This window comes from Polypterus senegalus, chromosome 1 (genome assembly GCF_016835505.1).
Source record: "Polypterus senegalus isolate Bchr_013 chromosome 1, ASM1683550v1, whole genome shotgun sequence".
Classification (NCBI taxonomy): Eukaryota; Metazoa; Chordata; class Cladistia; order Polypteriformes; family Polypteridae; genus Polypterus; species Polypterus senegalus.
Genome location: NC_053154.1, coordinates 243864933 through 244153290, shown reverse-complemented (window position 1 = coordinate 244153290; position 288358 = coordinate 243864933). Strand labels below are relative to the sequence as shown.

Genomic DNA, 288358 nt, shown 5'->3' with positions numbered 1-288358 from the left:
CTCACTGGAAATGGGCTCGGCTCTGACACCGGTTGTACAGGGACTGAACAGCCCTTATCAGGGGGTCCGGTACCCCATACTCCCGGAGCACCCCCCACAGGATTCCCCGAGGGACTCGGTCGAACGCCTTTTCCAAGTCCACAAAACACATGTAGACTGGTCGGGCAAACTCCCATGCACCCTCCAGGCAATCCCCGAACCCGTTGGTGGACACCGGCTGTGAGGGATGCCGTCAAGCTGAAGAAGGAGTCCTATAGGACTTTTTTGTCCTGTGGGTCTCTGGAGGCAGCTGATAGGTATATATAGTGAAAGAGTAAAAGTGATCGTAAGTATTCCTTTTTCAAAACACATGTAGACTGGTTGGGCAAACTCCCATGCACCCTCCAGGGTTCTGCTAATGGTGTAGAGCTGGTCCACTGTTCCATGACCAGGATGAAAACCACACAGTTCCTCCTGAATCTGAGGTTTGACTATCTGACAGACCCTCCTCTCCAGAACCCCCGAATAGACTTTTCCAGGGAGGCTGAGGAGTGTGATCCCTCTGTAGTTGGAACACACCCTCCGCTCCCCCTTTTTAAAGAGGGGGACCACCACCCCGGTCTGCCAATCCAGAGGCATTGTCCCCGATGTCCATGCGATGTTGCAGAGACGTGTCAACCAAGACAGTCCTATAACATCCAGAGCCTTAATGAACTCCGGGCGTATTTCATCCACCCCCGGGGCCCTGCCACCAAGGAGTTTTTTGACCACCTTCGTGACTTCAGTCCCAGAGATGGGAGAGCCCACCTCAGGGTCCCCAGGTTCTGCTTCCTCATTGGAAGGTATGTTAGTGGGATTGAGGAGGTCTTCGAAGTACTCCCCACCGACCCACAACGTTGCGAGTTGAGGTCAGCAGCGCACCATCCCCACCATATACGGTGTTGACACTGCACTGCTTCCCCTTCTGAGACACCGGACGGTGGACCAGAATCTCCTCAAGGCCATCCGAAAGTCGCTCTCCATGGCCTCCAAACTCCTCCCATGCCCGAGTTTTTGCCTCAGCAACAACCGAAGCCGCATTCGCTTGGCCTGCCGGTACCTATCAGCTGCCTCCAGAGACCCACAGGACAAAAAGTCCTATAGGACTCTTCTTCAGCTTGACGGCATCCTCACGCCGTGTCCACCAACGGGTTCGGGATTGCCGCCACGACAGGCACCACCACCTTGCGGCCACAGCTCCGTCAGCCGCCTCAACAATAGAGGCACGGAACATGGCCCATTCGACTCAATGTCCCCGACCTCCCTCGGGAGCGTGTTTGAAGTTCTGCCGGAGGTGGGAGTTGAAGCTCCTTCTGACAGGGGCCTCTGCCAGCCTTCCCAGCAGACCCTCACAACACGCTTGGGCCTACCAGGTCTGACCGCATCTTCCCCACCATCGAAGCCAACTCACCACCAGGTGGTGATCAGTTGACAGCTCCGCCCTCTCTTCACCCGAGTGTCCAAGACATATGGCCGCAAGTCCGGCGACACGACCACAAAGTCGATCATCGACCTGAGGCCTAGGGTGTCCTGGTGCCAAGTGCACATATGAACACCCTTATGCTTGAACATGGTGTTCGTTATGGACAATCCGTGACGAGCACAGAAGTCCAATAACAAAACACCTCGGGTTCAGATCGGGGCCATTCCTCCCAATCACACCCTTCCAGGTCTCACTGTCATTGCCCACGTGAGCATTGAAGTCTCCCAGCAAAACGAGGGAATCCCCAGAAGGTATGCCCTCTAGCACCCCCTCCAGAGACTCCAAAAGGGTGGATACTCCAAACTGCTGTTCGCGATACGCACAAACAACAGTCAGGACCCTTCCCCACCCGGGCGGAGGAGGCCACCCTCGCCCACCGGGTAAACCCCAATGCACAGGCTCCGAGTCGGGGGGCAATAAGTATGCCCACACCTGCTCGGCCCTCTCACCAGGGGCAACTCCAGAGTGGTAGAGAGTCCAGCCCCTCTCAAGGAGATTGGTTCCAGAGTCCAAGCTGTGCGTCGAGGTGAGTCCGACTATATCTAGCCGGAACCTCTCGACCTCGCGCACTAGCTCAGGCTCCTTCCCTTCAGAGAGGTGACATTCCACGTCCCAAGAGCTAGTTTCTGTAGCCGAGGATCAGACCGCCAAGGTCCCGCCTTCGACCACCACCCAACTCACACTGCACCCAACTTTCTTGTCCTCTCCCATAGGTGGTGAGCCCATGGGAAGGAGGACCCACGTTACCTCTTCGGCTGTCCCCGCCAGCCCCATGGGTGCAGGCCTGGCCACCAGGCGCTCGCCATCGAGCCCCACCTCCAGGCCTGGCTCCAGAGGGGGGCCCCGGTGACCCAGCTCCAAGCAAGGGAAAATGTCATCCAAAGTTTTTGTTCTTCATCGGAGGTTTGTTGAACCGCTCTTTGTCTCATCCCTCACCTAGGACCAGTTTGCCTTGGGTGGCTCTACCAGGGACATAAAGACCCGGACAACACAGCTCCTAGGATCATTGGGACACGCAAACCCCTCCACCACGATAAGGTGACGGTTCAAGAAGGGGTAAGATAAGTAATTTAATTTTTAAGATTAGTAATTTAATTTTTAATTTTAACCTTTAAACCCAAGAATTCCTGTCCATGTGGTATTCTGGATTATTTTCTTTTTCAGGATATTTATATTTTACTAAAATCTTGAAGGTTTGGTCTCTTATAATTTAATTTAATTAAATTGATCTTACTATTTTACAACTGCCTTTATGCTATTTTAATACTTCCTGAAGAGTTTAGTTATATTCATGAAAAAGTAATGAAAAGAAATATTCAGAGTTTGAGTAAATTCTAATATTTATTCATATTTTAACCCACTTATTTAGGTCCATGGCGGGCTGGCGCCCTGCCCAGGGTTTGTTCCTGCCTTGCACCCTGTGCTGGCTGGGATTAGCTCCAGCAGACTCCCGTGACCCTGTGTTAGGATATAGTAGATTGGACAATGACTGACAGACTAGGGACTGTGCAGAAGGCACAAAACAAAAGATGAATGTGTAGCTTTTACATATGGTCTCTGTCTTGCTTGTACACTTGCTATTCCTTAACAAGATTTGTGCTAATACTGTTCTTGTCTAACTCCAATACAGAGAGGTCTGCCACTTTTTCCAATCTCGCACCACATTACCTTTCAGAGTAAAAGGGATTGTTCCAGCCTTTGTTATGGCCACATCCTAGGTAATCGGTCCTTCTATATGGAGTTGCGATGCAGCCAGGTTGAGAGCAGTGAGTGTGTAGAGAGAGCATAAATCTGGTGCTTGCAATAGTTTTAATGGAAAAAAATGTTGCCATTGGTTTCTTCTGTGCCATAAGCCCAATCTTCTGGTTGACGATTAATGCAAAGTTTTGTCCGTCTTTGAGTTATGACTATTTGTTCACAATAAGTATTTAGATGGTGTATCAATGATTGCAAAGCATAACAAAATGGGTAATGCCAATGTGTCCTACTATTTTGACACTCAAGAAATTTAAATTTGTTTTGTTTTGAAGTAGCTTTAAGTTAGTTGAAAAATTTTGAGTCTTCCTTGATGCTGTTTTGATTTTCTTTGAATGCTGCCATTTTGAGGCTTCATTGCAGTGATGTGGTGACCTGGTATTAGGAGCTGCAGTTTCAGGGTTGTGACATTGACTCACTGGGGTGACAGGTTAAAGGTTGGTGCAATTCACTTCTTGGTGTCCAAGTTTACAGAGAAGAACAAAACGTTTGATGTATTTGTTTGTGATTGATTTTCCAGCTTATGAATTTAGTACTGTTAATGTCTAATTTGATTTAGGGTTGTGTTTATAGATTAATGTCTGATAGTTTGACTTCCTGGTTGCTTCATTTTTTGACTTACAGTTAATTTTTGGTCCCGTATTCGAAAAAAAAACCCAACTATTCCATCTTATAAAAGAACATAAATTTGAAACTCAAAATGTGGTACTTTATACTAAAATTAAGAAACTGTAATGGTACTAGTTTTTTACAATGATAGTACTGCACTCATGTCTGACAGCAAGCAGAGAAACTGGTAATGAATGCCCAATAAACATGTGAGAAAAACCTGAGGATAAACCACATGTGCAGAAATCATGTCTGGAAATTGTTTGCCTTCAAGGCTGATGTTCAAAATAATGTTTCTGATTCAGAAAAACCAGTCTATAAAAATGTTTCTAATCAATATCAACCACAGGAGTAAACACATCAAACCTTGCTTAGTAGCTGAAAGGCAGATATACCTTAATTTTATACAAAGAATGAGTTTCAAATTATTCTAACATTATGTTAACAACTGTTATAATCATGTGTTCTTAAAGTGTTCTTACACAGACTTAGGCATATTGGCCTGTTTCTCATATGACTGCTATTAATCTCATTAAAGGCATCTATATTGGAAAAGAATGACCCTATGTAGCTACAGTATGCTGCATACGTCTGATATTGCAAAGTATTAAATTATGATACTGGTTTAGGTTATAGCCTTTTGAAGCATCCTTACTATTTAATCAAATTTCTATACAATTGAATGTCTTTCAGTGTTTTTAGAGACAACAGTAGTTTGCTACCATGTCAGTAAATGTTGATTTCTGTTTTTCCTCTGAGTTTATAAAAGACTTGTAATGTGTCATCCCACAGAAAGCCTCAGCTTGGTGAAAATGTAACTTTTTTAACAAAGTATCTATATTAACTTTCAGTGTTCTGTTTGGATTTTTAAAATTTAGTGCATTTGCTTAGAGGTCACATCATTTTAAAGTTATGTTGTATTCCATTCCACTTTGAGTGTACAGCATGATCAAGGTTGTTATTATGCCAGAATATAACATAATCATCTAGCTGGTGTTATTTTAAAGAATATTTTATAACATAACCATCTAGATGGTGTTATATTAAGAACTATTTTTATTTAATCATGGTGCTTCTAGGGTTCTGCATGCAAACATGTGCAATTGAAAGGATTTTGATGTTAATAAATGTCCAAACTAGTTTACTTAAATTATAGTTCTATTTAAAGGTTATACTACTATTGAAAGCTGTTGTTACTGTTAGTATTTATATATTTTATATTGTATGATAGAGTTAAAGCACAATTTTGTTTACTTGAAAAATGGGGGTCCATTTAATAAAAAGTAACTGTCAACTACAAGAAGACTGCATGGCATTGATTGAATTTTTTTTTATGTCCATTTTTTTTAAATGAGGGAGATTACTTTGAATGGCATTTCTGTTTTTGCCCTGTGTTTTGAGTTGGTATTAAGTACCTTGAAATTTCACTGGAATTGGTATCAGCTAGAAAAATGTTGGTATTTTGGTGTCATGACATCACTGTTTAAAACAATATTTTCAAAAAAATCTGCATAATAGTTTTATTACTCCTCCCAGAAGTTCTGCAGTTGCAGCTTTTTTCTTTGTAAAAAGGACAGAGGATTGCATCCATGTATAGACTGCAGAGAATGAAACAGAATTACTATTACTGTGAAAAACAATTTGTTATGGACAGGCAGAGTGCCTAAGGATTATTGTGACCTAATAAAAGACCAGGGGATGATGTAAACATTGAGCAGACATGGTCAAAAGGGAAAAGTATAGGTCAAAATTCAGGAGATGGAATTATAATTAGCAAACAGAATGAGAGTTGAATTCAAAAGGGAATCAATTTAAAAGCCAGAAAATCAAAACCAGTAGGGCCTACTTATAAATGAAGTTAACTGACACCAAAGAAGATGAGAATTTACATCCACTGAGGGATAACTTTACAGTGCGGTCACTGGCCTATTTATACCTAATGTGTACTTATGTCAAAGGTCGCTATCGCGATCACATGATCAAAACTAATGTAACAAACAAATGGTAATGAAAAATCAAGTTTTTTATATCAAATCAAAATGCAAAATAAATGTCAGAAATTGATTCTGCGTTTATAAAAATCCAACATAGATGAATATGGATGGGTAAATATTGCGCAATTTTCTTCTTATTGCCTCATTATTAAAACATTTTAATGGTTCCATGATGTTTATAAAATTAGATCTGCAAAGTGTGTATAACCTTATTCATATTAAGGAGGGAGATAAGTGGAATACTGCTTTTAATATTTTGATTATACATTTTGAGTATGAGATATTGTCCTGTGGACTGGATAAGTCTGCTGCAGTCTTGCAGTCTTTTATTTATGATATCTTTTGTGATACATTAGGGTAGTTTGTACTGGAGTATACTAATGATATACTCCAGTTTCCCGAACACTTAGAAAACCACATTGAATATGTGAAAAAGGTTCTAATCATAATAATTATTTGTATGTAAAACTAGAAAAATGTGGGTTTCATCAAGACAACATGTTGTTCCTTGGATTTGAAATATTAAGGAATGGTTTGGCATTAGATCAATCAATGGTTCCAGCCATATGAAATTGTCCTCCTCCAGAGTGCATTAAGCAGTGTAGTGTGGCCAATACAGCACACTAGTGCAGGCAGGCAAAAGGTTGGGGCAGCTTGACAGCTTCCTTTAGCGTTAGAGTTGGCTAATAAAGTTGAGCTCTTTCAATCAAGTGGGTCAAACAGTGATGCCATGGTCCTAGGGCAGCCCCTTTTTATATTGCTAGCACCAGAAGAGGCTGAGTCTTATCAGAGACCCTTGGGTGGAGCTAGGCATTGTATTCTTTGGGTAGCCTTTCGATGCTATGGGGGATAGAGAAGATACCATTATCGTCAGTGTTTGTCTGAAGAAGGAAAGGTAGAATGAAGTTAAGGCTGGCTAGAATGGGTGCCGACATTAGGGCCATTTTAAAGTCACAAAATGTTGCTTCTGATATGGGACTCCATGTCACTGTGTTTGAGATGTTTTTTTTTGAGTGAGATCAGTTAAAGGAGATGCCCATTTGAAGAAGTGAGTCACCAGCCTTTGGTGGGGCCAGTCCTGAATAATGACAACATTAAGGTTTCACTCTTCTTCTGCTTACCACATAGCCTAAATATTTTACCTTGGTCAACCCAAAATAACACTTCTTGGTATTGATCCAAAAACCATGGACATGTATAGTCCAAATGGTAGTTGAAAAGTGGTATAAATGGTCCTCCCAGGTGATGGAATTAATGTTTACATCAACAAGGTAGGCAACACAATAGGTGATGTCATGCTTGAGCAGTCTGTCCACCCAACGTTGAAAGGTGGCCGGAGTATATGTAGTCCAAAGGGTTAAATGCAATAGTGCCCAGTGTCCACTAGGTGTTCTAAACATGCCTTTTCTTTTGACAACTCAGTCATGGATCTGCAATACCCCTTTGTCCAACAGGTACCTGGGACTACCCAAGCATTCCAGAAGGTCATCCACATGCAGTAGGCATCAAAACTAGACACTTGAATGAGTCGATGGAAGTCATTTGCAAAAGCACCAACTTTCATCAGGTTGTAGAACCAGAAAGACAGGGCTACACCACAGGCAGTGGCTTTCTTTTATGACAATCAGGTCTAGCATTCGTCTGACTTCAAATTCTACCTTGACTTGCTTGCCACTTGGAAGAAGGTACAGCTGCTCACTGGCCCCAACTCCAGGCAGGGTAATTATGTCATACAAAATTATTGCAGTGCCAGAGGTGATGGTATCTCTCAACTTATGTTTCTGCTGAGGGGTGAGAGTTTCCCACAAAATTAAGTTTACTAATGTCCATGAAGAACACTTCCTCTTGGACCAGGAAATAGTTGGGTGTGTTTGTTTTGTCTAGGACCTGAGGATGTTGCCATGATAATTGACTGTTTAGTTGGGAGACAAAGTAATCCACTAACTCTTTTCACTCCCATAGTTCAAATGCTCATTGCCTGTGGGCCAGGAGCTAAGAGGGTGGGGTGAGCACTAGAACCATCACCCTGTCCCCTGGCTGGAACTCAGAAAGGCTGGAGCCTTGGTTATATTGCTGAGCCTGGGCAAGCTGCACTGCCTAGCTTTGTTCCTGCACCAGGTGCCACAGCTTTAAAAAGTTGTGGAAAAAAGGGACTTCCTCCTCCTCCTCCTCCTCCTTTCTCCAGCCCTCCCTAATGAGATCCAACATACCTCAGGACTAGCTCCCATATAACAACTCAAACAGTGAGAATCCTCTGGAAGCTCACCGAAAATGAACAGAACCAGAGGTAAAAACTGATCCCAAGACTTCTCTCCCAAGAGAAATGTGCCCACTTCTTCTGGGTCCACTGCTGGGAGCATCAGGACCAATAGCTGCACTGAACCTTGCGTTCATGCGTCATGCTCTGCTTTGGCAGCCTCCCACTGGGTTTTAGCCTCAGCCAATTCATTATGATGAGGGGCTACCTGGAGGTGCAGTTGTTCCACCTGCTCCACTAACTGTTGTACTAGCTGTAACAGATCAGCTGATTCGGTCATCCTCCCAAATATGCCAATGTAATGTGGCTGGGAAAGCAGACTAGTGAAGGTAGACAAAGGTAGGGGCGACAGCTGGGTCACCCTGTTTAATTGCAATAAAAATATATAGCAGTGCAGAGGTGAAAATAAATATGGCTTTTGACAGTTTCATTTCATGATCAAACAGTGACACCTTGTTCCTTGGGTAGCCCCTTTTTATATTCTTGTCACAGAAAGGTGCGGAGTATCATAGAAGCATTGTGGGCGGAGCTAGGCATCTTCCTTGGGCAGTCATACAGTACATGTGAAACAGAAGATACAGTACTGCTAATGTCAGAATCCCATCTTGTCTCAGGAAGGAACTACTACACCAGTGCTAGGAAGGTGGTCCCCGGGCACACATGCATGACAGTAGATACAGAGATTTATTGCGTTTGCCAATTGCTACAGATAGTTTATTAATAATTTTAGTTAATTTGTTTCTTTCATTTCTCACCAGAAAATATATTAATAAATTGTATAAACTTTAGAAGCCTAATGGGTGTTTCAAAATTTAAAGTGTTCATTTCCTTCTGCTCCTGTTCGTACAACATCCTAATCCTAATAATGATTTCTGCACTAGTTGAAGCTGATATTGGTAGTACTCATCAGTGTGCCCTCTACTTAAAATAAAAGTAAGTGCTTGTAGTTTGTTTATGGCCCAGTGCACTTGTTGCACTATTTTTACAAAACCAAAAAAAATAAAATTATATGTATACTAGGGGGCTTTGCCGTCTACTCACTTCGCTCGCCAACCCCCCCAACCTGTCTCTCCGGGGGCACGCTTCACGCTTACCACTTCACATCTCTGCTGCTCGCGTTGTGAAGGGGGGCGCTGAACGCACACTAAGGAGATGCGGATGAATCAGCTATTGGCTTGCATCTACTGCTACCGAGCTGCGTGATTTGCATGTCGCGCCACACGATGATCATTTAAAAGCCTGTACAGCAGCTGTCTTTTTGTCTCACTTCCTTGTCTACCAGTACGTTAAAGTGTCTCTGAGAAATTGTTTGTAAGTAGGGCGTGATGTGCAAGTAGTCTTGTGGGACTTCAAAGTGTCTCCCAGAGATTATCACGTCTAGACCCCTAATTGTTTTATATAATATATAACCTGATTCTGCCCTGTTCTTATTTCCTAGCGCAAATGTGACATATCAGGACCCACTTTGTTGAAATCTTTGCAGCCAAAGGGAGACCAGGCACACTATATGTGAGTTGAATCTGGGTCTAGCTACTGTACTAAATGAGCTCTAATGCTGTTCTTGAATATACTCTATAAAAAATAAAAATTTCATCATATTAGTGATTCTTAACTTAAAATGCACTAGGAATTTTTGAAAACACATCAGTGTACCTGATTAGCCTGGTATGCATTTTTATATAAGTGTGATGGTACAGTGCCTAGCATTTTTACCTCAAAGCCCCAATGACTAGAGTTTAATTGCAAAATGAGCCAGTGAATTTGGAATATACATTTGTTTCTGCCAATGCGTGTATCCAGGTTTTATCTGGATATTCTGGTTTGTTTCCGCTTTCCAGAAATATGCAGGTTTGGTTGATTATGATTTTATATTGATTCTTTAAAAGGGTGTTTATGCACTGGCCTCATGTTATGTCCATGTTTGGTTCCTGTCCAGGAGTGTGTGAATTTATTGTTCTTTCTTTAATTCTGAGAAGTGATACTCTCAACTGCAAAGATAACAATATTTAAGTGGTTATTGTGACATGAAACTTGTGGCATAATTTATATGCATTTTTTTAAAATTATTTACTAGTAGACTTTTTAAAGTATAGTGCAAGTTACACATTATATATTGTAGCACTAAAGCAGGAAAATACAAAACCTACTGTTTTAATGGCAAAACATTTCATGCACAGAAATTATTCTTATTTAATTCATGAAATTAGCTATTTGTTAGTGATGCTATAAGAGAATTTCAGTGGACTACAAAACTTTAAGGTTGTCAGTTCAATCCTGTTTTACTGTTTGACCCTGTGATACTCTTGTACGTAAACAATTCCGATCCCATATGTTGCTCTGACATAAGGCATTTGCTATAACAGTGTTCTTTTCTGTAGTTAACGTTTTGTTCATAAAACAGAAAACCTTATTTAAATTGCTTTAATTGCTTGCATTTTCTTCATAGCGTTGCTGAGCAGCACAATTGAATCCAGGGCCATGGTGAGCCTGTTACCTGTTAACTTTTTTATTTTTATGTACATTTGCTAGCTTCTAGCGTTTAGTAATTTAGCCATCATATGGTAATTTCAGAAAAGTACATGTTATAAGTTTATATACTACATAAATAGTAGTGTTTTGAAATACTTTGTTAATGTTGACTGGTCCAGGAAATTTACTCTTTTTAACTGTAGGTATGGATGACAGTTTGTTTAACTTTGCTGCTTAACTGCTCCAGAGCCCTGGGTTCAAAGCCCACACACAGTGAATATCTGTATGAATAACCCATGTTCTCTAATTCATTTTTTTTTTTTACCTAGGTACTTTGTTTTTCCCCCACATCCCATATACATATGGGTTTTTTCAACTGGTGACTTTGAATTGGACTAATATGTGTAAGTGCAGATATGCGCATTAATGTACCTTGTGATGGACTGCTGTCCTATCAGGTACTGCTTTTTGTTAGATGCTGCTTCAATAGGCTCTGATTCTGATAACCCCAGATGGAAGGAAGCAAGCATGAATATATGGATTGATGTATAGTACATCAATATGTGTATTAGTATAAATTGTGTCTGATGATGATATGAAGATGTACCACTCTAACCCATTACTTCATTACAATTTTTAGCATTAAATACCAGAAAACTGTGTGAAATACAAATCAACAATGTGTTCAAGTTATGTTCATTGTTGAAGAATATTTAGATTATCTGTACATTTTTATTTTCAATTTTTTAAATGTTGCCTTCTTTTAACATGTGATGAGGAACCTTTCCTGACAGCATTAAGTGCAAAGAGGTAATCAGTTATACCTGGGATATGAGTCCATTAAGAGCACACTCAATTAAGGTCAATGTATCCCTATCCCTATCAGCTTGACTTTATAGAAACAAAATAAACAATCAGGGGGAGCTCACATGTCAAAAATGAATGTGAATTTTCCCTTGGGATTAATAAAGTATCTATCTATCTATCTATCTATTATATAGTGACTTTCCTTGCTATCTATCTATCTATCTATCTATCTATCTATCTATCTATCTATCTATCTATCTATCTATCTATCTATCTATCTATCTATCTATCTATCTATCTATCTATCTAAAAAGGATGAAATTTCTCTTTTAAAGACAAGTTTTGAGTGTTGTCTGGAAGGATACACATCACAACAAAAATGTTTGTAATGGGACGTATATGGCCATTATCTGGTCTATGACATTGTTGGCAAAGATCCCCCACAGATTAAACAAATTGTAAAACCAGTCATAATAATCATTTGTTTTGTAATTGTAATGTGTTTGCTTATTTGGTGGATGCCTTTTCACATTGTGATTTTATAGGATCATAGTAAAGTACTTTACAACTGGAGCTGGAGCTTGTGCAGGGTAGGCAGCTTAATTGTGGACACAGCAGTGAGTGGTCGGAAATAACCATGCAACATGTGGTTTAGCCCTAGCAACTATGAGACAATGATGTCCTTTCTCTTTTACTCCAGAACTTTTCTTGAAAGATGTGTTAAAGCAGTAGGGCAGTACCTTCCATATTTTGCCACTAGCCATTGTTTCTTTTAATTCCTTGTCACAAAATGACATAAGCCACTGAAAAGTGAAAATGCTTCACTGACTTTAAACTACACTGGCAGGCCAGGCTCAAGCTTGTACACAGTGTCATGTCAACAGTGAAAAAAGGTCTGGAATGGAATATTTTTGCCCTGCACAGTGATGCCTGAAATCAATCCTGTCACGTTTGTATGTGCTCATTGAACATGGATAACTAGGATATACAAAGGATTGACAATCACTCTTTTAATGAATTACTTTGAATTTCTTTATCTATAACATAAGAGATGTACAGTTTTTGAACAGATTTGTTCTTCTCCTAAACATAACACAAATCCCTCTTATTGGGTTAAATTGTTACTACAACACTTTTAGATACACAGATCGAGAGACTGAAATAACATAATATGCTTGTTTTCATTCCTGGATCATTTATGCCTAGTAGTGGTTTGCATAGCCTAGTCAAGACTCCATCAGGAGGTGACACATATTGCTGCTTTAAACAAATACATAAAAGCCATGACCCCTTTGTTTTGATTTTCTCACCCTGTTTTCCAGACAGAATGAAGAACTGTGGCTTGTACTAGAAGATACAAAAACACATGCAAGTCCTCTACTTGAACTTACTAAGTAGCCCAACGTAACTGTGCATCCCCACTGTAAATGTTTAAACTGCCTTAACACAACTGTGTAAAAGAAATACGCTCATTCAAAATTATGGAGAAAACATTTCACTTGGATTTTCATTGCATTTTAATTTATTTTCACTCCTATGAGGAAAATGTTGAGCAACATAAGAGACAAATGGTTTATCTGTCATAGTCTGTAAATTTTCAGTGGGGATTTTTTGTATTTCCCTTTTTTGGTTATATTAGTGGAACTGCCTGCTGTGCAATGACAAAAGTTCATGGTTAAACTGAACTTTTGAACTTATTACGGTATGTGACACTTCAGTACAGTCTTAACAGAACTCTGTGCAAATGTCTTTATCTATTTATTACTTAATTGTTTGTTAAAAGTGACAGTCACGATTACTTCAAATATGAACATACTTTCTAGAAGGCTGTTGACAGAGTTAAAAAGTTTGGTTTTCAGTGGCAAGATGTGCATGAACGCAAACAAAAACAACACCTTTTTAAAAGCTAAATTAGTACTATTGGTTTAACAGTTCAGTGAACTCTACCTGACCCCATATTGAAGGCTTCCCTGGGACAAGTCATAGCAGCATTTGTGATACGAATGAAGCTTCCTATCTTATTTCACATGCTTCAGGGCAAGGAGTTGACCAGAACGTCTGCATCAGATTTAACAGCTTGCCATCTGAATTCATCTGCTTTAATTTTACAGGCGTAGCCTTTACTTTTTTTTTTTTTTTTTGCCCAAAGGTCATAAAAAATCTATTAAAACATTGTATTTCTGGATTTATAAAAAACTTGGGAAAAAAAGTGATATTTTCTTCATTATTTTATGTGTTGTGTTTTCATTTTTTTTCCCCAGAACATATATGCTGGTTATGTATCCATCCATCCATTATCCAACCCACTATATCCTAACTACAGGGTCACGGGGGTCTGCTGGAGCCAATCCAAGCCAACACAGGCGCATGGCAGGAAACAAACCCCTCCCACCACAGGGGACTCACTAGGGACAATTTAGAATCGCCAATGCACCTAACCTGCATGTCTTTGGACTGTGGGAGGAAACCGGAGTATCCGGAGGAAACCCACACAGAAACTTGGAGAACATGCAATCCCCACCCAATGAGGGCCCAGGAAGTGAACCTGGGTCTCCCAACTGCAAGGCAGCAGCGCTATCCACTGCGCCACCGTGCTGCCTGCTGATTATCTATTCCTCTTTAATTTAACCATTGAATTTTTCATTTTTTGGTGAAGTATATTGAAAAAATGAAAATAAGATATTGTTATGTATTTATCCAATTTTTTTGTGATTATTTAAATGTGAATAGTTTTCTTGTTAGTCCATCCAGTGTCTCCATTTATTTAATACTAGTCTGTGGGGTAGTATTATAATTTTAATTTAATTTTAATGAAAAATAGAGTGTGGTCTTCATTACAAGTAAAGATCAAAATTTGCTCTGAAATGGTTAGGCACGTCATTTAGAGTTGGTTCCTTGTAATTCATAAAAATGTTTGTATATAATATGGAAATAATTTATAATAAATTATCCTTTATTATAATATGAAACAATATTAATGTAGTAGATTGTGCAGTTGTTATATCAGCAGCCTCACAGCTGTAAAATTCTAGTTTTACATTTTGGCCTTGTCACTGTTGACTTGAAAAGAACACATTTTCTTCTTCTCTACATGAAGTTCTTTCTGTAATCCAATTTCCTACCAGTGATTACCAGGCTAGCTGAGAGCTACTGTATAACCCCTAAAATGTGTCCTGGTTAATAGCATATTCCTAGTGGGTTATTGCTGGCGCACTTCTCTTGGGTAGTGTCATGGGGTCATCCTCACTACATATCTTCTTGATCCAAAGAAGGAAAGCCTCTGTTCCTGTATTAAAGAATCATGAAGAGGCAATGCTTCAATAATTAGGTATACTGAAGAATAATGAGCAGGCAATGATTTAATTATAAAGTTAGATTAGCATTTCTGATAAGGGAGGTAAGGATGTAAGGACAGCATTTCAGTATGTGCAATAAAAAGTAAACAGGGAGAGAACACCCAGAGATTTCCTGTTTTTTGAGACTTTGCAAGAAAATATGGAGGCAAGAATGTACTTGAAGGCTTTTTGATGCAACTGTTCAACTTCAGTGATAGTTGACATTTTAATTGCATTTAGAAAAAACACTGTTTCTGTCATCACAGTTTGAAACAATTTTGATGTGGTTCTTTTCAGATTCTGATGGTTTTTATTCTGCAGATGGTTTCTATGGTCAAAATCTGCAGAGAATTTTCTTGATGAGGAGCTTTTAATCTCATGTATAGTATTGACAATCTGCATTCTTTGTAATGTATAGCAGACTGGAACCACCTAGAGTAATACATATGCAATTAATATAGATGTTCACTCATTGTTTCATTATGGGGAGTTTTTAAAGTAGAGATAAAAGGCAAGGTAGCAACAAAAGGTAAAAGGTGTCTGTTATATTATATGACAGGTTGACAGGCAGGATTATACAGGAGTCCCTGTGGAATATAGTACTTGCTGATGACATTGTGATCTGTAGTGAGAGTAGGGAGCAGGTTGAGGAGACTCTGGAGAGGTGGAGATATGCTCTAGAGAGGAGAAGAATGAAGGCCAGTAGGAACAAGACAGAATACATGTGTATGAATTAAATGGAGGGCAGAGGAGTGGTGAGGATGCAGGGAATAGAGTTGGTGAAGGTGAATGAGTTTAAATACCTGGGATCAACAGTACTAAGTGTGGAGTGTGGAGGAGAGGCGTGATTTATGACAGATGGGTATCAGCAAGTGTGAATGGGAACGTCTGCAGGAGTGTACTGAGTCCGGCTATGTTATATGGGTTGGAGACAGAGCTGGAAGTGACAGAGTTAAAGATGTTAAGATTTGCATTGGGTGTGACAAGGATGGACAGGATTAGAAATGAGAACATTAGAGGGTCAGCTTAGGTTGGACGGTTTGGAGTCAAAGTCAGAGAGGCCAGATTGTGTTGGTTAGGACATGTGTAGAGAGATGCTTAATATACTAGAAAAAGAATGCTAAGGATGGAGCTGCCAGGTAAGTGGGAAAGAGGAAGGCCCCAGAGGAGGTGTATTGATGTGGTGAGAGAAGACATGCAGGTGGTGTTTGTAACTGAGCAAAATGCAGAGGACAGGAAGATAGGGAAAAAGATTATCCACAGTGGCGACCCGTAATGGGAGCAGCCAACAGAAGAAGTTATATTATATTATATTATATTATATTATATTACCCCATGACCCTATGTTCGGATTCAGCAGGTTGGAAGATGGATGGATGGATATATTATATTATATTATATTATATTATATTATATTATATTATATTATATTATTCAGAGAATGGTTGTGTTAGTGGGGGACTCAATCATTAGAGGGATTGAAGCGCAGGTTTGCTCCAGAGACAGAGACCTCCATGGTGGGGTGGATAGGTTTTTGGCCAGAGTGGGGGTGGATGCAGTTTTTATTACCCATATTAGATGAAATGACATACATAATGGCAGGTTGTCACTGGTACAATCCAGATTTAAAGAGTTGGTGCCAGGCTGTCAGTTGTGCAATCCAAATTTAAAGATTGGTGGCCATGCTGAGGAGCAGATCTTACAAGGTGCTCTTCTCAGAGGTTCTGCCTGTGCCATGTGCTAGTCCAGGTAGGACTGGGGAAATCAGATGGCTTAACACTTGGCTCAGATCTTGGTGCAGGATAGAAGTGTATAGGTTTATATGGCATTGGGAATTCTTTTTGAACAAATGGGACCTGTTCCACCATCACAGGTTACATTGAACCAGAGGGACACTAATGTGTTGGGGAGGAGTATGTGTAGATTAGTTGGGGATTGTTTAAACTAGGAAATGGTGGGACAGGGAGTTTAGGACAGGCTACTGTTAGCCTGAGGAGATGAACAATGATGTCAAAAAATATGCATAATAGTGTAAACTCTAACCTGAAGTTTAAGTGCAATAGTAAAATAAGTGACACATTTAAAAAGCTTACATTAATGCTAGAGGTATCAAAAATAAAACAAGTTAGTTGTAGTTGTGTGGAGCTGAGCATAATTATGATATTATAACAATGACACAAACCTGATAGATAGATAGATAGATAGATAGATACTTTATTAATTCTCAAGGGGAAATTTACAAACTCCAGCAGCAGCATACTGATAAAAACAATATTAATTAAATAGTGATAAAAATGCAGTGCAAGTTAAAAAATGCAAGGTGGAGAGTGCAAGGCAGGTATAACAGACAATAACATTCTATAATGTTAACGTTTACCCCCCCGGGTGGAATTGAAGAGTCGCATAGTGTGGGGGAGGAATGATCTCCTAGCTGAATAACAAAGATGGTAATGAGTATAACATAGATAGGTACACATTTTTAGGAGGGATAGACAAAATAGAAAGGGGGGATGGTTGTCTTTTATGTCAAACAGAATTTAAATACATGTCTTCTTGAGTTGGATGATGAGCCACATCTTATTGAGGTTGACTGAATTTGTCTGGAAAGCATTAGGGAAAGAGTCATTATTTTATAGACCACCCAATGTGATAAGAAATTTCCTTGCTTATTTTTTTTAGTTATTTTAAAAAGGTATGTTTACAAGGTAATATTATAGTCATAGGGGACTTTACCCGTTATTAACTGGAGTAACATTGCAAGAGCAGGAGTTTATGTACATAATCAATTGCTGTTTTCTAACACTGTATGCTAAAGCAGCAATGCAGAGGGAAGTCTATCTAGATTTAATATTTTGTAATAATCAGAATAGAATTGCCGGTATAGAGGTGATTGAACCGCTAGTGTAAAGTGACCATAATATGATATAATTCTCAGTGTTTTGTAAGAACTCAAATGCAATGTCCTAAACTGTTAAATTTAACTGGGATAGGCTTTTTAGTGCAGAGATAGTCAAGGAGCAGTGGAATATGTTTAAAAACATTTTATATATAATAAAAGACAGGTCCATCCCAAAATTAATAGGAAATTAAAAAAAAATCTCCACAGTGGGTTAATAAGGAGTTGAAAAAGAAGCTGCAAAGGACAAAACAGCTGTATAAGGCATAAGAAAATAATAACTCCAATGTGAATCATAGGGAGTATGAGAGCATAAGGACAACCATTAAGAAAAACATTAGGGAGGCTAAAAATCAATTAGAGAAGAATATAGTAGAAAAGGCAAAAGATGACTTAAAGATATACCTTCAGTATTTTAGTAGTAAAAGTCAAGGAGAAGGTGAAGTGTATCAGAAATAATTAAAGGGAATTAAAATATACAGACAGTGAAATAGTGAAATATGTATTTTGACATTTTCATAAGTTTTTACATGTGAAGAAGTAGATAACCTCCCAGCCGTAACAGGGAATACTAAGGAGGTACTGAGTGATTTGGAAATTGTAGAGGGAGAAGTACTGTTTAGATTAAATAGGCTGAAATCAAGCTTATCTCCATGGCCAGATAATATTTATCCTTGAGTGCTTAAGGAGATTGGTGAATACATATATACACCCTTGACACATATTTTTAGTAGGTCACTGTGCATTGGGGAAATTCCGAAGGACTGGAAAATGGCAAATATTATCCTGTTATATAAAAATGATGATCAGGCATATCCAAGCAACTATTGGCCTTAAGCTTATAATGCATTAGGAAGGCATTATTAAGGAAAAATTGCACAAAACATGGCAAGAACAGAGGTTTAGTGAATAGCTTGGATTCAGATGAGGGAGTCCATATTTTACTAACATGCTGGAATTTTATGAGTAAACAACAAAAGGACACAATGGAAGTGATTCATACAATATAACTTATCTTGACTTTCAGAAAGTATTTCGTAAAGTACCACATAACAAGCTGGGCATCAAACTAACAGAAGTGTATTCAGAGTGCAGTGTGTAGATGGTTGCAGAATTTGTTAAAACACAAGAAGCTGAGGGTAATGGTGCAAGGAACCTTATCGGAATTGGTATATTAAGAGTGCTGTCACTCAGAGGTCAGTGCTAAGGATTCTGCTATTTTTAAATATACAGTATATAAATGATTTGTATAGCAGTATGAGTTAAAAGCTGGTTAAGTTTGCAGATTATATCAATTTAGGTGGATTAGCAGATAAATAGACAAAGTAGTGCTAGGAAAAGTCCAGAGAAGTGTGACTAGAGTGATTCCAGGGCTACAGGGGATGTGTTATGAGAAAAGATTAAAAAATCTGAACCTTTTCAGTGTAAGCAAAAGGAGATGAAAAGGTGACAAGATTGAAGTGTTTAAAATTATGAAGGGAAATAGTATAGTGGAGTTCAACAAGAATAAGGGGACACAGATGGAAAGTTTTTCTTCGACAGAGAACTATAGACACTTGGAATAAGTTACTAATTAATGTGGTAGGCAGTAGGACTTTATGGACTTTCACAACTAAACTTTATGTTATTTTGGAAGAATTAAGTGGATTGGACTGGCAAGCTTTTTTGGGCTGAATGCCTGTTCCCATCTAGATTACTCAAATGTTCTAATGTTCTACTATTCTTTGAATAAGTCATAATTGACCCAAATATACAATTGTCTCTCTGAACGTTGTTCATGTTTGTCAGTTTTGTTAATGTTAACATAAATCATATTAGAACTGACAATCATTTAAATTCTTTTTCCCCAGTAAAAATATCTTAAATTTATGCTTGTATGAAGCTTTTGCTGTCTTTTTCATTTCTTTCTGGGCCTTTTTTCTGCCACTCATGCTTATATATGCTTGCATATACTGTACTTGAGCGCCGTTGGGTTGAGTAAATACAGGATACCTCGGAATGATAAAAAAGAGAAAAAATACCACCACTGCTAATGGAGTTCTGCCTCAGACGTCCATCTCCCGTAACGGACAAGACCAAAATCAAAAATACTTTAAATTTAGACTTGTTAATGTAATCAAGTCACTGACTGAAGTTAACTCAGAAATATATATTTTTTTCACCTCAATCAGTGTAAAAGGATAAATGTCCTTGTACCACTGCATTTTCTTGCTCTTTATACATGATGGTGTGCTAAAAAAAACATATAACATACTGTATTGAAGAAACACACTAACATCACCCAGATATGCCCAGGTTTTCAGTTGTGCAGTTTTTTCTAATAGTAATGTCAGCTATTTGATCTTAGAATAACTTTAGGGAAATCAAATGTTTTAAAAAGTGCCTTTATTAAAAGAATAATTACAAAGGAGGAAAGATCATGGGAGGAAATAGCAAAGTAAAATAAAAAAAGAATACCTACTACTGGGCCTAACTACACAGAATTCAAATATTGTCAAGGTGGTGAAGAAATTTACCCAGTTGCCTGCTTCATGAGTAGCAGCAATTAGTTCTGTTCTCACTGCACACTTTTCTCTTTTTCCTCTCTTTTGGTCTTTCTTGACCCTGGCACTTTGCCTCAAACTGTCATCCTGACTGCACACTTATGGTAGCCTTATGCCATTTTCACATGGTATTTAGCTTTGCATCCATCACAATGCACCCTCTCCTATCTTGTTCTCCATGTATAGTATTCACACAGATGAAGTGCAGGGCAATAAAGTGACATGTTCTGTGTTACAGTGTAAACCAGAAGGCCTGAAAAACTGAATATCATGTGTTTGTTTTCTAAAAGCAATATCTAGTCTGCAATGAGTTTTAACCAAGGCTATCTAAAATTCAGCTCTGGGATAATACTTATGGACATTTCCTCATGGTCAATGTTTTCCTTTCTTACTAAAAGTAGTTGTCTTCACTTGCCAAAGTGAAAGATGCAGTTTGTGCTCACAAAAATGAGTAAGAATTTTGGAATGAAGAGTAACAAAATTAATTTTGTATGTGAATTTTAGAGTAGCACAAACTTTTGCATGTTATGCCAGGAATGAAAAAAACACAGAGACAGATTTGTAAAATAGATGGTTGATCCAAATAGGCAAGGTCAAAAAACATAGTAGGGTTTGTCACCAAAGTGAACCATATACCAAGAGGATAAAGTCCATAATGTCAACTAGAATTATGTTGAAAAAACATGAAAATAGTCTAAAGCCTTTAAACCAGCAGTGTTAACGCAGAGAAAAGTGTTTGTTGTCTTTTATCCAGAATGTTGGACAACCAGGTAGCATGCAACACTGACCTTTGTTTCTTCGCAACACTAACGCCATGCATTGTGACCTCATATCACTTTCATATAAATTCCTATTTAGGAACTGTAAAGATAATATGTATGTAATATAACATTCAAGTCAAATAATACAGGCAAGTGGTTGTTGATAATGTGTGTGTGCATATTTGGCATCTGGAGTATTTTCCTCGTGTGAAAATGTCAGATTTATTCCTATATATTCTATATTAAACACTTCAAATTAGAGTGTTGACTATAACTTTGCAAAACAACATTAGTAAACTTAAATGTACCTTTTTTAATGGGTTATTTTTTAGAATGCGCTTAGTTGAAATCTGACACAGTTGAATATTTTGCTGAAGAGGGAAACAATTATAGCACACTGCAATTTTCTTTTCTTTCTTTAAAGTAAAAACAGAACAATGATCAAGTCATCTATTACTTTTATTGGTTACACTACTTGGATCAGTGCATTTGTTTCAAAGTAACAGCATCAATTGTGTATACTGTATGTATAAAGTTATGTCTGTGATCGATGATGTCCTTGTAGGTCACTGATGCGCATGTTGTTTCTCATGAAGCAGGCCAGCATGCATACGTAGTATAATGGACAAAGAAAATGAAACATCTGAGTACAGCTAAATAAGCTGCATTGCAAGGCTTAAACAGTTCATAATGTCCTTATTCACAAGGTTGTCAACAAAGTAACCAATGATATAGTAAAAAATAAAGATCTTTTAAATTTCACAGAAGTCAGAATATGAATAAACTGAAAGTCCTTTCTTCCATCCAAATCAGCTCAGGGTACATCACAATTCAGTAACACTGGGTCAATTTAGAAATGCCATTGCCACATACCCCAATTTGGGGTGGCCCATCTGGGTAGGCGCGTGGAACGTCTTGTCCCTCCAGCATGATGATCATCTTCCTCTGCTGTTGGATGAGCTGCATAAACTCTGTATTTCAGTGGTGGCACTTTCTGAGGTCCGCACCCCTGGGACTGGCCAGATCTCTTTAGGTGGATACACCTTTTATTGGTCTGGTCATTCTGATGGCTGTCATACTCAGGGAGTAGCTGTTGCTGTAGCAGATTGTCTGTTGTCTCGGTGTATGCTCCGATGACGGTGAGTGATGTCTTAGTGAGGGGGCCATTTTATTCGCACCTTTGCTCGGTGGTTGATGGGTACCCACGAGGTGACACTCCTCTGGTCATGGGTGACTTCAGTGCAACCACTGGCACTGACAGGGCTGGCTATGAGGGTTGTACGGTGAAGGAGATCGATCACATCCTGGGGGGCAGACGCTGAAGACTCTTGCAAAACTGCAGGGTCTACAGAAGTGCGCAGTTTGTGAATTCTGATCACACACTTGCTGTTGCTATTCTGACAATCCAACTTAGGTCCAGTAGGTTACCACCTACTAGGAAAATGAGCCTGGACTTGGCCAGACTCCAAGACCAGGCTGTTCCTAACGAGTCTGCATGCAGTTTAGGTGCGGAATTTCTGGATTTGGGTGCGACTGCTGATCCTAATGTGGTGTAGGAGACCTTCTGTGACAAGACCCTGAAGGTTGCTGAGGGTGAAGGAGGTGTTTCATCTCATAGGCCACCCTGGATATCATTGAGAGGAGTTGCAGCACACGGCTCGATGTCTATTCTGGTCTGTACCGGGAACTGAGAAAGACGGCTGCGAGGGCTCTGAGGGCAGATAAAGAGGTGTTTGTTAGAGGAATCTGTGACCAAGTGACACATCATCAATGGTCTAGCGACCCATGCCCTACTTATAGAGGAGAAGAAGCATTACGCACATCCGAATCTGCTTCTCAATGAGTTGCAGTCAGGGTGGCTGATGGAACGTAACACCTGGCTGCGGCAGACAGAAGGTCATTTCCGGAGGGTGGGACTGGACTGCGTGTCTGCCTGGAAGGGCTCCAACCAGGATCCCGAACTGTTTCTTTGTGTGGTGGTTACGGCAACACACTGTACCAGTGCATGCTCCCCATCTTGACTTGTTGCCATATATCTTTGAAAAGCAAGAATAAAAAGCAAAATAGCAAGAAAAAAAAACTCTTGAAGTCAAGAAGAAATGTGCAGACTCAACAAAGACCGTGATTAGGCGAGGTTTTAAACCCAGAGCAGTGGAATTTTGAGAAAACAAAGCTAATTAGTTTGCCAGCCTTAAAGTGAATGTTATAAATGCTTGTCTGAATCCTGATGCAGTCTACAATTTTCAAAGCATAAATTTTAGGATCATACTTCTTAATAATGAAACTAATGTAAGATGACCAGCGTCTGGCTACATTTTTGATAAAGAGTAAATACTTTTAAATGCATTTTTGGAAGTGTTTTGAAATGTTTGTAGGAAAAAGTGAGTAGAGTGTAATCAAGAATTATAGGGTCCTTAAAGTGAGATTTGGTTTAAGAATGAAATTTTCACCTGTTGTAATACAGCTTTGAAAATTGGTAGTACCATAAAAGTTGATAACATTGTTGAATTTCTAATTATAATTATAATCATAATTTTATATGATTACTTTGGAATGCTGGGTGAAAATTGTGTGACACTGTCCAGTACTGAAAAAAACTAAAAGAGAGAGATATAATTCATCATTCCCAAATCTGCGGTATACAAGTCAGGCATGAGGGTGGAGCTTACCCTAGCAGTACAAGAAAAGGCACAAGGCAAGAAATAACTCTGTATAAGGTGCTTGTTCATCCTATGGTCCACTCATACACACTCGGAAAAGTAAAGTTAGAATTCTTAGTTTACCTAATGTGCATGCCCATAGGATTTGGGGAAAAACACCAATCATGTCACAACCTGTGATCCACATCTTTTATTGTCATATCTTAAGGGTCTGAGCTGATAAAAGCTTATTCTGATACAAAGCCATAGCTTGCTATTCTCCCTCAGGGATAATCCAGGAATATAATGGTAAAGGGACCCCTACTCTCTTTTCTGTTTCTTTTTCCGGTTCCTGCGCCACCACCACCTACTCAAAGCTTCATGATGCTCAAACAATGATGGACGGATTAAAAGGCAGATGTCTACGTGACCATCATCATCATCAAGCCCTTCCGTGAGAATCCTAAATCCAAAGAGGACTGTTTCATTTATATTAGGTAGAATGCCCAGTGGGGACTGGGCGGTCTCATGGTCTGGAATCCCTACAGATTTTATTTTTTTCTCCAGCCGTCTGGAGTTTTTTTGTTTTTTCTGTCCCCCCTGGCCATTGAACCTTACTCTTATTCGATGTTAATGTTGATTTATTTTGTTTTATAATTGTGTCTTTCATTTTTCTATTCTCTAATATGTAAAGCACTTTGAGCTACTGTTTGTATGAAAATGTGCTATATAAATAAATGTTGTTGTTGTTGTTGTTGTAAAGCAAGTGCTTTGGTATACCAATATACATCAAAGTCTTGAAGCTTTGGCTTGTGTCTCTAATAAGAATGTAGTTTCTATTGATTGTAGAGGTGTCCTGACTTTCTTGGCTCAAGTTGTCTTCACACACTAGTCTATATACAACATCTACTGTGCAGAAAATGCAGAAACTTTGGAGTCAAAGTCAATGTTTTGTGTTCTCTGTGCTTAAATATTGTGCACACATATTGCAGTTTTTCCATTCTTTAAACTTTTGAGAGGCTGGAAGGATAAGCTGGTATACTGAAGTTCTTGCCTTCTGTAACTGCTGTAATGTATCTCCTTTCTTACCAGAAAACAATTCTTTTCTCTTAATATCCATTACTGTTTGAATAATGGGTTCTCTCTCCTGGGCATATTTATAGTTCTTTCCTCTCAATGCCTAACTACCTTTTACCTGAAACAACTATCATAAAAGTAAGAAGAAGCAGAAGTAACATTTAGCCAAGACAGAACAGCAACCTGGTAGGAAGGCAGACCATTCACTTCATTCCTTTATTTGGCCTGATACAAAACTTAGTGAGAGAAGGCATTTGCATTGATATTATGCATCCCTGCCTATGTAAAATGTTATAAATGGCCAATCAAGTACCGCAACATCATTTAATACTCCTTAATTTGGATGCCACCAGGTTACACTGAAATGATTTTGCCTCTCATACCATACTCTCTTAGGAACACGCTAGATCAACTTGGTATGAACATTTCCAATTTTCCACTTTGGTCAATACCTTACCAAACATACTGTATACACTGAACTAAGGTAAATTATTCATGGTAAGCATAAGATTGATGCAGTTTATCAAAAAAAATACTATAAAGCAAGCTGAAGTCAACTGTATTATGTAGAAAAACATAATGAAAGTACAGGAACATTGAAAAATATTGCATTAGCTGTTACACTCTAATTTGAGGGAATTCTTCCCTGAAAGATCTGGGTCCAGGATCAATACCATTGTGAAGGTGTAGCTACTTATTACAAAATATACTTCCATCTGACTTTGAAACATTTGGGAATAGGACACATAACACTGGGAACCTGTAGATACTTATTACAAAATGCTCTTCTAACTGAAATATACTTTCAAAGGCAAGTCTGGAGAGTTAATGGGATATAAAATAGACTATTAAAAACTGTTCCAAACCTGGTTAGATTCACATCTAACCCAAAGTTCTCACTAACTGTTTATGCTATAAGAATAATTAAGAAATTGACATAGGCCCCACCACTCATGTTTGCTGTAAAACATGGGCATGTGCTGACCCAAAGGCGAATATTCCACTTAGCAGTCTTGCTTTAAAGAAAGCAAACAAAACAAGTGTATTATGACCATAGTTAAAATCCAGTTGCTAAACTAATGAAACAGTAATTAATACATATTGTTTAATAGAAATAGTTGGACATGGTTATTAACGTAACTCTGCTCTAGTGTACACTTTACACAGAACTTACAAATAATCCTTTCTTGCCTATGACTGCTCACTCTTTAACAGGGTACAGCAGGTACTTACTACTGCATCATAACTTGCTTAACAAACTCCAAATAAAAAGTCTACTTTCCAATAAGCGGAACCAACAGTAGTCACAGAAACAAATAGATCATCCTTTAACTCTTTATAACATAGCTTGTTTGATTCCCTTAGCAAAGGAACTGATATAGTAGTTTGTTACAGCATGTTACCATCATGTATGTGTGATTGTCTCCATTGTATAATGAAACAATTCTTTTTTGCTGCAATAAGTGAAAGTCTTTTTGGGTAACACTACTTTATGTATGCAGTTATTTAGCCATCTTCAATACCAAGACTTCAGCACCACAGAATATTTGGTTGACTGCAAGGTCAAAGGTTCAGATTTTTGCATCTAACAAAACAAGGTGAATTGGAGAAATTCCTTTTGAAAGAATGTTGTAAAATTATTGATAATTTTAACCCCTTTGTGTACGATAGTCCAACACATTTTGTTATTATTTCTGTCTTTGTTTCATTATGTGTACAGTACACGTTGGCTCATGAGTCCCTGTAACTCTAAAGAAAATACATTAAGAGACTTATGTAATTGGGTATATGGATGGATATATGCAGTTGTGGAAATAAATGCAATAGGAAAAGTTGTAAAAGCATTTTTTTTACAGACTGTTTAATTTAGTAGCTTTTTAATTAATAACACAATTACATAAAGTATGAATGATTCTTAACCTTTCCGTTTTTTGTTGTTATGTTGACAAAATAAAATGACCTAATCTTTCTTTAGTACATAAGTAAGGTTCCTAATGTTCATACACTTAAGTGTTGACAAGGTATTAACTTAAATAAGAAAGGGCAGTATGGCCCATTTTTTGTCCAATACACTTAATTTTATTTTCTATCAATATTTTCTATTATATGTTACTATTTAGTTAACATTATTAGACTGTATGCACATTATTAATGCCCTTAAGTACTTTAAATCTCTGAATTAGGCCTTGAAGAAATCATGCCAGAGTAGTAAAGATACTCAAAAATGTTCCTATTAGTCCTAATAGACACTGGTGTTTTTTTTTCCAAGATAGTTTCTAGTGAAATGGCAATGATCATACTGCACTAGCACACAATGCAATAGATATGGTTTTATTACTGTATTGTAAAATTTCAATGAAGATGCCTCATCACTTCATTTCATTGCTTCTTGATCATAAATGTCAGTAAAATTCTAAATTTTAAGGTTAAAGCTATAATCATAAGTTGTATCCTTGTAAGGAGAAATCGGAATGCATCTTGTATCAAAATTCTCTCCAAAACATCAACAAAATAACCCATGCATAGTTTACTTCTGTATTTATGTAATTTCTGAGTGTGTTCCATATCCAGATTAAAAAGCTATGGTTGTTAAATTACATGTAGAATAGCTTTTTGATTTTCATCAAAATGCTTTGTGAACAAATGTCAAAAATTCTAGAATTTTGTCATTTAATAAGGATACAGTGCATCTGGAAAGTATTCACAGCTGATCACTTTTCCCACATTTTGCTATGTTACAGCCTTATTCCAAAATGGATTCAATTAATTTTTTTCCTCAGAATTATATACACAACACCCCATAATGACAATGTGAAAAAAGTTTACTTGAGATTTTTGCAAATTTATTAAGCACTTGAAAATAATGTAACATGATTGTCAATGTAATTGTTTTGTCACTGTTATGAGTGTCTCTGTGATATATATATATATATATATATATATAGCAAAATACCAGCGCTTCACAGCGATGTCGTGTGTTAAAGAAGTTATGAAAAGAAAAGGAAACATTTTAAAAATAATGTAAAATGATTGTCAAAGTAATTGTTTTGTGTATTTGGCGGCAGCGTCACAAAGTTTTTTTCGTCTAGCTGCATCAGAAAATGTACCACGACGTCTGACACGCCTCCTTTTTAGTGTTTCTCACAGCTTGGATTGCTGCTGTCATAATGGGTTTGAGTCTACATATATATATATATATATATATATATATATATGTATATATATATATACACATACATATTTTCATATCTACATATCTATATACATATCTACATATACACATATATATATATAAATACTTATCTACATCATATATACACACACATACATACATACACACACACAAATTATATATATGTGTGTATATATATATATATATATATATATATATATATATAATGTAGATAGGGGTGTGTGTGTGTGTATATATATATATATATTTACATACATATACTTGTGTGTATGTTTGTATGTGTCTATATGTGTGTGTATAGCTTTGGTCACTGAGTGCAAGGGAAAAATAATAAAATATAGTCTATAAGTTATTAAACAGTAAAACATTAACGTTTTAAGAAGTACAGGTACATTGAGCACTACTGGAGTGGTTGCAGGTAAACTACATTTTAAAGACTGTGTAACACAACAGGTAAGTAGAACTAACTAAAATGTATATGGATCATCTCTCGCTAGTAGATCCCTTTTGAAAGGCGCTACACGACGGCTGTGGTATAGAAATTACATTTTCTATGTGAGCGTTCAAATTTGTGCCTCTGGTAATGTGCCTTACCGGCATTTAAAGAAAATTATTTTTGGTGTCCTCTGCAGTGTTAAGAGATAAAGGCTTTGGTTTGGGATAAAAGGAAAAAAGGTGTAAAGAAAGGAAAGTTGCCTTTTCTTTTATATAGTATAGAGAGATGTGTTCGCTGACGTTATGATTGCCTTTTGGGGACAGTTGCGGTGGGTCTTGTGTAGACAGGTGAGACGTCCCGCCATTAATCGGTTGTGATGGCACTGTCAGTCTCCACTCGTGTGCGTGTCTTCATAATCCAAGCTGACGACCTCATAATCGTATACGTGCAAAAGAAAGTGCAAATCGCCTTAATATTATTTTGCCGGTGTAGAAAAGGGGTCCGTGTTTGCACTTGTCTGGGCTATAGCTCAGGGGAGGATGAAAAAATTAAAAGTGCTCACTTTGACTTAAGGCAGAAGCGCAGTCAGCGTCTCAAAGGCGGCACAGCTATGCATGCGCTGGCTGCTCGACTTTTGCTGGGCAGGAGACCCCAGTTTTTGCAGACACGTTCACGATATCAAAAGTCTCAGCGCTCTTTGGAGGTCATTTATATATATATATATATATATATCAAAATACCCGCGCAAGTGGTGTGTTAAAGAAGTAATGAAAAAGAAAAGGAAACATTTTAATAATAACGTAACATGATTGACATTGTCATGAGTGTTGCTGTCATATATATGCCTGCCTAAATAAGTCACCCTCGCTTTGCTCTTACTTTTTACCGTTCATTTAATCATGGCTAGTGGCGGAAAATTATAAAATGGAAGGAGGATGGCTTTACCAAAACAATTATTGATGGCGAATCGATTATTCATAAAGCTTGAATTGGTGATCTGTTTTCTGTGTTAACCTCATATTTTTCATACTTCTTCTCAAACTAAGGTGGTGCGAGGGTAAAATGAATCGGGATCGCTGATCAATGTAATCGGTGTACCAGGAAATCATGCATTGACAAAAGCTCCCCTTTGCTTGTAATGCAAAGTGTGATTAAATGCATTATTTTTAATGCGTTATGGAGCACATGCATTGAAGCTTCTCAGCTGTGCTTGTGCTAAGAAAAGGAAAGATTTTAAAAATAACGTAACACGATTGTCAATGTAACCTTTTGTAAGTAGTGCCTGGAGGATTCAGTGTGGAGAAACTCTAGAGACAGCATGTGTATTAACTTGTGGATTTTTCTGTGAGTATTTGGTGGCAGTGTGACGAAGTTGCTTCGGAAGACGGCGTTAGCATGAGCTCAGCTCAGAGCGAAATGAGGTAAATGGGAGGGGTGATGATGACGTGACTCCCCCACCCGCCTTAACTGTCAATCCCCCACAAACACAGTCTCGGAATTTGCATAAGCACACCCCTTCACCTACAATTTTAACTTAGTTACAAAGTGATCAAAACTCGTTTATATCCTCGTCCTCTTATTAAACTTGTATCCCGCATTCCCGTGGGCATGTGAAACGCCAGCGGCAGCCTGTCTATGAACTTAAAGTTTAGGTTTACACCTTGCTTTCTTTCCGAGGTAGCAGCACTCATGAATATGGTAGTATATGTCACTCGCTCGCTTCTTATTGTTTCGCTGCCTTCTCAATTATATAATGCATGTTTTCTTAAGCGCTTTTTAGAGGACTTCCTGGTTTTCTACGCATTGCGTTGACAGTCAGTTCACGTGATTACGTGGGAGGCGTGATGATGTCACACGAAACTCCGCCCCCCCATGTCTTTCCAGCTCAACTCCATTACAGTTAATGGAGAAAAATACCTTCCAGTTATGACCATTAGGCGTAGAATTTCGAAATGAAACCTGCCCAACTTTTGTAAGTAAGCTGTAAGGAATGAGCCTGCCAAATTTCAGCCTTCTACCCACACATGAACTTGGAGAATTAGTAGTGAGTAAGTGAGTGAGTGAGTGAGGGCTTTGCCTTTTATTAGTATAGATAAAAAAATTGAGAAAGCACATGTACATAAGTATTCACAGCCTTTGCCATGAAGCTCCAAATTGAGCTCAGGTGCATCCTGTTTCCCCTGATCATCCTTTAGATGTTTCTGCAGCTTAATTGGAGTCCACCTGTGGTAAATTCAGTTGATTGGACATGATTTGGAAAGGCACACACCTGTCTATATAAGGTCCCACAGTTGACAGTTCACGTCAGAGCACAAATCAAGCATGAAGTCAAAGGAATTGTTTGTGCACAAATCTGGGGAAGGTTCCAGAAAAATTTCTGCTGCTTTGAAGGTCCCAATGAGCACAGTGGCCTCCATCATCTGTAAGTGGAAGAAGTTCGAAACCACCAGTGAAGCATGGTGGTGGCAGCATCATGCTGTGGCAATGGTTTTCAGTGGCAGGAACTGGGAGACTAGTCAGGATAAAGGGAAAGATGACTGCAGCAATGTACAGAGACATCCTGGATGAAAACCTGCTCCAGAGTGCTCTTGACCTCAGACTGGGGCGACGGTTCATCTTTCAGCAGGACAACGACCTTAAGCACACAGCCAAGATATCAAAGGAGTGGCTTCAGGACAACTCTGTGAATGTCCTTGAGTGGCCCAGCCAGAACCCAGACATGAATACGATTGAACATCTCTGGAGAGATCTTAAAATGGCTGTGCACCGACGCTTCCCATCCAATCTGATGGAGCTTGAGAGGTGCTGCAAAGAGTAAAGGGCGAAACTGGCCAAGGATAGGTGTGCCAAGCTTGTGGAATCATATTGAAAAAGATTTGAGGCTGTAATTACTGCCAAAGGTGCATCGACAAAGTATTGAGCAAAGGCTGTGAATACTTATGTACATGTGATTTCTCTGTTTTTTTATTTTTAATAAATTTGCAAACTCTCAAGTAAACTTTTTTCACGTTGTCATTATGGGGTGTTGTGTGTAGAATTCTGAGGAAAAAAATGAATTTAATCCATTTTGGATTAAGGCTGTAACATAACAAAATGTGGAAAAAGTGATGCGCTGTGAATACTTTCTGGATGCACTGTACATGAATAATCATTTCAATGTACAAATATTATTTTTTCTTTCCATATTCTGTTTGTCATGCTCCTTTTTTCATAAGCATAATCTTTCTCTTACTTTCCCGCAAAATTGGGGAGGGTGGGGGAAATTATGATAGCCAAAAGACACAAGGAGATGTCCATAAGAAAAGGAAAAATATTGTTAGAAAAAAGTAGAAGATGCTAGTTAGGATCTGAATTTCTCCCATTTAAAATTAAAATTGCCTGACCTTCACTTTCATTTTAGATCTTGAAATTTCCCTTACAAGATAAACTATTCTTATTTACAACGCACTGAATGTGATTTTAATATAATTTCTAGTTTCCTGAAGGTTCCTGTAGATGTATTGGTTCTAAATATTTTTGTATGTTTTTGAAGCCTGCTCTAATCACACCTGATGTAACTAGGATAACCCCAGTCTCTCTGTAACCTTTTAATCTAGCCCATCTCTTTAAATGATGCAGGATTTTTTTGTCATATTTCAAAATGCTGGGAACAGTCTGTCATTTTGGCACAATTTATCTATGGACTGTATGACTAGAGGTGCAGATTTCAAATGCGGTATTTTGACAAAGTGCAGAAAACAAACAAGATTAATACTGTAATTTAAGTTATTATTGTGACTATAGAAATGGTTACTTTACTCTGTTTCAGCCCAACAGTCTTAAATGTCTTTCTCAAGGAATTACCAGACATTGTCAAGCCTCTGTGCAATATTTGTGTACTGATGTTTTGTTTACTTTTAAATTCCATTTAGCATTTTTTACTATTATATATGCAAACATTGTTCAGGCCTAAAATTTTTTCATTGTCATGCTTCTTAGCTTGACAGGCTCAGGGTACTCATTTACTTAGTGATTAACGTTCTTATTCAGAAGATATGACAACATTAACATAAATGAAACACCCAAGTGTTATACAGTAGCAATGCAGATACAGTGGTGTGAAAAACTATTTGCCCCCTTCCTGATTTCTTATTCTTTTGCATGTTTGTCACACAAAATATTTCTGATCATCAAACACATTTAACCATTAGTCAAATATAATACAAGTAAACACAAAATGCAGTTTTTAAATGATGGTTTTTATTATTTAGGGAGAAAAAAAAATCCAAACCTACATGGCCCTGTGTGAAAAAGTAATTGCCCCTTGTTAAAAATAACCTAACTGTGGTGTATCACACCTGAGTTCAATTTCCGTAGCCACCCCCAGGCCTGATTACTGCCACACCTGTTTCAATCAAGAAATCACACAATCTGCCTGACACAGAGAAGTAGACCAAAAGCACCTCAAAAGCTAGACATCATGCCAAGATCCTAAGAAATTCAGGAACAAATGAGAACAGAAGTAATTGAGATCTATCAGTCTGGTAAAGGTTATAAAGCCATTTCTAAAGCTTTGGGACTCCAGCGAACCACAGTGAGAGCCATTATCCACAAATGGCAAAACATGGAACAGTGGTGAACCTTCCCAGGAGTGGCCGGCCGACCAAAATTACCCCAAGAGCACAGAGACGACTCATCCGAGAGGTCACAAAAGACCCCAGGACAACGTCTAAAGAACTGCAGGCCTCACTTGCTTCAATTAAGGTCAGTGTTCATGACTCCACCATAAGAAAGAGACTGGGCAAAAACAGCCTGCATGGCAGATTTCCAAGACGCAAACCACTGTTAAGCAAAAAGAACATTAGGGCTCGTCTCAATTTTGCTAAGACACATCTCAATGATTGCCAAGACTTTTGGGAAAATACCTTGTGGACTGATGAGACAAAAGTTGAACTTTTTGGAAGGCAAATGTCCCATTACATCTGGCGTAAAAGGAACACAGCATCTCAGAAAAAGAACATCATACCAACAGTAAAATATGGTGGTGGTAGTGTGATGGTCTGGGGTTGTTTTGCTGCTTCAGGACCTGGAAGGCTTGCTGTGATAGATGGAACCATGAATTCTACTGTCTACCAAAAAATCCTGAAGGAGAATGTCCGGCCATCTGTTCGTCAACTCAAGCTGAAGCAATCTTGGGTGCTGCAACAGGACAATGACCCAAAACACACCAGCAAATCCACCTCTGAATGGCTGAAGAAAAACAAAATGCTGAATCCTGAATCCAATTGAGATGCTATGGCATGACCTTAAACAGGCGGTTCATGCTAGAAAACCCTCAAATAAAGCTGAATTACAACAATTCTGCAAAGATGAGTGGGCCAAAATTCCTCTAGAGCTCTGTAAAAGACTCACTGCAAGTTATTGCAAACGCTTGATTGCAGTTATTGCTGCTAAGGGTTGCCCAACCAGTTATTAGGTTCAGGGGGCAATTACTTTTTCACACAGGGCCATGTAGGTTTGGATTTTTTTTCTCCCTAAATACTAAAAACCATCATTTAAAAACTGCATTTTGTGTTTACTTGTGTTATATTTGACTAATGGTTAAATGTGTTTGATGATCAGAAACATTTTGTGTTACAAACATGCAAAAGAATAAGAAATCAGGAAAGGGGCAAATAGTTTTTCACACCACTGTATATTCACACCATTTATTCCACATCCACTTTGGAGAATTTCTTTGACAGTTGTTACCAAACAGCAACAGAGTGCAATTCAGTAGAAGCATTGGGAGAATATACTTTGTAATCTTTTCCCAAAATTAAAAACATACACTAGAAATTTACAATTAAAAACAAAGACCTAACATAGTATATGAATGAAAGCAATCTTGAAAGTAAACAGAACTTCAGAAATTAATTGTACGGCACACAGGCTTTACAGGACAGTACAAAACTGTATATCAAGCCTGCTGTAAGCACATATCCTATAGCTCTTTGGGTTGCAGCTAAGTAAAATATGCTTCTAATATGAATAGAGGTGTACCTTGGTGCACATGAGGAAATGCATTTCTTTACAAAGCTTATTAAATTCATTCATCTATTTTCTGAGCCTGCTTATACAGCTGTAGATGTACTGTACACATAAAAACTTAAGAAGTTTAATTAACATAAAGAAAGGACAATCTAGTCTATCAAGCCTGCTTGGTTTGCTAATAATTAAGTTGTTACAATATCTCATACAGTTACTTTTTAAGTTGTCAGGATTTATGCTTCAACTACATGACTCTAAAGTATGTTCTGGATTCCCAGACCCAATGAGTTGAGAAGTTTTTTTTTTCTCATTTCTGTCTGAAATGCACATGCACTGTCCTTGTCTATCTGATTCACTATTAAACCCAAAATTATGCAGGATCAGCTTTATTGGTGCCTTTGAGTATTATGAAGACCTGGATTAGGTCTACACGCAGCCTTCTCTACTAAAGACTGAAAGTGTTTAATTTGTATAACCTATTAGTGTGGAACATGCCATTTAGTTCAGAGATATATTTTGGCTGTGTTCCTCTGCACTAGTGCTTCAAAGTCATATTCGTTAATTGGTTGCCAAAACTGCTCACAGTGCTTCAGATGTGGGCTGTAAATAAAGGCTCCTAATTTTTATGCTATCCTAACATTTTACTTACTTTTTTAATGGATTGTGCACATTGTCTAGATGATGTGAATGTTGCATCAATGCAAACCCGTAATTGCTTTTCAGCGGTGTCTTACTGTTGGTACATCCAACAGTGCCCAGAGGGGACTGGGCGGTCTCATGGTCTGGAATCCCTACAGATTTTATTTTTTTTCTCCTGCCGTCTGGAGTTTTTTTTTTTTTCTGTCCACCCTGGCCATCGGACCTTACTTATTCTATGTTAATTAATGTTGACTTATTTTTATTTTTTACTGTGTCTTCTATTTTTCTATTCTCCATTTTGTAAAGCACTTTGAGCTACATTTTTTTGTATGAAAATGTCCTATATAAATAAATGTTGTTGTTGTTGGTCAGTGTTGTCCATCTTACATTTACAGTAGAAGTATTGTTACTGTTACCTGTGTGTTGAACTTTTGCACTTCTGTATGTTAAATTGTATTTTTGAAGTGTTTTTCCAGTTTTAAAGATTGTTGAAGTCTTTGAAAGTTTTTGAATTGTTTTTGCTGCCTCTCAGTATTTAATTTCCTTTTGTTTTTGGTGTCTACTGTACATTTTATAAGCTTACTATCTATATCAGAATCAGTGTGTTGTTAATATAAGTTGGAAATAGTAACTGTACAAGTATAGATACTAGAAGGATTCCACCAATGACATCACCCTTTGTAGGGCATTCTTCTCTTATCTGTACTCCTTGTCTCAGGCCTATTAGGCAACTTTGTCACAAACATCTAAAAGGTGGGCTTAGCAGTATCATCCCCTTATGAACACATGCAAGCTGCAGTTGAGTATGTTATTCTTTTAAAAGTATTTTATTCATTCATTTCTCATTTTATTTTTTTAATTTTAACAGGATAGATATACAGGTTGGATAATGGATGGATGGATGGATATATATAAGGCATATTGATCTGTAATTGCTGCGATATATTTCCGTCCATCCATCCATTATACAACTCGCTATATCCTAACTACAGGGTCACGGGGGTCTGCTGGAGCCAGTCCCTGCCAACACAGGGCGCAAGGCAGGGAACAAACCCCAGGTAGGGCACCAGCCCACTGCAGGGCACACAAACACATACACCCACACACCAAGCACACACTAGGGACAATTTAGAATCGGCAATGCACCTAACCGTCTTTGGACTGTGGGAGGAAACAGGAGTACCCGGAGGAAACCCGCACAGACACGGGGAGAACATGCAAACTCCACGCAGGGCAGACCTGGGAAGCGGATCCGGGTCTCCTAACTGCGAGGCAGCAGCAATACCCACTGCGCCACCGTGCTGCCCGCGATATATTTCATCTCTCTTTATAAAGACTACAGCCATATTAATATATCAATAATATATTTAATTTTATTTCAGCAATACTGCTAAAATCCCATTAGGCCTGGGATACAGCAGCAGGAGACCACACCAGGTGCCACTCCTGTCAGCTAAGAACAGGCAACTGAGGCTACAGTTTGTATGGGCTCACCAAAATTGGACAATAGAAGATTGGAAAACATTCCCTGGTCTGATGAGTCCCGATTTCTGCTGTGACATTCGGATGGTAGGGTCAGAATCTGGTGTCAACAACATGAAAGCACAGATCCATCCTGCCTTGTATCAACCGTTCAGGCTAGTGGTAGTGGTATAATTGTGTGGGGGATATTTTCATGGAATACTTTGGGCCCTTTAGCACCAACTGAACATTATTTAAATGCCACAGCATACTTGAGTATTGTTGCAGACCATGTCCATACCGACCGCAGTGAACCACCTTCAGATGGCTACTTCCAACAGGTTAATGCACCATGTCACAAAATTTAAATCATCTCAGACTGGTTTCTTGAACATTACATTGAGTTCACTGTACTCAAATGGCCTCCCCAGTCACCAGATCTCAATCCAATAGGGAACTTTTGGGGTGTGATGGAATGGGAGATTCATATCATGGATGTGCAGCCAACAAATCTGCAGCAACTGTGTGATGCTGTAATGTAAATATGGACCAGAATCCCTGAGGAATGTTTCCAGCACCTTGTTAAATGTACACCACAAAGAATTATGGCAGTTCTGAGGGCAAAAAGAGGCCCAACCTGGTACCAGCAAGGTGTTCCTAATAAAATAGCTAGTGAGTGTATGTTTCAGTATTCAAGCCATTACACAAACTACTGTTGCTTTTGATCAGTTGCAATTTATTGATCACATTTCTGTTTTGTTCTTTGTATTACAATGATAGTAAATTTTTTTTTTAAAACACAAAGCTATATATTTACTGGAAGTGGTTAGTGTTTCTGCTTCACAGCTCTAGAGTTTTGGGATCAATCTTATTCCCGGCAGAGCCTATGCTTATAGTAGTTTACAGTTTCTTCAGTTTCTTCCCCCACCAGGCAAACTTCAATTTGCATTGTTCTTCAGAAATTAATTTATATTTGCACCACCGTATGTGATTTCTATTAATCAGTTGCATCAGCAAAAAAAGAATTATTTCAACTTTTGTTGCTGCTGGTACATGTAGGATTTCTGATGTTTTACTTTCATAAATATATAAACCTGAAGAATTGGCTAGTTATGTGATTCTGTTACAGAACGTGTACTGTACATACCTAATCACAGATGAGTAATCTTAGAATTCTTTCCAGCTAAACACTGTATGAAGTGACATTGGAGACATAGTTGAAAGCAATAACCAACATTATTCCCCAGAAATTCATGTCAGTTGGCATCTCAAAGCATTAAACTAAATATAGCAACAAAAATGATAAAAATATTATGTGTTTTCCAGTATGTTAGCAAATTAGGAGGAAGGGCTTAACCGAAAAACTAAGACATTCTTTGAAATTACTACTGTCACATCTGATAAAAAGCCAGAGTGTATTATATTATCTATGGATTGGTGTCTTATTTCAGCTCCACACCAAATTACTTGAGTCACCATTTTTTAAACTTGGGTATTAAGAGAAAATAGTTTATTTCCTGCTCCACATTAGATTCTACCTAAAGGCTGGAGTGTACCATTTATTGATTTATAAGTCATTAATTCCTTGACAGAATTTTAAAAATCAATTCAGAAAAGAATTTGAAGCCACAGGAGTGATGCTGACTCATGTGGTTAAAGCACACTTAAGACTCTTGGAACTGAATTTGGGATAAGCATAAGATGGTAGTCTGTACATTTTTGGATCTTTTTGCAATATTACAGTAGTCTAGAGTTGTGAACTAATAAATGCTAATACATTTTGCTAATCTGTACTGAAAAATGCCCTGTCCAGTATGTCTTAGTTGTGAAACAAGAGTGTTTTAATTTTGATGTGTGATAAAAAAAAATAATAGTTGGTCTGTATTTATGTAATATGTAATATTGTTAGTTAATTTTGCCATGTTATGATTTAAATTTCTGTTTTAATGCTGTTTGTAAGGTCGATACATTGGTGCCCTGATTAGCTGTGCTTCAACTTCTTAGGTAGAAGGATGTGTGTTCATTTCTTGGCCTGGTCAGTGTTGGTTCAAGTTGTTTCGCACATCCCAAATATTAACTGGTGACCCTAAATTGACCCAGTATGCCTGACTGAGGGGGATGTGTGTTTGTGCAAGTACCATGCAGTGCACTGGTGTCTTAGCCATGGCTTGTTTCTGACTTTAGTTCCCTTCAGTTCCCTGTGACTCTGTAATTAAAAAGACGTGTTAGGAAAATGGATGGATGACCACCATTTGCAAATTTCATATTTTTATATTGATACAGATTAACCTATTGCAAAACTTTGCATACTACTGTTGTACTGCATAAATTAACAGATGTTTGTATTTAATTGATATTTTATTGATATATACTTGACAATGAAAATAATGATAATGAAAGAGAAGTAGTTCAGTGAAAGAAATTTGTGAAATCTGAACGCTTTGCGAGGTTGTGGAAGTGAAGCCTATCTAGGTTATATTTAGCACAAAGCATTAGTAGTTGATCATGGATAGGGTGCTCCTCACAACTGTTTTGCCGTACTTCTGTATTTTGTGTATATGTAAATCACTGATTAAATGAGGTCAACATTTTGCATTCAATATTATTTACATAAGCCAGTATTTAAATGCCTGTGTCTAGATCATATTGTTTAAATGAAAAAATTTAATTGTAATATATACATTTTGACAAAATTAGATTTCAAATTAAAATGCATTTCTCTTCTAAGAATAGTGTAGCTTGATTGAAGTAATGCAATGTTGGAGACTTTTCTTAAACATGAACTAAGAAAAATGTTTGACTGTTTTTGGATGGATATTTTTTACTTGGAGGTATTTCTAACTTCATTGGTGGATTAGTTAGTCTGTTGAGCTATTGCTGTTATTTTTATTCATTCCTTCAGTTTTTGAATCTATTTATTCCATTTCATGGTCTTGGGAGCCAGCCTGTGACAGAGCATGTTTCTTCCACACCCACATCAGGCTGTTTTAGAGTTGCATATCAATTTATTAAAAAGCATCTTTAGAATTTAGTGAAGAAAATAAAGCACCCAGAGAAGAATCCATGTTGGATTAATGTTTACTGAGATGCTATCAACATTCATTTTCTTTTAAAATTTAGTTTGTCATCTTTTTTTTTTTTTTTTATCAGACAATTTTTTTCATTTAGCAAAGCTCAATGCCTGAAGTGGATACACATAAATGCCGGCACCCTACATTTAAGACTGATTTATTAATTCCAAGAATGTGGAGCTTGAGCTTGGAGTGACGTGAGACACTACTATTCTATTGAAGAGTGGGTGGGAGTTTTTGGGGTGGCTTGGATAAGCATGATTGAAGCCAATCCAAAATCCAATTTTAAATTTCTGTCTTTCTAACCCTATCCAAACAAAACTTGAAACCCATCATTTTTTTAATTTATTGTTCATTTTTCGAAGGATTATTTTGCTTCCTTTCTTAAGAACCACCTTAGTCGCCATAAGCCATTATTTCTGTATAACATTTATGGCAATTTTAACAAACATTAACATTTGCTAAATTGAGCTACCACTACCTAAATATTTTAATTGAAAATTACCTTTTAATTTAAGAAACTTAAACACCCCACATGTAAGACAACACAGAATATAGTATAATTTCACCAACTGAGCTATTTTTAACAAATAGTATTATACATGGGTGGGATAGTGGTTTGCCTCCTCACAGTACCTGCTGTCAAATTACCAGTCCGTTCACTGTGAATCTGCAGTTTGAACATTCTCTCTGTACTTGTCTGAGTCTTCTCCTTCAGTTTATCTCTCTCATCCCAAAGACATGTGTAAGGTCAACTGGTAAGTATGAGTTGTTCTCTTTTGAATTTGGATGTACTGTAGGTTTTTGCGTAAGCGTAATGTGCTATAGACTGATTCCCTGTAAAGAACTGGTTACTATCTAATGCTGTCAGGGTAAGTTTCATCTCCTTACAGCATGGAAATTAACTAAATAGGCTTGAATTGGTTAATAATAAAGTGTTTTCATTAAATATTTTAAAAATTAAAGTTGTTGTCAGTGATTTTCCTTGAGCAAATGCCTTATCCTGGTTCTTAATTTTTCTAGGAACCCTTTTTTTTGATTCTTAATGAATGAAAAGCAAAGTTTTGATTTACCTGTTATTTTTGGAAGTCTTTATTGATGTACATATTTCATGCTGTAATGAAATTTAAGTGAAATTGATTAATAATAGTATTAGAAAAGGTTTCAATATAACGTCCATTTGTTGCCAGTTAAAAATGAGCACATTTTTACTTTCCTGGCAATTTTTAAATGTGTCATCTTCATACTTCAGTCCCTTCAAGTTTGGAACAGGACATTTCTGCTAGGGAAGGCATGCACATCTAAGAATCACTGTCACACTGGCCTAATGAAAAATGTTGCTTTTAGTATTTTCCAGCCATTTTACCTATCTTTGCCTAAGTGGTGAACAATATCACATGATGACTAAACTGGATGTGGTCTGTCAAATTTAGGTATAGGTGCTGCATAATGTAATGTACTAGAATCTCAAAAGTACTTTTTTATTCCAATTAATGATTTCTTAAACACCTTTCACTAATCTAATTTTCTTTCTTTATTTTTGTATTATTGTAAACAATTATATTATTATTAGTATTGTCTGCTCTATTAGTTAAAATGTAAAATCTGAAACCAAAACAAAAAAAAAACAGTAGTAATGCAAGGGCACAAGGCTATAATAGAAATATTTAAAGGAACCACTGTGAGAGTTACATTGCAGTAATTTTAGCAAATAAGGAAATACTGGATGGGTCTGTAATATTTTTTTAAGGGTTAAACTAAATTTGATAATAGTTCTAAGTTTTCCAAGCAATTCTTCACTCTACAAAGAGTGTGCAACAGCTGCACAGAGAACACAAGGTTGTTGGCATTTAGTTGGAAAAGCATGGTCCAGGTGCCTCAGTCTTTGTTGTTTATTCCTTTTTCTTAGCATAGGCAGACATTTAGGCGATGCTGCCAACTGCTATAAAAGGCATTGTATTCGGGCGCAAGTGAAAATGGCCAGGAAGGCTATTTGTTCACAATTGCCTGTGAAAGTGGTCTGTAAAGTGACCTTGTTGTTATTTTTAGCTTTGCAGGTAAAACAAAAACCTCTATTGAATTAGAAGTATGTAAAAACAATGCAGCAATGATGACATGCTGCTTTTTATCACTGAACTTTGTCTGACCCAGTGAACCTTCGAAAAGCCTGCGTTGATTATAAATAATAGTAAATGGCTTGGATAATAGGTAATCTGATTGAGAGTATTAGGGTCTAACATAGTTCAGAAGGAGGGCAGCAGTATGCCAGACATGCAAATCAGGATCACTTTCATTGTTTTTATGTTTGCGTGTGTTTGTTCTTTTTTGTCATGTTTGTTTTATTTATAATTTTCCTTGTGTCTGCCTTTAAATTCCTCAGACGGTTCAGACAGTTGCTAACACAGTAACTTACTGCCAGTGTGTGCAACTTGTCTTCAGTAACTTCCATAAAAATATTTCTTTCAACACTTTTGTATTTCTAAATTTGGCTTAATTAAGACAATGAAAAAAGCATCATGGTAGTTATTGTGTGGATCTGTTCTGCATATACATGCAGTTAGAAATTTTTAAATGAAGCTCAGTTTTTGCATCAACAGTGACTGTTTTTCAGTTTTTACTGAATACTTGTAATTAGAATTTAGATGCAGTAAAGATGAAAAGCTTACTAACACAAGCGGACACAAAATGGTCTTAGCTGGGGATTTCAGACAGTGATATGGTGAATTATTGATTTCCTCCCAATCATTCTAATTTCAAACGCACTGTTTTTCTTTACTTTCATCCAGCTACATCCAAAACAGTGAATGCACGGCACCAAAGTCTATTCTAGCAACATTAAGACACTTGTCCATTGCAGACCCACTCAAATGTTGCCAATCAAGACTTTTGGAAGAAACAGGTTATATATCTAGCAATCAAAACCAGATCAATATGTTGTGAGGCAGCATTTTTAGTCATTTATGAGTAAAATGAGATGGCATGATTGAAAAATACATCAAGGAATTTAATTAATAATAATATCTTTAATCCCTTTGTCCCTCAATTGAAAAAATTGGTTTAATGAATGGGTAAATAGATATCTTTTTTCCTGTGACTCAGTGGCAGAGTTTAGTGCTTCTGCCTCACAGCTCTAAGAGCCTTGGCTATATTTCCGCCAGATCATTGTGTCAGTGGAGTCTGCACATTCTTTGCATAGGCTTTTTCTTGGTGCTTCTATTTACTCCCACAGTAGTTTGATTACTGTTACCAAGTTGGATTTGCATAACTGCATATGTGAGCGTATATCATGACTTGTGATGTGGAGTCTCAAAACAATTTAAGAAAAGGGATGGATGAATGAGTATTGTTTTTCAGTCTTCATTTCTTGATTAAATAGTATGTCCTCACTAGACAGACTCCAAGACAGTCCTAATTCATTGTGTATGTATGTGTAATTCAAAGGCTTTGAAAAAGCGATTGGCAGCAAATGTAACATAATAGAACATTCTCAGTCTCATTTAGTCCAATTCACCATCACACGGTAGAGATTGTGTACTGGACAGTACATACACACAAACAGCTAGTTTAGAATCTACACATAACTGTTTTTGGGATGTGGGAGGAAAACTGCACTACTCAGAGAAAAACCTGACAGACAATGGCAAAATGTGCAAACTTCAGACAAAAATAACGACAGAACTTTAACAATAATGTAGATAAAATAGGTACAGTACCCTGCAAAATTTGATAAATCTTTTTTCTAACTTACCGGAGGATCGGTCTGGACTCAACAGTCTCCGCTCATTCTTATGTACTGTCCAGTAGTGAAAGTGAATCACATATGTTGTACTATTTCTTAACTATAAAAATAAGCATACTAAAATATTTAATAGGCATATACTGCTATTTGATTGTAATATTTCATTGACTGGTCGACCTGCAATATTTTGTATGCAGAAAGTCTATTCTGTACAAACAGTATCATTAAATGAGGAATTTGCATTTAAATTTTGCAGGATTTCACCTACTTTTCCTTACTAAAGTTTGAAATATCCTTAGCTTAATTTTAGTCCCATGACATTTTTAACACCTAAACACTGTGACACCTAAATAAAACTTAATAATTTTTAACTAGGCTTCAGATTTCTTGAGAGAAAGGTTGAATGTTCTCAAGTGTCAGACTGATCACCCTTGGAGTAACAGCTGTACCCCACAGACTTGCTGTTGACATGTTCTTCAAGCTGAATTTTGCAATCAGATTTAGTAAAGTCAATATCTGTACATGCACAGGCATTCTTTAGTCAGCCTTATTATCAACCTGAACTTTTACTCACTCATTACAGCCATTGCAACAACCTCTTTGTTCTATAATGAAAACACCTCTAAGGCCTCTCTTCTTTGTTTCAGACACAGAAATAAAACACATTAACAGGCTGCAGCTGCTACACTGTAATGACCCATATGCAAAATGCTCGCACCAGTATGATATCACTAGTTCTCTGCCAGTTCTCAAATAGTATTCAATATCCCCATTAAAACACTCTCGAAAAGCTACACGATATGACAGGTTTATAAACACACATTTATAGTTTAGATTTACCAGCATTTAATGTAGTAAAACTTATAGTACCATTGGTGTGTTGCAAATACTGTATGTATGTGCACTATTAAGCATTAGGGTTTCAGTAATATTGCATTACTTTAGAAAAACAACATTAGCAAAGCAAAGGAGAAATATTAAAAAAGAGATAACTTTTGTACATATCCTGTTATAAACAAAAGTGACATACGCCTTTATGACATCAGTATAGCTTTCTTCCCATTTATGTATAGAAACAAAATACATCTGCAAGGAAGTTTCAAAAACCAATTAATTGTCTGTGTACAACAATTCTCCTTTTTTCTGAAACAATTCTTATTGTCAGTGTTACAGGAGAGGGGATACGTCTGTCCCAGCAGGATCAGTTGTAAGATAGGAACTAATCCTTGGTTGGATGCCAGTTCTGCACAGAGCACACTTATGCACATAGTTCCATTTACTCATACTGTGCCAAAGTCACCAATCAACTTAAAATTTATATCTTTGGAACGTGGCCAGAAATGTTAAAACATGGCGAAAATTCACTTTGACATAAGCAGAAGATGTAGATTCTATACAATTTGAGTCCAGTACTAACCAAAGTGTAAACATGAGTCCCTCTTTTGGTTTACAATGTTTTACATATATTTTAAAAGTGTACAATGAGTGAGGGTATATGTTTTATTTCAATAAAAATAAATAGCTCTAAAATGCCTTTTTTTTTTTCCAGTAGTCCAATCTAATGTTATTGATGCATGTACTTGTGCCCAGGTTTGAAAATGCAGAAGATCATCAATACATGATCACTGAAGAAAAATGAGGTACAAATTACTGTTATTCTCCCAAATTCAAGTGCCCAAGGTTTGCTTCAGCTTACACCAATCTTACCTAACAGCAGCATTTCCTGAATCTACTTTTACCATTGCAGATTCACCTGAAGCCAGAGATTATCCTGGTGCTATAAGGCACAAGGCAGAGATGAACCTCTAATTTGATGCCAGTCCAAAGAAGTTCAAGACACACGCAAACACACACTTGCAGTAACATATGCTGCCCTATTTATAGCACCAGTTATACTAATATATTATATTTGTGGAATGTAGGAGGAAACCCAGACACATGAGAAACCCGAACACATACACACAGTGATACAAAGTCATAGGTCACTGGGGCTGTTAGCAATTAGCTCAAAACTGCTTCACTTTACTATACTTTCACAATATTCTTTTTACAGTGCTCATCATAAATAATCTTTCTATTATAAAAAAAATCTTTGGGAGGGAGACTAGGGAGATGAGACGTGATCTTCTCGGAAGACAATTTGAAGTCCCGCGAGAGACGCAGCTCTTAAAACAACGACAAGCGACAGATAAAACATGCAGCTCGCCAGCAGCAGAAAGCCAGCAGATGATCCGACCACTTCTCCTTGTGTGCGTTCAGCCACCCTAACACCCCCCTTCCCCCCTGCACAATGCGAGCAGCAGAGACGTGAAATGGCAAAAGGACAGATGCTGTACAGGCTTCGAAATGATCGGGCAGCGAGACAAGCAGAACAGACAGCTCGCCAGCAGCAGAAAGACAGCAGATGATCCGACAGCATCTCCTTAGCGTGCATTCAAAAAAAATGTGACCACACCCAGAGCCGGAAATAAAGGACAAGTATTGTTTTTGCAAAGGTTTTAAAGTAAAAGTGAAAATAATGCATTTGTAACAATTCCCATGAAAATAACAATCTCTTTAAATTGTATATCATGTAAACCAAACCCAGGGGTGGGCAAGCGAAGCGAGCAGGGGGCAGAGCCCCCTAGTTTTTATAGAAAATAAACTATCTCCCTTTAAACTTAATAATTTCTAAGGGATCCTATACCATAAAAGAGTCAAGTAAATCTGATTTATTGGTCACAAATCAGATTTGTCAGTACAAAAAAACAAAAATGTATTTTTTTAACAAAATTTAAGACCATGGTGAAAAATGTAGTATACCCCAAGGAAGGTCTTAGGAATAACACTTGATGAAATTAGAATTAGAATTAGAATTAGAACAATCTAGACGAGAACAGGCCATTCAGCCCAACAAAGCTCGCCAGTCCTATCCACTTGCTTCCTCCAAGAAAACATCAAGTCGAGTTTTGAAAGTCCCTAACGTCTTACTGTCTACCACACTACTTGGTAACTTATTCCAAGTGTCTATCGTTCTTTGTGTAAAGAAAAACTTCCTAATGTTTGTGCGAAATTTACCCTTAACAAGTTTCCAACTGTGTCCCCGTGTTCTTGATGAGCTCATTTTAAAATACAAGTCTCGATCCACTGTACTAATTCCCTTCATAATTTTAAACACTTCAATCATGTCACCTCTTAATCTTCTTTTGCTTAAACTGTAAAGGCCCAGCTCTTTTAATCTTTCCTCATAATTCAACCCCTGTAGACCTGGAATCAGCCTAGTCGCTCTTCTCTGGACCTTTTCTAGTGCTGCTATGTCCTTTTTGTAGCCTGGAGACCAAAACTGCACACAGTACTCAAGATGAGGCCTCACCAGTGCATTATAAAGGTTGAGCATAACCTCCTTGGACTTGTACTCCACAGATCGTGCTATATAACTTAACATTCTGTTAGCCTTCTTAATGGCTTCTGAACACTGTCTGGAAGTTGATAGCTTGGAGTCCACTATGACTCCTAAATCCTTCTCATAAGGTGTACTCTCGATTTTTCGACCGCCCATTGTGTATTCAAACCTAATATTTTTACTTCCTATGTGTAATACTTTACATTTACTGACATTAAATTTCATCTGCCACAAATCTGCCCAAGCCTGTATGCTATCCAAGTCCTTCTGTAATGATATAACGGATTCCAAATTATCTGCTAATCCACCTATCTTGGTATCATCTGCAAACTTAACCAGCTTGTTACTTATATTCCTATCTAAATCATTTATATATATTAAAAATAGCAGCGGCCCTAGCACTGACCCCTGTGGAACACCACTCATAACATCGGCCAGTTCTGATGAGGTTCCTCGCACCATCACCCTCTGCTTCCTGTGTCTGAGCCAATTCTGCACCCATCTAAAAACATCACCCTGAATTCCCACTTCTTTTAACTTGATGCCCAACCTCTCATGTGGCACCTTATCAAATGCTTTCTGAAAGTCCAGATAAATAATATCATAAGCTCCACTTTGATCGTATCCTTTTGTTGCCTCCTCATAGAATTCCAACATGTTAGTAAAACACGACCTCCCCCTTCTGAACCCATGCTGACTGTTCAGAATAACTCCTGTCCTTGTCATGTGTTGCTCAATCTTATCCTTAATAATTCCTTCCATTAATTTTCCTGTGATGCTTGTTAAGCTAATTCACATTATATTAATTCATATTATATTCTTTTAAATTTCATCTGTCTTGCAGTTTTTACTAAGAATGAAACCATTTCTCTTTTATTGTAAATTGCTAAAATTACTAGTATCAATATGAGCTAATATCTCTTAATAAAACATGAAGTAACTTGCTTTAGTGGGAAACTACAGTTTACTGCATATAAATATGCTGTTACATTTGTTCCAATGTAACACCCATTCTGATTCCAGCATTTGCCAGGTATCACTAGATCCTCCTCTTTTGGCAGCCTTCAAGCCGGCTTTGGTTTTAGGAATCGGTGCCTTTGGGCATTTAGAGAATATATGCTCATTGTCTTGGAGAAGAGATTATGTTTGAAAAACAAACATGACAACCAGTAAGCAGTGAATTGATTTTGGCATATCAAAAGCAGACAAATGCATTTCAAAGATGTGTGATGAAGTGCAGTCAGCACTGAAAGCTTAAGAAGAGAAACAAGAAGTCAAAAACCAGCATTTTATTTTTGCTTTAGAAACAGTCATACCTTACAAAATAAATGATTATAATATTTATTAACTAATTAGATCACATTCATAAAAAACACAAAAAATGTGTTTATTTTGCACATTGATGTTACAGAGTAGTATTGGAATTTCACTGATAAAATTTTGTTAAATTTTCTGCACTAAAAAGATTTTTGAAGTTTCTATGTTTGTCTAGGCCACTTATCCTGTTTACGTCTGTGCATCTATTCATAAATGTTATTCCGTTGCTGAGGTGGGGACTCTTTTGCTTTGTGACTGCCAATCTGTGGAAGTCTTAGTTAATATTTGTGTGGCAGGCAATTTCTATATATTTGATATCACTGAACATGCTATTTTATTGATTTTTATGCAAGTGATAATTTCTCAAATATTTAGCTGAACCTTCTTTTCATCTAAAGCTATTTTTGCCTTACAAAAATTTGCAGATAAGATTTAAATGTATAGCCTGAAGGGTGGCAAATTAGCACACTTGTTATTGCTGCTGCTTCACAGCTCAAGATTCCTGGGTTTAAATCCCAGTCCATATTTTGTTTGGGCAACATTTGTACATTCTTCTTGTACATTCTTCAGTTCAGTTTCCTTCTAAATACAAACAGGCTACTTTGATTAGCTATTCTATGCAGATCTGGATTAAATCACTCAGGGTACATGATTGCTCAAGACCTGTGACAGAATGGATTCAACTGCTGAATTAGCTCTGTACTTAATACTGCCATGGAGATTTGGGCTACAACACCTTATATTGGAATAAACAGGTTTGGAAAATTAATTAATGTATTCATTGCATATATTCACTTTAGAAATTCTTCTATTCATTTTCTGACTGTAATTTGGCTGTTACAAGGTCACCTGTAGACCAAAGGCCATTCTGGTAGCAGTGGGTGCAAAGCAGGAACCAGCCTTAGAAGTGACACTGTTCTATTGCAGACCACAGTGATGCACATACTCGTATTCATACTTGGCTACTTTAAAGTCTTCAATTAATCTAATATGTAACTCTGGGAAGTGGGGTGAAATCCAGTGTACCTAAAGAAAAACCCATGCAGATACAGGGAGAACATGCCGAGTCTACAACGGTAGAGACTGATGTGTTTCAAACATAGTCTGTTGGATTAAGCTCTATCCTACACTTCCACCTGTATATTTATTCCTTTTTTATTTTTTGCTATTTTTACATTTTTTTTCCTTCCGCATTGTAGTTATTTTTGACAGTACTATAAGGTTTTTTGGGAAAGAATTACAATAAATGAGAAATACCACATGAAATATGAATTACTTCATATGAGAAGTGTTTGTTAAACAATTTGTTCAGGTTAAATAAAAAAAATAAAAGAAATAATTAATTATATTACTACATCCATATATTATACACTTCCCATTTCTTTTCATTACTCACCCGCTTTTTACCAAGCTTACTCCCACATCCCATAGATGTGCACAATAGTTTAATTATAAACTGCCTCAATCTGAGTGAATGTTGATGTATAGTCATGGCTGAAATTATCGGCACCCCTGGAATTTTCCCAGAAAACGCACCATTTCTCCCAGAAAATTATTGCAATTACAAATGTTTTGGTATAAACATGTTTATTTCCTTTATGTGCATTGGAACAACACAAAAAAACAGAGAAAAAAAGCCAAATCTGATATCATTTCACACAGAACTCCAAAAATGGGACGGACAAAATTATTGGCACCTTTTCAAAATTGTGGGTAAATCATTTTATTTCAAGCATATGATGCTCGTTTGAACTCACCTGTGGCAAGAAACAGGTGCTGGCAATATAACAATCACACCTGAAGCCAGTTAAAATGGAGAAAAGTTGACTAAACCTTTCTGTTGTGTGTCTGTGTGTGCCACACTAAGCATGGAGAACAGAAAGAAGAGCAGAGAATTGTCTGAGGACTTGGGAACAAAAATTGTGGAAAAATATCAACAATCTCAAGTCTACAAGTCCATCTCCAGAGATCTTCATGTTCCTTTGTCCACTGTGCGCAACATAATCAAGAAGTTCACAACGCATGGCACTGTAGCTAACCTCCCTGAATGTGGATGGAAGAGAAAAATTGATAAAAGACTGCAATGAAGGATAGTCCGAATGGTGCCCTCAATCAACTTCAAAACCTATTCAAGCTGTTCTGCAGACTCAGGGACTCAGGGTGCAACAGTGTCAGCTCAAACTATCCGTCGACATCTAAACGAAATTAAACGCTATGGCAGGAGAGCCAGAAGGACCCCACTGCTGACACAGAAACATAAAAAAGCCAGGCTGGAGTTTGCCAAAATGTACTTGATGAAGCCAAAATCCCTCTGGGCGAACATCTTGTGGACAGATGAGACCAAGGTAGAGCTTTTTGGTAAAGCTCATCATTCTACTGTTTACAGAAAACAGAATGAGGCCTATGAAGAAAAGAACACAATACCTACAGTCAAATATGGTGGCGCTTCTAAGATGTTTCGGGGATGTTTTGCTCCCTCTGTCACTGGATGCCTTGACTGTGTGCAAGGCATCATGAAATCTGAAGACTACCAAAAGATATTGGGGCACAATGTAGGGCCCAGTCTCAGAAAGCTGGGTCTGTGTCAGAGGTCATGGGGTTCCAGCAGGACAATGACCCCAAACATACCTCTAAAAGCACCCAGAAATGGTTGAAGACAAAGCGCTGGAGAGTTCTGAAGTGGCCAACAATGAGTCGGATCTAAATCCGATTGAACACTTATGGAGAGATCTCAAAATTGCTGTTGGGATAACCCGCCCTTCAAATCTGAGAGACCTTGAGCAGTTTGCAAAAGAAGAATGGTCGGAAATTCCAGTTGAGAGGTGTAACAAGCTTGTTCATAGTTATAGGAAGAGCTTGATTTCAGTTATTTTTTCCAAAGGGCGTGCAACCAAATATTAAGTTGAGGGTGCCAATAATTTTATCCAGCCCGTTTTTTGAGTTTTGTGTGAAATGATGTCAGATTTGGCTTTTTTTCTCAGTTTTTTGTGTGTCGTTTCAATGCACATAAAGGAAATAAATGTGTATACCAAAACATTTGTAATTGCAACAATTTTCTGAGAAAATTTCAGGGGTGCCAATTATTTTGGCCATGACTGTATGCTCTAGGATAGACTTGGGACAGATTTAGTTTTAACTTCTGCAAAGCTACTGGGTTTCTTTGTTTTTTGTAACATTGTAAGAAAAAAATATTTCAGATAAGAAATAGATGAAAGGATATCATTTTAGGAAAATGTGAGCGTTTTTGTGTTTGATTACTTGATATTTGTCCAAATTGACATTCATTTATTCTTTTGCACTCAGTGGCTGATTCATCATTTTGTGCACATTAGAAAAATCAAAACTCATGTTAATGTTCATTCATTAACGTGCTGATACACTTTCTAAAACATCCAGGGTGCCCAGGAATCTACTATAGGTCCATGCGCATGAAGTTGATTAATATTAATAACTGTTTATTTCCTTCTTTAACTTTCTCAAAATCAAGGAGGTACAGTACGTCTCCAATAGAGCTTTCACCTTTTCTATGTTTTTTTCTTAGTGGATAAGCAATGTTACACATTGTCCTCTATGCCTGAAATCTCTCGGTTTAATTAATGGTTTCAATATAAATATTCTTCATTTACTAAAAAAAAAATTTATTTCATTGATCAAGTATTTATCATACATGACTGCCATCCATTCATCCATCCATCCATTTTCTAACCTGTTTAACTAGTTCAGAGTTGTAGGAGTCCTGTGTCTATAGCACAGCCTGCAATGTAGGAAGTAACCTCTGAGAGAGCACCAGTCCATTGCAGGGTACATAATTGAATTTAACTTGCGTTATCACACATCAACACAGCAGTGTTACTGACAGTTGTTTGAAAGGTAACTGTGCCATGATTTAGTTTGTAGCTAGTTTATATTTACTTACGTACATGATGTGTACACAGTATATATTATGTGTATAGTTCTGTGTATTTTACCTCTATAATAGTTTGGACTGTTTAAGATTTTACAGTTTTGCACTATGACTTTGTGTTTTATGTTGCTGGTGGAGTAAGTAAATTTTCTCACAGTGTTTAATAAAGTTCCGTCCCTGTAGCTAATAGGCAAGTCTCTGTTTTTTGTGTGGGAAATTTATGCCACTCTGAAGAAGAAGAAGAAGAAGAAAAAAACAACAAAGAGAGATACATCAGCCTGTTAGATACATAGTAGGAACACCTGACTAAAACTGCAGAAAGGAAAAAAAGATTTTGAACACTCTTAGCTTTGAGTTCACAACTGAACCCTAGAGCTACAACTCTTGACTGTCAGTAGTCATATTATCCGATAAGTGTTTAAACTAATGTTCCAAAACAAAAAATATTGTTTGTACATTTTGAATAAAAAACCTTGAAGCTAAATCACAGGTATACTGTTTATTAAATGAAGCAGTAAACAGAGGTAATTGATATGCCATAGGCTATGAAACCTAGACAGTACTGAAATTGTACCTACTTCATAAAAGTACTTCTTTATGCACCTTCATTAAACACAACTACATTTTTAAGACTAAAAAAGTAATGCCAAAAAAAACTATTTTGTAAGATCAAAAAGTAAGCATTGTCACTTTTACTAATTCTTGTGCTGCTGTTTCCAATGGTCCTGCTACTGCCAATTTTTAAGGAATGTCTCATTGGAAAAACATCAATTGATAATGTAGTTTTCCCAAACATGCTTAACCCAGTTCAGGGTTACAGGTGCCAGGGCATAGTGTGGTAACATTGGTTGCAAAGCAGACACCATCCCTAGACAGGACACCAGTAACAGAAACAAAAAAAGATGAGCACTATGCATTATGAATCAAGAAAGATAGGGTACATATCTAAGGGATTGCTGTTAATTATTAAAGTTTTTTTAATAAAAAATAAAAGGCACATTAATGCAGTGATTCATACACTGCATAATTAAATAGAAATGCTTCAGCACCATTTCTTTTCATATATTATTAAACAGCATTTCTATTAGATATGCGTACAGCACCAAAAGTTTAGAGGTTAACTGTAGCTCTGATCTCTTTATACTGGGATTTTCAATTAAATGTGCTAAATAACTAATGGCACAGTGTGTAAAGCAGTCCTGCAACAATGTAAGTCCAGCAGCAATTACATTGATTTACTCTGGACCATGTTCAGTTCAGTGAGTAGAATAAAGAGAACCGAGTTTAAAACTTCTTTCACTCTCTTGTAATAAATTCTGTATATCCCTTCTAAGTTAGGGCAAAATGGCTGGTAATTGAAAGTTTGAAAAAAAAAGTTTTGTTTTCCACAGCAATGTGAAACAATAGATTAAGAGAGCATTCTTTGGAAGGTGATAGGAGGAAAAGTTCAGGCGCATCTATCATAGACCCTAGACCTGCTGGGATAGGAGGGAGGGACATAAAGGTGTCAACGGCAAGGCTGGTAGGGTAGTAAATCAGGGTTAGTGGCGCTAGCACAGGAATGGAAAAGCAGGGCATCTGCCAACATCCCCATTGCCTTGTTTCTGAAAGTCGTACAAGGACATGGACCTTTACATGACCCTGAAATGTCTGCATGAAGTACGTTTGTAAGGAGTAAGGCTAGTTTAGCTCTTAATACAGAGATTTAATTTTTAAGTACCCAAGTAACTTTTATTCTAAATGTTTGGCAATAAAATTAAAACAAAAGACTTTTATTTCAGCTTGAATAACATTTGCTTGCTTACAGTACATTGAATGTTAACCTTCTCTTTTGTGTATGTAGCCTAAAATCATTGTGTTCATTTCTTTATTATATTTTATGTATTTTTTCAATCTTCCTTCATAGAAATAGTGGTTCTGTTTGATACAGTGCCATTTGAACAACAACTAGGCTGTTCAAACAAAGATATACAGTACAAGCCCCAAAACACATTTCTGGTCTTTTTTAAAATCTCACCCCGAATATTATATGTTTTGCCTAGTTCTAACACTGCTGCCAAGAGAATAAGATGATAAGTGCTTAGTTCTGAAGCGAGACATCTGTGAGTTTATTTTCTGCTGCTCTTCATTACACCATCTGGAAAGCATCGTAGAAAAGGAACGCAAAAAAAACCTCCCCACTTAGTGCTGAGAGTGAGCCTGCTAAACTATGTTGAAGGCTTAATTTCTTCATTCTGATTGCAACAATAAGAATACTTTTCGTCTTTAGTGCCCTGTGTATATCTGGGGATTCAAATTGTTAAAGGTAGTTTAAAACTCTTAAATGAAGGTTGTGCAAAGCTTTTTTTTAGATATGCATAAAGGTTTTTGGTCTGTTTATTTACTTTGGGCAAAAATTTATATTCTGTTGAAACTGATAGACTGCTGACTTTCTTTAATTATGCCTACCACTTTTCTTATAAATGTTGTTTGATTCAGGAGGAAAAACATTAACAAGCATAACTTTTTCAAGTAAATTTAATTGTAGAAATAGCCATTGGCTTTTCAATTAAACTGTGGGATTATTTTTTAGCTCGCCAAAAATGCGGCAATTGAGCAATGAATGTAATTGGAACAAAAACTTATTTTGCTACAGGGCTACTGATGAGTAATTGAATTTCACTTTACTACAATATCAGTACTGAATTTGTACACATGGCTTTAATATTCTTATTTGAACATGAATAATTTCATTCACGTGCAGAGGTTTTCATTATTAATAGGCTTCTGGGGAATTTAACCTTAAAACAAGTTTCTTCTGTAACCTTTTTATCAGTCTTTGGCTCTGTTTTCAACCAGGCCTAACTATGAAAAGATAACATTAACCATCAGCTTCATATCAATTAACATTTTGGTAAAACAGAAGACAAATGTCTGTCTTCTGCTTTTCATAATACGCTAGAAGTGTATAACTTTAACAAGCTTATTTTGGTGTTGCAGGCCTTTTTATGGTATAAAGTAGAAAGAAAATGTTGATGATTTTAAATAAATCTATTATCATTGCAGGGTGAGGACAGATATAATTGGACATATATGAGTGTACTAAATTAAAGTTCAAAAACTTTAGTAGAACTTAATCTTTTTTATGTCAAATTTGTTTTCTTTTCCCTCTTTACATCAGAATGTTTGGTGAGCATGATGTCAATATTTTTTGTTATCTTTCTTAGTTCAAGGAAAAGCTTTGCTTTGGTTTAGTATAACTAGTGTTATTGTTTGAATGAACTGATTTTAATAGGTCTCCTGCTATAATTATTTAGTTTGAAAAAAAAAATTAGATGCAGTGGATGTGCATTGATCAAAAAATATAGAATTTAATTTGTGTAAAATTAAATAAATAAAAGGCAATCCTAAAATAATCACATGAAAAAGTGCAGCGATATAAATAAATGAATCATTAAATTGTTAAAAAAAAGAAACACCTCATCTATATAATAAAAGCCCAGCGTGGTGTCTGTGTTCGTGTCCGGGTCCGCGTTCCTTTTGGCTGTATAGCCGCCCCGTAGAAAAGCCCCAGTCCGTCCCCTCTCAGAATTCCTGCTTACTCCCCTCTGTTCTTTCCCCTTTGCTTTTATTTTTCCTGTTCCTGAAAATCTTTTCAAAACAAAAGTGAAGAAATAGATAGAGCGTCACATTAACGTCTTCTCCCCTCTGCCTATTAAATAATCAATAAAATGAAATAAAAAAATCACGAAAGAAACAGAAACCATAACCTACCCTTACAGCGTCCACCGTGCTTCTGGCGTTACAGCCAAACACGTGGTGTATGCAGGTTATGAGGTGTGACGCTAATTAACGCCCGTACTACAACAGATTATATTGTTGATATACTATTAACTACTTACAGGGATCAACTCTTTTTGGGAAGTTCATAACAAAAAAAAAAATGTATTATAAATAACATGTGCATTTTAGTATTTCGAGCCCCGTGTCTGAGTCGGATGGTTCCCCAGGTCACCAATTTGTGTGTTTCACTATGCCCACTGTGCCTTTCCGTCTTCAGCTACCCATGTGCACTTGTACGGAGGAGACCTTACGGAACAATGCCGAAGCGAAACGCAACTAAACCTGCTGCTGCGAGAGAGGACACATTACAGCGTGATCACGAAGCAAAGAGGCATAGGCGTGACAGTTGCTCACAAGAAACGGACACTCAGCATTCACACAGATTAGCTCAACGACGCGTCTCTGCTGCACAACGAAAGGCAACTGAAACCCCTACAGAGAGAGAAGACAGATTACGCCGTGATCGCAAAAGAAAGGATCAAAAGCGTGCCAATGAGACACCCGACAAGAGGTCCTTACGATTGAGTCCTTCAACTGTGGTCATCCAACGCGCAGCGTAGTGCGCGCCAAGTTGCTAGTAATTAAATAAAAGTCATCTAATCATGGTGAAATACAGTTTCATTTTATATTGTTTCAATGAAGTAGTTGCATTAGATTTAATTATTACAGGTTTTACATCAAATTGGCCATATTTATAAAGACTGTTTTGTATACAGTCGTCCCTCACCACTTTGCGATTCAACTTTCGTGGCTTCACTCTATCGCGGTTTTTTCAAATATATTCATTAAAAAGTTGATCGAGACAGTGAAAATGATACAGCGCTCGCTCAGTTGTCTTGAGTCAATTATACACCCCTGTATTACAATTAAAATTAAAATTTCTGTACGTATGGACTGTAGGCCTATGTATTCAAGCACCCCCGCAAATCCTTCAACGCCAGGTGCAACCGCTCGACCACTCCTTGTGTGTGGGCAATAACTTTTTTCCAAAAAATTGGGTGTGGTGAAACCAAGCCAATCAGAGTGTGCTGTTCACTGATTGGCTATCCTATCCTCTTTCTATCCTGGCAACTGATTGGCTCAGCCTCATGCAAGTTTATTTCTCTCATACACGATTTTACATTGCTACGCATTGGAAGCATCTTTGCACTTGTAAGTGTTTGCGATTTCTAAGAGATTTTATCTAAGCCACACGATGGCTCCTAAACATGCTGCTTATTCTAAGCCTTCTGACGAGGAAACTAAGCGCTGGAGGAAGATGCTTACCATCCAGGAGAAAGTGAAACTCTAGGTTATTGGTTGTGTGTAAGAACTGTGTGTGAGTGTAATTAAATGTACAATAATAATGATATTTGTAACGTCTAATACAGTATGTCTTATTTTGTCTTAATATATTGGGTAATACGAGTGTAATGGTGACTAAAGGGCGTTAATTCATGTCTAGAAGGCTCTAATAATGGTTTTCTATGCTCTAACTGCGAAAATATCCTATTTATAAATAAAGAATCCTACTTCTCGGAAATTCATTTATCACAATCGAGTCTGGAACTGATTAACTGAGATAAACGATGGCCAACTGTATACCAATGTGACTTATCCAAATGACACATTTCCGAGTGGCTCTTTTAATTCCAGTCCTGTATATTTCAGAATGCCACCTTTAATGGCATGAATTTTTTTCACAATTGTTTTTTATTAGTTATCGTGTTTTGTATTTCATACAGAGCAGAGATTGGAGAGTTGTTAATACTGTGTGCTATCCCTAGTATTTGCCATTTAAGCAGCTATGTGTAATTTCATTAATCATATAAGTGCCTTTCCTGTTCCACTTGACAGAAGAAATGGTGCAGACTGTAGATTGCTTTCTAGAATGTTCCACGTATACTCAACTGGAGACAAGTTTTGTAAACAGAGGCTTTTTGTTTTCATGGGCAATGATGCCCCACACTTTGATAACCATTCCTTTTGCAGCATACTCTAGCAATATAACTTCTAGAATGTGCCATCGTCTACATGAGTTTCATGATTACCAGCCCCAAGGAAGATGCAGAATTCATCACAAAGGATGAACCAGTCTATTCTCTGACTTTCAAGACTGCTTGAGCCTGATAGTTATCCAAATGAGATGGATATGTCAGTTGATGGCAGACATCACATCACTCCTGCTGCCCCAACCCAGACACAGCAGGCACAGACCAAAGTGCAACACACCACAAGCCTTTATTGTTATAGTGGGAAACACTTTTCACTCATTCCCACCTGCAGAGCTCAGTACACAGCCCAGTGAAACACAGTCCAATGCACACAGCATTTCGTCTTCCTTCTCTCTCTGTCTCTTACCGCCTTCGCTCCTTCTGGCAAGCTTTGTCCGTCTTCCTTCTAACTCTGGCTTCCTGAAGTGAGGTGGCTCCTTTTAAGCTGGTCCTGGGAGTGTTCCAGGTGGCTTGTTAATCAGACCTAGAATCACTTATCAGGTGTGGTGAAAGCCTAATGTAGGGTTCTGCAGCTCCCCCTGGCAGCCCCCATGGAACCCAACAGGGCTGTGCCAAACTCCAACTCTAAGCCTGCCCTGCAGGAATCCATGGTGCCGTAGCCATCCAGGAAGGCTGCCCACTTGCGTCCCGGGAAAGGTAGTGCCTTGTATATTTTCTCTCCCCTGGTCCCTCCATCCAGCTGGCATCCCAGCTGGATAATGGCTGTGGCCACCAGTCACACTGTACATGATGTAATACATACTCCAATACACCAGACTAATGACCCTGATTCGCTAAGACCAATGACACTTTGTTGTTCATATGACTGATGAACATGTTATGGAGGCATTCTTGTTGTCCCCTTGTTGCAGTTTCATAGCCTTTAGATCACTGTAATCCAAACTTGTCTGGTTTTCTTCTTTAATGGTGATCTTGTTGAATGACAATCTGGTAGTTGTTGTGAGTATAATTATTCACTGTCATCATAGGATTTCTCGTATTGAAGGTAATTCTCCACATTTGTTACCCATATATTTGATGTACGCTTGTAGTTGTGAAGTATAACAGAAAGAACACGACTGCATAAGCTTCAAACCTTTTCCTAAATATTATGCAGTAGTTTTTACTATATCCACAGTAGTTTTGAAAGTGTAAGCATTTTTAATCATATACTGTATATATCTATGGAATATTGATACATTGTTTTGTTTAACATCATACATGACCATCACTGTGTGCCACTGACTATACCTTCAATGTGTAGCTTGACCAGCAGGCCTTCTCTTTGTTTTTCCCTGTTAATGCAAATTACTTACTTGTTACCTGGAGCTCTGTAGGACTTCATTTATTAATGGATAAAAAATGCGTTGGACTTTACATTTGTACACATTTATTTAGTTTCTTCTGCCATGTAATGTTAGTGCTTTTGTTTTGATAGCCTGGATCTTATTTTTGACTGTTTGTTCTTCCTGCCCTCAGTGTTACTTTCTCTTTTATGGATGTGAACTTGTATTACCGTTTTGCGACTTTTGGGGTGACCTCTGCATGACTTGACATTAATAACATTGTGGACCACTTTGTCTTTCCATATTTAATAGAGGTTTTCATGCTCACAAAGGACCCAGCTGAGAGTTAGCAGTGAATACCAAAGATGAATTAAGGATCTGTTATGGACTGGCTATGCTGCATAATGACAGATATCTGGATTAATGTGCAAAATCTTTAATATGGAATATGTGAATCTGTGTTTCTGTTTAGCATTACCTGAGCAGGAGATAAATATAAACAATATTATTTTGAATCTATTTCCTGTTTGCTTCATTTTGTAATAGTCCATTTCCTGAATATCTATGTTCTATTACTATATCAGCTAGAGTCTATCCCAGCAGCATCAGAAACAAGGCAGGAACCAACACTAAATGGGAGGTGTTACGCTCATACTGGGCAGGTTTAAATCTGCCTATAAACCTAACATATTGCATATGTTGTTGGGAGGTGGGAAGAAACAGAAGTATCCAAAGACAGTCCACAGGAACACTGCTAGGAGTCAGTAGTGCTATTCACTGCAACTTTCATGACACCCTGTTTTTGGATCTCATTCAGTCCTAAAGGTAAAAAAATACAGTATAGTATCTTGTCATCATGCTGGAAGTGATTTGGGAACATAAATAAATGAAGCCACAAGTCTTCCTATAATTAACAATGGAAATATTTTATTAAAAAAGGAAAAATGTTTTACAGAAATAGGCATTTATTCTTTTGAAAGTTTCTTTGAATGAAATAGTAGGTGAATAGTTACAAAAAAGGCAAATGTTGAAAATCTAGTTCTGTTTTTAAGAAAACTACAAGAGATTTTTTTCTTGCTGCAGATGCTGCTGTTGATGGTGCAGTGGCCTATGCTTCTATTTGAACTGAGATGGGTACTGCAGAATTAAACTAAAACTCAACAAAATGTTTCCTCAATCTTCATTTTAGCAAAAAATAAAGCTAACAAAATATTTATTATTTCAAAACACAGCAAAATAGCAGCAAGCATTTCACATATTGTACAAACTCTTTTGTTCTCAGCAGCAGGACTGTCGATTTTACTTAATGAAATGAATTTGTCAATTTTATTTTTATAAAATATAGCTTAGGAAAAGGTGTAACTTAAAAAATACGTTTTCTGAATTCCGTTGTTGTGCTAATTTGCTCCCTATACCAGAGTAGCATCCACCAATCAGGACACATTCTCCCACAACCCAGAGTAGAATAAAACAAATATGACAGATAACTGAAAATTCATTTGGACATCCTCATTTGGAAAAAAAAAAGTTTTTTGTAGAATTAGCAATTTATCCGCACCATTTTTTTTTTCCAATGAATTCATTTTACTTTATTGCATAAATATTTTATGGTATATCATTCATATTGTCACTTCGCACTTTCTGATTGATTTGGTACATCAAGGTGCCATTGGAATTTCATTATATGATTGTCCAAGTGGAAAAGCATTAAGTACATAATTTTTGGAGCAATGAATTGATTTGGTTCAGTCAAGAGACAATGTATGTTTTTGGTAATTGCTTTAATGTTTTTAAATGTGTGGTATGTTTGATTTTCTAGTTTTTGATGAAAATGTTTGAAACGATTTAACATGAGATTTATTCATATTTAATATTTTTAATATCTAATTACACACAATCATATGTCACAAATTATGTATGTCTCAACAGGTCTAAAATTTATATACCACCATCCAAACAGATACAATACAATAGCTTTGATAAAGCTGATGTTTTGATTTGTTACTTAAACAAATCTCAAAATGAAAATGTTTGATTTTAATTTTTAATTTAATTTTGTAAGTTTACATTATGTGTGACAATATATATGGCACAAACTTTTACTATAGTATTTTGTTCACGCTAGAAATCAACAGAGCTTTGGAAAGCAACACCCAGGGTTAGCTAAGGTTCACAGGGTCATGGCTGGGCCATTTTATCAATCACATCATGTTAATGTGCTTTGACCTCTGATAACCCAAGCTTTATCACATTATGATGTTTTGTTTCAATATGTACATAAGCTTCTGCCAAGGGTAATGTATCATTTTTATGAATAAAATACTGTACAATATGCTGACAACTGTACAACCTGAAGTTCAAATTATCTAACCTGAACTTAATTTTCTCATAATGAGACATTTTGTTCAAGAACAAAGTCCCAGAGATAAATATTAAACAAACAGTGTCTTTCACTCCTTTCACTTTATATATACAGTATGTGAGATATTGTCAGACAAATTTTAACAACTGATTTCTTTAATAGAACTATTTAGTGCTTGCTGATGTTGTACATGGACAAGTAGACATAACCATGTAATTGCCAATCTGTAATAATCTTTTCATTGAACTGAATTTAGGAAGGCACACAAATTTGGCATACTGTATTAATCCCCAAGGGAAATTTATTGGTTGCTTTAAATTACCCGAGTATAAGATGTGTGCCTTACGGTAAACTGGAGCTTTGTCTTCAGTTAAAACCTACCTTACACCAAATGCTACCAAGATAAGCTTCATCCCAATGTGAATAAGAATGTTTAAAAAATGAATGGGTTTCAGAACCTTGTGTGGATTATTTTGAAACATTTCCATTCCATCTGTGTTCATGGGTTGAACTTAGCTACAAGTAAGTGGCATAAATTTAACCCAGTGGATCAGAAGGTGCTGCCTCACTTAACTTACCTGATATAAGAGTGTCCATTGCATACTTTTGCAGAACTCAAGGAAACAAACCCTAAGTGATCCAGGATGACAGTGCTGAAGATTTATACACACAGTTTAACTTAAGGTAGACTGACTTCCAATATGTTAGGTCCTAAGCCTGACAACCTAACCCTTAGGGCAGCTTAAAGAAAAATGTGATGTCTAAAGTATCTAAGATTTTCTTGTAATCACCTGCTCTACCCTTTTTGAAATCTATTATAATGGTTTTACCACTTTCATGGTGTGTCCATACACAATAATAACGTTTTTCTGATTAACATTGTCCTTTGATGTTTTAGGTCTGTACATTATGTATGGGATTTTGTACAAAGTTTGGTTTACTAAACTAAAACTGTACCTACAGGGAGTGTAAAATAATCAACAGATTTTATTTTCAGATTTGACCAGATAATATCTCAGTAAATTTAAAACATGAGAGACAAGTCAGTGCACAAATTCAAGAATATTTATAGTTCTTGGGACATCACAGTGTTACTGTGATCAGTGCTACTGCCTCCCAGCTCCAGAGGGCCCTTACCTCTATGTGGGTATTTCTCATGTATGCAAGCTTTCATTGTACATCCCAAAAATGCTTACTTTTAATCGTAAATTTGCACCAATATCAGTGACTGTCCCACGTTTATCCATGTTGTAAACAGTTTATCCAGTTCAGAAGCAATAAAATTTAACAATACTATCCGGTGTTGTAGGTAACCTGGGCATACAAATTACAGTCATTGCAAATTTCAGCAATTCATATTTTTGTCAGCAATTTCATGGTAACACATGGGTAGGTTTAGAACAGCCAATATTTGTTTTTTTTCAATAGGCTTCAGTCTTCATTGCATATGCTACTTAAATCTAACCAACTGTCTGGGGAGAAAAAAAGTAATTTATGTTCAAAAATATTTATTTCCAAAATCCCATACAGTTTGTATAATTTAAATAAATTGCAGTAAACATACTAAATATTACAATGCTAATGTTTAGTTGTTACTTTAAATAGAATAGTTAAATTTATAAAGAAAATACAATTATTCTAATTTCACATATAGTGCTTAAAGAAGTACATGTTTTATGCACATCACGTGCATCTATTTACAAAAAAACATTTAAAAAGGACATATAAATACACAAGTTAAATACAAAACATGACAATACAATGTTTTAAAATTTAAACAGAAACTTTAAAAAAAAAATGACAGAATTATAGAGCAGACTATTTGTAGCTGTCAATAAAATGGCAGAATTTTGTAGGGAGATTGTCCACTGGGTAAACAGTTGGTCCCGTTTTCATTGTGGGTGGTCCATTTAAGAGAGTCCAGTTACAACTCTTTGCAAGTTCTATCAAAAATATTTTGAGAAGGATCTTTGCATACTCTTTGCCAACACAGCTTCTTGAACCACCGCCAAAGGGAATATAATTAAATCTTGATGCATCTTCAGGAAGATCTGCCATGAATCGATTAGGGTTAAACTCTTCCTTATTTGGAAAAATTGGTGCAACATCATGTGTGTCACAAATGCTGTAAATAACGTTCCAACCTTTTGGAATCTGATAACCCTGTTAAAAAAAAAAATAGAATGCTAATAAAAACTATGGACATGTTTATAAAAATAGATACACAAGTAATACAAATGTTTCAGGACCTCTGGAAAACAGTAAACATGAACAGAATGATTGTAGGACTTGCTTAAGAGGCTACAAGCTAAATGACAAGCATGAAATTGCTTGCAAATTGTCAGTTTATTGACTGCGGTTTTATGTGACCCTGTGGACTCTTTATTCTATGTACATATTGAATAAATGTATCCAGCTGTTAGACAATTGCTTAATAGATCAATGACTGCTTATTGAGCACCCTCCCTGAGTTTAGTATTCATTTTAACTAGTAAACCACACATTCCAGGGCTTTAACACAAACATCTCTTTAATGAGACTAATTGTGCGTATGGAAAGCTTGTTATTTATAGTATGCAAATGTTATCTTTTTACTACCGTATGTCTGAAACAAATTCCATTGAATATTTTATCTTGCTTGTAATATGTCAACACTGGACTTAAACAACAGAAATAGTTTGTCATTCTTAATGGTTTACAAACATATGAAATAACTTCAAAACTTAACTTAGGATCTTAGAACAGAACAGAACAAAAAAAAAAAAACTGTGACTAAAATGGGTAGGCTGTAAGGCTGCAACACAAGAATGGAACTGTGTATATTAAGTTAAGAACAAACTGTCCTTTGAAGAATAAGGTACAAGTCTTTAGGAAAAACAGTATACTTTGGAGAATGTAGGTATTACTGTAAAAAGATGTAGTGGTTTCCAATGTTATTGGAAGTGTATAATAAAAACTAAATTGTTTATTAAAAATACATGCCACTAAAACTAAAAAGTCTATCACAAGGATAACAAAAGTTGGAGAGTGGGATGCCCTGATTGTTTGGAGATGCTACCTCGTATATTCAGGGAGCCAAGATCAATTTCCAAACTGGTCACCATCTGTAGAATTTACCCATTCTCCAACTGAGTGAATGGCTCTTTTCCAGGCTAAATTTTGATCATAAAGATTATGATGTTAATATAATTAGCAGCTCTAAAATTTTAAGGACATGAATGAGCATGTGTAAGGTGTAGTGGTCTGGTATTCCATCTGGCATAATAGGACACAACCATATATCTGGTGGTGCTGGGACAAAAACGTTATAATATTAAACGTAGAAAATAAATGGCTGAGTTGTTTGAAATAACTGGTCATTTAAGACAGGGGCCTTTTTGAATCATTAAATTGTCTTGAAAATAATCTCTGCCTCGAGTAGCTGCACTGTATGTAATTTTAATAATTATTTTGGTACACTGTGACAGGTATTAACTGAACGGTCTTGTAACTGGCGGGCAGGGACCTGGGCAAAAAGCAAATTGCTATTTAAAACGGACTTTATTTCATCATGAACGATTATATAAAAATAGAAATTCTGGTGTCGTATTACGCCAATAGCTATTAAAATCCTCTTGCAAATTTTACTTACATTTAATTCAAACGTTTTCAGAGCCACTCGAAAAGCCCCCGGTACCGATGGACTAATTCTCAATGTCTCCTTGACGACACACCCAGTGTACTTAAGATGCTCAAGATTTTCGATGCTTAGCCTTTTGTCCGAGCTGCTGCTTCCGAGAAACCCCTTGAATTGCAGAGTAAAGAGTGAGAATGGTATTTTTACGTTATGTCAGTGAAAGCCACGACAATGGTGCCCACTGTGTTAAAACCTACGAGCCGGTGCACCTAGTTCGCTACCTTAGCATAGAGCTCCTTCCTCACATTTTCCACGACTTCTGGATGCAGACCCAGGAACATCACCAGGGAGGTGGCAGCGCTGGCTGTTGTTTCATGGCCCCCAAACAGCAGCTCAGTGGCTGATGCCTTCAGCTCCTGTAAACAAAGCGCAAGAGTGCAGTCACTGCGATTGGACTGTGGGGGGCTACACGCGGGTTTTTTGAATACTGTTCACAACATTACCTGCATGCTGAGCCGCTCTCCGTTTTTCTCACCATGTTCAATTAACAGCTGCAGAGCGTCTTTGTGCTGACTGTCGAAGTTGTTATTGGAAATCTTTTCCTTCAGATTTTCATCGATTTTGGCATGAATTAAATTGCGAGCTTTTAGTCCCTGCGGAAACAAAACAGATATTGAAAGGTCACCGGTCTAAATAGTGTGATTAAAAACAAACTATGCCTTCGAATCACAGCGTTTTTCGGCACTTAAGTATTTAATAAACTGTGTCTTTAAGTGAATTGGTTACTTACCCGATATAGACCACTGAATGGAACATCAATGGGCAGAGAGAACAGGTTTCTAGACATTTCTTCAAAGGCATCCACCAATTCGTGCTCGTCTCGTTTAGTCTTCTCGGGTTCAAACCCGAGGAGTATCCTCATGGCAATGCGGAACATGAGGCGCTTTGCCTCCGGATATACCAGAACTACGGAGCCACTTGCTAGCCACTCTGACACTGCACATCTCACCTCCTCCTCTATGACTGGAACGTAGTATTCCAGAGCCTCCCTGGAAAACGCCCTCATGATCACCTGCAGAAACCCAAAAGTAGGTCGGTATGCGGCATAATTTTTTTCAATCATTTCTGTGCTACGTTATATATAAAATCATCAACTTCAGATGGTCGTTAGTATACGGTTAACTGAAAGCTAACTCGGTTATTTGTGGTCATAGCAGGTGATATTCGAATATACGCCCTACCTTCTTACGGTTTCTGTGCTCAGAGTCGTGCAAACTGGAAAGAGTGCCTGAACCCAGGATGGTCCTCACAGACGCTGGCCACTGGACGGATACAAGCTTATGCTCCCCCAGCAAAATCTGTCGCACGTTTTCAGCTCCCATTATCCGAATGGTGGGGCTCCCGAAAAGATGCGTCTTGTAGATAAACCCGTATTTTTGGCGCTTCATGCGCAAAAATTTTCGCCTCTGTAAAGAAGTAATTAATCAGTGTTACAATTCTTTTCCTTTAAAGAAGCCACAATGATCGTTTAAACGTGAACTAATGTGCAACTTTAAACATAAGAGAACCTAGCCATCCAAAATCATCAATGCATAAAGCAATACACGGTAGCAAGGGTGATTCAGCTCTTATAGGACGCCACGAAGGTGGCGCTGCTGCACTTTGGCATAGGTGAAATAAATTCATCTCGCCTCAATGATGTCGAGGACAGCACTGAAAACCCCAGCAATGGTGCGGACAGTAGAAATAAGATATGAATTTACCTGAAGAACCATCTGAAGAGTTTCACCAAGAAACGGTATCCCCATCGTACCGGGGGGCAAAGGACTCGGGCAAGTAGGATCTCTTCCACTTACGATGTAAATTTCCCATAGTTTCACTGCAGCTAAAAATAACAAAAGTGGCAACACGAGGGTGCAAAAAAAAGTCGCAAAGAGCGTGTACAAAACCATTGTATTCTGAAAGTAGCTGCAGCAATGCTGGTGCTTATAGTCTAAGGTGATGGAGGAAAACTGTTGAAAGGTTTTGCTGTCGACAGAGTTTGATCCTTTTTATGCCTCCTTTTATACGCTTTCCAGGTCTCAGCCTCTTTTTTTTTACCTTAGTCAGATAAATTAGTTCACAGAAAGTTCATCTTTAATTGTGGATTGTGCCTTTTCACTGACCCCGCCCACATGGTGACGCTCTCCAAAATCCTTAACCATTTGTTATAAGCGCATTCTAATACTACCTCCTGTAGTATGTGGACAATCCTTTGGATTTAACTTTGAAAAGGTGTTAATGCCCAAGCACAATAGGAAGCATTGAAGGTTCTTTGTAAGAAGCACTTTGCTAGCGTACACTGAAGGTGTTGGTGCTAATGCCTGGGGCGGGTTTATCCATTTTCTGATATTTTTGTAAACTAATTTTCATTTTGCAGTGAAAGACTTGTGTGCTGCAAATGTAAGAGTTTCAGTCTGAGTTACTTATTAGATTTAATAGAAATAATTAAAAGCCTAGTGTAAGATAACCTTGCATTAGTTCTCACTTACACTTTAAATTGTTATAACGCTGCAACTTGGGCGCGACTTCAATTATTTAGGATATTTTTAAACCCTTCTGGACTTCTTACATTCAAATAGACAGTACTGGCCTGACTTTAACCCCCCCGGAGTGGGCAGGCAAAGGATGGCAGTGTCCGCTCGCTAAGAGATTCTAAAATTATGATATCCTGCTGTAACTGCAGGTTCAAACTTGGGTCAGATTAAAAAAAATTGAATCACCAATAGGTTATATTAAAAGAAGTAAACAGCCAACCCTGTTATTAATGGCATGCACAAGCATCAGGAGACGCGTTTACAGCTGCTGTAAGGTCAACAACGCACGCAATGCTGCTCGTCTGCATTCAGAATGGGTAGCGCCCCCGTCCCGTCCCGTCCCACTTAGCATCGGCATACCTCTACCTCCACCCATTGAACGCCCCCTCTCCCCCCGCTTTTGTGCGCCTGTCGGGTCGCACTTTTCACTGTTGTGCCACGTGACACGGTGCCCTGTGGTTTACCTTTGATTCTTCCGCGCCCGGTCCGCGACACACAACCATTCAAAGCATATGGTGTCCCACGTATGGGATGACCCTTATACAATTTTACAACCATCGTTAATCACACATCTTATTGTGATGGTCACTTGTATTGCTGTCATCGCCGCGCTTTTGATTTATTTACTGATTCAGCTGTTTGGCAGATTAGAGCAGACAGTTGCAGCAATGCTGCGATCACATGTCGCTTTAATTCCTTTTGAAAGAATCTTTCACTAACCGTGCAAGATTACAAAATTAAACAAAGTGCAGCTTCTGGTGTTTAAAGATCGATGGATTGACGCCGGGAGGGAATTCGAATAGGTTCGAGATGCTGAAAGTGATGGGCGTGTGCTACGAGAAGTTCAATAGCAGTTCACGTAAAATGCATAAAGCTGTCCAAAGCAATTATCCAAAATCTTGTTTTAGAGTTAGACAACACCCCTACTCAAACACTTCAGTACTTGTCAAACAGGATTGTATGGAACTTAGAAACTTCCATTTTAAATGTCTGACAAAGTGACTGTTAAGGACTTATGCTTGTTTGGGTACTGTAAAATGTTTAGAAGGGTGCTGTATAATAAACTGAACTTATATTAATTTGCACACCTTCGTTGCTTCTTTAGACAGATTTTATCCATGTAATCAGCATATGGATTCATACCTTTTTAAATTGTAAAGCTACTGATAAAAGATTCAAACAGGATGACGAAACTGGAGTTTACAGACAGTCGTGAATTGGCGTAGGTGCTTCATGCGGCGGATATGAAGCACTCACAAAAGATATATGCAGTAAATTGCTTTCCCCCTGCTGATTATTGCTGCAGTATTAGCACCCGAGTCACATGCTTCCCCGAGAATGGCTTTCTATTTCGGCGCATTTTTATAAACTCCTGAAGCTCTCCCATCGCATCGAAATCAAAGTTACCAGCTTCTGAGAATACTAAATAGGAATATACTTGCAAGATAATTTACTAAGGCACGGAAGAAAATACGCCGATCTTTGACTCCACCCGTCCACAACGGTGCACAAACAAAGTAATTTACCAAGTCGAAAGGGGATGCATGCGAGCTGGATGGAGAAGTCACTGCCGACTGCTTCCCCGATCAGTGTCGGAGTGCACGGCACTTCCCCGGGGGTGCTTTCCATTCCCAAGCGCTGACCTGCTTGTGACCTACAACACGGACCGTGACATCTGGGTGAACTCTGAAGGAAACCTCGCCAAGTTCACTGTCCATCAAATAACGAGATACGGGAGCCTGAGCACCAATAATTACTGCAGGAAACCGCTATTATCTCCCCACAGCTACTGCCAATCTCCAAAAAGCATGATTAAAACAACTTACACTGATCTGGTAATTGGGTCAAGAGATAAAGAGTACGCAATTCAAATAGAGAGTTTTAATTAACCACAGAAACCAAGTAAGGCCCCTTTTGCTGTAGAATAATCCAAAGTTTGCCAAGAAGCGATTGGTTGGCTCCCGATTTCATGTGTTTAACGGCGATTCCCCATGTATAATCCTTAAATTACACAGTTCCATTATTTGCGAAAAAAGTAGAGTATTTCCATATAAAAAAAGAATATTGAAAGAAATCGTGACGACCAATGAGCCTTAACCTGGTGTATCAAGGCTCAAAATTGAAAACTTAAGTTTCTAACCTTATAGTTTGTTTATTTAATTCCAAGTGGGTTGACATTTACCTGTTTTCCCGATGCCCCGATTCCTCGGGTTTCTGTGGCATTTTATAGCTGGTAATCACTTCTGTTGTTGGTTACAAGGTATTTTATTTTGTAAATCCATTCAGGAGCTAATTGTTTTTAAAGTGCTTTGAGAATTTGACTAATTAAAGTTAGTCATTGACACATATTTTCACCGCCTACGGATTTACCAGTATTGTCAATAAAGATTCACCTTTTAGGCAAGGTCAGAAGTGCATGTCTTCTGGTTCACAAAGGGGTCACCCTGCCAACACGAGTCAGATCACACTTGAGTCCTTCCTCTTTTGCAGTTGCACCGCGTCGCTTAAGAAAAAAAATCACTTGGGGGAACAATATTGTTTGATTTAAAACCAAGGGAAATATTTAAGAAGTAGTATTTCTACCACAGAATCACAAAGTCGAAAGTCGCTCTTAAATAAGAGCATAACCTTTTTTTATTACTTATACTATGTCATTTACCAGAAATATACATCACCTACCACAGACTTGAAGCGATTGTCGGAGATCTGCTTCTCGAAAACAGCGGACAATTTTTATTTGCTTAAATCTTTTACATAAATATAGCAAAACGATATTAATCCACCATTAAACAGATTATCTTTCTATTTATTGAAGAAATTCCTGTGATGCGGGGAGCCAAGATATATTCTGAGAATATCGGACACAAAGCAGGGGACATCCGTGGAGTGGGCGCCAGGCCATCACAGAGAATACTCCAGGACTCGGTTTAAAGCAAGATATGCAACAGAAGGAAAAAAAAAAATTAGGGATTTACACACTTGGAAAAGCCGGGTATTCTGCACGAATCTACATTTTTTTGTCCCATTTTGTTAAAAAACCCTAAACAGTACCGGTAAAAAGTGCCATATAAGATATACTCGAAAATATTTTGCTTCTCTATGCTTTCATTATTTCAAATTTCATGAAACTGTCAGACTAACGTTTTCATTGCTAATAGTTTTAAATAATAATTCTATTCTTCAAAACAGGATCACCGAAGAAGGTAAGTCTCCGTGCATTCTGGGAGCTGGAAGACACCAATGCAAACACTATTCGTTTACATTCAGGCATTCTGCACTCCATAAAAGCTATAGCCGTATAATACATTTAATCATTATTTTTGGTCACGTTGTTTTATTAAACATTTTGCATAAGTCAAGAACCTTTCAAACGGTGATGTTCACAGACGTATACCTTTACCGCGCAGAATACTTTACTAACAATTTGATTCCCACGGTCTAACAGCCATTAAATTAACACATACCGAAATTGTCCTTTACATTTCTAGACACTACTATGAGACAACATTCCAAGTGTCATATTTAACTATATATAAAATAATTTAAAGTTTAAATAAGAAAATTAATTTTAAGTATACACTGCTTTCTTTCTCGCGAAAACTTAACAGCAATAGATTAGGTGTACTCTCTTGTCGTACGAAGACCCACACGACCGTCTCTTTATGCTTGGTCGGACTTCTCAGCCTCCGTATACAAGGAATTAAAATAAACGTGTAGTCCATTAACAGGATGCACAATAGGGACTGTTTGCATCTTAGGGAAAGTTGCTGTAGCCAACTCCAGTTTTGCCTCAGAAAGTAGCTCAACGGCTAGAGTTTTTAAGATAATGAGGGCTAGTTTTTTGCCGATGCAGCTCCTGATTCCCCCTCCAAATGGGATGTAATTGAACCGTCCAGCTTTGCCTTCGTCCCTTTCTGGACCAAAACGATCCGGATCAAACAGGGATGCGTTCTGATAAACAGCTGCAGTCTCTTGAGTGTCTCGAATACTGTACATCACGCTCCAACCTTTTGGTATCTGATAGCCCTGTGGATAAGACAGATAGATGTTAATCTTTTATTGTTCGACTTTCACTCGGTTATGTGATAGCACACAGTTGTACCGTACACTGATTTTTATAATTAAAAAAATCTAAGACAAAGGCAGCATTAACATACCCAGTAAATGACATTTAACGCAATGCACTTTGAATAGATAACCATAATGGTAATATCATGGACCCAGCTACGGAAGGCGCAATTATGTTTTTTATGTATATTAGATCAGTGTGTTTTCTAAAAATCGTGTTTTCCAAAAAACAAAAACGCTTACATGCAGGGTAAAATGAGCCGTTTATTATATGAAAATACAGTACGTTAATGCTGTTTGGGCTCTAATAACTTGCCACTAGGGGGCAGCATCAGATGCATATGAGATAGCCGCTTTACCATTCCCATCCAGTGTTTTAAAGTCCTTCAATGGTCCCAATCATATGACCTGGGTTATTTTGCACAAGCTACTGGCACGTGCATTTTCACAGACCAGGTTTGTAGTATGACAGGTCAGTGTGTGTGTTTAAACACTTAGGAAGTGTTTGGTCTTACAGGTATAGGTTCAGTCTCCTAGGACGGTTATTCAATACCTACGTCCAGTTCAAAGGTCTGAAGTGCTGTCCTGTAACCTCCCGAAACAGGTGGAAGGATCCGCAGAACTTCTTTCACTACGCAGTCGAGATAACGTAGTCGGTCCAGCTTCTCCAAACTGAGTTCCGGCCGGCGACTCGTCTCATTGAAGTATTTAGTCGTTTTCATCACTTGGGCCTCCGAAAGTGCGCTGCTCGGTACAGAGTGCTCGGCACAGATGACGCCTTGGGATGAAAGCTCCTGCGCCGCCTTGTCGGCCACAGACGGGTTTTTGAGAAGCTGGAGGACAAGAGATGTGCTGGCGCTGGCGGTGGTAGAATAAGCTGCAAAAATGAGTTCAACTGCAGACTCCTACAAGGGAAGGGGTGGAAATGTTTTAAAAGAAAAGGCAAATTCTATCACCGGTATCTAGCTATTACTTATAAGACCAAATCTCGGATTGGCTGCTAACCAGGATGGCACTTTGTTTTGTTTTCCACCACAACGAAGCTTTAAAGTAGCAAAATTCAAAGCGGTAATCCCAAGGCATCACATGAGCTTATGAAGCGGAAACAATTTAAGATGTATGTTTTCAGTTTACCTTTAGATCTTGTATGCTCAGTTCTTCACCGCTTTCTCTGGCGCTACTCATCATGTAATCGAGCGCATCGCTATACGTTTCAGATCGGTCCTCACGCAGCTTTTGAGAAATGATATTCTCCATACATTCGTGTAGTATATCTCGTGCTTTGATCCCCTTTAGAACGAAGCAAAATAAAATAAAAAATATGCACAAATGTAGGTTAGTTCTGCATATCAAGCGGAATAAACATTTTTTCGTTATAGACTGTTTCCTGTTTTTTATTACAAATTTCTTACAAAAATGTTTAACCGATACTCAAGTTAGTTATACATAATAAGGATACTATTTGTGTAACAGTGAGAGATCACAAAAAAAGAAATAATGCTGTACATTATATTGCAATTTGTAGCTGCAGAATTATTTACAACACATTTATCAGGAACTTTTTCGCAGTGAAACAATTCTATCATTTTGCTTTCGATTGATCTAACCATTTCAACCATGTTAACATTTTATCCATGAATCATTTTTCCTTTTAGTGTGCCTTTAAAGCTAAAAAGTTAGACAAATCATTTCGCGATAACTTTAAATTGCACACAAGCGGAAAGCTGCTTATCTCATCTTCAACGAGTCATTTGGAAGCTTGGTCTCCATAATTAAACGCGCGAACTATCATTACCCGAAACGAATTCACCTCTCTAAATATATTCATTTTATTAGCATGTTGTAAATACTAAACGCATGAGGAGGAAAAGGTCATTAATTACTTTTCGAAGACCACTGAATGGCACGTCCAATGGCAGAGAAAACAAATTCTCCATAAGTTGCTCAAAAGTCTTGGATAGATGCGTTAACTGAGCGTCCTCAATGTTGAAGCCTAAGAGGACGCGCACTGCAATCCGAAAAGTGAGCGCTTTGGTCGCAGAGTAGACATTGATGGCTTTGCACACTGAACACCACCTTGCCACTTCTGAGCGGACAACTTCTTGGATGCGAGGAATGTAACTCTCCAGAGCTGCCTGGCTGAAAACTGTCGCGAATATCTAGGATAAGAAAGAAGAAAAATAATTAAACACCTGTTTTCTGTCTTTTTAAATACTTCACTTTTGCTCGCGGGTAATCCTATTCCACCTGCGTGAGCATCTGTAAACCTGTAGTGTCTTTCATTTAAATACATTTTATCCAAGTAGAGCCCATTAAGTTTCAACCACTGTGCACACTGTTATGAGTTGGGCCTTTCACGGTGTGGTTTACAGTTCAAGCTGTGTCAAAATGACTTCAGACCATCACGGGGTTATACGCGCCTGCAGGACAGGGCCAGAGAACCTCACTGCTGACACACCGTATATTCATCCTTTACTTTCAACTTGAATATTTTTTTGTCTTGGATTAAACAAAGGCCCGAGTGGGCAGTTGAATGATGTGACCCACGTGCTCATTGTTTACATTTGATTGTTACTAAAACAAAAAGACCAAATCTTAAAAGTTCCACGGTTACCATAGGAACTGTATAACATTTAGATTGTAGCGCCCCTTAATGACTCAAGAAAATGTATACTTTCGATATCTCGGTTGATTCGAGATACATATTTGCTATCTACAGGCATTGCATACTCACTTTTCGTTTCCTTTTATGATGCTCCCCTACTGAGTTTATAAGTGTGTGAGGGCCGAGGATGATGCGGGTACTTAGGGGCCACTGGGTGCTCACTAATTTGTGTTCTCCCAGTAGTATTTTCCGGATGTTGTCGGCTCCTGTGACACGAATTACAGGCTTGCCTAAAAGGTGGGTCTTGAAAACGTTTCCGTATCTTCCTCTCCGAGAGATGTGAAAAGTTGAACCCTGCCATAAAAAAAGAGGTGTTAAATTCACGGGTATACCAATGAATTACGCGCTGTGGTTCATTTGCTCCGCAGCGCTGCTGCGAGGAAATGACTACTTGGACCGCTCTGGGGGTCACTGTGCTTCAGATGCGTCTCCAGTTGGACCAGAGAATAAGTCAGGTGGAGGCAATTAGCCCGTTCATCATATTATCACGTACAGTAAGTCATTTGAAAGCAGATATACATATTCCGGTGGCGCGGACACTGATGCCAATAAACAGTGATTATATGTACTATATAATATGTATAATATACACGACAATGCAATAAATAAACATTTTAAAACGGCAACTATACTATGAGAATTTTGTCTGAAAACCAAATTCATATTGTAGAGAAGATACAGAATCATTTAAACGTTGCAGTACCTCAAGCAGCCAGTGGAAGGTTTCCCCAAAAAGAGGCCATCCCATCGATCCCTTCGGAAGAGGCAGCACAGAGGTCCTGTCCCGTGTCAGAGTCCAGCGAAGTGTCCATAATTGTCGGGATACGGCCAAAAGCAGGAGCACAGATAAAACAGATGTGACGGTCGTTGCCAGCAATGAAAAAGGATTAATCTCAATGAGGGACATCTTCAACGGCCGATCGAGTAGTCTTTGATTTGTTTTGTTCTTTGCTGGGAAACAAACTGCTGTATTAAATAATTATTTTGTTTTATCTGCGATGGCAAATGATACGGCGCACTCCTCATTGAGCCTTGAAAATGTTTTGTCCGCTAGTAGCTTGCATCCTTTTTAGTGGTCTGAAAATAAAACAGTAATTAAAAAATACAGTATTTTTATTTTTACTAAATGTTAAAACAAACGGTCGGGCTTTTGTATACATTGTCTATTGGTGAATAACTGACATTACTAAGACCGGCGCTAGTTGCTCGGGTCCTCTTGGCTTTGTTGTTAGTGGTGTTTTATTTTAACTGCATTGAAGTTGTAGCAGTAGGTATAAACATGTGGAGTACCTTAGGAAGTGCTCCACATAGTAATATCATATCTGAGTAATATCAGTTTGACAATACCTGTAATTACGTTGAACACTAAACTTTTCAAACTCATTTATTTTTGCGGCACAGTGTTATTTTTACACGGGCAACACTGTTAATTTTCTGCATACTTTTGTTACATTAGTCAAATTATTCATAACTGAAAAGAAGCATGGCATACTTACACTGCCTTAAATTGAAGGCCATATCTCCTGACTGGCTACTGTCCAGTAATAGCCTCATTCCAAGATCTTATCTTCTTTTAGCACGTCGTGCCTTGCGAAGAGTTATATGCATATTACCAAAATGTATGTTCCACCTTCAGAGTGACGTGCCTTTTTTGTTTTGAATATTTTAAAGGACGTCATAAACCAGGAGGCTTTTCAGTCTAGTTGGGTGGTGATTAGGTGCGCTAAAGTTGAGAGAGTGGGGAGCACAGGGGTTTTGAGAGAGAGAGAGAGAGAGAAAGAGAGAGAGACCGCAGCCGACTGTGGGATCGAATAGCAGCTCATTGAAGACACAGGTAACCAATGACAGGAAATCGTTTCGAATCGGGAGCTCAGCCTTCTTTGAGTGCGAGCCTGGTAATCCAGCGTCAGTCAGCGACACTGGACACCCCGGCCCTCCGACTTCGCTGTCGCTGCCACCACGCTGTCCACTTCTTCGGAAGGAGCAGCTATATAACAGATGCAGGTGTCTGTAATCCTCGTTTTTTTGTCATCCATAGTATTTTTTACATTATTTACCTTTATGCTTATTAGTGTTATTAGTTGCTATCTAAATCTAACCGATTCACTGTAAATTAGTATACATTGGATTATGACAAGTTGCACTTCACTAGAAGAGCTGAATCGAGTTTTTAAAAGCTATGTCAGACATCCTCATTAATAATTGGATTGGAGTGAGATTTCCCTGCTACCAGAAGACCAAACACACACACACCCACACACACCTTAGGAATCATTTACAAATAACGTAAAATAAAATGCTTTCGTGAATCAAATCAAATGATCTTTAAGTTGTCCGAATCCCGCTGAATCAACCTTTAGGGACGCAGGGAGCCGGAGCCCATACCACGTGGGTCAGAGTTTTTTTTCTGCTGCTTATGTAATTTATTTTTTCAAGTGCCTTATTTGATAAAACATAATATAACGGGATCTGATATCGTCAATGGAAAAAAGAAAGAATGCAGAAAATACGCGTTTTCCATAGAGGAAGAATAAGGACATACAAGACAGGGCGTTCATTTACTTATTAATTCCAGAACATGTCCTATTTGGGTTTTTTTTATCTATAACGAATGCACAAATTGGTAAAAGCAACTTTCGAACAAAACACTATATGAGCAATGCATGCAGTAAACAGTGCCGTAACAATGAATAAGATACTTTCGAACTTTCAGGAGACGAGAAAAAACACATAGTTACAGTTCCGGCTTCTTACGTATTAGTTTTCTTTAGTCTTCTCACCTTCGTTCCTATACAGTACACGAAAAACGAAAATATCAAGTACAGTAAAATATGAGGTATGAACTACATGTATGTATTAGACAAGTATATACATATTAATTAGTTTTTTGTGTTTGTTATACGTGAAACAGAGTAACTTTAAATCCGTTTTAGATCACAGTAAATAAATTCCTGAGTTGAATAAAACGTGAAAACAATTTGAACCTGACCGAATCTAGTTTACTCAATAGTTTTGCACGTTTGGAGGGCATTGTGGCGCTTGGCTTGGCACCTGTTGAGCTTTATGTGTCCTTAAGTTTAACCTTCATTGGCTCGACAGGCCCGCAAGTCCAGGTGCCTTCCAGGCTTTCATACAGTAAGTATTACGCATAGTTAGTTGTGCTCCATCGGAGGTCGTGCTTTGGTGCCCGAAGGGTGGACAGAGGCATCCATGCCACTTCACCCAAAGCGTTTTGACAATTTTTGTTAACGCGAGACGTAACCACATGTACATGCTCGAGCTTTTCTTGATCAATGGTTTGCGGAGGCAGGAGCCTAACATTTAGTGTTGGGTTCAAGACAAGAACCAGCTTTTGCCTGTACCGACAGCACGTGGTGAAGATGATAATAATAATACTAATTAATAATAATAATAATAATTAATTCTTTGCATTTATAAAAAGCTTTTCTCACTATACTCAATGCCCTGTCCACGCAGGGAGGACTGGGAAGCAAACCCATAATCTCCTTATTGTAAAGGGGACACTGAACGCTATGGAATCTTTGTTATAAGTCCATCCATCATCAAACCCACATAATCCAATTTTAAGTCGTGGACTGTCCTGGTAGCACTGGACAGAAACTGGCCCTGGACCCAGATTGCTAGTTGAAGGTCTCCCATTAACGTATCATATGCATGTATGAGATGTGGAAGGGAAACCGGTGTGTCCAGTGAATAATTTAGACGGATACACGGAGAATACGCAAACTCCGACCACACAGGCATGCGCTAATTATTATTATTATTATTAGGAACATCAGTGCGACGCGGTACACATCAGGAATGCACCTCTTGCAGCTACATCGCTAACCTTCGAAATGCTTGAGGGATCTTGGATCTGTCAGTTGACAAATGTCTCAAAAGACGAGAAGAGGAAGGTAAAACTTTATTTAGCATGAATAAAAATACAAAGAGACAACTAGTTTGGAAAAAAATATTTTATCTACGAAAGATCAACGGTGTCAGTGGCCATTTGGGCAAGTCATCCATATTTGAATTGCCTTGAGGTTTACCGTTAACGCTGCTTTTGTCATATTTTGAGGTCCACATTTCTAAGTTTCCTCATTTTCACTTCATTTTTTGGTTAATCAATTTATTTTCTTGCCTGACAAAACTGGATTTGATATCTGCATCCGTGTTTGTCCCAACCAAGAACACAGCGCATTACCTCGATGTACAAATGAAGAGGGAATCCGAACGTCACACGATTCTTGATGCTGACCTGTTTGATCTGGAGTGGATGTCAATGGTAATGGCCGTAGGTGGCCTAGTGGGAAGTCGCAGCATGCTGAATGGTCTGAACTCCCCAGAGCCATCGCCTTCTTTGTTCTGAAAAGCTTAGGGCACATTCGACAGTTGACCAGCAGATACCGAAGAAGTTCCCCACTCTTGGAAGTCCACGCGCGCAGACGCACATCTATGCTAAGGGGCATGAAATCTCAATGATACAAACTCCTTCCGCAGACATCTGGGGTGTAACGTGTAGACCGATGGATTGTGGGCCTTTCATATTTTGGTTTGTGAAGGCAGCTGAATATCAATATTTTTCCAAATAATTTTGATAGATTAATACATTATTAACATAGTAACACGTTTTTAAATGCTTTTTATTCTAGGCAGTCCCGTGGGTTTTATCCGAGACGCGCACTAAAGCCGATTGTCAACGTTCATTTAGTTCGCTTTGCAGCTCGTCTAAAGGATTCATTCCAGCTGTGCCCGTGTTAAGACGAAACGGTTCCCCGCGACCAAAGAGCTCGATAACTCGGCTTAAGGAAATGGATTTGCACCCCATGTTCTGCCTGGGATCTGCGCCCCCCATCAGCGTTAATTATCGAACGGCATCTCAGGTGCTATGTTGTGCCAGCCTCTAATAAAGACATCATCCATTATACAGTACTGATTATTGGCAATATACTGTGGTTGCTGGCATTACTATCCAAATATTTTGTTTCAAAGAAAACCCGTGCCGCAAATTAATGCATTTAACAGATATATAGTTTGAAATGGAGATATGGGGATAGTCTGATGAATGGGCTTTTTCCGTTTTAAACATGAACATTTGTATGAGAAGGAACATATTGCATAAATGTATCCAGAAATGTTAAAAGTCACAACACGTTGCTTTAAGTTATTGCGTAGGGTGCTCTTTTAAAGAACCTAACAGGTTTAGTGTAAAGAATAACAGAGACGTCTTAATAACGACCCTGTTAGTTAATGCCGCACACAGATGATGTGGTGGTACTTACTATCTGCAGTTTCAAAAGAATACAATTAATAAGATCATCATTTGCATATCACATTTTGAGATAAAAGTAGAACGAAACAATGTTCATTGAAATGCATGTCCTCCGTGAGTCTGAGTAAATTACTTTCAAATTTGTACCGGGAAGCCTGTCATGAAATGAATGAGACTGATATTAAACTTTATAGCAAAAATGATTGTTCTTAAGTGCTGGGTCTTCTACTCTGGAGCCTTTCTCCACAATTGTCTTCTATGAGGTCCATCAGCATGTTAGCTACAGCTACTCACATGATTTCAGTCAGTCTCTTTAATTTTAGCCAGTTTCACTAACTGCATGACAGATATAATTTGTTGTTTTTATAACTAAAATTTGAACTTTCAGTTTTTCAACACTAACACATGTACACCAATGAAAAAAAACACAATGTTAAAAAATGGAGGCATTCCAAACAGAAGTATGAAGCTGGACGGTAGGCCTTGTTCGCTACTTTGGTTTGCCTCTGTTTTGGCTTTGCTCCTTCTCCTGCTTTTCTGGGGGTTGGTCAAAATTCCCAGCCAGTTTTATTCAGTACAATGAAAGTGCCAGTTTTGTGCCATATTGTGATGGCTGTTAGCACCAGTGCAATTACTCATACCACACAGATGTTATTATAGGATTTGGGGTTGGCTACTCACCATCCAAGATAAGTGGGTCCTTTTTCGGTGTTCAGCAAGGATTGCATAAACCTTAACATTTCAGAATAAGCATTTAAAATGAGGAAGCGGATTCTCTCCCTTCTTTTTTTATACTATTTGTTTTTATTCATTTATTAATTTGTCTATTTACTTATTTTTACGAGTTTAAAGTTTTACTCTGCCGGCCTTGCTCTCTTTCTCATGGGTGGGGGTTGATTTGTTTCAAAGCCAATTTTGTTAAACTTGACTTGCTTGTATGGAATGTTGTTTGATTTGAATAAAATTAATAAAACGCAAAAAAAAAAGGGAGTTGATTCTGAAGCAGGCTTCTAGAAAGATGTGCTCATCCTGCAGATTGGTTTTGAAGATACCCAGGATTTGAAAAGTCTTGTGTCTGCACCGACTCACTCAGGCCGCTGGCCATGGGCATTATTTGCCTACTCCCAGGATTTAATATTTTTCTAATGTTTAATCACATTATAATATCATATCATTATTAGCTCATTTATCACATTATTTATATATATATATATATATATATATATATATATATATATATATATATATATATATATATACAGTATAGATATTTTCAGATCCTTTCACTTTCTGCACACTTCATTGTGTTGAAGATGAAATTTTAAATGGGTAAATGTGCCATTTTCGTTATCAGTCTGTACTGTTTTTAGAAAGGCTGGCAAATTCAGTAAAAAAACAACAAATGAATTCTGTCATGTACTGTATACAAGTATTCAGGTCACAGACTGCAAATTGTGGTTACCTGCATCCTGTTTGCTCTAATTCTCCTTTTGTTGTGTCTAGAATTTGGAGTCCACCTGTGGCAAATTGAATTGATTAGACATTGTTTAGAAAGTCACACACCTATCTATGTAAGGACCCCCAATTCACACTGCACATCAGGACAAAAAGTAAGCGATGGAGGTGAAGGAGCTCTCTACCTCTCGGTGATAAAATGGTGGTGAAGCATAGATCATGGTACAGGTTTAAAACAATTTCTAAATCTTTTGAGTGTTCCTTGGAGCACAGCTACCTCAATAATTTCTAGAATTGGCCATCCAGCCAATAAGTAACCAGGCAAAGGAGGGTCTAAGAACCCAGTGGTCACTCCAACAGATCTTTATATATGCTGCGATGGGAAAACCTGTCAGAAGGATGACCATCTCAGTAGCACTCCATCATTTAGGCATTTATAGTAGAGGGGCTAGATGGAAGCTACTCTCGAGTAAAAGGGATGACAGCCTGCCTGGAGTTTGCCAAACGGCATTTAAAGGAGTCTGGTCTGATGAGACAAAAATTGAACTCTTTGAACAGAACTCCAAGCGCTATGTCTGGTGAAGACTAACATTGCTTATCACCTGCCTAACATCATTTCTATGTGGAAGCATGTAGCAGCAGTATCATGCTATGGGGGTTCTTTCTTTGACCAGAGAGACTGGTCAAAATTGAGAGAATGGAGAATACAGCCAAATACAGAGAGGTCTTTAAGGAAAAAACCTGCTCCAGAGTGCACACGACCTCAGACTGGAACAACAGTTCACCTTTCAGCATGACAATGACCTGCAGCATACAGCCAAGACTTCAGGACAAGCCCCTGCTGTTTGTGAGTGCCCCAGCCAAATCTCTGTACTGCGGCTGGGAAGCAGACAAGAACACTCTAGAAAATAGTTGGCGTACCAACTAGGTCACCCCGTTTAGTTGAAACAAAAAAGGCTGCTGTTAGCACCCAAGTAACAAATGTAAATAATGTGCCTTTCTCCGTGAGAATAAAATAAGGTCACAGCTCTGTCCTCGATTGTCAGTTCAGAATGCAGTGCCACCTTCCAGGTGCAGCGTCTTTATGTATTGAGAGGATTGGAAGGGATGGGGCTTTGTGTGCGTGGCTATGTGTCTCCTTTGTACAGCGGCTCAATGCTGAAGAGAAAGAAGAAGATAATGTAAGAGTCAGTGCCCCCTCTCGGTATGGGGTAAACTGCCCAAATTCAGGTGTGCAAAGCTTGTGGAGACTTACCGAAGAAGAACTGTAAGTGCTGCCAAAGGGGATTCTACAAAGCATTGAATTGAGGACCTGAATATCTGTATGAATCAGGAATTTCAATTTTTGAAAACATGTTTTTACTTTGTCATTATGTTATGTTGGTTGGTAAAATGTTCAAAACTTATTCATTAAAATTAAATCTACAACATAATATAGTGAGCAGAAAGTAAAGCAGGCTGAATATTTCCTGAATCCACCATAAGTATATTATATGTATACTATATGTATGTATGTATATATTCACCAATCAGCCACAACCTTAAAACCACTTGCTTAATACTGTGTAGTTCCCCCTTGTGCTGCCAAAACGTCTCTAACTCGTCGAGGCATGAGCTCCACAAGACCTCTAAACATATCTTGTGGTATCTGGCAGCAAGATGTTAGCAGCAGATCCTTTAAGGCTTTTAAGTTTCAAGGTGGGGCCTCCATGGATCGCACTTGTTTTTCTTGCACATCCCACAGATGCTTGATCAGATTGAGATATGGGAATTTGAAGGCCAAGTCAACACTTTGAACTCTTGTTGTGTTCCTCAAAGCATTCCTGAACCATTTCTGTAGTGTGGCAGGGTACATTAGCCCACTGAAAGAGGCCACTGCCATCAGGGAATACAATTTTCATGAAGGGTGCATGTGCTGTACAACAATCTTTATGGAGGTGGTTCACGTCAAAGAAACATCCACATGAATGCCATGTCCCAAGAGTTTCCCGCAGAACATTGCTCAGAGCATCTAAGTTCTGCCAGCTTGCCTTCTTCCCATAGTGCATTCTGCTGCCATTGTTTCCCTTGGTAAAAAAAAACACACAAGCATCCAGGTCGTCCACATGATCTAAAAGAAAATGAGATTCGTCAGACCAGGCCACCTTCTTCCATTGCTCCACAGTTCAGTTCTGGTACTTGCTTGAGTATTGTAGGTGCTTTCAGCAGTGGACAGGGGTCTGCATGGGAACTCTGACCTGTCTGCAGCTACACAACCTCATATGCAGCAAGATGTGATTCAATGTACATTCTGACATCTTTCTCTCATGGCCAGCATTAACGTTTTCAACAATTTGTGCTACTGTAGCTCTGCTATGGGATTGGGGCATCTTTAAAACATCAGCTCTGAGCTTTGTTATTCAAATGCATTATTGCTTCAATGTCTGGCTTACTTTGGTCAATTTAATCACATGTTGACTGATCTGGCCACACTTGGTCACTATTACACAATGCATGGACTTACACACAGAAGTATGTGTGCTGTAGGCGCACAATAAATAATTTGTGAAAGACTATAATTATCATGATACATGATATAACTACCCAGAAGATTACATTTTCTCATTACCTCCTGCCTGTGGAGTACATTGACAAACTGCCTCTCAGGTATTCAGAGTTCTTTGATTTGTCATTTTTCATCTGTAAGTTCGCTGTATTGTTCATCTAATGTTGACATTGTGCTGTGCTCCTGCAAACTCTTAGTAATTTGCCCACCCCAGCAGTCCAGTACACTTCTTAAACTTGATTATCTTTACCTTCCAAACAAATTATCCACCCGTTACCTAATCGTCATCACTAGTTCAACAAACCATTTTTTGGGTTTAAACTTTCTGCCTGCATCTAATTATCCTAAATCAAGAAACCATGTAAGAAAAAAAAAAAGGAAAATCCACCCCACAATGAATAAGAGCACTACTAATAATATAAAAAAAAATCTGCCTTCATTCATGTTACATCAAGCTTTCAATATAGTATGGCACACAATCTTTTATTATTTTGCCATCTTGTTTTCTATACCAGTTGGTGGATTACCACATCATTTTAGGTAGTGGTCCATGTGTGTGTGGTACAACATTAAAACAAGTGTACATATTAAAGGAGTGGTCTTGCAAGGTTCAAATTGGTAATTATTTCTTTTAGGCAGGTGTGAAAAAAAATGCTGTAAACAAAGAATGCTTTCAAAAATGGAAGTGTTAATCATTTATTTTCATCAATCAACAAAATGCAGTGAATGAACAAAAGAGAAATCTAAATCAAATCGATATTTGCTGTGACCACCCTTTGCCTTCAAAACAGCATCAATTCTTCTAGGTACACTTGCACACAGTTTTTGAAGGAACTCGGCTGGTAGGTTGTTCCACACATCTTGGAGAACTAACCACAGATCTTCTGTGGATGTAGGCTTCCTCACATCCTTCTGTCTCTTCATGTAATCCCAGACACACTCGATGATGTTGAGATCAGGGCTCTGTGGGGGCCATACCATCACTTCCAGGACTTCTTGTTCTTCTTTATGTTGAAGATAGTTCTTAATGACTTTGGCTGTATGTTTGGGGGCATTGTCCTGCTGCAGAAAAAATTTGGGGCCAATCATACACCTCCCTGATGTTATTGCATGATGGATAAGTATCTGCCTGTATTTCTCAGCATTGAGAACACCATTAATCCTGACCAAATCTCCAGGTATGGCTTTTTGGCTGCAACTCTTCCATGAAGACCACTTCTGGCCAGACTTCTTTGGACAGTAGATGGGTGTACCTGAGTCCCACTGGTTTCTGCCAGTTCTGAGCTGATGGCACTGCTGGACATCTTCTGATTTCAAAGGGTAATAAGCTTGATGTGTCTTTCATCTGCTGCACTAAGTTTCCTTGGCCGACCACTGCGTCTACGATCCCCAGCGTTGCCCGTTTCTTTACGCTTCTTCAAAAGAGCTTGAACAGCACATCTTGAAACCCCAGTCTGCTTTGAAATCTTTGTCTGGGAGAGACCTTGCTGATGCAGTATAACTACCTTGTGTCTTGTTGCTGTGCTCAATCTTGCCATGACATGAAACTGTCTTCCACAACCTCACCTTGGTAGCAGAGTTTGGCTGTTCCTCACCCAGTTTTAAGCCTCCTACACAGCTGTTTCTGTTTCAGTTAATGACTGTGTTTCAACTTACGTATGACATTGATGATCATTAGCACCTGTTTGGTATAATTGGTTCATCATACACCTGACTAGAATCCTACAGAATCCCTGACTTTGTGCAAGTGTACCTGGTTTGAAGGCAAAAGGTAGTAACACCAAATATTGATTTGATTTAGATTTCTCTTTTGTTTGCTCACTTTGCATTTTGTAAATTGATAAAAATAAACAAATCATTATTTATATTTCTGAAAGCATTCTTTGTTTACAGCATTTTTTCATACCTGCCTAAAACTTTTGCGCAGTACTGTATTTCTTTTAATTCTGCATTTTGTAGCCTTGCCAGCTGTTCTATACAGAGGCTACCATTTTTCCAGTACAGTGAGATTTGTGTGGAGAGGGAGAAGGACGTAGGTACGATCTGCCACAGTGGCTCAGATTCATAGATACTGCTAGAGCCCTTTTTGCAGTGTTCTTTGCTGCTCTATTGTTCTTTCTTTTGTTGTTTATCCCTTCTTATTGTGTGTGAATGAGAAGCAGCCGTAAGTAAAACAAGCTGGGATTCTGATTACAATGTGGCCTGATTTATCAAGGTGTGTCACCGGACACAATAACGTAATGATTAAAAAGACAATAAGAGACATGTGCGTAACTAAATCCGGCATGAAGAGACATTATAAATATTTATTAAGATATCAGTCTGTTGTGACTTCATTATCCCTAAGAAGATACATTCTTAATTTTGTTTTGAAACACTCTTTGCATGTAGGGTACAATCAGTGCACATTCACGATTTACAAAACATAGTTCTTATCCATTAAAAATACATTAAAAAACATTGTACTGCTTTTATGTTTCAGTCTTTCATAATTGTTCAAAGTTCATATTTACACTGCATCCCACCGAAAAAGGGAAAAAAAAAAAATCCGTTTACTGACTGAAATTGCTCAAGGGAAAAATCTTAAGGATGTTAGGTGTGTTGTGACATCCCATTCACTAAACTTCTCAGTTGCTTCACCACTGTCTCTATTAGCTTCTGCTTGTCACGATCATTTTTCCTGAACTGGGAAAAAATGTTGTTCTTTTTACTAGTGTCCTTCATTCTGCAAAGAAACAATAAATGCAAAGTCAAAAGGTGAGTAACGTGATATTGGTAAAGCACTCTCTTACTGAGCTTCAGAAATAAAACCAAATGACTTCCAGGATTACTTTACACTACAGATAAAGATCTGAATTGTTTCAGTTTGTCAGCTTCTAGACTCTGGAAATCTATCCCAGGTAGTTTTAATTTAATTTTAGCTGAGGGGCTGCTTTTCAGTGCTTAACTATACAGCCAAAACCAAAAAAAAATTCTCAATTTGTAATAAAGCCTATGACAGGTACAACATGAGCCAAAAAGTGCAAAACTAGAAGTTAAAAATAAAAGTAACACCCGTTTGATGCAGTAGTAATGCTTCATTGTTTCAATCGTGTTAATTTCTGGACCAAGACATAGACAACAGCAAAAAAAAATTTACACCATGTACCCCACTGTCTCATTCTGAACTCCCTTTGGCTGGAGAAATCGCATTATTGTTAAGATATCTAATAATGATGCATGCTATTTAAAATGAAATAAATAATACACTTTGAAAAACAGAAAGCCCAGTTTAAATGAATACCAAAGATTTAAGTATGGCTTAATAAATTGGTTATCATCAATTACATTTGCAACAAGCCAACAATACAATTATAAGGCACTTCATACTAAGTCTACCTGTCTTGCAAAAGAAAAGAGAAAAACAAAATGCGTAATGTACACAGCAGCACTGCAAGCCCGACCCAGGTAAAGCATGATCGATGATGGGTGGAAGCAGACATTACTAGTTTTAATATTAAACTAGTTATATTTTCATATTCACTGACTGGCCCCTGATGCTGTGCATGTTTAAAGACTACAGTGCATTACGCAAAGTGTATTCTTGTACTTTTATTCCACTTGAACAGGTTTAATGTGTTATTTTGTTTCTTGGTAGCAAGTGTCTGCTGGGATTAAGCAACAAAGCATCACTAGTACACTGTTCATACTATCTGGAGAATAAAAACAATAATTTATGTGTTTTTTTTTTTTTTCTTTCATAAAAATCAATGAAGTGGGTTACATTCCCTTCAATACAGATTTTATGTGAATTTAGGCTTTACATTCAGACAAACAATTTTCAAACAGTCAACCTTCCGCAAGATGTTGCTTTCCCAAAGAGACAGAAATGGAACAGCTCGGCATGTTTCCAAACACGCTACATATTGAATGTGAGGTTTAGGGTTTGTGCCCTTTTCAAAACAACAACTTTCATTTTATAATGGCACATTTCCACAGCAAAATGCTACAGGTAACAGATGTTTACAACAGTGGTGTTCTGAAAGGCAGCCCTGAAAGCAAAATATACCTGACACTGAACAACACTAACTACAGCAGCGTCACATGCATGCTGGGCTTAACTCGTATCAGCGAAGAACAGGATGATGAGACACCAGTGGGCAGGTAATAACAGTCAAAACTGACTGTTGCTTGATCTGCCATATGCAGATAACTTGTAACATGCATATAGAAGGGTAAGAATTTGGTGTTAACAGCATGAATCTCTGAATCTATCCTCCTTTATGTCAACAGTAAAAGTTGCGTGGTTGTGTGCTGGTGTGGGAGATGCTTTCTTGTGACACATTAAATGGTTTAATACCAATTCACCCATTCAGTGCCACAGCATACATAAGAATTGCTGTTGATAGTACACATAAAACGATGTCTACCCTTTTTCAAACATGCTTTATGATGCATTCCTTCATCTTAAGCTGGATCCATGGACATGCCAGTTTACCTCAATGACCTGCATAGTACCCAGACCTCAGTCTGACAGAACAGCTTAATGAGATGGAAGACAAGGTTGGTAGCATGGGTGTGAAACAGGATGTTATCGAGGTAGCAAAGACCAAAATGCCCTAAGGAATGTTTCCAACAAGATGTTGAATCCGTGCCTGAAAGAAATTGGGCTCTTCTTCTTGCTGCTGGCCACTAAGTGTTAAAAATACAACCAGTATGTTTTCTGTGCAAGTGTACAATATGGTGTGGAAGACAATAAGAGGTGCAGTGGAGATTCCTTGGTCTTAGAACGGAAGAGAATCTATTAAAAAAAAAAAAAGTTTTCATACATATTTCATGTCTTGTTGGTTAAAATTAGCAAAGGCACATGCTATTTAAAAGAGACACTCCCTTGAGACATTAAATTTGATACCTTAGAAAGTTAAGAGAAGGATATAATTCACAATTTCAACAGGAGTGTCTGCCTCATTCATATAGTGTGTATTTATTGATTTTTTTTGTAAGTCTATTTTGTTTTGTTATAAACAGCATCAAAACATTATACACTATTTTAATAAACTAGAAGAACTTACTTCTCCAGTAGTGCTAAAGCAGTAGAAGGGTTTACTCGTAGATACTTGGAGGTGGGCTGTCCATAGTCCGCTAGATACGTGGACCAGTCCCAAACCATAAACAGGTCAAGGAGCTGAGAAAAAAGAACGTGTTTGGTGAGAGGTTAGCAATTTAATCAAAATGTGTGTGTCAAACTGTTCTATTTGTGCTACAAAATAAGGTGTTTTAAAATGACAACATTTAAAATCAGTTACTGTATGATTGTATTACTGTTTGCAGTGACACTGCCATTCACTACCACTTTTCAGGCCTTCACATTTCTATAAAAAATATCCTTTGCAAGAAATTATAAATAGGCATTATTACTTCTAAAGGTGTCTCATGCTTCACAATGTTGCATTTTAATTTGATTCCTTAAAATTGTTTATTTGAAAATGACAAAGAGTACTCAAAGGTACAAATAATAGAGGAGTTCACAGTTGCTCTCCATGACTCATCTTCCAGATTTAACAATATACCGAATGAGTATTCATAAAGAGATAAGAATGCTGAATTAAAATGCTGTTTATTTTACATTTTTGTACAGATAATCGCTTATCTGAAAGTCACATTCTCAAAACTAATTGTTTATAGGTGAAACTGCAATCAATGTCAAATGTTACAGTGGGGAAAAAAAAACTGAATTATCATGTTCTTTAAGTTTCCTTTTCCCTCTTATTAATAATTCTAATGTCACCACCAGCTCTTCTGCAGCAGAAAAGTCCAACGTAAATGGCCTTATCTACATTGGATTGCTTCAAGACAAAATATAAATGTTCTTGAATGTCCAAATCAAAATTGTGACCAAAGTCCAATGAAGAATCTGTGGAAGAGCTTAACCTTTGCAGTCCATCAGCAATGCCAATGTGTGTGAATTGGAGAAATCCTAATGTCAGGATGGGTGAAAGTCACTTCCATTCAGTGAAACATATTAGAAAATTATTAATTACAAAATGTACGCCATTATTGCAGCTGAATGTTCTTCCAACCATCCATTTTCTAACTTGATTATCCATTTCAAAATTGTGGGGAGTCTGCCTGTTCTGGCAACATTGTGCACAAGGCAGGGGTCAATATGGCACAGACACCACTGCAGCCTAAAGTAGCTTCTTCCAGCCCACATCACATTTTCACCTCCCCATGTGATCTCATTGTTAACTGCTTTCCGAGAACATTCAAGTCAGAGGACACAGCAACATGATGCAGCTTATTTCAGGTCAGTGTATGTGGTGGTCAGACACAGGAACCAGGGCAAAGACATAGCCAGATGACATGCAAACAAGGTTCTTGTTATGATGTTGGAGCTTTGATTTGCACTTTCAGACCATTATTGGAAATCTTTGCCTTTTTTTGGGATATCTGTTTCATCTTTTTGTTTCATTTGCTAGCATTTTGGCAGCTGTCACCCGTCAGTAATACCAGATGCAATATGTAAGATGTTGTCATTTCAAAGGCACCAATGGCATCAATACACCTAGTAGGGTCATATTCCTTGGTGGAGCGTTAAATACACAAGTCAAAGTGGGAAGCTGCTCATCAGAAGTAAAAATTTAGAAAGAGAGAAAAACAATAAAAGGAAACAGACACGTTTTTTTATTGTGGAACAAAAAGACAAATAGTTGTATTTGTTTTGAAGAAAGAATTCTTAACTGAGCGAAAGGTTTTAGTTCTAAAAGAAACCTGCTTCTTGTTTTGAGGACAAACATGGAAGGGCATAAGGAGTGGATCCCTCGCCACGAAGGGCGATGTAGTATAGCGATGTCATTCAATAGGGGTAAATGAGGTGGGTTTCTTTCCCACCTGTTCGTCTGCAATAGTAACATCTATCTTTTCTACCTAGCCAGCTGTACCAGTAGAGCAGTATGCAGTAGCATGGAGTCCTCAGTCAAAATGCATCTATCAGTGATTCTTGAGAGATAGAAACCAGACATTACATGTTTCTACACATATTAATGCACAATTACTATTTTATGCTGAATTCAACTGACAGTAAAATTTTTTTTGTTAGACGTTAAATTAAGCCAAGAGCAGTCAGTTGATGAGCCCAATAAATACTCTGACTTTCCTGACCTCCAAGGATGATGTAACCCCAGTCTCCTTTAAACATCAGACTAAGGATTTGAAAAGGAAGATAAGGGATTTTACAAAGCTAGGGAAGACTATAAACTGATCTGAACGTATCCAGCCTGACGTTTCCACTGGAAGAAAAATCATTAATACATGGAAAGTAAGGAATTGCTTGCAAACTGGTCAGACATACTGTATAAACCTGAACTCAAATATCATCCCAATTTCAAAGTCATCTTGTGAACTAAATCTTGTAGTGTCAACCTGTATTTCTCACCTTATTAACTTTAACTTGATAATAAAGTAGGAAATAACAGCTTTAATTTCTTAAACACAGTCCCAACAAACCTACTGAAAAGCTCAATCTCTGTCCCAGCAGCATCCATTGTTAACATTACTGTCTGGCACAGTTCCTAATGCGCTAAAAGTGTCAGTCAGCAGGCTATTGTTAAAAGAGTAAAAACAAGAACACAATATACAGTACATAACAATTATAGACCTATTTCAGATTTACCTTTTCTTTCTATAGTACTTGAAAAACTAGTTGGCACATAACTTTAGTCTCACCTAACACCTTTCAGGTCACTTACGTTCTAGTTTTCATGCTAGTCACAGTACAGAAGCTGCATTAACTTATGTGGTATATTACATTTTAATATTTGATGAATGAAAATGTCAAGCAATTATTTTGTTAAATGTAAGCACATTCTTCAACACCAATGATCACGCTATTTTGTTATATAATGTAGGCTTGAAAATTATGTTGGGCACTCAGGCACCATCCCTGAATGGTTTAGTTCATGCAAATCAAATCAATTTTAGCATGTACACAAATGTTTTCACAAAACTCCATTATCTTCACAAGTCAGACATGGTGTCTCACAGGGCTCAATACTCTGACTGTTCTTATTTTACATCCTTCCTCTCAGAGATTCTGGAAAACGTAACACTCACTTTCATCTGTATGTACGTAACACCTTGCTATAGATTTCTTTCACACCAAATCACATTTCTCCTTGCGTGTCCTTAAATAATTGTGCCATTGAATTAAAAGAGTGAATAGATGATAACTACTTGTCGTGAATAGAGAAAAAACACAGATGTTATTTATTGGGGTGTAGAGCACTATATAAAATTTAACTGAACTGCAAAGGCCCTATGGAGAGGGTTAACAGAGTCCAGGTCAGTAGTCCACACATCCACTGTGCTTGTGCTTGTGGTGCTTGTACAAAAATGATCTGCACAGAAATTTTTCACACAACTTTATCAGAACAAGTCTTCTTTTGAGGCATGCAAAATAACTGGTTTGTACAATGCTATATACTGTATACCCTGCCGTTCTTTCTTATATTCTGTAAGTGCCTTGAGCATGAGAAAGGCGCTATATAAATAAAATGTATTATTATTATTAAGGCTAAGGACAGACTAAGCATTTTTTTTAACAAAGTGTTGTGGCTAATGAAATAAAATTTGAACTTTGTGGTCACAGCCTCATACATACTTTGGGAGAGAAACAGATGAAACATTTGAAAAAGAACATTATGCTGTCCTGTTGTGCATTGGGTCAGTGCGTCAGCCAGTGATAATCGACAATATTGTGTTGACGGAGTTAAGAATGGATTCAGCTCAATACAATGTCTCTGAGCCAGTGAAAAAGTCAAAGCTGAATAGATGACTGACACTTCATCAAAATACTAATTCAAAACAACCATAAAATACTTATAGAAACAAAATGTTCTGGTTTTGGAATGGCCATCGCAGTCCACTAACTTAAATATTATTAGAAATCTGCAGGAAGACCTACGAGAAGCTGTGCACTCAGAAAGATGGTTTCTTAGCTGAAAGACTACTTCAAGGAAGAATGAGGAAAAATCCTTAAGCAAGAACGGAAAGCTCTTACATGAACAATAAAAACACCTCCAAATTTCCTTGACATCTTCATATTACTTAACATTTTTAATTTTTTTAAACTTCTAAACTTTTAAACTAAAAATCAAGGCAATGAAGAGTAAATTTAAAATGTTCAGAGCTAATGTTTAAGTATGCACTCAGTATGTGTTAACTTAAGACAATCAGAGAAATGTACAATTTAACCAGGGCTGCCCAAGCTCTTTGATAAAAGTGCATTCATTGCATTGCTAAGAAGGATTTGTAGAGTTCTATGAGGAAATCCACATGGACGTGACATGATTGGTGAGCTTTTCAGGGCTGTTTGATATTCTGTTGAAAATAAAACACTTAACAATTATCATAAAGTAGTTTAAATCATTTAAAATCAATTCTTTGAAACAACAGGAAAAAAACCAACCAACATCTTTAGTTTCCTATTTATATCTTTTTTTATTTGTAGGCTTTTTTGTAAAATTGAACAAAAAGCTGAACAAATAATGTGAGAAAACTGATGGAAAGTGTATGTGAGGATACAGATACTGAAGATAAATAATGCAATTCAAAAAATATCTGGGCTACTCAAGCAAATTTCATATTTATGTTAAAGATTTTCTCTACCTTTTCAAATGTCTCAAAATAAAGGCCACTAGTTTTATCACTAGTCAGGGGGTGTTCAGGACAAAGGCACAAAAGAAATGGGCTAGGATTGCTAAGAGTCCTTCATGATGGCACAGTGCTAGAGAGGGAGCCATACTGACAGGCTTCACTTCACCCAATTTGGTATTTTCTGTTTTTGTGGTCATTTCTCAGCTTGAGTTTACTTTATTAATAAACTACTATTTGTATTTACTTTGAATAAAGGGCATCCTCCTCTCACAACAGTATAAGATAACTAAAACAGAATTCAGCTGCTTGAAGGCAATTATATATATATTATATATATATATTGCATATTCTTCTAGTTGTCACAGGAAGAACTACTATACTACTATTTATGTCTGTTTTCCTCCTCCTTGTTCTATCACAGTTCCTTTTTTTTTTTTTTTACAAAGTATTGTTACATAGTTTTGTGAATATAAATGTTATAAGTTTATGATATGTTCAGTTCAGTATTAGATTTAAAATCAATGTACATTTAATATAATTTGTTGTTTAATGACAAATTATATAAAGTATAAGGATCTGTTGTTGTATTTGTATCTCAGTGTCCAGAGGCTCGGCTTACTAACTGGCCATCTACATAAAACAGGGATCTTTGTGTTTGTTTTACTTCAGAAAGTTCAATGTTGCTGGTTAAAGGCCCCTTCACACAAAATCAAGTATGGTGCTGTAACTTCAAAAACAAAAGTAAACAGTTTAATGTTCCATATCTGTGATAAATGGTATATTGTAGTGGTATTCAAACTTTATTTTAGTCACAATCTAATTCTTCAAAATGTGCCTTACCTCATAATATTTCTTAACTAGAATTTACACTTCGTCTCACAAGAAAAGGCCTACATTTTTATAAAGTAGAATTATAGGAGTCTGCATACCATCTTATGAGGTTCAATCTTTTTGATGTAAGTGCCGCAGCAACGCAGAGAAACCTGCTTAATATCAAAATTTATCTTGCACACTACAGAAGTCCACTCTACTCCTTCCCATGGCAGCCTTTGCAAATTGAATTGGCCACAATGTTAAGAGCAAATCACAACATCGCTCTCACTGTCATTACCTCAGAAAAAAACTGTATAACAGAAGCCCAGATCAGTTATTTTTTAAAACAAAGTAACTGTGATTAGCTTTTGAAGTTTATGTATGGACCTCCTCAAAGCAAAGCATGGTGCCCGGCAGGTGGTGAAGAGGATGTCATAGTGCTCAAGCATGACCCCCTGCCCCACCTCTCCATTTTTCAAGAACAGTTTTCTGACCGAGGCCAAACATCAAACCAGTCACAGCAATTTAAAGAAACTTAAGCTGAATTGCATAAAATCCTCCAGGAGGAAATACTCTTTAACTAACCCCCAATTATTTATTGAATTTGTTTCTTTAATCCACTAAAGCCATTTTAACAAATGCACATGTGTCACTTTGAAGCTTAATTTTAACACACCAATAATTATAGGGACAATATATAACTGCAAACGACAATGCATGTGAATTTGTAAGGGGTGCACCCAAACTTTGCCCTTAAACATGTATGATAGTCTTCTATTTGCTAATAAGTGTTACTTTTGCTCCAATTCTGCAGATTCAGACACAGTCAAACACAAGTGCAAAAAACAATATTTCCTAAAGAGGAGCTATTCTTGTTTGAATTCTGTTTGGATTTGAGTGCTCATCATCAAGTGGCTACCTGAATAATGCCTATTCTAAAAAGGTTAATTCGGTAAAAGTTAACAGTTAACAAAATACATCTGTAAATATAATACAGAAAGTTCCAGTAAATTATTTCAAATAGTAAAAGGTTTCAGCATTGAGACATTAAATACATAAACAAGGAAAAAATACAATGCAGAATGCTTCACTGGAAGGAAATTGTAATCAGGTCTTTTTCTACACTGGTCAACTATCCCAAACAGGCTGTGATGTTTCACACAAAAAATAAAATCACACCTGGGAATGGTGCCATTACTTTATGTGTTGGAGGACAAATCTCCTGCAGCCTGCTCTGTGTAAATGTCAAATGTACGTGGTCTTTCGCATAAGAATAGGAAGTGCATTACTGTCACACATGGGAGAATGGAGACAGTAAATGGCAAAATTAATACTTCAACAAAATCAGTACAATAAAATGAAGGTGAACTTCAAAACTGATTTTTATGCTATTTATGTGTTTTTAGTGCTGGTTAGTGGGAAAACTTACAGTATAGTAGTGAGAAAATGATTTTACTATTACATTCATACAATAGCAAAGAATGTCTGGCATAAAGAAAGAAACAATGGCAACTGTCTTTAAGAAATGATAATCTTTGCAAAGACTACAAATATATAGTCTACTTATAAAGCATGCACTCAAAATCTGAATTTCTGAAAAGTGCACGAGAGACTGGCGAAAACAGAAAGATGTGCTGAAAATAATACTAAAGACTGAAATGACAAAAAAGTCAAAGACAAAATATTTTGTAGTTGATATTTAATTTCAAATTAAAATGGTCTTTATTAAAGCTCAAAAATGCATCTGCACTGCTCTCTCAGGGATTGATTAATTTACCAATTAAAAGGCTAAAGGTATAATTCAGCAGTAATTGTATGAGTAAGATGTTTTCATGAAAAAATTGGAAAAGGAAAGATAAAAAAACTAGCTTTTAACTTAATTCTAAACCAGATAAAAATGCAAAGCATAATCTTAAAGACAGAACTGGTAAAAGAGTAGTCATTAAACAGCTTAGTTAAAATCATCAAGATGACTGACAGAAAATGCATTTTTCTGCGTTTTACATGGCTAATCCCTTAAAGATGGCATAAAGATCTGGAAATGGAAAATTTGCAAAGCAGCAACAAGGGTAAAGATCTCTAAAAATGCCTAATGTCTTGATGCTAAATAGGTTTAGCATAGCTAACACATTTAAGCAATCAAGAATATCTTTCCTTTTATAAAATATAAATTTGGTTGTACTGGAACATTATTTCCACACATTACAACTAATTTAATTTTAAAAGACAAATATGGCTTTTCAGCAGAGTTAATTCAAGTGACTCTAATTTTTATTTTTTACACTTTATGTAAATTAGATTTAGAATAGAGGCAAACTGTGGCCTAATTAGATTTTAGAAAATAAGTCCCAAGTATGTTAAACAATTAATTAACTGTTAATCGGCCTGTCACTCCTGAACCTAATTGTATGTGTAATTACTTTTCTGTTAGCTTCAGTTTGACTGATAAACATGTCAGGACACTTAGAACAGATAAACGGTGTTTTTTCACAGCCTATAGGCATAATTAACACTGCAGAGAAGGCTGTTATTAAAACACATAGAAGATGATCTACAAGGCCTGCAGAGGAGAAAAACATCGCCATCTGACCTCCATATAACCAGTGTAGGCGATTAACCTATTGCCAAATAAGAAGGCAATCACACTGCTTAGCCTGTTGCTCACTGTTCTGCAATACATGTGGAGCTTAAAGAGTGTTAAGAACATGATGTCACTACTGTTTGTTTTTACACCTCACCTTAGTATGTACAAACATTGTAGTCACACTAAATCAAAAAGCTCAACAGTAAATATGTCAACAACAACAAATCAAATATAAGCTATCTTTCGTTAAAGTATAAATGTGGAGTACACTTGTTTTTGGTGGATATCTACAGTGAATATAATTTTAAAATATTAATGTTTTTCATTTTGTGAGGTGTTTTACTAGCTTATTATATAATGATGTGCAGATACACATTTTTCATGTACTAGTGGTAAGTGTAACTTTTTTTTACCAGAGTTTCAGTAGGTAACTATTACTGGGTGATAATTATAATTATTTATCAAGTCAATATGTAGTTAGAAAGTGAATTAAAACTTGCCTTTTCAAATATTAAAAAATACATGACAAAAATAAAACCTATCCATTTTAAACATAACTCTTCTCAAAACAAAAGTGTTAGTTCTTATAAAGGATAGAAATCCTATTTATATAAGCAAATCTTTCTGGACTAAGAGCATTTTTTGATGGTTCAATAATTATTTCCCAATCATCCCAAATGAAGACTACATATTTGATGTTTGCTGTTGGCAACCTCACACCACTTGGACCCTGGCTTGACTGGTTTCCCTATTTTTATTGACATTCCAAAGTTGCCTGCCATGTCACTTGTGGACTCTAAATTATACCTGTGTGAATATACATGGGCATTAGTGTGCCATCAGGTGGACTGGCATGCCATCCAGGACTGCTCCCTGCCTTGGTTCCCAATAACCATCAACTGGAACAAAACAGGTTAAGAAAATGGACAGCAAAATGTTGTTGTTGCTATTGGTATACTCGGTTTAATCCCTGTCATGTATGGGTTTACTTTGTTGTATTGTAAAGGCCAAAATTGTAATCCTTGCACTGATGATTACCCTTATGCAGTTTAACAAATTTGAGAAAAGCTTTCAAGTTATTATAAGTAAACAGTGGGTGCTGTTGTACCATAGATTCCATGTTTTTTCAGTGAATTTCTTATGGTGCATTTCTGAGTAAAGACCTTAAACAAAGTCTACAGATGTTTAAATGTTACTCAAGGGGTCTTTATGACTTCATGGAAAATTGGGAAAGATTAAATGATGTCCCCACCACCTCTAGTTGGACTTTGTGACTCTAACTGGGATTTGGTGGAGTGCCAGTGCCATAGAAGTGGATTTTTAGATCTTTCTAGACTAATAGCTATGACCATTTTTTTGGAAGCTGTCACATTATGTGCCTCTTGAACCAGTATACTGAAAATTTCACTTTGACAGTAAAGGCTAAAGTTAGTCAGATTTAAATTAGGCAAGCCTGTCTTAAACATGTTTGATTGTTACTCAAACTTGGAGAGATTACCCTACCTTTTTGTTTAACTGGTTTGAGTTTACTGTGGAGCAACAACTTTTTGTACCCAAACACTGCAGTTTAATAATCTTGCAAACCAAACCAATGAAGTGTCAAACTTTGATTTCATTTTTTTCTCTCAGGCTTCCCCCAAAACACTTACCTTGTGAAAGGTACGTTTATAAAGACAACCAGTTCATTAAGTACTGGACATTGCAGCTTTCATTGGATTTTTCTTACATTCACTGACAAACTATAGTAGTACAGTAAAGGCTGAGGGAATGCTTTGGAATGATGTATTTTGATGCTGATGGTTGCAACTGCCTAATTATATTTCTTTATTAACGAATATGCCCAATCATTTCCTTTATGGAGTTTGCATGTTTCCCCAAAATCTGCATGGGTATTCATTCTACATTCCCAAAGATGCGTGTGTTTGGGTTGCCAGAGTTGTTTCCTCCCTTAGGTCAAGTGCTTCTCTGGCTCCCTGCAACATTAAATTGAAATAAGCAGGTTACAGAATGTATGTATTTGCATATATATCTTCTTTTAACACTGTAATTCTTTATATCTGTTTACAAAATAATAAAAATATTTTAATGTTTATAAGGTGTGTATTCATCTGTAATGTAGGCAGGCTTTATAAAGATAGGATTACAGAATGTTAAGACAATAGATAGTAGATCTAGTGAAGAACAATAGATGCCTCTATGTTTGCTGTTGTTCTGATAATGACTCAAATCAAGTCTAGTAGATTCTAATCCATCAGCACATATCTAGTATAGTCTAGTGGCAAACTGTACCAACAAGCGTATTTGCACTTACATCCAGCAGAAATTCACCAGTTCTACATGTACCTACAGAGGTGGAGCTAAAACGTATGATTTTTTTGGAGAAGAATTTAACAATCAGTCTGCTAGAATGTACTAATTTTAAAAGTTTTTAAAATACTGGGCAGGTTTTACACTTGAAGGTGTACAAAACAAACTGACTGAGCAGGGATGGAAAATAATGCTTCTGGTTACAGATGCTGCACTTATCATTACTGTGAGCTAATTCTACAATACAATGCTATGTATCTATTAGGTGTTAGGGCAATAGATACAATTATGATAGGCTTACTTTCTCAAAATGTTTAGATGAGAAGCTTGGGATTTGAGATTGCACTCTGTTCGCTTCATATTGTATAAGACAAGCAAAAACACAATGTAATGTATGTATTTCTAATTGAATCTACCAAAATAGTAGAATTTACAATAACTCAGATACTGTTTGGTGTCCACAGTAGAATTGCAATTTTTAATTAGCTCAGCATCTTCATATTAACACATCTTAAATAGAAAAATATTGCCTCTGTAAAGCTTTTCAAAATAAGACTGAGTTTTAAAAACATGCTCTGACTTCCCCCATGATCCTATACTGGAATTAAAAAATGTGCAGAATAAATTCATTCACACAGTTATTAAAATGGAAATTGTCCTTTGAAATGTTTTAAAGCCTATCATTATGCACATAAAGGTATTTGCTTCCATAGTTCTATGAGCGAATTAATTGAAATATGTTAAAATGTTTGTGTTTGTTTTGTTACCGGCCTTAAAACATTAAAAACTCATTAACATCCTTTTAAAAGCTTTCCACTAAGCTACAATTCTAATTATGTTTCTTTTTTTAATAATTGATGAATAAATTGCCACAGAACAATCACTAAAACTATACTGACTTGCATGCCAGGAAGAAGTCAAAAGTTATTTGGGTTCAAACTAATCCTTTTAAACCTCTTTCTCCCACAGGGCAGTATACTTTTCTGAAACCAAGTCCTCAAGTTAAAACAGCATAAGGAGCCTGTCATTTCTTATAGTGAACCCAAATGCATCTCCTCCTAATTCTCTGGCACTCCTGTCAAATTAAGACTTTGAAGTGGGAAATGTATGTCTCAGGGACTGTTTACGGGCTTTTTACTGTGATGGTAACAACATTCCCAAGACTAGATGTTTAGCAAATCCCATTATAAATTTAACAGCTAAGGACACAAAATACCTAAGGAAATGCTATAAGCAGACATCACATTAGCATGCAGTAGCTTGTAAAATACAAAGTGTAGGAATGGAAATAGCGATGTAAAATGTAATTATGCATTGATTATAACCATATACTATGAAGTATAAAAATAAATAGGCTTTAAAGTGTGTACAGTATGACTGTCAATGATTTTTGAGCATTGAATGATATTTACACCAAGAATAATCATGAATAATCATATACAAAGATCCTATGCAGTTATTTCATGAGTGACAAATGCAGGAATATGAAAATACAAATAAACATATTCATTAACAAAATTCTGTACTGCACTTTATGAGACAACAGTTCACCTAATAAGAATGAATAGAAAATATACCATGTTTTAGCTTTCAGAAATCCTGTAAAAATATATAATAAAACTATAAGCTAAGGTGAAAAAGTATGTCATCTTAAATAATCTTTCCTCAGAAAATTAAGATTTTCAGTAATGTGCCATTCCATCAAAATTTATTAGAAGGTATTTGCACTTTTTCCTGAATTATTTATACTGCCTGACCTTTGGCAGTCAAGAATCTTATGTTTGGATTTCAACCAACACTGCAACTTGATTCTACCAATTATATGCCATTAATCTCAAGCCATTTGAGCCTGTTTGCATTTATATTTTAGAAAACCATTTGCACTTAGTATTTGCAGTTTTATAGATCAATAGTTCTCTGTACTCTGTGTCAAGTCTTTTCTTTAGCTGTTGTTTTTGGGAATTTGCTCTAATGTTTATGACTTGTCCACTGGTCATTCATTTTTGTTATAGCCTTCCAATTTGTACCCTGAACCCTATTGCCAATGTTTATGACTATGTCCTCTAGTGCTTCTTTGATTTTTTTTGTTTGCCATTTAATTTAGACTGTTCTTTTCATGTCTACCTATCGTCCAGTTGTCCAACTTATCAGTCTTAAGAACTACTACCATCTGGGTCCTAAACATTCATAAGCAGCCTCTTACTTAATGGTGGTTAACTGAGCATGCAGAGGAAAAATAAAGACTTGACTTGAGATGGTCTGAGCATGTAGCCACCAAAGAAAATGGATATTCTTATGAGTTATGTCCTGGCTGCTGAATCAAATGCCACCTTCATGTCCAATTAAAAACATTATTGAACTGGAATAACAACTGTGACTTTCTCTCAACTTAATACAGTGATATTATAGTCTGTTCAAAAATGAACATTATATAGTATGTACTAGTATTATAAAGTGTGGGTGTTTAATCACATCAGAACCCAATAAACAGTATGTATGAGAGCAGAACTGTGTGAGAAATTAAGGCAAAATGGCAATGCTGATGTAGTTGACAGTAAACACCAAATTCCAGTACTTTAACTGCAACTAATAATTAACACAATAAAAAAAGAATCTAAACATTCATACTGTATATGTATACATATGTGTATTTGTATGTATATATTCACTAATTACAGAACAATAAAGAACCATACACAGATACATTAATACCTGCCAAGAAAACCTCTTAGGATTTGTAGTATGAGGATTGGATTGACAATAAGCATGGCCGATTTAGTTGTTTTGTGACCAATTCTGTGAATCAAGAGGACTTTAACTATTTCCTCAAGAACCTAAACTGGTGCAAGGAAGTTATGTCCTACCAGAATAATGACCAACTACAAAATTGAGCCAGGCAATTTGGGATGTTTCAAAACAAGGAGATGAACTGTCCTGAATTTACCAACCAAAATTCATTTCTGAAGCACAATGAAAAATCAGGGAAAAAGGCTGTATCATTGCAAATGACTGACACTCCTCAACAAGAGTGTATCAGAGTAAATTTAAAAGGAAAAAATCATAGGAATTCCAAGGGAGATAAAGTGCTACTGCCAAAAGAGCTGAAAAATCAAGAAAAAAGATATTTTAGTACAAATAATATTTTAGTCTTTTATTTTTCAAATGTTTTATGTATAGAAAGTTTTTGATTTTGTAATGCATTGTGTGAATTGGGAAGGAAAATAATCATTCAATGCTCACGTGGACAATGACAGTTAGACCTGGAAGGGCGTGATTGGGAGGAATGGGCCCCCTGTCTGAACCCGAGCGGTGTTTTGTTATTGGACTTCTATGCTCATCACGGATTGTCCATAATGAACACCATGTTCAAGCATAAGGGTGTTCATATGTGCACTTGGCCCCAGGACACCCTAGGCCTCAGTTCGATGATCAACTTTGTGGTCGTGTCATCGGACTTGCGGCCATATGTCTTGGACACTCGGGTGAAGAGAGGGGCGGAGCTGTCAACTGATCACCACCTGGTGGTGAGTTGGCTTCGATGGTGGGGGGAAGATGGCGGTCAGGCCTGGTAGGCCCAAACGTGTTGTGAGGGTCTGCTGGGAACGGCTGGCAGAGTCCCCTGTCAGAAGTAGCTTCAACTCCCACCTTTGGCAGAACTTCGACCATGGCCCGAGGGAGGTGGAGGACATTGAGTCCAAATGGACCATGTTCCGTGCCTCTATTGTTGAGGCGGCTGACCGGAGCTGTGGCCGTAGGGTGGTCGGTGCCTGTCGTGGCGGCAATCCCCGAACCCGTTGGTGGACACCGGCGGTGAGGGATGCCGTCAAGCTGAAGGAGTCCTATAGGACCTTTTTGTCCTGTTGGTCTCTGGAGGCAGCTGATAGGTACCTGCAGGCCAAGCGGAATGCGGCTTCGGTGGTTGCTGAGGCAAAAACTTGGGCATGGGAGGAGTTTGGAGAGGCCATGGTGAATGACTTTCAGACGGCTTTTAGGAGATTCTGGCTTACTGTCTGGCGTCTCAGGAGGGGGAAGCAGTGCAGTGTCAACACCGTATATGGTGGGGATGGTGTGCTGCTGACCTCAACTCGGGACGTTGTGGGTCGGTGGGGGGAGTACTTCAAAGACCTCCTCAATCCCACTAACATGCCTTCCAATGAGGATGCAGAGCCTGGGGACTGAGGTCACCGAGGTGGTCAAAAAACTCCTTGGTGGCAGGGCCCCGGGGGTGGATGAGATACGCCCGGAGTTCCTCAAGGCTCTGGATGTTGTAGGACTGTTTTGGTTGACACGTCTCTGTAACATAGCATGGACATCGGGGACAGTGCCTCTGGATTGGTGCACCGGAGTGGTGGTCCCCCTCTTTAAAAAGGGGGACCGGAGGGTGTGTTCTAACTACAGAGGGATCACACTCCTCAGCCTCCCTGGAAAAGTCTATTCGGGGGTTCTGGAGAGGAGGGTCCATCGGATAGTCGAACCTCAGATTCAGGAGGAACAGTGTGGTTTTCGTCCTGTGGGGGGTGCTCCAGGAGTATGGGGTAGCGGACCCCCTGATAAGAGCTGTTCGGTCCCTGTAGAACCGGTGTCAAAGCTTGGTCCGCATTGCCGGCAGTAAGTCGAGCCCGTTTCCAGTGAGAGTTGGACTCCGCCAGGGCTGCCCTTTGTCACCGATTCTGTTCATAACTTTTATGGACATAATTTCTAGGCGCAGCCAGGGTGTTGAGGGGGCCCGGTTTGGTGGACTCAGGATTGGGTCACTGCTTTTTGCAGATGATGTTGTCCTGCTGCTTCATCAGGCCATGATCTTCAGCTCTCTCTGGATCGGTTCGCAGCTGAGTGTGAAGCGTCTGGGATGGATGGGAATCAGCACCTCCAAATCCGAGACCTCAGCCAGAAAAGCGGGGAATACCCACTCTGATCAGTATGGTATCCGCAATGATGCGGGCTCTGTATCGGTCTGTCGTGGTGAGAAAAGAGCTGAGCCGTAAGGCAAAGCTCTCAATTTACCAGTCGATCTACGTTCCCATCTTCACCTATGGTCATGAGCTATGGGTAGTGACCGAAAGAACAAGATTGCGAATACTAGTGGCTGAAATCAGTTTCCTCCGCAGGGTGTCTGGGCTTTCCCTTAAGGATAGGGTGAGAAGCTCAGTCATCTGGGAGGGGCTCAGAGTAGAGCCGCTGCTCCTCCGCATCGAGAGTATTCAGATGAGGTGGCTCGGGCATCTGGTCAGGATGCCCTCTGGACGCCTCCCTGGTGAGGTGTTCTGGGCACGTCCACGCCCCGGGGAAGACCAAGGACACGGTGGATGGACTATGTCTCTCAGCTGGCCTGGGAATGCCTTGCGATTCCCCCTAAAAGAGCTAGAAGAAGTGGCCGGGGACAGGGAAGTCTGAGCATCTCTGCTCAAGCTGCTGCCCCCGCAACCCAATTTTGGATAAGCGGACGAGGATGGATGGATGGAAATAATCATTTTTCAGGCATTGTTCTTTTGGCTTCTGGGTCAGTTCAACAGTTCGAATTTGTGTGCTTATATGTAACAGACTTACTGGAATCAAAACCTAAAAAAGAAGCAGACATAAACAAAGACTACACAATATGGGAATAATATTTTGTGACAGGTTTTAAGATAGCAACTAATTTTTTTTAAACATCCAGTATAAAAGGTTGCATTAATAAATTCTTGATACAGTGTTCCAAGGTTTTGCTAACTTTTTTACATGGCTGTATATTCACGTCTGACTTTGGAGTGTAAACATGCCTGTCATTTCTTTATCCTATGCAAAATTAAAAATAAAGTAAAAATCTTACGCAATACAAGTACAAGAGTATATCTGTCTGATGATAGTTTAGAATACCTAGTTATTAAACAAATGAAGAAAACCTGCTGGCTGATATATAAACTAGGCTAAAATGACAAAAACTTTCCCTTTCCCTTTAACAGTTTGTCTGTATAAAACAGTGAGCGACACTGGAGTTCTTTGTTTATCATCATACAAAATATACCAATAATTAAACACAAAAAATGTACATTACAATGAAATAGAGCAATAAACAGGAAACTCACACAACACATATATTGCCATCCATTCATCCATTATCCAACCCATTATAAATAACAAGAATTAAATAAATTATAAGCAATTTAGCTTGTAACAGAAATTTCAATAGAATTTGTAAAGTGGGAAACCTTGACACTTAAACACTTTACACATGAAAGAGTATATACAGTACATGATCATAAAGAATCAGAGAAGACTAACAAAAAATGGCAAATATATGAGAGTACGCAGCTCTCATAATAAAGTATCTTATCTATCTATCTATCTATCTATCTATCTATCTATCTATCTATCTATCTATCTATCTATCTATCTATCTATCTATCTATCTATCTAAACGGAAGATGGAATTAACATTTACATTCATTCTGTCAATCCATTTTCCAAACAGGCCCTTGTGAACTTCTACTTACAGGATTGTGGCGAGGCACACAAATGGCAAATTCCACATCTGGATGGGGTGGCAGTCCATCACTTTATGCATTAACCTACTCTACCTAAAATTATATAACTTTTTAGTACAGTCTTTAAAGATTGTTGGTTATTTTGGTTTTCATTTTTGTCCATTTGTATCTACAGGTGAATGTGTCAAGGTATTTTCAGTGACATACTGTAATACTAATGGTGAAGACTCCATAGTTGGTACAAGATGCGCACCATCTTTCAGTTTCATGCAAGGTAATGTTTGTGTAGAATATATAGAGAACTAGTGACACTTGCACAACATTTTCTTGCCAGTTTTTCTTCTTAGCTGTATAATGTGTTATGGAAAATAACCTCAGATCTCAATAAAGTGCTGAAGTGATCTGATATGATCTAAAGTGATCTGTTTTTTGTAAGCCAACCAAAAAATCTGAAGTAGCTGTTACAGTTTTGTAGAAAATTGCATAAAAGTTTCTACAGTGCAGTTGTGAGTCTGTTTAGTAACTTAGTAAACAGGATGTTTTTGCTAGGTATTATAGCTGCTAAAGGATTCACCAGCACATACTAAATGAAGATTTACTTACTTTTACAGAAAAATTATTTGATTTTGTTAAGTAAACACCCATCCATCCATTATCTAATCTGCTTAGTCAAATTCAAGGCTAGGCAGGGTCCAGGCAGCATCAGGCACAAAGCTGGAAATATCCCTGGATAGGGACACCAGCCTTTCATAGGGCTCAAACTTGCACACACCCCGACTCTCATATAGCGTCAATGTACGTCTCCCTTTAATAAGAACATCTTTGAAAACTCATGTAGAATGGGGATGACTTGCAAAGTCCACACAGATAGAACCCTGGCCAGGATCTGAACTAATGACTATACCAGCTGAGAGGCAACAGTGCTAACCACTGCACCATCTCTTTAAATAAACATGCTTTATATAATAAATAATGAAGTTACAGATGTGGTGTGGGTGTTTTTATTCAGATTACCTTCATTAAGCACTATAGTTCAGGTTTTTGTTTCGAGTATTTGTAAAATACACGTTAAGTGTTTACATGCTTTTTCTAAAGATGGAAAATACATTTTAAATATTTTCCTCAATGAAACTTTAACAAAAAGTGTGATCAGCACTTGCCATTATTCTGTGATGTCATCAGTTTTGCACATTTGAATTTAGAAAACTATTTTCATCAGTATTCTGGTATTATTATTCTCCAGTACCATGTTGTTGCCTTGTTCTCTTTTCCCACTATGTGCTGCTTTCTGTAAATGGAAAGTCTTAAATGTCACTGTTTTAAAAACTTCTGTAAGATGCATACTTTTTAAATTAACTGAACTAACTATGATTAAGGGACATAGTTAAATTCAGAAATATCACATAATTAGTATCATGGTAGATTTGCATTTTTGTTCAAAATGTTAAACCTGTACGCCATGCAACTCCTCTTACATAAATGCAGAAAGTAAAACTTGAAAACGTATAAAGCTTTGCAAAGCCACCATTTAAAATAATGGCATTCTCAGTATATTCTATCATAGTATTAATATAGATACAGTATTTCCAGAATACATACACACACAAGTGATATTCTGGGATTTACCTGTCAGTTTCTTATCAATTCTGACATAACCATACTGTCACCTACTGTATAATTAAAGAGTACATATGGAATTTGTTCTAATAATATTTTTGAAAAGTAAATTGGAGTTACACATGTCTAGTTATAAGAAATGTCAGATTACTTTGACTTGGATGGGGATCAGTTTTCATATTTTTGGTATTAAAGTAAATATTGAAAAGGTAATAAAATGGAAAGGACAAAATAAATATAAGCTTTTTGAACAGAATGCTCATAAAAGTGCAAATTTATAGTCTAATAAACATATCAAACATCATTCAAAGTCTATCATTATTACAATACTCTTGAATGTGTGAGTGAAATACTTGATGCACTAAATGTAATAAGAATATATTATGGTTTCAGAATTATTTTACATCAAATGTTACAAGTTACCAGAGTTATGCAATAATATATATATTGGATTTGTTGTGCAAAAACATGATAAGAAAGCTTGTTGTGATTAAACTGATACATTTTTCGCCAAGAATACTTAGCAAAGTGTAGAGAAAAGCCAAGCAAAATGACACCTTTTATTGGCTAACTAAAAAGATTACAATATGCAAGCTTTCGAGGCAACTCAGGCCCCTTCAGGCAAGATGTAATACAGAAACTGAAGTCCCCTGTGTTTACATCCACACACTAGGACAAGAAACAACACTGGCAAATCTTTAAATGAAAAATCTTAAATGTAAAAAATTAATAGGTTCATTCAGGCTAAGCAAATTTTATAAATTCAAAATCTCTGAGTTAAATGAGAAAACGCTTATGGCTAAACCTACAAGAATTTGCTAAATGTACAAATGTATTGGTCTGAAATTAACTAACTTGTAGGAGATGACCAGACAAGCATTACAATATGAAAAGCAAAGAAAATTAATAGAAAAATGCACAAAAATAGCACAAAGTGCTCTTAACTGACTACAAAAGCTGATACACTGCATAGATTAACTTTAAAACCATAATAACATTAAAGATATATTAAGGTAAAGTAATATAGGATTTGTACATTTATGTGCATGAAGATAAAATAGCAACTTGAACAAAATGTGTGGGGGAAATTTTTGAATACGTCTACCAGCTCCTCTCTGGACTTTTTTATTGCTCACCCCGAATTATGGGCAACTGAACACAAAATTCCAAATGTGGTCTCACAAGTGTATTACGTGTACAGCCTCCCTTGAATAATTGTACACATCAGTCTCTTACCAGTCAGTCTTAATCAGTTACGTAGATTATTACCTCATCTAATCCATGGTCTAATCTGAGGATAGTGATGTTTCTATCAGAAAACCTAAATACTTTCTAGCTCCAGACCCCACTGCACTGTGAAATCATGCTGAATATTTTTACTTCATATTTGTAAGGTTTTAAATGTATTTTTTTATCTCTTATCTACATATATCTAAATATTTGTATGTGACCTTCTGCAGGGGCTATGCTAATTCTCAAATATTTTAACATTTTGTTACCTACATTTTTAATTAGATCATTCAGATAAATTTAGAAATGTAATACACAATCAATATGCACACTGCTCTTAATCCTTATTACCTGTTTCTGGGTACCGCTCATTTATTATCTTATCAAACATTTTCCACCTCAAGGTATATAACATTCTGCACAGCACATAACCAAAAGTTTTTAATTATTTCTTCCTAAAACTCCAGCATGTTATTTAAACATGGCTTCACCCTTGTAAAGTCCTGTTAACTCCTTACTATCATGGCTGTACAGTTTAGCTAGTGTGTTACTTTTTTGTTTTATATAATTCCTTCATTTAATTTGCTTGTGGTGCATGTCAAAGCTTATATTTTCCAAGGTTGGCCTGTTAATCACTATTATATAATGTTTCAACACCTGTTATCTTCCAGACTTTCACCAATTTACCCAATATACAGTCATTTATGGAAACTGCTAAAGATTTGTATTATTCTTTGTATTTTTGAGTGATCCTATGTTAAAACTGTCTGATCTGAGCATTAAAATTTTCTAGCAGCAGATGGCACAGTAGTTAGTCTTATTGCCTATTGGATCCAGCATCATTTGTTTGAATCCTTTGCCTGTTTTCTGTCTGTATGGAGTGTTCAGGGTTTATTTGTTCCAGTTTTCATACAGCTAAACTGGTTCCCCTCCCACATCCCAAAGGCGGGCATATTAGGCTTATCAATAATTCTAAATTAATCCTTTGGTAGATAGATAGATAGATAGATAGATAGATAGATAGATAGATAGATAGATAGATAGATAGATAGATAGATAGATAGATAGATAGATAGATAGTTTATTAATCCCAAGGGGAAATTCACTTTGTGGGTATGTATGTGTGACTGGAGACTGTAGTGGTCTGCTGTTGCATCCACGGTTATTTTCTGCCTTGCATCTGATAGTGTCAGGATAGACTCTGGCTCCTCATGACCCTGACTTCAAAATTTAGTATAGGATTTAGGATTTCAAAAATCGTTTATTACTTTACATTTACTAGTGATATTAACATATTACTGACCTTCTCTTGAAAACTTTATAAATGAAAATGGTCTGCTATTTCCATTGTTGTATTCTAAGTTAATGTTGTCTTGCAACATCTAAATAAATGTAAGTAATCAATTAAAATGTAGCTTGACAGTAGGGGCTGTGTCAGAATTATGTTTGTTTCAAACACCCAATTCCTAGTGTGGAACACAATAAATGAAGTACACAGTTTACTGCATTGGCAATTCAGTGGCTTTGATTGGCAGCTGTTAAAAAAAATACATTCATAAAGAGTATGTGTGATATAACATGATTACAGAATGCAGAAAATATAAAAAGTACAGTGAAGCCCGTTTTCTTAACATTATTAAATAAGAAACATTGTCTAACTTTACCTTTTAAGTTAATGTTGGGTGACACTTGATAATGTTTACAGAGCTGAGTGTTGGCACTCTCACTTTTTGTAAACAACTTTTGACATTGATTATCAATGTTCAACTAGCAAGGCTTGTCAATTACTCCTTCTGAAGTTTTACCAATCAATCTTCTTGTCTTTTCCATTTACATGTGCACTACCGTAGGTCACTCATTTACAGCATACTCACCATTAATAACATCTAATTCAGGACTGGTATTTAACTAATGACTTATAAGTGAAAGGAAAATTGAAAGGGAAATATTCTGGGAAGGTTTTGGAAAAAGTAACCAAATAGTTTTAGTAATGATTAAAAGACTATCTGCTATTCTGGATGTGAAATAAACATTTCAACTGTTTTTGCATTTCTAAAAAGGAAGCAAATAACAACTGCTTCTGGGGTTAAAAAGCATTATAGGATTTAAGGACAGATCTAGTTAAATATGTTTTAGAAGACCTTCCATATTGAAATTGGCAGTGTCCTCTCAGAAGTTAAATCTACTTAGAATTATACTGCCTACATTAAAATCTTTAAGCAGTACTCAGAAGTATATAATATTCTAACTGTATTCCATAAAGGGATATATAAAACATTTTTAAGGGTTTTAAAAGTGTTTAACAACAATTATAAAACATTTGGTACACAGCCAAGATGACTGTGCCTTTTCAAAATGGTCACATCATAAATAATCATTTTCAGGATAAACAATGATGTACTAACCCTTTTATTTTTAAATGCCTCAATGTATAGCCTGATTGAAGCCTGGGTGTATTTATAACTGCAATCAATATACAGATTTGCTGTTTAATTATTTTCAGATATACATGTATATAAAATTCACTCAATAGTTATGTTCTTCTTAGCAAAAAATACAGTATTAATTAATAATGAAGGTTTTACTCCATTTCAGAAACTAACTCACTCTTTATAATTTATACTAAGGTTTCAGAAAAATATCTTTTAACACTTCAGCCTTGTTAACCCTACAGAAAAGAGAGAAGTATACTTGAAAAGAATTTCAAAGCAAAGGAGACCAAAAAGATATTTTTCTAAAGCAAGTAAAAGCAAAGAAAAAGTAACCTATTGTTGAGATAACTGGCTTCCATTAACATCAGGTGATTGGCAGGAAGATTGTGATCTTTCCATCTGGGGTCAGCTTCTTTTCAAAAAAGGGCAGCCCTACTGATCCATCTTTTAGCTACAGTCTCTCACCGAATCCCATGTCTCCTGCCTTTTAGCTTTGATTTTGCTCAAGCTTTCTCTTGTATTGGCCTTTACCTGTCATCAGCTATTCCGGAAAGCACTGCAAGTGCAGAGAGTTTGACCCCAGGGTACAACCAGGGTGAGGAGGTAAAATCTGACCACTGGGCTAACTTCCTTATCTTTCATAGGTTCCAAAGTACAGAACAGTATCAAATTCAGACAAAAGCACTATGACCCCCTAGGAGAGCTTCCTGAAAAGTCACTGTTTCCTTTCAAAAAGACTGAAAAGAAAGGTCTTCTAACACTTAAAAAATAATTAAACAGTGGAGAAAACACTCTAAACATTTCTTTCAAAAATTAAAAAAATATATTCAGTACATCCACGGCCATATTGTACAGACAAGAATGCAAGTATTTAAAACTAATATGAGGAAACAGACTTACATCCATGTAGCATTCAAACTTCATTAAGATAAGGGTATAATTTAATTAGAAGAATTTAAAAATCAATGTGAGACATCTGAAAGACAAGTTACTAGGATATAAATTAAGTGATATTAAACATAAACAACTTGCAGGTTTACGTGCAACAATGTTTTATAATTGCTTAAAGCAAACTTTGATGCAGAAACACTACCCTTCTCCAAAAGAACCCTGCAGGGACTTTTTTCATATGTTCAAAGATATGAAATAAAAACTTTATTGTTAACAAAAACTTTGTGATTGATCTATTTGAAGTAGAAATAATCAGTGCAAATGCCCAGAAACCAAACCTTTTTTCAATAATAACTTCAAAGACATGTGTTGTATCAGATTTGACAGTGTCTACAAGTAAGGCTATTATTATAATATGTTCTGTTCCTGGCTTGAAAATATTTAAAATAAAGTTTAACTACAAGAATGCAATTAATATAAATTTCATATTCTGAATAATATGCAGATGATTATTGATTCTACATGCTTCTATTCACTTGCTGGAAAACACTAATGGCTTTAATTTGGCAAAAGTAAAAATACTCCAGACTCCTTAACAAGTCTAGGCAAATGTGATAGCATATACAGAAATGAAAGGAAATGGAAAGAAGGTGTTCCAGTTTAAAATTAGAACAACAAAAAAATCAAAGAGGCAATTTTAGGATTTTGTTAAAGTGGTGCATTTGTTTTGAAAAATAAGAACCATAGCACTGGTTTTCATCACAGTATATACATTTGTTATCCAATAAAGCCATGTTACAAAAGTCTAAATGTTAGATATTATTATAAAAAAAAAAAAACATAAATCCTTACTTGTCTGAGGTCAATGAAGGCTAACTGTAAGGTGTCCCCTTGAAATCCTGGCACAGGTTCAGAGCTAGCAAACACTGCAATCAAAGATCACAAAACATATACTCTGAGGCAAAACGTTTAAACAATTTCAGCTATGCATAACCGACAAATAAACCAGAAGAAATGTTCTCTACATGCCACTGCAAATAAGGATTACTATGAGTACATCTTGACTTCGGGAGTGAGGCAGGGATTTTTGTCTTCATTAAATGGCAATTACCACCCTTAAAGTTAATTCCACACCCTATACCACAAAAATTCAAATAATTCTGGACTGTATATCATTTGTACAATTATCACTAAGTTATTAGGGATACCCTGTGTAAAGTTTACCACTTCTCATATGCTATATTCATATAGGTAATTTTATTTTTACAATTCATGCCCTACAGAAAAAATATTACAAAAGTATTTTGAAAGGACACCAATTCCATGGCTGTCAACATATTTTTAAACATCTGCTTTTGTTACAGCATCTGCTCAATAAAAATCCTACCTCTAGCCAAACAGCAATTAAAGACAGACAGTAGGGTGGGAGTTAGCTTAACATGCAGACAACAGGTGGAATGCTCTAAGCACCACAATGACTGTTTGACTGGAATGTCTGTTCATGCCTTTTAACAAGTTTTTGTTGATGGAATGTAGCTCCTTTAAGAAAGTTTAGAAGTTTAAAACAGGGTCAACAAAGCATGATACATGAGAGGTCTCCATACTTAAAATATGAACCGCATACAAATGGTTGATTTACCAATGTGGAGTGAACCACCCAAATGCAAGTTTTTGTCATTTAGATTGATATAAATATGCCATTCAATCATCAGACTTATAAATGGCCAAAAGTCTGCTGCAAATACTACAAAACTGAAACACTATATTATAATGTTCTTCATGTATTGTGTAACGAATGTTGAACTGCACCTTGGACTGTTAAATTACCCATTCATTACTTTAAAAGAGATTTAATTAGTAAAAAATACAATTAACATATTAAATTACTAAAATATCTGTACTTATTATAGCAGAAAGTATCACTTTAAACAATGAATTACAACAAAAGGAAACCAACTTTCCCTAATGTCAGCAGGGTTTTGCAATAGGTTCATTATAGCTTCACTATCTGAGTTAATGTTCAAAGACTAAATTACAGCACCGCTTGAGGTTAAGTTTGAGGTAAATAACAGTAGGAAAAAAATAACCACAAGACACTCTAATAATACACTGTAATATCATTATGAGCACACACATGTATTTTGTCTAAACAAATATATTTTTTTATGAATTATGAAAAGCTAAATATAAATTTAAAAACCTAAAGGTACAATAGGACTTTTAGCATGAAATCAAACACTTGCACTTTAAAATAATAAAATTAGGTCAAAATACACAGATTTCACATTGCCATAGGCATTCCTAAGATAAGGAATATGGAAATACTTAATCAATTTTATTTGAAATACACACATAAAAATAAGAATTATGACTCAGTTGTAGAATGATTATTTAGGCCAGTTGCAGACAAATTTAAACAGAAATAGAAAGCAAAAAACAGTGCCAACTGAAATTTGACTCGGTGTACTCTGAATCTGTTCAATCAACCTGATGTGCAATTGATGAATATGCTTTTGGATCAGGAGCAGAAATTGGAAATGTTCACTCTGGTATGGCAATGCTGCTTAATATTATTAATATTATGAATAATTAACATATGTACTAGGAACATTTAAAACAACTTTTTATATTTAATTACCTTATTCCAGTTATGTTCACTGTCAGGTAAACAAGCAGAAATATGAAAAATGAATAAGAAGTATCAGATAAATAGTACTACATCTTTACCACTGTAGTAGTGGTAGTAACTATATTTCTTAAGGATTTTTTTTTCTAATATAATAAATGTGTAAAGCTTTGGATGATGTAACAAATTAAAATTTACCTGACAAAGCAGTTGTAGGCTAATATAATGGTGGTATTCAATGTAAATGTAATGAATGTAAATATTTACAGGTTTAATACCTTGATATTATTATTTACTTCTTATTGGTTTTTACTTGACATTAATGCTGGCACAGTAGCATTTATTGCATTAGAAGGAGCTTGGAAGTCTTGAAACTTATAAATTTAAGTTCAGTTACAGTTTCAGTCAAGGACATGTCAAGTAAAAATGTTTTTGCATTAGAAACAATCTATACATATAGATATTGTAAAATGAGCATTTATAAGACCTTTAATAATGGTTCTGAGGTAGCTCTCACTTACTAAATAAACCTGAAAGCAAGTTTACCATTAAGTAGCAAGAGACATAATAAGTGCAGTCTTCACATCATTATTTATTTACTTACTGTATTTATACATCACAGCAACTGTGGCACAAGAATTTCAATATGCTATTGGAGTGTATGTGACAATAAAGATCTCTAACTGCTAAAGGTTAGTTGTTAAGAAATAATATATAAATACTTTAAACGTATTTTGTAGCCAGTCTGATTATATAAGCTATTGCTAATAGTATTTCCAGCAGAAAAATTCTTCATGTTCTCAATGTTAACGTTTCTGCTTTGACATGGTTTACAGTTTTACTTTACACTAGTTTTTCCTTACACTGGTCAATTTCTACGTTTGTCTTAGTAAACGTAACCTTCTCCTAAAAGGGTAGCATCTGATTACCTTTTGGGACCGGATGTGCTAACAATCATTTTAAAAATTTAATGTACTTGTAGTCTATTCATTGCGAGCTATAACTGCATTTCTCTTCTATACTGCAAAACCTGTATGTAAATAATAATGTAGACCAATCAGTTTCTGATATCAATGAGAAGTCTGTGTTTAACGGATGTGCAGTTTAAATCCAAATGCACATGAGCAGCATGCAGTTTAGCCCTTTCGATTGCTTTATGTAACACAGCAGACTGCAGTTAACATTCTACTGACACAGGGCTGTCTAATAATTTGTATATAAACTTAATATAAGTATTCTATGTGTTGCTTATTATTTGTAAATGAATTATTAGAAATTTCCCAACAGAACCCTTTAATTGTTATTTAAAAATTAATAAATAATGACCCTGAACAACTCATTCGAACAGCCCATTCTCCAATTATAAAAAATTAACCTAAGCAACGTATAAGTCATCTTCTCTAATGATTTAAGTAAATTATAAAATATTAATGTATGATGTCTGTTGCACCTTTCATATATATTATGACTGTTTTAACTTCTCTACCATACCCTAATCAATTATTGAAATAAGTTATTTTGTTGTTTAAAAAAATAGTAAATATTTTACTAAATGAACTAACATTAACTAGAATCACTAAATATGTGATCTGAGTTAATGGAAAACATTTTGTTGTATACACAACTGAATGAAGCATAATATGTTAAAAGCAAAAGAAACCAAAGTATATAAAAGTAAAACTCTACTTCCCGATATTCCAGTCTCTTCACAAATAGTAGAGATTACAGCATGCACCACCCTACATCAAAACACTCAAAATGCCTTTTTTGTATCCCAAATAATTCTTTCTCCCTGTATCAGTTTCTAGATGAGCTAGCTTACAGTTCTCTGTGTTACACATCAACCTATTACCATATTCTAGTGTCACATCTAGCTAAACATCTTGACAGCTGACCTATATTTCTTCTGGAGGGATACATTATTAGTAGCATGGGAAATCTATGAATGCTCATCTCTATAGCATCTGTCAGCGATTTGCTCTCTATTTGGCTTTTCTAACTATGGTACTTCTGGATGTATAAAAATGTACTTTTTAGCTCATTACTAGAATAGGTCATACAAACATGCCAACGGGTATCAAGAAAAGAAGACTGCTAAACTACATTAAATGATTATTGTTTATTTTACTACAGTTATTAAGTCATCAAGTATTTTTTACAAATGTGGAAATTTAGAAATATGAATTTACAATTTGTTGAAAATTCATTATTATTTTCCTAAAGTATTTCTGGATTATATTCTTAGTTCAACAGGAGAGACTGAAAGTGTAATTTGCAAACACTGAACAATTTTTAACCACTTAAATGATACCTGTTTTAATAAGGATTTCTCCACATCTATATATATATATATATATCTATATGTTGCCAATTAAGATGGTAAAAACCTGAAGTATTTCTGATAATAACTGTTTTCTATGTAGGGTTTACATGCAATCCCAGCATTCAGCAGTTGTTGAGTGTAGACTGTGAAATGGCCCAGTTGTGAGGTAGCTTGACTGAATGAGTGTATGTGCCTGGCGATATACTTACATTATATCCAGGATTGATTCCTCTCTTTTTCCCTTTATGGTTGACTTCTTGTGACTCTTTCAGTGTACTGAAGATTATTAAAATGTATATTTTTTGAAGGGTGACATACAGTGGTACAGTATTTAGTGTTGCTGCCTCATAGCACTAGTGGTAGCTCTGAGGCTAAGGCTCTGCGCCAGTATCCAGAAGGTTGCCAGTTTGAATCCCTTGTACTGCCAATGGAGATCCTACTCTGCTGGGCCCTTGGTTAAAGCCCTTAACCAGCAATTGCTCCAGGGGCATTGAACAATGGCAGACCCTGTGCTTTGATCCCAATGGTTATGAGAAAACTAACAAATTCCTAATATAAGAAATTATATAAAGCAAAATGAACAAAAAAAAATTATGGGTACAAATCCTGGCCTTTTTCCCTGCTTGGGTTTGCTTTCATAATCCAAAGGTAGGCAGGTTGGGTTGGTCACACTTGACAGACCATGAATTAATAAATAATAAATATGCATATTTGTGAGTGACTTTGACCTGTGCTTTTGCTTCATGAGTAAAATATGCAGTTTGAGAAAATTAGTGAATCAATTAACGTATATAAATGTTTTTAAATCTTGTAAAATATTTTTGTTTGCATATATTAGACAAAAGAAATTTTTTTTACCAAATACTTCACTAATAAAACACTATCTCAGATGTGGCTCTGAATATAATATACTAATACATTAAACCAAAAACTTAAAAATGACTTATTTACTCTTAAAAGAAATCAAGAAGTAAAGAAAGAAACCTTTTAAATTTACAGGGGTTATGAGTTAGTGTTCTGCAAAAGACATAAAATGAATACTGCCATTTTATTTATAGTATTATTTTTTTGATATCAAATATTTTCCAAAATATTATGAAATGATGACTAAAGTTTATCATGAACTTATTTGAAGTGGTACACTCAAAATGGGCTGTAGTGTTTTTCCTTTGAAAGTAAAATCCTTTTGTATATAAAGTGACAGCCTTTGTATTGATGGTAAGTTCCAGCACATCATCCTTCCAGAGTTGGTAAAACCCCTAAACTCATTTATCAATTACAGTAGGAAGCTACCTGCCACTGGTGAGTTATTTGCACACCCTGAGTGCTAATGGAAATGTCACTATGGTGACCATTAATCCCAGAATGTCACAGAAGACGGCCGGAGGAGGGAAAAGAGTTTAGCATAAATCACAGCTAAAATGGTGATGCCTGGAATGCTTCTCTGACAGACCTTGTGAATGAAAATCTAAAAAGAAAGCCAATCCTTGGTATGCCTCTACTTTAGTTTAAAAAAATGTACGTTTTAAGAACATCCCCTACAATAAAGAAGCCACAATTCACTTAATGTTCTAAATACAAAAGGCACAGCAACAAGTCTTACTTAGTATAAAGAGATTTACAGTAGAGTATTGGAGATGAGGCAATGAAAAGTTTGTGATTTTCAACTATGTTTAAACACAAGTAATGTATTTAATAATATTTTACCTGGTAAAATAAAAAATATGTTACACCATACTTGTCTTTAGTATATCATGTTACCATAACCAAAATATCCCTTGGAGCTACAGACTTGCCCTTAAAAATGTGTAGTATTTGTAAATCACATATGAATATACATGTAAGCCAAAAACACTTAAAAATAATGATATTGTCTATTACTGGAAGCAAAAGCAATCTATCATATGCAAACAAACCCAACCTATAGACAGCCGTGTTATAGATTTTAGTACATGCACTTTCCATAACACAAAAAATGAATCTGAACACTCTCTGAATTAACTAAGTGAACTGAATCTGTTAAGTACTTCATCCTTTTAAACAATTTGGCCCTATGGACTATCCACATGTCCATACTCATTTATACTGGGACACATTAGAGTTGCTAACTAAGCTAACATGACAGTAAAGTGCAGTACCAAGAGGAAGCCCATACAGACACGTGGAGGATGTAAAACAACCTCTAACTGACATGAGCAAAAAATGAAACCCTGGTCGCTAAAGCTATAAGATAACAGCATAATGTTAATTTAGGCTTGCAGATTTTTTTTTAATACCACAGATCTGATCTCTGTAAAGTGATTAAATATCACTCCATTTAATATTAGTACTTACAGCTTACCACTATAAATGATTATGAGATTTTCTTCTGGGTCTTAGAAGTGTATCAGTTTATTTTACTTTGTTGAAAGCTATAATTACATCGTCTGGTGGAAATCCACTATTAACAAAGCTTGCATTTGAAATTGTATACTTTACTATAATAAATCACAAGTTTCCGTTGACTTCCAGGTCACTTATTTTCATTGTTTGAACTTTGTTATTGACATAAGCTATAATTTTCAATTTTCAGGTAAAATACCTAATTAAAAGTGAAACATAATTTGCTCGGTTGTTGCATAAGTAGTGATTGTATGTAAGTCTTAATGTTACTACTGGCAAAAAACAAGAAACTGGGCAATTTTCCTACCACAGTTTTTTCATTAAATTATTGTCCCATTCCATAACTGACTTGTGGGCCAGCAGAAGAGTGAGAATATCTTTGTGGACCAGGGAGGTGGAAAATATAAAAAAACATATCTACTCTGTGTAATAATAGGCCCAACAGTTTTTGTTAATATACTACATTCAGCTCAAAGCACACAGCTATAATTGCTTACATTTTGCTTCTATGTTCCAAATGAAAAGAACATTTTTGTGATCACATTGAAAATTGGTTTAAAGATCAGAAACTTTAGATTTGTGCTTTAGTTCCTTCAAAAAATGAAAACTATCCATCCATCCATTCATCCATCCATTATCCAACCCGCTATATCCTAACTACAGGATCACGGGGGTCTGCTGGAGCCAATCCCAGCCAACACAGGGCGCAAGGCAGGAAACAAACCCCGGGCAGGGTGCCAGCCCACCACAGGGCGCGCACACACACACCCACAGACCAAGCACACACTAGGGACAATTTAGGATCACCAATGCACCTAACCTGCATGATTTTTTCTAGAGATAAACGAAATCCTAGAAACAGAAATACCATGAGTTAAATAAATTTGTTTTGGCAAACAATAATTTAGGCAAATCTTATCCAATTTGAACGACTTCTCTTTGGAAATTTGGAGATTTTCTTTGGAGACAGGCAAAGACAAAAAGCCTAATTAATTTTGATGACATCAAAAATGAAGTTTCTGAGATATACTGCATGCTCTTTACTGTATGCCCCTAGCAGTCAGGCGAGTCATTACACAACATCCTTCTTTTGCCATGGTTGATTGAATCAACAGCTATGAGAGGTACAGTGTATGGACACTTCATACTGGCCCTTTTTTATTTGCAAAGAATTTGAATTTTTAAACTTATTTTGCAAGAATGAGACTTTTTTTACTTTAATTTTCCATTATTCAATGTAAAGTCTGCTGCTGTTTCTCACACATTTACAGTATTCTTTCAAAGCATGGATTTAGTGTTGTTTGTGCAAAGCGTAATGCAGCAACAATGTCAATTAGAATCCTAGATTTTGTTTTTATTACTGACATGGCTGAAAGAATTGCTTAAATTAGTTGTGTTATAGATAAAGTTAATTTGAAAATAGTTGATTCATTTCTGGGTTGAGTGGAAACTTTTTTGTAACCAATTAAGGAAACCTTAAAAATAATCTGAAGTAGTCCTTATTTAGAGTTTATGGAAATTATATATTAAACTGAAATCTTTGTTTAATGTGGCAAACTGCCACTTCAAATGACAGAAGAATACCTATATTTAATGATGATTTCAAAAAGTCAACGATAAATGATTGCTTGTTTTAGTTGTGAGACATTAATATTATGAAAACTTCACTAAAATGCACCCATTAATGAGTAACAGTTCTCACTTCAGGCATAAGCATGCAATCGTAAAAGCCAGAAATCTACTTGTAAACAAACTAAACTAACAAAATTAATCTAACGGAACCTATTTGTAAAGTAAGTCAAATAATTATTTTCTAAATTAGAAATTAGTAGAAACTTTCCTTAAAAGCAACTGCAAACAAATGAATACTGCAATGCAATGAAAAAGCAAACAATGAAAGCATATTAACAGTTAGGACATTAACATTGTTGTTTCTAAGCCATTCCTCTGTTACATTGTCTTTATGCTTAAAGTCCTTGTCTTAATGAAAGACAAACCTTCTCCGAAGGCACAGGCTTCTTGCAGACTGCATCGGGTTTCCTTTCAGGATGTCCCTGTATTTTGCTTCATTCATTTTACCTTCTGCCCTCCCAAGCCTTCCAGGGCCTGCTACAGAGAAAAATCCCCACTGCAAGATGCTGGCTCCACCATGCTTTTTGGCCGGGAGCTTTTGATAATGTGGTGTTTACTCTGGAAGTCAGAAAGCTCAATTTTGGTCTCATCATCTTTGCATAGATTATTCCAAATGACATTAGGGTCTCTCATGTGCCTTCTTCAACATGCTAGCCAAATTGCTCTGTGGACTGTTTTTTTTTTTTATACAGTGGCTTTCTTTTTGTCAGTCTTCCTTAAAGCTGTGACTGGTGAAGCACCTGAGCAACAGTTGTTGTCTGCATTGTCTTGCCAATGTTTTCCACTGTAGCTTGTAATTCCTGTAGAGTTATTATAGGTCTGTCTCTTGATTGTCTTCTTCCTTCATGATCACTCATTTTTTTGGATGGTCAGCTCCAGGCAGGTTTACACCTGTCCTATAGTCTTTCCATTCCTTAGTGATTGATTTGACTGGACTTCAAGTGATATTCAGTGACTTGGATATTTTCTTGTATTCATCCCCTGACTTGTGCTTTTCAATCACTTTTTTTCAGAGATGCTTGAAATGTTCTTTTATCTTCATTGTGTAAGTTAAGTCGCCATACTGACTACCGCAAGTTGGACCTTCCAGACACTACATTTATACTAAAGTCAAATGAAACTTCTTGGCTATGGATTCATTTAACTACTACTTTAACTACATTCATTGTGTTTAACATCAATATTACTATTTTAAAAGCATTACTAGTAGCAGAATCCAGCATCTTGAATGTTTTAATTTTAAATTGTTTTTGTTTAAAATAGCAAAACTTTTTTTCTTTTTTGAAAAAACATGTATTTTAAAAAACAAAAATCTGATAACATGAGAAATCATTACATTTTACACATTACACGTTGGAACATTAAAACTCTCAATCAGAGAGCAGTATCACATTTAGTCATACTGATGATCAAAGTGATGTCAAAATTATTCTTTCTGCAGGAGATCCATTTTTAAAACTCTGTCTAGGGTGGTTTGGCCAAGTATTTCACTCCAACTATGACAAAACTTGAAGACTTAGAATAATGATTCACAACTACTGAGGTAATCTACCATTCAAAAGGATGCTGCATTATAATTAATGGGAAAATGCATACAACTAATTAATCTTGGCTAGCATATATGCAGCAAATAGGGAGGATAAAGACTTTCATTCTGTCTTTAATACCTAATATAAACACTCAAAAGCTCATAATGGCACCAGACTTAATTCTCTGTTAAATCCTGCTTTAGATAGAGCTTCTCTAACTGTACCTGAAATGTCTGAGACGGCCTTGATAATTTCATGTTTTATCAAGGACCGTAACATGTCTGCCACAAGGAGATTTCCTTTTCCATATCCAAGGCAATAGTTATTCCTGAACTGGCTACTTTTATTAATAATAACCCTGCTTCCCTGTTTTACATGTTATCATCATCACATAAAGGAATATATAAAATATTTAAGCAATATAATAAGATGTTATACACATCCGAACACACTGAAAATGGGGCTCTCACCAAAAGGAAAACGAGGCTCTTACCAAAGACTATTCTGATTAAATAAAATCTCCACAGTTTAATGTACTGTGTATTCAATAGCTTGACGGTTTTTGAACCAGAAAGAAATATCACCAGATGAATAGCTAGCAGAATTAAAAAAAACACCAAAAAACTGACTAATAAATTAAAATATTCACAACATAATGAGTTTTTTAAAGCAATGGGACTTTTACAGATGTCTTACTAATAATATACAATACGTACGTCCTTCAAATATTTACATTTCAAAATCGGTCTGCCAGCAATCCATTTCTTCTGTTTTATTCAGGTCAAATATTTGGTTAAATGACAGTACCAGGTCTTCCTAATCTTACTTTAATTTTACTATCAACTACACTATCTTGCAAGAATGTAAATATATGCAGCATTTCTGCACATTACCACTCTCTTCTAAAATGTTCAACCTTAGGTGATTTGTGGCAACATTGAAAAATGATATTTCAGTCAGACTTTAGGTGAAGAATGAAACTCCATCAGTGACAAGATATATATATACTCCTTATGAGTCTGTGTATTATGGTGTGATTCAATTAAAAATACGACACTGTGCCTAATTCTCTTGACTTGTATAAAGGGTAGACAGGTCAAGACACTAATTGCGAGGACAGTTGTTTGTCTCATCACATGGTTCTGAAATTGCTCCACACTCAGACCATAGTGGGAAAAAAATGTACCATGTATTGTATCTTGTAGTGTATTGCATTAAAGTGTATTCAAGCCACTGTTACTCCTAATCCACCTACAGAAGTGTTCAGAGAATTACTAGAAGGGGTAATATTGTGCAGTCAAAAATATGATGTGGTATCATATACAATGTCTGCTTGTTGCTTTTTTATTTGGAAATATAATAATTCACTCACTATAACACTATATTAATTTTTCTCCTTAAGTAAGCATTTTGGACCTCTTTTAACCTTTAACAAGTGTGAGTATGTTGGTATGAAAACTGCATAGTAGGTTCATAGTTCTCTAGAAAGGTTGTGAATGGTGTTAAAGTTGATTTTTACATAAAACATGGTATTATTTAGTGTATGTTCAATTGTTCTGTATGGAAGTTACCTAGATGTGATTTTATAAAACTAATACAAGGGGAAAAAAAAAAATTTCAGAAACCCAAGGATCCATGTATGCTTTACTGACAAGAATTGAGAGATGGATATAGTCAGAACAAGCCAAGGTCAAATCAAAAAACAAACCACTCAAAATGACAGAACTGAAATCACTGAAACCAGAACTCAAAGACCAAAGACAGGACTTAGTTTATAAACACCAGGAGGACAACAGAGTATAATTATCAAGTTGTTGATGGTGATGAACAAACGAGGATAGTATTTATGGAGTTTTAATGTATGCCCATTTAAGAGATGCTTATTCTTTTACTTAAATAAGTCTTCAGCAGTCCATTCAAAGTTACCAGTTGCTTCGACCGTTAAATTTTTACTATGACAAGTTCTGTGCCTCATATGCTATGCAAATTTGATAATTAATACATTGGCCTTGTTTTCTTTTTCCTTGCATTCTTTTCAACTTGCCTTTTAAGAAGGCATTCAAATTCAGGTTGTACTTGCTCAAGTAGTATTTTGTTAAAAGTTCAGCTTTAAGTTTATACTATGCCATTATTTTTTCTTGTTCCTTTGTATTGATTCTACATTAAATTTGTGATTCAGTGTGTATTTACTTCATGATTTATGTATTAATTTTATAAGTACATGTTTTAATGTTAGATGCAATTAGTAGTGATTAAATACCAATAATTACACACATTTGTATGATTAATTAGTAATTGGTTTTATCAATTCCCGGCCCTAGTTTTTTTCAAATACTTATTTTGTACAAATATTTTTAAAATTATTTGTGTTGAGAAAGATACAAAAAAACCATGTCGAATAGTTGGTGCTCCTCATAAACGTGAGCACGGTGGGTGTGATTCGCCTGCTTGTGCTGACGTGACAGGAAGGCGATATGAGATTGGAGGGAAGAGAGTGCACAGACTGAAAGGGTGCAACACAAACTGATTAAAATGTAGGACACTGCTACACCACTATTTTGTTTTGATTAGTTTTTTTTTTTTTTTTTTTACTGTTTTGCTAATGTAGTTTATTATAACGCTACTCGTCTTTTGTTTTCTTGTTGGACCTGCAATATGTGCACTGCAGTTTGTTTGACCAGGAGGATTAGCCTATGTTAACTCTAGCAGTATAGTTAGTTACTATTGTGGAAGACGAATGTTCTCTTCGTTCCCTTGTACTAATTCACGTCTGAGAAGTAAGCTTTACGAAACCATATAAAAGCATGCTTTGTTTTAGCAAACAGAAAAATATTTGTGCAAAGGACTCAAGGTCTGAGCATTCCACACATGAGTCTACCTTATCACGTTTTCCCTTAGCTTACATCTGAACGCCATAACAAAAGGGGCCAAGAAATCGAGTTGCACAAGGGGCGTTGAAGGGGCTCAAGGATTGTGTATAATAAACGTGTTGACTGTTACATTTTATAATGATATTAAATCACGCATTCTAGGAGTATAAAAACTTGCCACACCCAACAGACGGGGTTCAGAAGAGCCCTGACGCTGTCATGTACATTTGATTGTCTGCTTTTCTGAAACTCTTCTCACTGTGACTCTGCAAAATAAAGCTGCTTTATAACCACACCTGCTGTCTAGTCTGAAGTCTTCGTCCACACTATGTTCTTAAGTTTGTAAAACGGAAAACATTTGCTGCAAGTGATGGGATTCTTTTGAGCATGCTGTTTAAGTTTCATTATTGCTCTGCATTACAAATTCATACTTACATTCACACTGTATGACGTCCAAATTAAACTGCTGTATTGCTCCCATGCTTATCTGTTTCAGTTCATTGTCGAGGAGCATCTGCATTAATGATGTAGACAGATGCTTGCAAGCAGACATGCAAGCAGTTTGTGCTACCTTTCCCTAAAGAAAGATAAAGATATAAAACAATGTATCACTTAGTGTTGAAATGCTTAAAAAACACAAAAGTAGGCCCATAAGGGTATAATAGATCTTATTTTGATTTCAATACACATACTCTGTTACAGGAGCAAAACCATACCTACAATTAACTCACACATTAAACTTGAACAATAATTTACACATTTATGGATAGTGTTTTTAGATGTTTGTGTTTGATGGTGATTAATGTGAAGAAAACTGTTTTTTTTATCTTAAGCACATACAGTGTTTGCCTTATGTTTATTATCTTATAAAATGTATAATTTAAAGACTTTTGTGGCACCAAGTGTGGCTTAGCAGTCCCAAGGTTGCTGGTTTATTCCCCACCCCGACCCACTTTATGAGCAAGCAAGTTTCTTAATTTGCCAGTAGCATATCTGTAAAAATAATCAAACAAAAGTATGATAATAAACTTGTAAAGCACCACAGGATTGCATTTAGGATACACCATTCAAAGTACAGTGTTTTGTTTGATTTATTTCACACAGTTTAAATGTTTGCAGTGTTTTAGTGCATGAGTGTATATATAGGACCATATTTACTGGAAAATGAATACAGAATTCATAGACAAAACTCAATGTTAACAAAAATGCATAAACAGTATAATTGTTCCCTGAAGATAAACATGTACAGTATTTATCTTAAGAAAACGTTATCATAGCTTTTATTGTAAGCATGTTTCTCATGGAAATTTTTATAGACATAAAAAAAACTATTTTATTAAGTGTGATATTGTGAGGCTTCTTTCAAGCTTTACCAATATTATTCTGGGGAAGGGAATATGAATATAACAATTTTAAATAGGTTTAATCCAAACCAGGGTCAGAAGGGGCCAGTATCCACTCCAGGAATACTGGGCATAAATAAGGTGAGAAATAGTCCTAGACAGTGCATTGCGATGCCTGCTCATGCACACACTCATAATCGCACAGAGTCGATTTAGAAATCATGAGTTAACCAAACATGCACACGTTTGGGGATGTGCAAGGAAAATTGGAGTACCTGGTTGAAACCCACAGAGAGCAATCGTGCATGAGATTCAAACTCAGGACAACTGATCCATCAGGCAGCAGGGTTAACCACTACACCACTGTGTCACCCAGGAAGAACAGGCAAAAGCAAATACTTAGAAAAGACACATAGTAGTATGACTATAACTGTTTAATGGTGACAAAGATTAACACCTAAAATGTTCTTCATCATTTATTCAGAGAGGCAAGCAGAAAATGTTGTAAAAGGATAGTCATTACATTAAAATGGTTTTATTTATATTTTATTATATTTTATACTTAAATAAGATGCTTAAACTCAGAAACAAATAAAAGGTAGATTTGAGATGTCAATAGGCAACTGGTAAAAATGAAATAAGCAATAAAGCAATGCAAGCATGCTTAAAGGTCCCCCAATTTCAAAAGTAACTGCACTGGAAGACCTGCTTTTTCTTTTCCCCAAGCAAGGCAATACCAATATGAGATGGAAAAATGATAAAATAAAGAATGATCCAGAGTTCATTTAATTACAGTGTAATCGGGCAGGGATACTTGATGGAAATGTCAGTTTAATTTAATGGATTAAGTATTGCATTTTTGTTTAATGTACTGATCCATCAAATGAGCTCTATGCTATACTTGTTCTGTCACTGTAATGCAATAACAGTATTTGTAGATGAATTGGTTGTCAAGCAAAATTCTAATGTTCAATTTATTTAAATGTGGATAAATATACCATGATTAATATAAAATGAATGAATACATGTTTAATCTCTAAAGTAGTTTGTAACTAGCACTTATGTCTTGCAAAGAAAATGAAATAAAATGTGCTCGTGGAAAACACAGAGGTTTCACGATTAAAAAAGAACAATTACAATTTTAATGTTTATCTTTGTACAGGTTTTAGCATATAAGAGAAATTCATAAATAACATTGAGCACATTAGTATTTAATTAAAGGAGCTAAATGTAATATCTACAGCTCTGGCATGTGCAGTTATTTTGTTTTTTAAAAGAGACATCGCTCCCTTTTAAAAGAATATGTATCTTCTCAACAATAAATACCTGATAGTATATATGTGAAAAGTGTGGATAGCACAATTTAAAGTTTAAGCACAAAAGGCATATTCAAATGTAGTGTAAGTTACCTGAGGATGAAATGTTTTAATGTTGTTCAGAGGCGTTTAAGCCATGATGAGTTTAGAATAGTAATATCCAAATTTATACATCTGTTTGACTAAAAGAAATATTACATTTTTATATGTTAAGGCAAAGTTAAGCATACCGTATCTCTTACAGTACATAAGAATTTTCATAGACCTTTCAGTTAATCAAGCTTATCTGGATAGATAATAGCAAAGTTAAGCAGTTAAAAAGGCAAAGAGAACGTCAGGTAATATTGTGAAAAACACTGAACTTTGTGCAGTTCTGGTCTCCATGCTGCAAAAAAGACAGCTACACGTGTACTTCAGGAAGGAGGAACCATCTGTACCCCTGGACTAAACAGCATATTGCACAGTTAAAGACATTTGAAGCTCTTTAGTTTTAAGAGTGTGGACCTAATACAGACTTTAAAATTTTCAACAGCCTTAATAAAGTTAATCCAGCCAAGTTTTTATATAGTGAATAATGTGGACACTGTAAATTAAAGGGAAGTGCATTTAAGACAGATACAAAGAAACAATTGTTTGGACAAAATGTTGAAGGACTCTGGAACAAACTGCTGAGTCATGTGGTTGAAGCAGAAACCTTGGCAATCTTTTAAAAATGAACTGGATGAGGCATTAGGACAGATTAGCTATTATGGAGTTCTCAAGACCACAACTGCACAAAGTACACCAGATTTGTTCTTACTAGTGCATGTGAAATAATGTCCTTAGATTAATATTAAACATTTTTCACAATATAACCTGGAATTTTTTTTTGTCTTCTTAACTGTTTCCGCGCACTCCCTAGACAATCAGAATGTTATGTAAACCAGTAAATGTTGCTTCAAACAGGTGTCACAAACGTGCAATTGGTAGACAACTTGAGGGCTCATCTAGTTGTAATTCTACTTGGAGTTGGAGTTGGTGCTATTGCGTCTCCTCCCTTTTCTCTTACAGGCTGGACGACTGTCAGTCAAACTGACAACATTTCTGGGTTACCCTGAACCTTCCAGTCGGGATTCCTCTTAAGGGGCAGTGCCACTATCTTTGCTCCAGTCATTATTTCGACTCCTGTCTGAAAAGAAATAAAAACTTTTTGCCTCTCTTGCATTATTTTTTTTCATCCAGTTATATGGGGTTTGCCTACAAAGTGCCCCATCTCTTCATATTTGTCTTTGTATTTCCTACAGTCGGCATGTCAGATCCAGTAGACCTGACAATGTTGGCAGCTGCCTTGATGAAGGAGGTCTTGGCTTTACGGTTTAGGTGTAAAACCAGAGGACTCAACTGGCAGAGTCCGAAAACCGGCTAACTACTCGGGTGGTACTCCGTGAGGAAACATCATTGGGCCCCTCCCAGTGTTATAACCCCTCTGTCCCAAGGGCGATGTTGAGTCAAACCTCCTCACCTTTTAGCAAACTGCCATAAGGCATCATTGTGAACGCAGGGATTGGGAGCACATACTGGCTTGTTTCCTGACAGATGAGGCTCAGATGGCTTAGAATGACCTCGATGAGCTGGTAGCCAGGGATTACAATCCGTTGTCAGAGATCCTCCCTATGGCATGACTGTGGACCTGCAGGCTAAGCGGTGCTATGAGTGGTGATTCTGTCTGAAGCAACTTACATGCTGGCAAGCATATGAGCTATGGGGTAAGCTCTGGCACTGGCTAAAGCTGGGAATTAATTTGTCTGAGCAAATCATAGAGATGGCTGCTTGCAATTATTCAATCAGTTCGCTCCCCAAGTCTCTCGCCCAATAGTTCTGCAGACAACCGTTGAAAAACATGAATTCTCTGATCGAGATGATTGAATGTCTCTTGTTGTCCATGCAGATCAAGGGTTCAGAACAGCTAGATGATCGTCAAAAAATCTTGACGGGATTGTGGCCAAAGAAATGAGCCCCACAGGCGTGACACAGAGCCTACTACCCGGTCTAAGGAGAAATCTTCTTACTTCTGCTGCTACAAGTGTGGGCAGGTGGGGCACATCATTCCCAACTACCCTCAGTTAGACAAGCCTATGGACTGTAGCTGGACCCAGGGAGGAAGGTATTGTGCTTTTGTCAACCCTGTTTTGTCTCCATGTACAGGTGTGATGGAGGTAAATGGCTATAAAGTCTCTGCACTGATTGATTCAGGGAGTAACATTTCCATTGTTGCTCACAAAGTGTGCTTCCACAAAGTGGGGCTCCAGAAGGACCAAACTGTCATGTATACATGGGGAAGCCTGTTGGTACAAATCTTGTGTGATTACATTTCGGGGTATGACCCACTCCCTCATACTTGATGTGGTGCGGAATCCCCCCTAACCCTGTTATATTTTGTGGGACTGACCCTATAGCAAAAGTGGAAAAACAGTAAACCCACCTGTTATGAAATGGGCCTTTCAGTGGATCGGGAATCCTCGTCCCATGTTTTCTCCCCGCGGTGAATTATCCCAGCGGAAGATGGAATCCACCCAATGGGAGGTGAGAGACGGGATGATGTTGTACATGGATGATGTTACTACGCCCTGCCTAGGGAAGTCATTCCAGATCCACTTTCAGAACTATACTTTCAGTTTAGACATCTGCCAAGTTCATTTAAATGGGAACAGTGGAATGATGATTCCCTGAAATTTGCAAAAAATACTGTAGTTTTGGTAGATGGGCAATGTACCACACATCCCATGCCCCAGGGGCCAGGGAGAGGTAAGATCATTGTTGTTAGTCCCAAAAGACTAACAGTGGCAGGTTTGTGAGCAGGCTCACGCCCATCTCTTAGCTGCCCATCTCGGGTCCAATAAAATACTAGAAAGGGTTAAACTCAGTTTTTTTGGCCCAGGATAAACGAGGAGATTTGTTGTTTTCGTGCCTCTTGCCCAGAGTATCAATTACAACAAATTTCTAGAAAGGGCTGAGCTCCTTTTGCCCTGGTACCCCTCATAGATATACCATTTGAATGCATAGAATTAGATATCAAAGGTCCACTTGAACCCTCAGCTCAAGGAAATAAATACATTCTGATCCTCATGGATTATATTACACAACACCTTGAGGCTATCACTTTGAGACAATCCAATTCGAAAAAGATCGCTTGGGAGTTAGTAGGGGTCTCTTCACATGTTGGCATCCCTAAAGAAGTCCTCACATGTATTGTGAGATTTTGAGCAACAACCTCCTTCCCTCAGTCAGAGCACTGAAGATGGGTCGTGGCTGGGTCTTCCAACATGACAATGACCCGAAGCACACAGCCAGGATAACCAAGGACTGGCTCCATAAGAAGCATATCAAGTTTCTGGAGTTGCATAGCCAGTCTCCAGACCTAAATCCATTTGAAAATCTTTGGAGGGACCTGAAACTCCATGTTGCTCAGCGCCAGCCCCGGAACCTGACAAGTCTAGAGGAGATCTTTGTGGAGGAGTGGGCCAAAATCCCTGTTGCAGTGTGTGCAAACCTGGTCAAGAACTACGGGAAACGTTTGACCTCTGTAATTTGCAAACAAAGGTTTCTGTACCAAATATTAACACTGATTTTCTCAAGTGTTCAAAATATTATGTGCAGCAGTGCAATACAAATAAATTCTGTACAAATCATACAATGTGATTTCCTGAATTTTTTTTTTACATTCTGTCTCTCACAGTGGGAATGCACCTGCAATGTGATTTTCAGACCCCTCCATGATTTCTAAGTGGGAGAACTTGCAAAATCGCAGGGTGTTCAAATACTTATGTTCCTCACTGTATATGGAAGACAACCCCGGGGTTTATTACACATCCTAAAATAAATTTGGGAAGCTGAGGCACTCCCTTCTTCCAATATTCTTGAACATACCGCACAGTTACACAACAGATTCAATAAAATTCAACTTATTTTAAAAGAAAATATAGAATGTGCATAATCAGTACAAGCCCGTTTATATAACTGAGGCTCGACCCCCACTCCTCCCAACAATCCCCCCCACCCCGAAACCCTACCTCACACTATAAATTAGTAGCCCATTAGCAAGGACCCTATGAGATAAAAGAAAGAATAGGGCAAGTGGAATAATTGGTGAAACAACTGAATCATCAGCCAACTGAGCTTATTTATCATGTCAATCTGCTGAAGCCATGGAAGGAAAGAGACCCTTGCTCTGGACAGCCATGCTTCCTCTTTATCTATAGGATAGAAAAAATTTAAATTTTAATTTAATTTTAGAAGGTTGTGGATGAAAAACCATGCAGGATGTCTCTGACTGTACATGACATTGTGACAGATTCAGGAATGGGTTGTCAGGGAATGCTTCTATCGGCTAATGGAAGCAAAAAGAGCAGAAGTGGCCCTTGAGATCAGATGAATGTTAGACCTTGGTGCGATTGATGAAAGTTTTAGTCCTTGGTCTAGTCCCATCATTTTGGTCCCAATGCCAGATGGCAGTCAATGCTTTTGCAATGACTTCTGTGAAGTTGATCAAGTTTCACGATTTGATTTGCATCTGATGCCTTGAGTGAATGAACTCCTCAAGCGACCTGGAAAAGCCCCATTCTTGACTACACTTGACAAGACGTAAGGGTACTGGCAAATTCCTAATCTGCCAAGGAAAAAACTCATTCAGAACCACTAGAGGACACTGGCAATATAGTGTCCTCCCAGTGGCTTTTACGGGGCATCTGCTATATTCCAGCGTCTGGTGGATAGAGTGATATGGTCCTACACACCTATAGTGCCACCTGCCTTGAAGACATTGCCATCTATTCCAGCACACAGGAAGATCACGTGATACATGTTCAAACTGTTCTTCTAGCACTTTGTGAAGCTTGTCTCCAAATTAATCCTAAGAAATGTTATCTTGAACTAACGAAGGGCAAACAGTTGGGGAAGAGGTGGGGAGAGGGATCTGTTAGACTGCAGTGTTCTAAAGTCTCTGCTATCTTGCATTTGCCCCAACCTCAAACCAAGAGGCAAGTTAAGGCTTTCTTGGGGTAAGCAAGGTACTACCACCAGTTTGTCCCCCACTTATCCAAAAGAGCCACCCCCTTGATAAATCTCATGAAAAAATGTGCCCCTAATATAGTGGTATGGGTTGAGAAAACCAAAACTGCATTTTGTGAGCTTAAGCAGGTCCTCACTTCGGCACCTACTGTATATTGATGACTCCTGACTTTTCTCTCCATTTCACCCTTCAAATTGACACTTTGGACACAGGTGTAGGTGCTGTGCTGAGCTAAAGTGCTGATGGGGTTGGACACCTAATAATGTTCCTGAGCTGGAAACTGTTGGACTGGGAAACCAGGTATGTCACTGTGGAATGGAAAGCTCCTGGCTGTGAGTTTACTCTGTTGATGGACCATGCACCATTACAGTGGAAGGCCCTACATAAGGAGTCAAATCCACATGTCTCATCCCTCCATGTCAATGCTAACATTCTCTTAAGGGTAAATGAACTCTCAGGTTTTTTACACCTGACCCAACGGGTCTGGGCTAAGTGGGGGGGCACTGTCACAGTCATGCGATTTGGAGACAATTTGAAAGCTCATCTAGTTGTAATTCCACCCGAGTTGAGGGTTGGCACAATTGCCTATGGCGTCTCCTCCTTTTTTCTCCTACAGTTCAGGTGATTGTCGGGCACAGTGACTCCACTTCTGACTTATTATCTCTTGGCCCCGCCCCTTCCAGTCTGGCTTCTTCTTAAGAGGCAGCGCTGCCATCTTTGCTTCAGTTATTATTTTAACTCCTGTCTGAAAAGACCTAAAAGCTTTTTGCCTTTCTAGAATTTTTTTTTCATTCAGTTATATGGGGTTTGCCTATAAAGTGCCTCAACTCTTAATATTTGCCTTTGTATTTTCTTACACAGGGCAGCATCATCCTTTTTGAATTTATAATTACCTTTTGTCTTATAACAGTTTGAACTTCTGTATATTTAAATTGTATTTTGCAAGTAGTTTAAATATTGTCCAGATCTTTTTGAATTGTATTAATTGTTACCTCAGAATCTTCCGAATTTAATGCCATGTCCAGATTTCAACTTTATTAAATACATCAGAATCAGTGGCATTAATATAAACTGGAAAAAGTGATGTTGCAAGCACTGACCATGACGCACTCCACTGATGACCTCAGTCCATGTGGAACATTCTCCTCTGTACTCTTCATCTCTGGCCTGTTAGCATGTTACATATGACATAACTTGGTTTTAGTTTCAAAATTAATCTTCACTGCAGTACTGTATCAAAGACTCTTTGGATGTCTAAATAAATTAAGTTTTAAAGTTTGCTTTTACTACTGCAGTTGCCTTTTCAAAAAGCCAAAAAGATTTGGCTAACGGAATATTTCTCTCATGAATCTATTCTGTTATTTTCTATACTATATTATTTTAACTATGCTTCTAATTGATTTCTTTTTATAGTTTCCATAGTTTTTAACAGGATGGAGACAAGATTTATTCATGTTTTATTACTGAAATCTATTTTACCTCTGTTCTTGTGAACTGGAGTCACAATATTCCAGCCATCAGATACTTCCCATATGTGAAATGATTGCTGGAATATACTTAATAAATATTTACAAATAACATTTTAATTTCTTTCAACAATTGGGCCTTGGGGTTTATTAGTGTTAAAAGCATTAAGGGCCTTAAACACATCTGGCTTTTTCATTTTAAAATCTATAATCTCTATAAGTTTTGTTTTTTAACTTTTTGCTAATAATTATATTTAATAAAGAAATACAATCAAAATATGAAAACTCATATTGTACTTTTGAGTGTATTATTTCATGTAATATTCATTGCAATCACTGGCATTTTTATGAAAATAAAAATATTTTTCTCACCTTAATACAAATAACCCAATAACACATTAAAATACACTGTTTTCCCCTCTCATACTGTAGCTTTACATCTATTTATAATGTTGAATCTTATTTTATAAAAATCCTATATATAAACATAGATAAATATATGGATATCCTATCAGTACATAATGCAACAAGATTAATGATTTGTAATCCCTATTATTTTGTAATTGTATTACATGTGTTCACAAAAATGTTTTTCATTACGCACATACCAATCATAACACACTTTCAAGTTAAATAGGCTAATAGGATGATAGATAGATAGATAGATAGATAGATAGATAGATAGATACTTTATTAATCCCAATGGGAAATTCACATAATCCAGCAGCAGTATACTGATATAAAGAAACAATATTAAATTAAATAGTAATAAAATGAAAAAATGAAAAATAAAAATAAAATTAATGTTAGCATTTACTCCCCCGGGTGGAATTGAAGAGTCGCATAGTGTGGGGAGGAACGATCTCCTCAGTCTGTCAGTGGAGCAAGACAGTGACAAAAGTCTGTCACTGAAGCTACTCCTCTGCCTGGAGATGACACTGTTCAGTGGATGCAGTGGATTATTCATGATTGCCAGGAGTTTGCTTAATGCTCGTCGCTCTGCCACAGATGTTAAACGTCCAACTTTACTCCTACAATGGAGCCTGCCTTCTTAACAAGTTTGTCCAGGCGTGAGACGTCTTTCATCTTTATGCTGCCACCCCAGCACACCATCGCGTAGAAGAGGGCACTCGCCACAACCGTCTGGTAGAACATCTGCAGCATCTTACTGCAGATGTTGAAGGATGCCAACCTTCTCAGAAAGTATAGTCTGCTCTGACCTTTCTTACATAGAGCATCAGTATTGGCAGTCCAGTCCAATTTGTCATCCAGCTGCACTCCCAGATATTTATAGGTCTGCACCCTCTGCACACAGTCACCTCTGATGATCACAGGGTCCATGAGGGGCCTGGGCCTCCTAAAATCCACCACCAGCTCCTTGGTCTTGCTGGTGTTAAGGTGTAAGTGGTTTGAGTCGCACCATTTAACAAAGTCTTTGATTAACTTTCTGTACTCCTCCTCCTGCCCACACCTGATGCAGCCCACAATAGCAGTGTCATCAGCAACTTTTGCACGTGGCAGGACTCGAGTCATATTGGAAGTCTGATGTATATAGATTGAACAGGACCGAGAAAGTACAGTCCCCTCGGCGCCCTGTATTGCTGAACACAATGTCAGACCTGCAGTTCCCAAGACGCACATATTGAGGTCTGTCTGTAAGATAGTCCACAATCCATGCCACCAGGTGTGAGTCTACTCCCATCTCAGTCAGCTTGTCTCTAAGGAGCAGAGGTTGGATGGTGTTGAAGGCGCTAGAGAAGTCCAAAACATAATTCTTACAGCACCACTGCCTCTGTCCAGGTGGGAGAGGGATCGTGTAGCATATAGATGATGGCATCCTCCCTCCCACCTTCTCCTGGTATGTGAACTGCAGAGGGTCGAGGGTGGCGGACCTGTGGCCTCAGGTGGTGAAGCAGCAGCCGCTCCATGGTCTTCATCAGATGTGACGTCAGAGCAACAGGCCGGAAGTCATTCAGCTCACTAGGACGTGATACCTTTGGGACAGGAGTGATACAAGATGTTTTCCAAAGCCTTGGGACTCTCCCCTGTTCCAGGCTCAGGTTGAAGATGCGCTGTAGAGGACTCCCCAGTTCCAACGCATGCCTTCAGCCTTCAGCAGTCGTGGCGATACACCATCTGGACCCGCTGCTTTGCTGGCACAAAGTCTTTTCAGCTCTCTGCTCACATGGGCTGCTGTAATTGTGGGTGGGGATGTCTCACCTATGCTGGTATCAGCAGAAGGATGGTTGGAGGATGCAGTACTCGAGGTGAGAGTGGGTTAGTGATCAAACCTATTAAAGAAGTTGTTCATTTGGTTTGCTCTCTCCACGTCTGTCTCGATGGCGGCACCCGCTTGAGCTGCAGCCAGTGATAATCTTCATCCCATCCCACACTTCCTTCATGCTGTTGTTCTGCAACTTCTGCTCCAGCTTTCTCCTGTACTGCTCTTTCGCGCCCTGAGCTGGACTCGAGTTCCTTCTGCACGCTTGAGCTCATGCTGATCACCACCTTTAAAAGCCCTTTTCTTCTGGTTCAAAAGGCCCTTGATGTCACTTGTAACCCATGGCTTGTTGTTAGCATAGCAGCATACTGTTCTTACTGGAACTACAATGTCCATACAGAAGTTGATGTAATCAGTTGTGCATTCAACAGCCTCTTCAATGTTCTCACTATGTGACCCAAGCAATATATCCCAGTCTGTAGTTCCAAAGCAGTCTCTCAGAGCCTGCTCTGCCTCAGGAGACCACTTCCTGAATGAGCGTGTGGTTGTAGGTAGCGCCTCACTCTTGGTTTGTATTGAGGCTGAAGCAGAACCAGGTTATGATCTGCTTTCCCAAGCGCAGCAGCGGGGTGGGCTGTATGCGTCTTTAACGCTTGCATACAGTAGGTCGATAGTCCTGTTTCCCCGAGTGTTACAATCCACATACTGGGAGAAGGCAGGTAATGTTTTGTCCAGCGTTACATGGTTAAAGTCTCCAGCGATTAGCACAAGTGCCTCAGGGTGCTGCGTTTGTAACTTAGCCACTGCGGAATGGATGATGTCACTCGCCATCTCGCGCTCGCTTGAGGGGATGTAAACAATAACAGCAATCACGTGTCCAAACTCTCTGGGCAAGTAATAGGGGCGCAGACTTATGGCCAACGGTTCGATGTCCCTGCAGCAATTGGAGATTTTAACGTTTACATGTCCTGAGTTGCACCACTTTGTATTGACATAGAGAGCGAGTCCTCCTCCTTTCTTCTTTCCACAGGTACTTGCGTCTCTGTCCACTCTAACTGTGCTAAACCCGGGTAACTCCACGTTAGCATCTGGGATGGTAGTTGTTAGCCACGTTTCACTAAAACACAGCAAGCTGCATTCTCTGTAGGTTCTGACATTTTTCACCAGCACAGCCAGTTTGTCGATCTTATTTGGTAGCGAGTTCACATTTCCCAGGATCACAGAAGGCACCGACAGTTTATAACGCCATTTTCTCTTAAGTTGTCTCGATTTAATCTTATCTTTTATCTTTGCGCCGGCTCGGCTGCCCCGATATCGTTTTCTTACCTCGTCAGGTAAATAAGGAACCACACCGGCATAAGCATTTCTTCTCAGTGCTTTAAGCTGACTACTTGAATAGGCGATTCTCGGAGTGTAAAAATCCATGTCAAGTAGTAAAATAGTAAAAAGTGTCCAGGGAGCAATTCCACATAAAAGAAAGTGGTAGAAGTGATCAGTGAAATAGAGAAAAATAGAGATAAAAAGGTAAAAAGATAAAGTCATATACGGAGCTGCTGGAAAGGCTGCCACTCGGATGCGGCGCCGGATATGAGATATGAAATGGATGAATTAAGCTTTGTAATGCGCATAAATAAAGGTCACAGCCAAACTCTAAATATAATCAATGATCTTCTCACAGACAATTGTATGTGGGTTTTGATGGGCTAGTAAAAAGTAAAAAAACAACTAAAGTAATTTACATGTGAATAGACAAACAATGAATATAGTTCACAAAGCAATGTTGTATATTGTTAGATTAATCTAATAGATAAAGCACATCTTAATTATAAAATGTGCCACATCTCTATAGTTTGTAGTTATCTGCATAGCCAACAGCGTATTACAATATAGCATACACACTATATATGTATTTAACATCAGTAGTACTGAGTCAGATAAACTTAAAACTATAACTCTGCTATATTTTTTATATATTTAAAGTGTGTCTAATTTAATCTACATCAAAATCTTTAAGCTCTTGTTTTCCTGATAAATAATGATAGATGTGTTTAAAAGAAAGGTGAAACAATGTTTTTAACAAACAACACATGATATTGTCTGTTAATGCTATTTATAAAAGCTAATTGTAAAACTACCATGATAACAATGTAATACAGTATTGTGCTTAACACATTCTTCAAAATCCTTAATTGCCACACAATTTAGAAAAACAAATAAATAAGGATATTACATCATGTTCTGCTCTGTATATACAGTACTCAATACTTTTTAAATTACCTTTCACTAAATCCCTTCTTCATTGTTTAGTAGCTGTTTTCTGAGTTAAAGGATGCAGGAATGAAACCCTGGCTTAAACACTACGCTTGTAGTGGACTAATTTGGAGTTGCTAATTGACCTAACAAGTTATTGAGATGTGGGAGGAAATAGGTGAAAATCTACATAAAAATGGGAAGAATCTCCAGCCAGAAAGTGAGCTAACTGGCTTAGATCTTTTAAGTTATAAATAAAGCAATATATAACACGTCTCACTCTTCAATTTAATAGCACTAACTACCTAGTAGGTAGTTCTCTTTTGCCATAGCATTTAAATGAGGTGTTCTCTTTAAAAACAAGTTTCTTCAAAGATCTGACATATAAAATCTGTTCTTGACTGCACAGAAGACCTTTCTAAATATTAGAATAATTAGAACAAAGATACATTTCACTCCCTGGAAAGTCCCACAAGGGTCAACTAGATTAATCTTTTCATGCCACACTTCTTTTTTTCCGTCACAAAAATTGCCTTTTTTTTAAGATCCTTGCTACTTCTCTGAAAAGAAACTTTAATCTTTTAGAAGAATGTCAGTCAATATGATTTATGGACTGTATTCAGCTAAGTCAAAGCTTACTGAATGAGAAATATGACTACAATTTGCTAATTTGTTTTGCATTGATCCACTTAAGAGTCAAATGCCTGCTGTTAGGCAAGACCAGCAACACAATTAACTAGCCGGTGACAGATTCATCCATCCCTCCCTGCCAGGCTGTGCCAATCAAAGACAGCATGAGGTGACATTTGGTGAGATTAGTAAGTGAGACCATTCTTTGACTAACCTATATTGGCTTTTGATTGACATATTTTCAATCTTGCTTGTACAGACAAGTATCCTGCTACCCACTAGCAACTCACTGCCAGCTGTGAGTTAGAACTTCACCTGCCAATCACTAAGACAATTAACTATAGCTAGCCCATCCCCCAAGCTGTAGAATACAATGAGGGGGACAGTTTCTTAAATTGTAAATCAATTCTAGTGGTAAAACTTGCATTAATAAATACCAGTGGAATTATGATTACATAAAAATATGGTGTGCTTGAATACGGAAAAAATCTACTACCATTCATGCTAAACTCCATCATCTTAACATCATTAGTTTATTGAATAAAATGGATTGTGTGCAGAAATTAAAAAGAGTTGCACTAACATGTCACATTTTCAATATTTAGAGCTAAGATCATTTATGGATGGAATATGCTTGGGACAACACAGATTTTGTATAGTTGCTGCTAAAAGAATTATTTGATTCTGCTCTGGCATTTTATCAAAAAAAGGAACTATAAGTAATGATGCAGACATCTAGTTTTAAATGTAGTTGCTCTTATATCTTAAAAAAATACTTGACCAAAAACACTTACACACCATATGATGTTTATTTACATGTAAATGTATTAAATGTATGTATTTTCTAGATTTTATATCGTGTAGTGTAAAAAGCATAACATTTTTAGAATGAAGTTACTGACCTAAAAGTGTTCCAAATTCGTGACTGTAGAGATATGTACAATATTGTCAGCATTAAAGTAACCTACCCACTCTACTTCCTGATGGGAAAAGCAATAAGCTTGCAGGCAGTTCATAGTATTAAAATGGGCATGCTTGTTGGCTTTTTTTATAGCATTTACTTACCGACATTGCTGCATGGTCATTGTTGTTATTCTGAGTAGAACCCAGCAAGGAAATGAAAAACCAAATGTAAACAGGGAAAGAAAGGATGGCAATAATAAATGGAAAGAAAGGAATTTAAAAACCAAAGACAGATTTAAGTGCAAGAAAGCCTATAAACTATAAACAGTAATTTGCCCATTTAAATAATACATAATCTCTAAACGTCAATAAACCTAACACTTAATTATCTTGAAAAGCCACTGTGTGAAGACAGGATAACTCTGAGATAGCCAAGTGATCATATTTTGTACAGAAATATTTTCAAGATTAGATTAACACATTGCTCAGTACCTTAAGACTTCCTTTCCTCTGCTTATCTAATGAGTTAAATCTGCAAACAGGATCAGAAGTATAGTGTAATGCAATCTTAATAGTATAATTGTCTTTTTCCCCTACTGGGAATTCTTTTAACTGGATTAAAAGCCACCTATGTAGTTAATTGAAACACTCTGCTAGCTGGAGAGCTTTGAATATCTTTCATTAGAATACGAAATGCCTCACAGGAGAGAAGAGTAACAAAACCCCTGAACTCTATTAATCTGGCACCAGACTGCTCAAATCACATTCAAAATCATTCATAGGGGCAAAAAAAGAAATAATGAGCAGCATGTTTATCCAAAATACCAAAAAATGGATTTAACAGAAAATGAGACATTGTTTAGTGCCAGCATTGAATCTTTTTTGTATACTTACAGGCAAATGTGTGAATACTTGAAATGTGCTTCTAAGGAAATTTATGAGATCCATTAAATATCCACTAGCACGGCCATCAGATTCTGACATGGTCCATTCATAGTCTGCCAGCTGAATAAATTCATCAATCTTTTGGTTTAATTTAGTGTATATTTCTCCTTCAGCTGCATGTCTTGCATCCTAAAATATTAATAATGTTTTAGTATTTTAAAATTAAGAAGAAAAGATAAAGCTTAAAGAGGTTAAATTTTGTTTTAAGAACACCAACAAAAACTGCTCTTTTAAAACTATATTATTGTCTGCCAAAAAGATTCTCTTTTAAAATTTTTTTTACCATTTAGACACTCGTATCCACCTAATAAGCTTGGCCCTCAGGCAGAACTGTAAACCTTCTTTTATTCAAATACTAAAGCTACAACATGGATGTGGTAAGACAATAGTTTTTACAAAGTGGGGTGCATATTAATGCAATGCAGATTGTCTCAGGTTTGTGAACAGAAGTTGACTGAAACAGTCTTGCTCAAATAACTAAATGCAATGTTTTTATATAAAAAAGAACATTTCTTCTAGGTCAACTAATTGATAAAGCAGGCATCTTAACTAAGTCCAAAGCACATTAAAAATATATTATTAAATTTATAGGCAATTACAAAGACTAAATATTGTTTTACAAAATTTGTGCTGTGTTCCTCCAGCAAAGAAAGCTGCAAAAGATCACAAAAAACACACAAGAACTATTCTTATTAATATGAACAATATGAGTCCCATAGTCACTATTAGAGTTAATGGAGAGAAAAAAAATCCAAACAGTATAGTATTGCATTATTCTTCATCACAATATATCCTTGATGCATAATGGGTAAATACTAGGATTTTATTTTTTCTTACACTTTTTGAAACACCTTTGGGAATTTAGACGCAATGCATTTTGTTGTTACATGTGCGTGGAAACACAAGGTTTTTAAATTCCCACAGAAATGGCACAATGGTGTAGAGGTTATGATACAAAGTACTCTTAACCATGTCTACATTTAGCTCATTTTGGACTCATTTTTCATTTTTATTATGCTCCAGGGATACAAAAACTTTATAAGAAGCATGCAATTTGCAAGTATTGTCAAGAGAGGTTATTCGGTAATACTACTAACTAGGACAGTCTCTCCCCTCCAGCTGATAGAGCCATTTGAAGGCTGAAATATGCTATATTTTGAATTCTTCATGTGCACAGCCTAATGCAATCAAAGATAAAGAAAAATCTCAGCTGTAATTCCTCAACTGCACAGTGTATAAATGTCCTACAGGCGCTTTATTCACGTTCATCCTGATCGATCAAAGTTAGTCTCTGCATGTAATTCTGTTTTGGCCTACAACAAAGCTCTGCACACAAAAGGTTAAAGGGTTATTGTCCTTAGCAATGGGTGTTCTACCAACAGTGGAAAACTGGCAGACCATGATGACTGAGAGAAAAGGAGTATGAGATGAAAATGTAACCTATGACTAGCAGGGGTTAAAACTAAAACACTTTTAGATCATTCACCAAGCCTCAAACACTGACCAAACTCGATGCCAGAAAACACTGTATTTCTTTAACCTTAAATCTAAAAAGTAAACTGTTGAGCAGAGATTTGTTTTCATATCCAAAATTTTGGACAACCATGAAGTATGCAACACTGACCTTTATACTGTCGTGGTAATGATGTCACAACACATGATTTCTGTTTTTCATGAGGTAGCAACAGATGTACTGCCAACAACAACAATAAACTTTTCTAAGTCTCAAAAGGACAAGTCCATAAGAAAGAAAATGGTAATACATTAAAATAAATTATAATGTGAAAAAATAACGGTAAAATGAAAACAAAAACACAAAATGAGCACAGAAATGAATTTTGCATATTCTAAATCTTTAGATTAACCACAAAAACAAAAAGCCATCAAAATCATAACAATGGGAATGAAGATAAAAAGATGAAATTTTCATCAGTATCCTTGTGTGTAAGCCACAGATGCCACAGAATGGTATACAGTATGTAATTTTGTAGACAAATTAATGAAACAGCAAAATTGGGACAAGTTAATATTTTATATTGTTTAGGTCTCATTTTTAAGTTGGCTCTTTGCCAGTGGAGAAGCATGGGCTGAGGAGGATGAATTTATAGCAAAGGATAGGAGGCGTGAGCAGGAGTTGCAGGCTACTTCCTGGACTGAGTAACAGGCTACATACAATAGGTGGCAGACAGTCAAAAAAAGAGTTTGTTTTTGAAAATGGAGTTGTAGAGCATTCCTCTCATAAGGTGTTTCCCAAAGAGCTGCACAGTAAGTTGTAAAAAGAGACAGAAAGAACTGTAAAGAACTCTCATCAGTCAGTAAAGTTTTGCAGGAACTCCTGTCACAACGAGGAGTGTTAGTGAGATCCTTAGGAGGTATTTGGCAAGAGTTTGCAGAGTGTTTTGTCAAAACAGAGAGAAAGGGAGGCAAGAGCTGACACAGATAGCAAGAGCTGCTAAAGGTTATGAGTGAGTTCTTTGGGTAAGGACCCACAGATGTTTGCTGTCACAACAGAGTCATAAGAGTGTTATTCTGCAAGCCTACCACTCTAGGGCTGACATCAAAACAACATGAAAAGGAAGAAACTGCAGAAGAGGTAAATAGTTTAAAATACACAGTCCAGTGGTGAGTATTCGCAACTTGTACAGGTATGTAGTTGAACATAACAGTATTTAAGGTCTAGAACTGAAACATACTTCCTATTACCCAGGTTCAAGGGTCAACTATTGTGCCAGGACTTTACCATGAAGTTCTGGAGAAACAAAGAGCAAAATTGACAGGGGAACTGTGAGCAAACATTCTCTCAGGGTAATACTTGTTAGCATTTTGTTTTCTTTTGTTTGTGTTGAAAAAGAAAAAGGGCCAGTGCTTGTTTTAGGTTAAATGGACACTTCGAACCTGAGCCATGACTCAGTTCTTCCTGTTGTTAACTGACGTTGTGTATACATGTTTCCAAGGACAGTTAATAAATTGTAATATTTCTTTGATTTTGTTTTATTTTCCAGAGTGCTGTGGCATGCCCTTGTCTCTGTGAAATCACCCTTTATCTTCTGCGAGTCTTTATTTATCCAATGCCCCGGGAGTCTCCGTCTGCCTTCTTAAACCTTCCAGTGCTTGGAAAGTATAATGCGAATGTAATGTTCCAGGGGTTCATGGAATGTAGAATTCAGCGTACCTGTGTGGCATTTTTCTGTTTATCATCCATCTGGTCCTACTTATCTTCAGGGTTACAATGCTGGCTAATATAATACTTTACATCATGAACACCTGTGTGTTGATACTGTGATATCACTTGCAATTCACATATCATCTACACTTGGGGCAATAATCGTTATTTACATGATAATTTGCATAAATTCAGCTTGTTTTAAGCTGTGGGGAACTGTATAAATCTGCATAATACCTCATGTATTGTAAGGATGTTCAAAGTTTGGTGCAAAATTCAGAAATGGTTGGTTGTGACATAATATCACCACATAGATGGAGTAATCATGTTATTATTAGGACCCAAGCCCTAAAGAACTTCAAACCACGTAGTCCCAACAAGGCCCAGTATAGGGGACAACCATCAAACCAAGCTCTATATTTTTATATATATTGCTTATATTAGATATAGATTGGCAGGTGACCCAGCCTCTTGGGCAAAACACATTGACCATAACACAGGCTAAGATAATTCAACAGACAGTTAACGTAAGTTACATTAACATAGATAAACAACTCTAACAATGGAAAAAAAGGACACAACACCGCACAGGCAGTAGAAGATTTGTTATGAAAATTATTCCATCTCTGTACGATAGATATCTTTGTACAAGAACATTGTTGTTCAGCACTTCCAAAACAGTCAACCTTTCCCGGGATTTATGTGCCAATTTCTGTCTGAATGCCATCTCCTAGCAAGTTAGGAAAGCTCAGGAGCTCTACTGAGGCCTGATGAAGTTAGGAATAGTTTCCTAAATTTGGAAAATTGATAAAATGTTTTTATTCCTATTCCTGAGACTATGACCAAATTTGCATCACTCTGAGATTTTTGAGACACTTAGGGCCATTTTCTTAGTCACTATTTTTCTCTTACTGACCCTTATGTGCTCCTCTAGTGTGGGCAGCGTGTAATGGAAACCACTTAAAACTCAAAGCTGACATTTTATTTAAAATGCTCCAATGAGAATAAAGAACATGACTAATTAATTTTTGCTACTGCAGAAAACATTTTCCAGACTGAGTTATATCTACTTCAAAATTGTTTGGTTTAGCTAAGTTCAGAAACAGTGTGAACTTGCATTTAATGTCAGTTAAAGCTAATTCTTCCAGTGCAGCTACCTTTAGCTAGCCTGGCACAACTGCTGAAAACAGAGGATTACATAGGAATTAGGAGAGATTCCATTCAGCTAGTTTCGCTATCTCCCCCCAGTGAAAATCACCAAGGAAACAGCCAAACAAAAAATAATTTGTGACTTGTATAATGAATTTCAACAAAAACACTGGCAGACTTTAGGTTAACTTTACGTGCTAAATATACAGAAGGCACAAATGTGGCTGTGAAGTTCCTATTGCCATTCTAAACCACTAACTTCTGTGACAGTGGGTTTTCTACACTCACTGTAATAAAATTGAGGTATAGACTTAGCCATTTTGTCGAGAACAGTTTAAGGCAAAACTGTTACAAATGTCACTAAAACTACCCATCATTGCATTTTATTCAACATTTACTGTCCTGATTTTTTCTTTAAGAATAAGTGTGCCAAATTTCAACAGCCCACTATGAACCAAGTTGATTCATGCAGACAGACGGACAGCCAGGCAGACAGACGGATCAACAGCAGCAGATACTATGCAAACATATATAAATGTAAGTCATGATTTTTGTTATTGTAAAGTTTATATTAGAGATGCGCCGATCCGATATTCTGGATCGGTATCGGTCCGATCCTGACCTAAATTACTGGATCGGAAATCGGGAAGCAATAAAAAATTTAATTTGATCCTTTAAAAATTACGGAAAATAATTACCGCATGCATCACGTGATAAGAGTTTCTGTTGCGTGTGAGACTTGCCGACATGTCAGCAGTTTGGAGTTACTTTCGACTCAAAGAAGAAAAAGCCAAGACTGCCGAATGTAATTTATGCAATACAAGTGTTTCGCGGGGTGGTAGCAGAGTTGGAAACTTTAACACAACGAATCTGATTAAACACCTGCAGAAATATCATGGAAAGGAGTACACGGAATTTATTAATTCCACGAGCGCCAAGAAGAAAATGGTGTCGCATCAACAAACACTGTTTGAAACAATTCAGAAACGAGAAACTCCCTCCAGAAAGCAACAAAGCAAAGCTGATAACAGAGAAAATCGTCGAGTTTGTTGTGCTTGATGACCAGCCCCTTTCTGTTGTTGAGAATGTGGGGTTTCGGCGCTTAATGGAGCATTTGGAGCCTCGTTACGCTACCAAACCGACATTTTATCTCGAGACAGCCGTTCCAGATAAGTACAAACAAGTGCGCAAGTTCATTTTTGAATGCTTGGATAGCGTTCCCGCTTTAAGCTTGACCTCAGATATTTGGAGCTCAGACGTGTGTCCATTGTCCTTGCTAGGTCTAACAGCACAGTGGATAGACTCAAGTTTTAAGTTGCAAAAAGCAGTTTTGCACGCTAAGCAGCTTCGTGGCTCACACTCAGGAGAGTGCATCGCTACAGCTATAGAGGAAATGTTAAATGAATGGAAAATTTCAAAAATCAAAGTTCATGTTGTTTTACGAGACAATGGCAGCAACGTAATAAAGGCAATGGATAGACTAGGAGTTCCAAGTTAGGATGCTTCGCGCACACTTTGCAACTCGTGGTGAATGAGGGACTGTTATCGCAACGTAGTATTAGTGATGCAGTGGCTGTCGGAAGAAAAATAGTGGGTCACTTTAAGCACTCTGCACTTGTATATTCACGTTTGGAGAACATTCAAATTGAGCTCAATATGCCACCGAAGCGTCTGGTACAAGATGTGCGAACACGATGGAATAGCACATATTATATGATGGAGAGCCTCATCGCTCAAAAACGAGCCTTGTGTGCATATTCGGGAGCATGACCTGCCAGCCACACTGTGTGCACATCAGTGGGGGCTACTTGAAAAGATCGTAGCAGCTCTGGCCCCCTTTGAGGAGTTGACAAGGGAGGTAAGCTCCTCATGGTCATCAGCATCTGATGTTATCCCCATCGCTGCGCCCTTAAGCGCGTTCTGTCTCGACGAAATGAAAGTGACGAGGGAATAAGGACGATGAAGATCACCCTTCTCGAGGCTGTTAACAGACGCTTCAAAGATGTAGAATCTGAGCCACTATATGCAGTTGCAACACTGCTGGATCCAAGATATAAAGACAGGTATGGAATTTTTTTTTAATGTGTGCGTTTGTGAGAGAGGGGGGAGAGAGGCAGAGTGTGTGGTGAGAGAGAGAAAGAATGGGATAGAGAGAGAGAGAGAGAGTGTGTGTGTGTGTGTGTGTGTGTGTGTGTGTCAGTGAGAGAGAGCTAAAGACATTTACTCACAAATCCCACACTTGACTGTGAGGAAGTTAAGTTAAATTGTAATATTTCATCAGCCAACAGTATAATAATCTCTTAATATTGTGGTTTGGCTATTATCATTCCAGATACTTCACAAGTGTAGAAATCTCAAACCAGGCAAAAGCAGCTTTGATCGTAGAGGTGAGAAAGATGGAGGAAGTGTTTAAAAGAAGCACATCAGATTCCTCAGAGCCAGCAGAGGGGACATCTTGTGAATCAGCTGCTGTGGAACCAGCAAGCAAGACTCCACGGATGGAAACTGCAAGCCACAGCAGACTTGAAAGTATTTTTGATGAAATCCTAAAGGAAAGCTCTGTAGAGCCTGCTCCTCAGTTAACCACCTCAAGTGCATGTATTGAAGTGCAAACCTACCTCAGTGAGCCAACTATTCAGCTCAGACAATCCACTGTTGTACTGGCAAGTCAACCAGCCTAGATTACCCACTCTGGTTTGTACAGCAGCTAAATTTCTTTGTGCACCTTCAACAAGTGTGGAGAGCGAGAGGCTCTTCAGTACAGCCTCCATCATTATTGATGAAAGGAGAAGCAGGCTGACAGCTGAAAAGGCTGAAATGCTGATCTTTCTAAAGAAAAACCTACCCCTTATGTTAAAGTGAAGCAAGAAAAGAGTTCCACAAGTTCAGTAAGACATCCCACTGTAGGTGTATATTTATGTTAACCATTAAGTAAGGGTCAATTCTAGATTTTTTTTTAAAGTATATATTTTATGTTGCATTATTTTAAATTGCAGTTCCTGTGTTGGTTTGGCATTAAAAAGCACTTTGAATTTCATTATTAATGTTTCTTTAGATACTAAGCTTTTATGTCATCTTATGTTTTATTTTCGTATACAGTTGCTCTTGTCTTTTTGGATTTTTTGGATGGTGCTGGTCCGTCAAATGCTACTAAAACTGAGGACATTTAAATAAAAAGAAGCGGTTACTAAACCATGTTCTCTTTGCAATGTTTCTTCCTTATTATATCACTGTTATGATTTCTGTATTTGTGTTGAGGTATATAAAATGTATCTGGACATTTTTTTGAAAGCATTAATTTTTGTTTTCTGTTTAAAAAAAGACTCAATGACTGTATCGGATTTGTGACGTATCGGCAGATATCCAAATTCACAATATCGGTATCGGACATAAAAAAGTGGTATCGTGCCATGTCTAGTTTATATATGACATGCCAATTTTTCACAAAAGACAACATATTTTCTTAAAAGTACCTGGAGCCCTGCCATTCAAGGCCTGTGGAGGACAAGGTGCTGACAAAATATAAGGGTCAGTTAATTTATGCATGAAATAAGCTTTATCAAAACAGGTCATTAATGTTTCATTGCCTTATATGTACAATAGCTTATGAAATTTTAAATACACATTTATATGTATATTGAAATAAATCCAGATAGATAGAATTTATTGATCCTGGGGGAAACTGCAATGTTAAAGCAGTAGACACATAAAACTACACAAATAATACTCAAGATAAAACAATATTATAAATAATCTAAATAAAGTTAACATAATGAAACTGCAGAAATTCATAGTCTAGCTAGGGGTTATATAATAACATTACATAAAAGCGTCTAATGGAAGTTGGTAAAAAAGAAACATGATAATGCACCCTTGAGCACTGTGGTAGAATTAGCTTTCTGCTTAAAGTGCTCTGCTGGCTGATCAGAATGTCATGCAGAGGGTGTAAAATGATGTTCATAAGAACCATCTGGGTATTCAACATTCTTTTTTCCTGCTGCTGCCACTCCAGAGAGTCAAGACTACATTCTAATAATCTCAGTTACTGGTTGATTGGCACTACTACCAACAAGAAGGCTTATCTCACAAAGAACCATCCACAGCCAAGATTAGAAAATGTAATTCTAGAGAAGGTATTCTCAGTGTATTCAGTATCAATTAAATGTCACATGAAAGGCAGATTGGTACAGTGGTCCCCATATTTAAAAAAGGTGACCACAGGGTGTTTTCCATCTACAGTGGGATCATACACCTCAGCCTTCCAGGTAAGCCCTATGCCAGGAAGCTGTTTTTTAGATTTGGAAAAAATATATGACTGTCCTTTGGCATATGCTGTGGGAGGTGCTGCAGGATAATGGTAACAGGGCCACTCTTGTGTGCTATTTGCTCGTTATATGAATTCAGAAAGAGTTATGTCAGAATATTTGCCACTAATTGCTTTGTCACATTATGTGACTTTTCCAGCAATTTTCAGTGATAAACTTCATTTAGCCAGTGGCATCTTCCCATGAAGCCAGTGGTAATGTGTAAAACCCAGTGACTCACTTCAGCTAGTCTGCGACTTGCTCTGAAAAATTCAAAAGCATTTGATTTTGTCTTTCATCATAGATGCTGGCTCTGTGTGCATGAGAGCTGACAAGCAAGGAATGCTCAACCGGATGTACAATTAATATAGTGTAGCAATGAGGAATAAGAAACACAGGTGTTTTGAACCTCACAAACAGAACAAAGGCTCTTCTGTCTGATGTCTTGTGCTTTACTTGTGTGCTTTACAAACCATGATAGAATGGAAAAAGAAAAACAAAGGGCAGAGATTGTGGTTGAACTCGCTGTACCTCTTAACCTTTGAACAGCACAAACTCTGTCAGGCAGCATGTTGATGGCTATCAGAAAAAAGGGGCATATAGGACTGTGCTGGAAGGTTGTCATACAATAGCTAAATGTGACATAGGCAGTGATTTTTCAGTCTTCAGTTTGGGGTAGCATCATTGGTTTATTTAGATGATGATGTCCTATTTGCTTCATCTGTGACCTTTAGCATGCACTGATTTGCTGCTGATTGTGAAGTGGCAGAGATGAGAATCAGTACCTCTAGTCTAACGTCATGGTTCTCTCTCAGAAAAAGAGAGGCCTGCTCTGTCCAGCTGAGGGTGGACTACTACCCTTAGTTGAGGAGTTCAAGTATCTCAGAATCTTGTTAACAAGTTATGTAAGAATGGAATGTGAAATTAACAAAAGGACTGGTGCAACAGCAGCTCTTTTGTGGGCACTGTACCAGTCTGTGGTGGTCAAGCAGGACCTGAGCCAAAAGACAAAACTCTCGATTTAATTGTCGATCTACAGTACATCCCTGTTCTCAGCTATGGTCATAAGCTGTAGGCAATGATCAGAAGAATGAGACTGTGAGTACAAGCAACCGAAACAAGGTTTCTTCTCTAATTTGAGCCACTGCTCTTCCGCATCAAGAGGAGCTAGTTGAGGTGGTTTGGGAATATCATTAGGATGCCCCGTGATAGCTCCCCTGGAGCTGCTTGAAGCATGTCTCACTGGGCAGAGACCCAGTGGCAGACCCAGGACCCACTGGAGAGATTATATTTCTCAGCTGTCTTAGGAACATATGGGGATTCCCCAGAAAAAGCATGAATCTGTGGCTGAGGACAGAGAAGTCTGGGTTCACCCATTTGACCTGCTGCAGCCACAATCCTCACCTGAAGAAGTGGTCTGAGATAACAAAATATTCTCAGCTTTACTGTGGAGATTGTGGAAGTATTTGAAATCCACTTCCACAATTAGATAGATAGATAGATAGATAGATAGATAGATAGATAGATAGATAGATAGATAGATAGATAGATAGATACTTTTTTATAATCTTAAGGGGAAATTCACATACTCCAGCAGCAGCATACTGATAAAGAACAATTTATTTATATTTATTAAAAAAATAACTGGGATATATGGAGTCAAGCATTAATATTAGATGGAATAGACTGATACATTTCTGTATGTAAGGATTTTTTTAATTGAACATAAGTAAAAAAAAAAAAAAGAATAACAAATTGGAATAAACTGCATAATTACATCACGATACGCAGTGTATCACAAAACATAAAACAAATGCAATATACAGAGACCCTAACATTAACATAATATTGTATCATGTTACTCTCACACCTAGTTACTATACCATTTCGGTCTTAAAGGACTGCTCGTTCTTGGAGTAAATTTTTACAAAAACAAATATTAAATAAAATGTCAGGGATCCTTTTCATTGATTAGGAACCAGATCCGCTCTGAGTAGTGATGCCTACCTCACAAATGGCATGTAAGTCATAACCGTAAAAATATTTCAGTTCAATAATTAGTTACTTATAAAGGGCATAAATATATTTGTCTGTTTTTGAAGTACAGCAAGACTTTGGATGCAGAAAACTGTATAAGCAGTATTGTTGATTAGATAAAATCTCAAAATACTGCAGGAGTGTCAAACTCGGACCCTAGAGGGCCATAATTACTGCTAAAATGGACCATTTGCTTTAACTTTAATTAACTTGCTTTTTAGGATTCACAACCCTTAATCGTCTTTCCCCTTGAGTAGCAGCCAAACTATAATGTTTTGCAAAGTGAGCCAAGAAATGACCAGCTAACTCTGAGTTCTCAAACTCAGTTCCTGGAGGCCACCACTCTTGCTGCAACCAATTTCATAATTAGAAACCATTCCTCACTGCTAATGAAACTCAATATTTAATTGCACAGCCTTTTAGTACTCTCCTTCTGTCATACCAGACATTTCCAAAACTGCTGATTTTCTTTTTTTCTGTGACTACTATAAACAGATTTTGTGTCCCAGAACAGATTTATATTTTTAAGACTTTAATTTTTTTTATATTTTATTGAACTGTATGTCAAAATTCAGTAAAGTTATTTTTTACTTTGGAAATTTTATTTAGAAAACTTTAACATATATGAAAAAACAAACAAGACATATTAAATTCATTTTAACACTATAATTATTCAGATACTGACATAAAACAACTGGCAATCGGAATGACTGTTAGAGGAAAATCAACCCAAAGCTTATTTATTCATTTTATTAACCTTTGTGCTCAGAGTCATAGGTAAAAAAAAAAATTGTAATTTTTTAATTACTAATATTATACTCTATACTTAATGATAAAAAAAAAATGGACCCAACAGTACACGTGGAGCAAAAATCAAGAAATAAAGGCAATTTTACTTTTATATTCAAATACCTTGAATGTAGAAAGTCCATAAAGTCGGGTAGTGTGAATGGTCTCTGGAGAAACATTTGTGATGTTTGTAATGAAATCCTCTAAGTATTTACATGCCTGTTCCAAGTGTGTTGTGTTAATGATGATCTGTACAAGCTACAATGCAAAAAATTGAAACACAGTTAAAAGGAAAGATTCTGTATTGTCTGTACCTTTAATAACAAAGCTTAATAGAAAACAGTATTTAAACATTACTTATTTCATTATTTTGAAATAGAAGTAAAATATATTAATACCGAAAATAGTTTTTTTCTCCACTAAATAAGTTTGTGTTTCACTTGTAAAAGAAAAGCATTTTAATAATAAAATATGAATTTCCAATTTTTTATAAGCTATTTAAAAACTTCTTATTTGTGATTGTAATTTACTATGGGTGTACCTTTATTTTACAAAAAAAATACCTTGTATAAGAAGTAAAACTGATATATAATTTCTATGCGTCCTAAGAAGCTTCAGTGTTCCTGAGGGTTTGCAGTGATTGCAACAAGTTTTCATGAGACTAAGCACCATTTAAGATTTTAAACATCTTTATTAAAAGGAAAAAAACTGTTGAATCCTTACTCAGGACTGCGGAACTGAAATTCAATACATGACTTACTAGAAATTGAGTTTTGTTGTGGATGTTTTAAAAAATAAAAGTGAAAAACATCTCCTCAGGCAGCAGTGGCTTAGGGGTGCTAAAAAGCTTTATATATTTCTAGATATTCATATTAAGCACTCCAGACTAAGACTCAGGGTGTGCATTTTAGGAAAGGCAGAAAGCAAATAAGAGACCCCTTCAGAGATAAAAGTTGAAGTTACAATTGTTGTACAAGTTAAAGCCAACCAATGGCACTGCCATGAACTAACCTAATGAGTGCAGCACTATCCTCAAAGACATGGAGGCTTGTGTACAGGCGACTCTAAATTATCTCTGTTTTATCATGCATACAGGCATGAATGTAAGTGGGCCAACAATCCATCCATCCATCCATTATCCAACCCGCTATATCCTAACTACAGGGTCACGGGGGTCTGCTGGAGCCAATCCCAGCCAACACAGGGCGCAAGGCAGGAAACAAACCCTGGGCATGGCGCCAGCCCACCGCAGGGCACACACACACACACACCCACCAAGCACAATTTAGGGACAATTTAGGATCGCCAATGCACCTGAACCTGCATGTCTTTGGACCATGGGAGGAAACCAGAGCACCCGGAGGAAACCCATGCAGACACGGGGAGAACATGCAAACTCTACGCAGGGAGGACCCAGGAAGTGAACCTGGGTCTCCTAACTGCGAGGCAGCAGTGCTACCCACTGCGCCACCGTGCCGCCCTGGGCCAACAATGCACAGGCTAATTCCTGCTTTGTTCCCAGTGTAGCCAGGACAGAAGATGCCCCCCTGATGCACTGAATTGGATTAAGTGGTTCTGAGAATGTTGCATTAAAATATCTTACATTTACTAATAAATACAAATTCAGCAGAAAATTAAAATCAGTTTTAGCCTGCCCCTACTTAAAGTTTTTGTTTCTGCCCAAACAAAGATTAATTTTGTATAGGTTTTTAGATTAGAAAAAAATGACAAAAATAGAAAAATTAGCCCATTCAGTACTGAAAATTTTAAATATTTAGAATATACATTTTTAATAAATCGATAAAAAAATTATTTTCCATATAAATCAATTTTTATTCTATTCATATTGTCAGATACAAACTGTATTACATTATTCCAAATTCAATACAAAGGTGTTTAATGCTTTTTGCTATATCTTACAACCAGTGCTTTCACTGATCACTTACCTCTGTTAATCCTATATGTGGTTTTTTAATGAGATTCTGCAAACAACAACTTAAAGTCCTGGTCAGCAGGAGATTTGTGGATTTCCGAAGCATATCATCTATTTCAGTGGAGCTGAAAATAAAAGTAATAACTCTATGTGTAAGAAAGTACACAGTATACAGCAAAAGTATTTAGACCCTTGACCAATTCTCTTATTATATTTAATAAAATATCCTGCAGTGAAGTTTTACTCTCTGTTATATATATTTTTCAAAGCACTACAAATTATTTTTTTAGTGGTAAAATGTTTTATATTACAAAAACCATTAGGAAGAAAATCTCACTTAAGTATTCAGTTTTGATCTTTAGAGAAAAGCCAAACAAAATGACATCTTTTATTGGCTAACTAAAAAGATTACAATATGCAAGCTTTCAAGGCAACTCAGGTCCCTTCTTCAGGCTTGGCTTTTCTCTACATTCATAATGGTTAACATGGTACCCTAGTACTACGTTTTGATCTTTTAAATACAGTATATTCAGCTTAGGTAACATGATACCATATACATGAGTACAAAACATTACTAATTACATATTTTTTACATACTAATTCCACAAAGAAGCAGGCAGCACATATTTACAGATAAGGCAATGGCCAAGAAAGCACAAGTCTGCTAAGTCCCAAACCAGTTTACTTTGACCTTCAGCAAGTTACTCATCTTGACAGTGCTCCATTTAAAGATATATGGCAACAACTGTGATTTTAAAAGATATCAGACAAATAAATAAAAGTTTCAGAAATAACAGTAAAATAATTAAGATGTTTAAAAATTTTTACCCTAATATAATTTTCAACTTTGTCTTTATATATATATATATATATGCATTTTATCTAAGATAACTTAAAGTGAACTCAGTACACAGAAAAATAGAAAAAAATGTTACTTAAATTATTAAAATTTGCTTAATTTCTTTCATGCACCTTCTGATAAAACACATAAACTAACAAGTATTTGCATTCCTACTGAGTGTTGGTATCCTCTTCTACTGATAGCAGGACTATGTGTGAAATCACATGTTTAGAGGGAGTATAACTAAATATTTAGAAAAGGGGTCATGAGGTCAGTAATTAACAAGTGTAAACTGTACACAAAAATCAATTAGGAGCATCATTTTCCTTAATTAATGGGTAAGCAGAAGACCAGAAGGTGTAAACAAAAGAAAAAAAGGCTTTACTAACTAGACAGATTATTTGTTCTGTGATTTGTACCACAACTTCTGTTTATGAAACAACCTACATATTTACTTCTCCTATTCTGAGTTAATTGTTTGCAATTTATATTTAAAAACCTTTAACATTTAAATTGAAATCTATTTGCATATTTCACTTATATTTTCACAGTACACTTATTATTCATCCTCCATAATAAAGTGCTCTTTAACTTAACTACAGTGTGACAAAGCAAGAAAAACTGCAAATAACTTCCCCATGCTCAAGGCGCTTATTTAAACAGCAGGGTAACATGTAACATTGGATACAAATATTTTATACATAGAACACTAAACAGATAAATATAGGATAAACAATGCATTAAATAGAATAAAAGAAAAAATAAAGAGTAAAATATTAAGTTCAATACTAAAAGAAATGCCTCAAACAAGTAATATAATTTGTGATATAACACACAAAAGTGTGACTTTTAGAGTGCAACACTACATCAAAATTTATAGATAGGGAGAGAAGCTCTAGCCTTATTCTAGAGGACAGTGCCAATCAAAGTCAAATGGCTACACATTTTTCTTCCTGTAAGTTACTTAATCAGTGGCCAATTTCTGCTGTTAAGTTACTTAAATAACCCTCATTTTAATTCAGTTGCTTACAAGACTCAGTCCTCTTCTTTTTTCCTTAAATGTCAAGAAGACAAAACTATTTGGGGATAAAGGCTCTACATTAACCCAGAAAATTGATAGTTTGGCATGAATTAAACTAATTTTCTAGGATATGCTATAAAGAGATAGACAGCTTAACAGTGGTGTCTCAAACTCAAACCAATTCCACTCCAACTACTTCCTTAATTTGAAGCCAGATCTTGTTGTTAATTAAAACTGTTGCTTAATTCCATGGCTTGTTGGTGCTTTCATCTGTCACACCAGGGGCGTCATGTATAAACCAGAAATGTTGTGTAAGAACTTTTCCACGTTCAAATCGCGATGTATAAAACCTACACTTGGCGTAAAGCCACGCACTTTTCCACAGTACCTCATACCTTGTCGTACGCAGGTTCTCCGCTCGGTTTTGCAGACTAGCGGCACCCAGCGTCAAAGCAGTGCTACTGTTCCTGTGTGGTTACGCCTTATTTTCCTGACACCGCTTTATAAATACACTGAAACTAACCGCATATTGTTTATTAGTGTAACGCATCTGATTGTAATTAACTTGTAACAATATAATGGTCCAGGGAATAGCCATAGTATTCCAAATACCATAACTGCTTTAGTGTTGTTACTCTCAATGCACCTTCTTCTTCTTCTTCTTCTTTCAGCTGCTCCCGTTAGGAGTTGCCACAGAGGATCATCTTTTTCCATATTACTCTCACTGCACCACTCGGAGTATTTATATCACTATATCTGAGTGTGAATCACAGCAGCAGCTGATCGGAAAGAGAATTATCGGTATACAGCTGCAAGGACACGCTGTCTCAGCCACGGCAAAACGTTTTAAAGCCTTTCTTGTATGGACCTCGCAGTTCAGAAACAGTTTCATCCCAAGAACTTTAAATGCACTTAATAAATTGCTCCTTGTAGAACTGTTTGTACTTATAAGTACTATCACCCCACTGTAAACTTAAACTATAGTTGTAATATCGCACAACCTGAGCCACTTTATAAAGCGCGTATTTACATATGATGACGATATCATTTTTAAGGTGAAATGCAGCAAAATATGTTTATTATATTATACAGATAATACTTTAACTTAATTTAAATAATCTATATTCTTCACAGGGAGTGTTATGAAGGATAGAATAATTAAACATGTATTACGAAGATATTTCAATGTTCCTTAAACGTTTTGAAGAAACTGCGCTCTAAGCTTACAGATGGCTTAACTTCTATTACAGAGCTGATTGTGTGGCGATCGGTTACTTGGGGAAAGAAAAGCACTGACTGCAGTGAAGGCTACGCCAATATATATTGAATATAAAATAGAAAGAGAAAATAACAACACAGCTAAAAACGCAGCGACAAATTTCGGCAGAAGTTAAAAGCTTGTGTCATGAGCACGTGGCGCCTATGCAGTGTCTGCAACGGACGTGGCCATCCACCATGCATAAGCTACTTTACTGACATTGACGGGTGAAGGGGCCACCGATTCTTCCTCTGCCCAGTGCCACCACAAGCCTAGAGCCGCCCCTGAGTACTGCTGCAATAAATTATTTCATCGAAGGTCGCACACAATCACTGCGCCGTGAAACTCATGTTTAATAACGTGCTTTAACTCCTATCATCATAAAAATGATATCACGTATACATCTCAGTATTTTAGGTATTCAGAGAGCTGTAATATCACAAATGTAATGGATTCTGTGTCCAGTTAGAGGAAGAGAGCCGGTTTAAGAAGCAAGTAGTGATTCACACACATAGAACACATAGAAGATCAAATACAAAACAAAGCATTTAACATGCTACTTTAATTACAAATTGATTTGAGAAACTGGTTAATTAAATGATTTTAAGATGAAGTTTATGATGTTCTACTTTAATGACAAAATAAACTACGTGATTAAAGTGGAAATTTTGAGATTGAAGTTGACATTTCGTGCTTTTTCCCCACTGTGTGCCTTTTTTTCTCAGTACCCTAATAAGCTTTCATATGACACTCAGACAGTGGGCTTACAACTCTTCTTTTCACGGCAACTTTGATATGTGACTTCTTTTTTATTTCCGGCACTGTGCGATTTTGTGAACGTGAGCTTTCAAGTTTCTCCAACACGCTATGTCACTCGATCAACTTCCTTTTGTTGATTATACCACGGTTTATCTGAACAAATAGTATGTTTTTCCTTTGCCTCCACTTGGTATTCGCTGAAATTCTTATATTTTCCCCCGTGCTTTTCCCATTGTCTTTTCACAGAAGGCTGAGCTTAAGGGCGATTTATATTGATTTGCATATTCAAAGAGGCGTAATTCTGGGAGGAGTTGGGGCGTTACATAAAGCGCGTGCACGAGCGTTACTTTTCACGCTGATCGGGATTTAGGGAGCGGAAGAACGCGGAAGTTGGAGTACGCACAGATTCCTGCATCTGGATTTTTCTGTGCGTAAGCACATTTCGGCTTTTGTGATTACGCCATGTTATAGTGCGAGTTCTATGCACGGCGTTATACATGAGGCCCCAGGCATTTCCAAAACTGTTGATTTTCTAACACTGCCATCAAAATATTTTGTGGACCTGGATAGATAAACATTACTGAGACCTTCAACTTTCTTTATTTTCAAATATTGTATGATGGACGTTGGTTAGCTGGGCATGTGTTGGCTTTTTTGTATTTCATTTCAAACAACTTTGGTATCTGAGTTTTAAATAGCAACTTTCTTAAAATTAAGGCTAAAATTGTTAATTAGTAGCAAAAACTGTTCACTGATTAAGAGAATGGTTAGAATGAAAACTACAGCCACAGTAGCACTCCAGGATCAGAGTTTTTACACCTCATGTAGTAACTTCTCTCGAAATTAAATTATATAACTAACAGATTTATAATTAATAACATAATATTCAGAAATTACAGCATAGATGGAGATCAAACATATTACCCAACAGAATAGACAGACAGTGGTAAAATGTAGAAGAATGCTGTTTGACTTTATAGTTTTGGGTACTAGTCCAATTTAATAGATAATAGAAAACAGAAACAGCCTTTTTGTGTTGTTTTGGACTGTGGCTATTTTGGAAAATGACAACTAAAATCACTCTTAACATTAGTAGTAATGATTTTTATGAACTTCCTGAAGTACAAAATAGACAATAAGATCTGAATTTTCAAAGTCATCTTTTAAATTTAGTATTGTATTGCCTAATTCTGTCTTTCTTTGTGTTCACTACTGTAGTCATTTCAAGTTGATAACAGAATGTTGTGAAGGACAGCCAGGTCCCATGCCCGGCAGGGACGCCCCTGCTACTTACGTTCCGGGGGAGCCGCCATGGGCAGTACAATACCTCCCCCGGGACGCTTGGTGGCAGCCTCCCTGGCTGACGGTGACTCCCCAGCTGCCTGCTGGGCTCCATGGGAGATGGAGTCCTCCACAGCTTGGTTGGGGCCCGGCGTGGCCACTAGGGGGAGCTGCCTGCTTCCCACAGCCCGGCTGGACGAGCTTTCAGCCCCACCCGGAAGTGCAATTAGGACCAGGTGGTTAATCACTTGGAACGCTTCCGGGTGGGCTATAAAAGGGCCCAGCCACCACCACTCGGTGAGCCAGAGTTGGGAGGAAGAAGGAGACGAAGCTTGTCTGGGAGGAGTGGTGGAGCAAGGTGGAGAATTGTGGTTTGCTGTGAGTTTGTGCTTTTGGGCTGTGTGGCACGGGGAAGACGTGTCACACAGCTGAAGAAAAAATAAAAGTCTGTGTCTTTTTGTACACGTGCCTCTGCGTGGTCTGTGCCGGGTCGGGCGCTATATAGTGCCTTTCACAATGTTTAAAAGAAAAGGTCATCTTCTCATTCAAATAGAAGGACCACTTTGAATATTTGGGGATAAAGACTCTACATTAACCCAGAAAATTGATAGTTTGGCATGAATTAAACAAATTTTCTAGGATATGCTATAAAGAGATAGACAGCTTAAAACAAAATTTCCAAGATAAATGTGATACCAAATTGATCCACACCTGAAACCATAAGGTAAGTGCAAGCCTCCTGGGTCTAGAGACATGCTATTTTTGGTTCATACCTCATTAACTGGGGACAGCATCACTCATTTAACTGTTTAGGTAGCAGGCTCCTAAATCTGTGGTTTGGACTCCTGAGCCTCAGGTGTCCTTCAAAGATTTCCCGACAGCTTTGCATTCAGCCTACGTGTTACGGGCACTGGATTTTTCATGTAATTTTATGGTCTAGGTCAGTGTTTCTACATTTTTTTTTTTCTGTGGTTGCATAATTTTTGTAACCAAAAACATCCCAAGGAACACCATTATCTTAATAACCACAAACACATTATATGTCTCATACAAGTTCAATTGTCTGAATGGCTGGGGCAACTGGAGAAGCCAGTGAAAAAGCAGGTCTGAGATCAGTGATCATGGAGCATGTTCCTCTCAGGTTCAGACCCAGGTGCGCTACACTATTATTAGATAGATAGATAGATAGATACTTTATTAATCCCCAAGGGGAAATTCACATAAACCAGCAGCAGCATACTGATAAAAAACAATATTAATTAAATAAAAATCCAGTGCTAGTTAAAAAATGCAAGGTGGAGAGTGCAAAGCAGGTATAGCAGACAATAACTTTGTATAATGTTAACGTTTACCCCAGGGGGTGGAATTGAAGAGTCGCATAGTGTGGGGTAGGAATGATCTCCTCAGTCTGTCAGTGGAACAGGACAGTGACAGCAGTCTGTTGCTGAAGCTGCTCCTCTGTTTGGAGATGATACTGTTCAGTGGATGCAGTGGATTCTCCATGATTGACAGGAGCCTGCTCAGTGCCCATCTCTCCACCACAGATGTCAAACTGTCCAGCTCCATGCCTACAATAGAGCCTGCCTTCCTCACCAGTTTGTCCTGGCGTGAGGCGTCCCTCTTCTTTATGCTGCCTCCCCAGCACACCACTGCGTAGAAGAGGGCACTCGCCATAACCGTCTGAAAGAACATCTGCAGCATCTTATTGCAGATGTTGAAGGATGCCAGCCTTCTAAGGAAGTATAGTCAGCTCTGTCCTTTCTTGCACAGAGCATCAGTATTAGCAGTTCAGTCCAATTTATCATCCATCTGCACTCACAGGTATTTATAGGTCTGTACCCTCTGCACACAGTCACCTCTGATGATCACGGGGTCCATGAGGGGCCTGGTCCCCCTAAAATCCACCACCAGCTCCTTGGTTTTGCTGGTGTTCAGGTGTAAGTGGTTTGAGTCTCACCATTTAACAAAGTCCTTGATTAGTTTCCTATACTCCTCCTCCTGCCCACTCCTGATGCAGCCCACGATAGCAGTGTCATCACCAAACTTTTGCACGTGGCAGGACTCCGAGTTGTATTGGAAGTCCGATGTATATAGGCTGAACAGAACTGGAGAAAGCACAGTCCCCAGAGATGCTCCCGTGCTGCTGACCACAATGTCAGACCTGCAGTTCCCGAGACGTTGAAGGTGCTGGAGAAGTCCATAAACATAATTCTTACTGCACCACTGCTTCTGTCCAAGTGGGAGTGGGATCAGTGTAGCATATAGATGATGGCATCCTCCGCTGCCACCTTCTCCTGGTATGCAAACTGCAGCGAGTCAAGGGCTTGGCAAACCTGTGGCCTCAGGTGGTGAAGCAGCAGCCACCCTATGGTCTTCATCACATGTGATGTCAGGGCAACAGGTCTGAAGTCATTCAGCTCACCAGGACGTGATACCTTTGGGACTATGATGATGCAAGATGTTTTCCAAAGCCTCTGGACTCTCCTCTGTTCCAGGCTCAGGATGAAGATGCGCTGTAGAGGACTCCCCAGCTCCAAAGCGCAAGCCTTCAACAGTTGTGGCGATACTCCATCTGGACCTACTGCTTTGCTGGCACGAAGTCTCCTCAGCTCTCTGCTTACCTGGGCTGCTGTAATTGTGGGTGGGGGGAAACTCTCTGCTATGCTGGTATCAGCAGAAGGATGGGTAGAGGATGCAGTACTCTGAGGTGAGAGTGAGAGTAGGTTAGGGGTCAAACCTGCTAAAAAAGTTGTTCATCAGGTTTGCTTTCTACCTGTCTCTCTCGATGGAGGCATCCCGCTTCGAGCTGCAGCCAGTGATGATCTTCATCCCATCCCACACTTCCTTCATACTGTTATTCTGCAACTTTTGCTCCAGCTTTCTCCTGTACTGCTCCTTCGCTGCCCTGAGCTGGACTCGGACTTCCTTCTGCACACGCTTGAGCTCATGCTGATCACCGCCTTTAAAAGCCCTTTTCTTCTGGTTCAAAAGGCCCTTGATGTCATGCCTCACGCCAGGACAATCCATGGCTTGTTGTTAGCATAGCAGCATACTGTTCTTACTGGAACTACAATGTCCATACAGAAGTGGATGTAGTCAGTAGTGCAGTCAACAACCTCCTCAATGTTCTCACTATGTGACCCCTGCAGGATATCCCAGTCCGTAGTTCCAAAGAAGTCTCTCAGAGCCTGCTCTGCCTCAGGGGACCACTTCCTGAATGAGCGTGTGGTTGTAGGTAGCTCCCTCACTCTTGGTTTGTAGTGAGGCTGAAGCAGAATCAGGTTATGATCTGCTTTCCCAAGCGCATGCAGCAGGGTGGCGCTGTATGCGTCCTTAACGTTTACATACAGTAGGTCAATAATCCTATTTCCCCATGTGTTACAATCCACATACTGGGAGAAGGCAGGTAATGTTTTGTCCAGTGTCACATGGTTAAAATCTCCAGAGATTAGCACTAGTCCCTCGGGGTGCTGTGTTTGTAACTTAGCAACAGCGGAATGGATGATGTCACACGCTATCTCCACGTCCGAAAGAGGAGGGATGTAAATAGTAATAACAATGACGTGTCCAAACTCTCTGAGCAAGTATTAGGGACACAGACTTACGGACAACAGTTTGATGTCCCTGCAGTAAGTGGAGATTTTGACGTTTACATGTCCAGGGTTGCACCACCTTGTGTTCACATAGACAGCGAGTCCTCCTCCTTTCTGCTTTCCGCAGGTATTTGCATCTTTGTCCGCTCTAATTGTGCTAAATCCGGGTAGCTCCATGTTAGCATCTGGGATAATAGTTTTTATAATAGAGAGGGAGGCAAACCTTTGGAGAGCGAGTGGAGAGGACGCTGGCGTTGAATGTTCACCGCTTCTCCCTCTGAGTTTTATGAGTTTTATATTACTAATTTATTATTTTACTTTTAGTTTAGTTTTTAGTTAGAAAGTTTTGTACTTTTTTGTACTGTTTCATCGTCTGCTGTGGGTTTTTACAGATTTTACCAAGTTTTATTACGTTTTAGCTGACTACCCGGATATAATGTTTTACCGTCTGCCGTGGATTTTATGGATTTTATCAAGTTTTTGCTGTCTACTCACCTGATGCCCGGATTTTCTGTTTTATTGTCTGCTTTGGATTTTACGGCGCTGTCTGGATAGCATCTCTCCCTTCTTCTTCGGTCAGAATGGCGCTCAGTTATTCCAGTTTACAACTCCGCCGACTTAATCCCGCAACCACTCCTGAGATTAACATCCCCATCATTAAAGATCTTGGACTCCTTCGCTGTCCTCGATACACTCATAGAGGCTCCGGTCGAAAGTTCATCTTCCATAACCAGCCAAAGTGCTCTGCTCCCAATATTCCATCTTTCTGGTCACCTGTTGCACGTTTGACGCGTCATCAGAGCACCGTCGTTCCAACTACTATCAACTCTGAAAGTATCGTGAGATCTCTGCACTCCAGCATTGGAAACACCAGAGCTATTGAGAGAAACACCGTGAGATTCTCACATCCCCCGCCTGGATTTATTTTGTGGAGTCGATTCTAAGCTGCGTGGAGTGGATTTTAATGTTCTGCGACCAGTACAGAGATTTACCTCACAGTCATTAGTCAAATTTGAACTGTTTAACTCTCAATCCATCTGCAATAAAGCCACACTGATTGAAGAACACATCAGGGAGAAAGGACTTGACTTCATGTGTCTGACAGAAACATGGCACCAGTCAGAGGTCTACTCTGCCCTAAATGAAGCTTGTCCTCCTGGCTACAGCTACTTGGAAGCAGCTCGCAGCACTGGGCGTGGTGGTGGCTTAGCTATCATCCACCGTCAGGATTTGGGGTTGTCCCGTATCTTGATACCTGCAACATATTCCTGCGAGTGCCTTGCATTTAAATGTAAGCCTCCTTTTCCCATGACTGTTCTCCTTATCTACTGACCTCCAAAACCCAACTGCCTTCATCCCGGAAATGACTGATCTTCTCACAACACTCTGTGCTACCTCTGCCAACATCATAATTCTAGGAGATATAAATATTCTTTAAGATTAAGATATTAAGATTCTCTCAATCTACAACATGATGTTGATGTCCCCACACATTCCAGGGGTCACACACTTGACCTGGTCATTTCAAATTCTGCCTTAATCAGTAACCTACAGGTATATGATCTTGGTATTTCAGACCACAAAGTAATGTCAATGGAGCTGCCCTTTCTTTCCCCCCCATACCAAACTAAAACGACAGATCCATTTCAGAAATCTGAAGAACATCAATGTGGATGCCTTAGCCCTGGACCTTAAACTTCTCTCCTCTGACCCTACTAGCTCCCTCTCTGTTGCTGACCTTGTGGACTTTTGCAACCAGTCCCTGAGCAGTCTCCTGGACTTCCACGCCCCCTTAACATCCAGGTCCATCTCATTCTCGTGCTCAGCACCTTGGTACACCTGCGAACTACAAAAAAAGAAGACGGCTGGGCGTGTCCTTGATAGATAGATAGATAGATACTTTATTAATCCCAAGGGGATATTCACATAATCCAGCAGCAGTATACTGATACAAAGAAACAATATTAAATTAAATAGTAATAAAAATGAAAAAAATTTAAATAAAATTAATGTTAGCATTTACTCCGCCCGGTGGAATTGAAGAGTCGCATAGTGTGGGGAGGAGCGATCTCCTCAGTCTGTCAGTGGAGCAGGACAGTGACAAAAGTCTGTCACTGAAGCTACTCCTCTGTCTGGAGATGACACTGTTAAGTGGATGCAGTGGATTCTTCATGATTGACAGGAGTTTGCTTAGTGCCCGTTGCTCTGCCACAGATGTTAAACTGTTCAACTTTAATCCTACAATAGAGCCTGCCTTCTTAACAAGTTTGTCCAGGCGTGAGGCGTCTTTCATCTTTATGCTGCCACCCCAGCACACCACCGCGTAGAAGAGGGCACTCGCCACAACCGTCTGGTAGAACATCTGCAGCATCTTACTGCAGATGTTGAAGGATGCCAACCTTCTCAGTCTGAGCGGGGGTTCAAGGCCTCTGGGCTGACTGTCCACAAACAGGTGTACAGGGAATACAAGAGGGCGTATGCAGAAGCTCTGAAGGTTGCACAGTCCAGGTTCTATTCCACCATCATCAGCAACAGTTCCAGAAACCCCAAAAAACTTTTTTTAACTATAAATCACCTTCTCAGACCTCCTTCACCTGCCCACTCTGAGGCCACCGATGAGAGGTGCAATATGCACATCAATTTCTTCAAACAAAAAGTTGATAACATCCACTTACACCTCTCCACCACGGATATCCTGGCCCCCCCAACTGTTGACCTACTGTCTGAGACTGTCCAGCCCCTTTGCTCCTTCTCTGTTGCCAAATGGGAAGAGGTGGAGGACGTCATCAGGAAAATGAAACTGTCTACCAGTTCCCTGGACCCTTTCCCCTCAGCTTTCCTGATGGCCAACATCTCTGCTGTCTCTCCACTTATCACCAGGATCATAAACCAGTCCCTTTTGGCTGGCCATATTCCTTCTTCACTAAAAACTGCTCTCATCAGACCCCTACTGAAAAAACCCACCCTGGATTCTGAAGTTCTCTCCAATTATAGGCCCATCTCCAATCTTCCATTTCTTTCTAAAGTTCTGGAAAAAAATAGTTGCAACGCAACTTCATGATCACCTCAAACTGAATAATCTGTTTGAAAAGTTTCAGTCTGGTTTCCTCCCTGGCCATAGCACCGAAAAAGCCCTTGTCAGGGTCACCAATGATCTTCTGATAATAGCAGATACTGGTTCCCCTTCTTTACTCATCCTCCTTGACCTGACAGCTGCTTTTGACACAATCGACCACAACATTCTCCTTCACCGCCTAAAATACACCATTGGACTCTCTGGAAATGTTCACAATTGGTTCACATCTTACCTGACTGGCAGAAATGAGCATGTCGCCCTGGGCAGCGCAAAATCTCATACCCACAACGTCACCTGTGGTGTCCCACAGGGCTCTGTGCTAGGCCCCATCCTTTTTACCATCTACATGCTCCCTCTTGGAAATGTCATTAGCAGACATGATTTATCTTTTCACTGCTATGCTGATGACACTCAGCTTTACCTCAGGACTACCCCCACCCCCTCTACTGTTCCTCTGCCAATATCTACATTGACTACCTGCCTGAGGAGATAGAGGCGTGGATGAGGCTCAATTTTCTTCAGCTAAACAGATCCAAAACAGAAGCCATCTTAGTTGACACCATCTCAGCTCTTCTACCATCACCAGTATCACTTTCGCTGGCCAAAACATTCCCCTTTCCACATCTGTCACCAATTTGGGTGTTAAAATGGACCCTCAACTCACCTTTGACGCCCACATCAAACACCTCTGTAAGTCTTCCTTCTACCACCTCAAGAATATCGCTAAACTCCGACCAACTCTCACCCTGGAAGATGCAGAGAAACTTGTTCATGCCTTTGTCTCCTCCAGGCTGGATTACTGTAATGTGCATTGGGATTCCTGGCAAGAGTATTCAGAGACTCCAGTATATTCAGAATTGCGCTGCCAGGATCCTGATGAGGGTGGAAAAGCATGACCATATCACTCCAATCCTGAAAACCCTTCACTGGCTCCCTGTTCCACTCAGAATTGAGTTCAAAGTCGTTCTCCTCACCCATCAGTGCATCTATGGACATGCCCCCCTTTACTTACAGGAACTCCTTACCCCTCATACCTCCTCACGCACTCTCCGCTCTGTACACACTAACACTCTCCAAGTCCCTAGAACCAAGCTTTGCAGTATGGGTGATAGGGCTTTTTCATCTGTGGCGCCAAGACTGTGGAACACCCTCCCGGACTACCTGAGTGCCCCACAGTCGACTGATGTTTTTAAACGGAATCTAAACGGAATCAATTCTTGTTTTGTTATTTTTGTTTTTTTACTCTGTAGGACTTTGAGATTTCTAAAATATGAAGTGCAATATAAATAAAATGTATTATTATTATTTATTATTATTGTTAGCCACGTTTCACAAAAAATACAACAAACTACATTCTCTTTACGTCCTGACATTTTTCACCAGCGCAGCCAGTTTGTCGATTTTATTTGGTAGTGAGTTCACATTTCCCAGGATCACAAAAGGTGCTGAAGGCTTGTATCGCCACTTCCTCGCTAGCCGCTTAGCCTTTAGCTTAGCGCCGACTCTGCTGCCACGATACGACCTTCTTACCTCGTCAGGTAAATAGGGAAACACACCGGCACAGGCCTTTGTTCTCAGTGGTAGAAGCTGACTACCTGAAGAGTTGAGTCTCGGCATGTAAAAATCCATGCCCAAGTAGTAAAAAGTTTCCAGGAAATGAGTCCACATAAAAGAAAGTGGTAGCAGTGATCAGAGAGATAGAGCAAAAGGTAGAAAGACAAAGAATATAAAGTCGTACATGGAGCTGCTGGAAAGGCTGCCACTCACAGCGGCATCTAACTACTACTAAAATTAACATGCCACACCTGGGTAACTCTCACTGGTCCACCACTATGCCATGGCACACTGGTTAAAAAACACTGGTACGGGCAGACATGCCTGAAACAGGACTCTGTAGTCCTTGAGTGTTGTGATGTATCTTTGTCAAAAGCTAACACCCCAGGTGAAAGGTCTGGCCCTTCAGGTCACATGGATATGAGTATAAAAGAAATGGAAAAACACGAAGGGCAGTTTGTCTTTCATCACGTGGACTGACAAAACTCTACTGGAGAGCTTGCTTCAGGCTACAAATTTACATTAGAAGAGCCTCCACTCTGCTGAATGGGGGTAGACACTGCACTTTCTTAAACATTTATTTTTCCTAAGGGGCTCTATTAATAAAATACAACAAAATTAAACCTGTATTTGCTTGAAAGTCTTTCATCTATTACAGTATGATTCAGAGGAATATTTACAGTCAAGTCTGAGACAGAAATTAATCCTGCATCAGTCAGACCCAGAACTTAATCTTCCCTTGGGATGAATATGTGCTCTAGATGAAAATCCTATCTAAGTAATGGATGTTCACCTCAATTAAATTCTGCAGTTAGTTTTTGATCAAACCCAGGCAATATAGTGGTAAATAAGGCACTGGTCCCTTGCTTCCACTATTTTCTTTGTGATCAACGCTATTGTTCCAGAAGAACAGCATATTGCCACCTTTGGATGGGCTTTGGAATAGGATTTAATGCAAATATTGTGTGTTTGAATCATCTTACAAATCGATAAACTGGATCACCCAACCATTTCATATGGGAATGGGGTTTTGAATTGAAGACAATGACCAATGAATGAGGATAAAAAGCAGATCTTCATTTCAAAAGCTGAATCCCACGTTAACACGTTTCTTCTGGGTGCTCTGTTCCAGTTTTCCAAAAGTACTTATTTAACAACATATTGTGAAAAAATGCATGTGTTTTAGCATAGGAATGAATGACCTGACATTATGTGTAACATGTAACGTAAGACTTTTTCATGGATGTTTTTACATTGTTTGCTGTCATACACTGTTGCTTTCCATAGAAGCCCCATTCTTTAAGAAATGAAATGATGAAAACATGACCTTAAAATTTTTTCTCAACTATCACTACAAACAACAAGGGGATAATAAATATAAATTTTAGAAAGAGTATTCCTTTAAATAAGAGTTACAGAATATTTTGTTCTGACTTACTACTAATTATTCATTCTTTATATGAAAAATATTATAGAATTTTATAAATAATAATTATCAGGCTAAAAAGGAAGTGTACTTTTAGTAACAATTTCACTTAATGATTACCTGCGATGAAGTGATTCTGAAAATTTAAGGCTTGCATAAATGAACTCTTTCACCTGGATGTAGATTTGAGGCACTGATTGAGACATTGGAAGCTTCTTTGGAAACTGTTGCTGTTAAAATAAGACAAATAAAACAAATAAGTACAATTTAAATACACAGGCTTTTCACTTCTTTCTAAGTTTTCAAAACTGATTTGCAGACGGCAATTCATTTTCTATTATAAGGAATGTCTTCATAAAGGGAACTGATATCTAAAGTCTAAAAGAACTTTTTTAATAGCATCATAACAAAATTATTAGTGAACCAGGCCCAGTTCTCAGAAAACTCCAAGTAATGCTTCATTAAAGCATAAACCCTCAGGTCATAAAAAACATTTGTGAAAAAGTACTTTATTAAAGTAGCCATATGTCTAATACTTTTGATTATGTGGACAAACTAGCGGGCTTCACCCTCTGGTTGCTTTGCTCGCCAACCCCATTCCGGCTTGTGATATGCATCAGCCACTTCGCGTCTCTGCCACTCGCGTATGTGGATTTCACTTTAACCAAACAACAAATCATTTACTTCTTGCGGATACACATCTTCATTGAGAAGAAACACTTCTTTACCCTGGTGGCAACACAAATTAGACGATCTACAAGTCTTAGAGTCTTAGACTTAAAGTTTAAATCCGAACAATATTTGATCTCTAGCTGTTCCGTTATTTCACCGAGTAATAATTTCCGTTTGCTTGTGCTAATGTGATCTTTTTTTGAGAGTTTCAAATTTTAGTACTTTCATTATCTCTAACCTGCTCTGCATGTGTATTGTGCCAACGTTTCTGAATTCTTTACGACATTCTACTTTGTCATCTACTCTTTGTCTTTTATTTTCAGCCCCAGGCGTGGTTAAATCTCTTGGCACAAAGTCTCGTCTTGCGGGACGTGAAAGTATCTCTCTGAAAAAGTCACGTCTCGTCCCAGGATTTTTTTTTTATTATAATATAGAGATATACACTGACAATATAAAAAATAATATTGAGGTTGTTTGAGTAAATAGTTTGTCCTTATTAAACCACTCACAAGGAGGACCGGAACAACCCAGCCTTGTGATGAGTATTCTCTACTGGAAAAGTGAAAAAGTGAAAATGGCAATGATGTTTTTCCATTTTCAGTAGTCATTTTTCTTTTTGATAAATTGAAGTTTAATAGAAGTACATCAAAAAAGCATAATACTAATACATACAGTGAATTTGAAAAGATTCAGACAAATTTCATTTCTGTACACATTGTTGTGTTGCAGATTTAATTTTAAATTGATAAATTTGTCATTTCTGCCTATCAACATATACTCAATAACCTATAATGACAAAGTGAAAAAAATAAAAAAAAAACTGAAATCTAAACTTTGCTGGGTCTTGAATATTACCACAGTTTTGAATGACTAAAGTGTTGTCCAACTCAAAAACTTGTCTGCTTTCTTTAGACCAATGACTGTTAAAACAGAGTTAGCTGTAATTACCCCAAACATTTTTACATTTAATTGGTCTTTTTTCTTACACAACCTGTACATTTCACAAAGGTTAACAGAAATTTATATTAATGCATCACACTGTACAAAACACAACTGTAAAAAGCCGCTACTGATGATGGGAAGAAAAAATAAAATATACCGGTGTAGTTATTGGAAAGTAAGGATTCAATGCCAGTGATGTGTTTAATTGAATCTGCTTTTATGTACGCAGTAACAATTCCTTTATAGGTACAAAGAGAAGCACAAATACCATCCCAGCATTATTGCTTACCCTACATTTTAAAATGAATATCTTTCGGTATGCTGTATAACACCTAATATAAATGTGTCAGGACTTTATTTTTTAAACTGTAAAACCATAACAGACATCCAAGCTTCAGCTAACCTCAGTTGCTATAAACTGCTACGTAACTGAAATAGACTGCCCACAAATTGCTCATCTGATTTTTTCTAAGAAACAGATTTTTTATACCTATATTTTCTTATACAAATCATTCTACTAAAGTGATTAAAGTTAGTATTTTAACTTTGGCATGCACAATGATATCAAAATCTATTAACCTTCATTGAAATTTTTGCTTTTGTTGATGTAAAAGCAGAAATCAAGGCAAGTTATATAAAAAAAATGTTTCCAATGTTAATAAGATCTATTAACCAACTATATTCACAGGAAAAAGAAATTTATAATTTTTAGATAAAAAACAAAAGCCAAGCAAAATGACACCTTTTATTGGCTAACTAAAAAGATTACAATATGCAAGCTTTCGAGGCAACTCAGGCCCCTTCTTCATGCAAGATGCTTATTATCAATTTAAAAAACTGTCAATATCTGAGTAAAGCATAAATCTGTATTTTGCATTATAAAAAAATAATCCACAAATAATATCAGTTCTTGCTAACTATAGTGATACAGTTTTGAAAGTGCATAAGGATAATAGTGCAGTAATATTAAGGTTGCCTGAAGAAGGGGCCTGAGTTGCCTTGAAAGCTTGCATATTGTAATCTTTTTAGTTAGCCAATAAAAGGTCTAATTTTGCTTGGCTTTTCTCTACATTCATAATGGCTAACACCGTACAACACCCAAGTACTACAGATAAACAACAACAATTAAAAAGCTGAACAACTTTTGACAGCCTTGGTTGAACTTAAATATTGTATATTGTGTGTGTGAAAAGCCTGAGACATATATTACTGTATCATTTTGTGCAAAACAAGCTTAAAAATAAAATTCAACATCACAGTATACTTGAATTGATATTAATCATTATTCTTAAAGGCCAAAAACAATAGCAAGGTCTGCTCTTCATGCATGCCAGCAACAGGAACAAATGTCAGTGCTAACAGCAAAAGCCGTGCTCTGCTTCTGTTCAGTACTTTTGGCTATGCGAGTCACATACCTCTAGAAGCAGCTTAACAAACACTGAGATTTTAGGTATGTACTGTCTCAAATAGGGACTGTGCTCTAGGACAGGGTCACCCCAAAAGCTTCCATGATTAAACAGACCACATTACACCAGTTTGTATGTACTAAATACAGGCATCATCTTGACTTTCCCCCTCAAATCTTTGCATTCCCAAAGTAGTGTTTCTTAAAATAACACTATGATATTATAAATAATTTTAAAAACCCATTATAAAACATCCATTAAAAAGGTGATGTTATGTAAAATTGTGCACATACAAAACTCTCCATTGTGTCTCCTCCTTCAAAGTAAACTAAAGCTGCTATGACTGGAAGTTTCGGATGAGGACAATTTCTCAAGTTGTTAGGACTGTATAAAGTAAACATTTACCATAAAAACCTAACAGGTGTAATGAAAAATAAGAGATTAAACCAAATCAGTGGTCAAGTTTCAGGAAGCATGAAGTCTTTGGTTTGTCAAAAACAAACACTGTCTTTAATTTCAATGCTTGCTTAATAGAAATCAATTTGACAAAGAAAGAGGAGAGCCTTGCTATAGTGTATACATTCTTGTTAAGACTTGTTCTGAATATTTGCCTTAATAGTGCTATTTAATAAGGGAAAACACTGACATTTTTTAAGTCCCTGTTATGATCAAAACTTTTTTAAACAATTATTTTTTAAAGTGAGTTGCACACATTTCAAAGATAATTAGTATATATTTTAAAATTTAATTTATAACATATAGGTAAATTAGGTTTTATATTTAGATTAGGAAGAAGAAAAATGCAAAGGATGAAAAAGCTGGTATATATCTGTGCATGCTTTGAAGCATTTTTCTCTCTTACATCTTTGAAAACTGTATTAAACATCTTGTTAATTTGAAATGATGCTCTTCTGCAAGGATCATAAAAATCATTACTACTTCTTGGTGAATGCACTGCTGTGGATTTTTAAAGATTCAAATAATTAGCTCATAGCATCTGTATTTGCAGTAGTATGTTTGCAAATGCAGAATGACTTTACAGTGCTAAACGCCTTGATTACAACAACTGCTTAGATTCTTGAGTAAAATATTAGTTGCATTCAAGACTTTTCAGTGTTGAACATATTACTGTTATATGCCAGATATTTTAACTATAATGATGGTGAACTACTGACTTCACTTAACATTTGCTTCAGTTAGTGTTATGGTGTGCTAAATGTCAAGTGATGGATCATTTTCTTTATACTATGGAATTTTGTTTTTAAGATTTCTTTATAACTTTACAAATAGAAATTTGCAACTTTACAAATACTTAATGTCAATGTTGAAACTCAAGATTACTAATAAAATCCTGTGCGTGCCCTGAAGAAACCAAGAAAAACAAAATATATATACAGTATCTCACAAAAGTGAGTACACCCTTCACATTTTTGTAAATATTTTATTATATCTTTTCATGGGACAACACTGAAGATATGACACCTTGATACAGTGTAAAGTAGTCCGTGTACAGCTTGTATAACAGTGTAAATGTGCTGTCCCCTCAAAATAACTCAACACATAGCCATTAATGTCTAAACCGCTGGCAACAAAAATGAGTATACCCTTAAGTGAAAAATGTCCAAATTGTGCCTAATTAGCCATTTTCCCTCCCCGGTGTCATGTGACTCGTTAGTGTTACAAGGTCTCAGGTGTGAATGGGGGAGCAGGTCTATTAAATTTGGTGTTATCGCTCTCACACTCTCTCATATTGGTCACTGGAAGTTCAACATGGCACCTCATGGCAAAGAACTCTCTTGAGGATCTGAAAAAAAGAATTGTTGCTCTACATAAAGATAGCCGAGGCTATAAGAAGACTGCCAACACCCTGAAACTGAGCTGCAGCAAGGTGGACAAGACCAGACAGAAGTTAACAGGACACGTTACACTCAGAACAGGCCACGCCATGTTCGACCAAAAAAGTTGAGTGCACATGCTCAGCGTCATATCCAGAGGTTGTCTTTTGAAAATAAATGTATGAGTGCTGCCAGCATTGCTGCAGAGGTTGAAGGGGTGGGGGTCAGTCGGTCAGTGCTCAGACCATAAGCCACACATTGCATCAAATTGGTCTGCATGGCTGTCGTCCCAGAAGGAGCATCTTCTAAAGATGACGCACAAGAAAGCCTGCAGACAGTTTGCTGAAGACAAGCAGAATAAGGACATGGATTACTGGAACCATGTCCAGTGGCCTGATGAGACCAAGATAAACTTATTTGGTTCAGATGGTGTCAAGCGTGTGTGGTGGCAACTAGGTGAGGAGTACAAAGACAAGTGTGTCATGCCTACAGTCAAGTCAAGCATGGTGGTGGGAATGTCATGGTTTGGGGCTGCATGAGTGCTGCCGGCACTGGGGAGCTACAGTTTATTGAGGGAACCACGAATGCCAACATCTACTGTGACATACAGAGCATGATTATCTTCCTTCAGAAACTGGGCCGCAGGGCAGTATTCCAACATGATAATGACCCCAAACACACCTCCAAGACAACCACTGCCTTGCTAAAGAAACTGAGGGTAAAGGTGCTGGACTGGCCAATCATGTCTCCAGTCCTAAACCCTATTGAGCATCTGTGGGGCATCCTCAAACAGAAGGTGGAGGAGCGCAAGGTCTTTAACATCCACCAGCTCTGTGATGTCATCATGGGGGAGTGGAAGGGGATTCCAGTGACAACCTGCGAAGCTCTAGTGAACTCCATGCCCAAGAGAGTTAAGGCAGTGCTGGAAAATAATGGTGGCCACACATAATATTTACACTTTGGGGACAATTTGGACATTTTTCACTTAGGGGTGTACTCACTTTAGTTGCCAGCGGTTTAGACATTAATGGCTGTGTGTTGAGTTATTTCGAGGAGACAGCAAATTTACACTGTTACACAAGCTGTACTCGGACTACTTTACATTGTATCAAAGTGTCATATCTTCAGTGTTGGCCCATGAAAAGATATAATAACATATTTACAAAATGTGAGGGGTGTACTCACTTTTGTGAGATACTGTATATATATATATATATATATATATAAATAAATATTATTAAAGGAAAAGGCATTTCACCATGCAGTAAGGTAAACACAGATCAATTTGTCATTCATTAAAATATATTCCACACCACTTTGTTAAAATAAAGAAAAAAAGAAGAAAAAGAAAAAAAGTCATTATTTTCAACAATTTTCCTACAAAAAGCCATGTGATTAATGCTGCATAATGAACATAAAATGTACAAACCCTAGTAGCAAAAGAATAGATAGTATAACATAACACTTCTCATTCCAAGCTACTTACCAACTCTCAACAGAATTATTATTATACCAACCTTTTCAATTTCTGCATCATGGAATGGAAATCTACTAATTACACTTTTATATTCTTCCTCATTTTCTACTGGAATAGGGCTGTAGTTGTCCGACTCAAATATTTCCCTAGATAATATAACACAAAACAACAGTAATATCAAGGAAATTATAGTAAACATTTATATGTGCAGATGTTTAATATGTTTACAAAAGCATTATAATGATAGGTATTTAATGATGTGTTCCCTAGTCACATAAATATAAAATGGAAGGCCTATGTTGTTGAACACCGACTTTAAAGTAATAGATATCACCTACAATACATCTCTTGTCATAATTTTAAACACTTCTAAGCTGCCTTGTGCTTATCATGGTAGGATGCAGCCTTCTCGGACTATGAATTGGATTAATTAGATTTGAGAATATATTGTGTCATGTCTTATTCTCAATTAGTAACAGCTGAAAATTTTGTAATTTGTTCAACCTTTGTTTATAGCTCAAAATCTGCAATCCTGGAATCAGTCTTCTAGAACTTCTTTGGGATTCCTCTTGTAATGTAGAGACCAGAATCACTCGCAATACTTCATACTGTATGTGGTGTCACAAGTTTGCTATGCAGCTTGTTTACATTCTTTTGACTTGTACTCTACACACAGAGGATTATATCATCAGACATTGCACTCTGTTAATCTTTGAATCAATATTGTACATTGCTTGACTGCTGGTATTGAAAAAGCCATAAGAATAGAAGAAATGTTCAGAAAATATATGAGTCCATTCAGTCCATCAAGCTTATTTGGTTAGATAATAGCTAAGTTGTTCCAGCATCTCACACAGATACATTTAAATTGTTGTGAAGTTTTCTTCTTCAACCCCAAGACCCAATCCTATCCCCACCACACTCTTTCTTTAAAGAAATGCTTCCTGGCCCCAGGTTTTTAATACACTTCCCCTTAGTCCCTGAATATGTGATTCATGGTTGCACTGAAATTCTGCTGACCTTAATGAATGCCTTTAAGAATTTTCAAAAAAATGGGTTAATTCCCAAATCCTGTCAGATTAATTTTGAGATGTACTTGGCTGTTCTTTTCTGCACAAATTGTATTGCTGCTATGCCACTTTTGTAGAATGGTATACAGACTCAGCATAAAATCCCTTGATTTACTGTATATTCTGCAGTTTTTACAAAATAACATAACATTAATTGCTTCTGCACATTGCCTTGACCAGTGATTTCTAAGTTCAGTCCTGCAGTGTTCAGCCAATTTATCAATAAGTAAATTATTTTTACTTTTTAATTGATGTGAGCTGTCCTTTTTACTCTCTTGTTTTAAGAAATTCTATAATATCTGTATTTTTGCCAAAACTTTAAAACTTTAGTTTACTTTACAATTTTCTTTTTTCTCACATTTGTCATATAAATGAACAGACAAATAAAATATGACAGTTAAGTAATTGTTCCTTTTTAGCATTCAGTGTTTTTTTGCATGTGTATCTGCACTGCTCATTGGTAATCATTATTATTTGGATACAAATAAGGGAGCAAACTCTATACAACATGTTGAATTAAAAGGAAAATTTCAAAAGAATACAAAGGCTGTATTTATGAATTTCTTAGAATTATTTGATAATTCTAACTTATAAACTTCTAAATGAAATCAATTCAAAGCAAGGATGACTCACTGACTAAGAATGACACAAAAATCCTGGAGACAGGGGGTCTCTAACACCGACCTTCAAAACCACTGGCCCAGATGATAAGAGTGTTATGCCAATGTAAACCCTACTTTCAGAGGTTGCCTCCTGCAAGACAGTATCGCCAGTCTTGTATTTATCATGAATACTTTCTTTGCTTGAGTATGGCAAGAACATGAAAACATGAACATGAAAAGTGCAAAGTCCACTAGGACTAGCCATTCTCTTTATCAGTACTTTCTAGTTCTGAACCTCTAATTGGGCAAATATATTTAACATTTTCATTTTCTGTATATAGTACTTTATATTTATTTACATTAAACTAAGTTGGACACACATCTGCCCGTATTGTAAATTTTGTTTAAATATTATGAATTGCAATCAATGCACCCTTTATGTGATGAACTGTGTTTCTACCTTTTGTCTGGGTAATCCAAAGACATTTAAGTTAGTCTAACTAGTGACTGTAAATTTGTCGGGTGTAAGCAAGAGTGAGTGTGGGTGTGTGCTTGACAGGGTGTGTGCTTTAACACAATTGTTCATAGTTGGCTCCTGCTTTGTGTCCAGTGCTGCAGGAATACGCTTCAGCTTCTGTGATCTTGAATAGGATTAAGTGGGTTTATTAATGGAAGGGTGAACACTTAGCAGACTTCTAGCACTAACCACTGCAAGAATGCACATTTTACCACACCCAAATCAGAGAAAGTTATCTGCACCATAATCCATTATTTACTGTAGTTATTCTAACTCTGCACATATCTGAGCACATCTAACATCCATGCCTGTTGTAGTTTGATATTTTACCTCTCTCTGGATGTCTTATCAAAATCTGTTTGAAAATAAAATCAAACAGTATCATAAACTTCAGTGCAACTAAATGATTTTGCTGCTTCTTTATAAAACTGGCATATACTGTATGTAAGTATAATGACTGTTTGCTAAAATCTCTGTACTACATATTTGTTTCTCTGTCTTGTCTTGTATAATTGCTGCCATTAATTTCCCTGGAATGCACGTTGAGCTAACAAATGTACAGGAACCAGAGATGACCCGATCACTTTGTTATCACTGGAATAAAGTCTTCTAGCTTCTAAAGTTTAGAAACTTCCCTGTAGCAAACTCTTTAAAAACACACTTCACGGTTTGTTTCTATAGTATAATCACTAGTTTGTTTGGATTACATGGTAAATGTTATTTGTTTTTAAACCTACAATCTATGCATCCATACATAAGTGGACAGTATACTAAAATAGGTGTTCCTACCTTTTTGATATTTAAGGGCAAAATGTAGTCTTAAAGAGATAACACCGTGCATGTTATATATTGAATTATTAAATGTTTAGTCATGCTATTTTGATTTTATTGGGCAACAAATGTATGGTTATTTTTTGAAAGGAGGCATGTATGAAAGTCAAGTATGGTGAAACAAGAAAAATGTCTATGATTAAAATGGTTAACCTATCTGTGGAGACAAAATATATATATATATATATAAATAATATATAAATATATAAATAAATGTTTTGGTGATTTATTACTCTTAACATGATCATGATGTTGAATCTTGAAATCCCTCAGGGTCACTGGGAGCCTTAGGAGAAAACTATATATATTAAAGTTTCAAAATTAATGAAAAATGTATTCAGATAGAGAATATTGGTAAATTCCCTGCCATTCATTTTATAATTTCTCTAATTCTGGTTTTAGTCATTTGTACTTTGCCCTCAAACTGTATTTTTCTGTTCTTGTGGGATCTTTTTTACCTGTGTGTTAGCTTTCTCAAAGTCATAATGGGATTAACCAATTGATATGCAATATTCTTATTTTTAGTTATCATATATACAGTAGACCCCTGCGAAGTTGTGGTTCAAGGTTTGCAGACTCAGTCATTTGTGGATTTTTCCTTACAACCTAACTATTAATTGCTAGTGGAAAGCGCAAATATCCCCCGCAATTTTTTATGGCTTTTTTCGTGGCAATACTATGCTGTAGAGAGAACAGGAAGCAACCGCTGAGGGAAACGCGGTTTGAAATGGTGAAAGTAGCCAATCCGAGAGTGTTATTCATTTCTCCTTGCTGCTGATTGATTGCTGCCCTGTGACGCGACTCTAGCTGAGTGTCCTCGTGTTTTCCATTTTGTTATTGTATTTATTTCGTTATTCTTAAACGCACAAGATGTCGCCGAATCGCCCTGCACCTTCTAAGGCTTCTGGCACTGAGCCTAAGTGGCAGAAGAAGCTTAAAACACTCCAGGAGAAGATTGAACTACTGGATTTGCTCCGGGAACTAAAAAGTCATGCTGCAGTAGCGTGCCACTATAGCATTAATGAAAGCACCATACGCTACATAAAGAAGAACGAAGCAGCAATCTGGAGTACCATATCTGTAAGTTTCTGCGATAGTGCCAAAAAGGTAACAACCGCAAGGAATAAAAATATTGTCAGGATGGAATCTGCCTTGGCATTGTGGATCACTGACTGCAGGAAGAAGAACATCTCCATGGACGGTAACATCATCCGTGAGAAAGCACAGAAATTGTACCAGCAGTTCGCTACAGGAGACAATGTAGCAACTTCCTATCACAATGTTTCTGAAACCTATAAAGAAAAGCCAGCATGAAACCCCACCAGAAGAAGACCTGTCCAAAGATACAACTCCTCCTGAAGCGCCTGAAGAAGAGGCACCACCCAAGGAGTTTTAAATCCTCTGCATCATACTGCTACTTCATCATCATCATCAATATCATTCATCATTGGTGATTACCCGTACATTTTACTGTATTTTAATTAAATGAAATTGTATGACAGGGCATACCAAAGATAATGTGCTTGCATGAATTACAGTACGTATAGCGGTAACATCGGTATTTGAAATTCTAGCACCCTGGGAGACATAGCACTACAGTATTGTACAGTACACGGGCTTACCTTTACATTCTGTTTTTAGGTAATGTATTAAGGTAATTTTTTAGGTAATGTATTAATGTATTAATCTGAGTTTGCAATGAAATTAAAGTGCTTTGGGGGCATACTGTATTAAGGGTTTAAACTATAAAAATAGGCATTTAAAAGGCATTTTTTAACCACATCCAAAAGTTGCGTTTTTTCACAATTCGCGGGTGCTCTGGGAATGTAACCCCCGTGAATTTTGGGGGTGTACTGTACCATTTTTATTTGTGTATCACCAGATCATCTGTCCAAACAGACTTTAATACAGGATGTTACTGACTCAGTAAGACTGATACTTCACATGTCTTTAAATGTTTTTCATTTACTTGTGTCAAAGTAGTCAATTAGCTGTTGCTCTTCTATCTCTGATTAGCACTGCAGTTTCATTAGTGTGCAGGCAGCTGGCAGACCTACTAAATTTAGGGCAAACCATTGAGTTGTTTGTCAATTTAACATTGGAGTAAGCGGTCTCCAGGATTGTATTTCCATTGGTAATAAGTGAGATACACTGAAAGTACATAAATGGCACTTTCTTAATATTGCAATGGCTGAAGTCATCCCCTAAGATGAATGCAGCCTCCAGGTACTGAACATGTTTACTGATAGCAATGTAAGGATCTTCTCAGGACCACTTCAGAGTTAGCCTACAGCTGAATTCTCATAGCCCTCATAACAACAAGGGAAACACCCTTAACAAGGCCAGCACTTAACCATAAAGTACTAGGTGTTAAGAGAAGCAAAATTTGAAAAGAACTTTAACATACATCCATCCATTATCCTACCTGCTATATCCTAAGTACAGGGTCACAGGGTTCTGCTGGCGCCAACCCCAGCCAACACAGGGCGCAAGGCAGGAAACAAATTCTAAATTAAGGACAATTTAGAAGCACCAATGCACCTAACCTGCATGTCTTTGGACTGTGGGAGGAAACTGGAGTACCCGGAGGAAACCCAAGCAGACACGGGGAGAACATGCAAACTCCACGCAGGGAGGACCCGGGAAGCGAACCCAGGTCAGAACTTCAACATATGTGTACCAAAAAATACACATCATAAAACACACCTCTAACGTTCTGCCTAAATCAGCTGAGTAATTCAAAAAAAGTGACTTCAAACATTGGAATCTCTGTAACACTAATACATGGTCTTTCACACTTTTCTTGAAAGAATAGCATGCATCAGTCAAATTCCATTTTGAATCAAATGGGGTACTGCTATTCATCATCCTCCGGTTAAACAACTACATGTCTGCCAGCATGGTTTTACACAGTGGCAATCTGTGTACGTGTAACCTGAACCTCAAGAGTGTGCTGCCTGCCCTTTCTATCCTCCAACAGCACTGACATCTAAAATATAAGGTTCTGGGTCTTATGTCAATCAGTATCTGGTGATCATGCCAAATCAGTGTACACTTTAGAATAATTCAGTACAATATTTTATAAAATATACCAAAAAATTACACATCTCAATGAGCTATACATCACAGACATCATCAAACATCACTTTTGACTTGATACAACTCCATGTCTCCATTTTCTTAACTCACATTTTCTACCACATCACTGCAGAGCCAGAGTGTACTTTACAATAAAACCCTTAGTAATGGACTAAGCACCAGTCAAGTCAGATAAATAATTGAAATTAATTAAAATATGTGCTATCAAAATTTCATTGTTTTATGGTAAAATTCTACTGGAATGGCTAAGATTTCAAAAATGTTTAAAAAGTTGGTCTTTGCATTAATGATTATAAATAACTCTCACTCTCTCTCTCATATACAGTATATATATATATATATATATATATACAGTATATATACAGGGTGAGTCAAAATTATGTTAACACTAATGTCACTGCTATGTATATATTTATATACAATTTTGGTGGGCAATTTATGTGCCACATATGGTACATGTGTTGAACACGTTGGCGATCAGGTTGAGACATTCCTGTAAATCATCTTGCACATATGAAGTATGTTTTGTGAATAAATTGTTCCTGCCATTCAATTGTTAACATAATTTTGACTCACCCTGTATACATATACACACACACATGCACGCATGCAAACACACACACACTCTCACCGCTTCACTTTATTAGGTACACCTGTTCAACTGTTTGTTAATGTAAATATCTAATCAGCCAATCACTTGGCAGGAACTCAATGCATTTAGGCACTGTCAAGATGACCTGCTGATGTTCAAAGCATCATAATGGGGATGAAAGGGGATTTAAGTGAATCTGAATGTGGCATGGTTGTTGGTGCCATACAGGCTAGTCTATATATTTCAGAAACTGCTGATCTACTGGGTTTTACAGAGAATGGTCCAAAAAAGGGAAAATATCTAGTGAGGAAGCAGTTCTCTGGATGAAAATGCCTTGTTGATGCCAGAAGTCAAAGGAGAATGACCAAACTGGTTTGAGCTGATAGAAAGGCAACAGTAACTCAACCACTTGTTACCACCAAGGCATGTAGAAGAGCATCTCAGAATACACAACACGTCGAACTTGGAAGCAGATAGACAACAGCAGCAGGACAGCACGCCGGGTGCCACTCCTGTTAGATAAGAGCAGGCAACTGAGTCTGCAATTTGCAAAGGCTCACCAAGACTGGACAATAGAAGACTGGAAAACCATTGCCTGGTCTGACGAGTCTTGAATTCAGCTGTGATATTCAGATGGAAGGGTCTGTATTTGGAATCAACAAGATAAGAGCATGGATCCATCCAGTCTTGAATCAATTGTTCAGACTGGTGGTGGTGGTATAGTGGTGTAGGGGATATATTCTTGGCACACTTTGGGCCCCTTAGTGCCAAATAAGCATTGTTTAAAAGCCACAGCCTACTTGAGTATAGTTGCTGACCATGTGTATCCATTTATGACCGCAGTGTACCCATGCACTAATGGCTATTTCCAACAGGACAATGCACCATGTCACAAAGATGAAACCATCTCTGACTGGTTTCTTGAACATGGCAATGAGTTCCCTGTACTCAAATGGCCTCCCCAGTCACCAGATCCAACAGAGCACCTTTGGGATGTGGAGGAATGGAAGATTTGCATCATGGATGTGTAGCTAACAAATCTGAAGCAACTGCGCAACGTTATTGTGTCAGTATGGACCAATATCCCTGAGGAATGTTTCCAGCACCTATGCCATCAAGAAGTACGGCAGTTCTGAAGACAAAAGGAGGTCCAAACCAGTACTAGCAAGGTATACCTATTGATCTTTTAATAAGAATTACAGAAAACTAAGACTCTGTTATTGTCAACAGTAATTGCATCCATTTTTCCTGCCTTGTAGTTGCTGAACCTGCTTAATTCAATTCTAGGGCATATGAAATCAGCATTGGGTGCAAAGTGAACAGAGCACCTGTCTTTTAAATGGGCAGTCAAATTATTAAATAAAATTTCAAAAAATATACCTGATGGTTATATCTATATGAATTTTGATTCACTTACAGTTTTTTCTAATATTCTTATTAAGTTTTATAAATAAACTAGCAAAATACCCGCGCTTCGCAGCGGTGAAGTACTGCCTTAAAATTTTTATTAAGAAGAAAATTAAACCTTTTAAACTAAGGGAAAATATACCAATAATTATTTGTTAAGGATCTCTTTGTATACCACATTGTCAGTTCGGCCCTCTGGTTGTAATAAGCTGTGCGCTGAGCTTACTCTTGAGCATGCAACGTACAGTTGGCCATGTGAACAGTAATCTTGTTTCAAATCTCACAGCTTGGATTGCTGCTGTCATAATCGGTTTGAGTTTCATGGTTTGTTTCAATTACGACAGTATTTGTAGGACTTGTGTTGAAGAGACATTCGGCATCTGTCAAGCGTTGTAAGTATACAACCGGTTTCATCGATAACTTCACATCCAGCTTTTGAGAGTTTAAACATTCATAAACATCAAAGTGTCCACTACTGAAATCGTCACCTGTCAATCTAAGATGTTTAAGAGGCATTGGCGGTTGTCGAAAGGTGTAAAATATTTGGTCATTTCGGTACACTTGAAAGCGACAACCAAACAATTCAGCGGCAGCCATCAACTCACATGCAGATGCATAGGTGAAGGTCTTAAGCATTTCACTCTTATAGTGCTCCTGTGTAGTATAATTATCTCCTGTACCATCATCAGTCCACACGTTGAACCTGTCCCAGGTTCAATAAGACACAATACATAAGACACAATGTTCCTCCGGATATCAAGAGTGAGCCTGATATGGCCGTGCAATATGTAACAAAAAGAATGGAAAAGGTAGGTGCCATCTCCGGGCATGGAAACCACTCGGTAAGTGACAGTTCTTTGATCGATGGTGATCACCTCGATAGACATGTTAATGGAGGTACGGTTGGAATGATAAAGGAAATGGGTACCTGAACAATGTAAAGTAAGTCTAAAATACCTACACAATAACTATAATTGTGATAAATGAACAATAAAACAGTGGAGAAGCCGTGGATTAAATAAAAAGGCTGTAGTTATCAGCAGGGAGACGTGAATCCCGTGGCGAAGCAAGGAAGGGAGTGTAGAGACTGGAGCGACGGATGACCTTATATAGGCAGGCAGCCAACAACATGGGAGGCGTTGGGATGGGGGACCCAACACCGCCTCACACGGTGACTGAGCTGCAGGCTATGGACGTATATATGTACGTAAGTAGGATTCAGTTAGCGTTGCGTACCAAATTTCTTGAAGATGGGCCCATAAGTAACAAAGACCGCTGAAAAGTTCAATATGGCGGCCGAGAGTGGCATCATACCACCGAAATAAGTACCAAATTTCAGCCTTCTACCTACACAGGAAGTTGGAGAATTAGTGACGTTGGAAAGTTCAATATGGCGGCTGACAGTGGCGTCATACCACCGAAATAAGTACGTACATTGGTTTCGGTTAGCGCAGGGAAGCCACCTACCAAATTTCGTGAAGATGGGGCCGTGAATAAGAAAGTTCAACATGGCGGACGTTGTTGATCGTTATGACCGTTATGTGTAGAATTTCTAAATGAAACCTGCTTAACTTTTGTAAGCAAGCTGTAAGGAATAAGCCTTATTCCAAATTTCAGCCTTCTACCTACACGGGAAGTTGGAGAATTAGTGATAAGTTTGTGAGTGAGTGAGTGAGTGAGTGAGGGCTTTGCCTTTTATTAGTATAGATCTACATCAACATTTTGTGTTCTGTGAGTTCTTGTTTAATATCATGGTGCAGGTGGATGTAGAGTTATAGTTAATTCCTTTGTTTTACATGGTTACCATTCTCTAAAAACATGTCACCCCCTCTCAACTTTACCTTCTGCCGAGAAGCTTGGTGAGACTCTGGGCAATTCTTTTGCTTACACTTACAACCTCACTGTCTTACTGTTACTAATTTTTTGTCCACAACATCCATTAGATGCTTTCCTTCCTCTCCAACTATAAAACCCATCTCCTTGTTTAGGCCCCTACTCCCTTTAGGTTTTATTACTGTATAGTTATGTTTTTAGGACTCCCTACAGCTGCTATCTGACCACTCCTGCTTATCTTTCTATCTATTCTGCCCTTCTGGTATATTTTTCCTTGCTACACTTAAACTGCTCACTCTGCTTTGTTTTTATCATAGGAATCCCACTGCTGCCATGATCCATTTCAAAACTCTTGTCTCTCGGTATGTTCCTTCACAAATTGTCTGTATTGCATTAGCCTGCTCCTTTAATGTGCCTCCCATCTCCAGGCACAGTAGAAAGGATATGTCATTTTCACTTCTTACTCCCAAGTGGCAGAACAAGCTTTCCACTAATATGTCTACTGACCTTCGGGCATCTCTTGAAGACCTCTCCCAATGCGTCTTGCTTAAGCTATCAAAGTATTAGCTCTACTTTAGATTACTAGCTGCTTCATCTTATCCAATAAGCACTCAATTCACTGTGCTCTCATTTACTCTGTTTATTAGTTAATATTTAAATGGAAATAATCAAATAACTGGATAGTCACAGGTTACACTTTAGGTATCCATTATAAAAGCAGTGGATATAATTTAATTAACTAAGATATTAATATTGACAAATTATCTTTAAATATAATAGACTTCTGAAATACTGTATGTTACTGTCATATTTAATGTTAGGAAAATATTATGTTATGTTTTATAACATGCAGACTGTTAGTTTCTGCTTATAACAGACACCTGAATCAAAGAGCTACCAGTTAACATTCTCAGGTTTGCAGTATGCATTCAGCTGATGCAATAAATAGTGAATAAGAACCTCTCTAACAAGAAAATCAGCAGAGAATTAAAATGACAGCCCACAACCTATAAAATAAAAAAGGCATTTGTACCAACAAACCTTTTTTTATTTCAACTCACTTACCTGAAAACTCCAGCCCACTTTTTTAAAAGAGTCTCATTATACTGATCTCTTATTTCAAAAAGAAGGTCAAACAGTCTGTTTACTGGAAAGCCATAACCCTTGAAAGAGTAAAAATATACAAAACACATTTTTTTATGATTACCTCAAATCTTACATTAAATAGCAATTGGAAAAAATCTTTGCTGCTTAAATAAATGTAATCACCATTAAAAATGAAGTAAACTTTGCACTGTTAAATAAAAGTATACAGTATGGATATAATTCTATGGAAATTAACCACCACATATAAAGGGTGATTTATTTACTGTATGCAGTTGTTGTACAGGTGACCACAAACTATCTAGTGTTTCACTACTGGCCCAAATCATTAAAAGAACTAACATTCTTACACATATTGTGCTTATTGTAAAAACTCATCCATAAAAAAGAAGAAATATCATGCATATGTACCCACTCTTTATGCCTAAAACTATGAATTTTAATCCATTTAGATATTTCAAAAGTTCCAGAAAAATTTCACAAATTACATACAGCAGAAGTTGCAAATGTAAAGAAAGTCCAGGAAGTGGTAATTAAGGATCACAGAAGAGGGGAACTGGGTGGTAAATCTAGTTGAATAACAGTGAGAACAGGCTTACATTTATAGTGAATTAAAACTTGGACAATGTATGAAAGATCTGCTAATGTAAATTTAAATACTGACAACTTAGATGAAGAAGAAAGACAAGTTTTGACAAACAGTTAAATCATATTATGGATATAATAACTGTGTAAATTCAATTATTATCTATTTATACTTTTTAAGTAGTCATACTAACCTGTAAAGTATCTGCAAATATAACAATTAAATTCTTTAGTTCCAGGACAAGATCTGGGTCTGTGCAATAAGACTGCAGGAAACAAATAAAACTGTTACAAAATGTGTCAATGCTGAATGCTGCTTTGTAATGACAAAAATATCTAGTTTAATATACAGTGCTGTTTACTGCTTTAGATTCATGGTACATATGGTTAAGAACATAAATGTAAAACAGTGGAAAATGAAAAGAAATGAATCAAATGCATTCACAAAAAAGTACAAAGTAAATGAAGAAAGCAGAAGGTAAAGTTGTATCTGGTTTCAAGACTGTAACATAGCCAAGCCTATTTGTGATGTTGATTAGTTCAAACAAACTGTGCTAATGAGGTCTAACCCAGACCTTCTATGACAGTTTTGAATAGGGAGCTTCTGCACTATATGGAGAGTCCTGTTATAACTACTGACTGGGGTGCACTGCTGTCAACTGCATCTACACCGATCAGCCACAACATTAAAACCTCCAGCCTAGTATTGTGTAGGTCCCCAAAATAGTTGTGACTTGTTGAGACATGGACTCTTCAAGACCTCTGAAGGTGTCCTGTTGTTCCATGACCCTGTGGCAGGTCCACCAGTTGTGCTACTTTGGACCACTTTTGGTAGGTATTAAGCACTGTATATCAGAAAGACCCCACAAGACCTTCCGTTTTGGAGATGCTCTGACCCAGTCATTTAGCCATCTCTGAAGTTTCCCATCTAATTTAACGCAGCTTGAGAGGAACTACCAGCAAGAATGGGATAAGTTGCCCAAATACAGGTGAACAAAGCTCATAGAGACCTACCCAAGGAGACTTGAAGTTGGAATTACTGCCAAAGGGGCACTGATTTAAGGGTCTAAATAGTTATATAAATAACAGATTTCAGTTTTTGATTTTTAATAAATTTGAAAACCTTTCTGGGAACATTTTCACTTTGTCTTTAGGGCTTATTGAGTGTGAACTGATGGGCAAAAATGGCAAATGTATCCATTTAACATTAAATCTACAACACAAAGTGTGCAGAACATAAATTAGTCTGAATACTTTGTAGTACAAATATATACATTGTGGCAAGCGGCTGGGGGTGGTACCCAGCCAGGAGGACTGGAGGAGGGTTTACGCCTCCTCCAGACCATCAGGGGGCGACTGCCCTGGTGGCTTTGGGGAGCACAGGAACAAAGCTTAGAAGCTCAACCCCATAGGGGCCCGTGTTCACCACCAGGGTGTGCCCCAATGCCTGTCGAGCCCTGGCCTTTAGCACTTCCACCACACCCGGAAGTGCTGGGGGGAATAAGACCAGGGACATCCGGAGTGCTTCCGGGTGTGCAGCCGGTACTTCCACCACACCAGGAAGGTCTGGCGGAAGCTAATCGGGAGGCACCTGGAGCACGTCCGAGTGAACTTAAAAGAGGCTGCCTCCCTCCATTCAATGGCTGGAGTCGGGAGCAGAGAAAGACAGAGCTCGGAGGAGAGGAGTGGAGGCGGACCTACACAGAGGAAGGCATTGTGAGGCCTGGACTTTGGGGGTGAAAGTGGGTTATGTGCTCTGTTTCACTGTATATAGTTGTAAATAAACATGTCGTGGTGCTGATAACAATGTCTACCAGTCTGTGTCCGGGTTGTATTCCACAACATATATATAGGTCCCCTCAACTCAAGAAGAAAGAACCTCTGCTGCTGAAACAAGGTATCTTGCCACCTCAGCATAAAAAAAACTGGAAGGTAGAGTACACATTGCCTATGTTATTCATCCAAGCGCAAAATGAGGTGGCCTAAGGGGTCTGCAATCCCATAAGAATCCTCAGGCTTTTGCCAAAAAAGCCTGAATATAAAAATCAAGGGGGTCCTTGAAAAAAAAAAAATTAAGAACAGCTTATAGTGTTAGTAATTACTTAGTGACCAATACAGAGTTTACAAGAAAATATTGTGCCAGAGTATAGAGGGCTCTTTACAGTCAGTACTGTACCAGAATAAGATTTTAGTGTTCTGTCAATGGGACCCATGATAAACACAGGATACAGTATTTCAAAAACAATACCCATATACATATTGGGATGCTACTGGGAGAGAGGAAAGGTCACACTCTGTTTTCTGGAGAGAATCAGATCAGAACTTTGTACAAAAAACTTTTCCACAACTTAAAATGGCCCTCACAAAAAGTGTCAAAAAAGAGCGTTGGGCCCTGCAGCCCCAAAAACAGTAGGTTTTGTCCTCTTAAATTATACAGGGTGATGTTAGTACAAAGTAAACATTTTGACAAGTGGTGTCTCCATTCCTGTAATACAAGTTACAGTATTGTATTATGACACAGGGTTTATTTGGACAGCTTCTGTTATTGAATGCAAAAAGTTATGGTAAAATATTGTACTATTCTGTGTGGCTATTTTACCAGAACACGGACGCTATTAGTCAAAATGCTTTCTAAAGGCCAGTAAGAAGCATCATCTAATCATCCTACATTTCCTCAAGCACTTCATAAAGCTGAGGTTTTCTTCAGCCTTTTTCAGTATGATCTTAGTGTTGCACGTGCAAGTCACAGCGGTTACGGGGTGTTTTATTATTTTGTTTGTATAGTTTTTGATAATCCCCTGTTACCCAAAGTTATTATTAAATAAATAATTTAATTTATATAAGCCTTCAGTCAGCATTGGTTTTGAGGAGTGGAGACCTTGCCATGAGACAATACAAGTATTAGAGTGGTAATACCAGTGAGTTGACAGTGTCTTGATTTTTCATACATAATGGTTAGTTAATTTTGTAGTGGCCAGTGGTAAAGTATCTGGTCACACTTAAAATCAGGACTGCTTTAAGACCATGGAACAAGGTGAACCAGAATCTTTGACATTTCACATTAAACATATGGTGACTTTGAGACTGACCTAAATATAACTATAATCCATGGTAGTAAAAGGAGCATACTAAAATGATAAATGTTAAACTGCCCCTGAGCTCTTAAGAGTTATCTGTAGATGGGCGTTATTTTGAGTGCATGTGGAAGATATAAGAAAATAATCAATTACATTAAATATTGGTTATTTAAACATACAGATACTACATCAACATTATTCAAAATGACTGCTTAGTAATCTAGTGCTGCTCATGTCTTACTTATAAAAAATGCTTAAATTAGTTGCACTAGATTAAATACTTTTCTACAAATTTTAAATTCTTGTGCTATAAAAAAGCAGTTTTTCAGGTGTTGCATGCTTTTTAAGTAAATTTAAGCAGGGACATTTCATTTTTTGTAATACTAATATTTTAATTTTGACAAAGTTTTTTTGTAAAATAGTATTTTATACTTTAAGTCTTCTAAAATGATTTACACAAGTACTGTACCAATACTACAATGAGATGTTTTGTGTTCCACTGTAAACTCGCCACTTGGAAATCTAATTCATCCATAAAATCAAAAATAAAAAATAATGTCTATATGTTCTAAAAATGATCAGTATCTTGAATTTCCTTATAAAACTGCAATGAACAAGTTTATTTAACATTGTTTACATGCAGCTTCTTGTTACAACTTCCAACCTTGATAATCTGGCCATTTGATCACATGAATGCTGAATCCATAAATCACCTCTGTAATGGGTAGGACCTGCACACAGACATGCAACAGTCACTATTCTGTAAGATCACACTGAGTGCAACAATAGCTAATTAGCTACTGAGGCTCTTCATTTTGTTTTGTAAAGTAAAACACCAAAAGAGGGTGAACATGTTTTACTCGTGTATGGACAAAATATCAGGCAAAATGCAAGCCCTTTGATGAAAGTCTGTGGGTGTGTATTCATAAATTATTTCAATCCAGAGAAATTTGTGTTAGTAAATTAACTTAAAACATGTGCACACACCCACATATGCACATAATATGAAAGCAAACCATAAGAACAAAATGTATTTTATATTTTACATAACTTTAACAACTTAAACCACTGATAGTTTAAGTTCAGATTTTTGATTAAGGTGCAAATGACCATATCGAAGTCACCATTTCAGTAAAACTTATAAACTAATTATCCAAAATAGCATTGTCACTGTGCTACAGATATAGGAGGTGCTCCTCAAAGATGACACCAAGAGCTTACTTCTGCTGCTATTTATTTTGGAAACAGAGGTGTTTGGAATGATAATTAGCAACTATTTCCTGGTGGTGCTTTCAGTGCTGGACTATTCAATCTGATCTAATAAAGAGGTCACTTAAGACTAATGGGGACAGATTGCAACAATAACAGCAGATTAACTCTACATATTCTAAACCATTGGACTAAGAGCATGTTTGTAGGGCCTAGTCAGTTGTAAATTACTAGTGGATTATGTAAATAGCCTACAGCTGTGACTCACAGCCTGATCCTTCTGGCCAAAAACAAAAGTTCTGCACAGCTCCGCCCATAGTTAAGTAACCTTTAATCACAAATTGATACAGTACACATAACACTTAATAAATTAAAACTACTTAAAAAGCACCCAAAATAGGGAAATGCACTGCATTTTTTAAAGACACGATAAAGTCCACACAAAGGGATCCCTTTCTTACCGAGTGTGTTCGTAGAACTGCTATGATTTTGGAGAGGGCCATACTCCACAATTCATCAGTGTAGGCTCTGGTTACCAACCCCTGGGTTGCATGCAAAATATGATCCTCCACTACAAAAAAACTAAAATAAACATTCCCAATGAGAAACTGTCATCTTTTTAACCAGTCACAGATGTTTCTTTTTAGTTTGACGTTTTTAGTAAAATAACCCTTTTTCTTGAAAAATCTTACCCAACAATCTGGTTAAAATATCTCCTGTATCCTTCAACGGTTTCATGCTATAATAAAGCAAACACACAAATAGGTGCCTTAAAGTTTGAGTAATTTGCTAAAGCTGCATCAAGTGTGAGGCAACTAAAACAAAAATAAATAAAATAATCTTACCATGTTAGATTGAGGCTGTAATACTAATCGTGCTTGTTTTCTTCTCTGTTTTCGGTAGTAGTTTTCAAAAGTTTCTCTGTCACCCTGTGAACACAGCATACATTAGAAGAAAACTAAAATCATGCTTTGTACACTGTTTGCCAAAAATGATCCCCGCAAACTAAAATACTAAGGTAAAAAAAAAGTAAAACACTGATTTGAACATTCTTCATAAACTAATAAAAGTTTACACTATTAGTAATTTGTAAAAGATACAATTTAAAGCTGAAGTAAACATCTAATTAAATTACTTTTCACTTTAGTAGCAGGAAATGGAAGTCAGTGATTTGAACAAAAGCCTCCAACTATTGCAGACCTCCAGAAACCTTAGAGGACCTTGATGCAAAACACAACCGAAAATTGTGGCAGCAATTTAGGTGCTCCAAATCAACTCAAACCACAAAAGGTGGAGGAAGTCTTTTAATACTAAAAAGAGATTCAAGGTGAGTGAAAAGTACAAGGCAATCGAACACAGCAATATTGTTCATCTACACAAAGTACCATAAGAAGAATGATCTAATTAAGATAATGTGATGTACTTTATCCTTCTTCAGTAGAATGTGAGGTATTATTAATTGAACTACAACATAATTTAGTTGTAACTTTTTGATAAATAAGGGGATGTGCCTTTACAAGAATTTTGCCATTTTGGCCATTAGAATTAAAAACCCCTTTTAACATTTGATTTTGGAAATTTGATATCTAGGGCTATGGACTGCACCCAGTTTTAGAGATCCTTATGAATTTAGTTTTTTTTTTATATGCACAGTGAAGAACAAAATTAGAAATAGATGATTAGTTCATTCAATGCATTGTAATGGAGAATGAGCTTGATGTTACTGCTATAGTATGTTGCTTTAAAAACAAGATTATAGCTGCTGGTGAACTAATTAAAAATCTCATCCTAATATTTTTGTTAAAATAAAAATAAAATATTTCACAAATGCATTTTCTAATTTTTCTGTAAACATGCCATTTTACTCAAGCAAGCACTATCTGTTAGATTCTACAACTTCCTGAGTAAAGTTTGGCACTGTTGTTGTGTGCAACTGTTTCATTTCTTTTTTCCTTTTCATTTAGTTTTTTTCAAACTGAAATTTTCTGTTAGATCCAGGATGCAAGATGGCTGCAAAATCCTAACAATCTTTTGATAAAAAGAATGAGAGGGTGCAACATGATGTGGCGGATATGGTCATCTGAGTCAAATACAAATGCTTTTCAAGGATCCAAAAGATCAAATAAAGCTGGAATTTAATTTAAATATGATTAGATATAAAGGAATACAAAAACTCTCACATAAAGTGGAGAAAACAATCACAACTTACAGTATATTCAAAAGAGTCTAACTTTACCATTACTGGCACTAAATCATAGTATTGCAGGTCTCCACACTGACCTCTTACAACTTTGGGGACTCAAATAGTTCTCAACAGTTCTCTTATTTTTCAAAACAGCTTAAAAAAAAAAAAAAGTTCTCTATTGACCCACAATATTTAATTTAGGGTCTCATAGGGCCTGATGCTCCAGTGGTAGAAGACCCTGCTTATCAAAAATCTGACGGCTATATGCCTAAATAAATATACACTAAGCGGCCACTTTATAGGGTACACCTAACATTACTTAAATAACTATTACTTCAAACAATCAGTCATTTGCAACTTGATACATAAAACTGTAGCAGGCAGACACAGTCAACAAGTTTAGAAGTTTGACCAAACATTTTAAAAGGTAAGACAAGTGATTCAATTTATTTTGACCATAGTATGACTGCTGGTGCCAGTGATGGTGGTTCCAATATCTGAAAAACAGCTGTTCTGTTGGGATTTACTGCACCACAGTCTCTAGAATTTGTGCCTTATATCAAGGTTAATGGAGTTTGAATGGTAATATTATGAAATATGAGTACATAAAATATTTGTGTGTGCACATACCAGAGATGAGAATAAGTCCTACATATGCAAGTCTCTGGTAAGCTACAAGTCATAACCTTCAAGTTTCAAGTTATGATGATAGCACTCAAGCAGGTCAAAACAAAGCCCCCGAGTTTTATTCAAGCAAGTCAAGTCAAGACATAGTTAAGAAGACTTGAGTAAAAAATTGCTTACATTTTCTTCACAATCTGCAGTTAATCCAATTATGATCATTTGTGACGTATACTAACATCAAAGCTAACAGACTTTCTTGGACAAAATTTTTAATAAGAAGTAAATGCAACTGTTGTATAAAATAATTATTTTACTTTGAAGTAATTTGCAAATTGTAATCTGGGTGCTCCGGTTTCCTCCCACGGTCCAAAGACATGCAGGTTTGGTGAACTGGCAATCCTAAATTGGTCCTATTTTGTGGTTAGGGTGTGTATATGTGTGCTTGCCCTGCAATTGTCTGCCGCCCTGTCTAGGGTTTGTTCCCGCCTTGCACCTTATGCTAGCTGGGGTAGGTGCCAGTTCTGGACTAAGCGGGTTTGACAATGACTTACTGACTGGTACAATGTATACATCCCTAACTCACAACAACACTCACTTGTGTCCGTGATCATCTCTAGTAAACCAAAGTATATAGAAATAGTGAAGGTAATTGTAAAAGATAAAAGATGTTGAGTAAACAAATGAAAGCTGTCAAGTTACATTGAAACAGCAGTAGGATTGTGAATAAAATAAAGGAGAGATTTAACTAAAGAGTTAAAGCAACCTTAACTCTGATACTGCAAGGCAGGGCTTTGACGTTGGCGATAAAACCAGTACCCTTCCTTGCACATCACTTAGGAAATAGCACTTAAGGGAGCATCTCTTACTATATACTGTATGGAAAAGTATTTATGACGCTTCTTTGCACCTTTCTTTTGTGTGGTTTGGTTTGGTGGTGGTACAGATCCTCACTTGGATCAACAGGTTATAGATATAGGAAAACAAGTGCACTGTGTGTAGCACTCCTGCCCAATTTGAAGACTGTCCGATTTGAATACATGCGGGGAGTTATGAATCAACATTAGGTAGGGGCTGAATGCAATGGGGTTAGTAGTGCTGACATGCAGTTAAGGAGACGGAGTGCAGGTTCTGCAGCCTAAGTGGTTTCTTAGTTGGAACAATGACACATTATAGTATTTGGTGTCAGCTGTCTAGCAAGATATAACTGTCTTTATGAATCTTGAAATGGCAAAATCTAAGGATGTTGTTGTGTCTTTCATTTCTGAACCTCTTGCAGACAGCCATTCCATTTGTTGCAGTGTAGCTTGCAGTGAGTTAAAAATATTCAAAACTAATTCCTCCAAAAAGTTGATCAGTCCTGATTACTTATGTAGGCATGCAGCACTAGGCTATATTAAGGGAATGTAAATTAAAAGAATGAAATTTCACAAATATTAACTGTGGTGCTATAATGTGAGACTTAGTAAGGCATTCATCTTAAGTCAAGCCAAGTCGCAAGTCATCAATAACCAAGTCTTTCTCATTTTGAGCTGTTTTTTTAAATTCTGTCAAGTGAATCACATGTCAGAAAACTTAAGACTCTGACAAACACTGTTTGCTCATGGCATCATGATGGTAAAATGAGCTCATTATTATCCTGATCCTCCATACCAATAACACTGATCTGGGTGTGAGATGGCTATGGCTCAGCATGTTTGATTACGGTGGTCTTTTTCATTGTCACTAGTAATTCCTGTGTACAAAGACTCAGCATACATAACATTTTATGTAGGGGGTCACACAATTAAAGATGTTTACAATGGACACAGCAATGAATGAAATAATATTCTATAAAGCAATATGATTTGAATTGTTTTTACTTTTTCCATGTATACAAAGAAGTAGGAAGCAAAATCAGCATGCACTACATTTACAGACATGACAACGAGATGCATAGCTGTCTGGAGCCAGGAGCCAAGTGTGATTAGCACAAGTGAACAGAAGGATTTCAGTTCTTGAAGATACCATAATGAAGTAACTGTAATGTACTGAAAGTCATATTTAAACAGTCATTAAGCTCTACAGAGTAAATTTATCTTGACATGGAAAAGTAACTAAATAGCAGCCTCAACAAAGATCGTTAGCTGACTTTAAATCATATAATCATATTTAATATTTAAATAGCTTCATCCAGTTCTACATTAACAGAAATAACCAAGTACATTTATATCAGCCTGCTACAACAGAATTACACAGTTGCAAAGCTCTTTATGCTATTCATATTATAAAGTATTAAAGTAGATGGTGACAGGTTTAACAAAAATGAACAAACATTCATTAATGTATTTAGATTTACTGTAAGTAGTAAAATGTTGAAAGCTTATCTATGAAAGCCTTAGCCGATATTAACTTACAGATCTGCACCATCACTGATGCCTATACACCAAGCAGATTAAGTAACATCCCATTGTTCTCTTTAAATAAACATACTGAAGAAAAAAATGTGTTTAGTTAAATCAGCAAGAATGGCCACAGATATAACAGGTATAATATCCCAGGAACACTGGGTACAAGCTAGGAAACAGGCCGGGACAATATGCCAGTCCATCTGAATTTAGATCTGCCAATTAACCTAATGCATATATTATTTGGAATTTGACAGGAAATCTGGTATATTCAGAGGAATATCTAGAATTAAAAGAGCATGCCGACTGCACAAAGACAACCACCTTGAGGTGGGATTCAAACCCAGAATACTGGATTTGTGAGGTTGCACTGTTACACATTGTGCCACTCTATACTTAAACACTAGAGATAAAAGTTAAGTTTTGTAAAATAGTCATTGTGGAGTATTGCATATCCTAAAGTCCAATTCATTCTCACTTAATCCAATTCAGGGTCATGCTGGGGATGGAGCACATCCTGGCAGAACAGAGCATAAAGCAGATAGCAGCCCTGGGCAGAGCACCAGAACATTTAATGGCCTTGAATATTATAATTTACAGTATGTAATTTAATTCTAATTGTAATATGCACATCATTTTTTATCTAAAGTAAGTGAATAAAATATTGGGCTAAAGTCAAACAAAAAGACAATAATTTACAAATTAAAGTTCAAACAAGATTTCAAACATTACCATAACACAGATTAAAGGAACCTGCCACTTCAGTCTTATCTTAATATGCCACTCATCTCTTCATCACATCTCATCCTTCTTGCAGTTGCAATACAACTACTCCATGATTAAAGCCTTTCTAATTTTCTTTCTTTAAGCAGCAAGACTTCCATAATATTTCACATTACTGGGACAATAATGATATAACTTGCTTTCTCACATTTTTATGATGCAATATAATAAATATTGCAATATTAATAAAAGTTGCAAGAGTACAAACAAAATTATTTTTTAAGTAAACCTAGATAAACAGATTTATTTGCTCCTTCACAATTACACAGAGAAAACTTGAGTGCAATAGTTTTAACCTCAAAGTTTAATGAAACATAATGAAGACTACAGTACAAATATGTGTGTACACTTAAAATATTACAGAAAGAATTTTGAAAATATTGTAAAGGGTCATCCATCCATTATCCAACCCGCTATATCCTAGGCAGGAAAAAATCCCGGGCAGGGCAGCAGCCCACCGCAGGGCACACACACACCCACACACCAAGCACACAGTAGGGACAATTTAGGATCGCCAATGCAGTGAACATTAAATCTATTGCACCTATTGTAAAATATACTTGGAATTTCTGCATTTACTTACCAGAACAGTATAAATGTGAAGACACCTATATACAGGTGAAAAATCCACTAGATCTTGAGCAGTTAGAACCTAGGAAAAATGACATTACATATGTATGTTTAGTTTATTAGTTTTGCCAATAATTATACCTAATATTGTTGAATTGAATCAGAAATTCCACAACCTTAAAGTACTGACAAGGGTTGACTAGAAAAAAATGCATGTTTTTACCCATTGTGAGCATGTGACTAGATGATTTGACATGTGGATTATGTGACACGAGTAAAATGTGATTTTTTTTCATGGATGGTTTATATTGTTGCATTTTCTCTCCATGGATGCCAGTTCAATGATAAAGTTTTGTTATCTCCATTCTTCATGGAAATATGAGATTAAAATGTTTTCTTGGCCACAGCCATATGGGGTAAGTAACATAAAAAACTGTATCATTTTTGGGTGAAGTGATCCTTTAAGCCTAGCCTATGAAATTCACTTATTCAGAGTTTTTTTCTAAAGACTTCAGCTACCAGTACTGCAGCATCCATCTGTTGCAAATACTGACACACTGCAAATGCCAAGCAAAGCTGGTGCTTTCAAAATTCTTGAATATTTTGAACTTTTAATGCATGTTGTGAAATTTGAGGTTTATTGGCTGTATTATAGGTCAGCAAGTAAAGTAAAAAGTAAATAAACAAAGTTATTATATTTTTAATTTACTGTATTACGTAACAGTTATTTAATAAATTCACAATTAATACAGGAAGGGTGCATTTGACACGGCCAGTGCGGCGCACTTAAAACTGTAAGGCTGACGTTACAGTTACTGTAGTTATAGCCGATACACCAATAAAAGCGATGGCTGCCTATAAGGAATATTTTTTGTAGGAACATTATTGTTTAGATGGCAAACAGTAACAACCTTACTGTGTGGGAGAAGCAGTATATTAAATGCTGAATGCTAAGGTGTCTGCCTTTCTGTGTATGCATTATTTCATGAAACTGAATAAAATTTAATTACCCTTTTAAACTATAACATTCTAGGCATATGAGCGTACTGTACTGCTCAGAGCTGTACCTAGTGAGTATTGGTTTATTTCCTCCAAATAATAAAGCGTCAGATTTACTGTTGATCTGAAACACATTTGACACCACCTGCTTTGACAAAGTGTACATTGAGCAATCAGTGCTGCATTTGAGATTAGCCATTTTAAACAACATACTACAAAATTCATTGGATTATACACTTTTACATACATATGAATTTTTTTTTTTAATAAACTGATGACAAAACTATATGACGCAACAATTGTATGTAACACCCTTTAAAAACATTTCAATATCTTCTGTATATGCTTTAAAAGCCAAAACAATAAATTCAATCACATTGCGTAAGAGCAAAAGCCACGGCATCAATTTTCAGTTTTAGTATCAAATATTTACAATAAAAGGACAAAAGTACGCTTATTTTTTCTTTGTTGGCTGCTTTAGCTTTCTTCTGTTGCCTCAATAAATAATGTTTAGTTGTCTGCAGATGTTTTCCTTTTAGTATGCTAATTACGAACATTCTAAAGTTGGAATTCCATTTTATTCACAAACTTTGTGCCCCACAGTTAGTCAGAACAAAGCAGGGCACATCCTTCAAATGAAATCACACTTAAATATTTATTAGTGTATTAATTTCAAATGACAGGTAACTTTTGCTCCTGTACGCCACTGTTTGTAAAAGCATTGCTCATTATTAGTAGACATTTCCTTAAGGTGATTTTGATGGATAGGGGTAGATGTCTTACTTCTTTCTATTTTAAGTATATTTCTTTCTATTTCTAGATTTCTGAATTAAATAAATTTTCTTAATTGAACTTATCTAAAAGATAAAAAAAACTGGATACCTCAGAATGTGATCTACACAAGATCCTTCCGGAATGCAGAAGACGGCAATGTAAAGCTATATATACGCTAACATATACACCTTATAAACCTTCTGCTAAAGTTAAATTTACCTCTTCATCATTTTCATAATCTTCATCAACTCCATATTCATTGTCTTGATTGGATGCTTTTCCATTGAACATATAAGGAGGATTGCAATAGACTGAATTGGCTTGCTTTTGTACGGCACTGTTAAATGTTCTGTGTTGATGGGCCTAAAAAATATTAAAATTAAATCAAAATCATTAACATCAACCAGAAAAGTGGCCTATTAAAAATTGAGAGTATTCCTCTGAAGATATGTGTTGCTTTAGATGTTACAACTTAATGATGCTAGTGTTTATAAAACAAAACTCAAAAATTACCTGGCACTGTATTGTTCATCTGATTTCTTTTTAAACAATATATGAAGAAAATGTAATCATGTCATTTTAATATAAAGAAATTATCTACAGGATATCATATCATTTTTTCAGTTTGGAAATGTAGAAGAATGAATGGTTTGAGAAACTTATGTTATCTTAAGAATATACATTAAGTATTAAATAAAATTTGTTTAAACATTAATTATAATTAAATGCATTTTTAGGAACCAGATAACTTAAATAATTTAATAACAAAAACACACAATCCAAAACAATTTAGCACAAAATTAATGGTAGAAAACGTTTTTCATAACCCCTTAAAAAACTAATCCTAATTAGTGATTGAAAATTATTACAAAACATACAGCTTATAAGATTTTGTTTGTGGTTAACTTCATATTTTCAGAAAAAACACTATGTATATAACACACTTATTATAAGTGGCATGTGCTAAAGACTAAGTCTTTGGACTTTAAGCCATATTGTTGTAATATATCCTGACCAGCAACTCATGGAATGAATCTGAAAACATCTTTTAACATATTGAAATTTATTAATAAAAAATACAACTATAAAGCATCTAGTTTATGCCAAAAATGTAAAAGGCATCCTCTAATTAAAAAATCTACTTTCTCAGTCTTGATTCATCGAAGTACTAAAGTAAACTAACATTACAGGGTTGTGCAGAACTGAAGCCAGGTTTATAAGACATAAAATGGGAAACAACATGAATTTGAAGCTAGTCTATTGAAAGACACTTAACACATTCACAAAGACTTGTACTTGTACTTGTACAGATTTGGAGAGACACAGTGAGAATGTGCAAACTCCATACAGTCACAGTCTTAGTATGACTTAGTAATGACTTACTAAATCCATCCATCCATCCATTTCCCAACCTGTTGAATCCGAACACAGGGTCACGGGGGTCTGCTGGAGCCAATCCCAGCCAACACAGGGCGCAAGGCAGGAACCAATCCCAGGCAGTGCGCCAACCCACCGCAGGACACACACACCCACATCCACACACCAAGCACACACTAGGGACAATTTAGAATTGCCAATCCACCTAGCCTGCATGTCTTTGGACTGTGGGAGGAAACCGGAGTACCCGGAGGAAACCCACGCAGACACACGGAAAACATGCAAACTCCACGCAGGAAGGACCCGGGAAGTGAACCTTATTAAATGTTAAATATAAAATTGGGAAGAATGAAATCATAAGTACAAACTAAAACATATCATGTAGTCCTCTATACAAATTGTAAATGAAATAAAAAGACAATTACACTGAAGCTGAAAAATCAAGGCATTTTCATATCCGACACATCTTTGAAAAATAACAAAATAACCTCAGTATCCACAATAATTAATTAAACATAATATGGTTGTCATTGTTGCTGGTTAGAAAAAGAGAGTAACAGTAGGAGAATGTGTTCCATGTTTTAAAAGCAATCACCCAAAAGAACAAAAACAGCATGACTTGATAATAGGGTTCTTAAGAATATTGCATAACGTGATTTATGTATTCCTACCTGCTTCATTGCTGTTTCTCCTATTTTGTCAGAGTGCTTCCGAATGCTCTCTAAAAAGTCTTTCAGATCTGACATGGAAATGTCCTTAATTTCCTCACGCAATTTGGGTAAAGTTTCTGCCATAATTTGACAAAATCGATACTGGCCAACTCTAGGTATATAAACGTTTTCAAGTTGTTCCATTGTTTTGAGGGCAGCATAGTACCTAAGATTTAAGATTATAAACAATATAAACTGTTACAAATTAGTAGCATTCTACTGCTAACATTCCAAATCCTGGCTATAAAATGTCAGCTTTAACTGAATTATTTAGAAGGTATTTTATTATTTGCTTTCTTCACAGACAAGGCCAAAATATCATTTAAATGCTGAAAAGGTAACCAATGTAAATAAGAAAGAAAACAGCAGACTCAGAAAGTATTCAGACTTCTTCACTTCTTACATACATTATTGGATGTTAGATTTAATTTTAAATGTATAAATCTGCCATTTTTGTTCATCAATATACACTCAATAACCCACAATGACAAAGTAAAAACATATTTTTAGGAACGTTTGCAAATGTATTAAAAATCAAAAACTGAAATCTCTCACATAAAGTATTCTGACCCTTTGTTTGGCACTCCAAATTATGGTCAGGTACAACCCGTTTGATTTAATTCTCCTTGTGTTGTGCCTAGAACTTCATTGGAGTCCACCTGCAGCAAACTGAATTGATTAGACATTGTTTAGAAAGTCACACACCTATGTATATAACGCCCTACAATTCACACTGCAAGTCAGGACAAAAACTAACACATGAAGTCCAAGAAGCTCACTGTATACCTCTGTGATAAAACTGTGATGTGACATAAATCACTACAAAGGTAAAAAACGTTTTCTAAAAGTTTAAATTCTCCCAGGAATACAGTGACCTCAATCATTGTAAAATGGCAGAAGTTTGAAACAAACAAGACGCTTCCTAGAGTTAGCTGTCCAGCCAAATTGAGTAAGGCAAGAAAGTCCAAAAGGTTTCCAAGAACTCAATGGTCACTTTAATCGAGCTTCAGAAGACTTCTGTTCAAATGCCAGAGCCATTAGAAGGACAACCATCTCAGCAGCACTTCATCAATCAGGCATTTATGGCAGAGTGGCTAGATACTGACCATTGTTGAATAAAAGGCATGACAGCCAACCCGGAGTTTGCAAAACGGCATTTAAAGGACTCTGGTCTACTGAATCAAAAATGAAACTCAATAGAACTCCAAGCATTATGAGCATTGCTCATCACCTGCTTTATACCAGCTAAGGTGAAGCAGGGTGCTTCTAATTGGCAGGGACTGGGAGCAGTCCAATGAATGCAGCCAAATACAGAGAGGTCGTTGAAGAAAACCTGTCTCACAAACAAAGACCTGAAGCATACAGCCAAGACAGCACTAGAGTTGCTTCTGCACCATGAGTGACCTAGCCAAAGCCCAGACTTTAACTTTATAGAACATCTGGGGAGAGGCCTGAAAACAGCAATTTACAGACACTTACCATCATATCTAATAGATCAGGGGTCTCCAACCTTATTTCCTCCGAGAGCTACTTTTACAAAACTGAAAATGGCCAGAGAGCTACTCATGTTTTCTAACGTTTATTCTCATAGGATATTTCAACCGAAACAAACTGAATAAGCTTGTTTTGCCTTAACATTTACAAAATGTTGACCTCCACAACTCACATTTTGCATTAAAACATCATAAAAAATATTTAGTTCACCTGCAAGTGCATTTTGTATGTCTGTATGCATTTTCTAGTGTATCTCACACTATTGAATTAAAACATGAATGCTGTCAAAACAAAACAATGCAATTACAAATATACAGATATTACGTATTCATTTGTCATTTTGTTCCATGTCACTGTTTCACTTCACAAGAGTATTCACATGTCCAGTTGCAGGTGTGATGTGTTTTTTTAGTTAGTGAGATGACTGGCACTGCATGGAGTCAACAAGAGAGGCAGGTGTATGGTGGAGTGTAACCACTTAGGTTCACTCTTATGGAGTCATTTAAATGTTCATCTGTCAGTCTTGTTCTGAACTTTGATTTCTTTCAGAAAAGGCAGACTCGCAGAGGTACTGTATGTAGACCCAAACAAAGCAGACATTTTCAGAGCTGCTTGGTGAAGATTCTTATAGTTATCTAGCTCTATAAAGCTCCAGAAATGCTAAGAATGCTGTTGAGAATTTAGCTGCACATTATTTTGAAGGTTTACTAATATGTAATATATAAAATCCAATGTCTGTCTGTCCTCTTTTCACAGGAGAAATACTTAACGAATTTAGATCGGGTTTTTTTCTATAATTTGTTTGGACATTCCGGTTGATTTTGCAACTTCTCTCATTTTGCTATGTATCATACTTCACTTGCGGTACCGATTTATTTTTCGCGAATCCAAGAAACATGCAACGGGCCGAGGGGAGGGGCCCGTCCTCACTCACTCGCCAGCTTTGGGGTGTGTTCCTTAACTCTAGCAAACGAGAGAACAATTGAATTCAGCTTTGATATTTAAAATAAAGTGTACTTAGGTCTTGACAAGTTTGAGTCCGGATATTCTCTTAAGTGTATGTCGCATTGAAAAGATTGCAATTCAGATTGTGGATTGTGATTTTGCGTTAAAAGGATCATGATATGATTTTTTGGAAAGATTGTCCACCCCTAATTTGACTAATCAAGTTTTCAAATTTATTTAGAATTCATTAACCCTTTAGCGAGCTACTTGCAAAGGGGTTGCGAGCGACGTGTTGGAGACCCCTGTAATAGAGCTTAAAAGTATCTGCCAGGAAGAATGGGATAAACTGGCCAAATCCAGGTATGCAAAGCTTGTTGAGACCTAGCCAAGAAGAATCAAAGTTGTAATTGCTCCTAAGGGAGCTTCTATAAAATACTGAATAATGGTTCTGAATACTTATATGAATGAGAGGTTTCAGTTTTTGATTCTAAATACATGTGCAAACCTTTCTAAAAACATGTTTTCACTTTCTCATTACAAGTGTAGACTGATGGCCTGAATGTCAAATGTATCTATTTAAAATTAAATGTACGACATAATAAAGTGTGTAGAAAGTGAATAGGTTTGAATAGTTACTTTGCATCCACAGTTGTTACTCCTGATGTAGATTAAATGTTAAATTATAAAATATATTTTGTCTAATGTAACTAATCATTCCTAGGTTGTTAAAATCATGACATTTTATAAAGTATTTATTTATTTTTGTATATTATTTGTAATTATTTTTACAACATTTTATAAAACCAGTATTCTATCATATTCTTATATATAAACAAATTTACATTTAAATACTGCTTTCGCATTATGCTCCACATCCCCACTCAATCCCATAATAAAATAACAACCCAGCCATTATTTCAAAAAAATTAAAATCAAGCTGCATAGATGTGTCATGAGGATACTTGAAATTAGAACTCCAAAGAGTGTTAACACATTGTCACTTGCAACACCAAAATCATAATCAATGACCTTAAAATTCTGACTATTGTTTTCTCAACCAACTCTAATTCTGTATTACTTTTAACTCAGCTAAAATAAACTTTTTACATCTAAAATATAGCTTTGTGAAATTTGTGATTCAATTTACTACTTTTTATTAATAACAGAACCATCTTGAGGCTAATCGGACAATTGCAGTATAAACAATGCATTGATTATAGCAAAGAAATAATATATATATTATAATAATAATAATAACAATAACACTCTATGCAAGACAATTAAAATAAATGAATGGAATAGCGGGGCAGCACGATAACGCAGTGGTAGCGCTGCCGCCTTGTAGTAAGGAGACCTGGGTTCGCTTCCCATGTTCTCCCCGTGTCTGCGTGGGTTTCCTCTGGGTTCTCTGGTTTCCTCCCATAGTCCAAAGACATGCAGGTTAGGTGCATTGGCGATTCTAAATTGTCCCTAGTGTGTGTGTACGTGTGTCCTGCGGTGGGCTGGCACCCTGCCCAGGGATTTGTTCCTGCTTTGCATCCTGTGTTGGCTGGGATTGGCTACAGCAGACCCCCGTGATCCTGTGTTAGGATATAGCGAGTTGAACACTGACTGACTGACTGAATGGAATAGCAATTTCTAAATGTAATTGTTTGTATCCTTTCATTCTAATGTTTTAATTGATAATGCATGTGTGTTTGTAGTGATCTTTGATCTAAATAATCCATCTGGTTTCCAGAAAAATGACGTTTCATTGATATTGTGATGGCTCTCAAATGTAATGATTAATTGTAACCAAATGCTTCTTCAGTTATGCCAATAAGCAAATGCTGGGGTGAGGGTGAGGAATGGAGGAGTGAAAATTTTGCCTGTAATCTAGAAAAAAAGAGTTAAGTCATATGTATCAAAGAGAACTGACTGTCTTAATGCTTTATTGTCGGGTTGTACAAATCATTACGTTTTTTCTGTACAATAACTTCAAAACAGTTAAGGAAGCATCATAACATAGCAATAAGACATATGACATAACACAAGTTTTTAAAATGCAACACTGACTTCCAGATCAGATTAGAGCAAATTTAAAAATTGAAGGTTTAATGTATTAATTGATAAATGGCTTAAACCCTACATAAGTTATTGAATGTATTCATCCAAATACAGTATTCCCGAATTTACAGTATGATTATGATGTTGTTTAAAGTTCTAACATTAAATAAAATTACTAGAGGATGCAAAATGTATATCATCCTCAGACTCTGCAGTGATCTCACTTAACTGATTGAATTTATTAATGCAACTATTCCAGAATGTACAATGAAATCATAACATGCTTTAAATTCTAACAATAAATAAAACTACTAAAGGATGCAATGTCCACAGTAACCTCAGACTCTGCAGTGAACTCTATAATTGCTGTGTTTTAGCTTTCAACATTAAATCTGAATTGAGGGTGTTTTTTATAATTTTGTTTTTTATTTAATAACACTACTTGTTTAATTCAATGTTTTGCAAATTTTATTTACATATTTTACAAGAGAGTTAGTTTTCTGTGCAGCTAACACACATTCCAACCTGCATTTGGGATTCAGATAATCCAAGCAGAGACAAAAATGTGTGTTTCTTCTACTTCAGTTTGTTAGTTAACATACAGATTTCTACCCTTGTAATGATACCCTGCATTATTTTTTTCCTAAGCTCATAATTTAAAGCTAAAAACATACTAACTCTCATCAAAATGACCAAATAGCTTCCTATGTAAATGTAATAAAGCCTCCCACACCCCAAGCTCAGATAGCCTGCTAATGTTAAGCAACGCTGATATGTGTTATCCAAAATAATTGTGCTGACTCTTTGCATTCAATGTTTTTTTGCCACACTTTTTTTTCTTTCAAAAAGGCAACATGGCATAAATAAGCTGGGAAGACAGAAAAGTCCAGTTTTTATTGTGATACCACACAATCAAAAAGTGCTACTATGTTACTTTCAACCTTAGAAAGCAAAGAATCAACATATCTAGTTTCATGAAAGGTCTGCCACCTCGACTGATGGCTACATAAGTAATCAATCATTGGCAAGAAGAGCACCTTCACCCTCCCTCCTTCTCTTGATGATGGCCAGGAAGCCCGTCACTAGAAAAGACAAAAGCAGTGTTTGGTATTTTTTGACACTTGTAAGGTCAGTGTGGAGATGAAGCAAATGAGTGATCTATCCATAAAGAGAGGTTGTACTTGCTGGTAGGCAACTGAAAACAAATATTTTTAGAAGTATAATACCTCAGAAAAAAAAACAAAAACTTCAGCATTTTTTCAACACAGATATAATAGAAGAGCTTTATTTTTTAATTTTCTTTGAGACTGTGCTACAACTCTATGATAACACTAATACTACACTAACTTAAGAGGGGAACACTTTCATCTAGCTCTAATTATACTGATATATGGATTACCATCAACAAAGGTTGTCTAAAAAATGTTGGTGTACCACAAGATGCCTACTATGGACATCGTTTAAGCTTTATAAGATAAATCATACAATACACTACAATACAGTGTATTAACTTTATAGAAAATTCTTTATGTATGCCTCAGTCAGAGTGGAAGAGTAAACATATTCAGTAATAATATTTTATTCTGGAGTTTCTGTATGCGTGCATGTATATGTAAATATATATAGTATACAAGGTGTAACAATTCAATTTCTCATAATGAACCTATAGAAAAAAATGTATGTATATCTGTTTACATCTTCAAAATAATCTCCTTCTGCAGCTATGCATTTAGTTAGATGATGATGCCATTGCTAGAAACATGCCTGGAACTCTGTTTACTGGAATACCCTTGAGTTCCTTTGTTACGTTACGCTTGGATGTCAGAAATGTCTGAAAATATTCACCTTTTCATAGCAATTTTTCATTTTTGGGAAGAGCCAGAAATCACTAGGGGCTAGATCAAGTGAATAGTGTGGATGATCCAATTTGGCAATTGATTTCTCAGCCAGGAAGTTGCAAACACTGAGTGCATTATGGCTTGAGGCATTGACTTGATGGATGATCCACTTCTGCCGTTGTTGTTCACATCTTTTTAACCCACCTTGAATCTCTTATGCCATTCAAAGATACTTAACTTTTTCATAGCATCCTAACCATACACCACTTTCAACAGCTCCAATATTTCTGTAGCACTTTATAACATGGGCAACACTACATGGCTGTTCCAGGAGTCAAACATTCACACCTCATATACTGTATACACACTCACACGCACACACAAAACAGCTTGAAATAAGAGTGACAACTTAAAATATATTTTAGCTGCCTTAGTATTAAATGGCATATATAAGGAAAGTATGGTGTTATAGGAGGAATAACTGCAAAAACTGACATGCAGAGGTGCTTCATCTAAAAGCATTACTTTGAACTTTCCAGCAGGCCAAATTTTAAATGCACAAATTGCTAAAAAAGTTTTCTAACTCCATAAATGCTGCTTAGATATGTGGGAGGAATGATGACATGGAATACCCAATATATGCTCATAACTAATACAAAGATCGTAAATGAGTGTTACGTAGATTAGCATGTCAGTCCTTAGAAAAGTATTAACAATGGCCTCTGCCTTTTTCTTCCCTGACAAGGACACAAAATATTGTCAGAGACCTCATTACATATTGTTGTATTACCCGGTCTCCACATTTGTTCCATGGAAACTGGGAAAGAGATTTAGTAGTTTTACTATAGCTGAACTTTTTAAGGAACAAGTTCCCAGAAAATGTGCTTCCCCTGCCTGATACTTATGCTGTAATAGGAGCCTGCATTTTCATTGATTATTAACCCGTCAATCAACAAGTTAATCTTTAACACAGCATCATTCACAATTTTGCATTTATGAAAATCAATTTTACATACAAGTGTGGTGTATTTATTTGAATTTCACAATATTACTAAGCTTTGTCAGATCATGTAATGCTTTTACTTCTTTCTTACTTGATCTAATAAGTTCTTACTTTTTTCTTAAAGAAATGGCTCATATCCACAAAAGATTACATTTACATCATTAGGAGTCTTGTGTTCTTATCCATCAATAAGTTTACCTGAAGAAAACTGATCAAAGTGGAAGCAGCCAGAGAAACAGCAACCCCAAATTTAGACTACTATCAGGGTTCTCTGTAAATCTAATTGAACTTTTCTCAGAACCTGGACATAAGGCCCACTTTTGGAATCAGGCCTAACTTGGTGTTCATATGTAAGTGCTTGGTGACATGATACTAAAAAAAGACCAGATGAGCAGCCATCTGGCAAAAAGGAAAGGTGTTAGGAGACAATTGCAAAACCTGCAAAGTTATAGGCATGTGTGTAACAGATCAGATGTTGTAGACCTTTTCATTGGCTCTTACAATATGGCATATAGTTTGTCATGTGGAAGGACAGAGGGTCCTGAAAGGTCTAAAAATTCTAAGTAGATATAGTTAATCAATTCTCTAAAACACTGGTGTTTACCCACAGTTAAGGCCCCATGTAGGTACAGAAATAATCAAAAGCTCTCATTTGGTTGCTGTACAACTAAAGATTGTACTTGAGAACAAGATGGTTACTTTAATGTACTTTTCAGTTGCAGAAAGGGAAAAAGGTTTTCTGTGATTTGTGTGCATGTGCCTAACAATGTTTCAAAGTATTGGTGGTTTTTAGAGATGGTAGATTTGGTGTGCAAAAGGGTATTTCTCTCTGACTCTACAGTTCTATGCGGAAGTTCCAGTCCTTATCAGGGCAAAAAGTAAGATGGAGGAGTACTTTTGGAAGAGCTGTTTGTTCTTAATCCTAGTAATTTGTTATTAGATTTCTGCATCAGTCATTGATTGTCTACAACAAACACCCTGTATCAACACAATGATGCTTATAAGCAGACAAGTTACTAAAGAATCTGGAGCTAATGGTCAAACATCAACTTTGTAGTCATGTCATTCGGTCTTAGATTGTAAGTCTTGTACACTCAGTTAAACAGAGGTGTTGAATGGTCACCTGATCACCTTTTGGTGACAAACTTGCTCAGAAAAACAAATCATCTGGTGGAGAGACCCAGAAGGCCCAAATGAGTGGTACTGGTGTCTTGGGAACACCTGAAAGATAAATTTGTTTGGAAGACATTCAAAAAGCTTCTTGTGAATGTTTCCTGATGTTTGTATGATATCTTTGTTAGCCTGTAAATGTAATCGTGAACATGACCAGCACGGTATAGTAGCACCAGTTCTGTAGATGAGGTAATGAACAGTGGTGGTGAAATAGAACTTGATTCTCAACACTGAACCTTTGACTTTCGGTCTACATACCCACCTAATATTAAAGTCATTAAAGAATGAGGTTGGGTATTCAAGTAGCCGAAATGAGGTTGCTACACAGGATTTCCAGACTCACTCATTATGATAGGGTGAAGATCAAGACAACAGAGAAGAACCATGGATAAAAGGCACATGTTGCCTGAAGGCCAGTAACGAGAGTTGTTCGACACACAGCCCACTGGAAAGAGTCTCCCAGGCAATCTCAGGTCAGGTTGAAGTCTTATTTAGCCTTGGAATTCCAAAAATGACCACAAGGGCCTGAAAACTATTGCTAGTATCCAGGAATTTGGTCTGAACAGCTCTTCTGTAATATCATGGTGGTCTGTTGCTATCATGACTTTCATCCCAAATCTGGGACAGATATGAATTTAAGATAAACCCCTAAGTTTGGATGCTTTTGAATGTTCTGAATATTGATTATTTAAATCCACACAATAATAATTCTAACAAAGCTCATCTGTAATGGTTTGAATAAAAAAATGCTGCAATTAAATTACATATAGTGTCCATTCATATTGCAATACTGAATGCATGGAACAATAGAATATAGTCTGGAAACAAAGTAATATAAGGAAAACTACAAATTGATATGAGGTGTCATGGAAAAATTCTGGCTTGAGGTTTTCACAATGGATCTGTTAACATAACTTTTATTTTTTCATACGGTTTCCTTATCTTTAGACAAAAAATCTCAACCCACATGAGACTGTGGAGAAGAAGTACGCATGCACTTTAGTTATGCTTTCCTTGTCTTCTAATTTGAAAAAAAACTGTGTTACTCCTTATAAACTGGCAAGTAAATGATGACATGTAGTTCCTTATAAGATGGTAACAGTTTACCATCCTGCCTCATAAAAGGAAACAGGCGCATTGTGGCGTGCATGTAGCGCTTAACAAGTTTTTAACTAATATTACACAAATATGTAACTTATATAAAAGCAAATCATAATGCAATTCATAATAAAATACAAGTACATAAGCATAAAAAGATATACAGTGCATCCGGAAAGTATTCACAGTGCATCACTTTTTCCACATTTTGTTTTGTTACAGCCTTATTCCAAAATGGATTAAATTCATTTTTTTCCTCAGAATTCTACACAGAACACCCCATAATGACAACGTGAAAAACGTTAACTTGAGGTTTTTGCAAACTTATTAAAAATAAAAAAACTGAGAAATCACATGTACATAAGTATTCACAGCCTTTGCTCAATACTTTGTCGATGCACCTTTGACAGCAATTACAGCCTCAAGTCTTTTTGAATATGATGCCACAAGCTTGGCACACCTCTCCTTGGCCAGTTTCGCCCATTCCTCTTTGCAGCACCTCTCAAGCTCCATCAGGTTGGATGGGAAGCATCGGTGCACAGCCATTTTAAGATCTCTCCAGAGATGTTCAATCGGATTCAAGTCTGGGCTCTGGCTGCGCCACTCAAGGACATTTGCAGAGTTGTCCTGAAGCCACTCCTGTGATATCTTGGCTGTGTGCTTAGGGTTGTTGTCCTACTGAAAGATGAACCGTTGCCCCAGTCTAAGGTCAAGAGCACTCTGGAGCAGGTTTCATTGAGGATGTCTGTGTACATTACTGCAGTCATCTTTCCCTTTATCCTGACTAGTCTCCCAGTTCCTGCTGCTGAAAAATATCCCCACAACATGATGCTGCCACCACCATGCTTCACTGTAGGGATGGTATTAGTTTGGTGATGATCGGTGCCTGGTTTCCTCCAAACGTGATGCCTGGCATTCATACCAAATTTTGTTCCTCATGATCTGAGAGCCCTTCAGGTGCCTTTTGGCAAACTCCAGGTGGGTTGCCATGTGCCTTTTACTAAGGAGTGGCTTCCGTCTGGCCACTCTACCATACAGGCCTGATTGGTGGATTGCTGCAGAGATGTTTGTCCTTTCTGGAAGATTCTCCTCTCTCCACAGAGGACCTCTGGAGCTCTGACAGAGTGACCATCGGGTTCTTGGTCACCTCCCTAACTAAGGCCCTTCCCCCAACCCTGATCGCTCAGTTTAGATGGCCGGCCAGCTCTAGGAAGAGTCCTGGTGGTTTCGAACTTCTTCCACTTACAGATCATGGAGGCCACTGTGCTCACTGGGACCTTCAAAGCAGCAGAAATTTTTCTGGAACCTTCCCCAGATTTGTGCCTCGAGACAATCCTGTCTCGGAGGTCTACAGACAATTCCTTTGACTTCATGCTTGGTTTGTGCTCGGACATGAACTGTCAACTGTGGGACCTTATATAGACAGGTGAGTGCCTTTCCAAATCATGTCCAATCAACTGAATTTACCACAGGTGGACTCCAATTAAGCTGCAGAAACATCTCAAGGATGATCAGGGGAAACAGAATGCACCTGAGCTCAATTTTGAGCTTCATGGCAAAGGCTGTGAATACTTATTTACATGTGATTTCTCAGTTTTTTTATTTTTAATAAATTTGCAAAAACCTCAAGTAAACTTTTTTCACGTTGTCATTAAGGGGTGTTGTGTGTAGAATTCTGAGGAAAAAAATGAATTTAATCCATTTTGGAATAAGGCTGTAACATAACAAAATGTGGAAAAAGTGAATGTGAATACTTTCCGGATGCACATTAAGTATATACTGTAAGTACACCCTCACCCCCTACAATAGATTGATAAAGAAAGGTACTATATTACATATATTGAAAGGTGATATGTATATCCAGATATGTATATACAAATATGAGCACCTTTTCCCCACTGAGGCCATTCTATTACTGTTTCTCACTCACCTTACCATAAATACAACAAAAAAGGTCTCATTGTCCATTGTAAGCTTTTAGTTGTATGAACTACTGTATATTGGCTCTTAAAGCACATTTAAAACTTATTTTATGTGCATTACCATAATGCCAACAGAAACCTCAAATGCAATACCATATAACAAATATAATATTAAGTGGTCTTGATTTCTAATAATTTAAATAATAACATTAATACCTTCACACATTTATTGTTAAAACTCATACCATGTTTTGATCATTGTTACTGAAAAATAATATGTTTGTTTTATTTGGCAACTCTAAATTAGATCCATGTTAGTGCGACTGTGGTACACATTTAAAAATTAAACTCAACAGGTGAATAGAAGTAGTTAATCCAGGGCTGCTAATAGTGTATAATGGGGCTTGGCTCTGAAGGCTCTTTCTGCAGATGTTATTAAGAGACAATCCATTTTAGAAGCTGAAAGGTCATTAGTGTGAGCTAAGCAATTATTATTTTTATAAACAACATTAAAAATATATTTTTATTATTATTACAATTATTAAAATTCAATAAATGCTTATCTCACCTTTTAGATTCAAGTTGTTCTTTAAGCTTGCTGTACATTTCCAGAACTGAAATAAAAACAGTATTTTAATACTTATGTACAATTAATAAGTATCTTTTAAGATGCTTTAAGTATATTAAATTATATTAAATTAACTCTCATTTTCCACCACAGAATATTAAACTTATACCTTACAATACATTAAAAGTATCTTTTGCTACTCTCACTAGTGCAGGCACATGAAGTATATAGAATTATCTAGTTCAAATACAAATTACTAAACAAAGCTTTAGCAATTAAATGTAATAAAGATAACTAAACATGCAAATGTATCAAATAAAAAATAAGATACATTTCAGATATACTGTAAACATGCAACAAGTATCAGGTAGCAATCAAGCAATACATATAACTGAGCTATGGGACAGCCAGTAACATTGACTCCATAGTGCAAGCTGACTGAGAGTGCAGGCTCTTACATAATGCAGTCTTGCTCGCAGATCATTAAAATGATTGTATTGGAGTAAACAGTTTAACTGCTCACAAGTAAAAAAAACAACGAGAGTCAGCTGGTACAGCAGGTGCATTGCAATTTTAGAATGAAAACACACAACGTAAGAAGCATTATGAGGAATTAGTAAGTATAGTTTTACTGATGATCAGAACTGACATATAGTGGTTAGTTTGGGGCTAACTAGGACGTTCTGTGCTACTTGCAACAAATTTCAGATATCTTGGCGACCAATCATGAGGAAAGAGATGATACAATCAAACAGTCACAGCATGCTGCCAAACATTACAGCACAAACTTCTGTGTCCACCAAATGCTTTCTGATATTTGGCATGTCTACTTCTTTAACTACCACAAATGCCACAAAATGAAACACAGAGTTAGGCCATAACATTTTGCTAAAGATAAGGATTTCAGCATATAGTATGTAATACTTTAAGATAAGAAGAAATGAAAGTACAGTTATTAGGTCAACCAAACTCTAAACTTGCTTAACCCAAAGGAATGTTAACCATACTCAATCTCCCTCTTCCCAGCTTTAAGGATTACTTTCTCCAAGAATCCTCATAACTGGAACTTCCATTTCCAACCGGCCATATCCTAAATTAGCTTCTGTTATCATGACTTCTCCACTTTACTCAAAATATATAGATCAATCTAATTATTTATTATTGAAATAGTTACACAAGTTGATGCTTTTCTCCAAATGTTTTGGGAGGCATGATTGTGCAGTCGGTAGAGCTGCTAACTAACTGATCCAAAGATACGGGTTCATATTTTCTACCCACTTTCACTACGATGTACAGTTTTGTTAATTGATGATTCTAATTTGGCCCTGTGTGAGTGTGACTCTAAGTGGGTGCACAAGTGGGACCTCTGATGGACTGGTGCCCTGTCCTTTGCTTGTGTGTCAGCTGCTTCTTGGACAGCCTCTGGCTCCCCCATGACCCTGAGCTAAACTAAGGGAACTTGAGAATATTATATTTCCATATTGCAGAAGAATATCAGTATAAGAACTCTTTAGTTTGTCTTCAGTCAAGAGTGCTATGTAAGAATAAACCAAATTGAGCTAGATCATAGATGGTGTTTGTTTCCGCTTTAGTTGGGCCTGTAAGAGACTGAACAGTTACTATAAAAAGTATCTGAAAAATAAAGCCAGTTTGCTAGATTTTGCTGGTTCCTTCACACTTATTCCTGAATTTCACTTCTCATGTTTGTATAAATGTGATGGCCTCTTGACCAAAGCGATATAAACATGGACATAGCACAGTATGGTTTTATCACCTTTGAGGAGCACTAACTCTTTTAATTACAAAAATTATAACACTAAATTGAAGTATTCTAGATAAAGCTTTGTAAAGGCAAATTATAAGCCTTGCTTCTGTTTATTTAGATTCACAGCATCACATCATTTTGCTTTCAGGTCCTGATAAATCATTTTGACAGAAACATATATGTTACACATTTTTGTCAGTCCTTTCTCACCTGGTATGCACAACTGAAGCTTTTCGACCGTAGTAGCAATATTTCTTTGCTGAACTCTGCATCGAATCATTTCTTCTGTCTGGGCTGTCACCTTACATAACAAAGTCAACAAGAGTTAATCTAAAGTCTGAAAAACTAATCATTACATTGAATGTTCACTGTATTGTACATTTTTAATTTTCAGTGCTTCAAAAAGACATACTTCTTTCCCAGCATCCTGCAGTCTTCGATTGGTGTCAGTAACCTGGACCTAAAAAATAATATCACTTTTGTTAGAGAAATAAGCACATTATTCCCTGTTGTAACTGCTCACCCTTGTAATCAGATCATGCTTCATGAGGAGTTAAGAACAAAGAGATGCAAATTCAAATTAAATCTGCAGCGGGAACTTGAACTTTTGATCGCAGAGGGCTTTTATACACTTTAATCACTTATGACAGCTCTTTCTAACAGATTCTGTGACAAACTTCTCAATTTTACTTGGGATTTTTGAACTTTACTTGTTCATCTAGGTCTGTCAAACAATTCAAACCATTGACCCAATTGACCACTGGTCCTCCTTGATAACCTCAATGAGCTCTATATGCCACTCTTTGTCTGAAATAAAATGGCAATTAAATTTTCTGGTAATTAAACATTCATTTTTTGCTGAATACAAACACTGGGTGGTTGATTAACATCAAATGTGGAAATCTCCTCAAGCCTGCAGCATGTTAATACTGCAGGTGCGGGTCCAACTCGACCTCAGACTTTCCCACATATTAAGTAACTCATTAGGTCATCATAATAAGGAAGCACATTTCAGTTTATTAAAAATCTCATTAATTTTCAAACAAAGATGCTCAGTGACCTCATTGATGCTTTATTTGGTCCCTTGTTATCTGAATATCCTTTATATAATGCTAGTCTAATTACAACCCTGGGTGAACTACTCTTGTACCATTCAGTGCACATATTTTACTTTCAGAAGTGTAAAGAGAGCTAAAGAGAATTGGCCTATGGCTGAACTTTAAACTCATTGACAGTTCTTTAAAATGTTCAAAATGATTTGAAGAAAGACCTATTTTTTTCTTAGGGCTTATGTTCAATAACATCAAGGTCCTGTTTTTTTGCCAGTTTTCTAGGCATCTACATATGAATATATAAAATTAACCTATTAAGTACTTTAATCACCAAGGCAAACAAGTAGCTTAATTAGTTTTAAAATTACAGACCAATCTTTTTTTTTGCTGGAAAGAGCTGTGCATTGTAATTGTGAAAATCCTGAATTAAAAAAAAAAAGTTTTCTTAAGCTGTTGAAAATGGAAAAAAAATAAAAAGATGACTTCATTTAAGATGCTGGTCTTCAGAAGTTGTTTCAAAAGAGACTGTAGACCGCATGTGTACAAATGCATTTTACTTGCACCTTTTGTGTGCAACCCAGTCTCACCAATATAAATGCTAATACAGGGATCATGATGCTTTTAAACAGGGATCACACACAGATGAAGGCTAAATTGGACACTCACACAGTGGGGGGGAAGGGGGGAAGCAAAACCTTTATAACATGATACCACTTCCACTGAGACTACTCTTTACTTTGAGTATTAAGCAATGGGATTAGGAGGTAAGGCTGAAGAAAGACAAGGGCACAATGCAATCCCACCCCAGCACGAAAGGTATGCCTAACTCTAAAATCTTCAGATTTGTAATTCAGCAGGGAAACCCTAAAGGAAAAAAACTGCACTGACTTTAGCATTTTAGTACAAATCTGTTTTCTGTTCTAAACCCATTCAAATCATTGCTTTGAACAAAACGTTACAGCGTATTTTGCCAGCACCATCTATAGATACCCTGAAGTCTAGCTTATGTGTCAGAGTGATTTTATTGAGATTTATGTACTTTACTTGTCTTTCTACTGAATGACTGTATTTAAGAATGTATTTTTCCTGGTATGGGTTTTAATAAAAGAAGTACAACAAATAGTGTTACTAAATCCCTCAAACTTTTTATCTCATTTGGTATCTTCCCCACAACCGTTTTTCCTTTTTTAAAAATGGATAAGGTAAAAATATGTGGAAGCCATTATAATATAATATTAGCTCTACAACTATTACTAAATAGTCAAATAAGAAGACAATTTAGGAAAAAAAATACAGGTATGTTAACATTCATTATCTTTCCATAAATGTTGCTATCCATTCCCACGTATTTATTGGGTCTTCTGACTTTTGCTTTTGTCATCAAACTGATGAAATTCATTTAAATAATACATTTCTCTACAGACATGACTTATTTGACATGTATTCTGCATTATGATGGTCACAAGGTTTATAATAATCTTTCCAAACAACTAGAAACTCTTTGACAGAGTAGTAGTTAACTAAGCTTGTTTGAAGAAATGTTAAATATGGTAAGGTTTATTGCATGAATTTGACTTATTGTTTTTAAATCTTTACCATTAGTTTTTCTGCATCTGCTCTAACTTTTAAGAGTTCAGTAATGGCATCCACAAAGCCCTGATGATGAAAATTGCACATTTTTTCAATCTCCCGGTCATGGTTTCGGATACGAGCATCAAGTTTTTCCATAAATCGTTTATGAGCATTAGGCTGGTCATCATATACAGATCTGAAACAGACAAAAACAAAGAAAAAATGGTAAAATGTTAAAAGAAATATAATATCACTATGTGTTTTAAACGAAAACTCAAATAAGAATAAAGGATGCTAACGCTAAACAATATTTTGATCAAGTACAAATTTAAAATCAGTCTACCCAAATATTAAGAGTATGTATTTTACTAAATATTTTCTTTCAAAGTGTATTGTTTAAATTGTGCAATCCAATATAAGTAATATTTTTTTCTGTAATGTATACACATTTTATTAATTCTATCACTGATCCATGCATTTATCAAATCTTCACTACCACAAAGTGTTAACTCATTACAGCACAAATAATACAATATTACATTCAGGGTAACAAAGACTGCAACTGTTGATTCACATTCAGTGTTCCCTCTGAAAAATGAAAACAAACATATTTTGAAAGGTCAGGTCAGGCTTCATGGTTACACACCGATTACATCAAATTTTGCAATCTAGTAATTACTGATTTTCTTTGAGTTTGCAAGTTCTCTTCATGATCTCCACTCTTCCTCCCACATACCAAATGAAATGCATGTTAGGTTAATTTTCAATTCTAAATTTGACCTGTGCGGGTGCTGTGATGACCGTCACTGGCGCAATTACTGCCTTCAGGCTGATGCTGCCCAGATAAGACCAAACGGGTTTGAGAATGTTATGTATTTTAAAAAGATCACAGAAACATTTAAAGCTTAGAAAGGAATGATTATGAAACACTTCTAAATAAGCATTCTGGGTGCAGATTCCAGTTCTTTCTGAAGAAGATAGAGAAAACTAAATGTTGGGTATGTCATATCTGTAATTATTTTATGTTTACATTATCTTAGTAAAGATAACGTTCCAGTTTCTTCAGAATGTTGCATCTTGAACAATGAAGTATCCTGCAGCAACAACACCATTCTGCCATCTACAGGTCTTACATGGAAAGAGTTTACAACAGTTAAAATACTGCAAAAATGAATTACTTCTTGTTTAACAGTGGATTATTAACACATGAATTAAAGTTATTTACATTTTTTACCTGTAGCTACATCCTAAATTAACTCCATTGTTATCATACTAGCCCATACCTTCTGTTTAGACCAACCGTAAAGAAACAATAGCGATTTGCCTTAAAATGTTTTGGTGAAAAGCAAATTCTCTTAGAGGATCTGTTCAAAACTCTTTTAAAACCTGGCAGGATTTAATCAATAATACTTTAGAAAAAGCATTTGTATTGGGGAGAAAGACTCTGCTCCCTTTTGCTACTCTCAAAAGTTTTACTCTGGCTGTTGGCCTTTCTTTCTCTCTCATGAGTGAGGGTTGAATTGAATTTAGTTTTGTTAAGTTTGAATTGATTGTATGGAATGTTACATGCCATAAATAAATTCAATAAAAGTAAAAACAAAAAGGCAAACTGACATACGTACAAGCATTACCCAAAGCAACCGTATAATAAAAATCCATAAACAGAAACAGAGGCACTAAAATGGGACAGAGGTACAAATAAACAATCAACACAAACTCAATGACCTAAGAAAACAAATGATATAGCAGGACAAATAAAAAAAAGTCAAAACACCATTTGCTAATGTTTGCAGAGGCATAAGTTGACAAGGTTTATTATTATTGTGACCTCTGTATATCGTACAAGCAAGTTTACTTTTAACAATTCAGAAAGAGTAGCCAATGTTTTTACTGTTGACTGCTGAGTTTACATTATGGCATAATTGTACCCATGTAAAGAAAAAGCTTTTATTGGAGCTTAGATATCATCCAGGTGCTTCCTGCAAATGAGAGATGAGAATTTGTGTTCTTTGTGGTTAGCAGTGGTTTCCAATAAAAGGATTCACTCATTGGTCAACAGTCCTGTCTTCATTGAAAATGTGACTCCCATAAGGTTTTAGCTGAATGTTTAGGATGTGCACTCAGTATTCTGGAAGTACTATTTAATGATATTTTAGCAAAAATGCATGTTTGAGTATAAATATAGATAACTTGTATGTGGATTATGCTATGAGTGATGTGAGATTCTTTTATTTCTTTTTTCCATTTTTCACATAATATGTTGTGCAGCATTGGTCACTATTGCATTATGTCATAATTCTTTTCTCTCCATTCTGCTATAAAACATGCAAATAATATATTTTGTCAGCCACCTCTACAAAGTACACAGGGGTAATTAACATATAGAAAAAAATTGGTTTTGGGTGAATTCATGTAATAAGGTTGATTTAAGTTTGGGCATTATTTTTTACACAGTGCAAATTGGTGGATAACTTTGTTAATTAGGTCAAATAAAAACATGCTACTTGTTCTCTTATGTGTCCTTTATGTAATACCAGATTTTAGTTAAAGACACAAAAATATTCTGTGTAAATGAAACTGCAATAATAGAGGAAATCAGGAAAATACTGTTTCACAACCTGTTATGAATGGAGATAACAACGATTACATGGATGCCAGAGTGAGAGGAAGAACAGTGCTGAGTTAAGTAAGTGTGTCGAGGAGAAACAAGTGGACATGTGGAGAAGAAGGCAGAGGACGACTGAGTGGCTGACTGAAGTGGTGCACCAAGATGAAGGTGGAGGGGATGAGACAAAGAGGCCAAACCGAATATGATTGGAGATGGCATCAAATGATTTGAAAAGAACGGGTTCTACCCTAAAGGATGCCCAGGATGGTGGAGAGTGGAGGAAAAAAATATCAGGGGCAACTAGCTAACCTGGGTAAACCCAGAAAATAGCCATTTGAATGGTGGTGATAATGATGAAGATATATTGTAATGGATGACACAGACAGAATGGCACTCTGGCTGGAATGGTTGCTGATTCATTTCCCAGCCTGGGTGCCATAATAATGGAAGGATAGAGGGAGACTGCCTCCCAGGGCCATGTGTTCTCCCAGCATGCTGGGTGGCAACAACCCTCTGGTATGGTACTCGTCTGGACACCTGCACAGATGCATGGGAATAGTAGGTCTAGTGGGCTGCTCTGTAGGGGTCCATGGGTGCTGCTTATGGGTGCTTTTGGGGGTAGGCCTGCCTGTCAGAAGGAAATTCTTTATACATACACATACACATGCAAGAAGCTATCAAAAATTTTTGTGCCTAAACCTGGATTTGGTATTCTACAGTGCAAACTTTGTAGGGAACCTAAGATTAGGTCCTGTGTGCTAAAAGTTATCCAGTCAGCATGCTGTTTAAAAGATACATAAAGTCACACAAGTGAGTCCCATAAAATTTATAAAATTTAAAAATACTTACATTACAATTCTTATATCAACACAACATTTAAAAAACAGAAGGCATACATAAAAAACAGCATCAGAAACAAAAGCATAAAAATGTTTTCTTTTAACTATTATTTATTGAAAGAGGAATGTTGATTCTTTTGCAAAGGAATTTACAATTATACAGTTGTGTTCTTTAGCATTAAAAATAAGTGTTTGGAGGCTTTTTGGAATATAATAAAAAGGTATTCAGTTTTGAAAAACTGTGACTTAGTCTAATAAAACAAACAGAAGATTTTGGGTCTAACATAAAGGAATGTTTTTTTCATTGCACTGAGGTATAAAGAAGAACACATCACAATCAATCAATCAATCAATCAATCAACATTTATTTATATAGCACATATTCATACAAAAAAATGTAGCTCAAAGTGCTTTACAAAATGAATAGAAAAATAGAAGACACAAAAAATAGACATAAGTCAACATTTATTAACATAGAATAAGTAAGGTCCGATGGCCAGGGTGGACAGAAAAAACAAAAAAAAAACCCCAAATGGTGGAGAAAAAAATAAATTAAAAAAAAAAAAATAAAAAAAATAACAATGAAGGCAATGAGTCATCAACTCAGGAATTAATGGCATGTCTACAAAAACGGGGGATCTTTTCGATTTTTTCTTAAAACACTTAATAATAACCTATAAAGAAAAATGTAAATGTTTGTCTCTTTGTCCATTTGCCTAACTTGCGTATGCAGGCAACATTGAGTTCAAGATAGAAACAAACTATAGATGAGACAACAGTCCTTTAAAAGGCCCTCTCAGGCTCACACCAACACTCTCCAATACCAGGCCAATTCACAATCAGCAATTAAAAGGAGACATTTGGTATTCTGAAGTTAAGGTTATTTGTTTAAAATTTGGGGAATGCTGTTATTTACAGACACTTGGCTCTGTTAAGTGCAGCTATACTTAGTAATTTTTTAAATCATTCCCTGAGTAGCTTACAATTGTCAACTATTGGTGAAGTAGTCCAAAAATGACCAAATATGTATAGTATGTTTTGAAGAGGAGGCTATATCTGCATTACCTCTTACGACTTCAATAAAACAAGCCAATAAACTACATGTTTTCATAAAAAGTATACAGTATTTCATTTTTGTAAAACTCTGCCATAGTCCAAGTATCCCTATTACATCTTGTCTTGTATGACTCCATCATTTCTTCGATGACTCATGGCGTGCTTACTAATCCCTATGTTGTGAAAATCTGCATTGACAAACTTTCTTTGAGTAGAGACTGTTGTGCTTTTGCTATATTTTTTATCAGGAGTTTGTTTTTAATCTTCTAAACATTCATTTAAATTATAACTTCCTATCTATTATAATGCATCTCACAGCAAAAGCGACATCTGTAAAATGTTAAGTCTTGTTGCATAGGCTTACCTCAGTCAGAACACACAGATGTGGAAGAACTGCAACAGACTGAGGAGAAGGTGGCAGAAAAGGAAAAACGGACAAAGGAATTTTTACAGCATGTATATTCTTTGTACTTTCATTAGATTGGCAACTGGTAGCATTCGTGTGCTATAATTCTGGTATACTTGCAGTATTTGCTAAAACTCTGCAGATACAGTATCTCACAAAAGTGAGTACACCGCTCACATTTTTGTAAATATTTTATTATATCTTTTCATGGGACAACACTGAAGATATGACACCTTGATACAGTGTAAAGTAGTCCGTGTACAGCTTGTATAACAGTGTAAATGTGCTGTTCCCTCAAAATAACTCAACACACAGCCATTAATGTCTAAACCGCTGGCAACAAAAATGAGTATACCCTTAAGTGAAAAATGTCCAAATTGTGCCTAATTAGCCATTTTCCCTCCCCGGTGTCATGTGACTCGTTAGTGTTACAAGGTCTCAGGTGTGAATGGGGAGCAGGTCTATTAAATTTGGTGTTATCGCTCTCACACTCTCTCATATTGGTCACTGGAAGTTCAACATGGCACCTCATGGCAAAGAACTCTCTTGAGGATCTGAAAAAAAGAATTGTTGCTCTACATAAAGATAGCCGAGGCTATAAGAAGACTGCCAACACCCTGAAACTGAGCTGCAGCACGGTGGACAAGACCAGACAGAAGTTAACAGGACAGGTTACACTCAGAACAGGCCACGCCATGGTTGACCATAAAAGTTGAGTGCACATGCTCAGCGTCATATCCAGAGGTTGTCTTTTGAAAATAAATGTATGAGTGCTGCCAGCATTGCTGCAGAGGTTGAAGGGGTGGGGGGTCAGCCTGTCAGTGCTCAGACCATAAGCCACACACTGCATCAAATTGGTCTGCATGGCTGTCGTCCCAGAAGGAGCATCTTCTAAAGATGACGCACAAGAAAGCCTGCAGACAGTTTGCTGAAGACAAGCAGACTAAGGACATGGATTACTGGAACCATGTCCTGTGGCCTGATGAGACCAAGATAAACTTATTTGGTTCAGATGGTGTGAAGCATGTGTGGTGGCAACTAGGTGAGGAGTACAAAGACAAGTGTGTCATGCCTACAGTCAAGCATGGTGGTGGGAGTGTCATGGTTTGGGGCTGCATGAGTGCTGCTAGCATTGGGGAGCTACAGTTTATTGGAGAAACAATGAATGCCAACATGTACTGTGACATACTGAAGCAGAGCATGATTCTCTTCCTTCAGAAACTGGGCCGCAGGGCAGTATTCCAACATGATAATGACCCCAAACACACCTCCAAGACAACCATTGCCTTGCTAAAGAAACTGAGGGTAAAGGTGCTGGACTGGCCAATCATGTCTACAGTCCTAAACCCTATTGAGCATCTGTGGGGCCTCCTCAAACAGAAGGTGGAGGAGCGCAAGGTCTTTAACATCCACCAGTTCTGTGATGTCATCATGGAGGTGTGGAAGAGGATTCCAGTGGCAACCTGTGAAGCTCTAGTGAACTCCATACCCAAGACAGTTAAGGCAGTGCTGGAAAATAATGGTGTCCACACAAAATATTGACACTTTGGGGACAATTTGGTCATTTTTTCACTTAGGGGTGTACTCACTTTTGTTGCCAGCGGTTTAGACATTAATGGCTATGTGTTGAGTTATTCTGAGGGGACAGCAAATTTACACTGTTATACAAGCTGCACTCGGACTACTTTACATTGTATCAAAGTGTCATATCTTCAGTGTTGTCCCATTAAAAGATATAATAATATATTTACAAAATGTGAGGGGTGTACTTACTTTTGTGAGATACTGTACACACTTTATATCTTGATTGTTTGTAAATTCCAACCATGGGATGTGAGTATTCAGCCCTGATGTGCTCCTCAAAACAATGTGACTTCAATGAAAACAATGGAAAATAAAACAAGCATTCTTCTAACAGAAAAGACAGTCTAGAAAATCTTTAATAAATTCTGTATTTACAACTTTAGTTTTTTAATCACCATAAAAAATATCCATCCATCCATCCTCTTCCGCTTATCCAGGGTTGGGTCGCGGGGGCAGCAGCTTAAGCAGAGAGGCCCAGACTTCCCTCTCCCCGGCCACTTTTTCCAGCTCTTCCAGAAGAATCCCAAGGCGTTCCCAGGCCAGCCAGGAGACACAGTCCCTCCAGCGTGTCCTGGGTCTTCCTCAGGACCTCCTCCCGGTTGGACGTGCCCGGAACACCTCACCAGGGAGGCGTCCAGGAGGCATCCTGATCAGATGCCCGAGCCACCTCATCTGACTCCTCTCGATGCGGAGGAGCAGCGGCTCTACTCTGAGCCCCTCCCGGATGACTGAGCTTCTCACCCTATCTTTAAGGGAAAGCCCAGACACCCTGCGGAGGAAACTCATTTCAGCCGCTTGTATTCGCGATCTCGTTCTTTCGGTCACTACCCATAGCTCATGACCATAGGTGAGGGTAGGAGCGTAGATCGACTGGTAAACTGAGAGCTTTGCCTTACGGCTCAGCTCTTTTTTCACCACGACAGACCGATGCAGAGCCCGCATCACTGTGGATGCCGCACCGATCCGCCTATCAATCTCAAGGTCCATTCTTCCATCACTCGTGAACAAGACCCCGAGATACTTGAACTCCTCCACTTGGGGCAGGATCTCTCCCCCAACCCTGAGAGGGCACTCCACCCTTTTCCGGCTGAGGACCATGGTCTCGGATTTGGAGGTGCTGATTCTCATCCCAGCCGCTTCACACTCAGCTGCGAACCGATCCAGAGAGCTGAAGATCACGGCCTGATGAAGCAAACAGGACATCATCATCTGCAAAAAGCAGTGACCCAATCCTGAGTCCACCAAACTGGACTCCTTCAACACCCTGGCTGCATCTAAAAATTCTGTCCATAAAAGTTATGAACAGAATCGGTGACAAAGGGCAGCCCTGGCGGAGTCCAACTCTCACTGGAAACGGGCTCGACTTACTGCGGCAATGCGACCAGGCTCTGACAACGGTTGTACAGGGACTGAACAGCTCTTATCAGGGGGTCCGGTACCCCATACTCCCGGAGCACCCCCACAGGATTCCCCGAGGGACACGGTCGACGCCTTTTCCAAGTCCACAAAACACATGTAGACTGGTTGGGCAAACTCCCATGCACCCTCAGGATCTGCTAAGGGTGTAGAGCTGGTCCACTGTTCCGCAACCAGGACGAAAACCACACTGTTCCTCCTGAATCCGAGGTTCGACTATCCGATGGACCCTTCTCTCCAGAACCCCCGAATAGACTTTTCCAGGGAGGCTGAGGAGTGTGATCCCTCTGTAGTTGGAACACACCCTCCGGTCCCCCTTTTTAAAGAGGGGACCACCACCCCGGTCTGCCAATCCAGAGGCACTGTCCCTGATGTCCATGCGATGTTGCAGAGACGTGTCAACCAAGACAGTCCTACAACATCCAGAGCCTTAAGGAACTCCGGGTGTATCTCATCCACCCCTGGGGCCCTGCCACCAAAAAGTTTTTTGACCACCTTGGTGACTTCAGTCCCAGAGATAGGAGAGCCCACCTCAGGGTCCCCAGGTTCTGCTTCCTCATTGGAAGGCATGTTAGTGGGATTGAGGAGGTCTTCAAAGTACTCCTCCCACCGACCCACAACGTCGCGAGTCGAGGTCAGCAGCGCACCATCCCCAGAATATACGGTGTTGACACTGCATTTCTTCCCCCTCCTGAGACGCCGGACGGTGGACCAGAATCTCCTCGAAGCCGTCCGAAAGTCATTCTCCATGGTCTCTCTAAACTCCTCCCATGCCCGAGTTTTTGCCTCAGCAACCACTGAAGCCGCATTCCGCTTAGCCTGCTGGTACCTATCAGCTGCCTCCAGAGACCCACAGGACAAAAAGGTCCTATAGGACTCCTTCTTCAGCTTGTTGGCATCCTCACCGCCGGTGTCTGATCCTCGGCTACAGAAACTGGCTCTTGGGACGTAGAATGTCACCTCTCTGAAGGGGAAGGAGCCTAAGCTAGTGCGCGAGGTCGAGAGGTTCCGGCTAGATATAGTCAGACTCACCTTGACGCACAACTTGGACTCTGGAACCAATCTCCTTGAGGGGGGCTGGACTCTCTACCAGTCTGGAGTTGCCCCCGGTGAGAGGCGCCGAGCAGGTGTGGGCATACTTATTGCCCCCCGACTTGGAGCCTGTGCATTGGGGTTTACCACGGTGCACGAGAGGGTGGCCTCCCTCCGCCTTCGGGTGGGGGGAAGGGTCCTGACTGTTGTTTGTGCGTATGCGCCAAACAGCAGTTTGGAGTATCCACCCTTTTTGGAGTCTCTGGAGGGGATGCTGGGGACTCCCTCATTCTGCTGGGAGACTTCAATGCTCACGTGGGCAATGACAGTGAGACCTGGAAGGTGGTGATTGGGAGGAATGGCCCCCCCGATGTGAACCCGAGCGGTGTTTTGTTATTGGACTTCTGGGCTCGTCACGGATTGTCCATAACGAACACCATGTTCAAGCATAAGGGTGTTCATATGTGCACTTGGCACCAGGACACCCTAGGCCTCAGTTTAATGATCGACTTTGTGGTCGTGTCATCGGACTTGCGGCCACATGTCTTGGACACTCGGTTGAAGAGAGATGCGGAGCTGTCAAATGATAACCACCTTGTGGTGAGTTGGCTTCGATGGTGGAGGAAGATGCCGGTCAGGCCTTCTAGGCCCAAACGTGTTGTGAGGGTCTGCTGGGAATGGCTGGCAGAGTCTCCTGTCAGATGGAGCTTCAACTCCCATCTTCGGCAGAACGCAGAACTTCGACCACGTCCCGAGGGAGGTGGGGGACATTGAGTCCAAATGGGCCATGTTCCGTGCCTCTGTTGTTGAGGCGGCTGACCGAAACTGTGGCTGTAAGGTGGTCGGTGCCTGTCGTGGCGGCATAAAAAATATATGTAGAAGAAATGCTTTGTTAAGCTTGGGCCACCGCCAATTTCAAGTGATAATACTCAGCATGACTGCTTATGTTTCATATTTAGACCACTGTCTGCAATTGTAAAAGGCTAAAACTGACAAATACAGCTTCACTTAAGAAAACAATTGTCTGGGGGAAAACAACAGCAAGCCACATGAACATAACCTAAACAAGGGAAATTCTGAAGTTACTTTTTAATGTACTGCAACTTACACATCTCCTTAGATTTGGGAGAAAACCAAATTACCTTTATAATCAAGTTCAAGTTCAAAGTTTATTGTCAGGTACACAGTACCACAACATGTTTTCCTGTACAATGAAATTCTTTCTATGCTGTCCACACCAAATGACAAAACCAATGTATAAAGATAAACATAAATAATAAGTAGCAGATAGATAATAATAAAGTATAAAAACAGAATAGAAAGTATAAAGTGTAATTGTGCAGGTAGGTGTGTGATGGACAAGTCAAATACAGTTGTGTGAGGTAAATAGAATGAGGTGAACCATGGTTGTAAACTCCAGTCAGTTATTTAGGAGTCTAATGGCCCTGGGAAAAAAAAGAGTTCTTTAGCCTGGAAGTCCTGCATTTCATACTTCTGTACCTCCTGCATGAGGGTAGAAGTGTGAACAGTTCGTATTGGGGGTGGGTGGGGTCCCTGAGAATCGAGGCAGTTCTCCTGCGGAATTTGTAGTTGTAGATGCTCTGCAGAGAGGGCAGTGAGGTCCTGGTGATCTTCTCAGCAGTCTTTACCACTCTCTGCAGGCGTTTGCGGTCCATAGCAGTAGTGTTGCCGTACCACACGGTGATGCAGCTGGTCAAGATGCTCTCAACAATGCAACTGTAAAAGTTGCCGAGGATCTTAGTCGACAAACCAAACTTCCTCAGCCTCCTCAGAAAGTACAGCCGCTGTTGAGCCCTCTTGACCAGCTGTGTGGTGTTAAGACTCCAAGTGAGGTCCTCACTGATGTAGACGCCCACCCTCTCCACTTCAAGCCCTCGGATGAACAATGGCCAGTGAGGTCTCCACTCCTTCCTCACGTCCACTATCATCTCCTACGTCTTGTCTGTGTCAAGGGTGAAGTTGTTCTCCTCACACCATGACGCCAGACTGTTCACCTCCCTCCAGTAGGATGCGTCATCCCTGCGGTGTCATCTGCAAACTTTAGGATGATGTTATCTTTGTGGGGGGCGACACAGTCGTGGGTGAACAGGGTGTAGAGGATGGGGCTGAGGACGCATCCCTGTGGGGTGCCTGTGTTTGTGATAATGGTGGCTGAAATCCTATTACCAATCCTGACAGACTGGGGCCTGCCAGTCAGAAAGTCTATAATACCTGTATATCCATTGGTGCAAGAAGAATGTGCAGACTGCACATAACTGGAACAAAGCTTTTTGGGCTGTGCAGACATCTAGCCATGTTAATATTTATATGACCGGATTGGTAATTGTGTAACGTAATTTTAAAATGTTAGAAATTAATTTCACAATTAAAAAAAGAAATGCTTCTGTTGTTGACCTTGCATAATAATGTTTTACTGATAACACCAAAAAGATGGATATTTTTTATAAAATAAAACTAACAAAAATGAAAGACCTTTCAATTGTCTCAACAAAATTTAAATTAATTACATCAGAAATACATACTACTTCAGCCTGGTTCTCTTAGATGTAAAAGAAATTGGAGAAATATACTCATAAATATTTAATCATTTGTATTATGAATTTTACTGATGAAAATACAACACTAATGACTAGCTCAAAATAAAGTAGCAATTCTGTTAGTGTAGAGGTGGTTTACAAAAGCACATTTGTAACAAAAAAAAATCACCTCATTCAGTTTTCAACACATTCTGTGAAATTTATTTCTAAAATGCAAAATGAAGTGTACATGGCATACTGTATAATTTTATGTTTAATTCCAATCCACAAGCAGTTTAATATTCAGAACCTGAATATTTTACTAAATTAATGTTTTGTAACTGAACTATGTGTCATTCTGACAGGAAAGCTGAATATTATGAAAGATCTGATTCTAGCACTATTTCCTTCAGACTTTAAACACTGCATGCCATGTTCAGTAAACACAGTCACAAAGCTATTTTACCAATAGTGTCTTTGGCAGTCAAAAAGAATACAAAAGGAAACCTTGTATCCAGAAAACATTAATAGGCATTTCATTCTGTTTTAATACCATAAGACCTTAATGATGAGCGTAATGGCTGCTTTACTAGCTGACCAGCTATTATTAGCAAAACCTTACATTGCCACCTTGTGGTCATAATGTGATGCTACACCACACTATGAAATGTAGCTCAGTTAACGTAAGTGGCACATTGTACAGACCACATTACATTGACACTGATGTTTCAAGAAACGTTAATATATTAATAAGGACAATCAAATCTAAGTTAAATCTTTTATACAATGAAAATAAAACAAATATACTGTAGCATTCGTTTGAACATTTTCATTATCTAATGTTCCACAGTTAGAAAAGGGGAAAAATGTCAGGAATGATCTGGAAAAAATACAGAGACTACACACTGTATATAATATGCTGTTGTAGCAAATAAATTGGGAAAAAATACAAATGTATACATTGGTGGCATGGTAATGAAGTGGTTAAAATTGCTGTTTCACAGATTCAGTGTCCTGGCTTTAAGTACCATGCTGGACATTGCCCGTGTGGAGTTTGCAGGTTCTCCTTGTGTCTGCATGGCTTTTCCTTCAAGTATTCTGAAATATTTCCCACATCCTTTAAACCTATAGGTTTGATCATTTATAATTCCAAAACAGCCCCAGCAGTGAGCGAGGGAGTGTGTCTCTGCCCAGTGCTGGACTGGCATCCTATCAATTGCTATCTTGTACTCAATGCTGCCAGGATAGGTTCTGGCATCCATTGATTATAAACTGATTTAGGTTGGTTTGAGAATGATGGTATAATGAAATTTATACATGGTAATGAGAGCTACTGCTGGTGCAATCTAATGTGTCTATAATGAACAGAAACATAAAAAAGCTGGAACATGTCTGGCATTCTCAAACATTTAAGAAGGTGCAAAACAGTTTACAATATACAGTGGCTATATGGAGCTTTCTTCATTTTGAAGGCAGTTACTCCACATTCGCAAAGTGACTTTTTATTGTACTCTAAATCATGCTAATCTTTCCTCTGCCATCTATATTTGGAGCTGTGATTACCATTATTCCCCAACTTGTACCTGACAAGCCTGTGATCACTGAACCTTACACAATAATACTTTCAATAAAGAAAACACAAACACAGAGGGTGTACTCCATCAAGAAGATGTGTGAACATATCAAAACTGTACTTTCGTATTAGTGCCTGCTTGATGCATCCAAATGTTGATTTGACTCTTTCTGCATTTATATTGTGGTTCTTGAATTTGGATAGTCTGGCCACTTTCAATAACTGAAGACTTCTAATAAAAGACCAAATTCACCTTATAAGTTGGACACAATACATACATATATATATATATATATATATATATATATATATATATATATATATATATATACCTGAACTTTCATGTCTAAAATCAATTTAGAATTTAAGGCCATATTCTTGCATAATGTCTATATATAAAATGCTAAGCGTTGTGTCTGTTTGACACATGATTACTCACAAACTACTGGGGCTAGAACCTTGCTGTTGGTCTTAATTTGATAGCTTATAATGTAATATGAAATATGTGACTAGCTGGGATCACCACAAAGTTGTCTGGGTTTGCATCCTTCCCATGTCAAATTGCATAGGGGAACTGATTGAGAAGGTGACATGGCAGAAAGCAGAAAGAAAAAGAAGAGCAGCGACACCTGCAGAGCAAGAAGCAGATTGCAAAAGCTGATTATGTGATAGGAAGAAGTATGACGACTCCAGCACACACTAAACGCTAGGCACTGGTTCTCGTGAACTGCTGAGGTTGGAACCTTGATCCTGGGAGGACCAGAGGTCCGTGCGTTTCTAATATATAATAATTTTGCAAAATGTTCTACCTTATTGTTCTTATAAATATCTCAAATCAGCCATGGCAACAGCTGTTTCATTCTTATTCTCAACTTAGCTTATGTTGCAGTATAAAATGCAATGTATAGTCATGTACCTACAAATTTTAAATACAGCAATCAGCCACCACACAAAATAGGAAACATGCACATTAGCAATTTATTTATCCCCTCAAGCTAATGTGTTTCAGGAGCATGAAATGAACATGTAGTCCAGAAGAAAAGTAGACACGCAAAAATATCTACTTAAATTACTGAGGAAAAGTGATTTTGACCTATATGAAATTGACTGGCCACACAAAACACACCCCTGTCAAAGCCAATCTGACTGGAGACTAAAACCACACATCGTCATTAACGGTGAAATGTTACAAGCAGGTGCTTCCCTCTCCCCACAGACCCCCACTCATTAAAGTGAATCAATGGGGACACACATACTTGACATCTTGAGAAGCAGGGCTATAACACCCGCCAACTGCTTTCATTACAAATGACTGGATCACTGAGCATTCCCTGCACTGCTCGGAATAAGAACCTCCTTCCCATGTCATTGGTATAAACTTTTCACTAATATTAAATTAGGGCGCTGTACGCTTTTTCTACCCTTTTTTCTTCTGCTACCTGTATTTTGAGTAAATACATCCTAGTATTTTCACCTTGTCAAGTATGTTATGTCATATCAATTCCATAAATATTCTTGTAAAAAATGCACTCTATGAAATGCTACAGTCCTCTGAACATCTAATATCTAAAATCAGCCTACTGTCATTCTCAAACAATGCTGTTTCCTGTTTTCTATATTGCAGTACAAAACCTTGCAAATCACTAAATCTTGCATTGCTTCCAGAGAAAATATTTTCTAGTTATGTCATTGAAACATGCCATTTTAATAATAGATAAATAATACTGCTGTCAAATATTAGCAATCTATTTAAGTAAGATGGTGCTGTTCACTTTATTTCATTCACTTCATAGCTCAAGCTTTCATATGTACTTCCATCATATGTTGTAAATAATAATTCCAGTTCAAGTTTATTGTCACAAGTTCACAGTTAAATGAAATTCTTAACCGTATGTCTGCAAGAAACAAGGGATAGTTGTATACAAACAAGACAATGACTACTACTCCACCACATGTTAAACAACATCAACACATTAATGCAACATCAGATGATATATACAAGAAAAGAACAGCAGGCACACACATGCAAGTTGGCAGTTCAAAGTGGCTACTGAGCAGCTTTATGACCCAAGGGCACAAAACTCTCCCTGAACCTTGTTGGGTGAGTACTAATAGTCCTGTACTACTTGCCAGAATGGAGAAAGAAGAAGTAGGTCAGCAAGCAATTCAGGCAAGGGTCAGTTATGACACTGATTATTTCATCTGAGGACAGACAACTGAAGTCATGCTTGCCACGGGCCATGCAGTATGCATGGTTTAAGTCACAACTCTGGCTGCAGCACTTTGAACCTCAACTGAAAAACCAAAGGAAGCAAAAATCAAACATGCCATGACATTTAATTTACTTCAGATTTCTTTGGCACATTCTCTGCAGATTATACTTTGGCAGTTGAATTTAGCTATGGGTTATACACATCCAAGTGGAATTGCAGGGTGGAAAAGGATTATAAAAATCTTTTGTATTCTTTATTTTATAATTTTGTGAAGCACATTACAGCATTAGATTACTCTGACTTTCTCAAGCCACATGGGCCTCATTTTTGTCACACACTTACACACTGGCAAATCTGTACACATTTAACATGGTAGCTACGGTGTATTATACGGACACTTTATTGTAAAAGGATTTACAAAAAGGAAAATAAAGGATTTTTAAAACTATAGAGAGCCTCGAAGTTCAGTTTGGATAATAGTAGCACATTTCAAATTGAGTAAATGATCAAAAGCAACAGAAAATAAGGCCTGATGACAAGAAAATGTATAGGAATACAAGCACCGCTTAACACGGAGGAGCATCTTTCACAATGGTGTACTACTGTGATGGAGTCATAAGCAACAGCGCACTTCAAACTCCAGAGGGCAGCACTATGTCATGTTTGGTTCCATATTGTATATTAATGAATGACAAAATTGACTCATCTTGCCCATCCCACAATGATCTTTAATGTACCAATATTCCTTTAAAATCATGCACCGTGTGAAGCTTTACATTTGAGAAATAACATCTGATTGTCAAGCTGAGGAGTTAATTCTCAAAACAGAGGCAACTTTGTTAGTTTTACGATGGCTTGTTTACAAAACATCCTTCAATAAATCAAAATACTCCTATATCTTGGGACTGAGGGATTTGTACAATCTGTGGAATGAAGAACACTTTAAGTTTTGTTAGGTCAGTTAGTAATTATGTTGAAGACCAAAAGTGGCAGACATTTTAACTAAACAATATTGTCATACATTAACGCTTCAGTACATAGTAATCCTTTGAGAGCATTTAATGTCACAGGAGTTAGTGGGCTTTCTGGCTGATTTCCAGTCATTTGCAGGATATATTTTTCAAGCTGAAATGTCTATCAAAAAAGTGCCACGACTACATTGCACAAAGTGACATGGGGCATGAAGCCATAGGTAAAAAAAATAGCACCTTATTCATTGTTATGTGCAATTTCAATATAAAATTGTCACTAACTAGGAAATCTCAAGGGCATTGCAATTCAAGACTCTTCTCTGTATTCTTAGCAATACATGGAATACATCCAATTGTGGCATGGATAAGATAAAAACAAAAAGGGGTGAAGCTTAAAGGTCTTAACTGAGTCAGAGCTGAAAAAATGATTCTGAGCGAATGCCACATGCAGGAAAAGTTTCAGGCAGGAACCAAATGGGAGGAGACCACAACCAACCCGGAATGCACTGAAGAGATGCTCTCACTCAGCTGGCCTGGCAGATCTGGAGACTGTTGCTGCCTTGATGCCATACCATAGCCCTCGCCATGACCAGCATTAATAGAAGATGATAAATGACTACATGGCTTATGGGCAAAGGAATGGCCCGTTTTCATAAAAAATATCATTGTCTGTTCTTAAAGACACATGATTCAAACTTTTCAACTCATTGTCCTTATATATAATTTGATGCTATTCGTATGTATGGTGTTCGTGTCAATACCCTGTATGTATGGTGTTTACGTCAATACCACAACTCAATACAAGTTAGAACCATGCAATGGGACTCTGCTTCTGTAGTTAGAACATAACGTGGCAAACGCGGACGCAGTATTGCATGATTGGCTAAGAATGTTCGAATGCTTCAGTGACACCGCTGGACAGCTGAGTATAGTAAGTCGGTGTTGGTTCGAGCAGATAACAGTAAGTTCTGTTGGTTTTTGGAACGCTGATTTGGTGGAGCGTACTTTCCAGGACTAACATCATCGACTGACTTAAACCCTTCGACAGCTCCGGAACCGTAAGTAATTTAGAATGTATCGCCATTTGCTTGATACGTTGAAATCTATCTTTGGGCAGTTCGGTTTTGGCATCCGTCCTTCTGACATCTATTGGGAAACTGAGTAATGATGGCTGGGTATTAACAACGGTCATTGTTTAAATTTTAGCCGATATCAGATCTAAAATGACCAAGCCAACATAATTATTACTCAGAGTCTGATTAGAGTCGTAAGATACGGCTTGTTTTGAAAATTTGTTTGTCGGAAAAAATCAAATGAGGTGCGCCTCAGAGTTGAGTTCACGTCTCGCAGCCCCGTTTAAACAGGAACCTCTACATTACATCAGCCGAAAAGGTCTATTTTAAGCACAAATCAGTGCCATGATAACAAAATCATTTCAAGGACTTAAAAAAACAAATAATTCTTTGCATAGAAAGTATGGATTTCACAAACGCAGAATTTATGGCCCAATTCGATTGGGCTCTCAGTCCCTAGTATAAAAATAATTAGATTTTCATAAATACATGTATGCGGCAATGTTCTTGTACCAGAGTTGGAGAATAATTTTCAGAACACCATTAGATTACATATTTGAAAGTACTCTGTATATACTGGGAAATAGCAATAACATACATAAATTATGCTGACAGTTACATTTTACTGTGAATTTACCAAAGAATAATGTTCCTGTTTTGCAGAATGTATCCCACAACTCACAACATTTTATTTTATCAAGCTGGATTGATTTTTCCATAAGTTAAGATGTGATAAAATAGGTATCATTGGATAATGTCATATAAGTTTGTCCACTTCCAGAATATATCATCACTTATACAGTATATATTTAACCAGATACTTAGCACTGGAGCAAATGGTTACCGTACATAACATAATTACTGCAATTCACTTTAATAAGCATGTCTCACTAACTACTGGGATTATGATATAATAAAATTTATTACAGCAATCATGCCATATCTAAACAAAACTGGGACAATCATTGCGTTGTTCAGATACCATCATCTGGCTGCTGACTAGGGTATTAATGTCTTTAACACTATAGACAGAATTTTCAGTACTTCCGTAATTCACAGTTGTTTATCAAGAAAATAATTATCATCAGTTACCAACATTCAGATTTAATTTGCTGGCAAATGTTTCTGTGGAAATTAGAACACCATGTTGTATCCAAATATTTGTTGAAGATTTAATTTACATTTATATGGCAGGTAGGAGTTTAATAATTTTTGTTTGCTTTTCATGTGTTCCTTATCATTACAATTTTTAGATGTTACCGATTCTCATAAACTGCAGGTGGATGAATGGTTTGCTCTATATGGAAAATCATTATATATAAAGTGTAAGGTATAAATTATCCATAAGAAATAAAGCCTCAATGACACCAGAAATATTAAACCAATCTAAACAACATGGGGGCTTTATTAAATTATCATTTTTTATCCCATGAACAACTAAGAATATTGTTCCATATATCTTTTCCAGTTTTGGTTTAACTTTCATTAGCTACCACTTTTTCCTTAAATATTGCACGTACTCTTCTACACAGCTCAAATGCTGTGTTCTTAGTCTCACTATACCAATATGGACCCCCGACTTAACAATCTTAAAAGTCCTGCACAGATGTAAAACTTATTTGCCCAAGTAATGTGTTACTTAAGGACATGTCACATTTGACGACTTTTCCAGGAATTTTCAGTCATAGACTTCATTTACATAATCTTAGCGAATTGAAGGCAGTTGACAGAACACCTCTGTGAAAGCCAGACATGTAATGTGACCTCCTCAGTAATTCCCTTCAACTAAACTGCAACATGCTACAATAGATTTTGTCTTTAGTCATGGGGCCAAGCTGTTGTGCATGAGAGCTGACAACCAATCAATACTCATCAAGAAGTAGGCTACAATGCGTAGAATGCTGTTACAAGGTTTTGGACCTCACAAACAGATGAGGAGCTCATCTGTCTGAAGTCCTGTGTTTTATGTATCATGACAGAATGAAAAAAGGAAAAAAAAAGGGGGTGGCAAGATTGCTGATTAACTGTTCGTCAGGCCGCATGTAGTTAGATGTCACAAAACCCAGCTACCACAACTGTATTGGAAGGTCAGGACATATTTCATGAAAGTCGACATGACCTGTGATTTTCAGTTGTGTAAATTGACATGGTATGGTGATGAGATCAGTAAATATTACAGTTGGCAAGTCTGACATACCTAACAACTACAAGTCATGTAATATGACATTAGCTTTAAAGGCATCAGACAGGAGAAAACAGCAATGTGGCCTCTGATGCAGTCAACCACTATATTTTAGAATGCAAAGCATCTTTATTGCTGGCAAACAAGGATAGAATAATAGGCAAACAAGGATAGAATAATAGATAGATAGATAGATAGATAGATAGATAGATAGATAGATAGATAGATAGATAGATAGATAGATAGATAGATAGATAGATAGATAGATAGATAGATAGATAGATAGATAGATAGATAGATAGATAGATAGATAGATAGATAGATAGATAGATAGATACTTTATCTATCTATCTATCTATCTATCTATTATTCTATCCTTGTTTGCCAGCAATTAAAAACTTTACAATATTTAGAGGCCTGATTTTGTCAGTCATTACGACAGCATAGCACCAGTCATAAAAGGAGTTCCTCATTGATCTGTCCTCGGCCTTCTGCTTTTTTGTTTTTACATGCTTCCACTGCAAAAACTTCAGGTGTGATTATTATTTAGTACAGATGACACTCAAGATATGTCTGTTAAGAGTGGGTGTTAATCAGAAGTCCCCTCCACTTCAGATATGACTGCAACAAAACCAAACTCAACCCATCTGGCACAAAAGCTAAACTTAAGCTTAACTTATGTTATGATACAATTATACCTTTATTTTCTGCAAGAAACATTGGCATCACTTTTGATTCCTCATCCCAAATAAATCACATCAATTATTTCCTTTCACCTCCACAAGTTATCCCATGTACTACTTATTATCCGTCTTCTGATAATGAAAAGTTTCTCCATGCTTTCATCACAAACCTTGCTGACTCACTATTGGTAGGTGTTGCTTCTCGTCTTTTATCTTAGCTAGAGTCAGATGAGGTGGCTCGGGCATCTGATCAGGATGCCTCCTGGACGCCTCCCTGGTGAGGTGTTCCGGGCACGTCCAACCGGGAGGAGGCCCCGGGGAAGACCCAGGACACGCTGGAGGGACTATGTCTCCCGGCTGGGCTGGGGACGCCTTTGGGATTCTCCCGGAAGAGCTGGAAGAAGTGGCCGGGGAGAGGGAAGTCTGGGCCTCTCTGCTTAAGCTGCTGCCCCCGCAATCCGACCTCGGATAAGCGGAAGAGGATGGATGGATGGATGGATGGATTGCTGATTGAAAACCTTGTTGCAAGAGTCCTCGCTCAAACCCACTCAACATTTCATACTTTAGGTGACCATGCACCAGACTATATAACCTTTTGCATTCACTACTCTCCAATCTGCCCCATCTGGTCCACTGATGTTGGGAATTTGGTTGTACCCCCACTAATGTATTATGACATAATCCATGGGTAACATAGACGTCAGTTGTATTGCACGCAGGTTTTGGAGTTGCCTCCCTAAAATTGTTAGATCCATTAACTTAATTCAGTCTGTTAAATTTCTCAAACTGAAAATTCATCTGTTTGGTATATTTCAAATAAAGAATAATTGTTCTGCCTTACCAGTGTATGAAGAAGAAAAAAGTCGTGCTACATAAACTAGGTTCTTCTGCTTTGCTTTGCAAGCCAAATGGGTACAGATGGATACATATTATACTTGTAAACCGATTAACGAGAATGTTTGGTCCCCCTCGTAGATTCATAGCCTTTAAGATGAATATATGTAAAGCTGAAAAATGTGGCATTATGGTTCTGAGAGGCTATTAGAGTTTAGAAGTGCCAGTAACTCATATGGTGAGAATGAAAAATGAGTTCTAATTTATCTTAGCACTGGTATAGCAGAACTACAACGTCATGCATTTAAAGGAGACATATGATGGTAGAAGAGTTCTACTGCTTTGAGTTCAAGTGGAGAAATGTGCTCAAGATGGAGTGACTCTCTTTGCCCCATTGTTGATACCAATGGTTGGTTTGTTGTGTTTCTCAGCTCGACTTGCTGAAAATATGACTCTTTCTTGCACAAAGGTAAAGCAAGGATTCTTTCCTCAGACTGTGTTTGGTCACTGGCGAGGAATGGTTGGCTTGTGATCTTCCAAGGTTTTGAGAAAACATTAAGGCTGAAATAGGGTTGGTGAGCTTTCTGAATCTCCATCAAGTCTGTTCTTTAAGAAGAGAAGGCCTTGTTCGTCAATGAAAGACTTGTAAAATATCGATATAGTGCTGGATAGGTACTAAAATTTTGACTTCAGAATTGATACCAGCTTTTGGACATCAGTACCAGTACAAAAATAGTTCTGAAGCCAATAGCAGATAATTTCACAACCTCTCATCTTCCTGCAGCCTCCCTGGTGTGCCACGCCATTGCACCTAACCATTTATTGATTCCCTCTTGATAACCGTCAAGTCCCGATTGCATCAAAGCAACACTGGGGAGTTGGAGGTATGGGGGTTGGATGTTATTCTGATTATTCTGATTGTTGAAGCAATAATTGTCCTCTGTTAAGTCACAACTGTGTCAAAGGAAAAATTTCCATCCATCAAGTCCACATCGTGTCAAAGCCATAAGGGGAGCAGGGTTCCTGTGAAGTCCAGACCAAACTGAAGCAATGAAGGTGCCCTAAAAAGTTCCAATTGCATTGAAGTGTGTAGCTTAGTTTCGTGAAGTCTACAAAATGTATGTTTTTCAATAACTGCAGTAGCAAGTGACAAGTAAATGATGGGGGGTGTGACCGAGAGGAAAGCCGATGTTTACTTCCAGGTATTGAACCTTCTAAAATGCTAGTATCCCTTCAGACAACCCTAATGGGATGATACCCAACTCTGTCCACTACAGTGCCCCAAGATATGTTGCAGTAGGTGTCAAGAGTATGGGCTCCACATTCATTGTTAAATGTCACTCTCTATATATTCCTGAATAAGAACTGTAGCTGCATTATTGGCACTAATTTTAATCTAATTCAAGTGTTTGTATGTCCAGCAAAGGATACATATTGCCTCTTAAAAAATTCATTATCTTCAAGGACAGGCATTTAAATGATAGCTTCAGTATTTTTCAAGTCAAAGTTATTTCTTCATAATCATGGTATATGCTAATTTTCTGCATAAAGCTGTGCTACAAAGTGTAACATAAAGGATACACAGGTCTATAGGTGTACTCAAAAGCCAACTTACTGAATACACCCATTTTTTAAGCCAAAATTGTCAAAAGAGTATTGATCTGTATCTTCAGATTAGACACATATTGCAAAACAATGTATCCATGTTTTAAGAGGATAAGATGTTGTGAGATTCGGCCATTTTAAAAGGGGACTAACTGTATGTGTTACTTTCCGAACTACCCCATTTGTATTCCTCTGCGGAACTGTTTCATTCCCAGGGCAACAGCCTGCAGCCTACAGAACAAGGAGGATGAACTTGGCCCCAAAGGTGTGGATTTCACTTTGGAAAGTCGTCACTAATCTCCCATTATTGAGTTATTGAATGCTGATGTAAAGACGTGAATTGATGTCCCTGTTTTGTAGACAACTGGAGAATACAACTGAAAAAGGAACACTTACGATCACTTTTACACTTTCACTATATGAAAGCTTATTTCTTTATGTCGCAAAGATTGAATACTGCAGTTAGATTGAGAATGAACACATATGCTTCAGTGAAAGGGAATTTTGAGTGGGCATGCAGTATGTAATCAGGTGACAAAACCTAAAACGATATCCATTCATCCATCCATCCATCCATCTTTCTAATCTGGTTCTCCAGGGCAGGGTTGTGGAGTAGCTGGAGCCTATCCTGGCAAGCACTGGGAGCAAGGGAGGAACCATTCCTGGATAGACTGCAAGTCTACTGCAGGGACAACACAATGACATACATGATCCACTTTAGCAATGCCAACCAATCCATGTGTTTAGACTATGGTAGGAAAGTGGAGCATCTGGGAATAACATGCAAACACCACTCACACTCAATCCCCACTCTCCTTCACTGGGAGAATAATAATATTGTTATTAATTGCTATCCTCAATATCTTCCATCCATTAATCAATTAAATTCAAGAATAGTGCACCTCCAATGGTATGGCCACTTGATTTCACACCAAGGAGCAGTCAAGCAAAAATAGCCTTGCACCTCAGCTTACAGAGAAAGCAAACGCTGGCTTGATCAGCTAAGGGATGATCTACACGAGTCAACACTGCCCCATGAAGGTGCCCTGACTGGAACAAGTGAAGAGTAACATGACAAGAAGTAGACCTGGCTTCAAGGTGGGAGAAACACCAAAAAAAGATTAATCTATTCATATATTTTATTCTGCTATAGACACAATAATAATAATAATAATAAAAAGGGCAAGGTCATGAGGCAGCTGGAGCCTATACCTGCAAGTATAGGCACAAGGTAGAAAAAACACCTGGACAGGATGCCAGGCCATCACAGGGCAAACACACATAAACACACTTGGGCCATTTTAGCAGCGCCAATATGTTATTATATTATTTGACCATGCATCTGTCTGTTCTTACAAGCCATGGCAAAACATAATCTCTGCGGAGTTGCAAAAGAAAAAGTAGGATTATGAGGAGAACATAACTTGGCACTGGGGGTTTACTGGGTTGTTATAACTGCCCCCATGACAGAGGCTGTGAGAAGATAAGTGAACAGGAAATGTATTCTTACTACAAGAAAAAAGTACCAAGTATCAATGACAAAATAATTATTGCTGTGGTCCTTATGTTATCACAAGAATGCCTCATAAACATGGAAGGCATGCTTTCTTAAATTGAAACCTTTAATGCTTTAAAGTGGATGTATTAGGTGAGTTTTAAGGCTTTTGCATTCACATATGGACCGATGTACCCTTTAACCCCATTTTAATCAGCAAGAAAAGACAAAGTATTTTTAAAATGAATATAAAATACATCACTTTAAGATGCAATTTTATGTTGCAAATATATACATATATATATATATATATATATATATATATATATATATATATATATATATATATATATATATCATGATTGTAAAGAAACAACTGACTTGATAAACTCCAAACTTACTTATGGCTAAGTTTATAGAGGCCTAAGAGTTACCTACAGTTTTAATTTTGGTCCTGCTTATACACTGGAGCATTTTGTAGTTGCTGCCATGAAGAAGGCATGAGATTATGCTGCACTCTCTCTGCCAGACTTGGAGCACCCTGGAATTTCCCAGGCATAGCTGGAGACTGTTCCTGGAGATAAGTACAGACTACTCCGCTCTGCTTAGTATATTACCACTGCAACCTTCACTGGGAAAATTAATTTAGTGAACTGTATATTGTAGCAAGAAGGACAGGAAAATGATGGATAAAAAATCTATACATTTTACACAATACAAATCATGATTAAGGAACAATTAAAATACAATTTATTAGCTATTCTGTTGTTAAATTTTTTCAAACTGGATTTAAATGCTCCTCTGCGCAAAAATAATGTATATATTATCAGATCATTTTCCAGCCCAACCTATCACACAATGTTGACATGGTATATGCACAGACATTATAATAAAACAAAACAAACAAATATTAGGGAATAGTCCTAATTCTTCATTTTGAAAATGCTGCCAATCTGTAATTTTGTGATTTAAGATTTCAGATTATCTACAAGCTATCTAAATTTGGCCAGAATCAAAACGATACAGCTTACAAAAGATAACCTCACTAAAATATCTTGCAACAACTATTCTTCATATCTGGTCACAGGCTTGAGAGCTAAAGTCCAAAAGCCACAGCCTTGTACTGACTGAAGTGCTGCCAAGTTGATAAGTGTAATAAAGTGTCCCTGGAAAGCTATTCCATCATTAAACACACACAATAAAAGGCACACAACAAGATGGTTTCTAAGCTCTTACAAAGCAAGCTTACAAAGCTACTGTAGATAAGATTTCCCTAATAAAGTTTTTGTAAGCGAAATTAAGTCAGAGGATTAGATAGGTAAACACATCTAAAAGCAATTAGCAAGTAAAACACCATACAACTGCTGTTTATTGCACATTCTAAAGCTTTGTTTCTACAATAGACACATAAAGTGATGCAAGACATTCACATTTTTTTTTCTCACTTGTTAACCTTTTACTAAAAATGAAGACCTAACTGTGTGATCATTGCAGACAAAGGTTTATTTCTGTCTTGTTCACAAGAACACTGAAGTTAATTGCTTTGGAAACTGTTTCAGTATATCAAAGATTATCAGAATTGATAAACACACAATAATCCACTTGTGGTTTGAGGGAAGCAAATAGTTTATAGCTTTAAATTAACCTGTAAAATAACCTAATAAATGTCTGTCAAAAATTATTTTATTATAACTATTATTTGTTTTCTCATCTTCGATTACTGTTACACAACAGCAATATTAACAGAAATTCTGCAACATCTTCCATTAAATATGGCTATGCCACTATCCACACTTACAATCTTAAGTACAAGGGAATGCTAATGCACTAATTTTACCATTACAGGGCTGAAAAGAGCTTTAACATAAATAAGCAACATTCTGCATCGTTTATGGAGATTTGGGACACCTTTTAGAACAAGCAGGACCTGTTCTGCCATGAAGGTTACAATTGAACCGGTGTCGTACCTATGTATTGGGGAGACGTATGAGTAGGTTAATTGAGGATTGTATAAACCAGGGAATGGTGGGGTAGGGAGTTTAGGATATGCAAGTTTTAGACAAATAATGGTGTAAAAATAAATAGGCACAGTCACATAAATTCTAACCCAAAGTTTAAGTACACAAGTAAAATAAGTAACACATTAAAAAACTAGAAGTATCTAAAATGAGTCAGTTGGAGGTGTATGTAGCTAAGCATAATTAAGATATTATAACAATATCATACACCTGGCTAAATAACAAAGATGGGGATGAGTACAACATAGATGCATATGCATTTTTAGGAGGAATAGACAGAACAGAAAAGGGGGTAGCCTTTTATGTCAAACAGAATTTAAATGCATGTCTTCTTCAGTTGGATGATGAGTCACATCTTAGTGAAGATGCCTGGATTCATTTGGAAAGCATTATGGAAAGAGGCTTTATTTTTGGAGTGTTTAATAGATCCCCTCAATGCAGGCAGTCATTTCAATGCAGATCTTTTTACTCATATTACAAAAGGCAAATTTATTGAAAAATATTATAGACATGGGAGGCTTTAAGTACCCAAATATTACCTGGGCTATCAGTGGAGTATAAGGGCAGGAGTTTTTAGACATAAACAGTTACTGTTTTTTAACACAGTATGTGAAAATACTAACACAGAGGGAAGCCTACCTATATTTAATATTTTGTAATTATCAGGGTAGAGTTGAGTATGTAGAGGTAACTGAACCACTATGGCCAAATGACTATAATATAATAAAATTTCTAGAAGAACATAAATGCAAACCAAAACTGTTAAGTTTATCTTTGGTAAGGAAAATTTAGAACAGATTTGGCAAAGTCTAAAAGGGATAAACTGGGATTAGGAGAAGCAGAACAGGTTTAAAAATGTTTTACGAACATGGTGGAATTCTATGAGGAAGCAACAAAAATAGTGCATGCTATAGTATTTATCTTGACTTTCAGAAAACATTTGATAAGATAATAAATGAGAGGATGGGTATGAAACAAACTAAAACAAGTGGGAGATCAGTATTATTTTAGATGGATGCAGAATTGGCTAAAATACAGGAAGCCAGGGCTATGGTAGGAGGAACCTTATTAGAACTGGATAATGTCAAGAGTGGTGTCCCTTAAGGGTCAGTGCTAGGGCTGCTGCTATTTTAAAATATATAAATGATTTGGATAGGAATATAAATAACAAGCTGGTTAAGTTTGCATATGATGCCAGGCTAGTTAGATTGGCAGAAAATCTAGAATCCACTGAATCCGTACAGAGGGACATGGACAGCATACAGGCTTGGCTAGATTTGTGGCAGATGAAATTTAATGTCAGTAAATGTGGAATATTACAGGTAGGAAGTAAAAATTTTAGGTTTGAATACACAATGGGAGGTCTGAAAATTGAAAGTACAATACAATATAATACAGTTTATTTTTGTATCGCCCAAAATCACACAGGAAGTGCCGCAATGGGCTTTAACAGGCCCTGCCTCTTGACAGCCCCACAGCCTTGACTCTCTAAGAAGACAAGGGAAAACTCCCCAAAAAAATCTTTTAGGGAAGAATGGAAGAAACCTTGGGAAAGGCAGTTCAAAAAGAGACCCCTTTCCAGGTAGGCTGGGCATGTAGTGGGTGTCAAAAGAAGGGGGTCAATACAATACAATACACAGAATAGAACGAATCCTCAATACAGCACAAAGTACACTATATGAGAAGAATTTAGGAGTCATAGTGGACTTGTCACTATCTACTTCCAGACAATGTTCAGAAGTCACAAAGAAGGCTAACAAATGTTAGGTTACATAACACAGTGTGTACAGTACAAGTACAAGAAGGTTATGCTCAAGCTTTATAACACACAGGTGAGGCTGCAGTTGGAGTATTATGTACAGTTTTGGTCTCCAGGATACAAAAAAGACATAGCAGTGCTGGAAAAAGTCCAGAGTAGAGAGACTAGGCTGATTTCATGGCTATAGGGGATGAGTTACGAGGAAAGATTAAAAGAGCTGAGCCTTTTCAGTTTAAGCAAAATGAGATTATAAAATGACATGAAGTGTTTAAAATTATGAAAGGAATTAGTACAGTGGATTGAGACTGATATTTTAAAATGAGTTCAACAAGAACATGGGGACACAGTTGGAAAATTGTTAAAGGTAAAGTCAAGTCTGCCCAATTATTATTAAGAGGGTTTTCTTCACAAACAGAACCATACACACATGTAATATGTACCAAGTACTGTGGTTGACAGTAGGACCTTTCGGCCCTTCAAGATTTGCTGGGCTGTTTTTTACTGTTCTCATCTAGATTATTATATTGTTCTTTGCACAAGGGCCCTAAACCAAACTGCTGAACTTAATTACCATTTTTTGTTTTTATTTGCCATTACTAAAGTGGACTAGCAAAATCAATACAAATAATAAATTTGAAAGGTCAGCAAACTTAACAAGCAAGAGGTTTAGAACTAACAAAATCACAGCTAGTTGAGCAGAGATACTTTGTGAAGAACCCCATCTTCAAGGTGTGCCTGAACATCAGTAAATGGAAGTCAATCTCAGGACAAAAATGTTTTCAAACTAAATGTAACCTATTCAACAAACATGAATGCTTTTGATCTGAGAGAGAAAACTGGAATAATCAGAAAAAAACTCACATAAAAATGGTTAAAATGTTCAAACTGCATATAGGCATAGACTGAGCCAGGATTCAACCAGAGGAGGCATTGTGAACCACTGTACCACTAAGCCACCCATCATTTGAAATATATACTGCTCAAAAAAAAATTGAAGGAACACTTTTTAATCAGAGTATAGCATCAAGGCAATGAAACTTCTGGGATATTTATCTGGTCAGTTAAGTAGCAGAGGGGGTTGTTAATCAGTTTCAGGTGCTTTGGTGTTAATGAAATTAACAGCAGGTGCACTAGAAGGGTACTACTGGTAGCATGAGGTGATACCTGGACCCTACAGAGGTTGCACAGGTAGTTCAATTTCTCCAGGATGGTACATCAATACATGCAACTGCCAGAAGGTTTGCTCTGTCTCCCAGCACAGTCTCAAGGGCATGAAGGAGATTTACTGATGTATTTCAAATGTTTATTTCTTTTAATTTTGATGATTATAGCTGACAACTAATGAAAGTCCCAAATTCAGTATCTCGGAAAATTAGAGTATTGTGAAAAGGTTCAATATTGAAGACACCTGGTGCCACACTCTAATCAGCTAATTAACTCAAAACACCTGCAAAAGCCTTTAAATGGTCTCTCAGTCTAGTTCTGTAGGCTACACAATCATGGGGAAGACTGCTGACTTGACAGTTGTCCAAAAGACGACCATTGACACCTTGCACAAGGAGGGCAAGACACAAAAGGTCATTGCTAAAGAGGCTGGCTGTTCACAGAACTCTGTGTCCAAGCACATTAATAGAGAGGCGAAGAGAAGGAAAAGATGTGGTAGAAAAAAGTGTACAAGCAATAGGGATAACCGCACCCTGGAGAGGATTGTGAAACAAAACCCATTCAAAACTGTGGGGGAGATTCACAAAGAGTGGACTGCAGCTGGAGTCAGTGCTTCAAGAACCACCACGCACAGACGTATGCAAGACATGGGTTTCAGCTGTCGCATTCCTTGTGTCAAGCCACTCTTGAACAAGAGACAGTGTCAGAAGCGTCTCGCCTGGGCTAAAGACAAAACTGCTGCTGAGTGGTCCAAAGTTATGTTCTCTGATGAAAGTAAATTTTGCATTTCCTTTGGAAATCAAGGTCCCAGAGTCTGGAGGAAGAGAGGAGAGGCACAGAATCCACGTTGCTTTAGGTCCAGTGTAAAGTTTCCACAGTCAGTGATGGTTTGGGGTGTTGGTCCATTATGTTTTCTGAGGTCCAAGGTCAACGCAGCCGTCTACCAGGAAGTTTTAGAGCACGTCATGCTTCCTGCTGCTGACAAACTTTATGGAGATGCAGATTTCATTTTCCAACAGGACCTGGCACCTGCACAAAGTGTCAAAACTACCAGTACCTGGTTTAAGGACCATGGTATCCCTGTTCTTGATTGGCCAGCAAACTCGCCTGACCTTAACCCCATAGAAAATCTATGGGGTATTGTGAAGAGGAAGATGCAATACGCCAGACCCTACAATTCAGAAGAGCTGAAGGCCACTATCAGAGCAACATGGGCTCTCATAACACCTGAGCAGTGCCACAGACTGATCGACTCCATGCCACGCCACATTGCTGCAGTAATCCAGGCCAAAGGAGCCCCAACTAAATATTGAGTGCTGTACATGCTCATACTTTTCATGTTCATACCTTTCAGTTGGCCAACATTTCTAAAAATACTTATTTTGCATTGGTCTTAATTGATATTGTAATTTTCCGAGATACTGAATTTCATTAGTTGTCAGTTATAATCATCAAAATTAAAAGAAATAAACACTTGAAATGCATCAGTCTGTGTGTAATGAATGAATCTAATATACAAGTTTCACTTTTTGAATTGAATTTCTAATCAACTTTGTCATGATATTCTAATTTTATGACTGGCACCTGTATGTGACAGTTGTAAAATGGTCTGGAGAAGCTGTGTAGAAAGTTACGCTATCTGTAACACCGTTCAGCATGACCCGTTTGGTAGTGGGTCACTGATGGTCTGGGGAGGCATATCAATAGAGGGACGCACAGACCTCTACAGGCTAGACAACGGAACCTTGACTGCCATTAGGTATCAGGATGAAATCCTTGGACCCACTGTCAGACCCTATGCAAGTGCAGTGGGTCCTGGGTTCCTCCTGGTGTATGAGAATGCCCAGCCTCATGTGGCAAGAGTATGCAGGCAGTTCCTGGAAGATGCAGGAATGGATACCATTGACTGGCCCCCACGCTTGCTTGACCTAAATCCAATAGACCAACTCTGGGACATTATATTTTGGTCCATCTGACGCAGCCAGGTTGCACCTCCGACTGTCCAGGAGCTCAGTGATGCCCTAGTCCATATCTGGGAGGAGATTCAACAGGACACCATCCATCGTCTCATTAGGAGCATGCCCCAATGTTGTCAGGCATGCATACAAACACGTGGGGGCGTACAAACTACTGAGTACGATTTTGAGTTGCTGCAATGAAATTTTGTCAAAATAGACTAGTCTGCCACATCATTTTTTAACTTTTATTTTCGGGGTGTCTTTGAATTCAGCCCTCTGTAGGTTGATAATTTTCATTTCCATCAAATGATGTGGCATCCTTTCGTTCATAACACATTACCCAGCCCACATCAGTATAGATATCCAGCATGACTTTTTTCCCATTGAAATCTGATGTGTTTTCAAAGTGTCTAATTCAACAAGTTGAGACAAATGAAGACAATGACCCCCTAAAAATAACTAACTTTAAAACAAGAATTCATAACTCAAAGTTTTCTCCAGGACCTCACTTGTGAGCCTATACTTAGTAGCCAGTTTGGTGTATTATAACCTGATCTGTTCATCCATTTACTTTAATAAGTGTTTCATCCAGTCTAGTTAAAATGTTCTGGACTGAACACCCACTTGTTCTTTGTGGCTTTTTGAATATTCTTCCTTAATGAACAGTTTTCAGCAATATACTCTTTTTATTGTGATAGTACTGGTACAATTCTGACCTTGAAATTCTCTACATAAAAGTATACATGCAAAAGTATTCAATCTCTTTGAAAGTCAGTTGTCACCTTTGTGGTGTTTATGATTAATTTGTCATTTGTGTAAACCTGGATCTTCCAAAGCAGAGGTTTAAATACTTATGCAAACACCAACTTTTGAGTGTTCCTTCTTCATTTAAGTATCTACAGAAAATTGTTATTTTGACTTTGGAAATGTATTGTTACAGCATGAGAGTTCCCATTAAAAATACTGAATGGTTAAACATTTGTACAAATATTTTTCCACTCAGAAAATTATGATGACTTTCAATGGGATTGAATACTTTAGCATACAACTGTATCTCTGGTAACTCATATACTACCCTGTATATTACAGTTCATACATTCAAAATGAAGACAAACTCAATACAATACTATTCCACTAGGGGGCCTCCTAACCTCTCATTTACTTAAATGATGCCAAATAGGTAACTTATTGAAATATATTGTTCAAACACTGATCAGATTGTTTTTTATACTGTACAAATATTTTGGGCAAAGTTTTGCTTGTGTGGTTGTTAAATCAGGTCACTTGAATGATTTTTTTTTTCATTTCAAAAGTACCTATCATTGGCTTAGAATTGCCTATCCTACAAAAATACGGTAGTTAAGATATAAATACTAAACATGTACAATACACGCATCTGTTTAGTTACATATCTCTGTCAAAAACATTTCTTTCACATTTTTTTTAATAAATTAAAGAAATTAGTGTACAAATCTATTACTTCAAGCCAGCCACACACAGTCTTCTGCTTTGTGTCAAATTTTATGTATAATAGTTAACATATTAATTATACACGCTTTGCAAAAATACTGACAGTAGAAATGATATCATATCTATCAGAATTAATTGGAATGGATTGTTTATATTTAGAGTACAATAAAAGTTAATGGTCAGAAAACTCCCTAAACTCCCTTAATAAATATCTTTTGAAAATCGTTATATAAATTTAGATAGTCATAACTTCAAACGACCATAACTTTACACATAGGTAGTGAAAAGATGAAAAATGTATTTTCTGTGAAAAAGGTGGAAAAGTAACACTGTGGAGATCTTAGCTGCAATGCAAGCAGAAAAACGTTATTACAGCATTGCTCAAAAATACATTAGTGTTAAAAAATATATTTCAATTATATTTAAAGAACTATTTTTGCCATGCTAAATTTCAGTTTTCAAGTTTGCCCTGTGCATCTGTGCCACTAAAATTCATTAAGACTGCATTTGAGCATTTTAAACCACAGTTTTGTATATTTTTCTTTTGTTAGGAGAATGTTAACTGATTAAATATATTATAATGTATAATCACCTACATACCATGTTTTACTTTTGAAAGATGCAGATATCATCTAATTAATAATTAAGACCTGAACTTGATAAATGCCAGTATACACTCACCTAAAGGATTATTAGGAACACCTGTTCAATTTCTCATTAATGCAATTATCTAATCAACCAATCACATGGCAGTTGCTTCAATGCATTTAGGGGTGTGGTCCTGGTCAAGATAATCTCCTGAACTCCAAACTGAATGTCAGAATGGGAAAGAAAGGTGTTTTAAGCAATTTTGAGGGTGGCATGGTTGTTGGTGCCAGACGGGCCGGTCTGAGTATTTCACAATCTGCTCAGTTACTGGGATTTTCACGCACAACCATTTCTAGGATTTACAAAGAATGGTGTGAAAAGGGAAAAACATCCAGTATGCGGCAGTCCTGTGGGCAAAAATGCCTTGTTGATGCTAGAGGTCAGAGGAGAATGGGCCGACTGATTCAAGCTGATAGAAGAGCAACTTTGACTGAAATAACCACTCGTTACAACCGAGGTATGCAGCAAAGCATTTCTGAAGCCACAACACGCACAACCTTGAGGCGGATGGGCTACAACAGCAGAAGACCCCACCGGGTACCACTCATCTCCACTACAAATAGGAAAAAGAGGCTACAATTTGCACGAGCTCACCAAAATTGGACAGTTGAAGACTGGAAAAATGTTGCCTGGTCTGATGAGTCTTGATTTCTGTTGAGACATTCAAATGGTAGACTCAGAATTTGGCGTAAACAGAATGAGAACATGGATCCATCATGCCTTGTTACCACTGTGCAGGCTGGTGGTGGTGGTGTAATGGTGTGGGGGATGTTTTCTTGGCACACTTTAGGCCCCTTAGTGCCAATTGGGCATCATTTAAATGCCACGGGCTACCTGAGCATTGTTTCTGACCATGTCCATCCCTTCATGACCACCATGTATCCATCCTCTGATGGCTACTTCCAGCAGGATAATGCACCATGTCACAAAGCTCGAATCATTTCAAATTGGTTTCTTGAACATGACAATGAGTTCACTGTACTAAAATGGCCCCCACAGTCACCAGATCTCAACCCAATAGAGCATCTTTGGGATGTTGTGGAACGGGAGCTTTGTGCCCTGGATATGCATCCCACAAATCTCCATCAACTGCAAGATGCTATCCTATCAATATGGGCCAACATTTCTAAAGAATGCTTTCAGCACCTTGTTGAATCAATGCCACGTAGAATTAAGGCAGTTCTGAAGGTGAAAGGGGGTCAAACACCGTATTAGTATGGTGTTCCTAATAATCCTTTAGGTGAGTGTATGTACATTTGAACAAAACCAGATTATTTGTAGGCCTATGCCTAACCTGCAGAGATAAATTTACAATATATAGTCAATACTGAAAACAAATGTGTCAAAACACTAGGAATGAAAACAATACTCAAAGTCAAATACATAAAAGGTTGCAAAAAACTTGTCTGAGACCACAGATGGTTACTCCAATGGTATTTTGTTTTTCAGAATACTAGTGTTGACAGCATAAATATGTAAGAACTTTCACATACTTGAAACTCATTGAGCTATATCCTCACCAAACTGAAACAAATTCAGCTCCAGGTGCTTCCTGCAAATGTGCAGTCTAACATGAGAATGAATATGTTTTAATGACCCCGTCATTTCCAGAATTTGTAATAATCAACAACCATGAAACAAAGATTTAAATGCAAAGCTGTTAAGACGTGATAAAAATAGCCAAAACTAAATTATTCAAAAAAGTTACACCAAAAAAATAAAAATATATTTTAAATGTATAAATAATTTCAAAAAGGCCTAAAATGTACTACATAATATTAGAAGAAATAACTATTTACACAACTCTTTACTTCTGTTTGATTTATCAATATTTTTCTCAAATTCAGTTTGTTTTCATGGACATTAGTTATAACTGCATATAGTAAAATTGTTAACACAGTATTTGACCAGACATTAAAGCTAATTTTAAGTGAATTATTACACCTTGGTACAGATATTGCACATTGGCCATCTGGCAGCTTTTATAATAATACTTGTTGCTGTCATTTAACCAGCCATGACTGAACATGGAAGAAATAATCCACGAGAATAAATATCCGTTGGTCACCTTTTGTCTGATATTTGTGTAATCACTTCTGTTGGAATTTTGCAGTATATATAGTATATTAAACCATTTTCTTTAAAGTTTACTGTATGTCTATATATTACCAAGGTTCTACTGCATGGTTTGGAAGAAAAACCAGTAACGGTTGACCAACTAGGGAAGACAGGAACGTGACCCATTTCATTTCTGTTTCAATTGAAGTGCAGAGTGTAGGGCATCTTTGTCTTTGAGATCAAGATGGTACTGTTTCCCACTGACCATTGCAGGTGTAGTAAGCAGAGCAATGACATACTGTAATGGCACCTAACAAATATCTTCTCTAGGTGGGCAATGGAAAGACTGTGCAGTATAGTTTGGAATCATGAAACATTATCAGGATGTCTGATTCTGCTTTACTTTTGTCACAAATCACACCAATCCAACATTTTTCATTATACATGCACCCAACATAGCCTCAAATAGGACACTGGTCTAATGTGAGGGACTCGTCTGATCCATCAGTGTGATTGTGAAAAGGCAGGATCTCCGCTACAGCTTCAGTGGTGAATATTCGAACAGTCAATTGACTGTCTTCACCAGACACCAGGCTGACTTTGAGTTTGCCATCTTCTGGAGGGATGTAACAGTGGTATTCTCGAGTACCAGGTGGACTTTTGGCCATGGAGAATTGCATTTTCTGTTCTGCAACATGAGATACGACAATTGAAATTTTTGATAACTTACTGAAAGAAAACTCAAAGTTTACCATTATTGACATAGCCTATATTCAGTATAGAAAATACATATGAAAGATTTGCATAAGAAAAGTAAGGTTAGTGTTTTAAAATAAACAAGGGACAATGTAGAGTAAATGAAAAATATTTTAAAAATTATATGCAAATTCCCACATGCCGTTAGGGTGCTCTGAAAAAGAAATCCAATATGATTTTGTGGATTTGAGAGGTCTGCTGTTCAGACCCTGATACAATTACTCTTCTGTTTACTGCTTTTTTGGAAAACCTATATAGTTATCTGAATAAGGAAAAAAAAATCAAAAAGTCTGTGTTGGTTACAAATATGTGTTTCTGATGTGTAGCTAAGCCAAAAACTCAAATTAAATTTTAGTCAGTTTCAACTGGCTGCTTTGACCATGCAGGGTCATTTTGACCAAATGTTTTAATTTCGTCACATACTACACCAATTAATGTACTAGCGTGCATAGTCTGAGTCTGCTCGGTGGTTTACTTGAGCTGTGCACTTGTGAAATTTGATGAAAAAATGAGGCTGGATAAAATCGACACAAATGTACAGGGTGTCTCTCCTGACTAACATGGGTACACCTGGTAATTTTTCCAGAATTTTTTGAATCCGAAGTATGTGGGCTATTGGTTGATTTGACATGGAATGACCTAATATTGACAGTAGTTTTCTAAAACAGATTTAAAAATTAAATGTTTTTAAAAAAATGTACATAGCTGCTATAGAAAAAGAAAACGAAACAACCTGCTTCCTTGTACTCTCTTTCCTATATCATCAACATAAGTGACAGCTATCAGCACTTACTTTAATACTGCAAAGATAAAAAATATTAATAGAATTCACACCAATAACCGGCACAATCTTGAAACTATTAAATCAGGATCATTAAAATAGTATAGTATATTAAGGTTTGAAATATTAAATTTTATAGCCTTTAGTTATTTAAAAAAAATGAAACACATTCGTTTTAAGCGGTGATCACAATGAAAGTGTTCTTAATCTGACGCTTATGGTATAGTGCCTTGGATGAAGACAGCACAACTCTCTGTCCCAGACTGCAGTTCAAATGGGTCACAGGCTTTGTTCAATTGACTTTGTTCAGCCCATGAAGTGACTCAAAGACTATATAATGCAGAAAAACAATCATGCTTAGTTTAATACAGGCACGTTTTGAAAATGTGGTAAAACGTGCCTACTATGAAACATTTCTAAACAAAATAAAAAATGTTTTAGTGGGTGACATGTTAAATAATGACTGGTGTGTTTAAGTCATAGGCTGCTTCTTGTTGTGTTCTGCCCAAGCCATTAAGGAAACAAGTAGGTACAATGAACTCTCTAATCTTTAAAATATCCTAGAGAGTAAAAATATCTCCAAGTGACACAAGCTGTTTCCAGAAAGTTTGGATTTTGTGTTTCGATAATTATCACTGTCTTATTTTGTATGCTTTACCTTTGAAGTTTATTTTTAGAAACATTATGAAGGTGTAATGATCAAATGAACAACATTAATTAATGAAAGAAGTTAAAGAGTATTTTTTCAATGTGAAAACAACCTTTACTTTTGTCCTTTATACGTTTAGCTATAAAAACAACCTTTACTTTTGTCCTTTATACGTTTAGCTATAATCAGTAGAGACAGTATCAACATTAGATCTAAAAAGGTTTACACAATATTTAACTGTTTCTTCCCCAAGATTTGAAAACAGGGGTTATATTAATCACAGGCACTTCTTGAAATGAACAATTTAGTGAAAATACATTATTTTTATTAATGCTTGGCATGCTGTTAAATTGAACTTGCTTAGCTTTTCCTGTATGCTCAAATCCTGTGAATTGTTCTCACTAATAGTATCCTGTTTCTATGAGCAGGAAAGGGCTGAGTGCAGTTTTTCAGTTAACATTACTTCCTATAACCAGGGTCAGTACTCCCTTGTACTGACAATGCTCTTGTCATTGTATATGAGGATAAGCTAGGTACAACAAGAACTTGAGTTAATGGATATCCTCTACAGAGAAGCTCTCGCTGTTAATCAGCAGCCCCACATTTTCCTTCTTCCTGTTTTTAGTCTGCAGACTGAAAGGATGTACCTTCCTGCCAACCCCCTGGTGCTGTAGAACAAGATAAAACTGGGAACTAGGAGATCTGAAACAATGCAATTTCTCAATCATAAACCACACAAACTGAAAACCACCAATTCAACCTAAACTTAAAAAGAATAAAGCTGCTGATTGAGGCATGCTACACAAAGGAAAATATAAAAAGGTTAACTTCACAGATATAATAATCCACATTTTAACAAAACAGAATTATTTCATGAAATCTTATGCTGAAAATGAACTCATTATTTGTTAAAGTTACATTTTAACACAGCTCATAATTTTTCAATAGATTTATGCCACCGTGAAGCTTATTATTTTTCTCAGGAAGTCTTCAGGGTTTTTAATTCCAATTGCCATAAATAATTACTCCTGGCATAGAGTCAGTTGAGGGCCAGCACTCTTGTATGTGTCATAAAAACTGACAGAAGGAGGTTGACATCAGGAAAAGCATTCAGCATTCATAACATAAAGGAGGAAGGAAATTTGTGTGTGGTACGTTGGAGAGCAACCAGCCATCTTGGATAAACCAAAATACTGGCAATTACAGCAGTTGCATGTTTATAGTACTGTATAAATAATCCAACTCACCAAAAATGTTAAGGATTTGAAATCATAAAGGCAATACTGGTAAAATATTAGCATTTGAAGTCAATTTTCAATCTACTCATCCATTTTCCACATTGGCTCATAGTAAATCACAAATAGCAGCAGTGTGGCAATAGAAGGAAGTAGGCCTGAATGGAATGCTAGTTTACTGCTGAACAAAAACACAAGAAATCATGCAGAATTAATTTTAAGATGCTCCTGGTTACATAGCTGAGCAGCCTGGTGGGGCAGTATTCACCACTATTACCTTATGGATCCAGTGCCCTACCATTAAAATCCCATGCCTGGCTGTTGTCTGTGTGGAGTTTGCATGTTCTCCATACGTCTGTGTGAGTTTTTTTCTAGGCATTCCAGTTTTCCTCCTACATCCAAAAAGGTGTATGTGTTATATTAACTGGTTATTCTAAATTGGCCCTGTGGGTGGGTACATGAGCGAGCTTTTGAGAGACTGTCACTCTGTTTAGACTTGTTTCCTTCTTGTTTCCAGTATCACAAGGATTGACACCGGCCTCCAGCATCACTGGTCTGAATCTACTGGTTTTGAGAATGAATCCTACGTAAATTGAAATCTAAGCCTCAACAAGTTCAAGTCTAAGGAATTTGAAAAGAATTATTGAGGAAACCTTTATAAGCAAATGGAAAACTCCATGAAAAGATTCTAAATCAAAAAATTGAACTGGGGTCCAGAAACTGTGGAGAACTAACTCTAACCAAGAAGCCTATCAATTATGCATTATTGTGTAAATCACTACTTTCTCTTTGTTTCAAAATTCACCATGAAAATTAGACCTTAAAAATATTAATTTTTGTGATTTGTATTAGACATCCCCCAAAAAATCCACCATTACCAGTACTTAACTACAAAAATTAAACAGATATGCATTACTGATCTCACTTGCTATCTCATATAAGAGCTGATAAGTTCTTTGTTCAAACAAGAGGTGTTCAGTCCTTCTATTGCTAAGGAATACAATGGCTGTTGCTTTACAACTCAGCCAACGGCTGCTCTAACTGTGGAAATCTTTTAACAATGCTATTATTTGCCAGTATTGCCTTTATTGTATTAATCCAAAAATCCACAGCATTGACTTAACAGTAAGCTTAATAATAATAATAATAATAATACATTTTATTTATATAGCGCCTTTCCCATGCTCAAGGCACTTACAGAATATAAGAAAGAACGGCAGGGTATACAGTATATAGCATAGTACAAAGCAAATTAATAAATAAGAAGATTAAGACAGTAAACTCAGAGAAAGCCTAACAGACAACAGAACTGATGGTCTAGCACACACATACAGGTTACATGAGCATCTTGACAGAGAGGTAAACTGAGAGAAGGGGAATGAAGTCAAATAGAGCTAAAAGCCTTCCTGAACAGATGAGTTTTAAGTTGTTTTTTAAAAGAATTCATGGAGTCAGCTGACCTGATTAATTTCGGTAGGTCATTCCAGAGTCTGGGCGCTATACAGCTGAAGGCCCTGTCACCCATTGAGTGAAGATTAGTGTGGGGCACAACAAGATTGCCAGAATCAGAGGACCTTAGTGGGCGGGCAGGCACATAGTGATGGAGAAGGTCACTGATGTAGTTTGGCGAGGTTATTTAAAGCTTTGTAGGTTATTAGTAGGATTTTATATTGATTCTGTAAGACACAGGGAGCCAGTGAAGACGGAGCAGGATGGGTGTGATGTGCTCGCTGCTGCTGGTTCGAGTAAGAACTCTTGCAGCTGAGTTTTGAATAAGCTGGAGCTGTGATATAAGATTAGAAGGGGCACCTGCCAGCAGCGAGTTACAATAATCTATGCGGGATGTGATAAAAGCATGGACAAGTTTCTCAGCATTAGAAAAGGAAAGGAAGGAGCGAACACGGGATATGTTACGGAGGTGAAAGTAGAAAGTTTCTTAATGTGATTTATGTGAGTGGAGTAAGAAAGGGAGGAATCAAAAATGACACCAAGATTCTTTGCAGTAGAGGCAGGGCTGATGAGATCACCACCAAGATGGACTGGGAAGGAGCTCATTTTATTAAGCTGCATTTTAGTCCCAATTTGCAGGAGTTCAGTTTTGTTGCAGTTTAATTTCAAAGAGTTCTGCTCCATCCAGGTTTTAATTTCACTAAGGCAGGTTGTGAGCTGAGAAAGCTCTGAGAAGTTCCACTTTTAACATTGAAGTAGAGTTGAGTATCATCTGCATAAAATGATAGCCCAGTCCATAGCTACGAATAATATGGCCAAGGGGGAGCATATAAATACAGAAGAGAAGAGGGCCAAGGACAGAGCCCTGAGGAACTCCTTGTGTGACTGGCGCCGAGCTGGATCTGCTGTTACCAAGACTAACAAACTCTTGCCTATCAGTCAGATAGGACTTGAACCACTGGAGGGCAGTGCCAGAGATACCCAGCATGTTCTCCATTCTAGACAGTAGAATGTCATGTCTGACAGTGTCAAATGCTGCACTGAGGTCTAACAGAATTAATATGCTGGTTTGTCCAGAGTCTGCTGCCATAAGCAGATCGTTGGTTACCCGTAGCAGAGCAGTTTCACAGCTGTGCTGCACCCTGAAACCAGACTGAAAGGGTTCCATCAAATTATTAGACGATAAGTAATTGGTGAGCTGGGAAGCTACAACACGCTCAAGAGCTTTTGACAGCTTACTCCAGTAGTGTGTTTTGTGAATATCTTTTTTACAGGAATACAATGAGCTCTTTAGTCTGTTGTTCTTTTTACAGTAATTAGTATGCATCTTTCTCCTCTGTGCTAGAATGCCATTTTTACAAGGAGAGTGACCTCTGTCCTTTCCTAGAAATGACTGATTCAACTGTAAAGATTTGTAAAGTAAGCATGCAGAAACATACGTCAGTTGTCAATGTTACAGTTTTTTAACCCGTTGATTTTTCTCTTTTTACACTCAGGTTAGTGTCATCAGCATTTGAATTCAGCTCACTTAGTATGGTTCCTAATGGTAGACAGTGTTATAAACCGTGTTGTGAGATTTTTCAAGTATGGAAAACAGAAATTTGAAAGTTGTTATGTTCACTAATATGGCATAGGAAAGAGGTGACATATTGCACGTTTATTAGCAAATGCAATTAAGAATTTTACTGTACAGTAGTGGTCAAAAGTTTTGAGAATGACGCAAATATTAATTTTCACAAAGTTTGCTGGCTCAGTTTTTATGATGGCAATTTGCATATACTCCAGAATGTTATGAAGAGTGATCAGATGAATTGCAATTAATTACAAAGTTCCTCTTTGCCATGAAAATAACTTTAATCCCCAAAAAAAATTCCACTGTATTTTAGCCCTGCCACCAAAGGACCTGCTGGCATCATTTCAGTGATCCTCTTGTTAACACAGGTGAGAGTGTTGACGAGGACAAGCATGGAGATCACTCTGTCATGCTGATTGAGTTAGAACAGGGAGGTTCAATTGTTGTTATGAAGGCTTCTGGGTGCCCAAGAAAGTTCAGCAAGCGCCAGGACTGTCTCCTAAAGTTGATTCAGCTGCGGAATCAGGGCACCACCAATGCAGAGCTTGCTCAGGAATGGCACCAGGCAGGTGTGACTGCATCTGCATGCACAGTGAGGCAAAGACTTTTGGAGGATGGCCTGGAGTCAAGAAGGGCAGGGCAGCAAAGAAGCCACATCTCTCCAAGAAAAACATCAGGGATAGACTGATATTCTGCAAAAGGTACAGGCATTGGACTGCTGAGGACTAGGGTAAAGTCATTTTCTCCTTGAATCTCCTTTCCGATTGTTTAGGGCATCCAGAAAAAACATTGTCCAGAGAAGAAAAGTTGAGCACTACCATCAGTCCTGTGTCATGCCAACAGTAAAGCATTCTGAGACCATTCATGTGTGGGGTTGCTTTTCAGCCAAGGGAGTGCGTGCACTCACAATTATACCTAAGAACACAGCCATGAATAAAGAATGGTACCAAAACATCATTTGAGAGCAACTTCTCCCAACCATCCAAGAACAGTTTGGTGACGAACAATGCCTTTTCCAGCATGATGGAGCACTGCGCCATAAGGAAAAAGTGATAACTAAGTGGCTCGGGGAACAAAACATCGAAATTTTGGGTCCATGTCCAGGAAACTCCCCAGACCTTTATCCTATTGAGAATTTGTGGTCAGGCTTCAAGAGGCGGGTGGACAAGCAAAAACCCACAAATTCTGACAAAATGCATTGATTATGCAAAATGAGCTGCCATCATTCAGGATTTGGCCCAGAAGTTGATTGACAGCATGCTAGGGCGAATTGCAGAGGTCTTGAAAAAGAAAGGCCAACACCGCAAATATTGACTCTTTGCATAAACTTAATGTAATTGTCAATAAAAGCCTTTGAAACTTATGAAATGCTTATAATTATACTTCAGTATACCATAGAAACATCTGACAAATAGATCTAAAAACACTGAAGCAGCAAACTTTGTGAAAACCAATACTTGTGTCATTCTCAAAACTTTTGGTCATGACTGTACTCTATACATGAGACAATAATGATCCTATAAACCTAAAAATAATTCTAAGCTTTTATGCTTGGAATCAAAGAACAGAACTCCACAGTGAGCTACAACAGTAAACGATGATATGTGAGCACAACACATGAAATTTACATAAATCAGGTGGTCTGACATTATTAAATGCTACTCAGCAGGGAATATCTTGCAAGTCTAATGGAAATGGGTACCCACATTTGTAATTATTGTGTCTTCCTACAAGGAGTTGACTGAACCATAGTGAAAAATTAGAAAAACACTGACACATAGTGGTAAATTAAATTCCTCTCCACTGAACTGTATAAATTGTATGTTTCATAATGTGAAAGCTCAGACTACTCCATAACTTAAATGTCATGACCTTAGACAGCAAACATTACACTACTGCATATTACTGATTAATTCATTATTTATCACTTTGGTAAAAATAATTTGCTAATCTTGAATGTGATGAGTGACAATAAAACACTGTTGAAAATACCCTAATTCAAATATATACTTAATACAAAACGTATACAATATGAGAGCAAGGGATGGGGCTATAGACATGCTGACCCCATAAACCATGGGGGCACTATAGAAGCTCTGTTTCACAAGTGTTAACAGAAGGCTGTGAAAAAACTTAAAACAATACTCCATCCAAAAATTTTATAAATTGTTTTTATGCATTTCTTGTAGTTTGTAGCACTGGCCAAGTTATTCTTATTTAATTTAAATTTGTTTTTCTTTGCTTTTAACATCTTGCAAACAACTCTGAGCTACATCTTGCGTATAAAAATGTGCTATAGAAATAAATGTTGCTGTTGCTAAACTGACAAACTTCATTTAGAATGAGTGGTACTAGAATAAACTTATTCGAACATTAGGAGAACATTTCATCTCATCTTGTCTCATTCTGAAACCTGCTTAATCCAATTTAAGATCACATAGAGTTGAGGAGAACATGCTAATGCCAAAAATGAAAGGCTCAAATTAGGAATATGGGTAATAGGAAAATGAAGTTTTTCCTACATGACAATTCATACAACTTAAAAAAGCAGAACTATACTATTCACTAATAGACTATTATTAATTTTATGTAATCCATACATATTGAGAGGGTTGCATAAGGAGTATATAATCACTGATAACAGATTAAGATAATGATTATATTATATAAAAATTTTACAACACAATCACTGCATTAAACTATGACTTGTTATTTAATAATTTTCCATATTAATTTTTAAATAAAACCAAGTACATTTAACAATTGACTATAATGGACGTTACAATGTTTTTCTACTTTAGAAAAATGTTTACTCTTGCAATGATATTTGAAGTCTGTTTAATTAGTTAAACAAATCAATTACTCAATGTTGATTTTATGTGCCTCAAAAAGCACTTTAACAGAGTACACAACACTACAACATACTCTAAAACACACAACAAGTTTTAAACAGTAGGTTTGTAACATAGGACATTTTCACTGGAGGCATGCAGTACTCTTATTTACTGTACATTAAAGGCATATGTAACAATTATCATTGCATTTTTATAAGCTATTAGTCATATCTCTGTGATTACCTATGCACAATACAGCTCAGCTAAAAGCCACCTTTTCATATTTATTCATAAAATTCACTACATATTAATACTTACTTTACAAATAAATACATACACGTCACAAATAAAAACATACAAAATATAATAAAACACTAAAGTCTGTGTTTAATCTTTCAGAACAATGTGATTGGTCAGTTTGACTTTGGTAATGCAGCAAAAGAGGATGTGTGAGTGTGAGACACACGAGGAGGAGTAAAAGCTAATGAGGCATGCCTGAGACAGAAAGTAAAACTGGACAGGAGGTAAAAAAGTTGCCTTGAAAATAATGACAGAGTTTGAGAAACAGGCTTTACAGGAACATGCATGAGAAAGACAGCATTGGTTAAGACGTTCACACACACAGAATACAGAGGAATGGCACTTAAGGTACACATATGGAAACAGAGTGCTTATTTTTACATTTTTCTATTACCTGTCTTTAAATGGTGCAATGGCTAGTATAAGTATATACACATATATGTATACACACTGTGGCAAGCGGCTGGGAGCGGTACCCAGCCGGGACGCCTGGAAGGACCATAAAAGGGACTACGCCTCCTCTGGACCACGACAGGGCAGTCGCCCTGGATGGTATGGGGACCACGGGAACAGAGCTTGGAAGCTCAACCTAATAGGGGCCCGTGGTCACCGCCAGGGGGTGCCCAGATGCCTGAAGAGCCCTGGCCCTCAGCACTTCCGCCACACCCGGAAGTGCTGGGGGGACGAACACCAGGGACACTCGGAGTGCTTCCGGGTGTGCAGCCGGTACTTCCACCACACCAGGAAGGGCCGGCGGAAGCTCATGGGAGGCACCTGGAGTACGTCCGGGTGGGTTTAAAAGGGGCTGTCTCCCTCCATTTGATTGCTGGAGTTAGGTGGAAGAGGACGGAGCTCGGAGGAGAGGAGTGGAGGCGGACCTAGGAGAAAGAGAGGCATTGGAAGGGCCTGGACTTGAGGGTGATTGGTGCTGCGGCACTGGGTTGTGTGTCGCTCACTGTATTGTAAATAGTGTAAATAAACGAGTGTGAGTTGAAACAATGATGTCTACCTGTCTGTGTCCGGGTTGTTTCCCACAATACATATATTCTTAAACCCATTTAGAGTAGTTTGCATTAAACATCAACGATTAATATGTCACTGTTATTTATGCTTCAAATGGTTATGCAGACTAATATGTGATTATTTTTGCTATATCTATACATAGGTTTAAATTGTATTTTTACACACATGTAAAATTATTCTATGTAAAGTATACAAAAATGTTGTATTACTTAATGCAGGGACTATATATATATATATATATATATATATATATATATTGTGAAGGATGGCCGGCCATTTATCCCGGCCAAAACCCCCAAGCCGCCAGGTGGAGACCTCCTTGCAGCATGGAGGTCCCCAGAAGACCAGCAGAGCTTTGCATAAAAACTCCATTGTCCATGATGCCCTGCTGGTCTTCTGGGGACCTCCATGCTGCAAGGAGGGCTATATATCAATTTTAGGCTGTGGGACAATTTTCAAATTGAATGTCCTCTCTGCCTATTTTCAGGCATAAATGTGTGTATGTGTAAAACTAAAATGCAAGGTACTATATAATAACCATAAACAAAGAAATAGCATGGATCATGACAAAACTCTACACATCTTAAAAAAAATGAAAAATGGACACCATCAGACAACAATGCTGGAGTCACCTTGGGTTAACTGTCCACAAAGTGACTAGCCAATCATGGATGTAGAAAACTCCAACATGCTACAAACTACTTTGTTTAAAACCAGATTCAGTTTTGTAAACCAAACAAATCCATGACCAGTCACAAGCAACTGACTATATTTGAAATTTGCAACAATCAAAACTCAAAGGTGCATGATTAATTACAGGTACCAATTAAAAACAAAATGGCTAAAACATTGACAGTACCAAAAACACGAACCACTGAGAGAAGTAACTGCAAAGAACCAAAAAGCAATTCAAACAGGAACCAGAATTTACAGTTTCGCCAATCACGGTTAGACAAAAAAAATCTGCTTGTTTTCTTCTGAATTTGCTTGCAAACTACTTGTTCATTCATACAGTGGTAAAATAACAACAAGTATTTGCCTGCCATCAGCTTATATAAAAATATAAGAAGCCTTTATTTGCTATTATATTAAATAGCATTTCCTGTCACATATTTTAGATGCAGTGTATGTTTTGTATGTTTTTAAAAATATAATCATACCACTGACCTATCAATTCATTCATTGTTAATTTAATAATTCGCTTAAAAAATAAATTTGAACTTCTGTGATGGCTAAATTAGCATTGATCATTTTATAAAATTTAGACACAGTAGGTATTTCTGAGGGATAAGGCAGAAAACCTAATTTTGCATAGATGAGAATAAAAATGCCTACCCATAACAGCACATCCTGCCATTTATGGAAAGCACACAGCAATAGTGGATGGATGCATGGCACTTATGGTAGTAAGCACAACAGAAGGATGAGAAAACGGGTAAATAACTTATATGCTTACATGCTTCTATGTATACATGTAACTTGTATGCTTAAATGCTTATTGTATAAAGACCAACCAGCCAAAACATTAAAACCACCTGCCAAATACTGTGTAGATCCCCCTCGTGCCTCCAGAACACCTCACATGTTACAGGACTTAACAGTTCTGCACCTACCAGATACCATAAGACACCTTCAGAAGTCTTTTGGAGTATATACCTTGACAGGTCAGAGCTGTTCTGGCATCACAAGGTGGGTCTACAAAATACTAAGCAGGTGGCTTTAATATTGTGGCTGATCAGTGTATGCATGGCCATGTGTAAAAAATGGCAAAGGTAAATATCTGAAGTCGGCTGAGCAATGGAAATAGAGAAAATGGAGGAAATGGCACACATGCTTGCATGCCAAAATGTACCACAAAAATTAATGCAGTATTACAGTTATAAACACACATCTGGATCAACAGTAAATGTGCATTCTGTATGTGAGTTGTCCAAATCGGGCATTCTGGTGTATGCTAATTATTATCTATCTATTCACAGCATTCACTCCAGGATGTTGTATTGCTTTATGCTATACGCTGCTTGGGAATATATGGGAAAGATTCAAATTTGTGAAATCTAATGTCTTCCATGAGCTATACATACATATAAGGAAGGATTAATAGATGTCCCAGTCCACAATAAATCATAGACCTTTTGTCTATTGCTTAAATCTAAGTGCAGAAGTGTCATCAATTTGAAATTATTTCAAGAGAGTTTAAAGAACAATATCAACTGCATAATGATGTGTTACAGGTGAAATAATAGCATCAATATATATTGAACTCAGAAACTGAATTTTGTGGTAAACCTTTAGTAATGGGCAGATTAAGCTGAAGTGAACATCACTTATTTTTCTACCCTAATACAGTTCCTTTATTTAAAAATGAAAAGTTATATAGTACATTGCCTCAGTACATTAGTGTATTTAGAAAATAAATACTTGACACAACATTTATGTCACTTCATTTCACTAATGGCAGTTAATGAAGCAGTTTTCTTTCCATGTGAAGATTTGATATGGAAATGTGAGAATGGACAGTGGAACGATTGGGACACAGAGATGACAGAAAGTGTTTTACTGTAGTTGTTGATATGTAAGAATGTAATAGATTGTGATTACTTATAAAAGATTTGTTTTTGTAAATAAAAAAGAGAAAACAATTATAATTGCTTGTTATGGTTGAAGGCTTTAATGGTTGACTGTACTTAAAGTGCAAGAGAGGGTAGATGTCTTCTGAAATATTTCTTACAGAGGTTATTCAATTGCAAAGTGAAGCAGCACCTAACCAGTACAGGAAGTTAGGCGTAAAGCGTCACATACTGATTGTTGGCTCTGCTATCTATTACATAGTTTTTGATAGCTTAGTTTATTTTACAGTACATCATTATATAATTCCATACATCTCTTTGTTTTTAATTATTACCATACAGATTGCAAGGGGCAGAATGTACAATATCCATATTTTTTATTTATTATTTTGACATTTTTTAAATACATTTTAACTTATTGTTTTCTTTCATTCAAATGCAGTATTCACGTAGAAAATTAAATTATTATGAACACTTAAAGACAAAGCATTTCTACCTGACATTGCTTGGAAGAATGATAAACTGTAAGTTACATGCATAAAACAATACAAATGGCAGAAAGATATGCATATTTTTAGTATTACTTACCATCTAGTGCTTCTGAGTTTATTAAGCCCTTGTTAAATTTGTGAATTTAAGTGCAAGATTTAGAGAAATACAAGTAATTTTGCAGCAAAGAACAATAATAATAGTCCAGTTTATTATTACTGAAACAGTAATAATAATTATCTAAACAGCTCAGTAATAATATTGAAATGTTATAGAGTATATAAAATGCACCACAATCATAACATACAACTCAACTGGATTTGGGACTCCGTGAGCAACCGCTCATTCGACACAAAGTCAAACCAGCAGTACCCAAGGATTCTCAGAAGACACACAGTACCAAAGGAATCCAGTTTTCATCTCAGGTGATTTGTTGGTTTAAACAATGGTATAAACAACAAAAGGAAGCTGATCGAGTGACATAAGAGTGTCAGAGAAACTCGAAAGCTCAAGTACACCAACTCGCACACTGCCCGAAATAAAAAAGAAGTTGTCAGATATCAAAGTCGCTGTGAAAAGGCGAGTAATAGCCTACCGTCTGAGTTTCATATGAAAGCTTATTAGGGTACAGAGAAAAAAAAATAGGCACACAGTGGGGAACAGAGCACGAAATGTCAACTTTAATCTCGAAATTTCTACTTTAATCACAGTTTATTTTGTCATTAAAGTAAAACATCATAAACTTTATCTTAAAATCATTTAATTTACTAGTTTCTCAAATCCCATCGTAACTAAAGCAGCACGTTAAATGCTTTGTTTTGTATTTAATCTTCTATGTGCTCTATGTGTGTGAATCACTACGCGCTTCTGGGCTTTCTCTTCCTCCAACAGGACATAGAATCCATTACATTCGTAATAATACTGCTCTCTGAATAATTAAAATACTGAGATGTATACTTGATATAATTTTCATGATGACAGGAGTTAAAGCTTGTTATTAAACATGGGAACATGGTGGCACAGTGATTATGCGCGACCTTCGATGAAATAATTTATTGAAGCAATACTGTCCCTTTCAAACGTACTAACACCCCAATTCCTGTCCTTCCTTTTCTTTCTCCAAATACCAAATCGCCACACAATCAGCTCTGTAATAGACTTTAAGCCATCTGTAAGCTTAGAACGCCGATTCTTCAAAACCTTTAAGGAACATTGAAATATCTTCGTAGTACATGTTCAATTATTCTGTCCTTCTAGTGTCACGCCAGTCCCAGCAAGCATACAGCGTGAGGCAGGAATAATCCATGAACTAGCGCAGCAACACCGTGTCCTCACATGTTTAATTATTAACAATATACATTATTTAAATGAAGATAAAGTTTTATCTGTATAATATAATAAACATATTTTGCTGCATTTCATCTTAAAAATGATATCGCCATCATACAGTATGTAAATATGAGCTTCATAAAGTGGCTCAGGTTGTGCAATATTATAACTGTAGTGCAAGTTTACAGTGAGGTGATTGTACTAATAAGTACAAAAAGTTCTACAAGGAGCACTTGATGGGCTGATTGAGTGCATTTATAGTTCTTGGGATGAAGCGGTTTCTGAACCACGAGGTCCGTACAGGAAAGATTTTGAAGTATTTGCCGTGTCAGAGCAGTTCAAATAGGCAGCCTGGCTGAGGCAGGATGTGCTTGATGCTGTATACCGATAATTCTCTTTCCGATTAGCTGCTCCGAGTGGTGCTGTGAGAGTAATATGGAAGAAGATGATCCGCTGTGGCAACCCCTAACAGGAGCAGCTGAAAGAAGAAAATGAAGGTGCAGTGACAGTAACAACGCTAAATAAGCTATGGTATTTGGAATAGTTTGGCCATTCTGTGGACCATTATATTCTTACAGTTTAATTACAATCAGATGCATTAAACTAATAAACAATATGCGGTTAATATCAGTGTATTTATAAAGCCGCGTCAGGGATGTGGATCTAAAAAAGAAAGGGAAACCACACTGGAACAGTAGCACTGCTTTGATGCTGGGTGCCGCCAGTCTGCAAAACCGAGTGCAGAACTTGTGTATGCCAGGGTATGAGCTACCGTGGAAATGTGCATGGCTTTATGCCAAGTTTAGGTTTTTATACATCATGATTTGAACGTGGAAACAGGCTTACACAACATTTTTGTGCATACACACCATTTATACATAAACGGACTCTAAAGACTTGGACCTTCATCCTTTTGCAAAGATATCAGGAGCGCCACACACCTCTTTCCAACAACCTCATGAACTCCCACGCTCTCCCAATCCGTCTTCATAGAAAGAGTCACCAGAGTCATGAATGTCATTGCCGAGGTAAGTAAACCTCTTGACAAGGTCGACACTCATTCCACAGACAGAAACACTGCTTATGGCTTTGCCTAAGAGGCCATTAAAGGCCTGGATCTTGTTTTTTATCCAGGACCCTCGCAAGCCCAGACACTCAGACTCCTCTCTCAGTCTCTTGTGAGCCCTGATCAGAACCGCCATTGACTCCATGAAGATCATAGGATCGTCAACAAAGTACAGATCAGGGAATCTTTCTTCACAACAGATGTCCCACAACCACTGGACCCCACGACCTTGCAAAAACCCAGTCCATGCAAGCATTAAACATAGTACGAGCATGAACACACCTCTGACAAACCCCAGAATCAAACTGGAAAAACGCAATACTGCATCCAGCCCTGCAAGCGGGGGGTTTGGTGGCAGGATTGGCACTCAGCCACCGTAAAAAAAAGTTAACACAGACAGGACTCCTTTCTGCTCTCTGCGGGAGCAGTTCTGCTACAGCCGCCCATACGAAGGCTGCTCGTGTTATGAAGGGGATGGAGGAAAGCCGTTGGGAGCCCTATCCCAGGGAGAGTCAAAACCGTCGGACAGCCAATGAGATTAGGCCTGTCAGAGATCAGAACTGGTGTCGTGGTGAGGCGTCGCCTGCTGCATGGCAGCACTCAGATCCCAATTTGAGACATCCTATCCAGGTAGGCGCGTGGAACATGTTGTCTCTCAGATTCAAAGGCAACAAAATTCACATGCATTTGAAACTGCAAGGCCATATTTTGTAACACGTCTGCACAATGTGCCTATTGATGCATATGATGAATGAACAAAATGGCAGCAATCACAGCATCATCAAAATAATGGTAAAAAATATGAACAACAAATACAACAAAAGCTGAGAGTTATCTTTGCAATCCTGTAAATGAGAGAGATTATTCCACACTTACACTTCCGTTTACAAAATTTGTTAGTTAAGTTGTCAAAAATGTTAGCTTGGAGTAATCCTTTAACTAAGATAGTAGGAGGGCAGTGTGTATTTCACACACATATCTGCCTTCAAGTAAAATATCCTATTTATTAGGCACATAAACAGAAACGTCTTCAAAGTGTAAAGCAGGTGAAATAGCAGATTTTACCTGAGTAGGAAATATAAACAGACTTCTGATACCCTCCTGGAATATCTAACACTAACAATTTGTTCTAAAACAATGAACAGTGCTTCACACAGAATTACCATCTTCTGTAAAAAAACAAAGTATCAAATGTCTTTTTAACCAAGACAAAATATGAAGGATTTGTCTCCATGGAACAAAGGCAGGGATGAAAAGACTCAGATTTCTATTTTTATCTGAAGTCAAGCAAAATGACATATTTTATTGGCTAACTAAAAAGATTACAATATGCAAGCTTTTGAGGCAGCTCAAGCCCCTTCTTCAGATAAGATGTAAACCTGAAGAAGGGGCCTGAATTGCCGGGAAAGCTTTCACATTGTAATATTTTTAGTTAGACAATAAAAGGTGTCATTTTGCTTGACTTCTCACTACATCATAATTGCTAACATGGTACAACACCCTAATATTTTTATCTGAAAAAAATACAGGCTGAACATTAATAGTGATTTTATTCTGTATCTGTTTCACAAACTTGAGTGATTCTTCTGAACTTTTCTGAAAAAACACAAGAAATATGCTTTGTTTATCCACAGAAACTAACGGGCTAACTCCAATCCTTCTGGTTGGACCATTTTACACTTCCCCTTGCCTGAGGCATAGGTCACACATACCAATTTGAAAACACATTTTGAATTCAATTTGGCCTTCCATCCACAAAGAAACAGCATTTGGTAAAATAAAGTGTTTATGTGTGTGTGTGTTTACACTAAGAGTTGCAGTGAAAGGCTCCAGCTTCCCCACAATCCAGCTCTGCCTAAGGGGATTCAGAAAATGGATGAATGGATGGATATGTTTAGTTTATGCTTTTTTACACAGGATCTTTATGGAGTTGTTCTATATTCTTTATTTTTAACAAACCATTCATCAGAATGACTGCTGCTGGTTTTGGTTGTATCTATACTAATAAAAGGCAAAGCCCTCACTGACTGACTGACTGACTGACTGACTGACTGACTGACTGACTGACTGACTGACTCACTCACTCACTCACTCACTCATCACTAATTCTCCAACTTCCTGTGTAGGTAGAAGGCTGAAATTTGGCAGGCTCATTTCTTACAGCTTACTTACAAAAGTTGGGCAGGTTTCATTTCGAAATTCTATGCGTAATGGCCATAACTGAAACCTATTTTTCTCCATATACTGTAATGGACTTCAGCTCAATGGCTGTGGGGGGGCGGAGTTGCGTGTGACATCATCACGCCTCCCACGTAATCACGTGAAATGACTGTGAACGCAGTACGTAGAAAACAAGGAAGAGCTCCAAAGAGTGCTGAAGAAAAACGCATACAAGCATATTCATGAGTGCAGCTACTGCGGAAACAAAGCACGGTGTAAACCGTAAGTTTAAATTAAGTTTATAGACACGCTCACGCTGCCGTTTGTCATGCCTTCGACGAGTACTTTATTCGCGAGATACAAGTTTAATTAGAAGACACGAGGTATAAACGAGACTTTGGATCACTTTGTATCGGAGTTAAAATTGCTGTAGAGAGAAACTTTTAAGTGCCGGGTCTTAGCTAACATTAAATAAAGCCGTGGACATCGCAACATTACACAAGAGAGCAGCTGACGTGAACTAACTGAACGCAGTACGAGTGATCACTTACATGCATCAAACCTGTTCAAAAAACGCATTACACAATTTACAAGGTAGGAAAAGAATATGCTCCGAGCTGAGCTCCACAGCTAACGCGGTCTTGCGGAAGCAACTTCACGCTGCCACCAAATACCCACAGAAAAATCCACAAGTTAATACACACGCTGTCTCTAGAGTTTCTCCACACTCAATGTATTCCTCGCATCCCCGTTATACCCTCTGATCTCCCATTTCAATTCAAATGCCTCCAATTTCCAGTAAGGCTCTGCTTCGCGATGACAAGTAATAAGTCTCAGGGACAGACCCTACAAAAGGTTGCCATTCATTTGAGGCAAGATTGCTTTTCTCCTGGACAACTATACGTTGCATTCTCAGGAGTGAGCTCACGCAGGTTCGTCATATTACAACCAGAGTGCTGAACTGACAACGTGCTATATAAAGAGAACTATAACAATCGTAATAAACGAACAATAAAACAACGGAGAACCCGTGGATTAAATAAAAAGGCAGCTTCCTTGGCGAAGTAATGAAATAGGATGACCTTATATGTCGTTCGTTTATAAAACAGTGGAGAAGCTGTGTAAAGGCTGCTTCACAAAAAACCAGCAGAGCGGCTTATATGAGCAGGCAGTCAGTTAAAGAAGGGAATCAATAAATATCTATAATCGTAATAAACGAACAAAAAATAGCGTACAAGCCGCGGATTAAATAAAGGAAATGGGTACCTGAACAGTAAAGTAAGTCTCAAATAGCTACACAATAACTGTAACAATCGTAATAAACGAACAATAAAACAGTACAGAACCGCGAAGCAAGGAGAAGGGACGGCCTTATATGGCATTCATTTATAAAGCAGCGGAGAAGCTGTGTGAAGGCAGCTACACAAAAAAATAGCAGAGCGCCACACTCTGAATGTATTCCTCGCATCACCGTTATACCCTCTGATCTCCCATTTCAATTCAAATGTCTCAAATTTCCAGTAAGGTTCAGCTTCGCGATGACAATTAATAAGTCTCAGGGACAGACCCTACAAAAGGTTGCCATTGATTTGAGGCAACATTGCTTTTCTCCTGGGCAACTATACGTTGCATTCTCAAGAGTGAGCAGCTTCGTCATATTACAACTGGAGTGCTGAACTGACAACGTGGTATACAAAGCAATCCTTAACAGATAGTTATTGGTATATTTTCCCTCAGTTTAAAAAGGTTTTCTTTTCTTCTTAATAAAACTGTAAAAGCGGTACTTCGTCGCTGCGAAGTGCGGGGATTTTGCTATATACAGTATATATATTGTCAGGGATGCCAGGGGCAACGACCCGGCCGGGAGGCCGTGAGGGACTGGATGTGGGTCTACGCCCACCCTGGATCACGTGGGGGCCGCCTTCCTGGTTGCTTTGGGGGCCACGAGTTGAGGGCATGGAAGCCCCACCCTGTAGGGGCCCGTGGTCACCGCCAGGAGGCGCCCCAATGCCTTGGGGACCTGTTACCTAAGCACTTCCGCCACACCAGGAAGTGCTGGGGGGAAGAATTAAAAGGGCGCCCGGAGAGCTGCCGGGAGAACAGCCGGCACTTCCGCCACGCTGGGGCGTGGCCAATGAAGGAGTGTCGGGAATCACCTGGAGCTCATCTGGGAGAATATAAAAGGGACCGTCTCCCTTCATTCAGGGCTGGAGTCGGGTGGAAGAAGGACAAGGCACGAGAGGAGTGTGGAGGCGGCCCGAAGAAAAGGCATTTGTGTGGCCAGGACACTGTATTGGGGTTTGTGAGTGTGCACTGGACTTTATATTTGTAAATATTGTATATATAATAAAAGTGTGATGGTGACAAACAACATGTCCGCCTGTCTGTGTCCGAGTCGGCTCCACATCTGGCGTAGCCAGCAGGATGCTCCGCCTATTCCAAGGCGAGGACCTGTATCAAGAAATTTTGTTGTGGACGGCCCGGCGCAGCAGGGGACCCCACCCACGTGCCACGGGTGTTGAAGAAGTGGTAAAGAAACCCCACGGACCACCAGGGGTCCGCAAGAGGGCCGTTTTCCCCTGCCGCGGGCAGGCGGCGTGCATGGAAGGAGTGCAGCGGGCTCCCACGAGCGCGCTGTTGCTGGAGGTGCCCGGGACGGCATGGCGTCCAGAGAGGCCATGCCGAGGAGGTTTTCTTGGTTGGACTAGTCCGGGGAGGTGAGTTCCCTGCCTATCGGCAGCCGGCCCCCACGTGTTTTCTTTTTCAGGCAGGGACTTCCCGGATCCACGTCAGTGGCGGGCGCATGCCGGTCTGCGGGGCTCTGGCAGCATGGCGGCAACTGCGAGGGCTGCGGAGGAGACGCTGCAGCTCGAGAGGTGCCGGCAACAACAAGGCTGCCGGCAAACACGTTGCCGCCGCAGAAGGGGAGGCAAGATGGCCGTGGACCAGAAGTCCCTCCCCCTGACAAGCAAGCGATTGGACGGTGTGTCTTGTGTGCCCGCCAATGACTGCAGAGAGGCGGGACCAAGGAATGTCCATCACGTGCAGGGGGGACACACGATTGGGCCACAGGAGGAGGCCCACAGGAAGTTGTCGGCGTTTGAGGCTGACAGGTAGGCTCCGCGTCGGTTAACTCCCTGTCTTTGCCGGCTGCTCTGTCGGAGCTGGAGGCGTGCCTTCAGCACACAGAGCAGCGGTTATTCCAGGTGCTACGTGCCCTCCGGGCAGAGATGCGGGTACTGGAGAGGAAGGCAGTCACATCCATAGAGGACCTGCGGATGGCGATCCAACGGTGTGGCGCTGGATTCTCCAGCCGGAGCGACACGGCGGGGAAGGTAGGTTTCGCCGTCCCCGTACAGCATGAGGGAGGGTCTGCTGAACATGGCTGTGATTCTAAAGATCAGCTTCAAGTAAGCAGCCCTCTGACAGTAGGTGCGGCGCCGTGGGCTGTAAGCGCGGCGAGGGGGGAGTCCGTGAGGACGCTGAGTGGACACGGGCTGCTAAGTGCCCCGGGTCCTAGCGCCCTCTGCCCCGAGTCGGCTGCGGTCTCGGGCCACACTGCAGGGACGCAGACGGGAAAGAGGCTCTTTTTTTGTAATAAGGAGTCACAAACCGTCAGTGCATCCAGAGTGACAGGAGGAATGGCAGGCTGAGTGCCGGTTCCTCCGATACGGGAGGACGTGGTGCTGGGTACTCACGTCCGATTGCTGGCCGCCCTCTGCAGGGGCAGAGGGAACCCGTGAAGTCGGCAGGGAGGAAAGGACGGAAGGCGGTCCCGTCTGTTACATCAACAGGAGGGACATGGAACCCACGGAGGGGGTCCCAAACAGGCAAGTGCCGGAGGGGGGAGCGATGCCAGTGTATGGCACAAGGGGATGCCAGGGAAGCGTGTCCAGGCAGCGGCTCTGCCCCTTTGTTTCAGGACCGGACCCCGGACAAGCAGTAGGACCCGCTGCGTTGGGAACCTGCCCTCAGAGGACAGGCCGTCTGCTTGCAGGACTCTCCGCTGGCGAGGGGCTGCCGCCACGGCTTACGGAGGTGCGAGTGGCTCCAACCAAAGGGGCGCGAAAACCTCGAAGGGGGTGCCGAGCGAGTGGGCGCCGGGGTGTCAGAGGGGGGAGCGCAACCTGTGCGAGGCACAGGAGGGCACCAAGGGCTGCTGCTCAGGTCGCGTCTCCACCCCTATTCCTGTTTGGGGAACAGGACCGGACCCCGGCTGTCCTGAAGTAGGACCTGTTTCAGGGGTGTGCTGCCCTTCGCTGGCTGTGGGGCCAGTGTCAGGGATGCCAGGGGCAACGACCCGGCCGGGACGCCGTGAGGGACCGGATGTGGGTCTACGCCCACCCTGGATCACATGGGGGCCGCCATCCTGGTTGCTTTGGGGGCCACGTGTTGAGGGCATGGAAGCCCCACCCTGTAGGGGCCCGTGGTCACCGCCAGGATGCGCCCCAATGCCTTGGGGACCTGTTACCTCAGCCACACCAGGAAGGAGAACAGCCGGCACTTCCGCCACGCTGGGGCGTGGCCAATGAAGGAGTGTCGGGAATCACCTGGAGCTCAGCTTACTTATTTCGATGGTATGACGCCACTGTCGGCCGCCATATTGAACTTTCCAACGTCACCAATTTTCAAACTTCCCGTGTAGGTAGAAGGCTGACCCCATCTTCACGAAATTTGGTAGGTGGCTTCCCTGCGCTAACCAAAACCGATGTACGTACTTATTTCGGTGGTATGACGCCACTGTCGGCCGCCATATTGAATTTTCCAAACCTCAATAATTCTCCAACTTCCCATGTAGGTAGAAGGCTGAAATTTGGCAGGCCATTCCTTACAGCTTACTTACAAAAGTTAAGCAGGTTTCATTTTGAAATTCTACGCGTAACGGTCATAACGGTCAACAACGTCCGCCATATTGAACTTTCTTATTCATGGCCCCATCTTCACGAAATTTGGTAGGCGGCTTCCCTGCACTAACCGAAACCAATGTACATACTTATTTCGGTGGTATGACGCCACTGTCGGCCGCCATATTGAATTTTCCAAACCTCAATAATTCTCCAACTTCCCATGTAGGCAGAAGGCTGAAATTTGGCAGGCTTAATTCTTACAGCTTACTTACAACAGTTAAGCAGGTTTCATTTCGAAATTCTACGCGTAACGGTCGTAACGGTCAACAACGTACGCCATGTTGAACTTTCTTATTTATGGGCCCATCTTCTCGAAATTTGGTAGGCGGCTTCCCTGAGCTAACCGAAACCAATGTACTTACTTATTTCGGTGGTATGATGCCACTGTCGTCCGCCATATTGAACTTTTCAGCAGTCTTTGTTACTTATGGGCCCATCTTCAAGAAATTTGGTACACGGGTTCCCAACGCTAACTGAATCCTACTTACGTACATATATACTTCCATAGCCTGCAGCTCGGTCGCTGTGTGAGGCGGCGTTGGGTCCCTCATCCCAACGCCTCCCACGTTATTGGCTGCCTACCTATATAAGGCCGTCCATCGCTCCGGTCTCTACATTCCCTTCCTTGCTTCGCCATGGGATTCACCTCTCCCTACTGATAACTACAGCCTTTTTGTTTAATACGCGGCTTCTCCGCTGTTTTATTGTTTGTTTATTACAATTATATTCATTGTGTAGGTATTTTACACTTACTTTACATTGTTCAGGTACCCATTTCCTTTATCATTCCAACCCCCATTACCATGTCTATCGAGATGATCATATTGCACGGCCATATCAGGCTCACTCTTGATATCCAGAGGAACATTGTGTCTTATGTATTGAATGACTGGGACAGGTTCAAGGTGTGGACTGATGACGGTACAGGAGATAATTATACTACACAGGAGCACTAGAAGAGTGAAATGCTTAAGCCCTTCACCTATGGTTCTGCATGTGAGTTGATGGCTGCCGCTGAATTGTTCGGTTGTCGCTTTCAAGTGTACTGAAATGGCCAAATATTTTACACCTTTCGACAACCGCCAATGCCTCTTAAACATCTTAGATTCACAGGTGACGATTTCAGTAGTGGACACTTTGATGTTTATGAATGTTTAAACTCTCAAAAGCTGGATGTGATTTTATCGATTACACCGGTTGTGTGCTTACAACGCTTGACAGATGCCGAATGTCACTTCAACACAACAAATCCTGCAAATACTGTTGTAATTGAAACAAACCACGAAACTCAAACTGATTATGACAGCAGCAATCCAAGCTGTGAGATTTGAAACAAGATTACTGTTCACATGGCCAACTGTACGTTGCATGCTTAAGAGTAAGCTCAGTGCACAGCTTGGTCATGTTACAACCGGAGGGCCGAATTGACAACATGGTATACAAAGAGATCCTTAACAAATAATTATTGGCATATTTTCCCTCAGTTTAAAAAGGTTTTCTTTTCTTCTTATTAAAAATTTAAAAGCAGTTCTTCGTCGCTTTCTATATTTTCAGAAAAAAGAGGTAAATGCTTATTGCAGGAGCTTATTTTCTCACTTGCTTAATTATTCTGCAAGAAGCAAGATATAGGTATGTTGTACATGGTAGCAGTCTCTGAAACAGTGTGGCAGCAGCACCAAAGTGCCACTGTGCTACCCTAAACAAAAAGTCTGACTCTTTAATTCAGCTAGTTTTTTTTTAAATCACAATGTGATGGAGTGCTCTATGAAAATCATCTCTCTAATAAAAACAGAAATCCTGGAAAGCAGAAATAAGGCAACAGATACGTGATTTTGGGAGTTCTCAAAAGATATTTAAAAGACTCGCAAGACAAAAGAGACTTGCTACAGAGCGTCTCGCGGGGACCGTAAACATGAGACTTGGTGCCAAGAGACTGTGCCAGGGCCGTCTCGCGGGGACGTGGAGCATGAGATTCTTGCAACACACGCCCTACTTACAAATGAAATCATATAAGCGCAAATCCATCAAAAAACAGTCAGTCGTTTAAAAGCACGTAGTGCACACAGATCCTATGCTATCAACACATATAAAGCGTATAAGGACAATATAGAGAATAGAGACCCAAAGGCGTTGGAGAGAAAAAAAGGCAAATAAGAGATTATGTAACCAGTAAAATTTGAAAGTATTGCAGCATCCCAGCCAGGTTGCGGCCTTTTTGGTTTTAAGTGACTGTTCGGTCTGATTGAGGGAGGGCGGAGTACAGTATGTAAGACTGATAGCGGGGTAATGATTGATGCGGTAAGGGGGGTGCGAGACGCTGGGGATAAGGGGTTGTAGAAGGTGCTAGAAAGTTGTGTTTGGGGTTACAAAGTCAGCCATTGTTCAAGTAAAACTTTTGTGACACTTTATCATGTCAGTCGCTACAGTATCAAAGAAAAGATTGCATTACTGCAAAACAAATGGTGATTAATCATCAGAACTAGGTGTAATTGAATAAAAAGCACGACAAATCAAGGTCAGAAATAAAAGGCAAAGAGTCATTCAATGCACAAAATGTGGATTTATACAATAATAGACCATACACTCGATCCCAGAACAGTTAAAGCAACAAGAAGTTGAATTTCAAAGAATACACAGTTCGATCAGGTGTATATTTATGATCACGGAGAAGCGAGGAAAATTTTAACAGGCAAAAAGAAAGGTAATGTATATATTCCGTGAAAAACATTACACAACAAAGGAGATTGTGATATGCCATTCGTATTAAAATGTTTACAGTTTACTGTGAGAATAGCTTTTGCTATGGCAATCAATAAATCACAGGGAGAAACAGAAAAAGTCGGATTATTTATTAGAGAAACAGAAACAATATTCACTCATGGGCAGTTATACGTTGCGTTGTCACGATGTGTCTCCAAGAAAATATTGTTTTTAATGAAGCTTTAAAGTAAAAGTGCAAATAATGAAGTTGAAACAATTCCAAAGAAAAAAAAAATTAAAATTATATATCCGATTAACCAAACACAGGGGTTGGCGAGCAAATCGAGCAGGAGGCAAAGCTCCCTAGTTACATAAAAGGAAGATTGATCGACTGATTATTTGATAGCACCTCAATAAAATAATCAGGATTAGTATTAACAGATTCATGCCATGTCGGAAAAATTTGGTGGGTGAATGTTGACAGAGCAATAAACATAGCTGTGTTTTGTCCTGCATTTATTTATGTTGTGTTAAAGTAACAACATGAATTTGATAAAATAAGATCAATTATTTTCAGGAAATCGTGCATTTTATATATATATATATATATATATATATATATATATATATATATATATATATATATATATATATATATATATATATATATATATAGCAGCTTCTTTTATACCAGATCCAGGAGTACTTCTAATCCTGCAACACTGCACCCGGGAACCACTGCCAGGTCAAACGGAAAATCCTTAAAGTGGAGAAGTCTTCTTCTAGCATGAACCATGCAGGGCAACCCATCAGTACTAAAACTCCCAAACATCCCTAAGGGTGTGCACACAAGATTCCCAGCAGAAGGATGTTGCCACCTGACATATCTGGGGACCAAACAGCCATGCATGAAAGGCAGTGCAGTCTCCCTCTGCCCTTCTGTTATGTCATCACAAGTGGGAAAGGGATGACCACTCACCGATGTTCTCTGTTTCCATTATGTTGGCATCCCATCCCAGTAACTGATAATCCATCCCCGCCAAAAGTAAAGCCCATCCTTGCTTCATATCACAATACCTTGAATGCTAATATCTTTGTCCAGAAAAGCATTAGGTATGGGTGGCAGCATAAATGTGAGAGAAAGATTTCCTGGATGGACTTTGCAAGGACATTAAGGGGCTATTGTTAGCGATAGCTGACCCTCTCTTTGCAGAGTGAGGAAGGCCTGGCAACTAGAAGGGATTAAGATAATATTGTCAATAGGCAATTCAGGCAACTTGATCAGATGCCTTTTAGACCTGGCTTATCAAGTCCATTGGAAGATTTCCGAGTGCCAATAAGAAAAATCTTTGCCAATATGTCACATTTGTTATAGACTACCTAAAAAACAAAAATCTCTCCAACATACAGTCCAACTACATAATATGCTCAAAGGCATATACTGTACTGTATAGTATATACTCTGTTTGCCAAATTGAATGCAATAAGGCAACAAATAAAGGGTGCTTAGTGTTCCTGGGGCCAGCCTGCCTGTAACCATGCCACAGCCAGAGACTGGTACTATTTAAATACTTGATTTTAGTGACCCTAGCAAATTCTCTTAACCACTGCATTTAAGAGACAGAAACCTTTACTCTCTCACAAAACATTATGAATTTCATGTTCTAAAAGTGCTAAAGGGGACAGATAGAGTGATTGATTGATATCTGCTTCATCACATTTGCCTGTATATTTAATGTATTCTGTACCATTGTGCTACTTGTGGTGACTATCTACTGCTGAGGATTAAGCAGCACACGTGGGCTGATAACCAACTGCCAACAGCAGAGCACAGGATACTGCTAAGATCTGCAAGCACAATACTGTAAGTGCTATTAAGGAGTTTTAACCATCTTGATTACATTTTCCAGAGAAACAAGTGAAAGTGTCTGCATCTTTCTTTTCTGGATCGTTTGCATGAAAGGAATGCAAGCAGTGGGGTCTGGCGGCTAAGTAATTGTACTTTAAACAGCATTGATGTTGGTTCAGTCACCATTGCTAATTCATTGCGTAACTATGAGTAATTCATTTATCTTGACATTATTCCAAATGTAGAAATATGTAAATTGTACTATGTACTTTTTATGTGTACGCCACTCCGGATATACTGTATGCAGCTGCTAAACAAATACAGAAAAAGTATAACTTCAGTCAGACAAATGGGTACCCGTTAAAGCAGCTGGTAAACTAATACAAAATAGTATAATCTCATCAAACATTTGGGTACCTATTCATGTATGAAACAGGATAAAATGGTATGCACCTCTGCCAACATTAAGTGAGGTGTTTGGATTTTCCTCTGCTTACTCATACAACAATTCAAAATGCAAATCAGGCTGAGCCTCTTTTGGCAAGTAGACAAAAACTCCCTTCTCTTTTCCTTTTACCACCTAGGTACTGCAACATTCAAAGATGTGAACTTTGCTCTTTTCTTGCTATTATGATTGCAGAAAACACAGCAGACAGGTTGTACCAGACCCATCCAACATTGCGATGAGCACAACAATCCATTTAGGTACGTCTTAACAAAAGAAAAATGCATTAATGTCAGCTTTCCCCAAACTATTACATTGACTCAATATACTCTTTATTTCTATTGAGGCAATGTAATCTTCCTCAGACACTATCATTACCATACCTTACAGTAAAATGTATTTTGCCAAGAACTCTGCTCACTCTGTCTCACGTATCTTCATTATTATGCTACTTACAAACATGTATTACAGTCCAAAAAGCCTCCCTAACTTGCCAGACATCTCCACATTATGGTGCTTAATGAAATATATTATAGAAAAATCTGCCTCCCCTGTCCAGCAGACATACTCTCATTACTGTGCATCTTTATAAAATTACTTTTATAAAAAGTATTATGAAACAGGCTCACTGCCCTGTTCAACATAGGTGCCCTTATCAATATACTACATTAGCTGTGTTAGGCAACTTTGTACAGGAAATTCCAAACAACAATGACTTGTCAGTTATAGTGCTGTGGTTTAACCGGGTGTATCAGGCGTACTATGTAACTAACTAAGCACTTCTTTGTATACAATATTTGTAGGATTTTTACCAAGGGCTAATATTATTGGCAGGAAGTGTGGTGTGGTGATTAAGTCTTTGCATCTAGGACTTTAAATCGTTAGGTTGTGGTTTCAGATCCTATTAGCGATACTGTGTGACCATGAGCAAGTCACTTCACCCGCCTGTATCCCAACTGGAAAAACAAAAGAAATGTAACCAATTGTGTCTCGAACATTGTAAGTCGCCGTGGATAAAGGCATTAGTCAAGTAATAATAAAATTATCAGGTCACTGTAGCTTCTTACTCGCAAACATGCAATACACAATTGTTCATGAGTAAAACATTCTTGCATTAGATCAATTCCTGATTTTCCTAGTGACATGACTTTTGTTGATGACCATTGCCAAATACAACTATTAAACGATATTCTTTTGAACTGAAACAGGAAATCAGTGGAATAATTTGAAATTTGAGAATATATTATTATTGTTACTAGATGTTTACTATTTTCATTTGTTTATGTCATTCACTCAGGTATTATTTTCATGTTTTTTGTCTGTTGTATGTGATCCCCCTTTAAAACCCACAGATACAAATGTCTATCCAAATAATCACCGCCCAAAGTATGCAGACACGCATGTAAATGTAACTAAAGTTTAAACTGACAGCATCGGACCAAGTATCAGCAAAAGAACACCTATGCTCACTGCCACAGCACCTGGTATCTTCACTAGAGTTTTATAGCACTTGCTAACTATAGAGCTTTGCATCTTCCTTGAGCCAAACTTTCTCTTTCCATTTCACACCTGACCATACATGTCAAACATAACCATGTCTATTTTATCCTGTACAGGATACTGCCCCATCTTCATCATCTCTCTACCCTATTGGTCAGTGCTGCTGTTAGCGAGGCCTGTCAATAGCTTCTGCTGCATCCTTCGTTTGCATAAAGCACCCTCTCAGCTAAGCAATTTTGAGATTTTGGGGTATTTAGTTTTTCTACTGCAATGGGGTCTACCCCTAAATACTGATACATCAAAATATCTAACATTTTAAATAAACGGGAAATTGTGCTTTCCTTGATGAGTAAGTGAGTCACTCAGTCAGTCAGTCAGTCAAATTCACATTATATTTTTAGATTTAAAAATGACATAATAGGACTTCCCACACTGCCACTAACATCATATTTACTGTACCACTCAGGGAAATGTATTATTGCACAGTGATCTTCTCCAATCTACAATAGATAAAACCTAACCTACTATACCACTTTGCAAAATTAACTATGTTAAAGAGATCCTCTCCAATATGGCACAGACGTACACTTTGCTATGCCATGTAGCAAAATACACTATGGTATAATGAGCCCCATACCATTGATTTTCAAAGCAACTCTCTATGTGTGGCTCACATGCCTTTACCCCACCTTTTGTGTCTCACACTCATACCTCTTCTTTTGACCATATCACCAAAGCTAAATTGACCAAACATTGTGCTGAGAGACCGGACACACACAGACCTTAGTGTTTCGACACACAGACAGACAGACAGACAGGGAGACAGAGAGATAACATCCAAGCAGAAACCAAACTTCCATCACAAACTACTACTTAAAAAAACACTGTAATATCAATGATTATATTAATGGATATATAAAACATACTGTAATAACAATGCTTTTATTAATGAACATATATAATTATGCTCCATTTCAGTTTATAAGTTTTCTTTTACTGAGTAAAAAAACAATCTATCTATAGTAATTTGGAAAGTTGTTAATTGCATTTTACCGATGACCTTCCATTCATTCATCCAACCATTTTCTAAACCTGCTTCATCATAAGCAGGGCTGCAGGAAGGCAGGAGCCTATCCCAGCAAGCATTGGGCACAAAAAATAAGAACAATCCCAGGACAGGGTGCGGGACCATTTCACGGAGAACACACGGCCCAATTTAGCATCGCTAATCCACCAAACCTGAATATCTTTGGACTGTGGGAGAAAACAGGAACACCTGAAGGAAATCCCTGTAGATACGGAGAAAACATGCAAACTTCACTCCTCCTGTTTGCGAGGCAGCTGTGCTTCTACTGTGTCATGCTGAATTGAATAAAATATTATGATACTGTGAGGCTTCTTATTTATCCAAAAATACCTTACTATTCCACTTAATGAAATGGATTTTGGTAACAGGTAGCAATGCCAATGAAGTGGTAGCTCTGAGGATAAGGATCTGAGCTGATATCTGGAAGGTTGCTGGTTTGAATCCCTGTAACTGCCACAAGAGATTCTACTCTGCTGGGCCATTGAGCAAGGCCCTTATGCTGCACTTGCTCCAGGAGTGCTGTACAACAGCTGACCACATGCTTTGACCCCAAGGGGTATGCAAAAATTTACAAATTACTAATACAAGAAATTGCATATAGCGAAAAATAAAGAACAAAAAAAATACAACATGGAAATTCTTCTTGGCATACCACTTGGCAAAAGTTATTATGGTATAGTTAGCTCCGACCACTTAGTGGCATGTATTACAGGCACAGTGAGTCTCCCCAACAATCCGTACTTGTTTACTTAGTGAAAAGATTTTTTAGAGTGCCACTCCAATCAGCTACAAACATCCATACTGTACCACTTAAAATAACATATACTGATGCAATGATCCTCCCTAATGATTTATGACACTGTGAGTCTCCCCAATCTTCCACTAACCCCTTCATCACTATGTTACATATTGAAATACAATTATCTTATTTCACCCAATTACTTACAGAAAAGAATTACTGGACAGTGAGTCTGCCCAATCTACAATCAACATACCATAAACTAAAATGAGTTATGGTACTATAATTTCACTAATCTGCCACCGATGCTCTTATTAATAACACACTTGCTGAAATACATTATCTGACATCAAGCACTCCCTCTCTGCCAGACATATTCTCTTCACTGTATGCATTGGTGAACTGTATTATCTCACTGACTGACTGACACACTTACTACTGACCTACCAAAAACCACGCCATCTCAATCATCTACTACCTGCATCATACTGAAATCTATTTTCAGGGGGTAAGCGCATCCTCGTTAGTGTGCCACTTATTACACTGTGTACTCTCACATCCTCCAGCCTACCTCTGATCTCCATATCACAGTCCCACTTAATGAAATGGCTGGCCTACATATCCACACGTTAACCCAATTTCGTTGACATCGAGCAGGCGAGGTCTTCTTAGGGCTCGTGATCATGTGACTGCCATCCCGGCGCAGGTACCTTCACGGCTAAGCTAAGTAGCAACCTTGAGGCGCTTGAACCTGCAGCCACACCCACTTCCAATGTCACAGTGACAACCAGGAATGCAGACAGCACGTGAGGACACAATTATCACTCCATTGTAAAAGGACGACGTTTTATCTAAGTCTAGAATAACGGGGCCATCATCGCAGGGCACAAAAACAAGACAAGGCTTTCTGCGAGGCACAGACAGCTGTCTGCAACCAGCGTTACCGTGGCACATATAAAGATCAGCAGTGCTCTGGAGCAAAGGCAGCTTTGCTGTTGTCCTTTTAGTTACCTTTATTTATAATTAATCTGTTTTGCTTCGGAAGGGGTGGGGATGCGGGGGTTTACTTCTTTCTTCCTTCTTTATAAATCTGCCCACGCGTATTAAATACGGAAGTGAGGAAAGTCTGTGCCCGTTGCAACCTGTAATATGAAGTGAAGTGCAGCATCCGCTAACAAAAGGCCTGCCTATGTATGTAATAAATAAAAGCAAGAGTCGGAAAGGAATTAAAAACACGCCCGCGGAAACTGTACAACAATCGCCATTAACCCACGAGACGGCTCGTCAAACACCCTTCTCTTCATACCGTAGCGTGGGGCCGACGCAAGCGGTCTCCGTGCTCTCAATTTCCTGCAGGATGCGTTCATGCTCCGTGATGTACTCCAGGGCTTCGGTCTCCGCCATGTTTGTTGTGCTCTGTCGGTGACAAAGTGACACTGCGGGGGAATGCGGTTGTGGCGGGAAGTGGCCGGCAGGTGGGGCGCACGAGGCACTCCGTGCGGCGCGAGCGCTGCAGCGGCGTCTAGCAGGTGTTGGGCATGCGGGGGATGTCATCGTCACCATCTGGTGCTCCGCCCGAGGACTCGTTAGGAGAGGACAATCGGCAGTGCTTTGTCCAGTGAGAAGTGATTGTACGGAATCCTCTCTGCTTAGTAGCTGCACAGTCTGGACGAAATGCTTACGTAAACGGTTCTGCCTCCTGATTATACAGCTGTGCATAGGTGCTAACTTTAGGTGGGTTGCAGAGCCTGTATTGGAATAAAGATACTGTTTTCTCGACCGAGGTTTGTTATAATCTGTACATTGAAGTTTAGGAGACATTGGTAATTCTGCTGAATCTGAACGTTTTTTCAGCATGTTTCACTTTGAACGTGTGGCACTTTTAACAGCTGACGAAACAATATTGCTAAGTAGTTCTAATGTTAAGTTCCTTTTTAGTGTTATTTCAAACCAGTTTCATCAGATTCACATTTTATTTCTTTCAATCTCAATACCACTGAGCAAACCACAGGGATTTATTGCAGGTTCCACGCCCTCACAGGGCCACTAGAATCGCCAGATAATCCAATGTGTAGGCTTTAGTATGTGGGAGGAAACCCACGTAAAAAGAGAGGAGACCATGCAGACCCCTCATAGCCATTAAGAGGGTGCAGAAATTACAGCCAGGATCCTGGGGACATGACACAGCGCTATGCACTACACAGTCACGCCACCCTTACATGTTTTTCAGGTGAATTGTAAAGAATTCCAGGGTCCTAACAGTATACTGTATCATCCTTCCTCACCATATGTGAAACTGATTTTATCACTACAGACTTGTGGGGAGCAGGAGCCAGCACCACTGGTCTCAAAGCGGGGACCATCCATGATGGGGGTGTCCATATCTCACACAGTAAATCAGACTAGATTAGATTAGTTTAGCTCTTTATTGTCACATACACTGCTGGAGCATAATGAAATTCTTGTGCCACATATGCAGGTTGCAGGGAAGTATATACAGGTAATAAGACAATAAAATAATGTATAAATAAATACAATTAGCAGAAAAATGGCCTAATGTACATAGTACAAAACAGCTGTACAGACATATAGATTGTATTAAACAGTAGAGGGAAACATGCAAATGGCAGTACACATGTAACAAACAGTAGAATTACACATAAACCAGCAGATGGGAACAGTACCTGGCAGGTAAGGTCAGGTTAATAAGATTTGAGTGATCTTATGTCCTTGGGGTTTAAGCTGTCCCTGAAGTGGGTGGAGCGTGTGGTGAGGCTCTGGTAGTGTTTACCAGTCTGCAAAAGTGAAATTGGGATAAACTGGAGGGCTGGTGTCAGAGATGATTGATTCAGCCCTCCTCAGACATTTGCTGGAGTAGATAGTATGAAGCTGGGGAAGATCAGCCCCAGTGAGTTTTAAAGCAGTTCAGATACTCCTTTTGGAGTAGCTTGTGACTCTAGCAAGCAGGTTGCCAAACCACACCTAGATGCATCCAGTCAGACTATTTTCAATAGTGCAGTGTTAGAAGTTTACTATTATTTTGGATCCCACACCAAAGTGCTTTAACCTCTTCAGGAAAAAGAGCCTTTGCCGAGCCTTTATGAGGTTGCAGGTGGTGTTGATAGACCATGAAAGGTAGTCAGTGATCTGAACACCCAGGATCCTGAAACTACTTACTGTCTGTAAGCGGGAGCTGTTGATGTGGAGTGGAGTGTGATTGCCATTTTTCTTCCTGAAGTAAACAATGACCTCCTTTGTTGCTGATGAAGTCAATCACAGTGGGGTCACCTGCAAACTTGATGATGCTGTTGCCCTCATACTTTGCTACACAGTCAGTAAGTATTTAGACTGTATAGCAATGGGCTGAGGCAACAGCCTTGCAGAATGTCAATGCTGATGAACTGCATGGGGACAATTTGTCAGGAAGACATACACCTAGCTATGGGTTGAGCGACTTAGACCAAGGTCTTTGGACATTAGCAGCATCACTCCTAACAACCCCACTTACTCATTTATTTTC

General features: G+C 37.8%; 3 protein-coding genes and 1 long non-coding RNA gene across 8 annotated transcripts; 1 reads left to right on the top strand and 3 right to left on the bottom strand.

The window, feature by feature from the left end:
- Positions 1-62728: 62728 nt before the first annotated feature.
- Positions 62729-67496, bottom strand: LOC120540356 (cytochrome P450 26A1). Of its 2 annotated transcripts, XM_039771046.1 has the most exons (7): positions 66617-67496; positions 66095-66319; positions 65644-65925; positions 65357-65506; positions 65135-65269; positions 64869-65021; positions 62729-63400 (listed from the first exon to the last, which is right to left on the bottom strand). In XM_039771046.1, the coding sequence occupies exons 1-7, from the start codon at positions 66803-66805 to the stop codon at positions 63056-63058; spliced, it is 1479 nt and encodes a 492-aa protein (XP_039626980.1). In that variant the 5' UTR covers positions 66806-67496; the 3' UTR covers positions 62729-63055. The 2 variants fall into 2 exon arrangements, with proteins under 2 accessions (XP_039626980.1, XP_039626990.1); XM_039771056.1 differs by lacking the exon at positions 64869-65021.
- A 2536-nt stretch (positions 67497-70032) lies between these two features.
- On the bottom strand, positions 70033-75896 carry LOC120540346 (cytochrome P450 26C1). 2 transcript variants are annotated; one of them, XM_039771024.1, is made up of 7 exons: positions 75659-75895; positions 74866-75239; positions 74232-74456; positions 73381-73656; positions 72632-72787; positions 72055-72402; positions 70033-71455 (listed from the first exon to the last, which is right to left on the bottom strand). In XM_039771024.1, the coding sequence occupies exons 2-7, from the start codon at positions 75067-75069 to the stop codon at positions 71090-71092; spliced, it is 1575 nt and encodes a 524-aa protein (XP_039626958.1). In that variant the 5' UTR covers positions 75070-75239; positions 75659-75895; the 3' UTR covers positions 70033-71089. The 2 variants fall into 2 exon arrangements, with proteins under 2 accessions (XP_039626958.1, XP_039626966.1); XM_039771032.1 differs by having other exon boundaries at positions 71275-71455; positions 72051-72402; positions 75659-75896.
- A 9812-nt stretch (positions 75897-85708) lies between these two features.
- Positions 85709-286458, bottom strand: exoc6 (exocyst complex component 6). 3 transcript variants are annotated; one of them, XM_039770996.1, is made up of 23 exons: positions 286145-286455; positions 218240-218411; positions 216004-216051; positions 215802-215892; positions 213827-213872; positions 201701-201905; positions 199872-200015; positions 197893-197961; positions 192179-192262; positions 192026-192072; positions 191795-191915; positions 187242-187313; positions 186424-186521; positions 175448-175553; positions 169196-169305; positions 154280-154391; positions 152457-152591; positions 140841-141020; positions 140109-140138; positions 125206-125347; positions 112261-112334; positions 88489-88601; positions 85709-86162 (listed from the first exon to the last, which is right to left on the bottom strand). In XM_039770996.1, the coding sequence occupies exons 1-23, from the start codon at positions 286399-286401 to the stop codon at positions 86030-86032; spliced, it is 2589 nt and encodes an 862-aa protein (XP_039626930.1). In that variant the 5' UTR covers positions 286402-286455; the 3' UTR covers positions 85709-86029. The 3 variants fall into 3 exon arrangements, with proteins under 3 accessions (XP_039626930.1, XP_039626938.1, XP_039626945.1); XM_039771004.1 differs by lacking the exon at positions 140109-140138 and having other exon boundaries at positions 286145-286454; XM_039771011.1 differs by lacking the exons at positions 85709-86162; positions 112261-112334 and having other exon boundaries at positions 88495-88601; positions 286145-286458.
- LOC120540378 lies at positions 142915-145073 on the top strand. The gene is made up of 3 exons (XR_005635802.1): positions 142915-143484; positions 143599-143696; positions 143894-145073. It is a non-coding gene; the product is annotated as an uncharacterized LOC120540378 (long non-coding RNA).
- Positions 286459-288358: the final 1900 nt, after the last annotated feature.

Excerpts from the sequence above, each read along its gene's own strand:
- LOC120540356 (XM_039771046.1), bottom strand. The coding sequence starts at position 66,805 with ATGGTTTTGTACACGCTCTTTGCGACTTTTTTTTGCACCCTCGTGTTG. Across the intron at positions 65,022-65,134 it reads GGAAGGAGCTCTATGCTAAG|GGGTTTCTCGGAAGCAGCAG; the intron begins GTAGCGAACTAG and ends CTGCAATTCAAG. Across the intron at positions 63,401-64,868 it reads TGAAAACGTTTGAATTAAAT|GGTTATCAGATTCCAAAAGG; the intron begins GTAAGTAAAATT and ends TTTTTTTAACAG.
- exoc6 (XM_039770996.1), bottom strand. The coding sequence starts at position 286,401 with ATGGTGACGATGACATCCCCCGCATGCCCAACACCTGCTAGACGCCGC. Across the intron at positions 197,962-199,871 it reads ATTATGAAAATGATGAAGAG|GTTCTAACTGCTCAAGATCT; the intron begins GTAAATTTAACT and ends CATTTTTCCTAG. Across the intron at positions 187,314-191,794 it reads CAGTTCTACGAACACACTCG|TCTTATTGCACAGACCCAGA; the intron begins GTAAGAAAGGGA and ends TGTTTCCTGCAG.
- LOC120540346 (XM_039771024.1), bottom strand. The coding sequence starts at position 75,069 with ATGTCCCTCATTGAGATTAATCCTTTTTCATTGCTGGCAACGACCGTC. Across the intron at positions 72,788-73,380 it reads CATTCAGTGGTCTTCGAAAA|GGGATCAAAGCACGAGATAT; the intron begins GTAATTAATGAC and ends TTCGTTCTAAAG. Across the intron at positions 72,403-72,631 it reads TGAGCATACAAGATCTAAAG|GAGTCTGCAGTTGAACTCAT; the intron begins GTAAACTGAAAA and ends CTTCCCTTGTAG.